Genomic DNA, 268,216 nt, shown 5'->3' with positions numbered 1-268,216 from the left:
GCTCTAGCTCCTTTTTTGAAAGAGTTCTTAGAGAAGTTGGTTTGGTTCCAAAGTGTTTCTTGAGTTCTTTGTACCTAAGAAAGCTTTTCATTCTGTGTAGCATTTATCACCATCCAACATATTATATATTTATTTACCCTGTTTATTATTATCTTACCTCATGGGAATGTAAGATCTGTGAGGACAGACCTGTGTTGCCCCTGCTAGAACAGTTCTTGATATAAGTAAGCATGCCAGTATTTGTTGAATTAATGAGAGTACTGAAGCAGGATGTGAATTTTTTAAGTATTTAGAATTTACCTTTTAAATAATGTAATAATATACTTCTTAGTTGAATTGTTTCTAGCTCAATGTTTTATTAGATCTCTTTATGCCTGAGAAGTGGTTTGATGTGGGGTGGGGTATTGAGAGGGTTGGCTAAAGTATAATTGAGAAGAAAGGGGGAAATTCAGCTAAGAAAGCTCTCATATCCTTTCTCTTTGAACTTTTGGACTTTGCTCCAAAGTTACCAAATTCTTAGAATTGTTGCTTGTAGAACCTGCAAAATTAATAGTCAAGTTAGAGCTTTTAACCTGTTAACATTTAATATTTTCCCAAAGAAAGTAGACAGGGCATAGTTTCCTTGATACACTTGACAAGAGAAAATAACCACAAAAAGTGTACTTTTAATTTCAGAGCTTACAGAAGCTGAGGTGTTAAAACTTTTGTAGTGTGATTTTAGTGCCATGGTTTAGACTCCATAATATCCTTCCCTAACTGTTGTACATAAGGGGCAAGCCTTTCGTTGCACTCAGGTGGGAGTGGGAACATAAGATAAAACCAATATATGAACCATATTTGTGCTTCAGAATAAAAGATTAATTTTGCGGAAGAGTGTGTGTGGGTGATATAGGGGGAGAAGTTCAGGAAGAAGAAACAACAAAGGGTCTGGAGGGCTTTTTAGATTTTATCCACTTTATAGTTTTGCCAACATTAGTTCAGAAGTGTAATTAACAGTAGACTTTCCCTAATTGCCTTTTGTTTACATAAAATTTTGTGAAATGTGGTTTTCATTAACTTAGAATTGTTTAGACCAAGTTAGTGAATTCAGTGAAGGTGAAGAATGCAGGCACAAACTAGTAATGTGTAAATAGTAAGGCTGGAGAGATGATGTTCATATGAAAAGAAGGTCCTTTCCTTTTATTGTCTGTTTAATAAACTGCTGTAAGCTTACCAGTGCCCATTTGCCCTTTCATTGCAGAACACCTGTGTCCAGCTGGATACCACATTTCCTAGCTTTCTTTTCAGCTAGGTATGGTCATGTGACTAAGCTTGGCCAGTAGAATATTAGCAGAAGTGATAGGCACCACTTCTGCATTATATCTGGAAGAGGAATGCGCCCCTTGCTCTTTTCTCCTTCTCTGGCTGGAATGCAGATAGAAGGCAGGATCTAGAGTATGCACCTTGAAGTAGACATGGAAGCTGAGGGATGAGGATAACAGTTGTGCTACCCCTGAAACAGTACTGTGAGAAAGAAACTTGAGTGGCGGATGGCTTTGTTATAGCAGCTTGGACTGTAACCCAATTAATACTAACTTGCCAATTCAGTGATTACTACAGGTCAAGCTTTATGCTAGGCAGTAGAGCTGGAATCATAGTTCTTGTCCTCATGGAAAGTGAAGCTATAACTGAGTAGTTCCAAGTTCATTAGGTTAATCAGTTTTGGAGGGTGGAGAAGCAGGACCCACAAATGAGGGAGATTTTAAACTATAGACTCTACTCCTGTGTTTCTGAATATTTTTATTTTTTCTGGCCCTGAGCCGTATGAGCTTGTTCATTCATTTGACTAATATTTGAGGGCTTGTTAGATGTCAGGCTGAGGAATAAGAGTGGTTAAAACAAAAATTCTTTCTCTTGAGGATCTTCATTCTGGTTAATGAAGACACCAAACAAGGTAAAAAAAATATATGTGTGTGTTTACTAGTAAGTTCCAAAGAGGAAAAAAAAAAAAAAAAAAAAAAAAAGCAGGAAAGGAAGATACCAGGGTTGGGGAACAAGGTGGAATTATAATTTTAGATATAGTAGCCAGGGAAGGGATCAAAGTCCAAGAAGATGAGGAAGTTGTTATGTGAAACAGTGATTTAACCAGTTCTTATTCAAGGCAATTCAGAAGGCATGTGAATGTTACTGCAATGATCTGTGCTTTTCTGCAGGAAAAGGAGTAATTCAAGCAGAAATAGCTAAAGGTACAAACTTTTAAATTGTTTGTTCTTTAGTCTCTGCAGGAGATACAGTAATAACTGAAGTGTTACCTAGGTGGAGACAGGAAACGTTAGTTGCTAACAACTTTGGATTACCACCCCTAGGAAACTAGCCACTTGGAAGACCTATCAATAAAGGAATGTTCAACTCAGTATTTCACCTGATACGAGGTTAGTTTAAGGTGGAAAATCAAAGGATACGTGCTTAGATGTAAATACACCTTTCAAATTTACTTTAACCTCTAGCTCTGTTTTCCCACTATATTTCATTCAATAAATATTTATTGCCTATTTTCTGTTTAAAACTATGCTAGGCATTGAGAAAACAGCAGTGAACAGGACAGATGATATCCCTGTTCTCTGTTCATACAACTTACAGTTACTAGTGGGAAGAAGCATTGGGCTACTAATTATGCAGTTATTTAGTAGCTGTGATTGGGGAGGCAATATGGGGTTTTGAGCGGATATAATCTTACCTCAGGATTTAGGCAAGCCCTTTCTGAGGAAAAAACATTTACCTGGAGACATGAAGGATGAGAAGGCATCAAGCCAGAGGAAGGAGGAGAGACAAATAGCTTAGGCAGAGGAGCCTTAGGGATTGAAAGGCCACTGGAGTGTAACAGGAGTGAGAGAAGACGAGGCTGGTGGGACCAGATGATTCTGGTCCTTATTCGGCTTTTGTGTTTAATCCTGAGAGCAAAGAGAAGCCATTGGTATATATGCTGGGGCTGGAGGCAGATGTGTTTATTGAGTGAGGAGAGACAAAAATGGAAGTAGAACTTTGAGTTAGGGTTGTGATGGTGGACATGGACAGGAGTAGAGTGGTGCCTAGGGGGTGATGAGTTACATATTGGAGGATGAGGAAGAGTTTAGGGTCAATAATGACCACCATGCCTTTTTTACTTTGGGCAGCCATACGCTGGTGCAATCTATTCAGATGAAGACTGAAGGAGGATCTAATTTAGACAGATGATGAGTTTTAGGCTTGTTGAGTTTGAAGTTTCCCATGAGATACCCAAATGGAGGTGTTGAGTGGGCTCAGGGATAGTGTGGAGAGAGTCATCTGAAAAGCAACTGAAGCCATGAGAGCAAATGAGATAGTTTAAGGGGAAAGTGCAAAGTGAGAAAAGATCCAGAATAGCTGTCCTCCAATTCTGGGCCTACCTGTTGGGAAGTACAGACCTCTTTACTGTTTCCTGATAGCACGTGGCTGATAAAGGACAGGTCACTGACAGGAAGCAGTTGTTTGTACCGCTGCACGCACTTCTGAAATGGCCATCCTGGTTAATAATGATAGCTCACATTCAGGGCATTTACTACATGTCAAACATGAGCTGAACACTGTACTGATCATGTTTCACTCCGTATTGAAAATCCTTTGAAGCAGGTATTGTCATCTCTATTCTACAGATGATGAAACGGGCTATCAGAAATATGATGAAGGCATGGAGTGGACAACCAAGCTCAGGTCATTGGCTCCAGGACTCAGACTCTTGGTCACCACTATGCTACCTCTCCTTGGCTCCTAGCATCTGCAACTACCTCCCCACCATGATCTTCAGCCTCTCCCCCAACCCCCACCAACAAAAATGTCTTCCTCTACCCTCTTGGCTGCTCCTGGTGGCTGGTTATAGCAGAGGAAGCCAAACACCTGTGACATGGGCCCTATTCCTATTTTTAGCCTGCCATGCCCTGTCTCCAAAGGTGATTTCAAGACATCTTGGAACTGGTGGGAGAGCAAAGGGCAGGAGGATGTGTGCACAGGTCTACTCCCAGACAGTCATCTCTCTTAGCTTGGGCTGCTTCAACAAAATGCCATAGACTGGGTAGCTTAAACAGAAATTTATTTTCTCACAGTTCTGTAAGCTAGAAGTCCTCCAAGATTAGAGTTCCGGCTGAGTCGGTTTCTATTGAGGGCCCTCTTCCTAGTTTGCAGATAACCATCTTCTCAGTGTGTCCTCATATAGCCTTTTCTCAGTGCCTGCGCCTGACCAGAGTTGAGAGCTCTCTGTGGTCCTGCAAGGACACTAATCCTATCAGAACAGAGCTCCACCCTTAAGATTTCATATAACTTCACTTTCTTACTCTAAATACAGCCACTCTTGGGGTTAGGGCTTCAACGTAGGAATCTTGGGAAGACATATGTGTTCAATTTTAACACCATCTAAATATCCAATCACCACATTGTAGTCCACTTATTCTAAATATCTGTAGAGGGCAGATGTGAATTCAGACACATCCCTGCTGCTCAGAAGAGAATCTGGGGCTGGGTTCAACATGAGAAAGAACCCATTACCTCTCAGTCCAATACTATCCTAGAAAAGAGAACCATGTTACTTGGGTTCACAATGCTGGCAGATAGTACCCTTACTGACCCTGTGTGCTTTCTAGATTCCAGGTCTGTGCAGGCTCAATTACCCAGAAACTTATTCCCAAAGTATCTATTCATTTGAAGTGGCCAAGCATTTGACTTAGGTGGCTGAGGCCACTGCAACCCTGTAGAGACATCAGAGAGATCCCAAAAGCCTCCTGGATTACTCTGGTTTGAGCTGATTCTGGCCCAGGAACTACAAGTGAATCTTAAGCCAGTCATGAGTAGATGATGTTCATCTACTCATGTTCTTCCATGAAGGAACCAGTCTTTGCATTTGTTTGTGGTCACAAAAGACAGTGGGCCCTAGTGAGAGCACATCCTGTTGGGGGGGTCTCCTTCTCCCAGCAGCAGTGCTGCTTCAAGCCTATAGCTCAGTTCTACAAATAGCTATCATTTGGACGCTCATTTTGTACAAGCATTATGCTAGCGTGTTATTGGTTATAATAACTTTGGTTACACTCTATTATTCAAACTTGTAGAGCTAGGTGATATAATACCCATTTTGCAGATGAGGGAATAGGCCCAAATAGGTTATTTGCACAAGGCCATACAGCTAGTGAGAGGTGGAGCTGGGATTTAAAGCCAGGCATTTGAACTCCAGAGCTTGTACGTTTGACCGCTCTGCATACTGCCATCAGATCTGGCCACCACCACATGTGGTGGAGGGATACTCTGCCTCTACATTAGTCTCCTAATCCCTCAGACCAAGCCCTCAGACCAAGGCTGAAGGGTCCCCCATTTCAGCAGCCTGTGATTTTGTATGCCAGCCACGGGCCCTCATATTTCTCACATTTATTTCCATCTAGTCCTCTCTGCAACCTAGGTTCATGGAGATTAGCTTGGGTTACCTTTATTATAGGCTGCAGAGGTCTGGCTACCTTTCTGAAGACCAAACTGAAATGCTGTATGAGGTGATCATAGAATTGGCATTGTTAGGACCTGGTGGGTATTAGTTCTGGAAGGCGTGGAGAATCAAGCCCGGGGAGGCTTTTCTGGTTTCTATGCCTCCTCTCCAGTGCTTCCTGGGATAGGAGCCAGGAGGGAATCTTGGGCACTGACTGAGGAGAAGTGGTGGGCTGGGCTGGGCCTCAGGAGCCCTGGCCAATCTCTCTTCCCCAACCTCAATCTGGCCTCAGGAACCAGTTTCAGTGTCACAGCTCTTAGAATTGTTGCAGAATTTTGTGCCTGTACGCATTTGGCCAGAGCCAAGAGTCCTTAGTTGTCTAAAGATTGCCAAAGCCCAAGTGACCCTGGCGTGGGTCAGAATGACTGGATTAGCCAGTCTGTCAAATTCATTTTCAGTCAAACCTTCTCTAAGCTCTAGTGCTCCAGAGCCAGGTGACTCCTGAAACGGTTTTAAAGCCCCATAAAAAGACTCCCTATAATTGGGTTAACTTTGGTTAAGGTTTTTGTAAGGTTATCACAAGCCTTTCTAGTCCCCCTCAAGTTCTTTGAAGCTGTTTTCCCCTTAACTGGGTTTATGCATCCATTTCCCTCCTGCCAGGTTCTCCAGGGCAGGCCCCCATCTCCTTTGGGAGGAAGTGCCCCATCTCCTTTGGGAGGAACTGCCACCACCTGACCTTCAGGCTCTTCCTTCACCAGATGGTTCTGGTCCAGATATGGCTCTTCAGGGGTTTCAGGCCCAGGGAAGCCCAGAGCAAAAGGGAAGATGCCAGGTGGAAGGAACTGCCCTGCAGAAAGGGTCCCCAGGAGCCCTGTTAATGGGAATTTATTCAGCAGGTCAGGCAGCAATTTTCCCTGGAGACCATCCTGAAAAAAAACTTCCCGAGGAAGTAATTGACCGACCCTGGGGAAAAGCTGAAGAGGGGGTAGTATCATCAAAATGTCCTGGGAGGGGAGGTGGGTCTCCCTTGGGTCTCCTACTCGGGATCGATCTACCCTTATCCCCTTTTCCAAAGCGGCGCAAACAATTACCAGCACGTTCTCAGCACTAGGTCTAATTGGGTGAGTTTTTATTGTAGAAATGCGGCCCCTGAAGATGTGAGACGCGTAGGTGGGCCCCTGCGCCTTTCCACTGGCCTCCCACTGCCCGTGCCCACAGAAGGAACACAGGGTCCTTAGACCCGGGCGGGACCCACTGAAACCCCGCGTTCGGTCATTTCCCCAGGGGGATGCGGCCCCGGAGTGCCAACCTTCCAAAGTTCTGGTGAGTTCACGACGCTGAGATCCTAGTGGGGTCCTCCTCGGTGTCAAGGAGCAAGAGAGGTGGTGGCAGCAGTGGGGAAACAGCCACAGGGCCTGCGAGTCCAGACAGGTAGCTCCAGGCTAGTTGCACGCTCGCGGTTCCTGTCCCTTCCGTGTGCAAAGTAAGGAAGTCAGCAGGCGGCGAGCAAGCCTTCTGTGCCCGGGCTGGCGCGCCGCCTTTCAGGAAGGTTTCCCGACTGGACCCTTTGTCCAGAGGAAGAAAGATTTGGCCAAGGGATGAGAACCACGGTACCTACAGGTACTGGAATCGAGACCCTACACAGCCTCCCGACGCCTCGGTCTCCCTTTCCGCTGGGGTTGCCACTCTAGTTCAGGAAGGGTCTTTGGGTCAGGGCGCAGTGTTCCCAGGGGCCAGCGATCCCCGGCATCATGCCCTCTCTACCAGGCTCAAGCTGGCTGCTCTTGGCTAGGTCGGGACTGGGCGCCCGGCGGCCGTGGCTCAGTCCCACACTACACCGGCCGCGTCTTCCAGGGCGCGCGGGCATCGCGCAGCGAGCGGTCGTGGGGCAGCGCGGCAAAGGCCGAATGGCGCAGCTGGCAACCGATGAAGAGGACGACGAGCGCCACTGAGAGCAGCAGCAGGAAGAAGAGCAGCAGGTAGGTGGGCAGGTCGGGCTTTGTGGCCGCGCCGTCCCGCATACCGCGCGCAGTGGCCAGCTCCAGCGGCAAAGCGCCTTCTGCCTTGACCGTGGCTCCTGGGGCCAGCGCGCTGTCTACCGCCGCCTCGGGGCCGCCCGTGGCGTTGAATATGTCGCCGTACATGGCCCGCGGGTCCCGCCGACCCCAGCCGGACCGCTTCACTTGGCCTGGAGCATACTGGCGAAACCCGGCGCCCCCATGGCGCGCCTCTCCCGCCCTGCCGCGCTCAACTGACCGAGAGTCAGTGCCTTGGGCTGGCGGGGACTGCAAAGACCCCAGGACGCGTCCGCTCACTCGCCTCTGCGCTCAGCTGCCTTCCCTGCCGGCCGGCGGACCCCAGTGCTCGGAGCTGGAGAGTTCTATGCCGCGTCCCTCGGGCTCACCGTTTCTCACCGTCGCCACCAGGACAGAGGTCCCAGTCACTGACTCGTCTTTCGGCTTTACAACAGCCAGCTCAGCTCGGACCCTCAGCTCCAGTGAGCTCCAGGTGCCGGGCACCTCTGGGCTGCGGCTGCTGGGAGAGGCACTCAGCGAGTGCAGCCGCAGCCCGGGGTCTCTGCTCAGCGCTGGTGGCAGAGCGCACGGAGGGCGGGTGGCCAGAGAGTCCTCCGCATCCTCCGGCGCTGCCGTCACCGCAGCGTCTCGGAGCAGTCCTGCAGCCTCGGGTCCCTGTCGAGACGCCCGGTGTTCGGCGAGCTTGTCCCCACTCGCTCCGGCTGCTGCACTCCTGTTTTGAGCAGGAGACTGAGCTTTCTGGCGGCTCTGAGCGCGCTCTGGTCCCGGGCGGGGGTGCGGGGGAGGGGCGGGACTGGCGGCGGCTGCCCGGGGGGACGGCTGCGAACCAATGAGGGCAAGAGAGGACGCGGCTGCGACTGCCCCCGGCCTGGCCTCACATCACTCACGGACAGAGGGACAGAGACAGGGACAGAGAGAAAGAGAGAAAAGCACAGGGTCACAGGAAGACTGACGGGCAAAGACACAGTTACAGACCTATGAACAGAGCGACACGCCAAACAGGGACAAACCGTTGAGGTAAGCAAACCAACTCAGAGACAAAGCTCAGCCGAGCGTGCACACCTGCATTCATCCTCCTACTTGACAGGCTCCCTCCAGGCATGGCCTGGTTTGTTCCGAGTGCCCACTGGCTGTTGGGTAGCTCAGGCCGGGCACACCACCTCCAAGGGTGTGCAGACGCGCTCCTAGACAAGCATATTCAAGCTGAGACTGGTTCCATGGACCCCGTGTCCTCTCCGGCTGCGTCCTGCCAGTCTGTGTGCATTCTGCACCGTGTGCACAAATGTTCAGCTCTCTTTTGCCTATTCTGCCTGGGCACAGAGGGGCAAGAAAAGGACACGGCGCTAGTAGTTCCCCCCCCCCCCCGCCCGCTCTTGGCAGCCCTGGAAAGGTGAGGTGGCCAGGACAGAGGTGTGCAATCAGTTGGATTGAGTGGGGAGGTATCTCCTTTCCCAGGAGTCTGAACTGCTCACTTCCTCTGAGAATTCTTCCAGGCCCCCCCGACCAGAGTGGGAACAACTACCCTGGACCACCACAGCCCCTGCACTTCTTAACAAGCACCACCCCTCACTTCTGGCCTGGCATTTTCTTTCAGGGCCAGAATTAGGGGGAGGTGGGTGAGAAGCCTAGGGCGCAATACTGAGTGACACACTCACTCTCAAGAGTCCACAAGTGCAGGGCTGGGAGTAGGCGTCTCCTTCAGTTTTGCCCCTAGATGCGTCACCCCTCACCCTGGTCCAGCCCTGTTGTCTGCTCATTTGTCAGAGACCCTCAAAGGGTCAGCCAAGTTCACATCTGTGTCTTCTCCTCTTTTCCTCTTCCCACATTCAGGTGTGCAATACATGGGGAGAGCTTGGTGACACCGGCTGAGAGAGCCAGTAGAAAGATGAGTTCGTTATTCTCTCTTCCCACCTCATGCCTGGCCATCAGCATAACAAGAACAACCAAGGTGTGCAGACCTTGGCCAGAGCTCATACCCACAAATCCCTGCTCAGCCCGGCAGAGTCACCTCTGTGAGCTCTTTGTCGAAGTTGAAACTGTGGTTCCAAGTCCTGACTCTACAGTGTTTACCAAATGAGGTACAAAAATGCCCTCTTTGATGTTTTTCACTTAGTCCCAGAGATAGGCCTGTGGGGGTTTCAGCAGGGCTTGACAGGATTCAGCACTGCCCTATCTGCCCGATCAGCATCCCAGGCAGAGCCCTCCTTGGTCCCGGGGGGCTGCCCGGTCTGCTTCCAGTGCACAGGGTGCTGGGCCCCTCCACGTGGCTGCTGCCACTGCCTCATTTTCCAGATGGCAAAGTTGGCTCTGAGAGGGTCCAGGGCTTATCCGTGTTAGCACAGGACAGCCACCATGTATCCGTGACATAGTAGCAGCAGTGGCAGTGGGCCCTCGGGAGATGGGGGGAGTCCCTTTCTCTGAAGACCTGACCTGTTTCAGACAGCATTTTTCTCAGCCAGCAGCATGCTAGAGAACATTATGTGAAGCCAGAACAGGCCTACTCATCAGGACTTTCAGCCAGGGGGAGACTTAGCTCGTCAGTTGGATGGAGGGGGTTGGGATGGAGGTGATGCTCCTGCTGTCAGTAACTTCCTGGGTCCTGGGAAGGCATGAATGGCTTCACCAATGAGTGGTGAGACCTGATTCAAAAATAAACGGCATAACATTCACCAGCCTGGTGAATCTCGAAACTGACTCCATCCCATCATCTGATCTGACCAGAGACTGGCAGGCTGACAGGACCACAGGACAGAACTGGAGACACCCTTTCTGGGATAGGAGACAAAGCCCTTTCAGAGCTTTCTCCTTGTAGAATCCTTTCTCCCTTTCTCCCTCACACCCCATCCTCTCTCCAGTTACCCCACTCCACTAACCAAACTGCAGCCACTTCAAAAGCCCTGGCAAGACCATTCTCCAAGCCTCCTATGGACTATTCTCATTAGGAAAGCTGCTTCATTCCAGAGTCTGGGCTTGCTCTACTTGCTATTTAGTTATTAAAATGGTTATTGTAGGCCGGGCGTGGTGGCTCACACTTGCAATCCTAGCACTTATGGAGGCGGAGGCAGGCGGATCACCTGAGGTCAGGAGTTCAAGACTAGCCTGACCAATATGGTAAAACCCCGTCTCTACTAAAAATACAAAGAAATTAGCCAGATGTGGTGGCTGGTGCCTGTAATCCCAGCTACTTGGGAATGCAGGACTTGGGTTGCTCAGTTTGGGGTTTGGCCTAGAATTTCCACCTGGGGTCTATATGGGAAGTGGCATGGCCTACCTTCCCCACTTTCTCTCAGGTCCACCATAATCCTAGATATGAACCCAGGAAGGGGACTTACTGACACCAGGCAGCTCATTTGGGAGGTTCTAAGTGGAATCTGGGTAAGGCCTCAGCCCTTTGGGCTGTAAAATGAGGGGTGATGGTAAATAAGTGTTTTCTGGTCCTCCTCTGGAAACATGCTGTGATTGTCCAGGAAATGGTGTGGAGCAGGGTGTCTGCAAAGGGTTTGGTGTGGATGAAAGGTCCCTGCAGCTCCACTGGTCACAGTGGCAGGACGGGGATGGTGGTGAAACAGGGATGATGGTGGTGGTGGTGGTGGTGGTGGTGGTGGTTGTGGGCAGGGAAGTCTTTGAACCTGATGTCCCCAACACTGCTCATTCCTTCCCCACAGCTGCTGCTGTTCCCATGCTGCATTTTATAGAAATGACACACGCAAGGTCTCCCACCTGTGAATGAAGAAGCTGGGACTCGGATGCGGAAAGTGGGGCCCCAGAGTCCATGCACGTAGCCACTATAATGAACCATCTGCCGTGGCAGAATGATTCTAGTAACTAACATTCCTGGCCCTCTTACCACAGGCTGAGCACTAGGTGGGGGCTTAGCATTCATCTTTCTCCCCACAGCAACCTGTGATAGGCACTTCTATCACCCTCATTTTCTTAAGGAGAAAGCCAGAACCCCAGGAAGTGGTGTCACTTGCCAAGATCACATAGCTGGTCATGGTGCAGGGGACCCTCCAACTGTGGTCTGTGCTTGTCCACTCAGTCTGAAGCTGCATTTTGTAAAGAGAAGCTCAACAGAGAACATGTGGTCAAACTGCCTTCCCTTTTAGTACAGTCGGAGGAGGTATCTTGCCTTTTGGGGGGGCCCTGAAGTGGGGAGGGTACTGTTTCTTTTCTGAAAGATGTTCAGGGCCCTGAGAGGGCAGTCACGTTCCCTGCACATCCCCGGGCAGGAAATTAAACAAGGCTGGTACTGAGTAAATGCAGAGATGAAGTTTACACAGCTCTTTATACAAGCCAGAGTGACTTTCCATTAAGGGAGCTTTGTGTCACCATACATTTAAGTCTTTGGAAAAGATTATAAAAAGGGGCTTAGAGGTTGGCTTTGACAGGCAGAGGTCATGGGGTGGGACCTTACGGCAACCTCTTTCCCATTATGTAGTTGTTGAGTGACACGCTTTTCTTCCCTGCTGACCTGTCTGTGGAGAAACCGAGGGAGGCAAGGCAAGGGTGCCTTTCCTGCCAGTGAGAGCCATTTGGCAGCTGTTTAATGGAAACTTGGGAGACTGGGAGCATTAGAGGCCCAGGATTTCATAAACTGTGCCACGCAGGCCTGTGGTGCCTGGTGGAGCTATTTCTGTTTCTTCCACACACCAAGGGAATTATTATTAAACTACTCAGCGTGACGCAGAAGCTGGGGGTGAAGATCAAAGGTGAAAAATCGCTGTCTGAAGGTTGAAGTCGGTTGCTGCTGGCGTGGTTTCCCCATGTGGTGTGAGTCTGCCGGGTTGGGGTCAGTGGCTGCTGGCGTGGTTTCCCTGTGTGGTGTGAGTCTGCCGGGTTGGGGTTGGTGGCTGCTGGTGTGGTTTCCCTGTGTGGTGTGAGTCTGCCAGGTTGGGGTAGGTGGCTGCTGGCGTGGTTTCCCTGTGTGGTGTGAGTCTGCCGGAGCATGGAATGGCCGCTCCCTCTGTGAGTACGGACGATGCCCTTGCTTTCAGAATCGTTCTGTTTGTTTTTTAAATCATCACCCTGTTAGTGACTTTCTGTTTGTTTGTTTGTTTTAGATGACTTTGGCAACCATAGTGGTTGGTGACTTTAAGGTTCCATTTTAGAATGACCTTTTCTTTTTTTTTTGGAGATGGAGTCCCACTCTGTCGCCCAGGCTGGAGTGCAGTGGCGTGATCTCGGCTCACTGCAACCTTCGCCTCCCGGGTTCAAAGTGATTCTCCTGCCTCAGCCTCCCAAGTAGCTGGGATTACAAGCACCAGCCACCACACCCGGCTAATTTCTTTGTATTTTTAGTAGAGACGCGGTTTCACCATATTGGTCAGGCTGGTCTTGAACTCCTGACCTCAGGTGATCCACCTGCCTCCGCCTCCATAAGTGCTAGGATTGCAGGTGTGAGCCACCACGCCCGGCCTACAATAACCATTTTAATAACTAAATAGCAAGTAGAGCAAGCCCAGACTCTGGAATGAAGCAGCTTTCCTAATGAGAATAGTCCATAGGAGGCTTGGAGAATGGTCTTGCCAGGGCTTTTGAAGTGGCTGCAGTTTGGTTAGTGGAGTGGGGTAACTGGAGAGAGGATGGGGTGTGAGGGAGAAAGGGAGAAAGGATTCTACAAGGAGAAAGCTCTGAAAGGGCTTTGTCTCCTATCCCAGAAAGGGTGTCTCCAGTTCTGTCCTGTGGTCCTGTCAGCCTGCCAGTCTCTGGTCAGATCAGATGATGGGATGGAGTCAGTTTCGAGATTCACCAGGCTGGTGAATGTTATGCCATTTATTTTTGAATCAGGTCTCACCACTCATTGGTTAGCACCTCAACATTTTTTTCTATGGCCTCAATGACATGTGACCTCATCTGCCTCTCTGAGTCCCTTTAGCAGTGTAACCTCAAGCCAAGTAGGTTACAGCCTGTAGGACCCTGGGACGGATAGACTGATTGTCACCCCCTGGACCCAATCATCTTGCCTTCTCTAGGAAGGGCAGAGGTTTGCATGATGGTGAAACTGCATTGCTCCTGCTGCCAGGGCTCAATTAGGGGTATTGGCTGGGGTCATGGGTGGGGTCGCTGCATGCTAAGGAATGAGCTGTCACTCTGGCCAAGGACTGGCAAGGAGACTAAAGCTGGGATAGGGCCGGTATATGGTCAAAGACTGGGAACAGGAGTGTTGTTTAGGATCAGTTGCCAGGCTCAGGGGCCCCTGGTAGTCTGGCTAGCATCCTCAGGTCCCTGTCCCTGGGCTTCCAGGATAGGGGGCCTGGCCTTTGTGGTTACACTTATGGAGAGACTGGGAGCCAGAAGGAGTGCCTTAGACCCGTAAATGGAGACAGGTGGCAAGGCAGGGAGCAGGTGTGTTTAATCACTTCAGAGGCGCCAACTCATCTATGGCACTGACGCAGGACTGCTTCGTGGAAAGGTCTGGAACTTGGTAGTGAGGCCAGGGCAAAAGAGCTCCTTCAGAAAATGTTTGGTTTTGTCTAGGATTGCATTTTCCAAAATTCGGCATGAATACTTCAAGTGGGATGCCATATTACTTTAAGTAGTGCATGGGTGCAGTATTAAACATCATGAATCACACAACGACAAAGATTCTGTCTTTTAATCCTGTTTAATTATTCTGATTATGGCAAGAAGAAAAATTCAGTCTGGCTCAGTGTCATCTCAGGTCCTCCAAGAAGCACATGCAGAAGATGTATTAGAGGAAACAGCTGTGATGGGTAAAAAAAAGGGGCATGAACAAGAGGCATCAGGGAGAGCATTGAGGTCACAGTACTGCTCTGACCCGTGAGAGGAGAGAGAGGGAAGAAAGGACTCGGTAAGAAGAGCCTCAAGCTGAAAGTGTCTCAGTCAGGCTGTAAGGAATTCCTAAGCAAACCCCACCTGTTAGGAGCCCCCTGCCAGGTGGGACATATGAAGCTGGTGGCACTATTGCCCTTGCTAGCCAAGCATGGAGTTATCTTTCCTCTGCTGAGGTTGGGGCTAGTGAGCCTTTGCAAAAGGCTGTCAGGTCCTAGAGGAAGGGGCAGGTACCAAGGTTGAAGTGCCAGCAAGACTCAACCCTCCCAGGAAGCCCCCTCTCCCAGCCTTTGGCCCCAACTAACCCTTCCTTTCTGCCCTCTCTTTAGTGGATGAGGCCCAGGCAGTCCCCACCTGATTACTGCCTGTCTCAACTGTGTGCCTCATATTCAGTCTTCCCAGGGTGAGAGTGAAAGAGTGAACCTCATTCTTGGGGTTGGACCTCTGAGTCTGGGCTTAAGTTGGAGCCCAGGGTGTCAAGCAGACCTCCCTTGTGGCTAGAGCTTCATGTCTGTGGTCAGCAGCGTCAGGCCCACGTGTGTCCTGGGCTGTCGTCTCTGCTGGGCCTTCTCCCTCCCCTTGCCATCAATATTTCCACAGGGCTGGCTACTGCCCAGGCCCAGAGCCCCATTGCTGGACACTGAGACTATAGCAGCCTCTTGCCTTTCACTCACCCTGTCGTCCATCCTTAGGGACGGTTCTAGGTCTTTTGAAATCTGGAGCTTGTACATCTTAGGGGCCCTCTCTGAGAACAAGAGCAAATCATTAGGTTTTAAAGTGAATATTTATTTAGAATGAAAAATGGAATCAAAATGAATTGAAATTTTTAAAAATCTGACAAGGATTCAAAATATGAAACAAAACACAACAAAACTATCCAGATTGGCTTTTGGCCACAAAGGAAGGACTGGGAAGGGCCATCGGGCTCTACCTTCCTAGGGTTCAGGAGCAGGCTGGTTGGGAGGCCAGGGAATGGCCCCATTGACTTGTAACCCCCACCCATGGCTGAGGGCAGGACCAGCTAGAAAGACTGGTCTTAGTCAGCAATAAGCTCTAGGACTGGGAACCTGCCTTCTCTCTGCATCCTCAGGAGTCAGCGGTCTGGGCCAGCCTGTGGCGGGCTGGGGCTGGGGCTGGGAGAGCGGGCAGCAGGAGGTGCAGGCTTGGCTCTCTGCATCCTCAGGAGTCAGCAGTTTGGGCCAGCCCGAGAGGGACTGGGACTGGGAGAGCCGGCAGCAGGAGGTGCAGGCTTGGCTCTCTGCATCCTCAGGAGTCAGCAGTTTGGGCCAGCCCGTGAGGGACTGGGGCTGGGAGAGCCGGCAGCAGGTCGTGCAGGCTTGAGCTCTTTGCCTGTAGATTCTCCTCCTGAGCTGGGGACCTATGTGGGCAGCTAGAAGCCTGACTTCCCTCTCAGGGGATTACTCCTGGCCCTGCAAGGACAGGCACCCCCTCCCACTCACCCCATTCCTCCCCAAACACCAGGTCAAGCCTACAAATCCAGTCCTCTAGAGAAAGCTCTTTCCTATGAGGGGCCCTGTCTTCCTGGGCATAAATCCTGAGGTTGCTTCCCAGATTAATGGGAGCCTGGGATAGGAGAGACATCCTTTGGACAACATTCTCTCTTTATGCCCATCCCTGCCCCCCACATGCACTGAAAGGGTAGGGAGAATTTCTACCCTTAATTAGAAAGAGGAAGAAAATCCAAGTTTATGAAATTCAGGCATATATTTCTTCAGGGTGTGAAATTATGTTTTCTTTTCCTCCCAAAGTTCTAAAAGAAAACCCAACTACCTGGTTTCTTTTTGATAAAACTACCAGGGATCTCCATTCTCTTGTCTGGATAAGTCCCTCCCTACAATCAAGCACCCCCTGCTTCAAACCTTGCCTTTGGCTGCTGCCCGGGCAGCTCTCATGTCTTTCCCAGTCCTCCCTCCTGCTCTGTCACTGGGCAGCAAGTCTTCTTTCACGGGGTGTGGCAGAAGTGTCACTGGTTGCTCAGTGGCCCCAGGCAGAAGGGGCTGTGGATCTGGGGTCAGGGCAGAGAAAGCCCCCTGTCCAAAGAATCGGCACACAATGATCATGAAAGGTCTGTGGAAGAGGATGCCTTATGCTCTGTGAGTCCTTGATGGGGAGGAAGGGATGAATATGCCCATGGCCTGATTCATGAGGAAATGTGATTATTTTTAAAAAGTTTTAAGTGAGAGAACTGAAGCTGTCCTTTAAAGTGGCATTTTAAAACCTAAATTGGAAACTACATTAGCATTGCCATTTTATGCTGAGGCAATAGAAATTCAACATGCTCTTGTCAGGCTCCCAGGTCAGACGTGAGGTTGTCTCCATCCTGAAGGCTTCCTTTGAGGAGGCATATGGGGTTCTCTGTACCCCAGTTCTGCTGGGGAAGGTGCTTGTCCCACCCCCTCCCACCAGGAGGCTGCTTGTGGGCTGCCTGTGGATGGGAGAAGGGGACTGGATGGCTTGGAGTCATCTTGCCCCTTCTTGGAGAAAGCCTTTAAGATGACACTGCCCCAGAAGTGGTGCTGGGCTTCACCAGTGAGTGGACGGTCTCAACATCTCCGCTGGAACCAAACAGGGAAAGCAAGAAGATACTTGAGGTTGTTTAGGGCATTTTAAGATATGAAAAGCTGCCTTCCAGCCTGGTCCCCCAACCCCTGAATTCACCCATCCAGGTGAGGAAAGCAGCCTCACCCATGGCTCCCCACTGGGAGCTGAAGGGCTGGGGACAGCAGTTCTCCAGGGACTGGTCTCGATTGCTTTTCATGGGAATTCTCCCCAACCCCTTCGGAATTACCTGGCATGCTTTTAAAAATTCAAGTTTTGCCCCCCCAGCCCCAAAGATCTGAACCTAGCATTTGGAGCTGCGAATGGGCATATACATTTGGGCATGCTATTGTCAAGTATTAACCAAGGCATCCCCCTGCATTTCCTGACACCTGTGGTCCTTCCTTGCAGCCAGACAGCAACCAGACTGCTCAATATTAATTGCTTCAGGGAAGGGAGGGCATCGCAGAACTCGGCTAACAAAAGAGTCAAATTATTAGCTTTTGAGTTTCAAAATCTAGGCCCGGGTATAGGTTTGGAACAAGACATGATGAGTAAGGGCAGCACTGTGGCTCACACACATGGTACCTTTGGGCGAATTACAAAAAGGTGCCCTTTCCCTGGGCATGGCATGTGAAATTTCCCTGTTGTGCGGTGCACACACTGCTCAACTTTATATGGCAATCCTGCATAAAAGCAAATTTTCCCACCTCTGAAGTTAAAACAGAATCTCCCTCATCTTGGGGCAAGGTAGAGCAGGAGGTGAGGAGAAGAGAGTTCATGGGGACACAAGGAGACCTTAGATGTGAGGAGGTCTCTGAGAGGGGGTAGAGGAGTGTTCTGCCTGGAGAGAGATGACAGAAGACCAGATAGTTTGGGGGATCAGCGTGCAGAGGGAGATGGGAAATACCTTTCTTAGGGAGCCCTAAGGAGGCAGAAGCCCTCAGATCATTCCTGCAAGCTCACCTCCTACATGCCTGCAAGCTCACCTCAGTGTACATGAAGTGCTGAGGGGCCACAGCAAGCTGCCTCCAGCTCCAAAATGATTTGGAGACAGAAGGGCTTCTGAGTCAGTGCTCTGAGAAGGGCATGAAAGAGGCAAGCAGGCATTCTGCAGCTGTCTTTTTGATGAGAATGAGGTTCCGTGCAGCAGCGACCCACAGGACTGACCTTTAGGAAGCAGATAGACAACACAGGTTTGCTGGACATCAGTGCAGGCAGAGAGGGCCGTGGGTGGGATGATCGCCTGCCTTAAGCCTGCGGAATTCATCACAGGGTCAGGAAAGTGGGTGTGGGACTCAGAACTGAGCTGAGATTTCTACCACCTCCGAGGAATGAGGGACAGGGGGCTCCTAACAGAGACTGACTGGTAATCTTTCATTTCTTACTCACTTGAGTTTGTGGATTAAGATTTATATAAATGTGTAAAGAGAACCACAAGCAAATACCTCCTAGTAATTATCTCTAGGTGGCTGGATTAACAGTGATTTTCATTTTCTTCTTTTCTGAACGCTGAGGTTTTTGGAAATTTCTCCAGTGACCATGGTTTAGTTTTGTAATGAGAATAATATTTTTAAAGAAACAATATAAAACAAAACAGCAAAAGTAATTTGCATTTTAATTTTTCTCCCCCGTCTCCTGGGCCCTCATTCCTTAAGGGCCTCATCCATCTTGCTTCCTTCAGTCCCCTCTGCAGAGGCCTGGGCACTGGCTGAGAGATGGGCTGGGGGCTGGAGGGGATGGAGGCAGTGTGCTCAGTTGGGAGTCCTGGAGCGCTGGGCCTCGATTCACAATGACAGCGGCAATAACATCTCAAAGGACAATTTTCTATCCTCCCTGCGCCCACTGGAGAGACAGGAGGAAAGAGAACCCTCTCATCATTTTGGCTTTCTGGAGATGGTCTCCTCCCTGTGGTGGGAGGGTCCCGTTGGGCTCTGCTGAGCCAGAGGGCGAGTGGGCTGGGCTTGCTCACTGTCTAAGCTCCTGAAATAATGCCCTTTCCTGGAATCGGCTTCTCGGGTTTCTTAGAGCCCTGGTTGAGAACCTTACTCTGAATCACAACGAAGGGAAAGGCCCGCCGGCGAGGGCCCCAGTAGGACCATTTGGAAAGAAAGGAAAAGGATGACAAACCAGCCAGGCCTCTTTAAGGGATCCCCACCTGGGAGGGGACAGGGATGGAAATAGAAGCAAGCAGGCAGGAGGGGAGGTTTAGTGGGCTGGTGGGAGAAGCCTGCTGATTATTAAAGAGTGAATTACCTGGGTCTAATTATGAATGCATAAGCAGCACATTTCCTCCTGATACAGATCGGAAGTGGCTCAGTTTCAGTCACAGAGAAATAAAAGATAAATCTCAAATGTGAGGGATCGCCCCCCGCACTGCCCTGTGTGTTTTCCTCCCTGTCTGCCCTTACCCCACGTTGGCTTGGTTGGGAAGAGGAGTGGACGCCCCACCCCATCTCCTCTTTCATTATCTCTGGCTCTGTTTATTATCTATGTTAACAAATATTAATGTATAATATCTATATTAATATTAATACTATTCTTATATTAATAAATTAATAAACAGTCTCTCTCTCACACACACACACACACACACACACACACACACTCCCTACTTGTTCAGCCTGGCTGGAGCTTTTCTCCCTGCCACCTTTGTCCACAGAACCTGCTGGCATGATGTGGGATGAGGCCCTGTCCGCCCCACTCTGGTACTCTAATGGCAGCACACCCTGGAAGCCTGCTGTCCTGGGCAGGTTGTCCCCTCAGTGCTCTGCCATCTGACACTGGGTGAGTTCTCAGTTCTGGGGACAGAGTGGGAGCGGACCTTGCCCACGTCCCAGTTCAAGAATGACATTTCCTTACCTCCAAGAAACAGGAGACAAAATTGAGACTGGGCAATCCCTGGAGTTGGGGTTATTACCCCAAACCCTTGTTAGCATTGGCTGTCCCTTTACTATTAAAAACAAGGCTGTTGAGTCATGGAGATGCAACACAGGAAAGGGTGGAATTGAGCTATTCACCCCTATTTTTTCCTTGATGCCTTCAATGCTTTATCCTTTATCTGTCTGCATGCCCAACTTATTTATTTATTTATTTATTTATTTATTTATTTATTTATTTATTTTCAGAGATGTGATCTCGCCCTGTCGCCCAAGCTGGAGAGCAAAGGTGAGATCATAGCTTACTGCAGCCTCAAACTCAAGTGATCCTCCTGGACTCAAATGATCCTCCCGCCTCAGCCTTCCAAAGTACGAGGACTACAGACATGAGCCGCTGTGCCTGGCCCCAGATCTTACATGTCCTTCCAAAACTGGATCAGTCCCACCTTAGGGAACATCAGAGAACTAGCTAGAGCACTGGCCCAGGCCTGGGGGCCAGTTGCATCTCTAGTGCCCACCAGTCAGGTGACCTGATAACCATGACATCTGGCAAGGGGAACTCTGTGGCAGGTGTTCAAATAGAGTTGATCATCAGAGTTGCCTGGGGACCTCTTAAAATAGAGACTCCTAGGCCCAGCCCTCAGCTGTTGAATCTACATTATCAGTCTGTGTCAAGGGATTCTCAGGGAGGAGGTCCCAGGACTGTGTGGAGAAATACCCCATAAGGAATGTCCCTCCTGCCCAGGCTGCCTGCTAGGGACAGTGCCCCTACACTTGCTGCCTAGCTTAAGTGCATTCCTCCCACTCAGTTCTGTTCATTGCCACTCATTCTATGCTCAGTCCAGTTTATGGGCCCAGGACCCCAGGAACTGAACTTCCAGTTCATGCTCTACTTAAGCTCTTTCTAGGAAAAGGGGATCTTGAATCCTGCCCTATGCACATCACTGGGCTGTTGTTTTAAATCAATGAAATAAGGGATGTGAACGTGCTCATCATATAGCTGTAAGATTAGAAATCAAAAGGGATGTTATTGTCCATCAGGCAACGATTCACCAGCTGCCTTGTGATATCTCCTCTGTACTGCCCACCACTCTTGTTAAAAGCTCACAAATCTGCTTACCTGTTCCCAGGCTTGTCTCTTTTCTCTTCAGTGAAACTGCAAACCCCTCAGAGTTGGAGTCCATTGGATCCTTCCAGCCCTTCACACATTACAATACATTAACTGAGGTGATGACTGAGTTGACTGGCTGTATTTAACTTGTTCAACAAAACGTGCATCCTTCTGCTGGATGGCCAGAACTACTTTTGGGGGGTGTGGGGAGGTTTCCATCAGTGTCCAGACACAGGGTTTCTTTTTAAGTGGAGCAAAGCCAACCTGGGGAGGTTGGAAACCCGGAAACCCTGACTGTGGCTTCTTAAACAACTGCTGATTTGCATTCATAGGCTGCTGTTGTTTGAGGCACCAGGCCTTATGATTCAGAAGTAAATCATTCTTTTGGGATGAATGGGTGGGATTGATTACTCTCCTGCAGATAGGCTAAAAATGGTGAGAAAAGTTCCTGGATCCTTCCTCAGCTCCTTTGTTTTAGCTATTAATGGGTAACATACCACCTGAAAGCTTCGTGGTCTAAAGCAACAACACTTTATTATTTCTCATAATTTTGTGGCTAACAAAGCTCAGCTGGGAGGTTCTTCTGCTCCACATAGCTGAATCACTTATGCAGCTGCACTTAGCTGGGAGCTTGGCTAGGCTGGAAATACAAGAGGCCTCTCAGCCTCCAGAGTTTCTCTCTACACAGCCTCTCAACATTGAGCATCCTAGCTGAGATCCTTTACAAGGGCTGGCTTGTAAGACAAGCCACCCTGGGCGTGGGCTTATCAAACCACTGCTTGTGCTATACTTGCTAATGCTCCATTGGTTAAAACAAGTCCCATGACCAAGCCTAGCATCAATGGGGGAGGGGAACACACAAGGGCCTGAGTACTGGGAAGCATGTTTCACTGGGGCCATGGATGATATAGTTCACCATAACCGTATTTTCCTTTCTTTCTTGGGAAGTCACCCAAACACTTTACAGAACAGAACAGCAGTCATACCAGGCATTTTTGTCTATTTGGGAAATGGACCATCTGCCCAGTACTATGTATCTCTACTGGGACCCAGTGCTACTGGCCCTGCTGTTTCCTGTGTGTGGTGGCCTGTGCTGTGACCTGGGGGAGGTTACACAGACCCAGACTTCTCTGCTCTGTGCCAGTGGTGGTCTATGCCCCTGGGCGACCTCAGATCGGGAAGAGGAGCCTCCAAGGCCTGGCAGGAGGGCAGTTTCTCTGATTTTTCCTTGGGAGTAGAGTGGCTTCATGCAGTTGCTGCCTCTTGCACATGAGTTTCTGATGGTGGCCTCTGTGAGGCCTGTGGGAGGTCCTGCACATCCTTGATGATGAAGACACCAACATCTCCTTCACATCTCTTTGGGTTGCCTCTAAGTCTTTGCCACAAAGTGGGCCCTTGTGGGAGCAAGCATGGGGCCCCTCTACCCCTCTCCTCTTCTTTCCTTGTGTCTGTGTGCCTAGGCACTTATGCCCAGGTCCCATTCTTACCTCCATCCCCCTCCTTGTCTTTTTCTATGTGGTGGAGCACCAAGGATGACCAGAAACACCCCGTGGGTGGGCTTAGGGCACACTTTTAGTCTCTTTAGAGTTACCCAGGTGTCTGAGCCATGAGCACATGGGTGGGTGCACACAGGCTGTGTGGGAAGTGACAGTTCCCTTGGTTTCCTCATATATCTGTGTTCTTGTCTCACACCCTTAGATCCCTGTTTCAGAAAGTATCCCTTATGTTTCACCTCGTGTTGAGTCTTCCATGTCATATGTATGCAGGGGGAGTACAGACTGGAAGGTCTTTAAGAATCAGGAAATGCTGTTTTTACCCTTTGGGAGAAAGATTGAAAATCTGTCCAGAGTGACTAGAATACTGATCCATACCATCCTCTTCCTGCAGCCTCAGCACAATGGAAACAGCTCACCTCTGAGCTGGTGCTTGGGGACATTAGGCTCGGAAGTCCCAGGACACAGCAAAAACATCTGTGTTCTTTGAAGGAAAAATATCATGAGAAGACACCCCGATGGCCTTTGCTGAAGCACAGAATACACATTCTGTTCATGCTGGTGGTGACAGACAGTGATAATGCTGCAAGCATCTTTATGTAATGATGAGTCTACAAGGCAGCCTCGGCTCTCAGATCGAATCTTCACTTTCACCAGGACTCAACTGGCCTGGGGGCAGCTAATAGATTTCTGCAGGTTAGTAAGGCACCAATAGCTCTATTTTGCTGGAGTGCCCATTCTGTGATTGATTGGAGTTGAGCGTGATACCCCGGGGCTGTGTTCTGTTCTATCACTGAGATGATCCAAAGTCACTTCCTCTCTCTCAGTGACTGACCCTGCTCAGGTCTGGGGCAGTCACTGCTCCCCGCTGGCATCAGTGGTCTGGAAACCCTATGAGTCAGTTGTACAGCTACTGGGGCTCATGCTGCTCTCAATGATCTATGCTCACGGAAAGCAGCACAAGTCCCCAAGACCAATATCAAGTCGTATTTATGTAACTTGAATAATCCACTTCACCATCCTCTACCTACAGAATAAGGCTCTATATTTCCTATTTATAGCAGCATCCTCACCAGCCAGAAGCTGGACCTGCCCACAGTGTGTACTGGTTATTTCTGGAGTCTCCGAGGGGTGACCCCACAAACAAGGGTGGTAATGGTGGCCCCCATGCTGGCTGCCTTGTCGCCCTCTCTGCTTTGCTCCCCCTTCACCTCTCTGCTACCTGCTGCCTCCATAGATGTTGAGATATGTCTCACTGGGATCACTGTCCCTGCAGAAATGCCCAACATGCCATTTCAAGGTCTTTTCAAAGCTGGCGGCTGGGCAGAGCAGAAAGACTCTTCTCCCTGGTCCTGAGGTGTACACATGCCCTGGGCTGTGAAGCAGGCCTTTCCGCCCCATGGCCTCGAAGCTTCTCTCCCAAACAGTTTAACCAGCTTCTGGCCCTCGCTCATTAAACAGAACCACACCACATCTCAAGAAAAACAGTCCTGGCAGTTTCTGGCCCTCGCTCCTTCAACTGTAGAAGCTCAAAACCAGCCCCAGGGTTGGGAAGGGTGGAGAAGTCGTCACATCATTTCTGTGTTCATCAAAACCCCGAGGATGTAAATGACAGAAACCCAAAGCAAATTTGCTTAAACAAAAATGGGATCCATTTGGTGGGGAAGCTAAGAACAGGTCACTTCTGGAACAGGTCAGTAGCCCTAAGGAACAGCTGCAGGAAGCAGGGCCTCGGGGTGGGCCCCACCTAAGGTCAACAGCACCCCTTCTGCTTCCCTCTTTCCCTCCTTTTCTCTTCTATCCCCCTCCCCTGTCTCCTCTTCTCCCCTGTCTCTGTTTCTCATCTCTTTGACTTCATTTGCAGACAGTCCCTCTGCATGTGGTAGAGGGGTGTCCACTGGTGTCCCAAATTCACATTCTCCTGTTCATCAACCCTGCTGAAGAAGGACTTTTCTTTCCCATGGCTACTTATGTATAAAACCAAGGAAGGACTAAGATCAGCTCTGTTTGGGTCTGCTGTTGATTTTGAAGGAGGTGGGTGCTCTGGTTGGCTGTCCTGGGGTTAGGTGCTAGATGGTATCTGGGGTACAGTGAGATCTGTTACCAGCCAAAGAGGGGGTCACAGCCAGCACCAAGCCTACATGGTCCATAGCCACCCCCTCCTCTCTGGCTTCTGTGCTGGCCATCTCTCTGCCTTATCCCTGGATATTCACCATCACTGGGGTGGTGGGGGTGGAAGTGGCAAAGTTAAAAATGTTGTCTATCCTACCAATGTCTGGACCTGCCCTCAGACACCTAAAAGTGTCTTGTTAAATTTTTCTTTGGCATATTTAATTGTCTTCTTTTGTCTTCTCTTTCCCCAGCATGTTGCCTGTCTGTTGGGTGGGGTGTGGGGTCAGTGCCTGGCAGCAGCCTCCGCATGTCAGCCTCCACGGGACACTCGGGCCTCTTTGGTCAGTGGCACAGCTATGCCACATCCATGTCAAGGCAGAGTGGGCTGTGTTTTGCCCAGTTATTTCTGACTCAGATACTCTGAGGACATGAAATCAGGACTTTTAAAACTTATTGTAAGGAGAGGACACTTTGCCCCTGCCTCAGCCCTGGAGAGCCTCTTCCTTCCTCTTTCTCCCTCCTAGTGCAGGGAGAGGCTGACAGGAGGCAACAGGCTGGTCCCTGCTCGTTCTAGAGGAGGCCAGGCAGTGCAGAAGGCAGACCCAGCCAGGCCCCGGTTTCTATCAGCATGGGAGCACTCCCCTTCCTCTGGGGTCTGACCGTCTCTGTCCAGCACCTTGACCTCTCTGCTCTCACCACCTTGCCTCGTTCCTCTCCTGCTCCAATCTGGGTAGGGGAGAACCCATGCTTCTCAGCTATCCTTTCTTTCAAATTTTGATTCTCCCCTCATCTGACCTCTCCCTTTTTGAAAACCTCAGGTCTGGGAAATGAGCACACCTTTATTTTTTCCCGCTTTCTGTGTCATTCCTTCCCTGAAGCAAAAGGCATGGGTTGTCCTAGCTGCTTGACGGCCCTGGGGAAACAATGGGGAAACAATGGTGAAATCCAGTGAGTGTCTGGACCTGCCATTCCACAATGCCATCCAGCCCACATGGCCCCACTCCCAGGACCAGGATGAGGTAGCATTAGCCAAGCTCCTGCTGGCTGTGCCTGGGAGACCACGGCCGGAAGTGGCTTCACTCCTGTGTAAATCATCATTAAGTTGATTGACATCTATGTGTCTTTCCTGCAGCTCCTTCCCTCTAGTATTCCCACCCTTCATGGGATGCAGGGAAGAGCTGGGATAAGCATAGCATGGAGGCATGCCTGCCTGCCTCCGCAAATGAAGCTCCTCCGGCCTGCCGGCCTCTGGGGCTCTCAGACTCTGCACTTTACAGACATAGTCATGGGCACTTGGAGAAGTGATGGGCTCAAGGCTGCTTATTTGTAACCAGATGCTGCATGCTCCTGAGCGGGGTAGGGTGTCTCAGCCTCCCCATGAAGGTGTCTGGTCAGAGCTTTCCTGCCTTGGGGAATCTCCCCCTGCCTGGCTTGTGTGGGCCAATGTTCTGTCTTTGGGCCTTGCTGGGAGGGAAGGAGATAGGCTTTGATGGGCAGAGGCGGCCACTGCGCTTTCTCAAGTGTGTGAGCATGGTCTTTTAGGAGCAGCTTAGAGGATTAATTGGGGACTTCTGCATGGGAAGTGTCACTATGATTTGTCGAGTCCTATTAGTAGCCATAGGAAGGTGACAAGTCACTGGAGAACTCACTGCTTAACCACTGGTTACCCGGAAAGCCTGGACAGGGGCTGCCACTTCCGCATCAGAGTGTGCCATGTTAGGACAAGGAGCTGGGCCTCCTTCCAAGCTGTAACTAGAAAGGAAATGGCTTGAGCTACAGCCGAGGATGGCTTATGGTTCTGCAAACTCACCGAGTTTCTCAGGGCCCAATGATGCTGTCTGAAGGAACTTCAGAAAACTGGAGACCAGAAGGGCGCTGCAGTAATTCACAAGTAATTCAGCAAGAGTGGCTACTCTTTGTCCTTGTGCTGGTACTCAGTGGGGAATGGAACAGACCTGACCTCCTCATGGAGCTTCCCTGGAGCAGTGGAGACAGACACTGAACGTACACATTAAAGTTGTAGACAGAATGATGGCAAGTGTGCAGAGCTGCAGGGGACAAATGGGTGCCTCTGGCAGCGTGCACATCTTGGGGAGTGATAGTGAACTTTCCAGGGAGGACCTGGGCCCTTTTTTCTCCCCATCTGCCCCTGGGCCTCTCTCAGGTTCCATTCCTCACCCTCCTGTTTGGCTTCTTCAAGCACTGCTTCCCCTACCTGGCTAATTCAGCATGGGCCCGAGAGATGGGGCAAGTGAGGGAGACTGGTAGTGCCTGGAAGATGACTGAGCTCTTTTCCCTGCTCCAGGCTGCTGATCTCTGCCAGCCATCAGTTCCAGGCCTCTCCAACAGCTCTGCACCAAAAAAGGGCCCTCTTCTGCCCTTCCCCATAGGCATCTGGCAGCCACAAATTCATTCCTGGACTACCTTTACCTCCTAGACATGGCATTAAAACCCTAATGGATGGTACCAGTTTTCTCTCCCAGTTTTTAATTACTCAGTGAGACTGGTTTTCCTTTATCTCTATAGGGAGTAGATCTGAGACTTAGATTTGATAGGAAAAGGGTGCCCCATGGTTTGAAAATGGGGTTGCCAACTACCTTTGGCTGAAGGCAGATAGAGAAATTGAAGAATGCATCTCAGAAGTGTTTATTAGCATTCTGATAAAGATAAATGAGGGATCTGAAAGGCAGTCTTCCAGAAGCATTAGCAATTTGTCCCCTGGATGAATCAATTGCTCTTCCTACAAAGCACTTAAGCCTCCCTTTTCAGAGTCTGGGTTTAAAAAGGGAGCCACACTGGACACATATGACTCTGTCCCCAGCACTTGGCAAGGGGCTTAGCATGTAGCTGCTGAGTAAAGTCATTCCCCATCTGTGGCTTGCCGGGGGCGCATAGATGAGTGTTTGTGAAAAGCTACAGGTGTTCTCTCCAGAACAAGGCACCATCGCAAAGACAGGCGCACAGTCTGAAGGGCACCTTAGGACTTGCAGGATCTTTGAAATCCATCCATGGTCCTCTATGGGTCCTCCTCCTGGGCCAGAGTTTATGTCTGTCAAGCGCCCCTGCATGTGCACTCTGCCCAGCACCCGTCAAACGCCTGTTTCTGTCTTGCTTGAATACTAGGTGGTGGTGCAGATTGGGTTGGGAAGGCCCAGGTATGGAGCCATGTCTCATCTTCTGCTGCCTAACTTGACTGCCAGGAGCCCAACAAATGCTGACTTTTTCTTTTTTTCAGTAGTTGGGAAGATGTGACAAAACAGGACTTATATTCTTTATGGCAAAGATGGGCTGAGCTGAGTGTCTGCAGCCTGCTTTAGGCAGGGCACAGCTATGCAGTCTGTTATTGTCCCTCGTCACTCCCATCAATGCTGGCACCAATCTCACTTCTGTTTATTGCCTCATCTGATCGTCTGTTTTCTTATAGTAAAGTAAAAAAAAATTTGCCCCTGAAGATAAAGACGTATTGTATATCTTGGAACACAAGCTCCTTCTTTCTACATGTGCATACATATATACATTTACACATACACACATGAATATATATATATAATTATTATATATTTATTCCCCCCCTCTAGGATGTCTGCAAGGCATGTGAATTTGTAACCATCACCCACCTCACAGGGTTGCTGTGAGGATCTGGTGGACTGATGCGTGCAAAGCCCTGAGCACAGTGCCCAGTACACAGCAAGCGCTGAATACTTCTGGCCAGCCCTAGGAGTGTTTCCTTGGAACCAGAGCGCTCTTCTGGAAGCTTCTGGAAGATGAATGCCATTCATCTTCCGGAAGATGAATGGCATCTTCCCACACCTGCTCGGAACAGGCATTGGTTGGGACTTCGCGCCCTCTGGTGGCTGCTCTCGCTACTCACACTTAGCCTCTTCCTTGGTGGGGGGACACTTTGAGGCCTCATTCCTGCCCCCTCCCCTTCCTTTCACATGGAGGAAAGTTCTAGAATGGGGTGGGAGGAAACTTTCCACTTATTCTGCATTTCCTTTACCCCCTTCCTGACCTTAGGTCTGGGCACAGGAGGAGGCGCTTGGAGGTGGAGGCTGGAGCTCCTGGGGGTCCTGGCTGCATGACTCTCGGGAGGGTGGTGCCTTCGTCCCCACTCAACCCCCATCGCACCAGCCCATTCTCTTCTCAGAGCGTCCCTGGGCCACAGGTTCCCAAGGCCACTTCCAGACTGGGCCTGCGAGTGGGGCGGCCCCGGCAGCGTATACACAGAAGTTATTATGAGGTAATTTTATTTCTTTCCATTTTAGGTAAAAATAGTAAATACAAGATAATCTTAATAAAGGTAAAAATACATCATTTGGATTTTGTTGTTTTCTAAACAGTGCTACCTACAGTACAGTTTTCGATTTAGGATTTTTAAACTCTCTCTTTTTTTTTTTTTTAATAAACAAATAGAACTATTTTGCTATTAGGCTGTGTTCTCATCTGGCACTTAAGAATAGATCACAGGTCACCTCCCGGTTCTGTTTGGATGTGTTGGGGAGTGGCAGGGAGGGAGTGAGAAGGAGTTTGTGGGTTGAGGTGTTTGTCTTCCCAGGACACAGCCAGAGCTGCAGTCCCACCTGCAGTGGGAGGGCACAGGTGTGCACCCAAGATGGCCTTTTCCTGCTCTGGCCACAGGGATGGGTTTCACTGTGGCTGGACCAAAGGTCTCACACTCGTCAGGGAACTGTTCCTCCCCTCCTCCCGTGATAGCTTTTCTTACCCAACCGCCTAGATTCACAGCAGTTCTGGGTCTAGGCAGGCCAGCGGGCTGGAGATGTCAGTCATGCTGCAAGAGACTGAGCCAGGAGATCCCCTTCATGTCCTAGAGGAGTGGGCTGGGGACACCTCCCCACCAGGGATGGGGGCCAGGGCATCCACCCTGGCCTTGGAATGCTGGTAGAAGTCACAGACGCCGATGTGGGCTGCTAAATGTCTTTGCCCTTGTTCACCCTCAGGTGGTCTTTGTTTAAGTTCTTTCCAAACTTCTCGCTGAGTTGTTGAATCAGGTCTGCCAGCTCACCGGTAGCTTGAGACTTTTCCTCAAGAAGCTCGTAGCGCAGGCTGGAGATGTCTTGCTTGATTTCCTTCAGCTCGCCTGCAAGGACAGAGGAGATTTTGCTGAGTCTGAGCAGGTGGAAGCTGGGGGCTTGTCCCATGCGGATGTGGGCATGTGCATCCTTCCAGCGGAATGTCGGGTCCCGGGCCAGCCCACCAGGGTTGAAGGTGAGGCAAAGGGGGCTCTATTTGAACCCAGAACCACCCAACTCCTCCACCGCTGAAGGACTCATCGACCCATAGAAAGCCCTTCTCCTCCCGTTCCAGGAAAACCTTTCCCTTAGGGATTTGAAGGAGGAGTCAAGATCAGGGCTGTGAATTGTGTCTAGCACCTGTTTCATAAAATACTTGTTAAAAAGTTTGTTTTGGAGTCTTTAAAGGCAGATTTCAAGACTCTGGACAACAACTCCATTAACTGGAGCATTGATTTTGAAGATGCTATGTTTTGTTCTGCCGTAGTTATTTGTAGAGAAGAGAAACTCCCAGGACCCTGGAGAGAATGGCTTGGCACAGCAGATGCAGCCATGGTGGCCATGGAGCTGACCAGCCTCCTGGGAGTGAGCTGGCCACCTGAGCAGGGTCCACTCAGCCCACACCAGCAGCAGCACCACCTCGCTGACAGGAGCTGCGACAATGCCCGCCGCCTCCTCCTTCCATAATGAGGGACCACCTAGCAGGGACCTTCACTTTTATTTCCACAGCGAACCTTGTGGTTAGAAGTCCAACGGGTCTAGGCTGTGGGAATCTTCTATTAACCACAAACAGGTGTCAGAAGGATCTTTCCTAATACTGTAGATACTGCACTTGGCTTGTGTGGGAGTCCACTGTCTGTGGAAACATTGCTCATCTATTTTTCAGGTATGGTCTACATACATAAAAGGTAGAGATCTTAAAGGTACAGTTTGAACCATTTTGACAAATGGATATACCCCCTATTTTTATCAGGTGCTTCACTGAGCCCCCGTTTCATGGTGTAAGTTAGATGGCATGACACCTGAGCACCCCCACCTTTTATGATCAGTGATGTTCACATGAATCAGTTACATACTGCTTGAGGCTGGCTGGCATGACACTTGGCCATTGTTTGTTTGAGACCTATGAGTAGGTAGGTGGGCTGTTGTCAACCCCTAAACCATGTCAGCTCAGGGGCAGTTCAGTCATGGCTGACTTCGAGCTGCATGCTGGGTGCCCCAGGATGAAGCAGAGGGTCACCCAATGACCAGGCTCTTTCTGTAGTTCCCTGTGGCCCAAGCGAGGAGAACAGAAACTTCACTCGTGGATGAGGCTGTTTCTAGGTAGCAAATACTTATCATAGGTATCTCATTAATTACCTGGTATAAAGTAATTTGCTTTTCATCTAAGAGTAACTGCTTAAAATTGACTGGAAAATAACCCAAACAGTGAAAATAAGATGGCCGGTAAGCCTCATTGTGCATCAGAGACCCCTGGTGCAGTTTTCCAAAAGCAGATCCCAGGCCCCACTCCAGAGATGCTGATTCATTAGTCTGGGTGGGGTCTGGGGTCTGTAGTTTTAACAGCTAGTTCTGAGGTGGGGAACACTTTGAGAAACACGGCTGGCAGTTAGATGCTGAGAACCTCGAACTGAGACTGGACAGGGCCAGTTAGAAGCACGTGGCAGACCCTAAAGGCAGTGTGCATCTGCTCAGTGGACGCACACCACGGAATGAAGTACAGCACTGGAATTCTGAACCATCCTGCACTCAAGAGGCATAAGGTTGGCTCAAGGCCACCACTGCTGTGGGAGGCAGAGGAATGTCCCCCACTCCCAAGATGTCCCTGTCCTAATCCCTGGTGTTCTGCCTGTGGGTAGTCATGTTCCCTCTCAAAGGGGAACTGAGGTGGCAAATAGAATTCAGGTTGCTGATCAGCTGCCCTTAACAGAAGGAGATTATTCTGGATTATCTTGGTGGAACCAATTCAATCACGTGAGTCCTTAAAAGTGGAGGAGGGGCCAGGGCTCAGTAGCTCACGCCTGTAATCCCAACACTTTGGGAGGCCGAGGCGGGCGGATCACGAGGTCAAGAGTTTGAGACCAGCCTGACCAACATGGTAAAATCCTATCTCTACTAAAAAAAAAAAAAAAAAAAAAATTAGCTGGACGTGGAGGCATGCACCTGTGATCCCAGCTAATCAGGAGGCTGAGGCAGGAGAATCGCTTGAACCCGGGAGGCGGAGGTTGCAGTGAGCAGAGATTGTGCCATTGCACTCCAGCCTGGGTGACAGAGCAAGACTCCATCTCAAAGAAAAAAAAAAGGTGGGGGAGGAAGGTAGAGGAGTGGGGTCAGAGATGGGACAACGGAAGATGAGGCAGGGCAAATGAAGCATGAGAGTGCCTGATGCCTGCTGCCAGCTCTGAGGTGGTGGGGCTGTATGCACAGACCAAGTGCTGGAGCTCAGGGCAGCCCAGCTGGAGCTCAGGCCAGCAAGGAAATGGGGACAGGCCTGCAGCCCCGTGGAAATGCACTCTGCTGACACCTGAATGACCAAGGAGACTGAGCCTCCCTGGAGCCTCCGGAAAGGAGCACACTGCCCTGACAACACCGTGGCCATAGGCCGGTGAGACCCGCAGAACCTGTGTTATTTTAAATCACCACGCAGGTGGAAATCCAGTCACTTACCTTCATTGACTTCGTCATTTTCTCTGTCCACCTGGGCTTTCAGGACATATCTTTTTATGAGCCGTTTCATGATTTTCTGAAATGTCAAGCAAGGAAGGGATCAGACAGGGTGGGCCTAGTGCAGAGGCAGCCTGCGTGGTGTAGCAGGACCCCTCCCTCACTTGAAGAGCCTCAGCAACCACGGCGACCCTCCCATGCCTGGCGCCTCACTCTGGAGGGTACCCTGCACAGTGTGGGTACCTGGTCAGTCTCTGTTTAGCCTCCCCTACAGGACACAATGTCCACCTGAACCTGGGATACTTCTCTGTGGCAGGAAACTGAGCCAAGCAGAGAGGGAGAGACAGAGAGAAAGGGTGGAGTGGGGAGTGGCGGAAATCCTGGATCCACGTCTCTGCTCCAGGGGCCTTGGCCTGGCTCTGCCCTACTCAGTCATGTCATCTTTCCTGGACCTCAGTTCTATTTCAAGGATGGAGGGCTGGGGAAGACTTAGCAGGCCTGCCTGGGTGGAGCTGCCTCCCTCGGAGGTCACAGTGAGCAGTGTGCGCTTCATGAGAGGAGATCCGCTGGGTACAGAAGTTAGGACCAGGCTTGGAGGATAAGTCCACTGTACCTTGGAAAATTCCTACCAGAAGCAGAAGCAGACACAGCTGGGCCTCTGGGGTTTTACAGAGATACCACTTCCCACAGGCCTGACACTGTGCTGCCGGAGTCACACTGGAGAAGGATTTGGCCCTCAAGTTCCGTTCATTATGCAAATACCGAATTCGTTAAGCAGGCGAGGCATGAATAAACACTTAAGACACACCAAGAATAGAGCCAAGTGTAGGAAAGACTGCAGGAGGTGAACTTTGGATTTTGCCAGCTAGTTGGTCCAGGGTTCCTGCGAAATCACAGGATTTAAAAATACTCGGGTAGCCGAGACTTCTGAATCTTCCAAGAGATGAGCACTGTGGAAGAGAGGAAGGGATTTCCCTGCTCCTTGGTCCTCCCTTCCTGTGGCCTTCTCACCTGTTCACACCTGGGGACCAAGAGGACAGAGGCAGCATTTTCCAGTTTGAAGAGACCTGTAGGGACCTGATTCTGTTCCTAGCTTTGCTACATAGGCTGTGGAAAAGCATCTTGCAAATAAAAAGTAAGTGAACTGGATGCAAAGAGCTGGAGGATTTACTCGTTATCATCAATTATGGTTCTTTCCATCCCTTTAACCGTGAAGAGCTTGTCACAGAGATGCTTCCTGGCCTGTGATTCCAAGACTTCACCTGAACCCAAAAGGCTCTCTAGGATAACACTGGGTTTAGCTCATTCAGGCCAGCGCTGCCCCTCCTCAGCCCTTGGGCTCATGGGCCAACTGGCTCTGTGGTTTGAGTCGTGATCTAATTTCAGGCTGAAGAATTGACCGTTGCTGCTTCCTGCTGATCCTTCTCAGAGAAGCCTGGGTCTTATCCTACTAGTGGTTAAACTGCAGTGCTGAATTTCTCATGGATATAGTCTAGTCAATAAAGTAAGTTATCTAAGTTATAAAAACATACCCCTTTCAAGCTAGGTGCGGTGGCTCATGCCTGTAATCCCAGCACTTTGGGAGGCCGAGGTGGGCAGATCACCTGAGGTCAGGAGTTCAAGACCAGCCTGGCCAACATGGTGAAACCCTGTCTCTACTAAAAATACAAAAGTTAGTTGGGCATGGTGGTGGGCACCTGTAATCCCAGCAACTCATGAGGCTGAGGCAGGGAGAATTGCTTGAACCTGGGAGGCAGAGGAGGTTGCAGTGAGCTGAGATCATGCCACTGCACTCCAGCCTGGACAACAGAGCGAGACTCCATCTCAATATATATATATATATATATATATATATATATATATATATATATATATATATTTCAGATATATATAAAATATATATCTCAACAAATATTTTTTGAGATTATATAAAAGATATATACAAAATATATATACATACACACACACACACACACACATATCCCTTTCCATGAGACTCAATAATGCTGCTTTCACTTTGAGTTGGAAAAACAAAACAAGACAAAAACTTTGTCCCAAACTAGTTCTCATGAAAAAAAAAAAAAAAAAACAAAACACATAACAAAACAGACACCTAGGTATCTGTCATTCTTACTGAATAAGAAATTCAGAAGTGTTCTTCCACGGCAAGCTTTCAGGCTGACACAAAATTAAAGGGACCTAGTTAAAGTTGGTTGCCTTTTCAAGGCAAACCTCAGGAATTGAGGGTTCTTCAGTTTCTGGATCCATCAATTAAAGAGCTTTACTGTTTCTCATGTAAAATAATAAGCCAGAGATTGGTAGTCAAATGACGTTGAGGAAAATCCTTTCATAGGTGCAGCCAGAATTGCAGCCCTTCTTGTTTGGTGTGCACCTTTTGTATTTAAGAACATTCCATGGCGTATATTTACTAGTAATAGAAAATGTGCCCCTCAAACCCTATTTGGCTGGGATAGGTGAGATCCTGCTTGTAGTCTCCCTCAATGCAGAGGAGCCCCTCAGGAGGAAGGGTGAAAGGATGAAGATGCAAAGAAGCAAATGCATTGAGTGCTTCCATAGACCAGGATTGTGCCAGCCTCTCACAAAAGTCATCTTACTGACTCCTCCAAGAAACTCAGTGAGATGGGAGTTGTCATCTCCATTTACAGATGAGGACACTGAGGCTCAGACACTGATGTAACTTCTCCAAGGTCACACAGCTGGAAAGTGGCAGATCTGAGATTTAACCAGCATGGAAACCATGGCTGGGGCTTCATCTGGGCATCAAAATAAAGGCTCAAGATGGTTTAGGAAAAGAGATGTGGGAAACTGGCCCCTATTAGTCAAAGAGGGTTTGGGCCATGTCTGGGTACTGAGTCTTTTTATGCAGGGGGAAGCCTCACTAGATTTCAGAGGCTGGGTGACATCATACAGTGGTCATCCCTTGAAGAAGGGGGTCTCTGCTCTGGCACTGGCAGGAATGCTCATGACCCACTCTTGAGCACTGGCATGCTCAACCTGAGCCAGGGTTTCTGTTGACCTAGGGCTCAGAGGGTAGAAAAGCAAAGGTTTACTTTGAAGCTGTCAGTGTGCATTAGGATTATAAAGGCTTCCTGTGGAAGCAGAACCAGATGAGCACTGCAGACGTGCCGGGAAACTTTAGCCTTCCTCCTCACCTCCAGGGCACTTCCCAGAGTGACAGGGACCTTCAGGGAGAGCAGTATGACTGCCTGCCAGTTCTTAAAGACTTCATGTCCTGCCTGGCATGGTGGCTCGTGCCTATAATCCTAGCACTTTGGAATGCTGAGGCAGGTGGATCACTTGAGGCCAGGAGTTGGAGACCGGCCTGGGTAACATGGCGAAACCCCATCTCTGCTAAAAATACAAAATTTAGCCAGGCGTGTTGATGCACACCTGTAGTCCCAGCTACTTGGGAGGCTGAGGCAGGAGAATTGCTTTAACCTGGGAGGCAGAAGTTGCAGTGAGCCAAGATGGTGCCATTGCACTGCCGCCTGGGTGACAGAGTGAGACTCTGTCTCATAAACCAAAAAAACTTCATGTCCTCATAGAGACCTAACTTCCCTTCTGTTATGTGCATGCTGCACAACTTGATACCTTCAAAAGCCAGTTTTGCCACCAGAAAGCCTGAAATGGTTGGAGAAATGGCCAAAAGTTCTATTTAACATGGATGGCACAGAGGATATTGTTGCAGGAAGTGAGGGACCCTGAAAGGAGGTACCAGCTGGAGCTGCGGCAGAGGAACATAAATTGTGAAGATTTCATGGATGGTTATCACTTCCCTAATAATACTTTCATAATTTCTTACACCTGTCTTTATTTTAATCTCTTAATCCTGTTACCTTTGTAAGCTGAGGATGTACATCACTTCAGGACCACTGTGATGATTGCGTTAACTGTACAAATTGATTGTAAAACGTGTGTTTGAACAATATGAAATCAGTGCACCTTCAAAAAGAACAGAATAACAGCAATTTTCAGGGAACAAGGGAAGACAACTATAAGGTCTGACTTCCTGTGGGGCTGGGCACAATAGAGCCATATTTTTCTTCTTGCTGAGAGCCTATAAACGGACATGCAAGTAGGGAAGATATCGCTGAATTCTTTTCCTAGCAAGGAATATTAATAATTAAGACCCTGGGAAAGTAATGCATTCCTGGGGGGAGGTCTACAAATAGCCACTCTGGAAGTGTCTGTCTTATGTGGTTGAGATAAGGACTGAAATACGCCCTGGTTTCCTGCAGTATTCTCAGGCTTATTAGGGTGGGGAAGAAACTCCACCCTGGTAAATTTGAGGTCAGACCAGTTCTCTGCTTTTGAACACTGTTTTCTGTTGTTTAAGATGTTTATCAAGACAATACATGCAAAGCTGAACATAGACCCTTATCAGGAGTTTTTGATTTTGCCCTTTGCCTTGTGATCTTTGCTTTGCCCTTTGCCTTGTGATCTTTATTGGCCTCAGAAGCATGTGATCTTTATTCTCCTTTTTGCCCTTTGAAGCATGTGATCTTGTGACCTACTCCCTGTTCTTGCACCCCCTCCCCTTTTGAAATCCTCAATAAAAACCTGCTGGTTTTGTGGCGCAGGTGGGCATCACAGTCCTACCGATATGTGATGTCACCCCCGGAGGTCCAGCTGTAAAATTCCTCTCTTTGTACTCTTTCTCTTTGTTTCTCAGCCGGCCGACGCTTATGGAAAATAGAAAGAACCTACGTTGAAATACTGGGGGCTGGTTCCCTTGATAGGATATCTATTTCTATTTGATTTCATTAAAATGGAAAAACTGCAATTACATTTGCCCCAACCTAATAGAAAAGATGGATGTAGAAAGCTTCCCTTCTTTCACTATGTGGGGGAAATGTGTGTGTATCTGTGTGTGTGTGTGTGTGTGTGTGTGTGTGTGTGTGTATGTTTTGTGATGAGTATGAGATACCTCCTTGCTATCTTCCATAGAATTCTTTCACTTCATGGAGATAATAAGCTTTCTCCAAGTTACTATGTCCCTGGTAGTGTCTACTCTCCCTGCCCTGCCCCATGCATTAGAAAGTACTGGAGATAAGTATATTTAGTGCTATCACTCAGGAAAAGAATACTCAGGAGGATGAAGATGAGATGCACAATGGATAACAGCAGTTGTCAAGCAGAGCCCTACGTCTGGAGAGGAAGGCACACAGTTCCCACAGCCCAGACCCAGCCCAGACTACAAGGGGCCAGATGGCCTCTGGCTGCTGGTGGTGAAGGGGAATACAGGACATCTTTCTATGAGAGAGACAACTCTCCCTGCACAGCCAGGGAAGATGAGGACACAGATAAGGAAGCAAGGGAGAGAACACATACTGTATGTTGATGATGGCCAATGAGGTAGGATCCAGAGGGAAGCAATGTGGTCACCTAGGAAAACAGAAATTGAGGAACATTTGGAAGAGAGTGGACAAAATGGATCACAGGACAAGTCATTCATTAAACTGAGGTTTATCAGACACAAGAATAGAAGAAATAGGCACTGGCAAGTTGTCCATCCTCTTTGCTTTGATCTCTTCAGTAAAGGCCATTTAGAAGATGGAAAAGAGAACTCCCCACTGGCTTTTGGGGAGCAGATTGCAGCATAAAGATTGGCGTGTATGTGAAAGATGGATGTGCCTGGATTCTATCTATTATTTGGGATATCACTTGTTTAGTTTCACCATAAAGAAATATACCTCTCAGAGTGAGTATGTGGGTCTGTATACTTCCTGCCCCAACAAACTGACAAGCTGGATCTTGGAACAGATCACAGGGAGCTTGGGGAGGAGGCATACTTTGGCCATCTCACCAGTATCATGGTTTTGCTCCATTGTTGGGTCTCAGGTCTGCAGAGCCCAGACTGGAAAACACATTACAAAAAATGGTTTTGTGAAAAATAACAATCCAGACACTCTGGAGTCTAAGGAAACAACACAGAAAGCCTCTGAAGTCTGAAGGAGCTGTCTTCCCTTACAACAAAGACCTCACAAAAGCAGAAGCATTGACAAACAGCAGAATAAACACCTGAAACGCTAACAGTCGAGAAATTGAATGAAGAGACAAAAAAGTAGCAAGCTTAGTAACTAAATGTGTGTGAATGATGGTGCTTTTATCTTCTTGGGAACACTAAGTGATTTCTCAGAGCCACAACATGTGAGAGGCTGATGGAATATGTGCTCAGTGACAGCAGCTCTGCCTAGGGCCTGGATTGTAAGAAAGAGGGGGTGAATTGGGCTGCTAATGTTCTCTGCACATTTGGAAGCTGCTGTGGGAGGAAAGCAATGCTACTTGGAAGACCACTGGTGGGCCCAAGGAAAGAGAGGAGCCGTACTCAGATCCCCACTCAAATTGTCCTTGCTGCTGGTGATAGCAAAAGTGCCCCAGTGCCTTCTCCTGCTCTTCGCCTCTTCACTGTGTGCTTGGAAGGCTCAGATAGGTCTCTTCCTGGTGACTGTCAAACACAGGCAAGACAGGTTCTGAGGAGGGTGCTGGTGCAACACTATGAAGATAAATAATAGGCCAGTATCCAGGCAGCATGATGTGGTGAGAGAGGGGGGCCCTCTGAGTCAGAGAGATCTCAGTTCAGTCACTTCTGTGGCCTTGGCCACTGAGCCTCAATTCCCTCATCTGTTACATGAGGTTGAAGACAGTGCCCATCTCCAAGGAATATGGGCGACTACACCTGAGCTAGTGTCCAGCCTGCATCCAGGTGTCTTTTAGTGACATCTCACCTATTGTGAGCAGATGATGACTCAGGACGATGCCATGCAGCCTAGCAGGGTGGAGCCAAGAGCCGATGTGCAAAGACTACGCTCCCTCAGTCCCTTTCCTCTGATGCCTACTGGCTGGCTTTTTGTTTCTTCTTTTCTGTGACAACTATTTGAGTAAGTCGCCTCAGGCTTTTTCTGTGGAGTCACAAATTACAAAATGAGCAAAGCTTTTCGAGGTCATCAGTTGCCTGAAGCTGTAGACGACCAATCTCTGTAATCACAGCAGGAAGTTCCTGGGGAGATTCAAGGCAGTATGGACTCAACCAGCGAGGATGGAAGACAGAGAGGAGACTGCTCTGAGACTGCTTTTGAAAATGGTCTCCTACCAGGCACGGTGGCTCACGCCTGTAATCCCAGCACTTTGGGAGGCCGAGGCAGGTAGATCACCTGAGGTCGGGAGCTCGAGACCAGCCTGACCAACATGGTGAATCCCCATCTCTACTAAAAATACAAAATTATCCAGGCATGATGGTGCATGCCTGTAATCCCAGCTACTCGGGAGGCTGAGGCAAGAGAATCACTTGAACCTGGGAGGTGGAGGTTGTGGCAAGCCGAGATTGTGCCATTGCACTCCAGCCTGGGCAACAAGAGTGAAACTCTGTCTAAAATAAATAAATAAAGTAAATAAGTACGTAAATAAATAAATAAAAGGAAATGGTCTCCTTCAGAAAGGATTCATTCTGGGATGGGACATTCACACAGAATTGATCTTCCTGTATCTCAGGAGCTGATTCTGCTCAAAACCTAGGAGAGATGTGGCCCTAACCCATTGGGTATCTATCTTTTCTGTGACACAGATAATCTACACTTCTCTCTGAAAAGCTGAGAAATAAAAATCCTTCCACTGACCAAAGGCTTTGTTTTGTAAAATAGCTCAAAGCAGATCAAACCAGTCAGTCCCAATTTTGTGCGCGATTAAACACAAGATTTGCCCATTGCTAATTTTTCGCCTGTCATCTGACAGAACTATAAGCTCTTTGAGGGATGAGCCATTTCTTAATTGTGCAATTAAATCCTCCTAACTGCACAGCTGGCTTCTGAAATATGGTTGGAGAGATTCAATTAGAGACCTATATCTAAAAGATCTAAGTCTGTAATTGCTCCCTGTGGGAAGGTGGCACCAGGGGCACATCACCTCCACCCAAAGGCATGCCCAGGACAGCTTAAAATTTACATCTGATAAGAAGCGATCAGCATAGGTGAAACTGCTGATCATCGAGAAGTGGAAGGCAGGAAAGGAGTGGCCTGCACTTTTATAATTGATTATCCGTAGCTATCGTTTATCACTGGTGCATGGGCTGATCCAAACGGATACAGAGATCTGGCATTCATTTCCAAAAGCAATGCAAGGATTGGAAGCATAAAAGTTCTTTTTCTAATTTTTCTGACAACAGACTTGGCAGGCTGGCAGTCCAAGTCTGAAGACACCTATATCTACTTGACTGCTTAAGAAAGAAACCTGGGAGCCATGCTGGGTGTGCCTCACCCTCCCCATATGTGCCCAGCAGCTATACATCCAGAAAGTGTATTGCGTCTGTCTGCTTTTCTCCATCACCCTGATCATACCCCAATCCAAGCAACCATGCCTTGTACCTGAATGACTGTCACATCCTCCTCACTGGAATCCCTGCTTTTACTCTTGTCCCCACCTGTCTCCTCTCATTATAGCAGTTAGGTGGTTTCTTAAAGCACGAATACAATTTCATTATCTCCCCTCCTGGGCAAAGTTACCCTCTCCCCCATCCTGACAGTGGTCTGGTCCTCTGACCTCACCTCCTTCCGCTCTCTGCTTCCACAGGGCCAGGCTGCTCTGGACCTGCCACCCTTCTCTTCCTCTGCCCGGAAGGTCACATATGGCTGCCTCCTGCATCCGAGTGGTCTTGGCTGACTGTTCTCTCCCTGAAGATGTCCCCTCTGAAAACCGTATCTAAGCAGAAGCTCCCTATTTTTCTCTGTTTTTGAGTCCTTCTGTTTTCTTTTTGTCACTGTCATCAGTTTGAGGGCATACACTTATCTCTGTGTTGACTTGTTCATTGTCCATTGTCACTAGACTGGAGGTGCCACTGAGGAAGGAACCACATCTCTATCTGTATCCCCAGGAAGTAGCACAGTGCCTGACATATAGTAAGCACCCAATAAATATTTGTGCAATAAAGGAAGGAATGAAGCTGTGTTCTTGGGGGATGACACAGCCATGGGACTGAATCTGTGTCTTAGTGGAGTCTACTTCTGCCCATGCTTGGATGCTTGGGAAAGGGGTGGTTACCTGGTATCTGGTGGGCTTGCTGAAAGTGTTATTTGCTGTCAGGTTTTCAGAATTCCTCATGCCAGCCTGGTAGCGAGTCTTCTGGATAAAACAAACAAACCCACACATATCACACACAAAAACATACATGCATCCCTACATATCTTGTAGGACTTGAACAGTATCCACATACGGGGCTGTCTCAGTGAGGCAGCTTCTGAAAGCTGATTGACCCGGTGCTGCTTGGCTTCCTAGAACATTGTTTCTAGGACCTTTAGCTCTGTAGGATGTTAATAAGGGTTACAGAATATTGTTTAGTCAACTTGGTTGGAAAGCACTGAGTTAAGGTTAGATGGATGTCTTTTCTCCAGGGGTTTTAACATACTAATAAACACTGAGAATCCCCAGGAGAGCCAGAGAGTGGGAAGGAAACCTTTTTCTCAGAGATCATTTTCCAGACACTTTCTGAGAAAAGCTGTTCTATTTCCAAGTCCACTAAGGTGTTCCCTTCACTGGGGTCACGGCTTAGCCAGGCAGCTTGCTAAGTCCCCAGCAGGGCACCTCTCCAAGGGGTTGCAAGGAGAAAGGGGGGTATCACAGTAGCCTCTGCTGGCATTGGAGCTTTCAGATGTGTCCAGGCAGACTCTACAGAGTACCGGCCCTCCCAGCCCCTGACCCCCCTTGCATGGGGTGGGGGAGGGCAGCCATATGACTCAAACACACTCCACTTGCCCGCCCCCTCCTGCTGCCTTCTCCAGCCCCATAAACCACAGGCTACCTACCTTGAATTTGGAATTCAGCATGCCCATTTCAAGGTCATTTTCACAGCTTTTGGCCTTAGATTTGCAGAGTTTTATGAGGCACATCTTGATTCTCATTATGAGATAATAAAATGATTTAGGACTTGGCACTAGATTAAAAGGAGCAGGTAGAGTTCTTCCTTCATCAAAGTAAGACAGCCAGAGTTTTGCTCGGGCGAATTTCCATTCCACATCTGCATCCTCCTGTGGAACAAGGGAAACAACAACACACCCTCGAAGGCCGCGATTTAACAACGGAGCCCATCCTGAGGAGCGGAGACACAGCCTACACATTCGGAGAGCAGACTTCTAAGCAGGACTCTGGTGCGTCTACAGATGGCACAGAGAAGGGGAGTTTACTCTCACTAAAGCCATGCACAATGGTCACTCTTTCCGCCTCTGTCCTTCGGACTCATGACTGAGAAGCCTCGACCAGTTCATACTAACCACCCCTGTTCTACACTGGGTACTTCTACCAACATTCTCCACATGCAGCTAGCCAAAGAACTTTTCTCACCGCCACTTAATCTGGCTAGTCATTAATTTTTATAGCTCTGCTAGCTGATTCACCAGCCACCACGGCGTTACTGTATTTGTTAACCTCTAAAGAAGTGCTGCTCACTAGAAATATATTGTGAGCCAAAAAGATGAGCCACATAGGTAAGTTTCAATTTTCTACTAGCTCCATTCTAAAAAGTAAAATCGAACAGGTGAAATTAATTTTAGTAATATAGTATATTTAATGCAGTAGATCAAAAATATCATTTCAACATGTAAGCATTATAAAACAATATTAAGATAGCTTACCTTACTGTTTTCATACTAAGTCTTCAAACTCCAGTGTGAATTTTATCCTTACAGCACATCTATTTGGACCAGCCACTTTTTTTTTTTTTTTTTTTTTTGAGATGGAGTCTCATTCTGTCGCTCAGGCTAGAGTGCAGTGGCGCGACCTCGGCTCACTGCCAGCTCCGCCTCCTGGATTCACGCCATCTCCTGCCTCAGTCTCCTAAATAGCTGGGACTAAAGGCACCCGCCACCATGCCCTGCTAATTTTTTGTGTTTTTATTACGGATGGGGTTTCACTGTGTTAGCCAGGATGGTCTCGATCTCCTGACCTTGTGATCTGGCTGCCTCGGCCTCCCAAAGTGCTGGGATTACAGGCGTGAGCCACCACGCCCGGCTGGACCAGCCACATTTTAAGTGCTTGATAGGCATATGTGGTTAGTGGCTACCACATTGGACAGCACAGTATATTTCTTATTGGTCAGAGTGCTGCCAGGGAGGATGTTTATAGATCTTACATATGTAATTCAAGGGGAGCAAAGCCTGAGTGTAGTTTGTAGGAGGGGATCCAGCTGTGTTCTCTTCTGGGGCAGTGGGGTTAGACTTAAACCCAGGTTCTGTTCCTTCAGACCTTGTGTCAATGCCAGAATGCTGAGTGGGTCCCCGAGAGGAGCAGGTGTATTTTGTCTAGACAGGTTCCTCGAATCTCTGTCCTAGGAGGGCAGTTTGAGACCAGAAAAGAGGTGTGGGGTTTGTAAACAGATGGACCTGGGCTCAAAATCCCTTATTAGCTGTGTAACTTTAGCTGAGTGTCTTGAGCTTATGGAGATAAAACTGCTTCCCTCACATAGCCCTGAGATCAGTAGTGCGTATGTGCTCCCTGGGCAGTGGGTTCCTCTTTCCACAGACAGTGACTACACTCTGAGGGGCTGTGAACCCAGCAAGGGCCCAGGAGAGGCTGCTGGGATATACCACAAGAGTACGGGGTTATAACCAGCAGGTTTGACCACTTTGCTTTTGTTGAGGATCGACACTGGGCCTGGTTCACTTGGGGACATCCTACAAGGATCTTTTAGGTTGGAAGCTTTGTGAGGGCAGGGCTCACTCCTGGTCTCGCTGTACAGGACAGTTGTAACAGGGACACCCATCCTGAGAGGAAGTGTGGTATAGTGCAAAGTGCATGGGTTCTGTGGCCTGTGTGGGTTTAAATCCTGGCTCTGCTCCTTACTATCTATGCAACCATGGCAGGTGACTGATCACTCTGGGCCTTAGTTTCCTCATCTGTAACATAAGCATAGCAATACCTATCGAATAGGCTGAGAGGATTAAAGGAGTTAATGCGTAGACGACATTGAACAGTGCCAGACACTTAGTAAGCCCTCAACAAATGTGATTTTCATCTCCATAGCCTAGCATAGGCCTAGCAGTCAACCTTCAGTCCCTTAGCATTGATGAAGCACCTGCTATGCACCTGGTATGTGCTAGGGAGGCCCTGGGCATGACAATCCATGCGGTGGTGGAACACACAGTCTGGCCAATGATGTGAGCCCAGCAAGGGCCCAGGAGAGGCCCACAAGAGTACAGGGTTATAATCAGCTGTTCAACAGCTAGTTAGTTAGTCTTTTACCTATTGTTGTACCCAGAGCTGGAGGAGGGTCTAGGTACTGAGGCCACTGACCCAGTCTGGGGGTCAGGGAAAACTGGCTGGTGTTTGGGTTCAGATCCGAGGAGTGAGCAGTCCTCAACAAGGTCAAGGGTGGGTGGGGTGGGGGGTAGAGAATTTGTAAGAATTAACTCGTGGAAGAGGCAGTGAGAAGTGTAAATAACTTGAGGATGCTGGCAGTAAGGAACAAGGGAGAAAGAGGTTGGGAGCTGGAAAGTAAGATAGAGGGAGGATTTTTCATAGTTCTTTTTTCTTTTCTTTTTTTTAAGATCAAGAGACTTATTTAAATGCTGACAGGAAGGATTAGGTAGCAAGAGAGGGGTGAAGACACAGGCAGGCAGGGTGCCATGCAGTGGCAGCGGCTGGGGAGGCGGGTTGAGCAGAATGGAGCAGGGCAGAGCTCTCTGCTGGAGAAGGCTGTGCTGCCTGCAGAGGCAGGGGGCTGGGGTGGGGGGAGTTGAATGGAGGGGCAGGCGCAGGTGAGTTGTGGATTTGGACAGCAGGGGCTTAAGATCTACTGAGCCAATAAATTAGTGTTCTCATGGAAGGGTTTACAAATATTTGCATCATGAAAACTACATGTGATCATGAACGCCTGGCATTTTCCAGTGGTACCTTCCATGGTCCAGTAAGAGAGGTGAGAACATGTGCCCTCACCTGCCCCAGAAGTCCAGAGCCCAGAGGGGAGTTGTGGGGCTGTAATACACTCTCTGCATGTCGGGGCCCCTTTCCGTGGTGGGATAACTTGGCATCACATGCCGTGGGCTTGCCTGCTCCTGCCCTCAGCTAGTGGGCATCCCTCACAGCCAACCGCGAGGTTTCCCATGCTACTGTCATTTCAGCCAAAGCATTACATGCCTGTTAGGATATGGCAGACTGCCGGGGAGAGTGGCGCAGAGACCTGCAGTTTTTCCAGGCACCATCTGGTTTTCTCTTACACCGGGGGAAACTGAGGCCCAGAAGGGCAGGAAGGACTAGTGGACAAGAGCTCATTATCCACACTGGTGACTAAGTATGTAAAATGGTTTAAAAATATATGTGTTGTTTGTCCATCCACGATGTGCTGTATTTTTCTGGAGGGCAACAGCTGAGGCTTCATGGCCAGGCTCACCTCTTCCTCTCACCTCTTGCCTTTTTTCCTCGCTCAATCTACGCTCTTGCAGCGCTGAGCATACCACACTGCTTCACCCCTCCCTGCCTTGGTTCATGTGCTCCCTACTGTATAGAGTACTCTTTTTCGGGGAGGGTAACATAGACTAAATTGTGCCCCCTAAAATTCCTATGTAGAAGCCCTAACCCCCATTAAGTTAGAAGGTGACTATATTTGGAGATGGAGCCTTTAAAGGGTGACTGAGGTTAAATGAGGTGACGAGGGTGGGGCCCTCTTTTTGGACTGGTGGCAAGGGTGTGTGAGGACACGGCAAGAAGGTGGACATCTGCAAGCTGAGCAGAGAGGCTCAGAAGGAGCCAACCCTGCTGATGTTGATCTTGGACTTGTGATCTCTAGAACTGTGAGGGAAGAAACTCCTAATGTTTAAGCCACACAGTCTGTGGTATGTTTTAGGAAAGCCCTAGCAAGTTAATACACAGGGATCTTTACTTTTTTCTGTATAAGAAGTACATAAACATTGTTTCTTATACTTTAAGGACAGAGGTGCCCCAGGAAATGTGAAAGTCCCAATTCAGATCTTCTCTCTCCTTTCATTCCCTCCCCCAGAGGAGGCCTGGTCAAGAGCACTGTCGCCTCCTTGGAGTTCCTTTCTATATGTTTACATTTGTAGTGTTATGCAGATTAGATTCCCTTATATGTATTTTTCTACAACTTGCATTTTTTCACTTAATAATGTATTAGGGATTTTCCCATGTCAGTACAAAACGGTCTTTCTCATGGTCGATGTACAGTATCCTACACCTTATTCTAAAGTGTGACTACATCACAGTTTATTTAAACATTCTCCTATCAATGGACTATTTCCAGGTTTTTCCTTTAACGAACATCTGTGTAAAATCATATTGGATCTATTCCCAGAATTGGAATTGTTGTGTCAATAGGTCAGTGCTTTTTATTTTGTTTTAACTTTAGCTCATTTATTTAATCTTATAGTAGGTAAAACAACAATATGATTTATAAAGGACAAAAAGTATAAAGAGAAGGAATTCCACCCACCATGCCTCCCACTCCCACCTCTCAACAGGCACGCCGTGGTGTCCTTCTTGTGGACCTTTCAGAGGTTTGTTCTTTCCATATGCTTATACAATCACAAATGAATCACATTCCCTTTTCTTTCTCTCTTACACAAGAGAAAGCCCACTATATTCATTGTTCTGGAACTTGATTTTTATCTCCTGCCACTGTAACTTGAAAGTCTTTCCCCATCAGCATCTAGAGAACATATTTATCCTTCTTAAAATAGAATTGCACAGCATCCCATTTTTCAGATGCATCATAGTCTATTTAATTAGATTCCTATTAATGCTCATTTAGTTTGTTTTTAATTTCTTGCTATTCTAAACAAAGCTGCAATCAATAGCTTATGGCTCATGCCTTTTAGATTTTCATAAATTGCCTCCTGATACATTCTCTCAACCCCGTTGTCTGTCAGGCAAAATTGTTCTCATTTTAAATGGCCTTCCAGCATCACCTCTGGAAGCTTCCCCCACAGTCAATCTCTGTCTCTGTCCCCACACCACCCCCTACAACCTGACTGCACTGGCCCCAGGGCATTGGAATTTGTTGATCACCCTGTATGATCTCCTCGCTGGACTATGAGTTTCTCTAGGCAGGAACTGTGTCTTAGTCATCTTGGTATCACCAGTGCCTAGTGCAGATTTGGCTTACAGTAGGTACTTAATAAATAACATGTGAGAGGCAAAAGGGGCTGGGGGGGCTGAAAGACAGTCATTCTGATTGATTGCCATTGTCATCTGCACGATGTCCTGAGAAGACAAGTTTAAAAGAGAGAAGACTCATGACTCCAGTTCTTTCTACTCTCGCTGGGCCTCATGGTGGTAGCAGCAAGGCCATGGGGCAGACTGACCAGAAGTATTTCTAGAAGCAATCCAGGAAGAATGCCTGTTATTTGGTGTTCTGGCTACACATTTAACAACCATGGCCTTCTAACATCATTCCCCTCATTGCTGAAAACAGCAATGTAAATAGATGAGGGACAGCGAGCATTTTCGGTGACCTGGCCTTACCTCAATTTCCTGATAGGAGTTGTTGATCATGGCTATTAGCATGTTGAGCAACACTACCACCATGGTGACGTTATAAACGCCGTAGAGAACGTAGCCGATGTTCTCGATGAATTTGTGGTCGTATTTCAGCACCACTGAGATTACTTCAGATAAGCCGAATATGGACCAAAATAAAGTTTTAAAACTTTCTTCAACCCTGCAAAGAAACAGACAGTCCTTTCATGTAGTTTGCATCAGCTTAAATTTTATTTATTCATTTATTTTGAGACAGGGTCTCACTCTGTCACCCAGGCTGGAGTGCAGTGACTCAATCATGGCTCAATCCAGCCCTGACCTCCTGGACTCAAGCATCCTCCTGCCTCAGCCTCCTGTGTAGCTGAGACTACAGCTGTGCACCACCACACCTGGCTAATTGTTTTATTTTTTGTAGAGATGGGATCCCACTATGTTGCCCAGGCTGGTCTTAAACTCCTGGGCTCAAGGTATCATCCCACCTTAGCCTCCCAAAGTGCTGGGATGACAGATGTAAGCCACTGCATCTGGCCAGCTTGAACTTTTAAAATGAAAGTTGCCATTGGTCAGGCTTTACCTTGGAGTGCTCAGTTATCCTGGAGTGGGGCTGGGCTGGTTGGTGGCGCCTGCATTCTGAGATAATGTGACATTCATATTTCTAAGAAGACTTTGAAAGAATATTAAAAATGGCAGGCTATTTTTTATTCAATCCATTTATCAGGACTCCTGGTTGTGGTATCACTTTTCTCTTACTGTAATTAACTTAAACATTTAAAATTAAACACCTGGGTAAATGTTTGTTCTTGTGCATTATGAGCTCCAGAAAGTACACTCTTCCTTCCATTAAGCCCTAACCATTTCTTCTCAGACTCCACAGCCCACGTGAAGGGGAGTGATGGCAGATACCTGGAAAGTGGGCAGTGTCCACACAGCAGGATGGCGTCCCTGGAGTTTGACACTTCTAGGCACTCAACACAGAGCAGCTAACTTAAGCCTCATGAGCAGCTCTGGGTGGGCTCTCATATGACCTCCATGACACAGAGCTGAGGCTACCCACATGTATTAAGTTTTCTAAACTGGGGCTGAATTATCAAGAATGAGAGTGGAGATTCTGGTGTGCCCACATGGTTCAAAATCACCAGGTGACTGCCCAAACCTCACCTTACGGCTCACTTAGGTTAGATGCTGCACGTGTCTTGAGGGCAGTTCAGGTTAGACTCGGCTTTAAGGACACTGCTCTTTGGCCCTTTTGAGACTACAAAGTAACTGAAATACAGCAGTATTATGAATAAGACCCAAGTGCATTTCATAGTCCATACTCTATGGCCATGACCCTGCATCAGGTTGATGACCTGGGATTGAATAAGAAAGCTGGATTTTGGTTGGGAGGTTTAGACCATGCAAGTGTATCTGGTAACTTCTGAATGGTTAAGCGTAGTTCTTTTAGTTTTCATCCAGATTTTTGGTACCACTATGAGAAAGCACTTTTTTTTTTCCTCTTTAACATTTCAGGTTTTCAACACTCACCCACAAATGGCCAGGATTAGCTAGATCTTTAAAAATATCAGCATTTCTCAAGGATTGGTATTTATTTGACAAGATGTACAAAAATACTGGTACTCGTCACTTGGGCTAAAAATCCAACTCTTGACTCGCATGAATTTACAGCTCTCCTGAGTGTGATTGTGTGTGGGGTGTGTATGTGTGTGTGTGTGCATGTGTGTGTGTCTACCCAGTTGTTTGGCTCATTCCCTATGCACACCCTTCAGAGTCTGGAAAACTGATATTTGAAGTGGGATTGTATTGTCAGTGTTTGTTTTTGGTTTCTTTTAAAACTGTGAGTTTGAAACATTGAATTCATTTTAGCATTAGTGAGAAATAATTTAGTTGGGGGTTTAGAAGCAACAACAGGGTATTAAGCCTTTATAGCAGAGCTCCAGCTCCTGGTGCTATTCTGGAAAGGAGGAGAACTGTTTTTCTCATGTGAAATGCAGCATTTTGTGTGAAAAGATGTCATCCACCCTGTGTTGTGATTCACTGCAGTACTGTGTCCCATTATGAAGCAATCTTTCAGTTATCACACTTGTGGAAGGGAACAGTGACAGACAGATTCCAAAACCAACAGATGAACCCTAAATTCCAAACTGGAAGGTGACAGTAGGTCATGATCTCTCTTAGAGTTGCTCCCTTCCTGGCAGGATCAGGTGAAAACTGGAGAACACAGTGTCTGAGGGGGAGGCTGGGCAGATAAGGGCTGATCTTGGATTACACACTTGCCATGGACCAACCAAGGAATGGATCATACTTGCCATAGAGAGAGGTTTTACCCAAATTCATCTTCCCTTTCTTACCTTGGAACAACCCAGAAACCTTTGGCTGACACAAATGAAGCGAGCAATTACAGAACACATCCAGGGAAAACCCTCTGAATTTCTACTAGGGAAAGTGGGCCTACATTCAGCTTCCATTTTTTTCTCATTTACATCTTGCCATAAATTTTGCCACTGAGCCCTGATTTATCCTTGGTGCCTTGTCTTAGGTATTGTGTCAATAATCTGAATAAACAGGCCTGGCTTATTAAGCAGTATGTGTTCCAGCAAGGTAATATTTACAAATCTCGAGGCTTTGCCTTTGTCCCTCCTTTACCTGACCCCCACAGCTCAGGACAATTAACCTGGCCTGGAATGCTGATCTGTTCAATTTGTTGTCTGTCTTCCAGACAATCTTCAGTACCGCACATCTGTTTTATTTCTATTCTGTAGTTGAAGGAGTAACTCCTGGACTTGGATTTGGCCATTTCTCCAGGAGGCTCTACAAGACGCCCAAACTCACTGGGACTGCCAGAGTGGGAGCCACGCCTCCAGAGCAACAACCAGCTGCATCTGTCTGGGCAGGACAGGGTCTTAGACAAACTATGCATTTCTTTTCTTTTCTTTTTTCTGAGACAGAGTTTCACTCTTGTCACCCAGACTGGAGTGCAGTGGTGCAATCTCAGCTCACTGCGAGCTCCACCCCCTGGGTTTAAGCGATTCTCCTGCCTGAACCTTCAGAGTAGCTGGGATTACAGGTGCGCGCCACCATGCCCAGCTAATTTTTGTATTTTTAGTAGATACGGGGTTTCACCATGTTGACCAGGCTGTTCTTGAACTCCTGACCTCGTGATCTGCCCGCCTCAGCCTCCCAAGGTGCTGGGATTACAGGCGTGAGCCACCGTGTCTGACCCTAAACTATGCATTTCTAATGATCTCTTCTAAGCTGTTAAGGGAGAACATCTATGGCCCTTGCTTTCTCTTTTCATGGAGCAAAATTAATGAGGTAATAAAATCTTCTTTTAAAGACAGGTGGGCCTATTGGCTTGACTCACCCAGTATGGCTAGATTCACCATTTGAGGCTCTAGGGTCTTTCATTTGTACATATATGTTCTTGTCATGAAGACAAGTGAACTAACTGAATGGATTAATTATGTTGCTGTTTTTTTTTTCTAATTGTTGTTGTTAGAGGGCACCTTATGGGCTGAGTTATGTCCAATTATCTGGGCTAAACTGTAAGCAATACAATCTTTTATCCATAGTTCAAACCATATAACTAAATAACTTCTGAATGGAATGGAAGAGTTAAATGTAAAAAAAAAATTACATGGTAAAAACACTAGAATAAAGTATTGGTGAGAATTTATTACATAATTTTGGGCTGGGGGAAGTTTCAGAAACTACAAAGTTTGAGAGATTTGACCACACAAAACTTTACTTGTACATATGAAAAACATAATAAGTAAAAACATAAGGCAAAAGACTGAGAAAAGAATTGGTATTTGCAAACGTAAGACAAACAATGGATGATATCCTTACACAAAGAGCTGATAAATCAATATGAAAATGACAGACATCTGGTAGGAAAAAAAGGAAAAAATCTTCAGTGAAAACTTGATGCTTTTTATGGTGATTAGAGCTCTACAATGAACTTAAGATGCCATGTTGTGTTATCTTCCAACTTAACATGTGGTAGGAAATGAATGAAACTTGACCTCACCACCCTGAGTGGGAAAAGACTTGTGTTGCTTTGACCTTGGGCACACATAGTAATATATTCTCAGAGAGAAGGCTGGCATTGGAATGAGTCAATAGTAAATCACTTATCCTAAGGGCTCAGGTATTGGAGCTGGCCCTAATGCCCTATGAGGTTATGAGGCTCTCTGAGTTATATATTAATCATCATCCACAATTTTCATGAGCTCTGGAACCCAGGGGATGGGGTAGAAAGCCAGTCATTTGGGAGAAATGGGGCTGGCTTTCAGGAAGAAAATATCTTGGAATTAGGCTGGTTGCTATTTGCCATAAAGCTAGTTGTCTCACAGAAAGCCCCACTGTGAACTAGCTGGTCTTAAGACTAGATTTGAGGTTCTTTACTGATAGCAATGGCAACTACTGGCTCTACATCCTCTTTCCATCCACCCTAGCTAGCTATAGAGTTTGCCACAGATTCCTTCAACTGTGTCAATCACAGGAGATGACACGGAGCTGGAGGAGTGAGAAGATTCAGGGTGCATGCCTGGGTTCAAATCTCAGCAATGCCTTATAGTGGCTGTATGAGCTTGGGCATGGGACAAAGCCTGTTTGAGTCTCAGTTTACCCAACTAGGAAATTGGCATCATGATGCTTCTATTGTTCAGTTGATATGAAGATTAAATGGGCAACCTATGCGAAATATGAAGTCCAATAAATAGCAGCTATTATTTTGATTCATGTATTTATTGAATTGACTATGTGCCAGGCACCATACCAGGTGATGAGGATTCACAGGTGCCCAGATCAAATGTGTTTCTGTCCTTTTGGAGGTCCCAGTCTAAAAGCAAGCCCAGTAAGATAAAAGAATGCTATGAGACTGTAAGCAGGGAGGCTCGGTTTGCCTCTGCCCTTCCCAGCATACATACAGCCCCTCAGCCCCTCAGGTGCTTCCACACAGGGCTGAATGGAGTCAATAATTCAGCTGCTTGTTTTCTGAACAAGCCTCATTTTTCTTCTAATCTTCAAAGATCATCACAGACCTTTGATTTCATGCAAATACTCTTTCTGATTATTCCAGCCATGCTGTCTTTTTATATTTGACTCTGGGCCTGCAGTGGAAGGGACTGAAGTTAGTCAATAGGCCACCCCAGCATAAGAAGCACTCCTAATGAAGTAAAGGAGGAAAAGTGCCTGTGAGTGATGTTGAATAGGCCACGATTCACCCTTCTCTGGGGGAGAATGTGGGTGTGTGGGAAGGTTGGGGCTGATTTGTCATGCAGAAAGCAGGGATGAGGTAAGCAGTTCTCCATCAGGTCTGTCTCGCCTGGATAGCAGGACTTTAATAACAGGTTGCCTGAAGAGGCAGTTGTATACAGGCCTCAGAGAACAAACTGATCAACAAGGAGAGGGTTTGGGGTGACAGGAAAATTGCTGCTTCTTCAGACTGCCATATCTCTCTCCTCAGTGCCAGGACTCCTAGCCCCTACCACTGAATACTTCAGTTCAGTTACCTACTCAAATCAGCACATAGCAGGCTAAAATTAAGCAGGAGGATCAGCCTTTAATTGAAAAAGGCTGTTTCCCAAGCTCAGCAGACAATAGCTGGCACTCTGCTAGAGTTCTGCTGAAGGAGAATAATGCTCACCTGTCATCCAAGCTGGGCTGATGGAGGAAGGTGTTTGGAATGGATAAAGATCTTCTCAGAGGCTGTGTTTCTCTAATACTCAGACCCAGAGACTAAAGCAGTTGGACCAGGTTTAAGGATGGTTAAATGCCTGAGAAAATCTGAACTCATCCCCTCCTTGGCCCTGCAAAGTTCTGTCCTCCAAATAACCTCTGAGTTCTACCTTAGGTCCTAAATAAGGAGTTTGATTTAGACAGTCTAGAAGTAGAAGAGTCTGGGGCCACAGAACTGATGCCAAAGAACTGGGATATGTAAAGCCTGTGGGGCCTAGATTTATTTATACTGAGGGGTTTCACTGTATCCCGTGCAGCCTGGGAACTCTTTGAGGGAAGAAGCTGTGTTTTTTTCATCTTCGAAACTGCAAACCTCATCAGAGCCTGGCACACAGGAGGCATTCAACAAATTCAAAGTCTGCTGAATGAACGAATGAATGAATCCCTAATGCACATTTTGACTTCCTGTTCCCTGATCCTAGTGTTGAGTCCAGGTGATGATGAAACAATCGAGGTGCAAGTTCTGACTCCAGGCAAACCTGGTTTGAGTATATGCTTTTGGCCAAATAGCCTAGTCTTTCTGCACTGCTTCGTTCCTGGCTGTAAAATGGGAAAACAGTAATCTCCACTTTATAGAATTGTTGTGAGGAATTGAATGAGTTAATGGAATGCTTGTGAAATGCATAAATTACTGCCTGGCACATACTAATTGCTCAATTAATGTTACTAATTTTATTCCTAGTATTCGTTTTTTACACAATCTGCATCAACTGCAATAGGCTCCAATATCTGGCTGAAATACTATGGAGTCCGGTGATTAATTCTCAGAAAAGTCCTTGAAAAACAGAAATCAGATCTTGCCCCTCTCCGTTCGTGGCTTTCCCTGTGGCTGACAAAGCCCATCATCACCCAGCGCAGGCCCTCGAGGCCCTGTGTAGTCAGGTTCCTCCCGCCTCCTGGAGCCCGAGGCTGGCTCTCCCTGCAGTCACTGCACTCTGCCTGGGTGCACTGGCTGAGCTCTTTCTTGGAATGTCTTCCCCTCTCTCTGTGCCTGGCTGCTCCTCCTCATTTTCTCATTGAGGCTTCAGGCTCAGTCAGCATGCGCTCCACGAGACCTTCTTTGACCACCTGTCTGAAGGAGGCCCTCCCTCATGACTCTTCTGTACAGTGTCTTACTTCTCTGGCTCCCGGCACTTAATCTATTACTATCTTACTTGCCTATTTGTTTATCTTTTTGCCTCTTTCTTCTCTGAAATGTGAGCTCCATGCTGAGAGGCCCTGCTGACCTTCGCCACTCTGTCCTCAGTGCTCAGAATAGTGTCCAGCTTGTAGTTGGGGGAAGTGGGGGCGGGTCAGTGAACATTTTTGTCAATGGACAATGGAATGCTGGGCAACCGAGGCAGAAGGTGATCTGGCACTTGGCCTTACCCACCTTGCCTCAGACCTGCCCCTGCTGGTAACATCTCGAGCTAACCCTGGACACTGCAGTTTCCTGCCACTGTCACTTTGAGGAATGGCAGTTTAAACCATATTATCATCCTAGAACTGAATTTTAGCGCATAAAAAGGTAGGACCCTCTCCCCTGTCAGACAGTAACCATCAGCCTGAGAAGCAGATGGAGGGCCCCGGGCAGTGCCTGAGAGGGTGCCATGAAGCCAGCATCCCCAGGAGCACATTTTCTGTGTGTCATCAGGTCTTTTTCCTCAAAACTTGGTGGCTCTCAGACTGTTCCAGGGGCTCACAGGTCCCAGGCTTTTAGAATCCATGTCACAAATAAACATGAGAAGAAATGTATCCATAAACATTTTATGATAGAATGTCTGTTGTAACAACTCTTCTAAAGTAGTCCAGGAAAAGATCTACATTTTAATCACTTGTTGGAGAGTTATACAAAGAAAAAGACCTTATATTAGACCCAAACGATCTTTTTTTGACACATAAAGGTCATTTCCAGGTCCCCAGCCTCTCTGAGCCTGAACTGGGCCCCACACTGACCTCAGCTGCCTTCTCCGTCAAGCCTTAGAACTTTTCTGTGGTGGTTTCTCCATCTGAAAGTGGGTTTAGTAAGCTCTCTCATCCCCCCAAACACCCTATGCCTAACTTGCATTAATTAATTAATTAAATTTTGAGATGGGATCTCAATCTGTTGTCCAGGCTGGTCTCGAATTCCTGGGCTCAAGCCATCCACCCACCTCGGCCTCCCAAAGTGTTGGGGTTACAGGCGTGGGCCACCGTGCCCAGCTGGTCCTGACTTGAATTTATAACATGAAAGGTGGAGATTGTAACTTTCACAATGTAATAAAGTCTGATGGTGAAACAGCCTGTGGAGCTTCTGGATCAGAGATGCCCATATTTCAACACTGACCCAGGATCCTGGGAAAAACGGGTCCTTCACAAAGCCCATTAGGCTGATGCCATTCCTTGTTCCCCATCTGCAAACACGTTCAGCACACTCTGCACAGGGAAACTGGCAGTAGACCAAGCTCCTAGGGTGCCTCAGGGTGACCCCTCCCTGGATTTCTCTCAATATGTCATTGGTTCTGATGAGTTTTACAACATACTTCAGCCTGGGAAGCCTCAGCAGGATCCCCTTTGAAGCCAGAGCCTGCCACTCTACCCCTTGCCCCGCTTCTCCATCCCACTACTCCCTGCATGCAGCAGTGCACCCTCTCTCACGGGGCTCCTGCCAGAGCCTCCCAGGGGATCTAGCTCAGCTCCTTTTGTGGCTGCCTTTCTTTCATGTTCCTGTCTTTCAGAACATTTTATTGATGTGTCAACATGCCCTCATTCCTGTGATTATTTGATTAATATCTATCTTCTCAACCAGTCTGCAAGTTTCATGAGGGGAGGGGCCACATCTGCTTTTGCTCACAGTAGAATCCCAGCACCCAGCTTAGGCCTCCATTCTCACCCCTTCCAACCTACCCTTCATGCAGTTGCCACAGCACTTTTCCCGAAAGCAGACCCAATTACATCTTCCTCCTTTTACAAAGGACTTAGCGGAGACTCTAACACTCTATCAGGACTTACGAAGTGCTTCACAATCTAGCTCCTACCTGATGCTCTGATTTAATCTTCTGCTGTCTACCCAAATGCCTTCCTACATGAAGCTCTCCAAAAATGCCTTGCACAGGCCAGAGTGCCCTTCCAGTCATCCTCCCAAACTCTCTGTTTAGGGCCACACCTTCCAGGAAGCCTTCTCTGACTGCCAGGCAGGGCTTAGTACTTCCTCCTCCCTGTGCTACTCAAGTACCCTTTGATGATGATCATATGGGATCACAGCTGTTGCTTTCTGCCCCCTGCAGAATCCCCACTCATCCATGAGTTTCCTAGGGACAGAATTGTCTTATTAATCTCTATGGCCTCAGGGACAAATACCACTTGGCATAGAGTAGTTGCTCCATACATGTTTGTCAAATGAGGGAGCTCACTTTGGAATAGAAACCTGTTTTTTCCAGGGGAGAATCACAGTCTGCATATTAGAGCTAAGATATGTAGAATCAGCAGGTTCTCAATGGTAATCAAAATCTGAGTTAGAACGCTCTTCTTCAGAATTTACTACCATAGGAGAGCAACTCAACTTTTAGAGTCTTAGCATCCATCTCAAAGTGTAGGCCCTAGTGTGAGTGATAGAAATTTTAGGCCAAAGGTGGAGGATGGGCTTGGAGTCATGCGAATTTGGATTCAGATTCTCTTACTGGCTCTATGATTTTCGGCAAGTCTGGTACCTCTCTGAGCCTCAGTTTCCTGTAGTAGTATTTGTGTTATTCCACTGTAGATTAAATGAGAAAGCAGGTGCATATTTGTCATGAGTTGGTCAACAATTTGATATTTTGTATTATTATTATTCCTGTTCTTTACTGGCTCAAAAGGATCATCTGAAGCCTCAATTTCAGTTCTAAGCCGAGTATGTGAAGCTCAGCCTCGAGGCTGGGACAGTCCATGGCAGGTGGGGGTGTGTGGGCAGAGTCTTAAGGATCCTCTCCCTCAACTGCAGTTCCCATGGCTGGAAGGGGAATCTGGCTTCTGCATGGCAAGGACAAGCTGGGTGGGGCTGAATCAGTGCCTCCTGAATCCCTCCCTTATAAAGTATGGAAATTTCCCATAAGTGTCATGGAAAATAGAAGTTTCTAATTTTGCCTAGCATTGCTGAAGCTACTTCCATTAAAATGACTCCTGGGGAGACAGAACAACCTTAATAGAGGTATTATTTTGATTAGAAAACTCTCAACCCAGCTATGCTATGAAGCTAACTTCACAACAGCCTATAGAAAAGATGAGTTGAGATGATCTTTTGAGAAACAGAACCCACATTTAGTCTCCAATCAGGATTAAGTCTGGAAGGCCAAGTTCACCCAAAGGGGAGACAGGGGCCCACCATGGGTTGTGTTAGAGCATCCTTCACTTCCTACTCTGGACCACCTCATTGCCTCTGGCCCCTCCTATTCTCTGTGTAGCTCTCCCATCACAGTCACCAGCTACGGTACAAGAAAGGCTCTCTTTCTCTCTCTTTCTTTCTTTCTCTTTATTCCCTCCTTCCCTCCTTCCTTCCCTCCTTCCTTCCTTCCTTCCTCCCTCCCTCCCTTCCTTTTTTTGAGACATAGTCTTTGTCACCCAGGCTGCAGTGCACTGGCACAATCTCAGCTCGCTGCAACCTAAGCCTCCCACATTCAAGCGATTCTGATTCTCCTGCCTCAACCTTCCACTTGGAAAGGTTGAGGAAAGCTGAGAAAACAGGCGCGAACCACTACGCCCGGCTAAGTTTTGTACTTTTAGTAGAGATGCGGTTTTGCCATGTTAGCCAGGCTGGTCTCAAACTCCTGACCTCAAGTGATCCACCTGCCTTGGCCTTCCAAAGTGCTGGGATTATAGGTGTGAGCCACCGCGCCCAGCCTAGGTACCCTTTTTCTATGCATTGTCATTCAGCTGTATTTCATATATGAACCATGGACCTTTTATTTCTTTTTTTGTAACCCTGTAACCAGAGTGCTGGGACCCCAAGAGTTCCATACAACATAAGCAGAAGGTCTTCACTTTATGGAATACGTGCATTTCAGCAAAGTTGGCTATAAAACAAACCTCCAAAAGGCAAATCCTATTTGTCTACTGACTTCTATGATAAGGTTAAAAATATGTCCCCAATCACAAAATTCCTAACAGTCTGAACTGAGAACTTTTCTTAAAGACTTTATCAAAGGAAGTGTGTTCTCAGGCGATTTTTCTCTCCACTTCCTTACCCATGTCTTGGGATACTTCGATTTTGTACTCTGAGAGCATAAACCTTGTCTGAACACTTTTTCTTCCTCGCCTGTGGTCATTTGCAGTTTCTAATAGAAGTGGCTTGGAGATAATGAGTTGCCAGCAGGTGTACTATCTGTCATGCCCAGACAGGCCCCAGCTCACCAACCAGTGACCCATGCTCCTCCCCTCAGGCTAGCACTGGACACAGAAGTGGCTATGAAAAACAACCCAGACCTTTCAGAAAATTCTTGGTTCTGAAGCGAAAGGAGGCTGAAAAATTGGGAACTACTCACAGGATCGGACTCTGGGGCTTGCTCCCACTGGATCTGGCTACCTCTTCAGTAGCTTGTGCTTAAAAAAAAAAATGCCTGCATAGAGCCTGAAATCCTACTAATAAGATACTCACTTAACAAGCTCCTTGTTTTTGAAGTACACAGAGCTGAGGGTGACTTCCATCTCCCTATTGGCGCAATGATGAGGTTGGATCAGATGAGCATTTCTCACACTGTGGTCCTAGACCAGCTGTACCAGAATCCTCCAGGGGCTTGTTAATGCTGATTTCTGGGTCCCACCCAGAACTACTGCAATTAGACTCTCTAAGAGGAAGAGCCTGGGAAGTCCCACGTTCAGCCACCTCCCCAGGTGAATCTGATGTGGTTTGAGAACCACTGATCTGTTAAAGCTGCTCATACTGTGTATTTATTCACACCTTGGGCTAAACCAATTTAATCCATCCATTTTCTTCTAGCCTCTTCATTGAGGTCTGCCAGATGGAGAAAATGAGAATTTGGGAGTGGCTGGAGGGGGGCGGTATGTGATTTTAGAACTGGAATACACCGGGAGATAGGGCAGGGCTTGGTTGAGGGTTGAGGGCTGCAGTTGGTAGAGAAGTCTTTCTTCTTTTCTTTCCCTTTGTCTTAGAATGCCTGCCCTACCTCTTCCCCTTGGGACAGTGCTACAACATGGTGAGACTGGTTTTTGTGAGCTGGCCTGGGACTGCACCCCTAGGGTGAGCAGAGCTCATATGAAAAAGCTCCCTGTAGGTTCCTAACAGCTCACTTTTGAAGTGGACTCCTGAATAGTCTTTAGAGACTCCAACTGCCCTTGGACATGGCAGGAATGGGGTTGGGGGGAGGTCAAGAGTGGGGCTGGGGGGATACCTGCAGTGTGCTCCAACCCAAATTTCCCTTCTGTAAGACTGGGTCTGCTGAGTCTATAGAAACAGATGAGAGGACTCCTGCCTTACCCTACAAGCTCAAAATTCCACAGAGAACAGGCCACTCACCTGTGGGTAGGTCAAAGGGAAGATCGTGAGCTGGGCAGGGTGGCCTGGGGATGGGCAGCTCTGGAGCAAACATTCGCCTGAGTGAGGTTGTTTGACTTCATCATCAGCATGGCTGGCACTCAGAACAGCTTTGAGTTTCCTAAGACACGAGTCTCATTTATCCTCACATGACTTTTTTTTTTTTTTTTAATTAACAAAGAAGATCTCTTGGGGGTGACATGCTCCAGAGAGCAGTCAAAAAGTAAAAGATGACATTTACAAAAATCCATTCTTTTCTCTCTCCACTTCACTGCTCTATTGACTGTTTTCCTGTTCAATCAAATCCTATTCACAGCTACACATCCCATTTCAGGAACTGCCAAGGCGATAAATCTCCTGTCCTTTCTTCACTGTGCTTGCTGCCTCCCCACCTTTTCTCCTCTTCCCTATCCTGGAAGGCCTGGGGTCCTCTTGGTTGGATCCCTCGTGTCTAGGAAATCTTCATTCAGTTTGCCTTTACCCATGACTCTTCCTAATCCCAAAGACCCCCAACCCAGGCCACCTGCCTTCCTCCCTCTATGGATTAGCTGTGCTGCATCTAGTTGAGAATTGTGGCCAGGTCAGCCCTACTCTAAAGTCATAATCTCTCTCTCTCTCTCTCTCTCTCTCTCTCTCTCTCTTTCGCCCTCCCCTCCCCTCCCTCCCTCCATCCCTCCCTCCCTTCCTTCTTTCCTTCCTTCCTCTCCCTCCTCCTCCTCTTCCTCCTTTTTTCTTTAATGAGGTTTCACTGTATTGCCCAGGCTGGTCCCAAACTCTTGGGGATCCTCCCACCTCGGCCTCCCAGTGTTGGGATTATAGACATGGGCCACCACACCTGGCCCCTTTGTCATTTTCCTGTGTGTCATGGCACTGATCTTCTGAGGGAGTAAGGGACTGTGGACTGGTGATACAGGCTTTCTGTAGAGGGGGAAGAGGGATTGCACAGAATACTCTGGGCAGTAGGAACAGGACAGAAGCCCACATTGTCAAATGCCCAGTCTACTGTTTATTTCACTACCTTGACTCTGGCTTCCTTTCTCCTGTTTATTCCCTCATTTTTGTTCATAAAGCATTTAATGAGCAAACAACCTTTGCAAGGCACCCATACTAGGCTAGAAACACAGGAGGGACACCAGGGTCTGACCACAGAGAGTAAGAACCTTCGTTTATTGGCTGACATCCTCTCCATGTTCAGTAGCAATGCATCCCACGTGGAATGGATACATTTAGTTTTACCTTTAGCAGATCTAGAGCAAATTTGCTTTTGGGTGATTGAAACTTATGCTATTCCTTCATCAGTTAATCACTAAGTATCAGAGTGATATAAAGTAGTCCAGCTAATTCAACAATGTGCTGGGCCTGTGCTGGTGGACAGTGTGTAAGCTAGGCCACTGCCCAGAAAGGGTGCTATAGATCAATTCAGTACTCAGGTGTCTTTTCTTGCAATTTATTCTCCCCTGAGGATAAATTATTCACCATCTCCATTATCATTGTTACTATTTATTGAAGGCTTATTTTATGCCAAGTATTGCATTTGATCATATTTCTTCTTATTGAATCCATACAACAATCCTGTGAAATTGGCTCTCATAGTATTCTCATTTCAGAGCTGGGGAAATTGAGGCCTAGGGGATTTAAGCACTTGCCCAAGGCCACAAAGTCAGTAAGAGGCCGAGCTCAGACTGAAACCTAGTCTGTTTGTCCATGGGGTACCGAGGTTCCAACATAGCCTGTGGGCTGAGGAGCAGAGCCAAGCCCCTCTCAGGTGCATTTATCAGCACTGGGCCTGGCACCTATTCTCTGTGACACACAAACTACTTCTTTGCTTCAGGGAGTAACAGCTTCTATGGTTCAGCAGCACCAGAGTTCCACTCTTTTAGGTAGTTTCAGCTGGGTGGGGTAGCGCAGTTCATGATTCTGAGCGGAGTGGCACAGAGTTCATTGTACTTGGTTCTTAGAGACATGTATCTTACCTTAATGGGTGATTTCTCCAGAAGAGTAAGATGAGGCCCTGCAGCAACCTGGAAATTGCTTAGGAAGTCTGAGTGGCAGGGCTCAGAGCTATTTCCACTAGCTGGAAAACACATTCTAGGCCACTCAGGGCTTCCTGGGGACAAGTTTCAGGAAGTGGTTAGTCCCTTTGATCCTGGCTGCTGTGCTGGGATTCCACAAGGCTGAAAACCTGACTATCCTCCTTTCAAGATTTTGGGCAAGAGCTTGGTGAAGGCAAGGAGAAGTTCTGGAGCTGAGTGGGTCTGGGGCAGGACATGGACTGGAAACACTTCTGTGTTTCAGGCACTTTATGTAAACATCCTCATTTATCCACAAAGTTATTTGTGAATAAGGTGGGAAATCTTATTTTCATTTTATAGACAAGGACACAGAGACTCAGATAAATCAAATGACTTAAGTTCACCGGCCAGAATATACCTGCATCAGGAAGTATATTCAAGTCTTCCACACTCTTCCACTCGACCCTTCTCGGTGCTGCTGATGGCTGGCGCTCCAGGAGACTACCTGGCATCCTGCCCCGCCCCCACCTCCAAGGGAGGAACTTTGGATCTTTGTGGACACAGGCTGAGAGAGCTCCATCACCACTTCCACCGTGGGGGGATGGGCATGCCACTGTGTTACTCTGCCTGCTTTCTGGAGCACCCCCAGCAGCTACTTCTGGATCCCAATTTCAGCGTCTTGCCTCATGCTCAGGCTGCATGCCTCCTGCCTCTCTCACATGGGCCTTCCTTCCTGCTGCAGAGGCACATGATACTGCAGGATTTGCTGGTGCCCACGCACAAGAGCTGGCTTGCCCAGCCAGTCATGGAGGTCTGCTCACAGACCTGCCTCCCATGCTGTGTGGATATGGCTTCCCCAGGGCTGCCCGGGAAGTGTAGGTGTAGGTGAGTTAATGTCCTATGGAGTGGCTAATGAGAGACAGCAGATGGGACTGATCTGGATGATAAATTCTCTATTTCTCAGCCTGATGGGCTATTCTGAGATGTGGTATTTCCAGATAGTCCTCCTGGAGAGGTCCATCATGCCCAGGCTGTGTATTCTGGTGGATGGTGGCCAGGGCAGCTGCCTGGATCTGCTTTCCCCATCCTCACTTCACACACCTCTCATGCAGCAACACCTTGTACTTGCTTTGCCTCCTCCCATTCTTCACTTTCCTTTTTCCTTCAGTCTTATTTCCCTGAGATCGCAACTCCCTTGCTCTAATAAAGTGTTAGCATGCAAGTTTTACCCAGAGTTCTATTTTCTAGGTAACACAGGCTAAGACAATAATAATAGTAATAATATTTTTTACCATGTTTTGAGAGTTTACCATGTGAGTTACATCATCTCACTGAATCCTTGCACGATCCCTATGAAGAGGGTACTGTTATTATCACCATTTTAAAAATGAGAAAATGAAGTCTCAGAAATGTTAACCCATTTCCCCTTTGCCCCAAGAATACTCGCCAGCATGCTTGCTGCTGCATCGTTTAGCCTGAGATAACTCATGGATTGCAGTCCTAACTGCCTCCAAAGTTTACCACAAAATATCTTGCTTTTATTATTTTCACATCACTCTAGTATATAAACTTTGGAAACCAAAGACAACATTCTATTAATGGCATTCTGTTTTTAGTAGTGGTCTTTCCATTTATGCAGTACAGTAATTCCTGATTGTTGAAAATGTCAAATCCTAGAAAATGTAGCATTCCTACAGGTATTTTTTTTTTTTCTAAATGGGAACATACTCTTGGACACATGGAATGTAAGTGGCAAAGTGAGGATTTAACTCAACTCTTCTGTTCAACTCTAGAACCTGAACTGTAAGCCACCCTTGAATAAAGTTGCCTTTAACCTTGAGAAATAGCAAGGAAACAGCAGTCTCTGCAAGAAGTCACCTTCAGGAGACTCCCAAAGATTCCCAGGAAGCCCAGGGTAAACCTCAAGGGAAAGCCCTCGGATACTCACGTTGTAAACGCTGGGTTGTATTTGGCACCTCGGTAGTAAGAGTACAGGTTGAACATCCCAATCATGAAGGCCACAAATACCATGATGAAAATGACCATGAACTTGAAGATATCTTTCACAGTTCTCCCTAGGGAGATCTGCAGGGGCCCAAAACTCTCGTTGGCTGGCAGGATGTATGCAATGCGAGAGAAGCTCAGCACGACGGCTATCGCATAGAGCCCTTCTGATATGATCTGAGGGTCTGAAGGCCACCACTTGTCCCTGGCTAAAAGAAAACAATCTGGGTTACTCATTAAGCCACAGGATCTATTCTAGAAGAGAAAGCAGTTAGGCATCTTTAGAGGTCTCCAACTGTATCATTTTCCATTCTTGTCCTTGTCCTTAAATTAATCCCAATACCCAGAAGTTGGACCCTCCCTCTTGGAATGTGCTGGACCATCTGCCTGGAACACTCTTCTCTCACTTCGAGGTATGATTCATTCCAAATCCTCCTCTAAGATTCTGCTCAGGCATCACCTCTTTCAGGAAGCCTTCTGTGATCCCTCTTACCCCCACCACAGGCTGGGCAGGTTCCCAGTTTCCGTCTGTGCTCTCATGGTATGCTGTGCACCCTCCATGTCTTCGCACTCACCGGGCCACTTGCTATTGTCTCCCTCACCAGTGTTTAGCTCCATGCTCAGGAGCTGTCCCACTCACTGGGGAGGCAGGCGAGGAGAGAGATGGGCAAGAGCATGGACTTGGAGTCAGACAGCCCTGAGACTGAATGTGGCCCATCCACCTACTGGCCACGTGCCTCTGAGAGACAATTAACTAACATTTTGAGCTTTGTTTTCCTCATCTCAAATTATGGATAATATCCATCTCACAGGACTGTGGAGAGGATGAAATGAAATCACACATGTAAAGTGCTCAGCACAGGGTCTGGCACACAGCAGGTATGGATAAATGTTTGTCAAATGACTGGATAAACTTTTAACCACATGTTTAGACCAGGCACAGGTCAGAACAAATAAGCTCACATGGGGTCCAGGAATCTAAAGGATCTTGCCTGAGAAAATACTCTTGGGTTTTGTTTCCCAGGTACACTGTGTGCTGGGATATTTGCTCCTTGATTAAGCTAAGTCCCCAGAAGTGGTGACCAGTCAGGCAGGTTTGCCACGACAGCCCTGTTCCAGGTAGGCAAGGGTCCTAGGACTGATCCTGAGCTGGGAAGGCTCTGCTTGTGGTCACTGTGACCACAAGGACCTGAGCTGCCCTATGGGTATTTCTGCAGCAGAGCAAACCTGCAAAGTGTTCCTATTGCAGTTCTAATGGTACAAGGAGCAGCATCTGTCATGAATCAGCTGTCTATTATATGTCAGTGATTCTCAAGTGAGGGCAGCACTTTCTCGTGGAGGATGTGTTGGGGTGTCTCTGGTTGTCACAGTGACTGAATAGGAGTACTACTGGGATGCTAATGTCCTGCAATGCCCTGGACAGATCTGTACCATGAAAACTGCCCTGCTGGAAAAGCTAATAGTGTCCCCATTGAGAAACGGTGAGTGAAACATTAATTGAGAAATATTGAGAAACCTAAATTAGCACTTACACTTACATTAGCTGTAATTTTCACAACAGCCCTGTAGAGTAGATATCATTATTGCCATTTTTAAGATTGGATTTAGGGTATGGGGTCCTTTTCAGAGCCCAGTAAATGCAGCTAGAAAGGATATTACACAGCAATTCATGGCATTCCAAGGGAGATTGAAGAGGGAGGCTTTTATTCTTTATTTGCAAAACTAGACTCTGTTAAATAATTATAATAATAGAGAGCAGTAAGAAACCTTTAGTAAAGGAAGCCAGGCCACAAAGTTTCATGGAGTGATTCTAAATTGCATTTGGAAATACAATAACATTACAGATTCTGTGTTCTCATCAAGGTCATACCTCAAAAATCCATGAAAGACTAGTAAGCAGAATAAATTACATGTTTTCCAATATATCTGTCATATTCTATGGATTAATATTTGGATAAGATAAAATAAAACATAACTTCTCCCATTAAACAGAAGGCAAAAAGGAATTCTTTTTTCTGCAGCCTCTAACTTACCATCTTATATCTCAGTCACAATAACAAGACACTCTTATAATCTACTCAGATAGATTTAGCTGTTGTCAGATCCTGATGACCAGGTTAGGACTTTCATTGAAAAATATTACATTTGAACTGACTTGTAAGGAGTTGTGATGAGCGTAGAATGAACAGCATTGTGATGATTTGGACAAAGGGGTTTTCTTCTTAGAGCTATTTCCATGAGAAAAATTGCCCTGCCCTATCACAACCTGAAAAATTGGTATCTGCCCATTTGGTGCTGTAGAGGTTGGAAAGATCCACTGTCCAGCTGGCCACAAGAGGGCTCTCTTGTCTTGTAACTGGAGCACAAGTGAAGCCAGAAATCCAAAGGATTTCCAAGGGCACAGGGTGAACTACAAAAACAAGAGCAATAACGTACTATGCTTTGGGTTGGGTAAGACCCTTAATACAACCCAAAAAGCAACGGAAGTCAGAAGTGGACAGTACTGCAGCCTGAATCATGGCATTAAGAAAAGCACGTAACGCAGTATCAATATTCTCTCATCTTTCCTTGATGAACCCTGAACAAGACAGAGGGGATAATATCCAAGCTATTTTGCTTTAAGAAAGTCTGAATTTGCCAAACCCCAAAATGGCAGAGGTTGGGTGGGTGGATGATTTGTAATATTACAAGACTCTCCATTTCTCAGTGGAGAGTTCCCTACCACATTTACATGTAACATAATCTACATTGAAAACGGGCAGTTACTCAGCTTTTGCGTTAAGCAAACAACCCTCTGCAGATCATTGTTGTATCTGACCACAGAATCATTGTTGTATCTTACCGCAAAGATTCTGTGGTCCCGGAGCCATCTGGGTTCATGTAACAGGGACATTCAACACTCAATCCCTTCAAGATGATGCAGCTGCCATTAATAAATGCCTACTAAGTGTCCAGCTGCTTTTTACTGTTAACAAGTATCTACTGTTCCTTTAACCTTCAACATCTTTCTGTTTCAGTACAGAAATTACAGTGTTTGAACAAGAAAATGACCCAAAAGGTAGTAGTAAGACATAATTTCTGTTAAAATAAGCAGATAATAACTGCTACCATTAAGTGAGCATTTACTATTTTCACAGCAGAGTGCAAAGCACTTCACACACACTATTTTATTCAACCCTCAAAACAAACCTTTTGACATAGATATTATTATCTGTTTTACATATGAGAAAACAGAGCTCAGAAAAGTTAAGTAAACAATATCTCACAGTAAACTACTGAATTAGGATTTGAATTCAGGTTTCTTCTACGCCAAAGCTTGGGGACGTAACTACTCTGCCATTCAGCATGATTTTCAAATCATGTCAGGCCAGGATTCCCTGCTATACAAGGCAATCCTACACAAAGCCCTGCTATAAAAACCTGATTCTTCATGTTTAGGGACAAAAGAAGGACCCTTTTTTTGCCGGGCTATTTGCAAGAATTAGAATTGTGTGTATAAAATGTCTACTACTTGCCAGTTTCTGGCACATAGTAAGTTATCAATAAACATATGTTATAACTATTATTAGTATTCCTAAAGTCTCGATCTACTACATCAAACAGTAAGGCCTTGTATTTTGCAAGAATTAAGGTATCTTCTAAGAATCTATCTTGCCACGAAGCAATAACTGGGAAAGCAGGATTTATTTTTGCACAAAACACAGGGATCCAATATAGAAGGAAAATTCCTCTGCATATACATATTCCTTTAGTGCTCCTGGATGCATATCAGAAACAAGACGTTTCTTAAAAACAAACTACAGAAATGTTCCCAAGGGCCTTTCAGAAACAAACTCATCCTTAACACAAAAAGATTGATTTCTCAAAGTCACTAATTCCATGTTCTATTCTGCTGGCTACACTTCCAGGACCAAGGGTCTTTTTGAGGTAGAAAGGATGCTCTGCACTGACAGTGAAACTGCCAAAGTCGACTGCATTACAAATCACGGATCACATGATTATAAATGACGTTACAAATTCCAGCCACACTGAAGCACCAAGGCCATGTCCCAGAAGCGCCAGAATGGAGTAGGCAAAGCACCCTCCGACTCACCGTACGTGAAGTACGCCACTTCCGGCGGAAGTGAAACATTGTGCAGCGTGTCGTCCTGCACATGGCGGTCCACATACAGCTGCGCCTCGCTGGCCTTTAGGAAGGCCATGAAGCGTGCTGTGAAGGAGGCCACGAAGATGGACAGCATCCCGAAATCTAGCAGGTTCCACAGGTGCAGCACGTACTCCCGCGGCCCCTCCTCCCAGATTTCCTTGCATTCGGACCAAATCATTCCTGTGGGAGAAGGAGAAGGCCAGGCTCATTTTTCTGTTCTCTTAGCATTCAGTTCCTCCGCATGAGGTCATGGAGGGAAGCAGAGTACAAATGTAAATATCAGCTCTTTGGAACTGGGACCATCGATAGCCAGAGGCAGACAGAAATGTGTGTTCAAAGACAGATTTTACCCAGGATATCCCGAGACTTCGCCTTGCGCTTACAAACACACTGTCTCTGGAAGTGAGGAGAGAGTTCTCATTCGTTGATAGATTCTTGGAGGGAATATAGGAGAAATACAGTTGCTGACACTTATACACTTTAAGAACTGGGAGGTCTTAAAGAATCAATGAGTCCTAAATTAACTATAGGGAAACTGAGGTCCAGGAATTGTAAAGGGCTATCTGAAGGTCCCCCCGATGCCCGAAATTCTACAGAAATGCCCAAATGCCTCAAGAACCTAGAACTATGGTTTTGTTGGACATAGAACCCAGTTGTTTTGTTTTTAAATCCCAGATTAGAATGCTTCTGTATTTCTGTGTCATGAGCATTAATTTGGTGTTATTAGATTTTTTCTTACTCTTTCATAACTTGCTGGATTTTAAAGATATATGTCCTCATTGTTACATATTAAACAATATAGAAATATACAGACAAAATGTTACTAGTTCCCCCAGCCTTCCTCTAAGCCAGCAGCCCGTTTGGCACCAGGGACTGGTTTCATGGAAGACAATTTAACACAGTTTCCAAATGAATAGTTTCCAAATGAAACCGTTCCACCTCAGATCATCAGCCATGAGATTCTCATAGGATGGCAACCTAGATCCCTCACATGCATAATTCACAATAGGGTTTTCAGGCTCCTATGAGAATCTAATGCCACTGCTGATCTGACAGGAGGCAGAGCTCAGGCAGTAATGCTGCCAGCATTACCTCCTGCTGTTCAGCTCGATTCCTAACAGGCCACAGACATGGTAACAGTTGGCGGCCCAGGGGTTGAGGACTCTTGCTCTAAGCTATCCCTGTGAGGTAGCCTGAGCTAATAGTTGATGAGTATCCTTCTAGACCTGTACTGTCCAATACCATAGCCACCAGTAATATGTGGATACTGAGCACTTGAAATGTGTCTGGTCCAGTTTGAGATGTGCTGTAAATGTGAGGTACACACCAGATTTCAAATGCTTACTATGAAAAAAGAATGTAAAGTATCTCATTAATAATTTTTTGCATCAGTTACATGTTGCAGTGATTAATATTTTGGATATGATAGGTTAAGTATATTGTTAATTTCACCTGTCTTTATAATATGGGTTTTAGAAAATTTGAAATTATCTGTATAGCTCATGGTTGTTGCTTGCCCTATATTTCTGTTGAATAACGCTATTCTATACCTTCACATTTACTGATTAGTAAATTATTACTAATACTATTTAAATTATTTTAAATTACAAGCATACCTTGTTTTTATTGCACTTTGCTTTATTGTGCTTCACAGATACTGTATTTTTTTCAAATTAATGGTTTGTGGCAACCTTGTGTTGGGAAAGTCTATTGATGCCATTTTCCCAATAACATGTGCTCACTTTGTGTCTCTATGTCATATTTTGGTAATTCTCACAATATTTCAAACCTTTTCATTACTATATTCATTATGGTTGGTCTGTGACCAGTGATCTTTGTGATCTTTGATGTTACTATTGTAACTGATTGGAGGTATCATGAACCACTCACATATAAGATGGCAAGCTTAATAACTGTTTTGTGTGTTCTGACTGCTCCACTGACTTGCTATTTTCCTGTCTGTCCCTCCCCTCGGGCCTCCCTATTCCCAGTATTTCAACAATATTGATATTAGGCCAATGAATAATCCTACAGTGGTGTCTAAGCTGTTAAATGAAAGGAAGAGTTGTACATTTCTCACTTTAAATCAAAAACTAGAAATGATTATGGTTAATGAGGAATGTGTGTCAAAAGCTGAGATATGCCAAAAGCTAGGCCTTTTGTGTCAAACAGCTAAGTTCTGAATGCAAAGAACAAGTTACTGAAGGAAATTAAAAGTACTACCCCAGTGAACTCATGAGTGGTTGATTAAACCAGCTACAGTATTCCATTAAGCCAATGCCCAAACCAGAGGAAGACCCTCACTCTCTAATTCTGTGAAGCCTGAGAGAGGTGAGGAAGCTGCCCAAGAAAAGTTTGAAGCTAGCAGAGTCTGGTTCATAAGGTTTAAGGAAAGAAGCCATCTCCATAACATAAAAGTACAAGGTGAAGCACCAAGTGCTGATGTAGAAGCTGCAACAAGTTATCAGAAGATCTAGCTAAGATAATTGATAACAGTGGCTACAGTAAACCACAGATTTTTGATGTAGATTAAACAGCTTTATCTTGAAAGAAGATGCCATTTAGAACTTTCAGAGCTATAGAGTAGACATCAGTGCCTGGTTTCAAAGCTTCGTAGGACAGGCTGACTCTCTTGTTAGGGACTACTGCAGCTGGTGACTTTAAGTTGAAGCCAGTGTTCACGTGTCATTCCAAAAATCCTAGGGCCCTGAAGAATTATGCTAAATCTCCTCTTCCTGTGCTCTATAAATGAAACAAGAAAGCCTGGATGACAGCATATCTGTTTACATCATGGTTTACTGAATATTTTAAGCCCACTGTTGAGACTTACTGCTCAGAAAAAAATGTATTTCTTTCACAATATTACTGCTCATGGACAATGCACGTGGTCACTTAAGAGCTCTGATCGAGATGTATAGGAGGTTAGCATTGTATTCATGCCTGTTGACATAGTATCCATTCTGCAGCCCGTGGATCAAGGAGTAATTTTGACTTTCAAGTCTTATTATTTTAAAAAATACATTTCATAAGGCTATAGCTGCCATAGATAATGATCCTTCTAATGGATCTGGACAAAGTTAATTGAAAACCTACTGGAAAGGATTTATCATTTTAGATGCCATTAAAAACATTAGAGAATCATGGTAGAAGGTCAGAATATCAACATTAAATGGAAGAAGTTGATTCAAACCTTCATGGATAACTTTGAGGGGTTCAGTACTTCAGTAGAGGAAGTTACTGCAGTTGTGATGGAAATAAGAGAGCTTGAATTAGAAGTAGGGCCTAAGATGTGACTAAATTACTGCAATTTCATGATAAAACTTCAATGGATGAGGAATTGTTTCTTATTGATGAGCAAAGAAAATGGTTTCTTGAGAGTCTACTGGTGAAGATGCTGTGAACGTTGTTAAAATGATGACAAAGGATTTAGAATATTCTGTAAACTTAGTTGACAAAGCAGCAACAAGGCTTGAGGGTATTGAGTTTAATTTTGAAAGAAGTTCTACTTTGGGTCAAATGCTATTAAACTGCATTGCATGCTACAGAGAGATCTTTGGTGAAAGGAAAAGTGAGTTGATGCAGCAAACTTTATTGTCTTAAGAAATTGTCATGGCCACTTTAACCTTCAACAACGACCATTCTGATCAGTCGGTGGCCATCAACATTGAGGCAAGATCCTCCACCAGCAAAAAGATTATGCCTTGTTGAAGGCTCAGATGATTGTTAGCATTTTTTAGCAATAGAGTAATTTTAAAATTATGGTATGCACTTTTTTTAGACATGATGCTATTGCACATTTAATAGACCACAGTATAATGTAAATATAACTTTTCTGTGCACTGGGAAACCAAAAAATTCCTGGGACCTTCTTTATTGGGGTACTTGATTTGTTGTAGTGGTCTGAAACTGCACTTGCACTATCCTTGAGGTATGCCTGTATTAAAACGTAACTATTCAGTTTCAATTTGAGCACCCACTATGTTCTGGGCACTGCCATGTGTATATATATATTGTCTTAAATCTTTGCAACAACCCTATAAAGTACTTTCTGCTATTATCCTATTTTTACAGCTAATGAAACAGCGCCTCAGATGGTTGTAATGTGCCTTGCTAGGAGGCAGGAGATCTGGAATTTGAACCCAGAAGGTCTGCTTCTAGAGTTCATGTTCTTGACCGCCATACTCTTCTGGCTCTCCAGGAAATAAAACTGGGCTCAAATCAGTTAATGTGTAGAAAAGACTCTTGAACATTTTATGTCATCAAAGAGTCTTATGACTACTCACATCTGGGAGAGCTTTGATGTGGAACCGTGCTACACTTAACCTGTATATTTAGAGGGATTCACGTGGTAAAAGAATCACCAGCTGGTCGGTGAGTGAAACAATTCCAGCTCAGTGACCACACTCCCTAGAGGCTAACACCGATAGCCTCTTTTGGCAGTCCCTCAGCCGTGTTCATCAGACATGATGGCCAGCTTTCCCTGGCACCTCCTGCCCCCCCCCGCCCCATTGCTCCTCTTCAGCTTTCTTTGCTGCTTTTCTTTTCCTTTTTTTTTTTTGAGACGGAGTCTCGCTCTGTCACCCAGGCTGGAGTGCAGTGGCCGGATCTCAGCTCACTGCAAGCTCTGCCTCCCGGGTTTACGCCATTCTCCTGCCTCAGCCTCCCAAGTAGCTGGGACTACAGGCGCCCGCCACCTCGCCCGGCTAATTTTTTGTATTTTTTAGTAGAGACGGGGTTTCACCGTGTTCGCCAGGATGGTCTCGATCTCCTGACCTCGTGATCCGCCCGTCTCGGCCTCCCAAAGTGCTGGGATTACAGGCTTGAGTCACTGCGCCCGGCCTCTTTGCTGCTTTTCTAACTCTGCCCACTCCTTAAAGGCTGTAGCTTTTCAGGTTTTTGGCTGTTCCCATTCTTCCCTCTGACCTCAAGTAAGGCCTGAAACTTTGTCCTTCATTTCCTTGTATATGTCTCACAGATGAATATCTTCCTACTTTTCCTTAAGAACTTCAAAGCTGAATTCCCCCTATAGAGAGAGACTACTGTTAGTGGGTTAGTGGATGTCTTTTCAGTGCCAGTATTACATTCCTCGAGCTGGCCTCCCCGTCCCTCCCACCCTCACTGTGTCATACCCTTACCCAGTATTCCCACTCTTGAACTCCTGACTCTTCTGACTGGCACCAGGGATCACTGCAGTTCTGCAGATCCTCCTCTAGTGGACATCAGATCCATCTTGCTCTTTTAGTCTTCCACTCTATTTTCTGACCTCATGAAGTTTGGGTCATATCGTGGTCACTTCTCTCTTCAGATACCTGTGGTGTATTCCTCATAATACCAAGATAAAGTCCAGACTCGAAAGCTAGGCTATCATTCCTTCCTATGATATTCCACAGTTTTCATGTACCCTGTACTCTAGCAAAGCAGGCCCACCCAACAGTCCTCCAGCAGTTCCACCCAACCATTTGCTTGTGTTTCTTCCTTTCTTTTTCCCAGACCTTAATCCAAGCACACTCACAGATGCCTACATAATACAGTGGTCTTTAAGGGTCCAACTGCTGAAAAAGCCTGGAATCATAGATAATGCTGGAAGTAGACAGTAATGAGGGCTCTGCCCTGGTCAGACCCTCACTGACTTGCTCACAGGCTCACATGTGGGCACATTTGAGTGATGAGCTGATCACCTTTACTTGTCTGGGACTATGCCCAGGGACTATTTTAATCAGAAAATTTCCCTTTCTGTTGAAAATGGCCCATGAAATAGAAGGATTTAAAATATTTTTCTTTTCTTTTCTTTTTTTTTTTTTTTGAGACAGACTCTCGCTCTGTCACCCAGGCTGGAGTGCAGTGGTGCGATCTCGGCTCACTGCAACCTCCGCCTCCTGGGTTCAAGCGATTCTTCTCTCTCAGCCTCCTGAGTAGCTGGGACTACAGGCACATGCCACCATGCCTGGCTAATTTTTGTATTTTTAGTAGAGATGGGGTTTCACCATATTGGCCAGACTGGTCTCAAACTCCTGACCTCGTGATCCTCCCACCTTGGCCTCCCAAAGTGCTGGGATTACAGGCATGAGCCACCACGCCTGGCCTGAAATGTTTTTCTAAGGAGAAAAGTAATTTGAGAGCAGCTGTTTGGAGAAGAATCATGGCTTTATTTAATGAAAATCTGCATATTGTATCAAATTGGAATTCCCACAATAGGAAATATTAAAAAAAATTGCAGGTATGTTTACCCTATAATGGTAGGGCAGAACCAGCCCCCTCCTTTTTTGTTAACAAAGCTATGTCTCAAGTATACCGTATCAAAATTTTTGTGATAATTCAGTGAAGTAATTTCTTAACACTGAAATGTGCTTTCATCTGTGACTGTGCAACATATATTTTTAAAATGGATTTAAAAAACCCATTTTTAATGGATAGAAAAATAGTGTTTGTTGCTTTCCTCTACCCCCAAATTAAAATTCTCAATGTCTGAATGGAACTGCTTTTAGCCTGGCACTAGGAGAGTCACAGGCTGTAACTTGAATGATTGGCTTTAATTCAGGAGGCCCTGGGTTCAAGTTCTAGCTTGGCTACTTATTAGGAGTATGACTTTGGCTAAGTCCCTTGATTTGCTGTGGGTCTTAGATTCTATATTTTAAAATGAATGAATTTGGAGTTTGGAGGTAACTTCAAGTACTAAAAGCTCTATGAATCTGAAATGCAAATTATTTTCAGAAAACTAACTTTTCTGACCCATATAGTAGCTTCTCATTGGGCATTGCGAATCACTTCCTCCATGGTCAAATGTCTGCATGAGTCTTCTTAGATTTAAATATTAATTCACCCAGATGAATTTAAATTATTCTAGGGCCATAAGTAAAAGTAACATGGGCCCAAGGGTTTGGACAGCAGGAATGCTTAATGAAAAAGGAAATGTGTGAAATTAAGTATTTCAGTGAGTGAAATTAAGCCCCCTGCCTCCAAAGTGCCAAGGATAGTTCAGCATTTTATATCCAAGCTGAGCCCCGTGGTCTTTTGCTTCCAGTATGCCAATCAGAGGAGTGTTTAGAGACCAGGGCTCAAGGGGTAAGCATGCGCCTCCACCCTCCTCCCCACTCTTGAGCCTCCTTCAGGCAAAATTCCCTCACTCAGGGTTGCCTGGAGCCTAGAGAACAAGGTCACATAATAAAGAAGGGGTTCCTGGCAGCGGAACAGGCTGGGAAGTGCCAGAAAGCCTCAAGGGAAATGAGTAGCTTCTTATAGGCAGGTTCTGAGTAATGTCCTGCGGGCTGTAGAGATGGAGCTTGACAGCTAAAAGGCGGTTCACTCCTATCCCTGCCTCACATGGTATTCATAAGGGCTCCCCCTTCAAAGTCCTGTGAGACTTAAGTATGCACATTCTTTAAATGGTCCTGGCCCCCAGGGGCTGCTGTCCCAGGGCATTGCATCTGCCTCTGTGTTCTCTCAGGCCAACTTCTCACCATTGGTCCCCAGTTTGAACTCACAGGAGAGAGAATATGCATAGTGACTCTGAACCCACAAGTCCTAACATCAAAACACTATCTCAATAGGAGGTCCTTTGCAACAAATTTGGGCCTCAGACATACTCAGGGTTCATTTGTTTTTCAGGCAAGAGGATGATATTAATAGATTCAAAAATTTTCTAACAAAGCTCCTCCTCTTCTTCCTCCTCTTCTTTTCTAATTATAGTAGCCCCCAATCATTGAGCACCTTGTAGGTGCCAGGCCCTTTGTAAGTACTTAATAAATGCTAAGTCTTCATAATAGTCTGATAGATAGCTACTGTAATTATCCCCACTTTACAGATGAAGAAACTCACCTATGGAGGTGGCAAGTAAGTTGTCCGAAGCCACACAGGCAGCCCAGGAGCCTTGTTGTCCACTGTGCTATCTCCTGCCTTGCCCTCCACTGGGAACAAGCTTACTCTCACTGGTTAGGAACTCATTCACCCACTTAACAGACATTGTTGAGCTCCACCTTTGTGCCAACCACCATTCAGAGAGGCAAAACCACCAAAGAGAAAGGGACACACTCCCAAGCTCTTCTCCTATCTAGCATTTTAAATGTATTTTACTACCATACTGGGCATTTACTCCTAGATGGAGAAATCACATGCGTTATGGAGAGGCTTGCTAGCCTCCAAGCCTCTGACAGCTTTCTGGGAACTACTAGCATTGTTATACAGTCCTCAGATGAACATCTCTGGTGCTATAATCTCCAGTAGAAAAGCTTATTATAAGCTTGTTATTCTTGCAGTTACCCTGGAATCACTGCTTATAATGCAAGCAACAAAGACAGGTTCCTATGGTATGTGTGGATGTTAGAGATTCTCCAGGCTGGAAGAAGCAATGGTCACTGGTTCATTTAGTCCTCTCCTCATCTGATGGCTCTCCAGGCTATACATGTCTACCAGCAAATTTGTCCCTCCTTCCTCAGTCTTGCTCCTCACTATATTCTCCTGGGTTTTCTTTGCCTCTCTGGCTCTGTCTTCTTAGTTTCCTTGTGGCTTTCACTTTCTCTGCTCATACCTTAAATATCCTGGAATGGTAATTAGAATTTTCTCAAAATTCTGCTGTTAACTGGACAAAGTATGTGGAGGACAGGAGGAATGTATTTCCAATTGGGTTTCGCCTTCCTATAGAACTGTAAATCAGAAGAGGAACAACCAAATGCCCCATAGGATGAGGGGATTGGGAAGTAAGTTATTGTCAACACAAGTGGCCATTGAAAGAGGTGATGGGGAAAACCAGATGACCATGTGGAGAGAGGGTTACAGTTAAACAGAAGATGAAAGGAGTCAGCTACAAATCTATGTGGTTACAGAAATATCAATATCAATTGAGATAGGCAGGAAACAAAATAGAGCATATGGTATTGTCAGAGGCGTTAATGGTTATGCAGAGAAACAAAAAAGAGGGACTAGGAGGACAGTAGGGGTGAGAGGACTTGCAAATTTAAATAGCTTGGGTTGAAAGACCTCCCTCTGTGGAGGATACTGTTGAGTAGAGACCTGAGGAGGTGAGGGAGTGAGCCATGTAGATCCATGCAGGAAGAACTCTCCAGGCAGAGGGAACAGCCAGGGCAAAGGTTCTTAGGCAGAAGCAGTGCAAGGCAGGGAGACCAGCAGGCCGAAACAGAGTGAGTGAGGTGGAAAGTGTTGGAAGAGGAGGTCATAGAGATGGAGTGGAGAGCTGAGAGCATCATAGGCCATTATAATGACACTGGCTGTCATTCTGAGGGAAGTGGGAAGGCTCTGGAGTCTTGATACAAACAATGAGAAGATTCAATTACATTTTAAATGGATCACTCTAGCTCCTGCCTTGAGAACAGACTAAGTCATGGGATTGGGAAGGGACGCAGCAAGGAGACCTGGACAAGGGACATTCAGCCCTTTGTGGCCAAACTCTCCATTCCTGAAAGTACTTTGGACTTGTTAGGGTCCTGAGGTTCTTTCCAAATCTAGAGTTGCTTCTGATAAAGAGGGAGTAATGGTTTGGGTGTCTTTAAAGTCTGTTCAAAGTACTTCATTTATGAATGTGGTATGTCATGGGAGAAAAGAACTGTGCTGTTGTTTTTCCAGCTCATACAAGGCCTTCCTGGGGGTGCCTAGGAGCAGAATTCAAGTCTTCATCAGCAGAGGCCTGATGCTACCTCATACCTTTCCACATCTGAACAGAGAGTGGATCACATGCTGGAGCTCAGGATGCACCAGCACAAAGACCCTGCTCATAAACACAGTGCTCAAATCTGTCTCTCAAAGGTTATTATTATTTTTATAATAATTAAAGAGCTCCAGATGCTATTAAGAACAAGATAATGTAATTCTATTTATAGCTGCTTCCCTAGTACCTGACACGGTGCCTGATATATAATATAGTGCCTAATAACTAGAAAATATTTATTGAGTAAAAAAATTGAGAAAATAGAAAATATCGGAAAATAACTTGTGCATGTTCCCACTACTGCATCTCCCAGTCCACCTGCACTGTGCTGTCAACTTCACCTTTTCTCCCGTTACAGTGAGTGAAGTGTTCACACTCCTGCTAAGGCCAAGTCCTCTACTTCCACACTAAATCCCATTCCTGTTGCCTACTCAGGAACTTTGCTTCCGAAGCTGATGGTCAGGTCTCTGGTCTCATTGGCAGCATTCGACATTGTCATCACTCCCTGCTTCTTGCTACAGATACTTTGGCATCTGGGCCAGCACTCTCTTGGTTCTTCTCTTACTTCAGCCTTCTTTGCTGGATACTTCTCATCTTCCCATGCTTTAAACGTTGTTGTGCTCTGGGGCTTGGTCCTCAGTTCTCTGCTCACATTCATAGTTACAATGATATTGTATCATTTAAATGAACTGATATGTCCAAATTTATGTTTTCATCCCCATTCTCCCCTGTGAACTTCAGGCATGTATATTCAGTTGCTACTTGGCATTTCCACATGAATGTCTAAATATGTGTCTCAAACTCAAGTCTTGGTTTCCATCTCTACTCCCCCTGCAAACTGCTCCCCCTCTGGTCTTTCCTGTCTTAGTAAATGGCTTCCTAATATGCCATTGCTTGAACTAAACACCTGGAATTGTTCTTGACTGCTCTCTTTCTCTCATGTCTCATACACAATCCAATTGTAAGTGTTATTGATTTTACCTTCAAAATGTAATCACAATATGCCACCTCCTCAAACCGACTATTTCCTTCCTGTCTGAATTACTGCAGTGGCCTCCTAATTGGTCTCCTTACTTCTGTTCATATCCCACAGTCACCTGTTCTCTACATAACAGTCAGTGATCCTTTAAAAACTGAAGTCATATGATGTCGCTTTTGTGCTGAAAACTCTCCAAAGGCTACCTCCTTTGACTTCATCTCTACTTCTCTTCTCCTCATTCATCTACATCAGCCACACTAGTCTCTTTGCTGTTCCTTGAACACGTCCAGCTTGCTCCTGAATCCAGGTTTAAACACATACTATTCCTTCTGCCTGGAATGCTTTTCACCTTATCAGAGTAGCGGGATAAGAGGGCATGCTCTTACCTGCTCAACTACTCTGATAAGGTGAAATTTGAACAGTGATTTGAAGCAGGAGGGGAAGCAGGTCATGTGGATATTTATTCAACTCACTTCTCTCAATGAGATAAATTTGATTATTGGCTGGATATTTGAAGATACTAAGATATTATTAATTTTCTTTTAGGCTTGATAATGTTTTTCTGGTTCTCTTTTAGAAAAAGTGTTCTGATTTCTGTTACTAGCCTGGATGGAGTAACAAACAGGTTAAAAAAAAAAAACAAAACAAAAGCAAACATAAATAACTATTTTTAGGCATTGGAAATAGGCAGCATGGGACTGTGATCCCTAAGTAAAGGGAAACAAGTGAGGCAAGCCATATGACCACCATAGCTAGCATTCTGGAGGCACATTCCAGTCTGTAGTGCATGGAGAGGGATCCCAGAAGCGTAGCAGGCAGTCTCACTGAGTTGAAGAGACAGAATGGGGTTTTGGAAGGCTGAGGTGATTACATGTTGTGTGGCAGAGCTCCAGAGAGAAGGGCAGTATGCAGAAACAAGCAAGCAAAGAAACAAACCAAATAAAACTAAACAAACAAAAGACACCACAAATTTAAATAGGGGTTCTTTGGAATGTTTGCTGAAAACTAAGTCATGAATTCATAGAGAGAAACTCCACAAACAACTGCCAAGGAGCTGTAAGCCAAACAGTTTTCAGAGCTCACCCAGAGTGGGGAGATACTTGAGCTCTGATCATCCAGAGTTGACACTCCTTGTTGATTACCCAGAGCATTCAATAGAGACCCCAGAAGTGTGTCTCTATAGTACAAAGATAAACCGCCTTTACAGTAAGTCTTCTCCAGATCCACTATGAGAAAGCTTTACATGGATCAAACTCGTCACAAGTGACATAACAGCCTGTCAGAATAATGCTGAAAACTTTGAAGGAAGACAAAATCCAGAGGCTCACAATCATAACATGCAGAGTGCCCATCATTCAACAAAAAATTACCAAACATTTCAAGATGCAGGAAAAGGTCATCCATAATTAGGTAGCAAGATTAGTCAATAGAAATCAACCCAGGAATGACAGAGATGGTGGAGTTAGGAGTCAAGGCTTCAAAACAGTTACTGTAAATATGTTCAAGGATTTAAAGGAAAATACAAAAATGATGAGAAAGGAAATGGGAGATAGAGAACCAAGTAAGATTTTAATAATTGAAAAATATAATATCAGAAATGAAAAACCCACTGATTGGAATTAAAATCACAAAAACCACAGGAAAAAAACATCAGGGACTGTGAAGCACAGAAAGAAAAAAGATTAATAAAAGGAAAAAGAAATGTTACATTTCAGTGATGTACACAAATGTTTACAGAATAAATTTATGATAACTGGGGTTTGTTTCTAAATAATTCAAGGTTAGAGAGAAGGGAGATGGGGGAAGTATAGATGGAGCAAAGATTGGCCATGAATTGGTAAGTGTTGAACGTGAGAGATAGATCCATGGAATTCATTATGCTCTTTTCTTGATGTTTTGCGTTTCATTAAAATTATTTGTAATAAAAAATTTGAAAACATTCTCTAGGGAAGAAAAAGTAATTAGAATCTTCCTTCTGGAAAGAGGCCAATGAGAAATAAGTTCTTCCCTCTACAGCACTTCTGATTTAACAGTCTTGAACTCTGCTTTGAGTATCAGAAGCAGGGACTAAGCTATACAAGTTGGGGATCCTATAGCTAGAGATACATCCCTCTTATTGGAATAATGCTCTGACACCCAGGAAGAGAAATATGAGGACTCAGGAGGAAGTCCTTGTTCAAGAGGTTCCATTAACAGTAGCTACACCTGTTCAAGGGAAAGTACGGTTGCATTTACCAGAGTCTTCTACCTGGGGTCCAAGTGGGAAAATGGGGTGGGTGGGTGATTGGTGCTGTAAATACTTTAAATTTTATTCATAAATCCAACATGTGAGATTTTTTCTAAGCGCCTATGTTAAAATGCTCAATTTAGTTAAACAATGGCATATGTACTAGGGAGAACTGGGATAGATTCTGAATTGTGAAGGTAAGGCCACAGAACTCACTCTGTAACAAACTTTAATGTCCCTTCACAACTTTAGTGCCAGTGACTCTACTAAATGAGCCTTTGGTCACAGGGTTGCTGGTTTTTTATTTTTATTTATTTTTTAAATTTTAGACAGAGTCTTGCTCTGTCGCCCAGGCTGGAGTGCAGTGGCGCAATCTTGGCTCATTGAAACCTCTGCCTTCCAGGTTCAAGAGATTCTCCTGCCTTAGCCTCCTGAATAGCTGGGATTACAGGTGCACACCACCATGCCTGGCTAAATTTTTTGTTTTTAGTAGGAGCAGGGTTTCACCATGTTGATCAGGTTGATTTCGAACTCCTGACTTTGTGATCCGCCTCCCCCAGCCTTCCAAAGTGCTGGGATTACAGGTGTGAGCCACTGTGCCTGGCTGGGTTGCTGGTTTTATAAAGTCCCTTGAAAGCCTGGTGGGTTATCCTTCCTATGCCCTTTGGATAAAACTGTTCATCTCATCTTCCTTTGTCTATTTAGAAATCCAACTTAGAGACCATTTTTCCAACTGGTCTCAGCTTAGGCATCCATAGGATGTTCTCTAGTGGTTCTACTCTTGTAGCACTCTTGGGCTATATTATTTAATTAGCACAGGCCATATGTTAGGTTACCTTTTCAGGTGTTTGTTCCATTGTGATTTTGTTGATTGATGGCACAGACACATTGACCCTGAATACATTTTGACTCATTGTGAATATAAACATAATGAAAATTATACCAATATTAAATTTTTGTCCAGAAAGCAAAATCTGAGGTGAACACCATTAAGCCAATTGAATTACTTGGTCAAATCTTGATATTGATTTTTTGTCTTTTTTTATCTTCTGTTTTGCTTGTTTTACTTAAAATATTCCCATCAAATTCATTTTACATATTTTTGATGAAAATCTTAAAATTTATTGATAAGGTTTATATACAGAGTCACTGATTTTAGTTTTTGCAATTTTTAATTTTTTCCTACTAAGACTGATTTTTTTTTAATCAACCGATTTTGCAGCTCTCATTGTTAGAAAAATCTATAACACATTTTGCCACATTCAATTTTAGTCACTGCCAGTTTTATTTTATTTTGATTATTCCTTCTAGTAATGGTTCTCATAAATTGGGTAAAAGACAGCCTTTCTTAGTTAATCAATGAGGAAATTGGGAACAATTTCCTTGGCAGCTCCAGTGGCACACCATGGCAGCATGAAATACCACTACAAGAGGAATTTCATAGCTTTTTAGTACACCCACTTACACAAATAATAAGAAAATGTTACTCCTGTAAGTTTTTAGATGTATATTTATTATCACAGTTCTACTATATACCAATATTTAGTGATAACAGAAATATCTTTTAAGCTATGCAATTTTATGCCCTTTTTAAAAATCTGAACTTGTTTTCTTAAGACTTCCGATGGACTATGTTTAAATGATCAAAATAATATGTTTTCCCATGAAACTACTTTCAATATATGTATAATGAATGTTCAATGTATGTACTTAAAAAATTTCTGGCCCCCCCTCCGCCACCCCAAACATTTCCTTTCAAAACTGGAGTTTGTATACAGGTCTGTGTATCTTAAAGACAGAAGATGACTATGACTTTCTTGTTGGTAATCTACTCACCATTTTGTCTATCAAGAGTACACTGAAGAGGGGAGGAAGAAGTTCAGAAGTCAGAGTTTAATAATGTCCTACTATAATTAGCAAGGAGAGAATAAAAGTAGAGTGACTTGCTTACCTAAGACCCACTTCATAATGAGCATTTCTGTCCAGGAGAACTGTGTGGTTTTCACTCTGAAGATTTGTTTTGGGTAGTCTGTGAAGGTTTCATTTGGCAGGGTTTTAACACCTTCAAATCGGTCAGATGCATTCACAACTAATAATCCCAAGAAGATTGTAAAAGAAACTGCATGAGCTACAAACTTCATGAAAGGGCTCCTCAGGGTTCGTCCTAGCTGGAAAGAAAACATGTGCAAGACATGTTAAACTGGCTCTAGGTGGATGCAAGTCTTTCTTTAAAACATCGCTTTCACCAAGGTTTAACCAGAGAATCCTTCGTCTTGGACAGAAACTGCTAACTGAACCCATATAACATTTTTTCTTGAACTTTTATGTGAGATGCTGCTTGACCAAACTTACTTGGTCAATATTTTCCCATTTAGAAGACTTAGTGGGAGGGGCTAAGAGAATTGATAGCACACACCTGACAATCACCATGTTACATCTGATTGCACTGATACCTCCAACTGCATGAATATGAAAAAATAATGTCTGCATAAAGTTCACAACTTTAAAAAATGTGCTTTGAGTATGCTCAGTTTTTGTTTATATCTACTCACTTGGGCTTCATTCTTAGAGTATTTGTTCTCAACCTTTCTTGTATGTTGATACATTTATTTAAAGCTATACATTTCTCATTAGGTACTGCTTTAGCTGCCTTCTCCTAAATTTTCCCTTGCAGCATTTTCATTGACATTCAGTTACAGTATTTTATACATTATATTTTTATTTCATTTTTAACTCAAGGATTATTTCATTTCCAGACACAGAGGACTTTTTTTATCCCTGCTTTAAAAAATTTGAATTTTATTGCAGCATCTTTATAGAACATAGCCTCTATGATAGTATTCTAAAATTCATTGAAGTTTTCCTTTTGGCCTAGTGCCTGAAATGTCACAAGCTGGAAATGGTCCAAAAGATGCCCTATTAAGGAGCAAATACTAGTCACATCTTCTCTATCTCATGGCACCCCATCCAAAGGCCACTTGGATCTTTGGGATCGACTTGAGGGCTGCACATTGAGTACTTGCCAACCTCCTGTTAATGAACTCAGTTGGGACTTTTCCAGCTCATTGCCCTCATCTAAGCACCAAATCCTACCCCTCATCCAGGTATGATAATAAGAGCAAAGAGGAACATCTTTTCTGAAGCTCAGTTTCTTTTCCAAGGTAGATACTCAATTATAACCAGTGACTGATTACTTGACTTTCACATTCTGCCTCATTCAGCAGTCCTAGAGTGAAATGTTACCCAGGAGATAGACTATTGGTTCAACAGAAGATCAGTTACAGGGGTTTCTCTAAGTAGAATTTTCCCAATTGTGACTATGTTCAACACAACATTTATAAATCAGATGATTTGATAATGTTCTTTTAATGTGCTTCAGTATGTTAATCATCCACTTTAATTATTGTAGTTATTAGCATAGCATTATTATGATTCTGATGCTACAGAACCCATTTATTAAAATAAAGTATTAGTTTTTATCTTTTTAAAAATCTGGATTTAAAAAAATATTCAAACATTAGGAATCCCTGCTTGTGTTAGAATTCATCTGCGTATTGTCATATGACACTAGGAATAACTTCAGAAATATAAAGAGATGTTGGCCGGGTGCGGTCGCTCACACCTGTAATCCCAGCACTTTGGGGGGACGAGGTGGGTGGATCACAAGGTCAGGAGATCGAGACCACGATGAAACCCCGTCTCTACTGAAAATACAAAAAATTAGCCGGGCGCGGTGGCGGGTGCCTGTAGTCCCAGCTACTCGGGAGGCTGAGGCAGGAGAATGGCATGAACCCGGGAGGCGGAGCTTGCAGTGAGCCGAGACCGCACCACTGCACTCCAGCCTGGGTGACAGAGCGAGACTCCGTTTCAAAAAAAAAAAAAAAAAAAAAAAGTGGTTTATCTGACAATATTCCCACAAATATTTTACAGTAACATTTCTGTATACTGTCTATTATTTACAAAAATAGGGACTTTAGATTTTTTTTGGCAATAGACAGATGTGCTAGTTATAGAATGCAGAGATTAAATGTAAGGACAAGTATATTTTATATAAATTCAGTACAAAACTGAATTAAACTATGTCTCTTTTTGACTTATATGATATTAAATAGCTAGTTTGAAGTTTTTGGCATTTTAGCAAATGTTGTTAGCATCTTGGAGTCCCATTTCCCAACCAGGACTTTGGGATGTTTTGGCGTATCCAGGAGACAGCCTTAGGTAGTCATCACATTGTTTCTTGTCACTGTGTCCTGACTGAGCTGGTGATGAGAGGTGAAGGGAGATGGAGAATGACTGCAGGGAGGAGACTAGAGCGTGAGGAGAGGGGAAACTGAAGAGAGGGCAAGGGATACTAGGTCTTGTGTATCCCAGCAAGGTTTCAAGAGTATTAGAAAAAGCTGGGGAACTCTGGAAAAAGCTGGGGAACTCTGGAAAAAGCTGGGGAACTCTGAGATAGACACAACTCTTAAGGGGTCAGTTTTCCCCATCCTTTATCTGTGGGCTTTACCTAGTATATTCAGTGATCATCTGGATGAGGATGTGGGGTATACCTCTCCAACTTCTCCCTCTCCAACTTCTCACCCAGGTGAGGCACCTGATTGCTGGAATTTGTATGTACCTGCACCCAAGCTGGCTTTGGGTTTCCCCAGATCTGGTTTAAGGAATTTAATATTCTCTTTGTTACCTCCTTCAAGCTGTTATTTTCTAGAAGAAGATGAATCTGCAAAAATTATTATATTTACTATAAACCATAATAAAAAGTCCTGATAATGTCTTTTGGTGATTTGATGGAAAGTTACCCTGGGCTCAGTTCCCACTTGATCTAGGTCATAGGGAGGAAAAGTGAGGTTGGGAATTGATGTTCTTTTCCTATACTTTTGGGTTTGAATGCATCTTTTTATCTGGTAAAACTTTGATAAAGGTCAAATGAGATCCAGTCATTTCAATGGTTTCCTTTTTCTTTATTTGTAAAATTCCCTATTTGACTCACACAGATAATTTTTGAAGTAAATTACCTTTGGGGAAAATTTCCTCCATTTGCAAGGCCACCAGATGAGCCAAAAGAAAGGAGAAAAGTCAACCAATACATGCCAGCAGCTCTTAGCTGCAGAATCGTTAAAGCTGGGTCAGGTACTAGCATTAGGTGTAAAAAGAGATGAAGATGTGGGCCTTAGCCCACTGTGCCTGGAGTGCAGAACTGAGGAGCCCAAAAATGTGGTCTAAAGCAGTTCAGTCATTACTAGGACCTTATGAGCTGAGAACACGTCAGGAAATAAAAGCTTGTAGAACTGAAGTCTCTGGCTCACCCCAAGCTTCCTGGCCACTATTCTTTGGCTCTGAGAAATATATGAATGTCAAAGCAACTGAATAGTGCCCCTGTATTGGCTCTAAACAAACTGCCTTCATGGACCCTCGGGGTGGGCACCTGCGTTTACTGGTCAGCACCAAGTCCGTGTTCCATGCCACTGGGCTCTTAGCCCCCACAAGTGTAAGCACCTAAGTGGGACCTGGATGTGCGAATCCTCACATCCCAGCAACATAGGCCTGTGACTGTGATTGTGGTACATCACTCAGATAAGGTTTCCAGCATCTTCCTAGTCTTTTATGACAGACTCCTTCACCAAATACCACCCTCACTTTCCACTGGGTGCCATGGTCTTAAGCAAGGGCCTGGCTTACAAGTTAGAAACTGAGTGAAAGCAAACTTGGATTAATCGTTCCCAAAAGAATCATGCACAGCTTTAATGTTGGGTGATTCTCAAATGTTAGCGAGATCCTGGTTAAATTAGAGGCAGATTCCTCAAGATGCTCCCCCTGAAACTCTTATTCAAAATGTCTAACACAGGGCTCAGGATTTTTCCCTTTTATGATGGGGTGGGATAGTGATGGTGTTTACTGGGTGCCTGTAATCAGTGTTCTCACATTACAGTGTCAATCTACACATTGTAATGACTTGATATTTCTCCACATGTTACAATGTAAATCCACACTTTGTCTTGGGGGCTGAAGAGGGATTTACAAAGTAGGACTCCAGTGAAAGAAAAGGAAGGGACAGAGTTTGTCATCTGGTGGTTTTGACTTCTTTCTAAAAAAGTCCTACCAACTTTTAAGATCTAAATCAAGTCCATTTCAAGGTCAGTTAGTCAGCAGCTAAGATGTCTACTTTAGGCGTTGAAGGTTGTAATGGTGCTACTGTAATGGGCATGTGCATTTGCATGCAGCGGTTAAGGGCAGATCTCTGGAGCCAGAGACTCTAGGTTTAAACCACAGCTTCATATATATTTTTAAAAACAAGTTATTTAATCCCTTAGTGTTTCAGTTTCTTCTTCTATAAAATGGGGATAAAAATAGTGCCAACTGCATAGGGTCAATGTAAGCAATGAATGATTTAATACACACAAAGCAGTTAGAGCAGTGCCTGATGTATGGGAAGTACTCAATATATGGCACTGGAGGGTCTCAGGACATTCTCCTAAGAGGAATCTTAAACTTGACACAAAGGTGGACCCACACGGAATCCTTATGTGTTTATGCCACGAGCCTGTTTGGGATATCTCTTATAGATAGCCTGTTGCGCTATCTATATGCAACATGATGCTGGGCACTGGAGGTGATAGAGATAAAACAAGCTGTAAAAGTTGGATCTTCCCTTCAAAGTTGCTGATTTTCTAGTGTGGAGAGACACAGGCTAAAAACTGTGGTAGGAAATAGATGGAGAGATGGGGAGAAATGTTGCAGGGCTCAGTCTGGGCTAAGTCTGAAAGCGATCAGCTTCCGGCACTCTTTAATCCTATCTCAGCAGGGTGACAGGTGCTGGACTAGCCTTTTGGACTTGGGAATAGAAGCATTAGTGATGTAAGAGCACCAGTGCTGCATTTCCTGACACAAATTTCCCCTCCATGGCTATGCTTCAAAAATTGTGTTGTGACTTTCTTTAATCGAGTGTAGCTCTCTGGTAGAGATAAATGTGGAGAAACAGAGATCTCTGGAGTTGCTGTACTCTTCTGGTTGGGCCCTGAACCACATGGTTTGAGGACCCCTTTCAAGCCATTTCAGCTTTGGTAAGGCAAAACAGAGATCTTTCAAAGCTGCCCGCTCACTCATGCCTTCCTTACTAGATGTTTGTGTTTGGGATGTTGGAGAGAGGGTAACAACTTTATATTTCTCCAAGCAAGGATTATGGCTGTAAGGACTGTTAGATTGCACACTGCAAAGACATAAGGCTGGATTCTAAAGTTGTTTACAGTTCCTCCTGCCTGAGTGCTGGGGCAAATTTTGAGGACACTTGAACAGTTATGGTTAACACGTAATAGATGAGGTCAGCTTCTCTTTCCCTGTTATAATTAAAACTGGTGCAGTTCCTCAGCATTCGCATGATGCTGGTGTCTGCCACATCATATAGAGACACTGTTGGAACCTTTGAAGAAGACTGTTATTTATTCTTTTGGCTCGGAGATCTTAAGAGGCAGACAATCTAAATTACAAATCAGAATAGGATAGCAAAGGATGGAAACAGCTTAGGCAGCTATAAAGACCCTTTGATACTGGAGCCCTTGTTGAGAGAATAAAGAACTCTCTAGGCAAACAGAGACCTAACTGCCGTGCGTCCATGAGGATTAGAATTCACTGCTCTCCCAGTGGGCTGCCTGAGCTCAACTAAGTTGGTGATGACAATGAGAAATGATAAACAGAATCACTGTTCTTTCTCTTGACCCACATAAACCTGTCCCATGCTCCAGGCCTGCATTTATCGTTATATGTAGCCATCTGTGACTTGGTTATCCTCTTCAACCAACATATTAGTAAGCTGAACTTCTGTTGACACCTTTCGCCTTGTGATTTCCTTATTTAACTGTCTTTCTTAGGGACCCTCAGAAACTTAATATAAAAATAGAATCGACAGCCTTGATAATTCAATAGGAAAGAAATGATGCGGTCATTATGGCTGACTAATCAAGTAATTTTGATGTTTCTAATAGTCTCTAAATGAGGGCAGCAACTATTAGGAAGTAAATGCACCATTGGGCTGGAAACAGAAATCTCAACATTTACTAGAAATTGATGGGCATTAGTTGATGAAGTTTGCAAGTGACATTTTATGAATACATTTATAAAATAATATCAAGGTCTAAGTTTTTAGAAAGAGGGGTAATAATGTCATTAGAACAGGAGATCTCTGAAATGACATTGTCCTTTTCCTGGAATTACAGATATAGACAGATATAAAGACAGTGACCCCTCAGGAGGAGGGCTGCCAGCCCATTAACAGACTTCACCATTGCCCTCCTTTTGGGAGACATGGTTTTTCTCGGCATCAGGAACCCTTAGAGGGGCTGGTTTTGTCACATGGTAGATGTGACCTCTCTGTAATTCCCAGTAATATCTCTGCCAAAGTTGAAAAGATTTCTTTCTAAATGGTGAAAGGAAAGACTAAAAATATCTTGACTGTTTTATCTGTCCTTTGGCTGCCTCAGAGCAAGTTCGACAGCTCTTTAATGAGGGAATCTTTGGTTGTAATGAGCAGTGCCACCAAGAGTCATCTCATGCCACAGACTCAGTTATTGACATGCCCTCTACTGCACTGAGCTCAGACTTGGAATCTAGAAAGTGCATAGAAGTGACAAGTGGCTTAATGATCAGCTCATGTTTATCTTGAGTTTCTTTTTTTTAAAGTCTTATTGGAACTTCTGGGGGCACCAAATGTCAATCAAACGAGTATCTAAACAGAGGTGAGGAAACCCCCATTATGGGTCAAACTTCCTTGCAACTGTTTCCTCCAGAGTGTTACAGAAGACTGCCATAGGTCTGACCCCTGTGTCCCAGGTGCTATTAGCTTCCTGGATTTACTAGGCCCAAGAAATTCTAGAAATCCCTCTCTGCAACCACACACTTTAATGGGATCACATCTGCGTGTGTACCAAGATTCTTCTCAGAGCTACCAGAATTCCAAACAATTTAGTCAGCAACTGGCACATCATCTCTTTCTGAGTCTTTTCTCAGGCCACTAGGCAGTCAGAGGCAAACCAGTTTGTTCCTGTTGGCTAGTCCCAGGTTCCTGGAAGCTGTCACATTTAGCTTTGCAGCAAAAGTGAGGATTGGCAGCACTTTCTCCACAAAGTTGCTGTTATTTTAATGATTGAACAGCCTAGAATTTGTTCTGGGGTTCAGAGAGAGTGAAGTTAAATGTCCCTACTCACTGGGGCTCTGGGTGAAGGCAACTTACAATACAGACTGTGCTTAAAACCCATGACCAGCTTCAAGCCAGCTTTAAATCTGGTTAGTTTTTTCACCCACTGTGTTTTTTCAGCTCATAATGAAGGAGAGAAAAAATTGCCTTTACCTACATTTATATTATTTGGGAAATTCTGATCTGAAAGTTCCTGGCATTATAGACTGCCATAGAAGCAAAATCCTCAATAGATGTAAGGTTGAATACTGTAGAAGTTCAGTAAGAGGGCTTCCATTTTTAATACTACTCTCCAGAAGAAGGATTTGGGGCTTGACCTCTCTCTGAGACCCTGCACCTACTCTGAGGCAGTCAGTTCATTGATTGTCTGGTTAGGTGGCCTCACCAGCAGCCCCGAAGTCTCACAGCTGTCATTCTGGTATGAGTTACTCCTAAGCGGAGTTGACAAGAGGGTCGGTTCACTGGTGACAGTTTTATTAACCACATTACCTGATCAAATTGCCTGTGGAACTAATCTCCCTGCAGTCATATTTCTCCTACTGAATGTTGATTACCTAAGCTTAATTCCTTTTTAAATGTATCACTAGGTAAATGCAGCTTTAGAACCTTTACTGACAATCTTAAACCCATGAAACATACTTCAAAATTTCTGCATGGTTTGGTCTTAAAAGCACTGACTCTGCCCCGAAGCTGGAGTACTGGTACTTTCTGTGGCTTTGACCCATGTGACTGGGATGTGGGGATGGTGGAGCGGGCAGTAGGGCAGCTTGGCACCTGCAGGTTCCACTCCTTCTATCACTGGTGGGCACTGGACCCTCCCCCTCAGGGAAATAACACTCCTTTTGAGCTCTTCTCTTTCCTTTGCCTTTTTCCTTCCTGCAATCTAATTAGCTGTCCATGTGAGCCAGAACCTCATCAAAGGGGCCAGGGAAACTAGGAAGATGTTTGCAGTGGGTCTGCAGTACCCCAGCATGAGCTGTGTTTGATTTCCAGCCTACTAGTCATTTCTCTTTTCTGGACCTACTTCATAAAGCATACATGTCACAATGTAATTGAGACTGTGAAATGAGATATTCCATGAAAAGGGCTTAGAGAAGAGAAACTACTCAAATGTTGGCTATTACTATTACCATGATTACAATTATTATACTGTGGGTTTGGAGGACATGCTTAGGACATTGCATAATTAGAAGAAGAAAAGTATCTTTATTCTCAATTCTGTTATTAATCCTTTCAAATTATGCCTCTCATGTTTAAAATTTTATCACTCCTGTCTCTCTTTGAAAAAAAAAAAGATTTAAAAAAGCACGTCTTAACATTTTTCCTTTTATGTGGTTTCCTACTTTCACTGGGCATCTCAGGAATATTTTCTTTAAATATGGGAAAAAATCAACTGCTAATTTGAATAAAATGGACTTCAGATCATGCTAAGAAGAGAGAAGAAATAACCGCAAACGACATGCACCTTAAGCAGTCTGTACCTTGCTGCACGGAGCAATCCAATAGGCTATGGCGAGAAAAGGGAGGCCTATGGAGACTCCAAAGACAGCCAGGAATTTCACAGCGATAGACTGTTGACGTAAGCCTGAGAGATTTTCATACCACATGGTAAGCAATTGCTGCTGACAGTTAGGATGAGCAACGAACTGTAAAAACAAAACAAAAACAAAAACAAAACGCAAACAGGAAAATGGCATCGATAGCACTTGAACAGTATACAACCTAGGAGTGGCTGGGGGCTGAAATGCTCCACCTGGGGGTGGTTGAGGAACCTGCAGTGGGTGGGGGTGAGGCGTAGGAAGGGGGCCTTCTGACTTGGGGATGCTGAAGAGCTTTGTGCTGTGGCCAGAGTCCTTGCAAGACTGGCTGAATTCACACTTTGTAAACTGGGCCTAGAAAAGTCTCAGGCACAGAAAATGAAAGTCAGCTTTTGGGTACATGCTTGTCTTCAATTCAGGCTGTTCAGCTGACCAAGGGAGACTTATCTCTGGGCAGAGTTTACTTGGGAAGGAACACAGAGGAATGGATGGAGAATGAATGGGGTTTTGGAGTCAGACATGGATGTGAATTTTGTTCTACCCCCTACTAGCTGGGTGACCTTGGGACAGTTATTTAACCTCTCTGAGCTTTAATATTCTTATCTGCAAAACAGAGTTTATCACATTGTCTTGGAGGATTAAATGATATTGTAAAAAAAAAAAAAAATCCCCTCTCTTTTCCTATGTAGTCCAAAGAAAAATGCTTACAGTGTTTCCAGAGAATGTGTTAAAACTCCTCAGTATTTTCTTACTGGATCCCAGTGGTGTTGGGCTTGAATCCAGTTTTTTTGTGGCATGATGGAGCATCGCTACATTGGATCCTCCACAGAGTAGCTTCCTTCTGGGACATCATGCACCCTTCTTACCACCACTTCTCTCTCTTGGAACTGTTCTACCCTAATGCCTAGGTTACAAGACAGACCTCTTGTGACCCTTTTTTATTGTGTGACCATGTCCTGCCCTCACCCCTGGATTCAGCTTATTGGACTAGGAGTGTAACCCTGACCTAAACTGGGCCCATCAAGTTTTCTTTCCTGGGTGTTTGGGACTATATTGAGAGAGGCAATCTATTTATTTAGTGCAGAGTTATCATGTCACCTTGGACAGTCTGGGCAGCTATATTCCACTTTGTGGACTAAGTAGCAAAACAAGTCTGTTGAAAACAGAAAGAGAATGGTGTGCAGAAAGAGGCTGAACTAGTGTTTGACCTCTTTAGGGCCCAGCTCCACTCTACCCATGTGGTCCATGAGACACTTTTATATTCACAGACAAAATGTTTTGTTTTCTGCTTGATCCAGCATATTGGCTTTAGTTGTTGCCACCAGAACATCCCTCTTCTGCAAATAGTAGTTGCTGATTGGCCATTTGTTTAGTTGAGTCAGGGTCAACTGGAAACTGGTAATAGGCAATATTTAAGCAAAATTTATGGGAATAAAATTTACATTTGAAAAAAATATTAGCTTATTTTTGCCCCATGACAGGAGGAAGCCTTTGTTTGCTTTTGACAGGTCTGCCCTTTGGCCCCACTCAGGATACCCATGTGCTGCCAGAGCATGGCTGGGCAGTATGGACTAGAGAAGATAGACTGGGCATTTTTCAAAGGGATGACTTATCAACTGAGTACCCTGGAACGTCATGTGCTGATTTTCATCTCATTTGCCTCCCTGAGTATTAAGGGGACATATACAACGATTCCTGGGAAATGTGAAACATTCCCTTTTCATTACAAGAACAATATAAATAGAGCTATTTTAAAATTCACAATGTAAGTGACAACATGTTTCCCGTTTCTGTGAACTCACAGTAACTCACAGTAACAGCCACATAATCTTTGAGGACACTATCAAAGGTTTCTTTGACCCTACAGCCCCTGACAATACCATTACTTGAAATATTAGATGCAAGTGAGGCTTTTCTTTGTAGCATTACTGGCTTTTCTTTGTGGCATTACTGCTATGCTTTGTCTCCAAGAATAGCCGTGGATTATCCTCAGCCCAGGGAGGAACCCCAAGGACGCAGATCATAAGACATCCTGGGCCCTTTCTGGCTCACAATGAAGAGGAGCAGGCCATGGAAAGTCACGCAGACATTTCTGTAATTCTCAGGGTCTAGTCATAGCACAGTCTCAGAGGGAGTGGTGGGTGAGCACGGGGTGCAGTCACTTTTGTTTTTCAACTGCCAGCCTTCTGTGGATACTGAAATGGCCTTGCTTTGCAGAAACTCATAGTCTGATTAGAAGGCACGACACATGCTGTGAAATAGAGGATGAGTATTTGACTCACTCTATGGCTCCCTGCACTACAGCTGCCTGGGGAGGACACCTGTCGCAATCCCCATCATTTGCTTCTTGTCTGTATCTGGGAGAGCCTGTCCCATGCTTCTGCTGCTGCTTCTTGGCAGACAGGTCAGCACCACAGATTGGGCAGAAGGCCAGAAGAGCAGAAGCTCTGAAAGAGAACACAGTGGCGACCATTCCCCAGTCTCCCTTGATTGCCTCAGGGGAAGACAGTGGTCCCAGTTAAAACAGAGGGGTCTCTTGGGGCTCTGTCTTCCTCTGACTGAAACTTTGCTAATTTCCACAGCTGCATTTATCCCTCTATAATAAAGCAACCTAGCTTCAGACATGCTATTTGTTTGTAGGTAGACTTTATGATGTAATAAGATAACAGTTGTGGATAGTTGAAGCCTAAATTGCTGTTTACCTCTATCTGGGTACTGTTCTGTACTTGTGGCAGCCCTTCAAAGACAGTTCAATGTGTATCAAAAGATTTTTTTCCCCTGTGATTTTGAAGCATGAAAAAATATCATCCCTGACCCAAGGAGGATGAGGGTAGCAAATGAAGCACACCAACAGGACACAAAGAAAACTCTACACAGAAGGGCACACAGCTAAGGAACAAAGGCAGGAAGAACTCGGGGTGTGACTGGGATTTTCAAAAGCAGAGTCAGAGAGGAACTGATGGAAGAAAAGCTTATAGCTAGAACAGAATAGGAACTCAGAAAATTGGTGTTGTCTTGGGCTTTTTTTCTTTGGCATCTTGCTCACAAAAGGATAGAATGATCAAAGGATGGATGCCACCAAGAGCTATGCCTAGGCCATTCCTGCCTAGAGCGTGGCACACTTGTAGGAGAATTCTTCAAGGAAAGAACTGATGTGGCTGCCTAGATTTTCCCAGCGACATGATTCACATTCATGATAGTAGGCAGTTTGTAATGGCTGGAGCCGAGAATATGCGAAGGAGTTCACATGGGGCTGAGCAGACTCTTAAGAGAAAATAAATCAAACTACATTTGTAACTGAGATGGACTGTGCAAGGAGCTGGGTGAGGGAGGGTCTGGAGAGGAGTGGGCCTGCAGGGAGAGATAGGAGGGGACACTGAGACAGAATTTTCTGTAATGGAAAGGCTGACTCTGCCCTACTCAGGTGACAGTCTCTCTTTTCTCTCAAGTAATTCTTAGTCACTCCCTTTCATTGTACTTATAGTTCTGCATGATCCCCTGCTGGAGAGAAAACTCCTCCTGGAGGGCTTCTGTGGTCGTTAGCATGTTGTTCATAAATGGGCACTGTTTGAGTAAATGGCATGGCCAGAGTTCTCTGCTTTCAGATTGCAAATCTGGTGCCATCCACAGGACCAAAATTGCCTTCCTTCCTCATTGCCCCTCTGAGGTGGCCGACTCCCTGCACTTCTGCATGCTACTACATCTGGAAGAGGCATGTGGGTACCAGAGGCTGAAAATGGCTTGCTAGGAGACACGGTGAACAGATAAATGATTGAATTCATGACTGCTGAATTTATTTTCACTGTAGAAGTGCCAGGAGATTAAGAAACAACAACAACAACTTCCTTAATTCCCAAAGGCAGTAGAGCTAGGAGTTTAAAGAGATGAACCGGGAAAAATTTCACAGCATCATCTGGAGAAATGAGCCCCAAGAAATGAACCAAGGAGAGGGGCAGGGATTGGAACTAAGCTCAAGGGGATTTTGGGCTACAACTTGGGGTTATTTCATACACTCTGCCTAGGCACACCACCCCACTCATGTTTCTGCAGCACTGCCTTCAGAATTTCCCATTTTTTTGTCACCTGAGCATCTGTCACATAGCTCCTTGATTGCTAGGAGATTCTATTTTGATGCCTCTATAGATGTCTGACACTCGATTCTACCCTCCCCTGACTCCTCTTCCATGTGTGCACCCCTGATCCCAGCTAACTCTGGAATGCTTCTTGGTCATTTCTACAGCTGGGGGTTCTGCCAGCAGTTGCTGACTGAGCCTTTCTGGAAGTCCACTGGGCAGCAAAAGGAGACGGGCCTCTCTGCAGGCTCTTCATTCCCACGGATATTCAATATCAACTATTACGTTAGGTCTCTTGCTCCATTATTCTCAAAGACAGCTCTCTGTTCCTGTATCCCAGGGACAGCAGGACACAAAAAAACTATCTGCCACCTCTCTTTAAGCAAACCTCCAATTTTCTACACCAACAGAGATTACTTACACAAATGCCCTTAATTGTTGGGTTGCTCTGAGGACTGTGCCTGTGACTCAGCAGCATCTCTCTGACCAGAGAATGATTTTTTGATGAAGAAAGTCCTTAATGAACTAGCCTATGTCTCAGTTTCAGGGTGCCTGGACTTCTTCCAGAGCTGGAGGCAAGCCATTTCCTGAGCGTAGGTGTGAAGGCAGGAGCTGTGGCAGGGCTTTCTGGAGGTAGAAGCATTTTCCTGCGCTCACCAGAAGTCCTCTCAGAGTAGAGAGCTCAGAGGGTGCTGATGTGACTGGGTTTCCAGTCTGGTTATGTTGTCATGGCCAGAGTCCCATGGAAGGCTGAGTCAGCTTCTGGCTGGCTCCAAATGACTGCCTCTGCCCTTTCACAGTGTCACAAAGAGGCCACCCTCCATACCTGGCAGCAACTCTCTCCACCCTACCCGAGGCTATGCCTTAACCTGAAATCAAAGAAGTGGAAGCCATGTCCAGCAAATTTTCTTGGATTATTTTCAACTCCTCCCCTTCCTGAGCCTTATCATCTAGCCACGCTGCTCGACATGCTGTTCCCAGACATGGCATATGTAGCCACCCCCTGTCTATGTTCAAAGAAGGTCCATCCTGCTCTTCTCTGGTTTAATGCCTTAGCAACCTTCATGACCCTACTTCCCCTTTGGGAGGCCAAGGTGGGTGGATCACCTGAGGTCAGGAATTCAAGACCAGCCTGGCCAACATGGTGAAACCCCATCTCTACTAAAAAAAAAAAAATTCAAAAAAATACAAAAATTAGCCAGGCATGGTGGCTGGTGCCTGTAATCCCAGCTACTCAGGAGGCCGAGGTAGGAGGATTGCTTGAACCCGGGAGGCAGAGGCTGCAGTGAGCCGAGATTGCGCCACTGCTCTCCAGCCTGGGTGATGGATCAAGTCTCCATCAAAAACAAACAAACAAAAAAAGAACACCCAACTTCCTGTCTACCTCCAATTCCTGTCTACCTCCAAGTCCCACCAAGTTCCTTAGCCCCCAAAAGACATCTTGGACACCTATGGGTCTTATTCTGTAGCCCACTCACTTGGTAATCATGGTTCATAGGTCAAGTTGTGGATAGACATACTCTTATGACTACATCTGGTCTTTTCTGTTATTTTTAATCTTGAAGGAACCAACTGTCTAGGTATCTCCAAGAGTGTGCAGCCTTATGTTTTATGTAATAGGTGCTCAATAAACTTCTGTTGAGTGATTGATAAACTGAGTGTTTTGAATCCCCTAAGATTTTCTCCATGATTTTCTCATCATCCTAGAATAATTTCTAAATGTAACAAATCATGTTACTCAGGGCCTGATGAACACTTAAGTGTCTTCACATCTTTACTAAAAGGCAGGCAGGAAGTGGGCATAAAAGCTAAACCAGGTACTCATCTTCTTGTGTAGGAAAAGATTGAAATATGAGTCCAAAATAAGGTTTGAAGATTATCTCTTGGATTAGATGAGGATTATTTAATTTTTATGTATGCCATGTACCACTGTAAACTGACATCGATCCAGAAAATATTTATTTAATAATAAGGAATCACTAATATTTGTTGAGCACTATTCTATGTCAGGCCCTGTGCTTACCAGTCATTATATTATTTAACCCTCACATCAGTTCTTTAAGGTGGGGTTGGTAAATCTCTGTTTTAAATATGGAGGCATTAGACACAGATTAAGTAACTTGTCTACTTTCAGTCACAAAAGTGATTATGATGACAGGGCCTGGACTGGAACCCAGGCCAGTCTGACATCAAAGATAGCATTTTGAACTACATTTACCCTATATTTCCTCAAGGTAGATTTAAAATCAGACTGAAACACCAAAGCACAAGGGATTATGGTGATTTTTCCAACTCCACAAAGGCCAGGGGACTCACCATTTGAGATGCTGTTAGAACTCTCATCTCTCTCTGCCCTTCTGCCTGTTGGTCAGCCAAGTCTCAGTAGAGATAAAAATCAGAAATACACAAGGAGAAGGGCTTGAAGCCACTTTTTCTGATAACTTCATCCTGCTAAAGATGACATCCTGGGCTCTGTCTTCTACATATAGAAAAGAATAGAAGCAGCTGATTCCATGATGGCTCAAGTGCCTGATCACTTCTTTGTCAGGACCCAGGTTAATGTGGAGGCCACCCAAGCTCAGATTTATAGCCTTGAAAAGTACAAACTCCATTTAAACAATCACTTTGCTGAAGGACCTAATTAGGATTTCAAGTCCCATGACAAAATCCTACCTGACACTGACATCTTACTAGGAAGAGCAGCAGTTCCCTGAGCCTGAGTTCTGACTGGATAATATTCCCAAGTTGGTTCCACAACTCTGCAGGCCTTGCTGGTGGCTGTGCTGTGCCTTGGTTGCAAACGTTCACAGGCTTGGGAACATGCACAGGCTCTGGGTCAGCCTGCCCAGGTGTCAATACAAGCTCCACCACTGATTGCTGAGGAACTGAGTAGCTTAATTCCTTAGGTCTCAATTTCTCTACTTATGGAATGTCCATAATGATGACTAACTCAAGGGAGGTTTCAAGGGTTTAGAAAATGCAGTTCCAGTTTTTGGTTTACGGTGCAATTTTTAAACTCAGCAAACTTCTGTTTACCAACATACTGCTTTTTAATTGGTATAATATTTCTGAAATACAAATCGCTTATATCATGCATCAAATTTTTTAATCAACTAAAGATGTGCTCACTTACAGAGTATTCATCCACTTTCTGTGACTTTAAAGTAGAGAAACTTGATTATCATTAAAAGCAGTTTTTCTTGCATGAATAATTCTTACTGTAGTTCAGAAACTTTATCAACAAGGAGAACACACACCCAAAGGTATTAATATTGACACAGGAAATCTGCATGGGAATCTGTATTTATATTTAATTAAATGAAAAAAGACAGAGTGGGAATGCTTTCTTTAAATATAAGCCACTGTGTCTGACCAGTACAAAAATGGTGGTCCTAGGTTGATGGAACTGGGATGGGGTGTGGTGGTCATACATTTTTCAAAGAGATTCCCTCATATTATCAAATAAAATATTAGGTCAATTGCAGGCAGATGAAGGAATCAGAGGGAACTATTTGGAGCTTACTTAGAACTATCCCTTTATAATTCTAAATTTTCTAAATTTCTCTTTCAGAGAAATGTGAATGTAATTCAGTAATGAGTTATTTACTTTTCAGAATCACATTTTATATTTTACTTTTACATAATTATTTTAAAATGACACTTTAAAATTCAGTTTATCTCCTGTGAATTTATATTATAATGCTCATGTATGTATAACATCTATTTTGCCCATATTTTGTTTTTACTTGATGCTTTCCTTTGTGTATTGTTTTATACTCAAAATACACTCAAGATTTAGGGTTACTAATTTTAAATTTTAACCTTTGAATTCTTAAAGTTATAAATATTCTTATTACCAGTATTTTGATATTGTGAGACATATATGCAAAATAAGGGTATAGACATTGGCTCAAGCATTAGAAATAACGTGTGTAACCCAAATGTGCCAGGTCTTGGCACCTGGTTAGCACAAACCTAATACCATTGGCAGACAGTCATCCATCCATCCACCAGACATATATCAAATGCCTATTGTTACCGGGTACCAAGAACTTTTAGGAATGGAGGACACAGTGAACAAGATGGCTATGGTCCCTGCCCTTGGGAAGCCTGATAATTCCCTAATCTTGATGGTTCTGAGTCTTTCCAGGCTGGATGACAGGGGATTGTTTCATGATAGCCTCCTATGTATTCCTACTCAAGTCACTCTACCTGTCACTTAGTGTACTAAGTGTAGGACATCAGCTCCTCTCTCCTCCCTTCCTGAATGAGCCCCGGGCAGGGCCAGGCCAGTTCCTGGGACACAAGCTGTTGTATGACCAGTTTTCTGCCCTCTGCTGTGTCCTCAGGGGCCAACTTTCTCCTGCAGTTCTGTTGATGGGCCCACATGGTGAAAGTTGCTGGGTTCCTTGGACCTTGATGCCTCCTTGGTGTGTGGGGTGTCTGATTTTTTTGCAAAGGCAGTTGCTTGCTTTCCATTGCTCCTATCTCATTTGCTCTTCATTGCTCCTGTCTCCAGATCTCCCAGAAATGCCTGTTTTCCCCAGAAATGCCTGTCTCTTCTCATGCCCATCTTTTCTAAAAGGGCAGTCCCCCAACAGAGTTGCTGGAAGTAAAACCCAGAGTGAAGTAATGCCTTTCATTGTTCCACAGATTCTCTTTCCCGGGCTCCAGGCCTGCATGAATCCACTTCTGATAATTCCAAGATGAGGATTACTTGTCATAGTTAATTTTACTTCCATCTGAGTGTGAGTTAGCCTCCCACTAAGGCAGGATGAAGAGAGTTGTAAAATCCTGAACCAGTATTCTTAGCTCCCTGCACATAGCTCATTTTGGTTTGTGAGAAGGGAGGTGAAAGGGGTCTGAGCTCAGAACCCTTGCTCATTCCTCACACTTAGGTCTTGACCAGATTTCTTACTTCTGGGAATTTTTAACCTTATTTCCTCTCCTTTCATTTCCCAGCACCAACCTGACCAACAAAGACCCATGTGGACAAAGTTCTAGTTCATTTTCATGTGATTCTGGGCCTTATGCAAACAATGGGGTGTGCCTATCAATGGACATCCACTCTCCTCCAACAAACACTGTAACTCTTCACGTGTAGAGTGCACAGAGCACTTTTAAAGGGCATCACCTAATTCCATTTATCACCCTGCCACTCCTACCCTCGAATACTTCTGCCCTCTTGGTGCTATCTGTGCCTACTCTGCCACCCAAGGCTTCAGTTTGGACAACTTCAATTGCTGTCTTCACTTATCCGAGAAATGTGGAAATTCATCATACCTCAAAACTGGGAAACATTATTTCTGGTAAGGGGCATGTTCTGGTCATGCAGGAGACCTCTGATTTTCTATTCTCAGATGTCAGATGAGGATATGACTACTCAGCATTCAAGGGTAAGGTACCCTGGGCACTTGTGTTTGTTTTTTGCTCCCTTTGTCATTGACGGACCAACCTCCACACCATGATATGTGTGTGCACACATGTGTGTGAATATTCATACACCTATGTAAATTTCTTAATGAGTTGGGTCAATTTTGGTCATACTTTGAGTGTTGGTTTTTATCAACCTATGGCAAATAAAATCTCTTTCTCCCAGAATGTTAATATGTTTTAGAAGTAAAAACTGATTCCCATTGGATATTGTGATATATTTAAAGCCACATCTACCTACACTCAAATCTATCTATGCATCCATTCATTCAACAAATATCTACTGAGCCAGGCACTAGGGACACAGAAGTTGATGATAATGTCCTGGCTCTCATTGCCCTCAATGCCTGTCAGACAGTTAAATAGGCAAGTTCAGTGTAGCTCCAACAGTGCCCTAGCAGGAGTTAACCAGGGGTGTCATGGAACAGCAGAGAAGAGGCACCCAGCCTAAGCAGGAATGTGGAGGGACAGTGAGGAATGCCTTGTTGAGGGAAGGATTTTTGTGCAGAGTTGTGAAGGCTATACCCAGGCCACCGAGAGAAGAAGGGCATGCTGAGGAGAAGGAGCTGCAAAACATTTGGGCTCCAGAGTCAGTGCTTGCTTTAGATCTTGCCTCCGCCTGTGACTGGCTGTGTGAGCTTGAGCAAGTTACTTCACCTCTGATCTGTGTCTATTTCATATGTAAAGCAGAGATGACAATATTGATGACACACTGAATGAGTATATTCAAAGCTGTTGGCATGGTAAAGGGCACAGATTAAGAACTTAAAACTTTGTTGTTATTGTTGCTGTTATTACCGAAGCCTCAGAGCCTGGCATATTAGGAGAGATGTAGGTAGCTCAGGGTGGCTGGACCATTGAGGAGTAATGGGTCTTGTGAGTCATGCTAAGATGAAGGCTAAACATGACTTGGAAAAGTACGGTGCCTTGGGAGCCAGGTAGAGTTGTAACAGACTTTTAGTTTGGACATACAGGCCAGATATGCATAGCATGGATTTTTTTTGCACATGCACTTGCTCTCACTCTTGCCCCCATTGTACTCCCATGTACAAAGAAGCAGAACAACATCCTCCATTTAAATTGCAGCATCAGATAGTCTCAAAAGGTTCCAGGGGCACTTGATTCATGGAACCTGCCCAGTGGACAATGATAATTTATTGCAATATCCAGTATTCTGTTTGCAGCCTCTTTAAATGTTAATGATCACTAATGTAATTATGATTGAGAAAGTTCCTGGGCCAGTGTGGGTCTAATTTAATTTACAAAGCCATCTGGAGCTATGCAGGATTTTTTAAACATTTTTTCCAGACCAAATTTGGATGGCTTCTAGCCACTATAATGTCAAACCTATAGTAAAGACACTACCCTCAGACTCTAAGGATCTAGAAGGGAAGCCCAGTGGCCTGAGGATGAGTCAAAGGATGCAAGGCCGATGGTAGATTTTTTAATCTCCCAGCTGAACAAGAGACCAGATGAATGGCTGCTAACTATGCTTAGAAAAAACAATTCACGTTTCTTCCCATGCCTATAAGGCTTTTGATAGTCCAGTTCTTGCCTCTGTGCCCCTCCATGTATTCCTGAAATGCACCAAGGCCTTCCTTGACAACCCTGCCCAAAATAGAAGCCTTCCTTGTGCCCCCTGCTCGGTTCCTCCTGTCCTCTAACCCTGCTTTGTTATATCACTTGGCAACCACTAGAGTTTATTAAGTATTTATTGTCTGTCTCTGTACTAGAACATAAGCTTTATAAGAGCAAGGACTTTTTCTTTTGCCTCATTGCACCTGTACTACCTGGAACAGTGTCCAGTACATAGTATAATTTCAAGAAATACTTATCGAATGCACGAATTTATAAATGAATCCACAACTCATCTCTTTGATTCCACAGTGTACTCCCACGAGTAGGAACTCTCACTCTTCTCTCCTCCTGAGGTAAACGGCATTTCCAAAGATGGTGACAACAATGTCTCCCATCCCACATGCTCTGGAATCAGACCTTGACAATCCTCCATCAAGAGGTGGGTCTAAATCCCTGTGGTGGAAGCTGGGATAACTCTTAATGACTTACTTTGAAGAGGATGCTGCAATACTTTCCAAGACTGAGCCTTAGACATCTTCAGTATCTCCTGAGAAAGCTACCTCTTAGAAGCCATGCTATAGTTCAGCTCCCCTGAGACCCCCATGCTGTGAGGAAGCTCAGAATATCCATGTGCAGGGAAAGAGACAAAATAAAGAAGCATTGAAGTGCCAGCAATGTGGGTGTAGCCTTCTGACATCTTCCATCTCAGTCAAAACAACTGAATACAGCTGAACAAATGATTTTAGCATAAGAACATCCCAGCTGAATCCTGCCTGATTTCCCGACCTACAGAATTGTGAGTAAATAAAATGATTGATTCTTTTCCAAACCACCAAGTTTTATGCACCAAAAGATAAGTCGAACACCGCCCATCAGTTTCTAGTTCTCAGCACTCCACATTGTCTCCTTCTCCATGGGCCTGTGGGGCAAGAACTCCTTCCTCGGTCTTCATCTCCTTTCTGCCTTGAACGTTCATCCTCTGCTCCTCTCCCTTCTCAGAGGTAGAAGCATCTCACAAACAACAGCTGCACTTACCTGTGTTGTTAGCTGCACTTACCTATGGCCTCCTGACCGTCTGAAATCTGGCTCTTAAACTCTGCTGAAATTACTGTCTCAAAATCTTGTTAATTTCCTTCTGGTTGCCAGACACACAAATCTGTTCTGTATCTTCCTTCCCTTTGACAGCACTGTGGTCCAGATGCCGCCTACTGCTCCCTAAGCCATGAACACTCGCCTCCCTGGACCCAATCTGTGTGTCTGGGTGTCTGAATAACCTTCCTGGGAGATGAGCCTGTCTTGTTTTCTTGCCTGAAAATTCATCATAGAAGAATGAGTGACATTTTGCCTTCCACCTCCTTAGGAGGTGGCCAGGAGGGCTCTGTGTTCTGGTGGTTGTAGCTGAGGAAGAAGTTAATAGTTTCTTGAGATTCCAGGAATAGTTTTGAATATCACATGCAGGCTTTTCGGGGGGATTGGGGCTTGGTGAAGAGGAGAGTCTGGAGGAGAGTCCTTGGTGTTGGAGAGATGTTTCCTGAGACCAGGAAAGGGGAGTGGGGTTTGAATGTCTTCCGTGGGATGGCAGGCATCAAGGTCCAGTTGAACTCCCTGCCTTGGAGGTAGATGGACCCCCAAATGCAGATCATTCCAGAGCGCTGAGAGGATTGACCAAGTGACAAGGGTCTTCTTTGTGGAAATCCTGAAGAGGGCCCTAGCACCAGCCTGACTGAGGGGTCTTGCTTCATTTGAAGCTCCAGGAGGAAAGGGTTACTTCTTTTCTGTTTTGTTTTTCTGTTTTATTCCCAGCACCTGCTATAGTGTCAGGAAAACAACGGGTGAAAAAAAAAAAAGAAAAAACCCTTTGTTGAATGAGTAAGATGGAGTCATGGCTTAGAACAGATTGTGGTGATCAGCACTTGTTGGTGGCATCAGGTGTCCATAGGAGAAGGGCATAGACCAAGAGCTCTCCTTTAGATACACAAGTGAGTCTTCAGGGCTGTGGTACAACACAGAAAAAGGTGCTCCCAGAATGACTGAGACCAAAGTTCCTTCCAATCTGGGCAGGAGACACTGAGCCAGATTTCATATAGTTCAGAAAAATTTTAAAATGCTAAGAGCCAACATTTATTGGATATGATGTGCCATACATTGTTCTAAATGATTTTCATGTATTGGTCAATTTAATCCTTGCAACAATTCCATCATTAGCACAATCACTAGATCTTTTTTTTTTTTTACAAAGGAGGAAACTGAGGCAGAGGGCTAAGTAACCCATCCGAGGTCACACAGCCAGGATGTGAACCCAGACATGCCTACTTCAGAGCTTGAACTACACCAAGCAGCAGTTAATATGTGAGATATCTTACCAGCAAGAGGCACAAAGCAAATTCATGCTGATTATGCCTGTTTCTCCAGTCATTACACATTTAATGCTATATATACACATATATATGGATTATACATAACATTTTAATAATATAATAAAATGTTAATTTTGACAGAACAGGTTAAGGTTAGAAATAGAGATTTTTTTTTTCTAGTAATAGAGTGTAACAACATGGAGTGGGCTGTGCCTCGTCTGCCACCCAGGTGATACACAGCTGGTCCCCTAACTAGTGCCGGCTATGGATCAGAATAATTCCTGGAAGAATTTGTCCGGTACTTACTATGTACTGGAACTTTATAAGGCAAGTAGTGTCATCCCCACATTAGAGATGAGGGAAAAGCAAAGTTAAACAATTTGCCCAAGCTGATGATTCTTAACCACCACTCCACACAGGGCTGTTCGCTCACATCATGCTGAAAGGTCTGTTTTTTAACACACAGGCTTTGATTGTCTGGGAAGGAGTCAATTAATTTGGGAAGAAATCTTTAACAACCATGTAAGGGACCTTCAGGATATTTGTGCACCATCTGTAAATATAATAACCAGTTACAATTGTGATAGAATATGACATATGTGTATGTGTACCCTGCCCTCATAACAGGAAGTCAGATTTCTCTAGGCAGTGGTTTATTATCAGCTAAGGATCCGTAACTGATGCTAATAGATTTGCTTGTTGGAACTTTGTCTTTGTAAACCCTCCCTAATGGGTTTTAACTTCACTGAATTTCAGCCTGATGGTTACTGCAAGCAGCTCTTCCAAATTAGCCAACACTTTAACATGTCCTTTTCACCTTTTCTAATAAGGACCTTGAATAAAGGTCCCAAAATGGGCCCCCAAATGCAGGTCATTCCAGAGTGCTTGGAGGACTGACTGAAGGTCCTTATTAGAAAAACAAGTATTATGTTGCTTTTATTAAAAATAATCTGGGGAAAAATGTATAAGGAGGGCTGGCTGTGGATCTGGTGAGAGGTTTAGCATCTCTGATATTATCTGTGGACTGGACAAGAACACTGTGCTCTGCCAGTTCATTGGTCCTTCCCTATCTTGGGAATTCTTCTGGCTGCCTGCTAGGCAGGGTGAGCTTGGCTTAGCTCCAGTAGTCCCCAGTGCCCCAGTCCCCTCCCCATCCACTGTGGCCCAGGCCTCCTCTGGGCTGCTAGAGCTCGTCTGCCTCAGCTTACCACCATGTCCTCTGGGCTTCTCAATGGCCTCCAGTTCCCTCCCTCATCTAAATCAAATCTCTGTTAGGGTAATCTAGGGAATGCCCCTAATCTCTGCAGTCTCTGTAGGAGAATCTGAGTAGTTTATCCTGTGGTTGTTAGGCCATACTCAGCCACAGAAGCATCTAGGCTGAATTTGTCTTCTAAATTGCAAAGCCTTATTTTCTGCCTCCAACGGGATGGATATACGTATTCCTTCTTTGAACTCAGCCATTGCCCTTAGGCTCTCATCACTTCCTAATGGACACCTCTAACAGTATTTTAGTTAGTTCCCTTTCCTGTATATGCCATCAAACCTTACCACTAGAACTGTATTACTGAAGTGAAGCTACTTACAGTTCTAACATATCATTAACTTGGCCACAAATGTGTAGAAAGTTCTAGATCACACAAGAATCATACAAGTTGACATAGAAAGTGGTAAGGCTCCAGTATGGCAATGCTAAGGATATTTGTGGTGTGGTGTGGTGGATAGCTGGGGGTGGGGCAGGATTCACATACAAAAATGCTCATCTGCTTAGTAACCAGAGGAATGCATTTTAAAATATGCAAAGATAATATTTTACGTCTATTAAATTGGGGGGAATAATACTAATAATCTTAATAATACTCAGTGATTGTAAAGTGCTGATGAAACCAGGTCAGTTGTATACCACTGGTGGCACCGAAAAATAATATAGTCCTTTGGGAAAATAATTTTGCAATGTATTTCAAGAACCATAGCAAATATTTATGCCCTTTGACCCAGTAGCCCCACTCTCAGAAATTCAACTTAAGGAAATAACAGAAAAGAAGGAAAGAAAACTTTATGTATGCAGATAAAAGTAAATAGAAATATATTTTAAAATGAATGCTCAACAGTAGAGAAAATGTTAACAATGGTACTTCAATCTCATGCTAGCATCAACAAAATAATTATAGGAAGCATAGATAAATTTTTACATTCTACTGCTTGGTGAATCAAATCACAAAATTATTTACCCTATAGCTGTATGCATGTAAATACATTTCTGCACGTGGGAAAAAATTGGAAACCTGTCAACAAATAAAAATAATTGATATATGGGGCACATGATTGGATACCATCGTTTTTCTTTTAAATAGCTTCCTTATTTTTATAATGTTGTTTGTTCAATAAATAAAATCAGTGAAATCAGAAATACAAACTGCAGTGAAATCAGAAATACAGACAACCTGGAGGCCCTGTTCCATATGGAATGGAGCTGAGCCCTTTGGCCATCTTCACAGCCCACATGCTGGCCTCGCCTCCCCAGCCAGGCGTCCTGCCCCTGCCCGGGGTTCCTGTTCTCCTACCTCAAATTGCCTCCTCTTCCCAAGCTCCCTTCTTCCCATAAATCTACCCGCAGGACACCTGCAAGTCCCTAAACGTGATCGCACCTTTGTAGGTCCCCCACTGCTTCCTCTTTCCGGAATGTCTTTGTTTCCCCTTTGCTTTTGAGCTCTGATCCCCCTTTCATGGCCTGGCTCAGAAGCCATGAACCTCCTCCTGTTCCATGTTTTCCCACACCGTTTTCATCTGGATTAGTCTTTCCTTACTTGTTTGATAAAGGGCCGGATTCAGATCTCTGTAACCCGTTAGGATGAAAGTTTCTGACAAACCGGGGCTGGGTTTTATTTATTTTATATTGTCCACAGATGTAGCTGATAATGGGTGTCACAGGATGATCCCCTCCTTCTTCAAGCTTGCATCTGCCTAGCAACACCTATCAGAAGAGGAGTAAGCATAGCAGTCAGGCAATGATGCTTCTGATGGGTTTAGGAGGGAATAATAAGCATAAAAAGATGAATTCATTTGTGATAAGTGTACTTACTGCACAAATATACATATATGCTAAGTATGTAACAGCTATAAAAATATTAATTTGTAATACTTATACTTCTGTAATAAGTATACTCATTACCCAAATATACTATTATAATTATACTAATCTTTTTCTAAACATTAATTTGTAATTTATTCAGATGCAATTTGGAGACCAAATTATTAATAATTTTATTAATTAAACTATATTTTGTATGTAAATGACTTTTCTTTTTTGTTGTTGTTTTTAAGTAAATTAAGATCATTACTCATGTTCTGAGTTTCCACGGACTCAGTGACAATAGTCATAGGGCCTCAAGCATGAGACAAATGACATCTAATCCACTGTCACATCATGGGCTGCTTTCCTATTCATCTCATTTTGATCCTCAAGAGAGCTCTGTGAGTTTCCTCAACAGCATTTAGGAATGAATCTCATCTTGAATTTGGGATTTTGTTGTGTTTCAGGAAAACAAAACTGGAAGAAAACTCAGGTGCTACACATTCATTTATTTATTCCATTTTTCACTTATTCAGAAAATATTTTTGAGAATCTTCTACTTGCCTGGGTATGCTCTAGGCTGGGGATACAGTGGTGAGTTGCTGCCACAGAATTAAGGGAAACAGACAATAAACAAGTAAACAAAGGAAACAAATGATATTCACTGGGACAGACAGTGGCTGATGAGGGAGGGGACAACATGGTGACCACATTCGGATCGGGTGGTCAGGAGGTCCCTCTGAGAAGCAGGCTATGGATCTGAGACTCAAACACTGAGGATCCAGCCAGCAGAGACCTGAGGGAAAGGGACCAGTAACTTCCCTGGGCAGGAACTACTAGCACGGAGTGCTGAAGGAACAGAGGCAGGCAGTGCAGCTGGAGATCAGTGAGCAGGAGGGAGCTTGGTGTGAGGTGAGTTAGATAGGGAGGCAAGGGCCAGGTCATGCAGCACCTTGTAGGCCATTGTTAATAGTTGGATTTTAAGTGCTTTAGGGGGCAAAAAGATGCTAGTGTCCGCCAAGATCCTCATTAGAAAGAAGGTGTACCCACCTCCAGCTACTAGGGACTCACAGAAACACCCATCTCCACAAATTCCCCAAAGCCAGGGGAAACACTTTGCCCAGAATTGCCGAGGAGGTAATGCCCTCCCCTTGGGGCAGCCTGCCACTAATGAGTGGCTAGTGTAAGTGTATAAAAGGCCAACCCCCTTGCCTTAACATGGGACAAGTCTGTGGTGCTACTCAGATTCCCAGGCTCCTCACCAAGTCAAGCTGAAGTTGGACTTTTCTGAAACCCTCTCTTAGCTTAGTTTCTTCTCCTGCCCCATTCTGCTTCTGCCCCTTCAATGCAAGTTTCCCCCAGGATCATGTTTTGATGAATCACTTGCAAAAACAAATAAAAACAAGAAACAAAAAAATCCTTGTTTCAGGCTCTACTTCTAGCAGTGATAATTATTAGACTATGAACTTCCTGAGGGAAGAGACTATGCCTGGCTTGTTCATGCTTAGGTGGAAGATTTAACTGTGGGCATGACATGATCTGATTACTTAAAAAAAAAAAAAATCAGGCTGGGCACGGTGGCTCACACCTGTAATCCCAGCAATTTGGGAGGTCAAGTGGGGGTGGTCACCTGAGGTTGGGAGTTCAAGACCAGCCTGACTAACATGGAGAAACCCCGTCTCTACTAAAAATACAAAAATTAGCTGGGTGTGGTAGTGCATGCCTGTAATCCCAGCTACTTAGGAGGCTGAGGCAGGAGAATAACATGAGCTTGGGAGGTAGAGGTTGCGGTGAGCCGAGATCACACCATTGCACTCCAGCCTGGGCAACAAGAGCAAAACTCTGTCTCAAAAAAAAAAAAAAAAAAAAATTCACTGGTGTGTGTGTGTGTGTGTGTGTGTGCGTGTGTGTGTGGAGGAGGAGGAGGAGGAGGGGGAAAGGAGAGGAAAGAGGTAGGTAGAACAGTTAAATGTTATTCTAATCATCCAGGCAAGATATGACTGTGGCTTGGATTACATAAATTAAAACATAAATTAAGCAAAAAGTTTTATCTGCAATTATACTTACAAAACTCCCCTTCCATCGAGAAAATTTGCAAGTGTCCTTAGGCAGATGAATGTTAATAAAAGAGTAATGCATGTGGTACATATTGGGAGGAATATTTGAAAGATCAAATGCTCATTAAAACTCTAAATTCATGTATGAGCATCTGGTAAAGAAATAATGAGATAGAAATGTGTAGATGGTCTTTAGCTGAACTATCAGAGTTAGTCACAGATCCTTGGGGAAGACTGTAATTTCTAAGATCTGTTTGACTTTGGGATAAAAGCGACAATTTGAAGATGGCTCTTGTTGTGCTTTCTACTTTGGGCTAGTAAATGCATCTGATTTGCAACTATTTTGTGTGGGGCATTGGGGGATTTATGTTCTGCCCTTGAATTCTCCCCAGATTCCTCTCTTCCTATTAGCCCCCAAATCAGGATGTAATAATACTCAGGCTCTGACTATCTTAGCAAATGCAGCACAGTAAGAACATAATGATAGTTATACAAGCTAAGTCTGTGTGGCTTAGGAGACATGGTAACCAAGAAGAAGAAAAATGCTTTAAAGGATTATCCTTTCATGCAACTACTTAGGTATTGAAACAGCTGAACAAAAGGTAGCAAAACAGGCAAAAAGCAATAGTTTTCTGTCTTGTTGTGACAACTCTTACTTTGAGGATCTGAAATATATTTTGCAAATTAACAGTAGCATCTGCACATTAGAGAAAGTTACGTCAGGTGATTTACAGAATGCCAGAAGAAAGGCAAAGAGGAGCATCAGGCAGTTTATCCCTTTCCACCCTCTAAAGCTGAGCTGGCAGGGTGTGGATATGGGGCAGCAACTCAGGCTCATGAGTGGAGGGAGCACTCCTGAGACCCACTATGGAGCCCTTAGCAATCTGAGCTCCCCTGGGGAGGCAAAGGCCCCACTGTTTCTCCCTAACTGTACAGGGTCACCCTGGAAGCTACTCACCTCTCTGCTTCATCTCTAAGACAACCAGGCTTATGGTGGTAATTTTAGAGATGGACTACCACCATAAGTGGATGACTGATGCTTTCAACACCAATGGATTCTAACAGTGTTTGGCAACTACCGGGCAACTACCAGGCCAGAATTGGTGTTGGGGCTTTCCTGGATAGCTCTTTTCCAGAGTGACAAACCCCAAAGGGACACGGGTCAGCAATGAAGGACATGGAGATGATAGCCCCATACTCTAGGGCCAGCCTGGAACATCATCTGGATTGTTTACATAGGCTTTTAATTCCAAGGGGGAGTTACAGGTACTTAGAGAAGCATCGAAGCCTCCAGCTTCCCACTGAACACATCATCTATCTATTTACTCCATCTGGAGGCTGCACATTGCATGCAGGGCATGTACTGTTCCCAGCCTTCAGAGATCTAGATGAACCAAGAGTCCACCATCTAAGAGCTTCATCTCTGCAAAATGTAGAATCATTAAAGAGCATTTAAAAAACACTAATTGCTGTGCTCCCACCCAAAAGAATTGGATTACAAATTCTGTGCATGTGGTCCAGGCATTTTTTTTTTTTTTCTGAGACGGAGTTTTGCTCTTGTTGCCCAGGCTGGAGTGCAGTGGCACGATCTCGGCTCACTGCAACCTCTGCCTTCAAAGTTCAAGCAATTCTCCTGCCTCAGCCTCCCAAGTAGCTGGGACTACAGGCACCCACCACCATGCCCAGCTAATTTTTGTATTTTTAGTAGAGATGGGGTTTCACCATGTTTGCCAGGCTAGTCTCGAACTCCTGAACTCAGGTTCTCCACCCACGTTGGCTTCCCAAAGTTCTGGGATTACAGGCATGAGCCACTGCACCCGGCCCAGGCATTTTTTTTTTTTTGACAAATCATAATTGTATACATTTATGGAGTACAACGGATGTTATATGTGTACAATATGTTATGATTAAATTAAACTAATTAACATATTTATCGCCTTGCTTACCTATCATTTCTATGGTGAGGCATGAAAATTTACTTTCTTATTTTGAAATATATAATATGTTTTTATTTATTACAGTTACTCTGGTGTGCAATAAATCTCAAAATCTATTCTTTCTGTCTCTCTGAAACTTTGTACTCTTTGATTGACAACTCCCCATTCCCTCCCTCCCCATCTCCCCAGCGCCTGGCAACTATGATTCTACTCTCTACTTCTATGAGTTCAACTTTACTAGATTCCATATATAAGTGAGATCATGTGGTATTTGTCTTTCTGAGGCTGAGGCACTGGTGATTTTTTTGGCTTGTTTTTTACAAAGCACCCAAGTGGTTTCATTAATCAGCTAAGTCTTGGAACCCGTGGTCTAGAGTGATACAAACATCCTTGGATAACTATCATCCTTGCTTTAAGGGCCTACAGTTAAGAGGTTATAGACTGGATCCTGAAAGAGGTTCTCAACAGGGAATTATTTGTCCCCCTCCCCCTTCCTCCAAGGGCATTGGAGACAGTGTCTGGAGACATTTTTGGTTACACAAGCTGGGGGTAAGGTGCTACTGGATAGAGTCCAGGGATGCTGCTAAACAGCCTATAATGTACAGGGCAGTCCTCACAGCAAGGAATTCTCTGGCCCAAAGTGTTAAGGTGCTGGACTTGAGAAATGTTGACTTAGTCTTAAGTGTAGTTCTGCTTAGAAAACCAATATGGCAAACAGTTTCCATTGGCTAATTCGTTATACACTTAACATGTTCTAGGTACATTGCATGTGTTAACTATTATTTATTAGACACTGTAATTTGTTTGCATTATATGGATGAGAAAATCAAGGCCCAGAGACCAAATAACTTGTTTAAACCACATGACTAGTAAGTGAAGGGCTTGGGACTTGAACACGCACAGTCGGGCTCCTGGCCACGACACTACACTGCTGCCCCGCAGGTTCTATGTTTCTTCTCCTGGGAGTTTCTCCAGGCAGAAAAGGGATCACGATTCATATTTACATATTAAATGCTGGAATTATTCTTTCTCTTCTGAAGATTTGCTCCTTGAGAAAACAAAACTTCCTCATATAAAAGATATCCCTTCTGAGCCAGGAGATTAATGGATATTGATGATTTTTGTGGCATGTGGCCAGGCGAGATCCACGGAAGTGCTTAGAGGAATCCCCAAAGAGGAAGATGATTGATGCTTTTGACACCAGTGGATTCCAACAGTGTTTGCCAACCACCGGGCATCCTGCAGTGCAGTTTGGGGTAGTGCCTGACCAGCCAGACTGTGTTTCTGACAACGCTGATCTTCTTAAGTCTAAGCATCTGTTAAAACGATGCCTCAGCAGGAAAACACAGTAGGAGAATGTCTGCTTAGGGCATGTGAGCGTCTGACTGGCCTCTCAGGCGTCCTCTAGAAAGCCCTGATGTCCCCAGGTCCCCTTTGCTCACTGGCCCTGCCTGTGCTTTTTGCAGACAGAGGAAATGAAATAGAGCCCAGCAGAGGGCATCTGCCCTCTCTTGAGTGTTCCTACCCGTGGTCACTGCACTAGGGAGAGGATGTCAGCCAGTTGTGCAGCTCCAGCTGGCATTGCTTTCTCTCTGAGCACATATTTAGGCCAGAAGGCCCGTTAGGACTGGAGCAGTGTCCACTGTGTCTATGAGCTCCCTGAAGGCCAGCAGACTAAGAAACTTAATTTGTGTCCCATATCTAGTAGGCAGAGGACTTGAGCAGTCAGGCTCCCAGCTATAACACTGTGCTGCTACCTGACAAGTTCTGTTAATACTTTCATCTGCTAGGAGTTTTTCCAGGTGGAAAGATGGGCCCATTCATAGCATGACTGTAAAACGTGCACCAGATGGTCATTTTTGGAATAGGAGGAGGCAAGGGACTTCTGATAGAGTAAGAGGCGCTGACCCAACTTTAGAGCTTGTGGGTTGAAATGGTCCCGCATTCCCTTCCCTCTAAGCTTGTCCTTTTCTCCTTGGCATTCTGCTCTGAGGGGAGCTTTCCAAGTGCTGTGCCCTGTGGGCATATTTTGTGTGCTCCTGGCCCATGTCTGTGAAAGAATCTTGAAGTTGATGGCAGGGAATTGAGGTTTATGGAGGACACTGACTTTCTGTGTTACCATCGTTTGTGGAGATCTTCCACTTGTGTTAAAAATGTAGTCTGTTGCCAAAGAATTTCAATCCCCAGTCTTAGCAGGCCTATCAGACCTACTGTTCAGCTCTCTCTCCCATCTCCCACAGATTTTTTTCCCCCCATTTTTTTACTTTCTTCAGGCTGCTTCTACCTCAGAGGGTGATTCTGTGTCCTATTGACAGACAAGTTGAAGCTATCAATACGAATTCCCTCAACTTTTCTTCCATGGTAATCATTAGTGCTAGCTGCCAAATAGCACCAGGATTATGCTTCCTGGTCCTTCTTGTGAAGGGGTGGAAGGCACGACTAACTCTTCACAATGAGTAGCAAGCAAAAACAATGTGTGTCTCATCCAGGTGAAAGCATGCAATTGCTGGGGTACAATTTCCCAGAGCCGAATGACCCTCTGGCACGCAGGAAACATTTAAGAGGGTGGTTCTTCCATCAGCTGGGAATCCTGAGGGAACTGAGTTCCAAGATGGAAATAAGGTAAGCAATAAATAAACTTAACTTTTGTTAAAAGCCTCTATGACTTCAGTTTTGTTTGTCAACACAATGTAACAGCCTATCTTGGCTAATATCGTGTCCTGTTCACACAAAAAACTTGCTCCATCTTCACCCACCCTGTTTCCTTTCCAGCTTTTTCAGAGGAAGAGCTGTCTCTCCATCTATCCTAATCTTTATAACCACTCCTGATTAAGGTCCTCCAATGGCTCCCCATGGTTCTTTAGAAAAATAATAAAAAGGTTAAAATCCTTAAGGAGATCTGCAAGGCTCACATGGTCTGTCCCCTGCCTGCATCCTTACAGACTCAGTCACACCCAGTCCTCCCAAGGCCCAGCTTGGTCCGTTTGCCTTCTTTCAGTTCCTCTTGTACACCATGTCTCTTCTCACCACAGGGCCTTTAAACATGCTTTGAGCATGTTCTTTCTACCAGAAATGCCCTCCCCACCCCAGAGGGCACCTCTGAAGTTCCAGGGTCTTGTTCACTTTCCTCAGTTTTTAGCTTTAAGAGCAAGCATGAGCTTTTCAGTGAGTGAGTGAATAAAAATCATAGGGGATTTTTTTTTTTTAAATGCAGCAGTGTGAAGGAAAAATGGAACTATGTAAGTGAAGGAAATCGAGTGGGTCCTCTCCACCCTCTGTACTTTGTTCCCTTCCCTTGATCCTGTCCCAGGTCTTTATTGTACTTAAGACTAGCTTTCTGAGCCAGGAATAACCCAGGGAGCCTGGCAGAACCAGGAAAAGGCACCTCAACATTTCAGGGTCTGGAAGGCTCAGGAGGAGTGGGAGCTGGCTTTTGAGGAGGGTGGAGATCTCCTCAGTGGGAAGGAAAGATGGCTGGCACCAAGAGCAGAGGCCCCCGTACCAAGCTGCATCCCGAGATGCTAGAACCGGGGCCACCTGCAAGTCTGAAAGAAGTCACAGGTGTGAACGCTCCTTTGCTCACAGCTGGCGAAGTACGGAAGAGACTTCCCCCACCCCACTGCAAAGGCTGCTGCTATTACAGTCATGAGACACCTGTACCGTTTCACTCACTAGACTGGTAACTCTTTGAAGGTAAGACTGTGTCTTATTCTGCTTGGGTCCTTGGAAGGCCGAGCTCAGTGTCAGTAGACCTCATAGGTGGTGGTTCAGAAAATTTGAGAGATGGAACTAATCACCCTTGTTGGTGATATGGCCATGCCTGCCTGATAATATATGTACTTTCTGCCATGAACTAATATATTTTGGAAAATAATATTCACGTAATTTTCTTTTTTTCCCCCATTAGCAGACCTTTGCTTAGTAGTGTCCAAAAGAGGCTCCATCTTCTTTATAGGTAGAGTTAAGACCTCTCTCATGCAAAACGGGACTTCTGGGTCTCTTTGCCCCACTCTCTCAGAGGACTGATACGCACAAAGTTCTCTTGCAGTGAATAGGAGATCCCACCTGATCCTCATTAAGGCAGAGTGGGGTCAGGAAGGAGGAGTGAATGGTGTAGGAGAAAGAAGGGAAAAGATCAAGATCATCCCTCTAAGCCCAGAGATGAAGAAGCAATCTAGAGGAGAGGGAGGGAGGGATGAGAGTGTGTCTTCTATTAGACAACTTGAATAGAGTGCCAACAACTCTGTCTGGGTCTCTGTTCCCCATCACGAAGCACTGACCACATGGCAGACACTGGGGTCCCTTCATAACTACAGCCTGAGCCCAGCTGGGCTTAACCTGGGATTCAGAGGCTGGTTGGGTTGGTTCTCAGTTGTTGGGGTTGCAAGTTTCCTATGCACGTGTTTAGAGTTGATATGCAGTGGAAAGAAAAGGCCTTTAAGAAGGATAGGCATGATTCCTGGAGGACAGAGACAGAGCTAGAGAAGACTGCAAGGTGTTTGGCTCTGCAGCGGAAGGCCAAGGCCAGTTTATGCAGAGAGGCTGCAAGCCGATGCTGGAGGGCTGGGTTTCTTTAGCTGCGAAGCATAAGCGGAGTCCTTCTGAGCTTAGGTGTGACTCAGTATGGGGGAGGGTCATATCCCTGGTTTTTCATGAGGCAAGCTTGGCTTCTTCAGGCACTGTGGCCTAGAGGGACTGGGATGGACTGAGGTGGGTAAGAGAAATGTCCTAAAGTAATGTAGGCATTGACTGTGAGCAATGTGTTAATACTGCCTCATTTATAACCATGAGCTACTGAAGCCTGGGGATATTTGAGGCACAAATGCTTTCTCCCATTTAATTCTCATTATAACCTATGATGTAGGCATTATTATCCCAACTTTCCTGATGAGGAAAGTGAGACAGAGGCAAGGCTGAGTAATTTGCTCAAGTGACCCCATTAATAAGTGGTTAGACCGGGGACTGACTTCAATAGGCACCTTTCAGCTACATCTCCAATACTGCTTCCCAGAAACCACACTTGACATTTCAGATGACACACCCACTTGGGTTACTGGGGAGGCTGAGCGCCCTCTTAAGGCAGAAGTCATGGGGGAACAACCATGTCCTCACAACACCATTGGTATTTTGGAAGGAATTTTAGGCTTTATGAATGATGTCCTTTCCCAGGGAGACATTTCTAGCATTCTCTGGGGAGATAATAAAGGACCAGCTAGGGAATTAGAAGAACCCTAGAGTCCCAAGAAAGGGAGTCATCACTGAATGACAGCAATGATGCTTCCTCTTGGAGCTGCAGAGAACTTTATAGTTTCCAGAGCATTTCCTCTCATATCAGTTCATTTGGAAGTTCACACACACACACACACAAAACCTCTGTGAAGCAAAAGCTTGTATGTCCATTTTGCATATGGGGAATGAAAGTCAGAGAGCTTCAATGACTTGCCCAAGACCACAGGGTTGGGAGAATCAGGCTAGAAACCTGGTCAACAGAAACCCAGTTCAGGATTCCTTCCCTTTAACCATGGTGGGTGACTTGTCTTCATCTAATGCAGGCTGGTACTGTGACTCAGCCAGCCAGAGGTCCAGACATTAGGGTGGTGCCTGAAGATAATCAAACATTCAAATGAGAGACACGATCCAGAGTGCAGTACCAGCCACAGAGCAGCACCACCTTCATTCAAATCCTGGCATTTCATACACATACAGGCTGATTATAGATTAGTTTCCCAGAGACTGATACATGAAAAACTAGTTTCACCATGAGAAACAGTCTGTGGTCATGTAATACACATTGTATCCTTCATCTATTAGAGTAGTGATTCTTGGTTTTTTTTGTTTGTTTGTTTTGCTTTAAATAGAGACAGGGTCTTGCTATGTCCCCCAGGCTAGTCTCAAACTCTTGGCATCAAGCAATCCTCCTGTCTCAGCTTCCCATATTTTTGGCATTACAGGCATGAGCCACTGTGATGCATATTAAAAGCTCTGTAATATCTTTAAGAAAAACAGAAAACAAAAAACAAAAAACCTGTTTGACTGTGTTTAACTAAAGGTTTCCAAATTTATTTGAACATAAAATCTTTTTTTTTTTTTTAAGGTAACACCTATTAGCAGCTCATGGAACTTCTAAGAACAACTTGTTTTCTTAAGTCGCTGAATTAATGGGTTGATTTTATGCCATGTGGGCAGAATCTTGGAAATGTTTTATGGTTTTGTATTTAAGCCTGAAGCCTCAGGAGATATCTATCTATCTATCTATCTATCTATCTATCTATCTATCTATCTATCTATCTATCTAAGTTGTAAAAGGCAGTGTATTTATAAATAGGTCTTGGTGCTAGTTATTTCATAACTCGAATACTCAGGGATAGATTGTACTCATGCAAGCATGCTAAAATTCATAAATTAAAAATGGAAGCCCATTGTAATATTAATAAGACTTTTAAATATTGGTTAGTTTTCTGGTAATTCACGAAGAATAAATGTCAAGGAGAGCTATGAGTCTGTCTGCTGTTGCATGATGGCATACAAGACTTGAGAAAATGTATCATTTGAAGGTCTTAGAAATGAGCAGGGTTGACATTTTATGCAGGTCATTTATCATCTTCCTACCTATGGATTACAGCAGACACTTGACATTCATGATGATTTCCTGAGACCTTATGACTTCCTTAATTGGCAAATACCACTGGAGTCAATCACATCCCTCATGAAACCTTTTAATTCTGACCCAAACTATCATGTTCATGGAGGGCTTCATTTCTTCCTTCTCATTTATCCCCAGGGCCATTTTGAACTTGGTAATTGACAAAAGAGGACACGTAGTTATGAGGTGGGGGCCAGACTTCTGGACTAACTGAGTAACTCCACCCTCCATGTCAGTTTTGCTAGGGGATTTGAATTTATGTTTCAAAAAAATGGTGAATGCCTACATGCAATGGACTGTTGAAGTTGTGCATAATTAGCCCAAACTGTGAATATAAATCTGCAAATGCCAAGCATCTTCTTTTGTCTGGTTTTTAGACATCTTCTATCCTCACCATGAGCTGGGAGGCAGGAGGATAATCTGGCTTCAGGAAGGAAGAAAATGTTTGTAGTTCTGGAAACTCCAGCTCATTTTTGCCACTGCCAGACAGCCTCCACAGCAGGGTTTGTTTGAACCCCAAGGGCAAGGATATCTCAGCAGCTTCAGGGGGTGACTGCATACTTTGGTGAAAAGTCCCAGTGAACTCTTGGTTTAAGCTAAAAGGTGAGTTTTCCTGAGCTGGGTAAATAGGATTGTACTGTACTTGAAACTGCAGCCCGATTCTCCCAACTTCCAACAACACTGTGCTTTCTAATATTAATCTCTAAGGCCACCTTTCCCGTGGGTCATCAATTTTATCTTTGAGCTCAGAGTCTTAGGCAAAAGTTGTTTTTCTTAAAATTTGTGATTATTATAATATCAAAGTAAAAGGGCAGGAAGATTTTATCAGACTTGGAAGCTCTCCCTGGATGAATTTCACAGATATATATGGTTGTTGAAGGCACAGATTAAGACACACACAAATTAAGATAATCAGGAAACAGAAGGACTGCCCAGAGGCCAGTCTGGGGGCTTTAAAAATACCATTCAGTTTTGATCAGGTGAAAGAGCTGAAAACATTAAAACCCCTCAAAGATGAATCAGCTCCTTTACTTATGTGGAAAGCACATTGATATTTAAACATGTGGATATTTGGAATGTTCTAGTGTTCATCAGGATGAGTAATGTCATCTAACAAAAGAGCAGATGCTAAAGAACTCAGAGTAGATCCCAAGTAGGAATATAATTTACTTTTGCTCCTTATAATCTTAATCTGAGTAGGCACTACAGGTCTGAGGGCTACTGGTGACCACAGCCACTAAAGACACTTGGATGTCTATTGAGGAGGTGGCAGGAGTTTACTTTTGGGAAAGTCTACTTGAGCCTCCTTAGGGCTTTCATATGCCTTTGGAGTGCAATTCTTCTAAGCCTCCCAGGACGATTGGGTCCCATAAGCTTTGTACATTAATACATTTTCTACACAATTAGTCCTCAGGCACACAGAGGAAGCTCAGTAAATGCTTTTGAAAGACCTGAGTTCTATGTTTCTCTTGAAGACTTGGAAACTGGGTTGCTAACTGATAGGAGCCCTTGCGGTGACATTGTCCCTGCCAGTGGGTTGAGGCTGAAGATCTCTTCTGCTGTCCAGGCTCAAGGTCTGCTCAGGGACTGACTCATGCTTCTGCTATCTCTCCTGGTGGGCTGGGGACTGCGGTGGGAAGGGATGGTGGAGAGAATCCTAGCAGCCCTGTGAAGCTGACGGCTAGCTCCCTGTCTAGAGAGAATCTGGGTGTCATCATGGTCACCTCGTGGGAACATAAAATACATGTGAGCACAAAGCGAGGCCAGCAGCCCTGAGAAGAGAGGTGAGATGGGAAGACCAGGAGAGATGGGGGAGCTTACCTTCTTGACTTCATATTTAATGGCGAGTTTGATCCGGCTCAGACTTGGACGGTGGTGGTCGGACCAGACTTGGAAGTTCACATCACCATTTAAAATCGCTTCCACCTCTTCTGTGTCTCGGCACAGGTCCAGCACGCCAACTACAAAATCCTTGCATTGCATAGATAACTTCCTGTAATCGTTCTAACAGAATAAAAAGAAATCAGGGGTGTGTCACACAGAGCCCCGCAGATTGGCTTGCCCAGCACAGCAGAGTCGATCAGCAACTGCTCATCACATGTGAGCTTGTGGAGCACATTGCTTGCACTTATGGAATGCAGCAGGATGTGCTGGGTGCAGAAGGCGGGGCAATTTCTCTTGACACGCAACCTGAAGGACATCTTCTCTAAGTCAGCCTGTGTGAAGGTGTGGTCCATGGGCCACCTGCATCAGAGTCACCTTAGGTGCATGCTAAAGTTGCAGATTCCCAGGTCCCACCCCAGACTTACTGAGTCAGAATGCCTGGTGGTGGGGCCAAGGAATCTGTCTTTTAACTTTGCTCTCTAATGATGTGGATGCCTGCCACAGCCCATTCTGGGCTCTTTCAAAACGGCAGTTTTCTACGCCCAATTCTGAGTCAGTTCTGAGGCAGGAACAATAAGGACATGAACTTTTAAGGCTGATGTAAATAACGCTTTGCTTATTTACCACCAATCTATATTGGTGGCTGCTGCATACAGGAATTTTACTGGAAAGGTGGATAATATGCTAAAATTGGAAAAAAAATTGCACAGGTGTGCTTTTTTGTGTGCCAGAAAATCGGCTTGTAAATTATACATTTAAAAATCAAATGTAATTTAACTTTGACAGGATCTTTTCTTACTAGAAAACCTTTTGTATGGAAAATCATGGCTCCTTAAATCACCTGCCTTTTGAATAAACATTTTTAGCCCTTGACCTTGTTGTTGTTGTTTCATATTTTTAATGAGCTGCTCCCAGATTTCTCTCTTCCTTTCCCTAGGTACTCCTGTCTGAATGTCTTTGAGAGGCTAACTTCCTTTCCTAGTGACATGCCAACTTCTCTTTCCCCTAAACAAACTACTTACATTCTAGATAAGGATCCAAAATGTTGGACAAAGAATGTTTGATGTTACCTCATACCCCTTCTCCCCAAAAATATTTTCCCCAGAGGCCTCCTTGCTGGTTTCTTAGTTGAAAGGAGTCCATTTGGAAAGTACACAAGACCCAAATGTCACTTTCAATGTTAATCAATATCAACAACCCTCAGACTGCTAGATAGTAGTTGGCAAAAAGGACTGTGGTTGTGTTTTTTCAGAACATGGAGTTCTCAGCCAATAGCTGGGAGCCTGGCAAACTGCAGAAGCTCAGCCATTTTTCTGAGTTAATGATTCTTGTCTCCTTCTAGGGTTGCTGTATCAAAATGTCACTTTGCATTAGAGAAAGAGGTAAGTAAGTGTTTGTTTGCTGGGAAAAGGGAAAAGATCAAGAAAATATTTTCAGGTGAGAGTAGCTGCCCTTCGTTTTTATATATAATTTAGGTAGAAGAAGGGAGTTTCAGAAATTCTGGCTGGAAAAATGACCTCTCGGCTCAGGCATGTAAGAAACTTGTGGGGTTCTAGGTTTTGGTAGCTAGCACAGAGCTGGTCTGAAGTGTTAGGATTGGAAGAACCATGCTCTATGCTCCTCCAACCCTGACACTCACTCATCTGCCATTCACTCATTCATTCCTTCATGAATGCATTCATTCATCACTGAGAACCTACTATGTAGCGGACAATGAAAAATTAGTGGTGAACAAGGCAAGTCTCTGAGTAATGTGAAGGAAGAGGAGGCTTGAGTTCCACCCTCAGATTTGCACAAGTACAAGGCTAAGTGAAACTTGCTCAGATCTTTTCCTGGCTAATATATTCTGCAGAGCACTGATAAGCCAGAGGTAGGAGGCTCAAGGTACACGGGGCTCAGCAACATGGACAAGGTGAATCATCTCACCACATGGACCCATTCAACTCTGGAATCTCCTCTGTGGCAACTCAGGTTCCTTAAGTTTCCAACTCCCACCCTGTAACTTTATTACCCCTTTTCTGAGAACAGGAATCTCTGAATGTTAATGCCTGTTACCAGTAAAACAGACACTGCCCTGTTGGCTAGAACATACCTCATTTCTTGATGGAAACTCCTGCCTAGAGCTGAAGTCATGGGTGGGTATAGGAGATAAAGTGAAAAGGAGTTGATCTAGCTCTTGTCCCAGGCTCCCCGTGCTACGAGCTAGTCAGGCTGTATTGCCCAGAGCTTCCTCACGTGTCTGGGTTCAGTGCAGTTCAGAACAGAAGGTGACACTTCATTAGAGACTGTCACTTCTCTGGGCTCTTTCAGCCAGCCTGCCATCAATAGGAGAGGCAACAGAGCAGCCAAAGCAGGTAATTTGCATTTTGCCTTCTGCATTAGACACTTGGGCTGGAAGGCAATAAGCCTTCTGCTGTCTGCAGTTGGCTAGAGGGGATAGCGAGAACCTAGGCCTGCCAGGAAGGAGATGACATGGACATGAATGGAAACAGAGAGGGCCATTGATGAACATCTCTGGGGAATTGTCATGATTATAATTTATTGAGCCAAACCTGAGCTCAATTAGCCTTCCAAGACACACTCCTCACTGTAATTGGAAGATGAGATACACCCTCAAGACTTCATAGGTGCCCTTTACATTTTTAAAAAATATTCCTGAACACTGAGGTCTGCCAGTTCTAATGGATGACAGGTGCTCTACCTGCATTATCTCATTCAATCCTTATAAAAACCCCATAATGGAAGGCTGATCACCATTTCCAACTTCCAAATGAGGAAAGTGAGACCAGAGAGATAAAGTAACAGGCAGATCTATGCTTTTCCTTATATCAGCCACTGATCTCTAGGTCCCTCTCTCACCTTCCTTGGATATTTAGCCCCTGTCCCATATCAGTCTCCTAACATGACTGCATTGTTATTCTTGATGGTTTCACTATCCTGGAAGATGATCCTCACATTCCCTGCCCTTTCATTTCCTTGACAGCCCGTTTTCATTCATTCTTTCTTTTTTTTTTTGAGATAGAGTTTCACTCTTGTTGCCCAGGCTGGAGTGCAATGGTGCGATCTCGGCTCACCGCAACCTCCACCTCCTGGGTTCAAGCAATTCTCCTGCCTCAGCCTCCCGAGTAGCTGGAATTATAGGCATGCACCACCACGCCTGGCTAATTTTGTATTTTTAGTAGAGACGGGGCTTCTCCATGTTGGTCAGGCCGGTCTCGAACTCCCAACTTCAGGTGATCCACCTGCCTCGGCCTCTCAAAGTGCTGGGATTACAGGCGTGAGCCACCGTGTCTGGCCAGACAGCCCATTTTCTAATGACCTTATTCTCAACCCAAATTCAGCCATTGACTCTCTTAGTTATTCCAATAACTGCAGATCCTTCCCTACCCCAACTTCAAGTGTCCCTTCTCCAACCACCACCTCCTATATGTCCCGCTCACTCCCTCTTGGACCCCAACTCCAGCAATCCTTTGATTCCACCTACCTTACAGCCACTGACTGTACCTCCTTTTCACTTGTTTTTTTTTTTTTTAAATCCACCTTATGTCACTGTCTGTCTCCTTGCAGAGCTGATATTTCATGGTCAATGAAATGGTCTCTTGTCCTTCTTTTATTCCATTGTCCCCACTGGATAAAAGCCTGACCTTGGTTGAGTCTAACTCTCTACCAGTGTGTTCTCGCCTCTGCACAGTGAATGTGGCTGAGAACCCACAGCTGATCATTGTGCTGTATACTCACTACCTCCAGCCTCAAGTCATCCTTAGTCTGGGCAGTTTACTCTCCTACTCTCCTAAATAGGCATTTCATATATTCTTCTTTCCTCAGTCCTCTAATATCTCCTTCTCCTCTCAGATAAGGACCTTGTTTCCTACTTTATCAAGAAAATAGAAGTCATCAGAAGAAAAGTCCCACATGTTCACACCTACATGCGTCTCTGCTTCTGCACTCTGTGTTCCCTCCTCTGGCTGTGAATGAACTGCCCCTGCTCATCTCCACGACCACCTCCTCCACTTACGTGCTGGATATCAACCTCTTTTGGCTACTCAAGGATGTGGCAATCTTCCTTTCTCTCTCCTGAATTCTCAATTTCTCCCTTTCCCTACTTGCTCATCATACAAACATGCTGTTATTTCTCCTGTTTTAAAAAGAAATTTCTCTTGACCCCACTTCTCCCTTCAATGACTACCCCAATTTTCTATCTAATTTTATAGCAAATCTCTTTAATAGGGCTGTCTACATTTGTTGTCTCCATTTTGCCCTCCTTGTACCCTTTCTTGTCCCCTTCAGTAAGGCTTTCCCCTCCACAGACTACTGTGACTGTTCTTGTCAAGGTCACAAATCACATTCATGTTGCTAAATTCAATGGTTGGTTCCTAGTCCTCATTTTACATGACCTACCAAGTGCTTTAACGTAGTTGATCACTTCCTTCTCCTTGATACATATTCTTCACTTGTCTTCCAGAATAACATACTCTTCTGTCTTCATCTTTTTTCTGAATAACTACTTTTTGTATTCTTTGTTAATTCATTTTCATCTCCCTTACAATTTAATTTTTGGAATTCCCCAAACTGTGACCAGCCATTGGAATTCTTCTTTTTATCCATTTACACTGATTGCCTTATTGATTTTATCTAGTGTTATGAATTTCAATACCACCCATACACTGGCAAGTCCGAAATTTGTATCTTTCACCCACCTTTCTTCTCTGTATCCAATTACCAACTTTATATCTCCCCTTGGATGTCTAATGGGCATTTTGAACTTCATAAAACTAACTCCTAACTCTGGATCGAGTCTCCTACCTTATTTAGTATTCCCCATTCCTTCAGTTGTCCTGGACAAAAATATATATATAGAATTTATCCTTGATTGCTACTTTCCTTTCGTAACCCCCATATAATTTGGTAGCAAATCCTATAAGTTCTACTTGCCAAATATATCCCTACCCTGATCTCTTTTCACCAATTTTACTATTTCTACCTTGGTCCAAACCATCATCTATTGCTTGGACTAACCCTACAGACTCCCAAGTCTCTCTGACTCTGTCCTTGTCCTGCATAATCCTGCCTAGTTGATTCTTAATACACCAGGCAGAGGAATACTTAGAAAAAGTAGTCAGATCTGGCTGTGCACGGTGGCTCACACCTGTAATCCCAGCACTTTGGGAGGCTGAGGCAGGTGGATCACAAAGTCAGGAGATCTAGACCATCCTGGCTAACATGGTGAAACCCCGACTCTATTAAAAATACAAAAAATTAGCTGGGCATGGTAGTGGGCGCCTGTAGTCCCAGCTACTCGGGAGGCTGAGGCAGGAGAATGGTGTGAACCTGAGAGGCGGAGCTTGCAGTGAGCTGAGATCGCGCCACTGCACTCCAGCCTGGGCGACAGAGGGAGACTCTGTCTCAAAAAAGAAAGTAAAAGAAAAAGAAAAGAAAAGAAAAGAAAAAGTTGCCAGATCCTGGGACTGCTCTGTACACCTCCTCTAAAGGCTCCCTATCCAAAGTAAAAGTGGGGTCATCAGTCACTGATATCTGGGTCACTCTCTCACCTTTCTTGGAGATTTTAGTTCCTGTCTCACATCATTCTCCCAACATTACTGCTGTTGTTATTCTTGGTGGTTTCAAAATCCTGGAAGATGACCCACTGCTTACACTATCCTCTAGCCTCCCCATTTTCTCCCTGATTTTATTTCCTGGGAGTCTCCCCCCGACTCAGTCTACTCCAGCTACTCTGGTGCCCCTGCTGTTCTTCAAACACACTGGGTGTAGACCAGACCTCTACACTGGCTATTCCCCTTGCTTAGACTCCTCTTTCTCCAGATATCTACATGAACAATTCTTAAGCCTTCCCCGACTATCTTTTAAAAAAAGTGTGGCTCCTCCACTCCTCATTACCCTTCCCTGCTTTTCCTTTCTGTTTTCTTCATAGTACTTATGACTGCCTGATGTACTATATATTTTACTTATTTTTATATTTATTGTCCATGTCTTCCACTAGAATATAATTTTCTTCAGGGCATGAATTTTTTCTGTGTCGTTCACAAATGTATCCTGAGATCCTAGAACATTTCCTGGAGCATGGTGGGCACTCAGTAAGTACTTGTTTAATTAACTGGAACAGTGAACTTGTCTAAGATGACATAGCTACTAGGTGATACAGCCAAGATTCAAAACAGGTTGGTCCAACTCAAATCCTGATCTTTCCGTCTCATCCTGTTGCTTGTTAGGGGAGCAGCGTGTTTCCTTCTATTTGGCACACTTGAGGCTCAGTTGTGGTGACTCTCAACTAACTTGGGGGAAACAAAGGGTGGGTAGGGATAAGGATATGTGAATCCCTGATAGATTCTATAGTATAGTCAGTAAGTGCACAGGTTTTGCAGTCAGAAGGACCTGGAATTGGAATTCTTATTTTACTACTTGCCAGTAATTCGATAAGTGAAATTGATAAGTTTCCTGTTCATAAAATTGGTAAGTGGAGCAAGCCATTTAACTCTTATGCATAGCAGTTTTCCATCTGTACTAAGGTACACACTGTTCAATCATCTGGAGAATTCAACACTAAGATCATGTCAAATGCCCAGGAGAGTTAATAATAAATAACACAAATAACAAAATAAAAACTTAAACAAAAACTGATAATAAAAATAAGCATGTAAATGGCAATCTACATGATTTCAAACTCCTGATCTCTTGCCCTTTGTGGTTTATAATTACTGGAGTGGGAGTAAGACTGGCTCATGGGTAGGAGGAAAACAAAAAATACTGGATAAACTCTTGATTCATCTTTCTTCCACTCCAGATAAAACCTGTAAATCGGAACGCCTTACAAGTGGACTAATGTAGTATATAAGCTTTTGTGACTGGGTTTTTTCCCTCAGCATGATCACTTTGAGATTCATCCATGATGTTGCATGCATCAATAGTCAGTTTTTCTATTTCACATCCACTATATGGATGTATTAGTTTGTTGATCTATTTACTCACTGAAGAACATTTGATTGTATCCAGTTTTTGACATTTTGCAATGAAGAAGAAGGCTGCTATAAATATTCCTGTACAAGATTTTTTTTTTTTTTTTTTAAGACAGAGTTTCACGCTGTTGTCCAGGCTGGAGTGCAATGGCACAATCTCAGCTCACAGCAACCTCTGCCTCCAGAGTTCAAGTGATTCTCCTGCCTCAGCCTCCCAAGAAGTTGGACTTACAGGCACATGCCACCACGCCCGGCTAATTTTTGTATTTTTAGTAGAGACAGGTTTTCACCATGTTGGTCATGCTGGTCTTGAACTCCTGACCTCAAGTGATCCACCCACCTCAGCCTCCCAAATTGCTGGGATTATAGGCATGAGTCACCACACCTGGCCAATATTCCCGTACAAGTTTTTGTGTGAACATAGTTTTTTATTTCTTTAGGGTAAATGCCTAGGAGCAGGATTGCTGAATATATAGTAGATGCATGTTTAACCTTGTAAGAAGCTTCCAATTTGTTTCTGGAAAGGTTCTACCATTTTACATTCTACTAGCAAATTACGAACATTCTAATGCTCCATATTTTCACCAGCACTTGGTATTGTTAGTTTATTTCCTGTTTTTGCTTTTATTTTTAGAGTTGGGTCTCACTATATTGCCAGGCTGGTCATTAACTAATGGGCTCAAGAGATCCTCCTGCCTCAGTCTCCTGAGTAGCTGGGACTGCAAGTGCAGGCGACTATGGCCTGCGTCAATTTCTTTTCTGTGTCATGGTATCTCGTTGTGATTTTAATTTGCATTCCCTAATGGCTAATAATGCTGCACATCTTTTCCTGTGCTTATTTGCCATCTTTATGTCTCCTTTGATGAAGTTTATATTAAAATACTTTGTCCACTTAAAAAAAATTTAAATTATTGAATTTTGAGAGTTCTTTATATATTCAGGATACAATTCATTTTTAAGAGAGGATTTGTAAATATTTCTCTTAGTCTGTGGCTTATGTTCACATTCTCTTAGCAGTATCGTTCAGACAGCAAACATTTTTAATTTTGATGAAGTCTGATACAGTTTGGCTGTGTCCCCACCCAAATCTCATCTTGACTTGTAGCTCCCATAATTCCCTTGTGTTGTGGGAAGAACCCAGTGGGAGATAATTGAATCATAGGCAGTTTCCCCCACACTGTTCTTGTGGTAGTGAATAAGTCTTACAAGATCTGATGGTTTTATAAGGAGAAACCCCTTTCACTTGACTCTCATTCTTCTCTTTTCTGCTGCCATGTGAGATGTGCCTTTCACCTTTGGCCATGACTGTGAGGCCTCCCCAGCCATGTGGAACTGTGAATTTATTAAAGCTCTTTGTTTTTTTGTTTTTGTTTTTGTTTGTTTGTTTTTTTGTAAATTGCCCACTCTTGGGTATGTCTTTACCAGCAGTGTGAAAACAGACTAATATAAAGTCCAATCTATTATTTTGTCTTTTTGTTATGCTTTTGATGTCACAATTAAGAAATCTTTTCTTAATACAAGGTCATAAATGTGTCTTCCTATGTTTTCCTCTAGAAGTTTTATAGTTTATGTTTTAAATTTAGATCTATCACCCATTTTGTGTTAATTTTTGTATATGATGTGAGGTATAGGTTGAGGTATCTTTTATTGCACATGGATGTTCATTTGTTCCAGCCCCATTTGTTGAGAAGATTATTCTTTCTCCATGTAGTCATTTTTGCACAACTGTCAAAAATCATTAACCGCATTTGTATGAGTCTATTTCTGCACTCTCTATTCTGTTTCCTTGATCTATATGCTTATCCTTTCACTATTACCCACTGTCTTTATTTTTGTAACTTTATGTTATCTTAAAACTAGGTAGTTTGAGTCCTCCAACTTTGCTTTTCTTTTTCAAATTATCTTGGCTTTTCTCATTCCTTCCCTTTATATATAACTTTTAAAATAAGCTTGTTCATATCTATAAGAAGTTCTACTGAGATTGTTATTGGAATTGTGTTGAATCTATTGATCAGTCTGGGGAAGAACTGACATTTAAATTCTTTTGAATTCTCCAAACCACAAACATAATATGTACCTTCTCTTATTTAGGTGTTGTTTGATTTATTTCATTCATTTTTTATAGTTTCCAACATACAGGATTCACATATGTTTTATAAAATTTATATCTAAGTATTTCATTTTTTCAGCTATTGGAAATATTTAAACATTTTTCTTCGTTTCAATTTTTATCATTATATATAGAAATATTCATTTTTGTGTGTTGTCCTTATATTCGGTGACCTTGCTAAACTCACTTACTGGTGCCTTTAGATTATTTGGGATTTTCTACATAGAAAAACATGTTGTCTGAAAATATGGATTGTTGACCTTGAATAAACACCTAGTTCAAATGCATTTCTTAAGATGATGAGAAAATGCTCAGAAACATGCATTTACATTGCTTTGAAGATTGATAAGGTTTTCTTTCTAGGAACAAAATTCTGCTGACAATTTTTTGCTGGCTTTTAACCCAAATTAATGGATCAGAGCTTTTTATGTAGTCAATATGGTAAGCAGTGTTGTAGTGTATTCACTATTTATTTCTTGTTCTCTGTTCAACACAGGTATCAACTGAGATTCTTTAGTTCTCAACTATCTGAGAATTTCTTTTCTTTCCTTTTGATCTATAAATCTCCCAAGTTTATTTGTTATTGAGATGAATTTCTAGCCCTAATATGGAGGATGACTCCAAACCATCTATCAAGACATTTTGATACCTTTAACTTTTGATTCTAAGGTCATGGTTTTGATAACATCAATTTCAGGAAATTATTAGTTTGCTTGACTTTCACTAAAAACTTCAGCTCTCCAGCTTTTTCAAAGCTATTGACAAACTTAAATTAGAAGAGAAAGAGAAGCTCATTTCCCTGATCGGTCAAAAGTTAAATGAATTTCTCAGACTGATGCTGTGGAGACATCCATACAATACAGGATAATTAACACTCATTCCCCAATGGAGACCTTAGAAATTAGATTTTAAAAGAGTGTGGACTTCAAATTCACGCCCCCTCCCTCCCTCCCTTCAGAGATCCAGTTATGGGGAAGAAATGTTTATGGAAAGCTCCAGTTGAAATACTAGTGGAGCTAAGTCAGCAGATGTGTACAGCTGTAAACCTGGAAGATATTTCTGCTTTTAACATTTAGGATGAGTTTGTTTAAGAAAGGGTTGCACTAACAGTTTACAATAAAAATGTTTAAAACATTTTAATATTTCATTAAATGGTCACAACTATGCTGTAGAACTGATAGTATTATTATCTCTAAATAAGAGGACTGGAAGGTGACCATTGGATTGAGCAAATTGGAAGTCGTTGGTCACCTTGACTGGAGCAGTTATGGAAGAGTGGAGGACATGCCTGGAGAGAGCTAAGAGAGCAGGAAAAGAGGTATTGTGCCACGGATATTGACAGCTCTTTTGAGAAATTTTATTGCCAAAGAGAGCAGAGAAATTGAAAAGTAGCTGATGTGAGAAGTAGGGTCAAGAGAAGCTTGTTTTCTCCTTTCTTCCCTCTCTTCCCTCCCTCCTTCCTTCCTTCCTCCCTTCCTTCCTTCCTTCCTCCCTTCCTTCCTTTCTTCCTTTCTCCTCCTTATAGGAGAAACTATGATATTTTGTATGCTGATGGGAATTTTCTAGTAGATAAATATCCTGATCATTGTCTATGATATCAGTAGATCATTCTATTAATCCAGTAGTTCAGAAGCATACATGAAGGAGGATTGAACTTAATGTATTGAGGCAGAAGAACAGGGTCTGGAGGCAGAGAACTTAAGGCCAATTTGTGCTGAATCAAGGAAAACACCAAGGTCTGGGGGCAGAGAATCTGAGGTCAATTTGTGCTGACTTCCTAAAAGAAAAAACACGAAGGTCTGGGGGCAGGGAATCTAAGGCCAATTCGTGCTGACTTCCCAAAGCTGGATCAAAAGGAAAACACCTGGGTCTGGGGTCAGAACACCTAAAATTTCCTAAAGCTAAACCAAAAGGAAAAACCCCATCTCCCTTCCCAAGTAATAGAGGATCGAAGGCTACTCTTCCTACAACCCTCTCCCTTCCACCAGTGTCAGATGGAAAGGGAGAGTACCTTGGATTGGCTGCTGGCCAAGCAGGGACCATCTCTTCATCTGCACAGGGCACCAGTTCACATCAGTCTTTAATTAGCCACAGACCAAATCCTTCATGCAGATAACGGGTAGCTGGTAAGAACCGAAAACCGAGTACTTAAAACCCAAAAAAACTTTGTAACTGGGCCCTTGAGTCGCTTGCTCAGGCCCATGCCCAATTTGTGGGGTGCTTTCTCGCTTTAATAAATTGTTGCTTTCGCTGCTTTGTTCCCATGTTTCTTTCCTCTGCTACTTTGTGCATTTTGTTCAATTCTTTGTTCAAAATGCCAAGGACCTGGACAACTCATAGTCAAGACCCTCCACCAGTAACAGTATGAGTAGAAGAATACATGTATATAGAATCACATATGGCTTAGCTACAGTAATAGGAGGAAATGTCAGTATGTAGGTGAAGATGCTATTCGGTGGGTGCATGGATGATGGGGTCCTGTAGACATTTTTCTCCTGTTGCTTCAATTTTGTTCAGTGCAATAGAAATAAAAATTATCAGCTGAAAGTAAGAATAGGGGAAGTGGTGGTGGAAGTTAGGGGAGAGGAGAGAGTAGGTCTGAAATAACTTTTAGGAGAAAATGAGAAGAGATGGATTAGAAAAACCAGATGTGATTGCTGGAGAACAATAAGAGCCCATTTGAAGTTCGTGGTCATAAATTTAGAATAAGGTCTGTTAATGTGTTTTTTTTTTTTTTTTTTTTTTTCCCTAACCACATTCACCTTCCTGGGTGCCAGCATGGAGCAGATAGAGAATTATATTTTACCAGGGTTGTGTTTTTGCCAAAGAGTGCAACAAATCAAGAGGGGGCAGAGGAGCTGAAGTGTACCTGAGGGAGTGATCACAGTGACAGGTCATGGAATTGAAGCTGATATGAAAGGAAGACAGGACTTTGATGGGGAGAGGGAAAGTGAAAAGATGGCTTGATCAGTTCTGAGCTTAGAAGACCTGCGGGGAGGAGAAAGATTGATAGAGTTGAGGCATTCAAGTGAGATGGAAAAACTGAAGTCAGAGAGTGTGATGTGCAATGCTTAGATAATGGAGGGTTTGCATTTATTGATCATGGCAAGTGTTGGCTCACATAGGCTCTTGGTGACTAAGGTACAGAGGAGGTTAAGACCACTAGAGGAGGTAAGTCCATAAAACTGAGCCAGTGTGTTGGAAGGATGACCTGTGTATATATTGAAGTGCCAAGAATTTAAGCAGCAAGAACCGAAATTGTGATAGAGTGACCCATTGTTGCAGACTACAACAATGAAAGATAATGGGTGATATAATATGTTGAAATATAATTCAAAGGTAGATGTTCTTAGAGAGGAGAGAAAGGAGAAGAGAAACTTCTTTCTTGGAACTGGCAAGAAACAGCAAGGGGGATGCCCACCCCATCTTCAAGTCCAGTGCTCTGAAGATTGGGAGCAAAACCACCTCCACTTGAAAGGGCTGCAGGAACGCTGTGTCCTCAGGGCAGCCAGTCTTTAGAGAGAGCAAAAAGGTGGCACGTCGCTCAGAGGAGGGGTTCAGTGATGGGGTGCTTCACTGAGGAGGGACTGTGACTTCCATAGCATGAAATGGGAGAGCATCTGGAGATGAAAAGGAAGGTATGAGGATGGAGGAAGGGATCTGACAGTCTTCTAGAGAATCACATGCAGGTTCTGAGGGGTGACTTGGGAGACAGTGGCTTCCCATGGTGAGGACCTTTAGAGGAATTAAAACACCTAATTATAGGATGTTGAGAGGATTCAATGTGGTGAAGTGGGGAAACACACAGCCCAATGCTGGGTGCACAGGTCACCTTCAGTACCCTTTGGCTAACACAGGACTTCAAAGTTGCATCTTGCCCTGGTGTTTTCTTTCTGCACATCCCCAACTCAGCTGTTGGGCAAGAAAACTCTGGATGTTGATTTAACACACATGGTTGTATTTTTATTAATTAAAACTGGAATCATTAAAACAATTAATGGATGTGAAGTACTGGGTAAGAACCTGAGCCTAGTGCTCATTATGGCAGATGAAAATTGAAAAGCTTCAATCCACGTTTTAACTTCCATGGATACAATTAATTGTTTCATTAACCTTCACCTTATCAATAAACTCACGCTCCAAAGGATCAAGGCAAATACCCTTTCGCATTTCAACTCCATTTAGGAATGCAGATCCAAGGAAGGTGGTTCGTGTTTAGTGCAGAGACCGACAGCATTTCTCACCTCAGCTTTCTCAGGGGGATTTAGGCAACTCCTGGGTCCTCAGAGTCCAGGGTTCTGCCCCAAGGGTAGAGCAGGGTAGGGCTGGTGCTTTGACTCCATGATCCCCTGAGAGGTCTGACTCTCCAACTCTGCCACTGGTTACTCATTGCCTCCCTGACTTTATAAACTCTCTGCAGGAGGCTTTCCTTTATTAATCCCAAACATACTCCCTGCTTTTCTAAAGGGATCTCTATGTCCTAAGTGTTTCAGCATTCAGGAAAGATGGCTGTGCATTGGTGATCTTATAATTTTTAATCACAGGCCTGATCAGTCTTTGCATGAGAAGGATGACTGGGTGGTCAGTGTTTGGGTTCGAATCACAGCTCTGCTGCATTGTGGCTGTATGATTTTGAGTGTATAACTTAATCTCTCTGTGTGTTCTAATTTAATCTGCATACTGGGGCTGATAATGCCATCTACTTTATAGGGTTGTTGCAAGGAGCAAACTGAAAAAGATAACCCAAATAAGGTGCTTCACACAATCTGTGGTAAGTATTGACCAATATTATGATGACCTAGAGTGTGTAGGTTAGCAGAGAGCATAAGCACAGATAACTTGTCTATTTGGGGTTTGATCTTCAAGTGCCTCATTTAACAAAGCTGGCAAACCTTCTCATTGGATGTATTTCCAGAGCTTCACCCTGTGTGAGTCCAAGGTAGAAGGTGCAGGCAGCAGTGAGGAAGTTCGGGTCATAGAAATTGGGTCAGGGTCCTGCTCACTTACTCCTCAAGTGCAGGCGCCTGGACGCTGAGCACTGAGTCTGCAGGTCACTGTGCACCACCTTCCTCAGCCAGGCAGTGCTGACAGTGCTTCTGCTGGCACATTGGTCTCCAATCTGGTTTTTGGTTTACTTAATTATCAGCTACTGACATTGTACAGGGCCCATAGCACATTGACATGGCATTTATGAAATCCCAGAAGTAATGGATGGCTCTGCTTGTTGTTTTTTTAAGAAGTCCCCTCTGTTAGATTCAGAGGCTTGCCTGAGGACAAAGACTGTCTTTCAAGGAAACGACTCAGGTATTTTATTAGCAACTTGGGTATTATATCTACTAATTCAGCACATATATTTGGGCACCCACTGTATGCCAGGCACTGAGAACGTAAACCTACTGAAAGAAAGCCTTGCCCTGAAGGGGCTTGGGGTCCTTCTAGAGACAATACAAGTAGCCAGATGAGGACCACGGGGTGATATAAGTGCCTTGGGACAGGGTTGGGGCATGCTGCCTGAGTTTCAGGTATCACAGGGCTTCCAAAAGGAGGCAGATTGTATGAACTGAGACCTGAGGATGAGCAGAAGCTAGCAGGTGTAAGACAGGTATGAGGAGAGGAGGTGGCAGGGAATGGACATTCCAGGAAGTGGGACCACCAAGTGCAACAGGAAGAGATCATGTAACCGTGTGTGGACTATGATGAATACTAGCTGACTTTAACCACAGCATGGTCATATGCGTAAGTTATGCACATAATTCAATATTTTACATATTTCTCATAATTAAATAGGCATGGATATGCTTATTTACCAAGAAAGGAATTCATGTGCACTTTCTGCACATCCTTAGCCAGGTTAAAGATGCGGCTTGGTTTGCTCTTGTGGAACTCCTGGAAGAGCCTCTCCTCATCTTTCTGCTTTTCCTGCTGGAACTGTGGTAAAACAGGGAGGCAGGTTTGCCTATATGAACTTGTCTTGTCCCCACAACCCACCCCTCACAGCCACCCAGCCTCTATAGGAGGCTCCCAGGCTCTCTCCCCTCTCTCTGCATTCCCTGTTTTCTCTCTCTCTCTCTCTCTCTCTCTCTCTCTCTCTCGCTCTCCACACACACACACACACACACACACACACACACACACACACACACACCACCTTATCATCCATAGGTTAGTGCTCCATGATAGAGTGCTTCCTCTAGGCTGTGACTCAGAGAATCCATCAGGACATGTGAGTTGAAAGAGGAAGAGGAACCTTTGGGAAGCCCTGTGGCTCACTTACATGGAAGCAACCCCACGTGTCCCCTGCCCACCTGCCCCACCCCCACATGAGGGTGGCCAAAGCATGATTGATTGGTCTGTGCACCCATCAGGATGAAAGACAATATTAAAAGTTATAACTATTGCTGTTATTACTGCTATTAGTTATCCTTTATCAAGTGCTTACTATGTCCAGGCTCTGGGCTAAGTGCTTTCTATATTTATCTCATTAAATTCTCATGACAAACCTAGGAAGTACATAGTATCATCATTTCTGTCTTATGGAGAGAGGAACTGAGGCCCAGAGACTTTGGTGGCAGCTGGGATCTGAATTCAGGTATAGCTCACTCCAAAGTCCGTGATCATAATACTGGGAAGTACTCATTTGCTAGAAACACTGACTGCCCTTGTAGTGCTCTAAAACCCTGAACATGCTCTGAAGGGCAGGTGTGGGAGGAGCATTCAAGGACCTCTCTGTGAAAGGGAAGAGAAAGATGAGGGCCTGTTGTTAAAAGGCAAAAGTGCTGAAGCTTTAGGTAAAGCAACACCCTGTGTTTCCACACCTGAGGGAAAGCCAGGAGTCGAGACTGACTGAGCTCTGGGAGCTGAGTCCACCCCATGCTAAGTCACCAGCAGTTGTGTGTCAGGAATTAGAAAGTCAGGGTAGGAGTTGTCCCTAACGGAACACACTCCTATTTCTCTCAAGGCCCTAAGCCTCTTAGCAAAGTGCCAGCCCATCCACTTACATCCCTTTTGGACTCTCACCTGGAGGTCATCACCCCCTTTCTGTGATTGGTCCTCCAGCCCCAAATGCTATCACTGTTTTCATGGTGAGAAGCTATGGCAATCGGTGGGTAAGCAGAGGGTTTATGGAGTGCACCCCCCAGCAGTGGCTGGGGGAACCTTGCAGCTCATTCCTTAGGTTTAGAGAGAAGAGTGGCAGGATGAGGTTGCATTGCTTGTGCCAGCTAAATTCCAAAGGGGGCAGCATGGTGACTGCTGTTCTGAGTGCACCGGCTTTTAACAAGCCCAATTTTTGGGGTTTCTTTGCTCTGTTGGAGCTGAAGCACACATAACAGCTACACAGTGTTGCAGAATGAAACCCTATCTCTACCTGGATCCTTCCAAAGCTTCATCCACAAAGCACACCTAAGCCACTTTTGCCCATGGGTTGGCTCAGGGAAGACCTCATATATACATTCATTTACTCATTTAATCAACAAAAATGAATAGAGCATCTAGTGTGTGCTGAGCTCTGTGCCAGGCCCTAGAGGTACAACGGAGAGTGAGGCCAGCATGGTCTTGACTTCGTGGAGCTGACAGACCAGAGGAACATGTAGTTGATAAAGGATCTGCAGTTAAGTGGGATGAAGAACTCTCCTTTTCGTGCAAATTAGACCTGAGTTCCTTTACATCTAGCTTCATAGTTATTCCTGGGAAAACATTACTTTCCAAATAAACCCAATTGGTAAGCCGCAGTAACTGGGTATGAGTCTGTTAGCTCAAAAGCTTGAGAAGTTTCCAGAAATCCACTTTTACAAAGTTGTTCCACTCAGTTCAGCATGTGCTTACTAAGCCTTGTGTATGCCAGAACTGTGGCTGGCACTGGAGATTCTAGGAGGAATGAGCTGGGTTATTGCTCACCCAAGGGGGAAAAAACACACAAGCCAGTCATTTCAGTATTACCTAGTGAGAGCAAGTTACTCACTCACCAAGTATTCCCCAGGTACCCACTCTGTGCCAGGTGCTGTCCTAAATCTGAGATACAGCCATTAGCAGAACGGACAGTCCCTACTCTCATGGAGCTTATATTTTATTGGGGGTGTAGGAACTGCAGAGAGGAGAGTGCTATGTTATATAGACGTGAGCCAGGAACTCCCGGATGAGGTGATTTTGAATAGAAAGTTGAAGGAGGTGAAGGAGAGAGTTACCCAGATATATGAGGAAAGAATATTCCAGACAGAGGGTCCTTGGTGCTAAGAGGAGGAAGAGTGCAAAGCTAAGAGAGAGAGAGAGTATCTGGGGTTTCTGAGGAGTAGCTAAGAGGCCAGCCCTAGGTGCAAAGTGGGTAGGAGTGGAGCAGGAAGAGATGAGGCTAAGGGAGCAGCAGCAGCAAGATGATCAGAGCCCTGACAGGCACCTGCACAGACTGTGACAACTGCAGCTTTTCCTATGGCAAGATGGGGAGGCACTGACTGGAGGGCTTCAAATAGGAGAGTTGACATGATCTGATTTATGCCCTAAGAGAATCCCTCTGGCTGCTGGGATGGAATAAATTGTAAGGGGCAAGAGCAAAAGCAGGAAAAGCAATTAGGAGGCTGTTGCAATTACCCCAAGGAGAGACAAACGTGGCTTGGATGAGAAGGGAATTGAGTAAGGAGAGGAGGGGTATAAAATTCTGAATGTCTTTGAAAGATAGAGCCAAGAGGATTTATTGATGAATACTAAGTATGGAAAAAAATAACAAGCAAGAATGAATCTGAGGTTTTGGCTTGAGCAACTAGAAAGATAGAGTTACTATTTGTAAAACGTGCCATAGGAGAGGTTTCATAGTTGCTTAGCAAATACTTCCTCTCCTCCTTTTTGTCCCTATGAGAGAAATACACTTTCTTCCCCATTGATATTGGGTTTGGTCATAGGACTTGCTTCAGCCAGTGAAATGTGGGTGGAAACGATAGAATATGTGTTCTAAACCTGGGTCTTAAGAGGCCTGCATCCTGCAGTTTTCTTTGTCCTTCAAGGAGCTGCTGACCACTGCCAAGAGAAGAATGTGCCCAGGTAGCCACTATTTATCCATCTTGGGCCCCAGAATGAGATACGTAGAGTAGCCTTCTCTACTAACCCTCAGAATTGTGAACATGAAAATAAATGTTAATTGCATAGACTATTGTGTTTTGGGGTGGTTTGTTACACAGCCTGACTGTAGCAGTAACTGACTGATAAAGGGAGGAAGGTAGGCTCAGTGCTTTGGTACATCAACATCAAAGACAGGCTCTTAGCCCTATCTGGGTGCTCAGGGATGTTGCTCCAGAGGTAATAAGTTGTTGCTGAGTCTTGAGGGCTAAGTCAGTGTTACCCAGTTCAAGAGGTGGAACAAGGGCATTCCAAGCTGAGGACAGCATAAGTAAAGGAACAGAGGCACAAAAACATGATATATGAATATACAGGGAACTATGCAAGTAGACGTATAGGGTGGCAGAAGACGAGTTAGGAGAAGTTAACAGGAGCTGGATCATGGAGGATTTTGTATTCTCGCGTACGGAGATTGGATTTTATAACATAGGTAGTGAGGGCCATGAAAACCTTTGCAGCAGGAGAATATCATGGTCTGATTTATATCGACATGCTGTCCTTCTGACCCTATGTGGAGGACAGCTTCAGTGTTTCAGAGTTTCATAGCCTGGAGGCAGAAGGATAGGTAGAATCTGTTGGAATCATCTGGTCAAGTGCAGTGGTGGTTAGGATACAGGGATGGAAATGGAAACATTGAAATTTTAATACCAGCAGGATTTAAAGTACAGGGAGAAAGTGAGAGCTCAATATGTGGCTTGCTTGGGACAGCAAACATTGGAGTGGATTTTCCTAACATGTTAATGTCGGATGGAGTTACAGATGATTTTTCTTTTCTTCTTTTATACAAATTTATTTTCTACAGTCATCCTGCATTGCCCATATAATTGGAAAAATGTTTTAGATATGTTACAATGTTTAAATCTGCCTGTTTTCCTTTGGATCAAATTCACCGAACCCTAGAATTTCAGTGTTGGAGAGGGATGCCCACCCTTGATGCTCTCTTGGCCAGGGTTGCTGTCTTCTCTGAAAATTTGATTTTTTTTTTTAAATAACAAGTTGAAAAAAATATCCAAAACGTGGTTCAGAGTGAATGTGACCTATGCATCCTATTTATACTAATTTTATACCATGAAAACATTTCAGAGAAACACTAATTCAGAATTGGCATCATCAGATAACATGCCCTTCCAGAGGATTGTGTCATGACTCATCTGATTATGGATTCAGAGTAAGAAATGTGCGTGAGACTCATTTAAAAGAGTAATTAAAGAGCACCATATGTATAGAAGTAACTTTTAAAAAATTGCTGTGATTGCTGAAAATGCCATTGATTAAGAGGGACTAACAGTTAGATGGCAAAGTAGCAATTAAAAAATGTAGATCCCTGCTGAAAAAAAATACAAGTCAAGTTAGGCAAATCAGTACTTGCGATCTCTCTGCTCAAGGAGCACACCACACATTTCACTTTGGTGCCTCTACCCATTACGTTCCCAAGCCTGGGCTGACACTCCTCTTTGTCACCTCTGAGAACTCTACTCCTTCTCAAGACAAGTTCAAAAGCATCTCCAGGATGGCTTTTCCATGTCCCTGAGGAAATCCACTCTTTCATGCTCTGGGCTCCCATAGCATTTTGTTCTTAGGGTCCAATAGCGTTGTCAAAGTGCTCTCCATATTTTTGACACTTATACTTAATTAATCAACTTTATCCATTTGTAATTTCAGTGCAGGGAATACCACACTACAGGACTTAATAAATGTTGTGTCAATTGAAACTACTTAATACATACTCTGAGTCAAGTATCTTATTTATAAGGAAGCTGAGGAACAAGTAAGTGCTAGCATGTGGCTACCAGGGAATTGACCTAGAAGTGGCTCTAAGAGATGGCTCTTGGCTCTAAGAGCTCTAAGAGATGGCTCTTGGCTCTAAGAGATGGCTCTTGGCTCTAAGAGATGGCCTTGAAGCCAAGGCTGACTGTTCAAGGCCCATTATCTTATACATAGATCACTGTAGCAATTTTCTAAAAGCCCCGGGAGACATAGGTAAAAGACGAATAAGAGATTGCATTTAAATAAGTTTAAATCTAATCAGGACAATCAGATTCCAGTTTTTTGCTTTAAACTGATTTATCCAATGAATTACTGGATAACCCTTGGAAGTAAAATTGATATCCACTTTGTAAATGAAGAGACTGAGGCTTGACGTGATTTCATTGATCTCCACAGCTTCAACAGACACCTATCTGCTGACGATTCCCAGGCTTTTACCTGCAACCTAAACCTGTATTGTAACAAGCTGATTTGAACTCCCAAGTGCTCATCTACACTGGTAAGTCCTGCAAACACTTCAAAATCTGCATGCCTCAAGCTGAACATATGGGGCTTACATCTAACACCCAAACCTGATCTTCTGCTTTCTCTTTTAAGAAATGGAGTTCCCTCCACTTAGCCCTTGGAGCTAGAAACCCTGTGTTCACCTTTGTCTCTGCCAATTAGTTACCAAAAACTTTGGATTCTAATCCACAGTGTCTCTTATGTCTGACCCCTTCTCCCCATACCCACAGGCATGGTCTTAATTTAAGTCCTTATCATTTAGCATCTAGACTTTTGCACTGGTTGGTATGTTTACTAATAACAGTCCCATCTTCCATCCAGATGTCAAACCATCATTCTCTTGGTTAAAAAGATACAAGATAAAACTCAAGCATCTTTATTATTAAACCTCCACATACCTCACTAACATCAACCCCCTTCCCACAAACCCAATTTCCCTCCAGCCACATCTGTCCACTGAGGACACTGAGCCCGGTCACACTTCTCCACATGCTCATTCTTCTGCCTTTATGTCTTCTTTGTCTTCTCCACTTGCCAAACTCCTACTCATTCTTCAAGGACCATTTTAAAAAGTCTCCTCTGGGAAACTTACTCTCCCATTGCAGGCAGTTCATTGCTCTCTCCTATGTGTTCTCACAGCATTTTGCTTATACCCTATTCCACTGTGATAATCTCTTTACACTCCAGTCCCCTACTTGCTTTGAGGACAGGGTCTGGAGCTCATTTCCACCTGCAGCTCTAATACCTGGTACAGTATCTGGCACACAGAAGGAAGACTACCCTTTATGGGTAAATATTTAACCACTCTCAGTCTATTTCTTCACCTGTAAAATGGTAATAAAAATCTCTCCTTAAGATTTTAATTCAGATGTTGTTTATGAAAATGTTTTGTAGAAATGAGAAACAGAAAGCGCTAGGGAAAGGAAGGGTTATTAAGGGATTATTTAGTCTAAGCATCTGCCTTTATGCCTCAGAAAGATGAACCATGGAACAGTGACAGGACTTAGCCAAGGTCACACAGCAGTTGGGTCTCCTGACTCAATGCCATTTCCTTCCACCTTTCTGATTCTGGAGGCTCACCTATTAAGGCCCCAACCTAGTAATGCCTTGAAGGATCTTCTTTTATGATGCCATATCACCTATGACAAAGGCCATGTCCTGGGGAGAGTCTGACCACCAGGCTTCAAGCTATTTGGTTCCCTTAAGTAACCTCTAAAATCTTACTACCATGAGAAAACTCCTCAAATATTTGCTTTGGGTGAAGCACAGACTCAACAGTATGCTTCAAGTCTGGTTTCTAAATTTGCAATCTTAGAGGAGATACTATTTAGAGGAATAAACTCTTGCTCCTGATTTTTTTAACCTAATTAAAATATTTTCTCTTCCTGAACATTTCGTGGAGCTCACTTTCATGTTTATGTTAAAATATCTGTTTTAGGGCTGGGTGTGATGGCTCACGCCTGTAATCCCAGCACTTTGGGAAGCCGAGGTGGGTGGATCTCAAGGTCAGGAGATAGAGATCATGCTGGCTAACACGGTGAAACCTCGTCTCTATTAAAAATACAAAAGTTAGCTGGGTGTGGTGGTGGGTGCCTGTAGTCTCAGCTACTCAAGAGGCTAAGGCAGGAGAATTGCCTGAACCCGGGAGACAGAGGTTGCAGTGAACCGAGATTGTGCCACTGCACTCCAGCCTGGGCAACAGAGGGAGACTCCGTCAAAAAAACAAAACAAAACAAAACAAAACAAAATACGTTCTAAGGACAGAAGATGTCAAATTTCCAGTGTGCTGTGAGAAAACATTGGGTGAATTATTTGGAGTATAAACTTCAAACAAAATTAACAATCACCAGAGAAGAGAAGTTGTCATCAGAAAGACTCTTGGTCTAGAATTCCGAAGTGAGATGGAAAAAGGCCCAAACCACTGTTTTCAAAGAATATGTAGAAGCAGCTGGGAGACCTATTAACTCAACCGGCAAAGACCTAATCCCCATCATGCAAAAGGCTGGCAGCTGCATGCTCCTGTCCCAGGAATGCAAACATGAGCTCTCACCTCCCAGGTCCAAGCAACTGCACTGTGAGTAAGTGCATTGTATTCTAACCATGGGAGGGAATGGTGGGGGGGATGGAAAGAGAGAGAGAGAGAGAGAGAGAGAGAGAGAGAGAGAGAGAGAGAGAAGGGGAGAGAGAGAAAGAGAGAGATATTGAGAGCCGCTATACTTAGCATTTCAGTGTGGCCCTTCTGAATTTTCAAAGCATTTACCAATCAGTAATTAGCAGTCTCACTCTGGAGCTAAAAAAAACAGGATTTTATTATAAATTTCACACTTTAGGTATGGGAGATGGAGAGATCATAGTAATGTAAAAGATGATCATGCTACCAAGCATTTGGGCGTCCTTTTCTGTTTGAAAATTGACAGTACTTAGAATGTTCACACCATCCTTACATCATTGTAATTTTAGAAATAGGCATATAATTTTATCATTTTTTTTCTTAGTTTTCTTAGATCTTACAGCATACTGCCTCTATGATAACTAGAGCTTGTATCTCACCTCTCCACAGTTGTTGACCATGTAGGGAGTATGAAAGCGTACGGATGGTACCACATCATCTGATCCACTTTATTGAGAGTTGATGAAAAAGTACATAGTGTCCTATTGCTCAGGCAGGACATGTTTTGAAAGAAAGACCAAGCCAAATATTCAGAGTGTTTACCCCTATAGTGTGTTTGAGTGTGTGACCTTTACATCAGGTACTAATCATCTAGTTTATAAATGGAAAAGAAAGAGAGGCACACTTAGTTCATCAATGCCAAGTGAGATTTATGGCTTGTTACAACTGATTGATGGAGATTTTTTCACTTTTCAATCAAATGCAGTACTTTCAGTTTTCTTGATTGGCATTAAATGGGACCCCATCTTGGATCCCAGGGCTGCAATGGCATTTTCCAGCTTCTAACTCATGGGCTGATGGGAGAAAACAACAGCCATGAATTGTTACCACACTATAGCCTAAAAACCAAACACGAAAATAATACAAAACCTGAAAAAAGACCACAAAGATAAATGAAAAATAAACCGAATGTGGCTTTGGACTTCCTGTTGTGGCTGAAAAATACCTATCTGGGGTTTGATGGGGAAATGAGTAATCACTTCCACTGGCATCCATTTTCATTCTGCTTAATAACATTGAGTTCTTTTCATTGATATTTTCAGAAATGGGAGTCTTAGACTATGCAAATGGAATCAAATCTTGATAACTACCTAAAGGAGAAGAGGAATGTTTCTATTATGCTCCATCTTGTTACTAACCTCACAAGCTAACTGTTCTTGCTCATTCCTGGGTATAAGTCAAGCCAACTCCGGGAGGAATTGGCTTACAGTTTAACTTTAAAACAAGATGATAAGAGTCCCTTCCTGAAACTAACCCCCTCCTTGCTCAGGGTCCTTGCTCAGGGACCAAAACTGCCTTTGTAAACCTAATAAATTGCCCACAAGGTTAGAATTATGGTAGGGGCCTAAATTCTGTTAGAATGTAGGCATAGTTAAATTCTAACCAGTCGCTGTTTTATAATTTGTCTTTTTATAACTGCTTACTGCTCAGGTGTCACGTAGCTGGAGGTCATTTGTAACTTCCCCAATTGGTCCTATAGATAACGGCACTGTTGTCAAACATAAGACTAATGTTTGAGATCTTTTTCAGACTTTTGCATTCTGGTGACCAACTAACTCCACTTGGACCTGTGACTCATACCAAGAAACAGACTCGAAAGGTCCTGTGTCCCCCATCCAGAAATGGACTCAGTGCACGAAGACAGTTTTGACATTCCTATAATTTCATCCCCAACCAGTCAGCAGTACCCATTCTCTAGTCCCTGCCCACTAAATTCTTCTTAAAAACCCTAGCTTCTGAGTTCTTGGGAAGGCAGAATTGACAAATATCTCCTGTCCTTCTGCTAAGCAGCCTGGTGATAATTAAACTCTCTCTACTGCAACAACAACAACAACAAAAGTGAGAGGATGTCCTGTTTATAACAGAATAAATTGTCAGAGGAAATTAAAAATAAAGTCATAGAAATACTAGAAGAGAACTCAGGTGCATTAAAAAAATAACCTTTGAGGAATTGAAATCAGTACACCAAAGAGAAATCTGCATTCCCGTGTTAATTGCAGTATGATTTGCAATAGTGAAGACATAGGGAAAACCAAAAAGCCATCAATGAATGAATGGATTAAAACATGTGGTATATATACACATTAGAATACTATCTAGTCTTACAAAAGCAGGAAGTTCTGTTATTTGCCACAACATGGATGAACCTAGAAGAATTATGCTAAGTGAAATAAGCTAGGCACAGACAAATGCCATGTGATTTTATTTATATGGAATCTAAACAAGTTGAACTTGTAGAAGTAGAGAGTAGATTGGTGGTAGGTGGGGTGGATAAAGAAATGGGAGATGTTGGTCCCAAAGTACAGAGTTTCAGTTAGATAGAAGAATAGGTTCTGACGATCTATTGCACAACATAGTGACTATAGATTGTAATAATGTATATTTTAAAAAGCTGAAAAAAGGACTTTAAATATTTTCCCTGTAAAGAAATGATAAGAAATGATAAGTATTTGAAGTGATTAATATGTTAATTAACCTGATTTGATCATTCTAGAATGTATACACATATGAAAACATCACATTATATACCATAAATATATATACTTATTATTTATCAATACAAATAATTGTTGAGTAGCCTTTTAAAACATGACATGAAATCTACAAGTCAAACTGAAAAAACTCACAGATAAGAAAGCATAAAATTTGAATAAAATTTCTGTTCAGAAAAGATTACCATAAAGGAGATAAAAAGACAAACTGAAAAAATATTTGCAATGCACAAAACAGATAAACATCAATTTTTTTCATAAAAATAATTTTTATAAACCCTAGGTAAAAACAGTAATGAGCCAAGAAAAAATGGACAAAAGACACAAGAAGACAATTCACAGAAAAAGAAATACAAATGAACATTAAATAAAGAGTTGTTTAATCTTACTCATAAAAGAAATTCAAATTAAAATAGCACTGAGATACTGTTTCTCACCTACAAAATCAGCAACCATTTAAAAATTTGCTAACACTCACTGTCTGTAAGGAAGTAAGGAAAAGAGACTCTCATTCTCTCTGTCTGTGAAATTTATGATTTGAGGCTGCCTTCTGGGAGGGCAATTGTCAATCTCTTATGTAGCTTTCAGTGCCAATGCTCTTTGACCTAGCAACTCCATTTTGGGGAGTTTAACCTACAGATGTGGTCACAGAAGTACAGAAAGTTGTATATATAATGATGTTTAATATAGAACTGTTTATTAAAACAGAAAACTGGAATTAGCCTAAAGTTCATCAATAGGAAAATGATACATAAATTACAGTGCATCTATCTTGTGGAACACTACAGCTATTGGGGAGAAAGAGGTAGACTTGGAGATGCTGATATGGACAGACATTTCTGCCAGATTTTATTATTAATTAAAGAAAAAATCAGTTGGGAACTGAATGTGGGGTATATTTTAATAATTTTAAGGCAAAAAGTAAATAAATTAACATATACATATATTTACATATACATATACACACACACACACACACACACACACCCCTATGTAAAAATAAAAGATTTATGCCCAGATATAAAAGAAATTATTAATAAGGCTGAGTCTGGGAATTGACACTGGGGCAAAGAGAGGGTTAAGGAAGAGGAGCTTACTTCTTGCTGTCTATTTTGGGTCCTATTTGGATGATTTTTCACATCATATATTCCTTTGATTAAAAAATTGAAAAGAAGATGAATGATTTCTTCATTTATCCCTTATTCCTGTACAACACTCACTATTCAGGTAATTCAAAGAGAAACCAAACTCTTGGCTGCTCCAGGCTTAGCTCCTGCTTCTGATAATGAATTTTTCAACCAGTTACAGATCCAGCGGCAATATGGGACCTCAGATTATTAGCACAGTTTAGTTCCTCCCCTTATTGTGGCTTAATTCACCTGAAATAGATTATGCATATCTGGGCCATGTTGCTGAAGTCATGTTAAGAACAAGTCTCTGATCTTAGCCCTCTTCTCATTAATTTTTAATTCCAGCTCCCTCTTGTTGATCCTTAGGAAATACAAAAAACAGCCCTCACCATTTTTTTTAGTAGCCTTTCAGGTAATTTAGTCATGCCTTCTTGGCTTTCTCCATCCCCTACTCTACCACTTCCTTTCTGACCCCTAACGTGTAATTTTTCACAGGCCTTCTAAGTGTTTTTGAAATATAACCTCAACAAAGAATGGTAAAAATTCCATCAAGGTAACAGGCCATGAAGCTGCCTGGGTCCTGCATGGTCCTCCCAAGGGCTGGGCTGGTGCATAGATGTGAACTCACATGCCTCCCTCTGTTCACCAAGCCCATCCTGGAGAGCTGGCCAAGAACATCAATAATCTCAGGGATCTGTATTCAGTTCTGCTGAGGGGTGCAGACTGCTGGGTGTGTAAGAGAAGGATCCTCTTGAAAAATGAGAGTGTTCTTCTTCCTTTTAAATGGATCATCACTGACCCCTGGGAGTAGGGGTTATGTTTTGGAAAGAATGGCTGAAGCTGACCTATGGAAGCCAAGTCTGGGCCCAGCCATCATCTGTCTCTCTCTAGTCAGGGATCAGAACACCTTGTCCCATCTCCTGCAGACTTGACCCTGCCTCAGTCCCTGGGGCCTACCCTCACCTTATATTGGGCCACAGAAGCTGCTCTATGGTGGAAACTCACTGGATTGTGAGATTTGGTTTTATTGATGGTGACACTACATTTTCTAGGAATTGATATTAATGAAGTGTTAACATAACATGGGAGAAATGCCAAAATTACAACATTCAGTGAGAAAAGCAGGATTCCAAATTACTATACAGCCTTGTAACAATTGTTTGAGACAAACAAATCTATGCACAGAAAATATAACTGGATCTCCCCACTTGGTAATAGGTCACAAAACAAAGTCCTAGCATGAAACTGTGGAAGAATGAATGGAGAAATAGTCAGAACACTGGAATGGAATAGAAAACAAAGAAACAGAAACATGTATTTGGGAATTGGTATGTGACAGAGGTGGATAGAGATTAGTGAAGAAAAGTTAGATTATTTAATGGATGAAACTGGGAAACTAAATGTACAGAGAAAAGCAAAAACTGAAACAAACTCACTCTACATACAAAAGCAAGCTCCAGCTGTGGTAAGGACTTAAAAGTGAATGGTAAAGCTAGTGAAAGTAATAGAAGAAAAAAAAAGATGTAATATAGAATAATTCTTCATAATCTTAATTGGGAAATAATTTCTTAAGATGAAATGCATAAACCATTCAAAAGCGAGGTTTTCTGTTCAACAAAGAATGATAGATAAATGTAACTGATGTTGGGGCTCAAAAATGCTACCCCAAGGCACTTTGAACTGAAGGAGATTGGTAGGGCCTTAGAAGTAAGAAGGTCATTCTGACCTTCCCCAGCCTTTGTGAGAGCTGGCCTTGAAATTCTCTGACCTACTTTGCTAGAAAATAGGAAATAAGATCCTTATTCTGGAAGCGTCCTTCCCTATTCCTGGGAAGGAATGCTACACAGAGAAGCTGAGAAGAATCTGAACAGACAGGCCTTGGTCTATTACCGTTAGATCATACCCTTTTGTCCAATCACCATTTTACATGGCTGTCCGTTCTTCATCTAAACTAAGCATAAAAGTAGACATTTCTTCCTGAGTCTTAAGGTCTTCACTTCTGAAAGTGTCCGTGTCATGTAAAACTTTGTTAAATAAATTTATGTTTTTCTCTTGTTAATCTGTCATTTGCTACAGGGGTATTGCCTGTGAACCTTGTGATAGGTGATGGAAAAGGCATTATTCCCTTTTTGCCCCTACACAGTTGAGTGACACACTGGGGAAAGATGTTTGCAGTGTCTGAAATAGAGAAGGAACTAGTATTTAGAATACATAAAGAACACTTGAGGTATTTTTAATACCTCAAGACAGAAATCCTGTTAAAAAGTGGGTAAAGCATTATTGTGTATATACCCAAAGGAATATAAATCGTTCTACCATAAAGACACATGCATGTGTATGTTAATCACAGCACTATTTACAATAGCAAAGACAGAGAATCAACCTCAATGCTCATCAATGGTAGACTGGATAAAGAAAATGTACATAAATACCATGGAATACTATGCAGCCTTAAAAAATGAGATCATGTCCTTTGCAGCAACATGATGGAGCTGGAGGCCATTATCCTAAGCAAACTAACACAGGAACAGTAAACCAAATACTGCATGTTTTCACTTGTAAGTGGGAGCTAAACACTGAGCACACATGGACACAAAGAAGGGAACAACAGACTCTAGGGCCTACTCGAGGATGAAGGGTGGAAGGAAGGTGAGGAACAAAAAACTACCTATTGGGTAGTTTTTATCCCAGTACTTATTACCTGGATGATGAAATAAACTGCAAACCAAACCCCTGTGACATGCAATATACCTACGTAATAAATATGCACATGTATCCCTGAATCTAAAATAAAAGTTAAAATTTTTTTAAATGTGGGTGAAGAAAAGATCAAAGTAGGCAATTCACAGAAAGGAGAAACCTACATGTCTAAACAGTACAGGAGGTGGTCAGCCTCATTAGCAATTAGAGAAACACGAATTAAAATGACTTTACATTTCTCATACTGGCAAACATTAGACAGCAGCATGTGGCACATCAAAGCCCCTGAAAGAGTGTAGACTAGGGCGGGTCTTCTGGGGGTTAGTCTGCTGTGTTCACTGAACCTAGCTATGGGCATTCCTTCCTGAGTCTAGAACACAAGAATGCTTGAATAGGATTGTAAGGGGGTATAGGGATGTTCTTTGCAGCCTCCTTTGTGGCAACAACAAGTGAGAGGCAGCCTGGGTGTCTATCACTAAGAGAGTGAGCAAGTCAAAAACCGTAGGTGCAGGAAATATAGTAGTAGGCAGCAGACAGAAGCAAGAAACTAAACACATGTGCAAGCACACATGCAAAACAACCATGTTTTTCATAATTTCCATTAGAATGTAAGCTCCATGAGGGCAGAGACTACAGGGTTTTGATGGTCTTTAAGACCCGCTAGAACCTTGAGAACACAGTGGATGCAAAAGTCGTATTTCTTGAATTTTTGATAGATACATACTTATATATATAAATACATCAAATACATCAAAAAGGATGCTTTTTGGAGGAGAAGAAGAATGGAAGTAGGGATAAAGTATGAATGGAAGTAAAAATATGTTGATAATGTTCCATCGACTGAGTTATAGTATTAATTCAAACTTTTTTACCTGGAGGTTGGGGAGGATTAGGAGGAAACACACCAAAATATGAACTATTCTGACCAGGCGCGGTGGCTCGCACCTGTAATCCCAGCACTTTGGGAGGCTGAGGCGGGCAGATCACCTGAGGTCAGGAGTTTGAGACCAGCCTGGCCAACATGGCCAAACCCCGCCTCTACTAAAAATACAGGTGGCAGGCACCTGTAATCCCGGCTACTTGGGAGGCTGAGGTGGGAGAATTGCTTGAACCTGGAAGGTGGTGGTTACAGTGAGCCAAGATCAAGTCACTGCACTCCAACCTGGGTGACAGAGTGAGACTCTGCTTCAAAAAAAAAAAGATTCTTAGATAGTGGAATTAATGATTAATCCTAATATTCTTGTTCATCTGCTCTTCTATATTTTTAAAAATTCTACAATCAACAGTGTTTTACTTTTATTATCCCCAAACCCAACACTTTAAAAGGTTTTTGTCATACTTGAGAGGGCACTGTCCCCAACACCAAGTTTCCTGTCTCGGCTGTCGTCCCTCCTTTTATCTGTTCTGCTTTCCCCAACACCACAACTGCGCACACACACATAAGTATACACACACGCAACACACACACCATGTACACATACAACACACACACACATACACATACACACAACACACACATGGACACACACATTTATGAAGTTCCCATATCCCTGGCTTGGTTTGTGCTTGGTCAATAACCAAGAAATCAATAACCTCTGGTTTCCTCCAGACTGACCTCTGAGTTACGATTATCTTTGGCTTCCTAGAATATATGACCCACTGTATGAGTCACTGACCTCTGGCCTAGTTTACCCTACTGGGGGTCTTCCTGGATTCCTGGTCTCAACCTTTGCCAGTTTATCTCAACCTGGTGCTTACCCTACTGTACTGAGTTGAATAGCACCACGCACCCCAATGCATGTCCTTCCTGGAACCTCAGAATGTGACCTTATTTGGAAATAGGATATTTGCTGGTGTAACTCGTTAAGATGGAGTCCTATTGGAATAGGGTGGATCCTCACTCCCAAATGACTGGTGTCCTTATCAGAAGAGAATTAACATAGAAAAACACAGCGAGAACCCTACTGCATTATAACAGAGGCAGAGACTGGAGTGGTGCATTGACAAATAAAGGCTTGGCAGAAACCACCAGAAAGTAGAAAGAGGCAAGGACAGATCCTCTTCTAGAGCCTCCAAGGAGGGCATGACTGAGCTAACACCTTGATTTTGGACCTCTAGCCCTCAGTACTGTGAGAGAATAAGGTTCTGTGCTTTTAAGTCACCACGTTTGTGCTACTTTGTTATTGCAGCGCTCAGAAACTAAAACAACCACCCACACTCAATTGAGTATTTGCCAAAGGAGATTTTGGGTGCCCAGAAAAGCCTTGATTGCACCCAGTCTCTTCTTGGCATGGCATTTTCAATGTCCAGAGTCCCCTGAAGGAAAGGAGAAGGGGAGGTCTACTGCATAACTTTATTTATGCTAAAATAAGCTTTAGTTTAACATAAATCAGAGAGGAGATTCAGCCATTTTCCTCTACTTTAATGAAAAATTTACTGGGTTCATGCAACCAACAGAGAGAGAAAGATGTTTTTAGAATCTTGAAAATGCAATGGGAAGATTAAAGTCCACTGGAATCCTTTCCATTCTGGCGTTATCACTTCTGAACCCACTTTCCAATACCTCTGCTTTGCAAAGAACAATTTGGCTGAGCCTGGGACACACTCTCTTCTAAGGTCAAGGTCAATTTTCCATCAAAGATCAAGGTGGAAAATTGGAATTGACATAACTCTCCTGTTCTCCTTCTATTTTACTGGGCTCCTGTCTTAGAGGATAAGTTAAAGAGCTGGCTCTGTTCTGCTTCCTGTCCCTATGGCTCTCCACTGCCTGGAGCACCACTGTGAAGCACTGAGCGGTCCCAGAGATAGGAGAAGCAGGGTCCTGGGGAGCTTGAAGACAAGACGGTGGTCCTAGAAGCAGCGAGGAGACAGTCACCTGCTCCAACTGCACTATGGCTTCATCTGCAATGAAGCACCTGCTGGTGGAGATGCGCTAGTCCTTCTGCGTTCATATGCCACTCACCCCGTCCTGGGAGGGTCTCGTCTTCCTACATAGGCCTTCCAACTCTTTCCATTCTTGAGCTCTCCAATCCATTTTCTATAGCAGGTAGAGTAGATCTTTCCAAACTGCATATATGAGTCACTCACTCACTTGCTGAAAACATCCGATGCCTCGCCATTCACCCTACAATGAAGTCCAACTTCTTACACGGCCACTAATGGTAAAGCCATGGCTAAGGTTCTCTTTAGCATCCATGTCACCTGCCACTTCTGTTTACTCCCTCCAGTAGATCCAGACCATGTTACTCAGAATTCTCTGAATGGGCTTCTTTTTCTCCTTCCCTTCACTGGGCTATTTCATGTGTCGTTTCCACATTCAGAGCCCTCTTTCCTATTCTCTGTTGTCCATTTATCTCTTTTATTCCATTGGGTTTCATTTTAGACATTGCCGTAAGCTGCCCCATTAAGACAACTCTATTAAAATTACATTTTTATTTTCTATCACAATTGTAATGCTGTGTTTATTGGTATGATTATATGAAAGACACTTATCTCCTCCCCTTGACAATAAGGTCCTTGAGGGCAGGAACTTTATATTGTTCATTTTATGTCAGCATCCAACTCAGAGCCTTGTCCAGACTAGAAGCTTTATATGTATTCATTGCATGAATAGGGAATTTTCAGATGGCTCTGTTACTAGGGCCTGCCTAGCTCTGATATTCTGTGAGTCTATAGATCTTGTCCCCATCCTGACAAATATTTTCTGTATTTAATCTGAGTGTGAATTTACTGCTAATAAAACACGTGCCTCCCTGCAGATGGTGTGTGCAGCATACTTGATTAATGTTACTCTGCTGTGATTAATGTATATAGCATTGTAATTATTTTTTCAGAGAAAAATCTCTGCATTTCCATTTGATTTAATTTGTGCTACTACTCATTGGCTAACATCCTCAAAGAACTGTTTCCATTTTCTCCATATCTCTGATATTTCAGACTGATAGTTGCACTTGTGTAGGAAATGATTTTTCTCAATTTTTGTATGTGTAGTGATGAATCTTTTCCACGGAGATATTTTTCAAAAAATAATCTCTGTATTTGGCAGGATCTCTGCCTGCCCATTTCCTCCCTCCTCCTCTTTTGCTTCTCTATCTTTCCAGCCCACGTCGCCTCTCTCCACAGTAATATGTTAGCAGCACTCTAAGCTTATTCAGTTTTAGTGTTCTGCATTTTTTTCAATTGGAAAATATTCCCTTGGCCTATTTTTAACCATGGAGCTCACACGTACAGCCCAGTTGTTTTCTTGTGCGGGAAAAATCTGCCATGGGAGTGGGAAGCTTAGCAGAAATCAGCAAGACCCTCTGAATAGAGGAGGTGCTGATGTTTAATCCATGTTACTGGGAGGAAAAGTTGTGGTGCTGAAAATCCAGTGGGTGCTGAGAAACAGAGAGATCCTCACCTCACCAACAACCTGGGAGGTCATTATTCATTAATTTGATTGCTGATTTGTCTATTTACTGAGCTAATATTTACTTAATACTATATGTGCCAGGATTTTCTGGAGGTTAAATGGGATAGTGTAGAAATTTCTTAGCAACTTGATGAATGGTAATGTCACTTACAGAGTTGGACAGATTAGGGTAACAGCAAATGTTTGGGTGGAGTAAACAAGCATTCCATTTTGGTCAAGTTACAACTGAAGTACAGTCATGCATGGCACAATAGCATTTCACTCCAGAATGGACTGTATGTATGACAGTGATCCCATGAAATTATAATGGAGTTGCCCTATCCAGGTATATCATTAAAAATTTTTATACCATATTTTACTGTGCCTTTCCTATTTAGATATGTTATATACACAAATTCTGACCACTATATTACAACTGTCTACAGTGTTCAGGACAGTAACATGCCGCACAAGTGTATAGCCTGGGATCAATAGGCTATCCCACATAGCCCAGGTGTGTAGTGAACTGTATCATCTAGGTTTGGGTAGGAACACTCTATGATATTCACACAGTGATGAAACTGCTTAACAATGCATTTCTCAGGACATATCTTCATTAAGTAATACATGATTGTATCCTACCCTCCATTTTTCAAATGAGGAAACTAACTTCCAATAGATGCCCAAGATTACATGGTTGGTAGGAGAGAGAACCAGGTCAGTCTGGTTCCAGGGCCAAGCTCCTCACTGTCCACTCCTCAGCCTCCAGGAGATGAAGCATGGTGCAATGGGTGCCCTCCAGGACCTGCCACTCTGCGCTTGTCTCTTTTATCACACTCAAATAACTGTCACCCAGAGCATACTGTCTCCCTGTATCTTGGAGGCAGATACTCATGACATAGACCCTAGAAGAGAAACATCATCTAATTTTAGGCATTATTTGTGACCCAATGAAAAGTTGTTATTAAAGGACACATTAATTGACTCATTTTCCTGTGATGACTCATTAATGAATGCTCTGGCAAAAGCATTCCCCTAGACATGTAGGAAGAAAAATAGAAAAAAAAAAAAAACAAAAAAAAACAAAGCTAACATAAGCAGAAGTCACTTTGTCCCTTCTCTGGAGATAAGCCAGTCCCTGGGTCTTGCTTTCAGGTATAGGGTCCTGTGACCAGGCCCCAGTGTGGCCCTGAGGAAAGGCATTCACACTTTGATTACATTTCACCTGTGTATGCTTAGTGAGTGGCAGTTCCATCAACTCATCACCTGACATCCACCAGCTTTCTTTCCTCTACTCACATTTCTGCATCATCAGATGCTCAAACACAGGACTAGAGGGACACAGATCCCTGAGGGGATTAGGGATAGTATACAGTCGTCCCTCAGTATCTGCAGATGATTGGTTCCATGACCTTCCCCCCTACCAAAATCTGAGGGTACTCAAGTCCCTGATATAAAATGGCATCATATTTGCCTATAACCTATGCATATCCTCTATACTTTAAATCATTTCCAGAGAATGTATAATACCCAATACAATGTAAATGCTATGTGAATAATTGTTCTACTGTGTTTTATTTATTTGTATTGTTTTTATTGTATTGTGATTTTTTGTTTATTTTTTTCCGAATATTTTCCATCTACAGTTGGCTGAATCCATTGATGTGGAACCTGTGGATAGGTACGGCCAAATGTATAAGCTCACGCTTTGAGGACTTTTCTTCTAGATTCTGTCTTACACACACAGGCACACATCACACACATAAAACATCCTTTTAAGGCCTGCAGCCTTCACAACTTAAAAAATATTTTCCCAATAGAAAAGGAAACAATTTTCAAGTCATTTCCTGAATGTTAAGCAGGCATTTATTTATACTCCCAGCCAAGCTTTCAAACTTCAAGGAAATGTATAATATTTTTCCCAGGGTGTTGGACTATAACATTTAAAAATTCTAAAATGATTCAAAGTATTTGAGAAACTGGTGCAAACACTGAAAGCTGGGGCAATAGGCTTATTCAGCCTGCAGCCCAGGTGGGGGCCTTTCCCCAAGCTTCCTGTCTCCCTGGCTGCACACAGCCAGAGGTTAGATGTGCTCTAAGCCCTGGCACAATGAGACAAAGTCACTCCTTCTCCTCACTCTTCCCTTTTCTATTCTGATAAGTTTGTAAGCAGATTGCAAACTATCACCTAAACATCTTTACCTTCCACAATGTGATCTCTCTAGAGATCATAGCAGGTGGCAAATTGGTCTTATTTATCGTTATTTGCATTTTTAATTTGTAGTATTTTAGGCCCAGAGAATTTTCACGAGTCTTAAGATGACAGTGCAAACATTAATACATAATTCATCATCTATTTTTCATAATACATGTGGTTAACAACCCACTGATAAACAGAAAAATCATTACCACTTTAAGTAGGATAAAGTTAGTTCTTGGCCCTACTCTTCCTCTCTGAGGTCTCAAAGGATAAATTGCTTGTGACTGAAGCACCATCCACAACCTCCATGCTATTTTGTCAACAGGAAGAGCCTTCTTTCTTGTAGCTTTGTTATTCTTCAGAACCACTAGATGTTAAATAACTGCAATACAGTGTTTGTGAGGCTTCCACAGTCTCTGATTCGGGCACACTGGATGCTTTTAAATGTAAGCGAAAGATGAGAAAGCAAGAGAGATACCCCTACCCCATACTGCTTTCTCTTTCCTTCCAAAGTCCTAAACCTCACTCTACAATATTCCTTTGTCATCTTTTCTTTCCATGTCCCCACTCTGCCCCATCAGGCATTGCTGTTTTCATAACTCAGTTGGAAGAAATATTAATTCCTCTAATCGTTTTGAAATAAAAGCTCCACAGAAAAATAAAATGCATAGACAAAATGCCCAGGAATTTGACTGGGAAGCAAATAAAGGAGACTAGCAAAATAAAATGGACCCTAAGCAATTTTATCACAAAGATGATCAGTGAAGAAAACCAAGCAGATTAATTCAGGAGAGCAGCAGACATCACACTGTGTTCTTGGTGGCTGTTACCCAACTGAAGTAGACAATTTTTTCATTTTTCCTTGCTACTCTAGGTGCCTCTACACAGGGAGCGCATATTCCACAAGGATGAAGCACTTCTGAGAAGTCCAGCTCACACTAATATTCCTTTTCTCTGGCTCTTACTGCATAGAAAAACCAATCAACCAAAATGTCATTTGTTGGCAGTGCTCCCAAAACCCATTTTAGGTACTGTGGGGAAGATCAAGAAGACACACTTTGCCCTCCATCACCATACAGTGAAGCAAATGATTGGGAACAGCTATTTAATGTGTATGGACTTTGTCCCCCCAACCAGCTTGTAACTTTCTTTACAGCTTCCTCGTTTCACTATGTCCATCAAATGCCGCTATTAAATCCACCCATGGAGGAAGAATTTAAACCATAAAGAAAAGGAGTCAAGTGCTTCATTAGTTGAAATGATTATCCTTTTAGGATTTCCTTTATTCCCTTCATCAAGTATTTCTGGAATGCTCACTAGCTTATTGGGTGCCACACAAGGCACCAGGGAGGCCCCAGTGACCACATCGAGTTTTAATATCTTTCTAGATCCAAGATGAGAGAGACATAAGAAAATCCTTGAACAGCTACATGATTTCTACACCAAAAAATAACGACTTGCCAGCAGGCATCTAACTCCAGCCACAATTTGCTGAAGACCTTGACATTGGCTGCAATTTTTGTTAATGACTAGTGTCTATTCTGGTGATAAATTAAAGTGACTCCAAAAACAATAGCCTGGGAAAACTATTTTTCATGGATGATGCTTCCTAGTCAGGAAGAGGTTTTCCCCGAATGAGTATTTTAGGGGATGTGGAGGATGACATATGACATTTCCAATAAGAATCTGATAGTTTTTTACACAATTGATGGCATCAGATCATCTCCATAATATGTGGCTACAAGCAGCAACATGTGGTCCCTTGAAAGCAGAATGGATTCAGAAATAGTGCATTTTAGAAGACACTCTCTTGCTCTTTATTTTTTTTTTTTTATTACAATTTGACTTCTTTCCTGCTAAGCTGCTCTCCTCTGAGAAGATTTATAATGTCAAGAATGCACATGTAAGGCTAGCTGAATAAGCAATAAAGTACTAAAGGAACAGTTATGTTAATTTATAATGTGCCATTTGTCGACAATCCAAAAGACATTACTTCAAACAAAGGTGACTAGGTGGATGTTAATAGCCAGCAAATGTATTGATGCAAACTCTTGTTCCAAGTAACTGCATTGTAGAAAGGATTTTTCATTACGTTACTGGTCTTCTTAATTGTCCACAATTTTCATATTTACTTTTAAAATAAAAAATTGTCCAAAATTTTCATATTTACTTTTAAAATCAAAATATCATAGTAGATGCTTTCAAATGAACTTCCAGTTTCAGATATTGCAAATACTGAAATATGCCAGATTTGAGTTTTACTAAAAAAAATTGACTCAGATGTAATTCCAAATGTTAGTTTAGTATCATTTTATTTAGCAAGGCTGGCATGCTCCCAGATACAGTAGAGAATTGTGCAATTTTCCAGATAATCTAATCCAAAAAAATCTTGTTTTGGCTTGAATTTTTAAAAAACTTTTTGGCTTGAAATATCTGAATTAATTAGTTTAGCCATTCCTTTCACATGGCCAATGCAGAATAGGTCTGAAGACTGTGCAACAAGCAAAGTTCAACCAATTTTCCTCAGCACATCCTTGACCTTAATGTTGGTAAGTAAGGTTTATTGTACAGAAAAAAAGAAAAAAGAGGCTATATTCCTTAAGAGTTTCTTTCAGTAATCTCTACCTCTACATCCACCAAGTTTTTCAGATGAGACCAAACAATGTAGGATTTAGAGAAGTGGCTTCAATTTAGTGGTTGGGTCTCAGGTGGAGGACAGATGACATAAAGTAAACTTCTTAAAGAATTCTTTTCTAGTCCCAATTTGTGGGGCCCTGCAACCTCCTCTTGGCCTGGCCTTTCTGTCCCTGGCTTATGGCATGAGCGTCTTCCTACAGAGAGGTTTCCATGACCTCATCTACATACAACAAAATTTTCTCCCTCTTCAGTCCCAGTGCCTCACACTCCAAATTCTCCAATTCTTATTTACCAGACAAATTAATTTCCCGAACTCTAGTTCTCATCACTTTAGTTCCCTAATTACAAACTTTCCACTGCTCTCCCTTTCCTACAAGACAACGTTAAAAGTGCTCAGCCTGACCTGCTGGGTCCTTTGAGATCCTTCCCCAAATGATCTCTTCAGCATTCCTCCTGAATGGCCTACCGGAAGCTTGTATTTGAGTCACATGGAACTACTCACCCTCCCTGCTCTGGCCCATTCTGGACCTCATCTTCACTTACCTCCTCCAAATGCCTACTCTCTCTTCCTGATGACCCAAACACTCCTACTCATTAAGGCCCAACCCAATTACATCTCCTTTGAGCCCTCCCTGAAAAATGCAGCCCAGGAGAACCTTCCTTTCTGTGAGCTGGTACCCATTCTTGGCCGTATAATTGTATGCCAAACAGGGCAGCTCCTCCAACGACATCTAGTTTGGATCATGAAGTTTTCACTTGCGGTAACAGCTGTGTGTGCAATACCTCTTTGTATGGCATGTAGCACATGATAGTCTGTAGTTGAATGGCAGGATGAGAAATAATGAGCCCAGTTGTGGTTCCTACTCTTCCAGCTATACCTTCTACAGTGGAGGATCCTCTATCATTCATGTAAAAACAAGTGAAACCTGAAAAGCTTGTTATACAAGCAAGGCTCTGGCCCTCAGTTTCCTGAAGTGGCTGAATTGACTCTGGGGTCTGAGTGCATAGATTAGAACAATGGTTTTGCTATTTACTGGCTATATGATCCTCTGTCTACTTCTGTGCCTTCATATAAAATGAGGCTAATAACAGTACTCAAGTCATCTGGTTGCTGAGAAGATTAAATAAGATCATATAGATAAAGTGGTTAGTGCTAGGCACACAATAACTGCCCACTAAATATTTGCTCTTGGCTGGGCGCAGTGGCTTATGCCTATAATCTCAGCATTTTGGGGGGCCGAGGTGGGCAGATCATGAGGTCAGGAGATCGAGACCATCCTGGTTAACACGGTGAAACCCTGTCTCAATTAAAAATACAAAAAATTTGCCGGACATGGTGGCAGTCACTTGTAGTCCCAGCTACTTGGGAGGCTGAGGCAGGAGAATGGCTTGAACCCAGGAGGCAGAGCTTGCAGTGGGCTGAGTTCATGCCACTGGACTCTAGCCTGGTTGACAGTGCAAGACTCCATCTCAAAAAAGGAAAAAAAAATTGCTCTTATTTTTATTAAACACTGTGTGAAAAGAATTTCCTACTTTAGGAAGTTTTCTCTTTCAGGTGGAATGTCAGTTGACAAAGCACAGGCCTGCTATTGAAAAATGCACTTTGGAGATGGGTTTCCATCCTCTAGGCTGGCCTGGCAGGTCAAGGTGTTCTCAGGGTGATTGAATTACAGAGCTTTCACCTGGGCTCATCTACTAGTTTGACAAACTCAGCTCTACAGAGACAGTTTCATTTTTATTTTCCTAAACCTCCTCCTCAGCCCATTGACAAGAAAATGGCAAGAGCTTCCCAGGTTTAAGAAAAGCTGCAGCCAGGTCTTCTTGTTAGACTGAGACTGATCAAAACATTCCAGGATGAGACAGAGATGTGAACAAGACAAATCAAAGCCACGTAGGTGAAACAATCAAGAAGTCTAAGCCTTGCACTAGGAAATAACCACAGGTCCTTAGGTATCCTAGACACTCCTGAGCTCCCTGAGACAGAGCTAAAGCATTGACATCAGAACCACAACATAATCCTGCCTGCACTCGTCTTTTACTGCATGGATTTGTACTCAAGTCACTTCTTACCGTATTTATGTAGTTTAAAATATTTCACCCAGAGGGCTGCTTTTCCTCAGGCCTACCTCTTATAGGTGAGATGTGTTCCCCTCCTCCCCTGGGCCTGCCTAGTAAGATCCCGAGGTTTCCCCCTTTCTTAGATTTGAAGACAACGCATTTCGCACTGGACACACGCGCAAGAGCCCCTTGGGCAACCTGCCTGCAGGGTACTAAGTGGGAGAGTTACCTTGAATTCAGTCTCGATGTTGGCTAGTCTGGCTAACTCGTTGCTGAGCTCCAGGGCGGTGAGGACAGGGTCTTCGCTGGACAGGGACAAGTAGGCGGCACTCGCCAGTCCTTTGTAGGCGTTCATGCGCGAGCGCGAGTGGCTGAAGGAGTCTTTCCGCTGTTTCTCGGTGCACTCAGTGCACTTGCAGAAGTAGTCATGGGGCCTCTCGATACGGGCACCCTTGAGCAGCAGGATGTGCACGATCTCATATTCCTGGCAGTGCGCCGCTAGGATGATGGGCGTGATGTCGTGGGAGAAGCGCGTGCCGTCCTCGTCGTAGGCATAGAAGTCGTCGTCACGCAGCTCCTGTTCCAGCGGGCTGAGCGTCAGGCGCTGGCCCTGCGCGAAGGCTGGGTGGTTGAGGATGGCCTCCACGATGCGCACGTAGCCCTTGCTGATGGCCAGCAGCAGCGCGTCCCCGACCCGTGCCAGGTTCTCCTTCTTTAGCAGCAGCTCCGTGACCTCTAGGTGCTCGTTGCCCACGGCCAGTTGCAGCGCGTTCTGCCCCATGTAGTCCACGCAGTTGAAGTTGAGGGTCTTGGACTCCTCCAGCATTTTCCGGACCACCGGGATGTTGCCATACTCAGCTGAGTCCAGGAAGCGTTCCTCCTCGGCCGTCAGGCTGGTGCCCTTCTCGTTGAACATGTAGGCGGGACCCCGGATGGCCTGGCGACGGCCCTTCTCCCTCAGCGTTGTGTGCCGGCGCTGCATGTTTTTGAAGGTGCTGCTCCCCAACCTATGGGACAGGGCAAAGATGCCAGGTTACTTTCCTGCGGATTCCCTAGCAGTAGAGCACACAATGGTTGAGATACACATAGAATATCATGCTTGGAATCCTATGAGGAATTGTGCAGTCTTACACAAATCATTGTCTCAGTCATCAAGATTCAGACACACTGGGTTACCTGAACTATTTCTTTCAAGTGGTAGAATATGACTCAGTTGTCTGTCTCTATATGCCTTGGGTGGAGACGGGGTGGCAGAGCTGAAAAATGGATCTGGAAGGACCCTAATAATAGATGGAGGATGGGTGTGGGATGGTGGTATGGCTGAAGGCTATTGGTTTTATTTCCATTTGTATAAAGTTGAGAGAGCCACTAAACCCCTCGGTGCTTCAGTTTTCCAACCTGCTCAATGCGGATAACTTACATGTGCTGCAGAGTCTGTAGGAGGATTAAATGAGGTAATTTGTGTGTAGAAAGTATAAGTCAATGTAGGTTTTATTCTGTTCCCTCTTGCCTCTTTTTATGCCCAGCTCTCCAAGGGCTGTGCCAAAGAGTTGGCCATCACAAATATGGCTGCCTTCGGTTCAGATGTCTCCCCCTGAATGAGCTCCTGCACCATGGCAAAACTGCAGCAACATGCATGCATACCACACGTGTCTGTTTCTACATTCTGTGCTATTCTCTATGGGGACAGTGCTTTCTGGTCCACACGCAACCTAAGCACCTATTAAAGGGCAAGATGTGGCAGGAAACAGGACTAGAATCATTGCCACTTGCTGATGGCCACTGAAGCAACTCTTCTGAGAGAATTCAGCCTTAGCTTCTTAATATTGAGCCTGTATTTTTACATGGATGGAAGAAATAGCTCAACTTACATGCTGGGTCCGCTTCTTATTGCTGTTTCCCAGTGTGGCCTAGTGTAGAGCTTAATACTAATGCTACTAATAATAACAGTTAACATTTATTAAGCACCTACTATATGCCAGGTATTATATTAAGAGCTTCACATGTATTAACTTGTGTAATTCTTGCATCAAATCTATGAGGAAGGTGCTATTATCATCCTCAGATGAAGATACTAAGAGTAGAGAGGCTGAAAGGCAGACTTTGGAGTCAGGATGTTTGGAGTAGGAATCCTGGCTCCACCATTTGCCAGTCTTGGACAATGTAAGTTACCCAAACTTACGTTGCCAAGGTGTTGAAACAGCAAACTAGAGACAATAACAGCTACTGTGTAATTTAAGCTCAAGTTGGGGATATGCCATCTCTAGCCAGCCTTGAGACCTTGAGCAGGTCCCAGCTTCTAGATCTCAAATAACTATGGAATAGAGGGGCTGGACCAAGTGTTTCCTAAGCCTTTACCAACTTGGACATCTTAAACGTTGTTGATTCTCCAATTGGTTCTACCTGTATTTTCTATTTTTCTTTTCTACTCTACCTCCACTCACATTATTCAGAGAATATTAGAATGGCATAAATTTTAACAAGAGTGTATCTTTTTTAAAGAGTAAGTACTTGGATATTTGTTTTTAACTATTTTCCATGGTCCCAGAGAATTGCTTTTTTTTTTAAAATTCATCATGTCTTCATGCATAAACAATACTTAATATTTCACTTTAGCCATTTTTAAAAAATAATCAAACAAAAATGATTACAGAGAAAGGCTTTAAAATTAAATCCAATGTTTTGAGATTTTAAAAAGTCATGCAATTAGCCTTGTGAATGTTTAAATTGGGGACTCCATTTAGTTTTCTGCTCATTTTACCTTTTGACCTGCTCAACCTGCTCAAACCTTTTCGGTTTTAGTTTCTTGGGGGCCCTATGTTTGGTATGAAGCAAAGAATGGGGATCAGATCTTGGTACTCTAATCCTGCCTGGAGCTGAGTCACACTTCCCTTGGGAAAAGCTGCTAAATTATACAGTGGAGCTAACTTCTTTATCTGCACAAAATAAAAAGAATCATTATGGGCAACTCCCTCAAAAGGCAACCGTGGGTGATAAATCCTAACCGAGAGCTCTGTACACCTTTAGGAAGAGCGTCTGAACCACTGTCCACTTTTTAAAAGTGCACTTTGATAAAAGATTGCTGGGGAAAAGACTGTCAGAATTCAAGTTCATGAGATACTTCTGAGCCCATTCTTTTCAACAATGCCATCATTCCAGAGACAGTCTGTTCATTGGTACCAAAGGCAGACTGTGGATTAGGAATCCCAGAGAAACATTTACAGGAGAGAAAGATTCACAAATAGTGTGCAGGCACTTATTATTATAGGGTTTTCAGAAAGAGAAAGTTACTGAGTTGAAAGCTAAGCAGTTACCCCATTTGTATTCCCAAGAGGCTTTGTTTCAGGAGATGTAATGGACTTAGTTTCAAGGCCTGTCATCTGGGCACACACACACACAGGTAGAAGTTGAACCCAAGGAAGACTGATAATAATCTTTTTCATGGAAGTACTCAGCCTGTCCTACGATAGGCTTCTACTTCTCTCAAAACCACTTTGTTAGACTTAGCCATCACAACCCAACCTGAGAAAAAGCAGTTTACACTCAAGAGCATCTGAGCAGTGTGTCAGATACGAAACAGCAGCTGTCTAAGAAGAAGCCGGCACTACAGCTTGATTCCACGTCACTTTTCCATTAGAGGTCTGCTCAAGAGGGAGAATAGGTCAGACTACAAGGTCAAGGATACCCAACTATTACACAGCAACAAGCCATGGAGAGATTAACTCAAAGGAAATTTAATGACTACTGAACCAAGTCATAGCAGAGAAATATTTCACAAGGAACACATAAGTACCCAATCTAAATTCAGAGTCCCTGTGAATATCACAGACACTGCAGCCTACAAACTTAAAGGATATTCAAGCATTGTTTATTCATTCCACTCATTACAAAACAAAACAAAACAAAACGTAAAAAGCAAAGTATTAGCATTCTCATCTTTTAGGTGAAGAAACTCTGGTAGGCCAAGTGAAAACACTAAATCTTAGGTCCTAAGACTTTGGACAAATAATTTCTGCACAACGGTAGGGCATCATATAAATCTTGATGTTTCTATAATAACTATGTTTTATCAAAGAAAAGAATATATGTGTATAGCTAGTACTTGGCAGATGTTAAAATGTCCTCACCATGTGACATGCATTTTTCTGAATGCCCTTGAAAGCAGACACCCAGATGTAGTAAGAAATAAACAAGACTCTTTTGCAGCCTTTAAAACCTCAGCCTTGAAACACATTTGGATGCTCACAAAATTGTCGGTTCTGCTCCTTTCCTAGCAGAATTTAGCGTTAAAAATGAAACCTTATGAGCCTTAAAGGAATGTATGCATATAAGCAGATAATGGCATATGCTACTCAGTGAAATTGCGTCCAATGCGAGGGGCTTCACAATAGACTATGAAGCCATGAGAATTGATGCACATATTGATGGAGGCCTTTTAACCTCACTGTGGGCTTTTTATTAGCTCTGACTACCTCTTACCCTAATATCCCTCTAATGATGCTTTTTAAACATTTATGCACTTGTGAATATATTCAGCCACCATATCCTTGCTGTTTAATCTTGATATCACAGATATTCATGTTTTAGCTATATATATCACATGGGTTGGAAAGAATCCACAAAAGATGATGTGTCAGATAAAGTCACATGGTTCACAGTAGTTGGTGGCCAAAGCTCACACTCATGAATCAGATGTGCCACTGCTGAACTCTGGTGATCCTATCACAGTTTTAGGGCCAATGATAAGCAAAACGAATCTCCCTAAAATGCATTTGGAATTTGATTGCCTTATTTTAGTATTTTTCTTAAAAATGAACTTTGAACGCAAATACGTATTTGTTTGCATGTATTATTGAGATAATGAGTGATTAAATACCCCAGTTAGATACTATGTTTTACATTTTCCAGAAGTGCATACAACTGACATTTGATGTCATTCGGAAGAAGGATTCCAGTGGAAACAAAACCATATATGAGAGGAAGACTGATTATTAAACTCCCTCTTGATCCTTCAGTTGCTATTTTTATCAAGCTGCTCTTACAGATGCATCAGCCAGTCTGAAGGAAGCCAGATGTCATTGATCCATGAAAAGTATGAATCTTGTGCCCTAAGTCCAGCTGCACATGAGCATGGCCATAAAGGCTTTTGGAGACAGAAATTGTGCTTAATTACTAAAGAAAAAAAGGCCACTTAATCAAAATGTCTTTTTAGAGATATTTGTTGTCTCTTGTCTAAAATTGCTACATGTATCAAAGGTCTCTATGGAAATTATCCAATCTTAAAATCAATTCAGCCTGTAATATTCCCCTACTGGAAATAGAACCAAACAGAATCTAGGAGTCAGATCAAACACCCAGGAAAACCCAGCTTTGCTCTGGGCATCTTCTCCCAAGAGTACGTTTTCTGAGTATTAGTCTAGAGCAACAGTGATAAAATAGTCAAGTTATTTGGAGTCTTCTTCTAAACCACAGGTCTCCTGCCAAAATAACGGGAGTGATAAAGCCCATTCCTCATGTTCCTCAGGAGCACAGTGAAAATTAAATAATGTCTACCAAATGCCCTGGATACCGTAACACTATATACAAATGTCCATGACAGTAATGATCAAAATCTTACCTATCAATGCACTTAAGTACACAATTATTAGAATTGTCTCACATTTTACTGGACATTGATATACTCAGCTTAGCTATTTTTCTAAATGACTATACAATAGTTATATTTAACATATATTACACATTTACCATGTAGGCACTGTCCTAACTGCTTTACATAAATTACTGTTTTAAATAAATTATCTTCTGATAAGCTTAGCTATTTTCCTGAATGACTATTTAATCATAGTGATCAACATTTGTTTCACATTAACCATGTACCAGCTACATGCTGAGTAATTTATGTGCATTGTCATTTATATTTATTTATTCATTTATTTTTCAAATAAGATATAAAGATAAATTTAATGTTATAGGTACTCAACACAATAATGCCAGACGTAAAGACAAATGGCAATATAATGATGAATGAATTGTAAATATAAACATATAAAAAAGGAGGTAAGTACATAAATAATTAACCGAAGATGATTAAAATGTATAGCGAACACAACACATTTGAGAATATGCATTATCATTTTAAGTTCTCACAAACTATTACATGGTTTAGGTGCTATTGTCATTCCCATTTAACAGATGATGAAGTGATGGTCAAATTAATTAACCACTTTTCTGAAGCTACACAACATGCCAGAGGTAGACTCACTGTTAAGGGTCTAGTCTGTCTGCTTTGAAAGTCTGTGCTTTTGGCTAGTATGCCACTGCCAGCCATCTTCTTTCTGTCTTTCTGATTTTTTTTTTTCTGAGTTTCTTTAGACTGTAACTTTTTCCATTAGAGTTCAAGATCCTTGAGGGTAAGGAATACTCGTGTATATGGTATATGCACCTGGTGCCCTATACTCCTGACACCTGGCACATGGTGCTTGGTCAACCAACTTAATTCATTCCTAAATATTTGAATCTGTGTTGGTCATTTAAGAAGATCAGTACATTGGAGCTGTTGGTGTTTACCAGCATCTTCCTTCTCACAAAATATAGGAGCCATATAATTCTATAACAGTTATTTCCTGCTTATGACTGACAACATTTAAAATAAGGTATGAATTCCTAAGTAAAATCAGTTTCTAATTAGCTCCACTATAAATTATGGCCCATAAGTTGCTAGATGAAGCAGCTAATATCAGAAGGCATATGACACCCTTTGGTGACTGAGTCAGAAAATTGAGACATTCTCACTTCTTCATGCTACTTCTGAAAATTTTTACATATTTTCAAAGGCATCCAACTTATTTCTAGGTATCACCTTCCTTTTTCTGTTGAAGTTGAGGTGAGATAGTGAACGTAAACTGTTTATCATCACCTTGTAAGTGCTCTAGTGACATTGCATATTATTAGCTCTATTTTAGCTTATTACAACTATATTAATTGTGGGTTTAAGGCATTTAAGTTCCCACCTAAGCTACTGATAATAATTTGCTTGTACAACATATGTACTTTAAATAAGGAAAAAAAGATACCCACCTAACTACCCCCATGATATACACGAGTTCATACATTTTACCAGTTAATCCTACAGGAAACAAGCAAAGTATCCTTCTTCTACTCATTAAAATGTATTACATTAAGATATACTTCCCAAAAAATTCTACTAATGTGAGATAGTTTTTCCATTGCATCTTGGAATAAAAATATTGTCTAGTGTTCCTGAGTGCTAATAAATGTTTCTATTTGTAATTTATTTTCATTTAGAGAAGAAGTTATCCTCAGTTTTTTCAAACTGCCCTAGGTACCACCTATCTAAATATAACTAGTGCTTTGTATGTGCTTCTATTTTTCTTTTTACTTTTAAAATCCTTATTTTCCTATTTTGGAAGTTGGAAGTTATGAAACTGGATGTCTGTATCTCATTGTGTATAGCTCCAGGTGGAGCTGAAACAAGTTTTGATAGTTTTATGTTTTAAAAAGATTTTTCTTGAAATAAAATAGATATGTGTAACCTTTTGATGATTTCACTGACCTCTGTGATAAGAGTCTGAAATAAACATCTACTACCGAGAAAGTAAGAGAGACCCTTATATTGTGAAATGACAATACTAAAAAAAAAAGTAACATGCTGAATATTTATATGGAGGGAAATGCTGATTGCTTTTACTAAGCAAGAACTCCTGGTATCTCTTATCCAAAATACCACATGCATTCTGCAATTAGCCTCAATGAGGCTCCACATAGTTCTGATTTTTTTCTGGGTTAATTACTGCCTAAAGGAGTTATCTAGTCTACATGCCCCTAAGTTTAGGAGCAAGTGTTTTTGGAAATAAATATTTATGAAAGGGTAATTGTGACATAGAAGTTTGGTAAGTTTTTAAATAGTTGAATCAATATCATTGTTAAAAAGATCTTGGAGATTGGATTTGCACCACATCCATAATGAATATTCTGGATTTAATGTGAATTCATTCATAAATCTGATGTGTGCCTGGTGCTTCAGAAATAGGACTCACCAGCAGGTGGCATTCTGAGGCAAAAATTCACTGAGTGCCACCAGGCAGGGTCAATCATTATTGCCTTTTCTGAATCTACCCTGAATCCATTATGTCTTTAAATTACAATTAATAGCAATAGCATTTTGGTTGTGTCTACTCAATCATAGGTAAGTGAATTTACAACTTCAAACTTAAAGGGGAGATTCAGAGTTTCAAAGCTCTGCCTAGATTACACCTCTTTCATTAGGAGCATATTTGTTATTTTGAAATGGATGTCTGAAGGAGATATATAGCTCAGATCATATTTTCAGCAAGAAAAAAAGAAAAATGACAATTTTTTTTTGCCACCTGTAGTTCTTTAATGGTGGCTGCTTATTAGAACATAACCCTCTCCCTTCTCTCAACCCCATATTTATATTATGACATATACAACCACATAAATACATTAGAAAGCTGTCAGTAGTGAAAGGAAAGAAGAGACAACACATACACACTCTTCTAGGAATAAAACTGTATTACTCTAGCACAAAAGGAATAGGCTACTGAGACGAGTTGTCTATTTCTAAATGGCTTTGAAAACTTAGACATTCAATGAAAGAAAAAAAAATTTCTTCTACCAACTCAACAAATAAGAAAGACCTCAGATCTATCTAAAAATCTAAGCAGTGCACTAGAGGAAGAAAGCTGATAAATAAAAGTTCAATTCCATATTTTAGCGAGAACACAACCTCCACTGGAAAAAAAGATCAATATGAAAGAACCATCATAGCTGCTTACATTGAGGGTTTAATACGCAGGCTTGTTCCTCCTCTAGATGACCGGAATCCGGTGCTGAGTCGCGGGAAGCTGGCTCCCCATGGGTGGCAGCCAAGGGTGTACCGCTCTCCGTGGTGCTGAAGTATAGAGCTGGTCAAGTGAGTGGAGTTGCAACGATGTGAAAGCGCGCTCCGCTGTTCTTTGTGCTGCAATGGTAAAAACTCTCCTTCCGAGGCAGAACCGTGTTACCGTCCTTTTCCTAATCGGGGGGAAATTTCCCAGAGAACATGACGGAGAAGCATCTGTGTGTGAGAGTGGCATGCGGCGTGGTGATGTGTTGGTATAGTCCCCACCCCCTCTTCCCGACGTAGCTTGAAAGGGAGGTAGCAACTCTTTCTTCCTACCATAGCTCCTCAGGATTTCTACCTGCCCCTTCCTCTGTCCCAGAACAGCACATCACACACACACACACACACACACACACACACACACACACACACACACCCCTCGTTATATAAGGCAGCATGTTCTGGTTTCTGAGGCAGAATACTCATTGGTTTAAACAAATGAGGAATGAGTTGGTTTCCTACCTGTTGTGTCTGTGTGTTTACAGAGGGAGGGGTTTAAAAAGAAAACTAAAACTAGAGAAGCCTAAAGAGCGATAGAAGTAGTTTTCTTTCATAAGTCTCATCAACCCACCACACTTTGTCTTCTGTGAGTGATGTATCTTCCAACTTTACTATTTTGGTTCAGTGGGGTAGAGTAAGTCTCACGTTAGTAACAAGACTAAAAGGATTAGGTTTCATTTGCAACTTTCCACTTTTTGAAAGGAAATTCTCAATCCAAAATACCATTTCCCTAACAGTTCCCACACTCACCAATTGCTATGTTACCAAATGGTCTATGATTCTTAAACACTGAGGTACTTTAATGACATCATTGGAGAGAAACCATCTTAATTGAAATATTGCCTGTGTAAGAAAAATCACAATTGCTTCTACAATCTACCTGGGTAACTGCCCAATAAATCAGAGTGGTTATTCTCTGAAATCAATTCACGGCTTAATAACTGACACTCTGTAAAACTGTTGCTGTGTGCACGTGCAATACTTAGGGATAAAGAGTTGCTTATAATGTACACGTGACCATTCTAGTTTTTACATCCAAATGAGATTGCATTGGTTTATTAATATGCTACTAGTATTTTCTCTGGATATAACATGGTATGTGGGAAAAGACCTTGGGATTTTGATTCACTTATTAACTGTGTGACTTTAGACATGACAATAAACCCATTGAATCTCAGTCTTCTCATATGTGAATGGTGGGTAACAATAGGGTTTATAATATCTTTTACGAATTGTTGTGGTGATAATTAATTGAAAAATCATATACAAATAACTCCAAAGAGCTCACACTTAAGGTGTGCATGGTAAGTTTGAATGTTCCTTTTAATTTTTTAAAAATTTGAGACACGGTCTCACAGTGGTACAATCATGGCTTACTGTAGCCTTGACCTCCCAGGCTCAAGTGATCCTCTTCCCTCATCCTCCAAAGTAGCTATACAGGCACATACCACCAGAGCTAGCTAATTTTTAATTTTTTAGTAGAGACAGTGTCCTACTACGTTGCCTAGGCTGATCTCGAACTCCTGGGCTCAAGCTATTCTCCTGCCTCAGCCTCACAAAGGGGTGGGATTACAGGCATGAGCCACAGTGCTCAACCCAGTTTGAAAGTTCTTCTCCTCTGCTTGCTCAAGAGAAGTTAAGGTAGTTCTCTAGTTCTGGGAAAGGTGGCATGAACCTGTAGTCCCAGCTACTTGGGAGGCTGAGACATGAGGATCACTTGAACCTAGGAGGCTGAGGTTACAGTGAGCTGAGATCATGCCACTGTACTCCAGCCTGTGTGACAGAGTGAGATCCTGTCTTGAAGAGCAAAGAAACCAACAACAACAAAATCCTCCAAAGACTGGCAATAAGTGAATTTTATTCTTATAAGCCTCCACACAAGCTTTACAATATTAATAATTATGCTTTGTTGGATAAAATACCATTCTAAAAAGAAATTTTCTAAAATTAAGACTTTCCTTAAAAAAATTACAGGCTTGAAGGATACAGAAATTTTATTTTTTATTAGAATCAGAAACAAATAGATTTATGCATTTGAATAAAATGCTAATGAATTAAGAGCTGTTTAGTATTGCAATGAAGTGTGGAACAAAATACAAATGTGAAGCTGATAAAAGTGTCTTACACAACTAAAAAGTTAGAAGATTGGCTCTGACAAATGATAATATCCTTTTGACATTATCAAAAGGATTTTGGGATCCTCATCATCATGATTAGTGAAGTAGTGTAGAATGAGATAACTCTTAATCATACAATACTTTTAAAAGAATACTGGTTTGTGGCTTTTAGTTGATGATGGAATTGAAGTCTCATTATATTCTGTTTTTAATAAACAGCCAAGAGTGTATTTTCATAAAACTCTGACATGAATAATGTCCTTGTTTTCAATATTGATAAGCTTATTAAAAAAATTAAACCATATTTTAGAAAGTTGTACCAATGATGGTATGACAGTCAAATGTGTGTGTGTGTGTGTGTGTGTGTGTGTGTGTGTGTGTGTATATATATATTCTCTCTCTCATATATATATATGTGTGTATTTATGTATATATAAAAGAGAGAAAAGAAATGAGCTAATTATTTTCTAGATATATTAATTAATTGAAGACAAGTCAGAGTCAGGCCAGACAGCTCTTCAAAAGTGATAAGATGACATTTTGCCAAGGATCCAGTCCTCAAGATCCTTATAATTAGAGTACTTTATCATTTCCAGAGCATATCATACACAGATATTTGGTTCAACGAGGCAAATACTTGTAATCTGAAAAAATGTTGCATCCATATCAAATTTTCAATATATAAAACACAGAAGTAATTAGAACTTCACTATCAACAGTGAAAGTTCAGAAGATGCTCCGTTTTTGGACTAGAGGATGTGTAAATTTCCTGCATAAGGACTTGAATTTTGCATCTCCCAGTCTCAAACAGACATAGGCTCACAGTAGAATTTAGTGGTTAAGAGTATGTACAGCTTCTAGTCAAATTTCCTGTGTTTTAATCCCAAATTTCCTATTCCTCAAGTGTGTCCCTAAGTTTTATCACCTGTGAGATGAAAGTAACAACAGTTTCTCACTTGTAGAATTATAGTGAAGATAAAATGAGACAACACACACAAAGAGCTTACAGCAGAACCTGGCACATAGAGCTCAGCCTATGTCAGCTTTCGCTGCTGCTTAACAACTCACCCTGTGACTGAACAGTGAACATACTATTGATCCGTGGTTCTCAGACTTTGTGTGCTCCATTATTGTCTAACTAACCTGTTAAAAATATAAACATACAAATTTCTGGTTCCCTAGAAAAATAAGTACTTTATCTCCTTAAGAACCTAAAGTGATTCTGATGCAGATGATTCATAAATCACACTTTGGGGGAACACTGCTATTTATTGTCCATTGAATGACTAGGTTGTTTTAGAAACCAAAGCCATGAATATGAAGGTTTATTTCAAATAAATGAGTTTTTTAGGAGACCATTCCCCCTTTTTTTCCTCTCTCAGAATGTTCCTTAAGTCTGTGCAACTTTGTGTGGTTACTAGTCAGGTCTGGTTCTTTCTCCTAGATAGAAATATATTGAGCAGACTTCTTAGGCATTAGATTTAAGGAATTAATGTAAATCAGTTTCCATAGAAAAATTCTGGCTGAAATTGCTAGAAGCCACTATGCTGAACCCACTCAAAAAGTAGATCTCTCTCATTTTGATTAATGACAGCATCACTGTAAAGCTTCTTTTGAGTGAGCACAAAATCTGGGGAAAAATTTTGTGCTCTAGACTGTTCTCAAGTGATGAAAAATTGTGTTTTTATTTACAAAACAGGGAGTGACTGGAAATAGCACTATGTCTCAAAGTGATGATAAGAATGATGCTAATTTAATTCTATTCATATTTATGTGTTTTATGAAAAATTATTCATCTTTCAGTTTGGGCTATAACTTTGCAGATTTCAATGGTTATGCTTTTACAGGACTTATGTAAGCTATAATTGGCTTGTAACCTATTAAAGTTTTCTTACAAAAGCAAACTGAAACCCATATGAAGTATTTATTCATTGCTATTGTTTGAACGTCTCCTCCAAAACTCTTGTTGAAATTTAATTATCATTGTAATGGTATTAAGAGGTGGGACATTTCAGAAGTGATTAGGTTATGAGAGCTTCACCTTCATAAATGGATTAACACCTTTATATTGGGAGTGGGTTATTGTGGGAGTCCAGCCTCCTTCTCTGTTTCTTGAGCTTACCCTTTTGCCTTTCACCAAGGGATGATCCTTTGCATGTGGTGCCTTCTGCCATGTTATGACACAGTAAAAAAATCCATCACCAGATGTGGCCCTTGATTTTGGACTTCACAGCCTTCAGAATTATTAGACAAATAAATCTCTTTCCTTTATAGATTACTCAGTCTGTGGTATTCTGTTACAGCAGCAGCAAACAGACTAAGACATTTATGTTCTGCCTTAAAAACACAAGAAAGATTTAAGATGGTGTGGTCAGAATGGAAACCCTCCTTCAATTAAAGAAGTGTGTAGGAATGGCAGTCAGCGGATAGCCTCCAGCTGCCATATCCTTCAGGGTCTGCCTCAGGTACAAAGAGCCACCTTACCCGGGCCACACCCTTTGCAGGATAGACTATATTTTATGACTGAGTAAGGTGAGAGAATACAGACCATTTCAGGAACATGCTTATGCAGAATACTCTTTCCAGGACTTGCTGCTATATTGCCTGCATTATCATAGTTTGATTTCTTCCTCTCCCCAATACTGCTTCCTCCCTTTTCCTTTTAAAAATGTTGATCCCTAGTAAATATTTTTCACCTTAAACTCTATATCAGTGTCTACTGCTGAAAAACCTAACCTGTATTCATTGATATCAGGAATGAATTGAGAAACTAGGTGATACGATGGCATGTTTGAGCTGGACTGCCACCATGTAGTTGGCACTGACCCTATCACTGGTCATAGACGGAGCACAGATGGCCCATGAAACAAGGTGATGGTTCAGTTAAGTTTTCACCTGTGGTGAATTGGGATGTTATGCTTGTAGAAGAGAATGCATTGGTAAGTGGGAAATATGCATTTGAAACTCACCAGAGAAATAATAATGACAAGCACAATGGCTTTGGATAGCTATCATTAAATGCCACCTGTATTCAACAGAAAGATAAGTAGCTGAGGATGCCTAATAGGCAATAGAATTCCAGGTGTAAAAGCTGGAGGACATCTTGGTGGCAAAGAAGCTCTTAAAAACTCTGTTGGGAGAATATAGAAAGTCAAAGTCTCAGACTGGGAAATCATATTCAGAGTGACTGAATTTCATAGATAATGAAATGGCCAACTAAGGATGATCTGTCATGTCAGATTATCACCTTAAGAAAGTACAGAACTCTAAAGAGATTGAGATATCTACATGATATCTCAGAAAATTTTGTTTCCCAGTTGACCCTCAATCACTAGAGTGATTGGTCATAAGACCCCCAAATACACAAAATCTCATACTCAAATCCTGCAGTCGTCACCATGGAACCTGCATATAGGAAAATCAGCCCTTCATATATGTGGGCTTCACATCCTCTGAATACCATATTTTTGAGCTATGTTTTGTAGAAGAAAATCTATAATACATATAAGTGGACCCACATAGTTAGAATCTGTGTTGTTCGAGGGTCAACTGTACCTCTGAACCCTCTGAGCCTGAAGACATGGTCCATCATCCATATTAAGAACTAGCAGCTGTCACCTCGTGCTGGAATACATTATATAGGTCTCACCCCCATTAGGTACACGTGCATGCCCAGGGCCAATACCACTTTCCTTCCTGCCCACAAAGCCTGAACTAAGGTTAACTTGTACACAGGGTCTGAGTTGACATTAATATCCATAGACCCATAATATAGCAGAGGATGTTCTAAACCTGATTAAGTCAGGAAAGGGACAATTTCCTCAAAAAGCTATAGGAACTAGCCAACATATATTAGAAAAAATCAGGGGAGTATATTTGGAATGGGATTATGAGGATGCTTGACTAAGGGGTCCTGTAATAAAAATTAGATGGTGAAGAGTTTATTGACTTGGTAATGTTCTCTTCCATTGTAGGATTTAACATCTCGGCAAGGTTCTGAGGGATGGTGTGAACTTACTCCTAGGATGGTCTCTGGAAACATAAAAAAGCAATAGTTCACATCACACAAAGCTGAAGTGACATAATTTTCATGGCAAAAGATGAAGGAAAGAAATGAAAAACTTATAGATGTGAGGATGCCAGAATCAATATATCCTGTTTGGCTAGGAGGTCCCTGAGGTGATCATGTTCATGAGGTCCAGAGGACACATCTTTTTACCAAAGGCATCAGAAATGCACTGACTAAATGTCCACCAGGATCACTGAAATTTTAATTCATGGTTCTTCTCTTTAAGCCAAGGTTGATGGTGGGATAGTCTGTTACAGAACTTACTCACTGGTAACAATGGGCATGAGAGAACCCTGAAACAATAGAGGCCAGGTGGAGGTGCTTCAACATCCTAAACCAGACTGTTGCAATTACTGTAATGATGAGCAAGATTGGAGGGTAAGGAAACATAACTCACAGAGTTATGAAAATGGTTAGTAGAACATAGCACCCCTAGGGGAAAAAACAGGCAACTGACTACGATACTATTCAGTTTGTGCCTGTAGAAAAATCAAGAAAGAATGACTGGCAGGCCGAGGATGTCATTCTGATGAAAAGTTGTAATTCCACACCATAAATATGTATTACTAAATGAAAAGGCCAATCTGAAAAAGCTGTATACTGTATGATTCCAACTATATGACATTCTGGAAAAGGAGAGCTGTGCAGATAGTAAAAATATCAGTGGTTGCTAGCAGTTGGGGGAAGGGAGAAATTAATAGGCACATCACAGAGGATTTTTAAGGCAGTAAAACTGCTCTATATGATACTATAATTAAGACTAGATACAGGCTGGGTATGGTGACTCACGCCTTTAATCCCAGCACTTTGGGAAGCTGAGGCGGGTGGATCACAAGGTCAGGAGATTGAGACCATCCTGACCAACATGGCGAAACCCCATCTCTACTAAAAGGACAAAAATTAGCCGCACACAGTGGCAAGTGCCTGTAATCCCAGCTACTCCGGAGGCTGAGGCAGGAGAATCGCTTGAACCCGGGAGGTGGAGGTTGCAGTGATCCCAGGTCATGCCACTGCACTCCAGTCTGGCAACAGAACGAGACTCCATCTCAAAGAAAAAAAAAAAAGGATACGTAGCATTACACATTTGTCAAAACCTGTAGAGTGTACAACACCCTAATATAAACTCTAATGTAAACTGTGGACTTTGGGTGGTAATGATTTGTCAGTATAGATTCAGTGATTGTAGCAAATGTACCACTCCAGTGTGTGGTGTTTATAACGAGAGGAGACTGTATATGTGTGGGGATTGGGGGTGTGTGGGAGCTCTCTGTATTTTCTGTTAAATTTCACTGTGACCCCAAAATTGTTCTAAAAATATAGTCTGTTAGAAAAGTCATAATTCCTTGCCAGTTTGTGGATCTGATCTTGTTTTCAAACCTGGAAAGGATTGAAGAGGTAGACCAATTCCTAGGAGAAAGAACCCTAGATTCTTTACATGGTCATGATTTCCTCAGTCATTCCCCAAAGGATTGTCAGCGGTGGGCAAATATATCATTTATAGTTTGGGTCAAGGACTAGTGAGAGAATCAAACGTGGGCTTTGAGGTTCTGGAGCATGGCCATCCATCTGAAGTGGAGAATTTTACACCTTTTGCAACAACTTCTGGCATGCTACTGGATCCAAGTAGAGGTGGGTCACCTGACCATAAGAAACCAAGTGACTATATGTCTAGAACTGTCCATTATGAGCTGGGTCCTGTCAGATATACTATGTTATAAGGTCAGCTGAGTCCAGGCACAATTAGTTATAAAATGAATGTGGTATATCTAGGACTGTGGGCTGGGTAGACCAGGAAACCCAAGCAAGCTTGAGCATGAACAGGGGGCTCCAGTCCACATGGCACTCACCACTGTGGCACCAGCATACCTCCCTCAGCTCATATCTATGGCTATGTGGAGAACTTAATACACAAGGTAAAGGAGTACAAAAACCCTGAGTTTGGCGTATAGATAGGTTGGCTTAGTATTTGGGTACAAATTAAAATGAATGGCAGCTATTCAAATCTCATTCAATCAATCTCATTCAGAGATGGCTTTGAAAGGCAAGGAAATCCTCCCAAGGCAGAGAAATGGACTTGCTTATTTCCTTTCATAGAAAGAGAGCTAACTTGAGGTTAAATTCATACAAACTCATGGACAGTGACGAATGGCCTGCCCACCTTGTTGCAAACCTGGAGGGAGAAAGAGAATGGAACATTGGTGACAAGAAAGTAAGGTAGAGGCATGTGAAGAGACATATGTGAATGGATACAAATTGTGAGTATCTTTGTATCACATATTAGTGCCCACCAGATAGCATATATCATGGAAGTGATGCTAAACAACTGAGTAGACAAAGTGACCTGCACAGCCAACATCAGCCAGCCTGTCATCAGGCACACCAGTGCTGGCCAAATGGATACATAAATGACAGCAGCAATGATGAAAGATTTGCATGGCTCAAATAACCTGGACTCCCATTTACCAAGGCTTATCTAGATATGGTCACTGCTGAATATTTAATATATCAGCAACGGAGACCAAGGTTAATATGACACCATTACTCACTCAGGAAGAACAACTGGCCTCTAGATGGCAGGTTTATAATGTTGGCCTCATTTCATCTTGCAAGGGTTAGTGGTTAATTTCACATGTCTCACAGGAATGGACATGCATTCTGAGTATGAGTTTCCCTTTCCTGCCCAAATGACCTCAGCCAGCACCCGTATCCAAAAGCTTATTGAGTATTTGATTCACCGGCATGGGATCCTGCATAACATTGCACCAGACCAAGGGATGTACTTTATAGCAAAGGAAGTTCATGAGTGAGTCTATAACCAGAAAATTCATTGGTCATATCATATACTCTGCTCAGAAACTACTAGCCTGATAGAGCATTGGAGGCTCAGAGGTAATACTCTACACAGAGTGCCATTGTCTAAAATTCAGCATTTGCATCAAATAAATGATCTTTATATGGTGCTGTGTCCCTGAAGGAAGACTACATGAACACAGGACTTAAGGCATGAAAACAGTAGTGGTCCCATTTACTATCACTCTTAATGACTCACTGAGGGTCATTGTGTTTTCTTTCCCTGTAATCCTGGGTTCTGCTAGATTAACAGTCCTGGTCTTTAAAGTGGATAACACTTTCCCAAGAGGACATAGTAAAAGTCCCATTGAATTACAAGCTTTAGTTTTCACTTGGGTACTTTGATCTCCTTGTGTACAGGGGCCAAAAGCAAGAAGAAGTCACTATCTTGGCAGGGTAATTGACTCCAGTCATTAAGGTGGAGGAGGTGGTATTATTGCACAAGAGAGGCAGAGAGAAATTTGTGTAGAACTTAACCCATCTACTTGCTCCTAACTTAGTACCCCCTTTCCCAATTTTGACTGTAAATTGACTGGCCCAGTGACTGCAGCCAAGAAGCATGGTGGCCAGTGACTCAGGTCCTTTGGACTGAAGGTCTGAGTCAGAATAACAAGAAGGCAGCCAGGCCAGTAGAAGTGGTAGCTGAGAGTTAATGGAACTTAAAATGCCTAGGGAAGAAAGGAGATAATGAATATTAGGTGGAACCCTGAGACCCACTCCAGCTTTAGGCACTACTGTTTATCTCACCAACATCTGTCTTCTAAGTCTCCCGTCAGGATGAGAGGCACACCAGACATCTGGAGGATCTGATCTTCCATCACATACAGAAATGTGGATCTAAGCCAAAAAGAAGGGGACTGTGGTAGACTCTGATGTACCTCCCAGCTTCCCCCTCAAGGAAAGATTTGCTGTCGAGTGGAGGTAATCGCATCGCAGATCATCTCCATAGTTCAGCTCCTTCAGATCCTACCTCAGCTCAGAGACTCACCTTGTCTGAGGTCACACTCTTGCTGGGGCAGTCTCTGTTGGTGACTGAGTGAAGGGTGTGTATGCTGGGCATTTTGGCTTGACATAGGCTCTCTTAATGGTCAATGGTTACTTTAGAGTGCCCTGTTAGGTTGACAAAGTTTTGATCCGGCCTGCATTCTTCCTCTGCCCAATCCCTCTTCCTCCTTTTTCTCTTCCTCAGTGATAATTGCAAACAAACAACTTGTACTACAAACTCCAACTCTGCATCTGTTTCCAGATTACTCAACCTGCAGCAGATGGCCTTATGGGAATGTAGAAAATACAAAACAAATTGGAAATGGGTGAAAAAGAATAGATCAATAATAGGGAGAGGGACATAAAGTTGCTTGATTTAAGCCAACATACATTTTTTCTTAGTCCTATCTACTGGCTATAGACAGTCTCCATGTTTTCTAGAAGCCAGAGTAAAACAAAACAAGCCAAGTGATAAGTGGAAACCCTCTGATCAGGTAAAGAACAATGATTCAGTGATTCCTCATCCAAGGAGCAGATTTTCTTTTTCTTTTTCTGGGAAATGACACTGTGTAATGAAATGAAAAACCTTAACAATTAAGTTGTGCTGCACGGTTAACTAGATGGCTCATTGCTGTTCGTTACATTTATTTCAAATGGAATTACAATCAATCACATTATCCCAAGCAGGTGTATTGTTTGTCACTGACACTCCTTAGGTTCTGGATCAGTGGCTATGTATTAGTCATGGGAACCAATTATCCAAGGGTGTTTGGTTAAGATGGTTTTATTGGTGCTGGAGCATGCAGAATGACTATGACTAATGGTGTCCCACATACTATCATTATTTATTTCGTCCTCCTGTGCACCAGGATGTTTTGACTTGAGCTGACTTGTTTCCCTTTTTGACTCTCCTTCCTGAAAATCATGATACCATCCAGTTCAGAAGAGGACACTGGCATGTAGAAGAAGAGAGGGAAAGAGCAGAAGAAGTAAGTGGAACACTAAAGGGCCTAGAGAATCCTCCAACTGCAGAATTCGTTCTTGAATCACTGAATCGCAAACTAGCAAGGTGTTTGATTTTGAACCCTTGATTTTCTAAGAGATTATACAGATATGCTACTGGTACAGATATGCTACTGGTTTCCTTTACAGGTTCCCTTGAACCCTGGAAGTTGCAGTGAGCCAAGATCATGCCACTGCGCTCCAGCCTGGGCAACAGAATGAGACTCAATCTGGGGAAAAAAAAAAGAAAGAAAAAAGAAATCATCAAGGTTAAAAGAGAAAATTTTGCTTTTTTCTGAGTATCTAAACTCCTGCCCTTCTGCCTTCATTGTATATGATTTTTTTTGTTTCTATTTTCTTTAATTGTTTTTAAATAAATTTGAAATTTTTTCATACAATTGTTTTTAGTTTGATCTGAGTCTTAGTCTTTTGGATGCTCTGGTTTCTGCAGAACTAATTCTTTTTTTTTTTTTTAAATCTTCCTAGTTTATCTCTACACTCTTGGTTTCTTCAATCCTTCTTCATCAAAGAAATACACATAATAAAAGTCTTACAGATTCAGATTATCTCCAGGAGAGATGGTTGGAACTAATGGGAAGACTGTATTACAGTCTATCTTTAAACCAATATATACCTTTCTTAATTACTTAGAGAAATTTTTCTACTAAAGTGTTAATGAGTTGCATGATATCTTTTGGGAATTTCCTATAATAAAAAGATGAAGAACACTCTTCTCACTTCTTTTTTTTTTTTTTTTTGAGATGGAGTCTCACTCTGTTGCCCAGGCTGAAGTGCAGTGGCGTGATCTCGGCTCACTGCAAACTCTGCCTTCTGGGTTCAAGCAATTCTCCTGCTTCAGCCTCCTGAGTAGCTGGGATTATGGTTACCTGCCACCAAGCTTGCCTTATTTTCGTATTTTTAGTAGAGAAGGGATTTCGCCATGTTGGCCAAGCTGGTCTCAAGCTCCTGACCTCAGGTGATCCACCCGCCTTGGCCTCCCAAAGTGCTGGGATTACAGGCATGAGCCATGGTGCCTGGCTCTTCTTACATTTTTTGTTGGGTGCTCTGCTGGTCCTTTGCCCTCAGAGAAATCCCCTCTCTTTTCCCCACATCTCTGTTACATTTTGCAAGGAGGCTAAACTCTGTAGGACACATTTCTCAGGCTCCCTTATCAGTTGGCTTCCATCTGGGTTTTGCCAATGGGAATCATTAGTGGGAGACTGGTGAGCAGGAAGAAAGGAGGCATTTGTACACCTTTCTCCATAGGCAGCTAAGCCACTGTAGCTCTGCTATGGCTTCTGATCTCATTGGATAGACTACCATGATTTTAGCATTTGCTTGCTGGTCCCAAACCCAGGACTTCAGGAACTTTTTTTTCCTCCCTTGGATACTTTAGCCTAGAGGTAATGGTGGTTTCTTGTCACTGCCAATCTGTAGATTGGCCCATTGCTTCCTGTTTGGCATCTCAGCTCATCCATCACACATAGAACAAATTCCAGGCCTCAAATTCCATCTGTTTTGGAAAAAATGGCTTAAAAGTAAATGATGTTGGGACAACTGGATGCTCATTTGGAAAAAAAGTAGTTTCATGTCTTGTACCAATCACTAGAACAAACTGCAAATGAATCAGACAGCTAAATGTAAAAAGATGACCTATGTAAGTCATAGAAGAAAACAGGAGAGATTTCTTTCTCGAACTGGGCATGGAGAAACAAACCTTCAAACTATAATCCAAAATCTGGAAATAGCAAAAGAAAAGATTGATAATATTAATTACATAAAAATAATAATAATATTTTTACATGACAAAAGCACCACATGCAAAGTCAAAAGGCCAATGATACAACAGGATACTACTCTTATGATAAAAGACTATTTTTTCCAATAAATAAAACCTTTTTTTAAAATCAAGAGAAAACTGCGAAATAGGATATAACATGGAATAAGCTGCCCAAAGAGTTCACAAAAGATATGGAATGGCTCTTAAATACAGAAAATACATTCAGCTTTAATCATAGTAAAATACAAATTAGAACATTAGGAAGACACCATTTCTCATCTACCAGATTGGCAAAAAGTTCAAAATTTAGATAACACACTTGTCAAGGTTGTGGAAATTTAGATACCTTCATACTCTCTTGGGAATTCAAAATAATACAGTCCCTTTGCAAGGGATTTGACAGTATCTAACAAAACTATATATGCACTGACCTTTTGACCAAGGAAGCCCACTTCTAGAAATGCTCCCTGAAGATACAGCTTCACAAATATGAAACAGCATATGTGCAAGGTTATTCATTAAGAAATCCTTTGTGATAACAAAACATTGCAGTCAGTCTAAACGATCACCCAAAGGAGAATGGTTTAATTAAATATCATACTCCACACTATGGTGTATAATGCAGCCCAGAAGGAAGGATAAGGAAGCTCTCTGTGAATCCAGGATATATTGTTTAATGAAGTAAAGCAGGTCTCAATGGAGTGGACATAATAGGCTATCGATCATGTGAGAAACAAGGGGAAATTACTTATTCTTAGAAAATGAAACAGAAAATATAAACCAGCAATTAATGAAAATATTTACTTACAGGGTATGTAAAGACAATATAGAGGGTAGAGGAATACATGAGATTTCTCTTAGCAGACTATTTTTATATAGTTTTAATTTTGAACCATGTAAATATTTTAAATATTCAAAAATACAATACAAAGATGAAAAGACAGCCACTAAGCTTGGACATCAACAGAAAAAAAAAACATGAAAAAACAAACTCAACTGCATAGCCAGTTGATAATAACCACACAGAGAAAAGAATTGAGTCAAGTAACTTTTGAGCACAGGGCTTTGACTACATGCTCAGTAGAATATATTATAAAGTCAGAAAGAAACACAAATAACCACTGACATCTACTTAGCAGGTTTGTTCTTGGTAGTGGCATTGGTGGTATACATCTAAAACTGTGTTTAATAGGATAAAATAAATGTGTAAATATACTGATGTTTTGGTGAAGAAGGGTTTTTACTTTCACAGGTGAGGACAAACTACAAAGGGTTGTATTTCAACCAGAGGGATAAGGATGAGATTTCCATACATAGATGGAGAGATAGACAACACAGACATATCTGCACACCTCCTAGCTCTGTCTGCTGAAAGGACATCTAAGCAATGCCACTTTAATTGCAGCAAGCATAATTGGCACTTAGATCTGGATTGCTAAATACTACTCACTACTAAAGTACTCCTTAGAAAAATGACTATTTCCAGACCCAGAGCAGGGAATTTGCAAGGTAAGACTGAAAAATCTCATGTCAAAAGGCAAGTAAGTGCACAAAGACTAATGGGTTCATTAAAAAGAAAAATAGAAAAGCTGTCTTGGGACAAGTTACACATCAAAAAGAATGATGATAATGGATGACAACACATTGAGTAAAAACTGAATTCATAGCAATAAGATGAAAGAGAGGAGAAAGGCTCTTTTTATAAAATAATGCTAGCTGATAAATGTACATGGAATAACACAATTATAAAATTAGCATTTTCAACACTAATGTATAATTGATCCAAACAAGAATGGTCAGCGAATGCCAAAACTATTGGGTGAAAGGTTGTTGCAGAACAGGATATTTATGTGGTCTGCAAGTATCCCCCGAGAGATTATTTGGGGGTAAAAGGAAAAGTGTACTTTTACAATAGACATATCTTCATAATATTATCTTATCGTCCTCTTAGCATAAGTAGATTTTTTTTAGTTGGGCACCCTTTTTATTCATAATATTAGTAATTTATGTCTACTTTTTCTCGTTGACTAGTCTCAGTGAATGTTTATCAATTTGATTAATTTTTAAAGTAAGTTTTTACTGCTGGTTTTCTCTCTTTCGTTCCAGGTGGGGGAAAAAGAAAAATGTACTTTTACAATGGACATATTTGATATTCCACACCTTAACTAATTTCTACTCATATTTGTTATTTTCTTCTTTACATTTACTTTGAGTTTAACTTGTAGCTTAGCTCATTGACTTGAGCATTTCCTTCTTTTTGACTATATCAAAGTTATAAATTTCCCTTTAAGCAGTGTGTGGCTGCATGTCACAAATTTTGAAATGTTTTCAATATCATTCAGTTTATTTTCTACTTTTTTTATTGTAACTTCTTTGACCTCCTCCGGATTATTTATATATGTTGCTTAATTTCTAAATATCTGGATATTTTCTAGATACCTTTTTATATATATATATGTATAAAATATATATGTAAATATATCTGTATCTATATCTATGTATCTATCTATGTATCTATCTATCTATCTATCCATAGAGAGAGAGAAAGAGGAGAGAGAGAGAGAGAGAGAGAGACGGAGTCTCACTCTGTTGCCCAGGCTGGCTTGTAGTAGCTTGATCTCAGCTCACTGCAACTTCCGCCACCCAGGCTCAAGCGATTCTCCTGCCTCAGCCTCCTGAGTAGCTGGGATTACAGGCACGTGCCACCATGCCCAGCTAATTTTTGTATTTTTAGTAGAGATGGGCTTCATCATGTTGGTCAGGCTGATCTCAAACTCCTGACCTCTTGATCTGCCCACCTTGGCCTCCCAAAGTGCTGGGATTGCAGCCGTGAGCCATCGCGCCCAGTCATTACTATTAATTTCTAATTTAATACTGATATGGTCAGAGAACATCCTCCATAAGATTTTAATCTTTTGACTTTTTTTTCCCAGGGATATACTAATGTCTTTTTATTCAAAAATACAAAATAAATTATCTGTAGGCATGGACAATGACAGTGGTAAGCCATTATATATTTTGTCAACTGAAACCAGTAACTGATGGGTATAGTATTTTCTTAAACATCAGCCAGCCTTTTCTTCATTTTCTCCAACTGACTTCTCTGAAGCTATTGGTGAGGCACACTGCCTTGGGCTTCCTGCCACAGTTCATTAATAAAGGTAAAGCCCTGTTCTAGGAATTAGAACATGCCACCTCCCTTCCACCTCCCATTGCACCCATTGCACACATTCCAGGGCCTGTCTCTTTTTTAGGAATTTCTGTGACTGCAACTTCTGCTGCAGTTAACAGAGAGGCCACCCCAGCAGCATCCAGTAAAGCAGGTCTTAAAACCTTTGTTGGGTCACTAATTTCTTTTTCCACTATATTCACAAAATCTTCAACATAGCATCATAACCAACTTCTGAGGAACTTTGCATGATTTTGACATTTTTGATAGTTGTTTAATGGTTCCACAGATGGCCTAGCGTGATGCATGCTCCAAGTGTATTTGAAAAGAATATGCATTGTGTAGTTAATGGGAAACTTGAATCTAGTGAGAAAAATAACATGTATCTAGAATCTGATTTATTCTATAGGCCTGAAGTCTTTATAAAAGTGTCATAAAAAGCAGACAATATACAAAAACATGCAGACTTGCCTAGGTTTAAAGTGACAAAAGAGGCAGAACAATCCAGAAAGTATATGAACCTTAAATGGCTACTGGATTAGAAAATAAAAAGCAACAAAAGATATTTTGGGGACGGCTGAAGAAATTTAAATATAACAGACAATATTATTATGCATGTAATACACCTAACATACAGAACATCATAGCTTAGACCAGCCTACCTTAAATGTGCTGAGAACACTTACATTAGCCGACAGTTGGGCAAAATCATCTAACACGAAGCCTGTTTTATAATGAAATGTTGACTGATATAATTTGTTGCATACTGTGCTGAAAGTGAAAAGCAGAGTGGTTGCATGGGTACTCGAAATATGGTTTCTTCTGAATGCATATTGTTTTCCCACTGTAGTGAAGTCAAAAAATCCCAGTGAAAACCTAGTAAGTAGGGGATTATTTACATTTCAAAGAGATGGCTTCCGGCTCCTTGAGAAAGACATTCTAGGGTTGTAAAACTGGTAAGAAGCTTTCAAAAAGATTTACATCTCAAAGGAGCAGAGAAAGAATCTACAAATACAAGTTTTCTAAAGTAAATGCTCTAAGAAAAGGGAAGGAGGGCAATAGAATCAGGAAGAAGCCGGCAAGGTTTAGGAAATGGGGGAATGTTAAAGCCCTCTTGGTCATGACAGTGCACATTTACAGAGGTTTGACTGAGTGATGTGAGATTTGTGTCTGGCCTTCAGTAAAATTTCTAACTTTCATTTTATGTGCTCATGATTCCAGACAATTTTTTTTTTTTGACAATGCATGTGTACTTTTCTTCTGCTCACACACGTTTTTTCTTCCCACCTTTGTTCTGAAGAACATTTCCTCTTCCTTTTCTTTTTTTTTTTTTTTAATTCCAGCCTATGATTTTTATTTAAAAAACTTTTTTTCCCTTTAACTTTTATTTTAAGGTCCAGGGTACATGTGCAGGATGTGCAGGTTTGTTATATAGGTAAATGTGTACCATGGTGGTTTGCTGCACATATCATCACATCACCTAGGTATTAAGCCCAGCATCCATTAGCTATTCTTCCTGATGCTTTTTCTCCTGCAACAATCCTCCCTCAACAGGCCCTAGTGTGTGTTGTTTCCCTCCCTGTGTCCATGTGTTCCGATTGTTCAGTTACCACTTATAAGTGAAATTGTCAGGCCTCAGAGCCCAAGCCTGCACGTATTCATCCAGATGGCCTGAGGCAACTGAAGCACCACAAAAGAAGTGAAAATGGCCAATTCCTGCCTTAACTGATGACATTCCTCCATTGTGATTTGCTTCTGCCCCACCTTAACTGATCAATTAACCTGGTGACATTCCTTCTCCTAGACAACCAGTCTCAGAACTTCTCCACCTTGTGACCCCCTGTTGTGACCCCCTGCCCTTGCTTGCAAGAGAAAAACCCCCTTTGACTGTAATTTTCCACTACCTACCCAAATCCTATAAAACTGCCCGCCACCCCCCGCCCATCTCCCTTCAAAGACTCCTTTTTCTGACTCAGTCCGCCTGCACCCAGTTGATTAAAAAGCTTTATTGCTCACACAAAGCCTGTTTGGTGGTCTCTTCACATGGACATGTGTGACAAAAATATGAGGTGTTTGGGTTCCTTTTTGTTTTTGTTTTTGTTTGTTTTTTGAGACAGAGTCTTGCTCTGTCACCAGGCTGGAGTGCAGTGGCGTGATCTTGGCTCACTGTAACCTCTGCCTCCCAGGTTCAAGCAAATCCTTTGCCTCAGCCTCCTGAGTAACTGGAACTACAGGTGCGTGCCATTACTCCCAGCTAATTTTTTGTATTTTAGTAGAGAGGGGGTTTCACCATGTTGGCCAGGATGATCTCAATCTCCTGACCTGGTAATCCACCCACCTCGGCCTCCCAAAGTGCTGGGATTACAGGTGTGAGCCATCGCGCCTGGCCAGGTGTTTGGTTTTCTGTTCCTGCATTAGTTTGCTGAGGATAATGGCTTCCAGCTCCATCCATGTCCCTGCAAAGTACATGATCTTGTTCTTTTTATGGCTGCATAATATTCCATGGTGTATATGTACCACATTTTCTTTATCCAGTCTATCACTGATGCACATTTGGGTTGATTCCATGTCTGCTATTGTGAACAGTGCTGCAATGAACATACATGTGCACGTATCTTTATATAAAATGATTTACATCCCTTTGGGTGTATACCCAGTAATGGGATTGCTGACTCAAATGATATTTCTGCCTCTAGGTCTCTGAGGAATCACCACACTGTCTTCCACAATGGTTGAATTAATTTACACTCCCACCAACAGTGTGAAAGTGTTCTTTTTTTCTCGGCAACAATGCCAGCATCTGTGTTTTTTTGACTTTTTAATAATCACCATTCTGACTGGTATGAGATGGCATCTCACTGTGGTTTGGATTTGCATTTCTGTAATGATCAGTGATGCCGGCTTTTTTTTTTCCATATGTTTGCTGGCCACAACGTTTCCTTTTTTCAAGCCAGTAGTTCTCTTCTCTCAATTTCTTTCTGGGCTTTTAATATTTTTCTCTTCCCTACTTCTTCCTCATTTGTGAGGGGAGAACATCTATTGATTCCCTTCTAGATCTAATTCTCTGTGGGTCTCGGACTCTCTTTCAGTGTCTACCCAGGAAAAGGTAGGGCTGCATTAATGCAATGAAGAGTCTGGCTTATCTCACATTCTCATAAAAGGTGATGATGATTGAGAAGATTTTCTGTGACTAGTGCCACAGGAGCACTTAGGTTTTGGAATTAAAAAAAAAAAAAGATTATACCTCTTATTTATTTACTATTTTAAAATTTATCATTTTATCACTAATAGTAGAGAAAACTGGTTACAGACAGGAACTATGGAATCAGTCTCAGATTTGCAGCTTACTGTGTGGCTTTGAGCAAGCCAATGAATGTCTCTAAGCTTCTGTGCAGTTACTTGCAAAAGAGGGGTCCTAATCATAGTACCACCCTTAGCAGTTAACTGGGGCCATGAATGTAAAGTAGTGAACCTAGCGTCAGGTACTTAGTAAATGATCACCATTTCATTGGAAAAATCCTAAGTCTTTGCCTATATGATATCAATCGCTACTTTGAGCAGATCTGAGGTGACATTTTCTTAGGCAGGACATCTGGTCACTTCCCTCTTGTGCTAGATCTGCCCTTAGGAATAGATGTGATACCTTTGTATTTGTCAACTTAGCTCAAACTGCATTGCCCAGATTTTCTTTCCCTGTGGAATTCTAAGTCAGTTGGGCCACAAGAGACATTTCGCAGGAGATGTAGCAATGGAAGGGAAGCAGCAGCCAGATTCCAGATGCCCAGAAGGTCAGGGCAGGTCACGCAGTGCTGTTGCACCCCACGACATGCTGTCCCATACAGCAGCTGATCTGCTGGCTCACCTCCAGCTCCTGCTGCATTTTTTGCCTGCTGCTTCTCTCATTCTTGGACCAGGTGTGTGCTTAGTTCTGTGATTCAGCGTGCCAGCTTCCCCTGCAGGACACCTCCATTGAAATAGAAGGCTAGGAGGCAATGGGTACCAGTCCTTTCTAGCTCATCCTCACAGGTTCCCTTTTTTCCTTCCCCCATTTCATATCCATCTTCTCTTCCTAATGGCCTTGTCTGAGAACTGCAGGCTTCAGTACCAGAAACAGGTGGCATAGCTTCATATAGACTATTTAACCAGCTACACCAATTGTGTAAAGTCAAATCCCTATAATGCATCTCTTAGCATATCAATCTGCTTTGGTGGTTTTGCTTCTCTGAGTGAATTCTGTCAGATAGAATAGATAATGAGTTTGATCAGAGTATCTGCATAGCTCAAGCTTGGAATCTCTCAGTTCCTAGGTTAATTCAGTAAAAGATGACCTTTTCCTGATTAATAAGAAATGGGATGCTGTATCTTGGCTTTTATGTTCTTCTTTCTGGTGGAGCTTGCATGCACACACACACACGTATTATATATGTTTATGTAACACACACACACACACATATATGTTTCTCATTTCTAACTTCTTTGAGTCAGACTAATTGTAGGATGGTGTTTTCATTCCATCAACAATTGCAAATAATGATAGCTTTTCCTAATGTAGTGACAAAATAACACATAACTTTGCAAATGTTACTTTGGTAATTTCTAATACAGGCATTGAGTCATTTATAGAAACAGTGTGTGCTACACTGCCAATCTTCACATTTTAAATATAACAGGCAAAAATAGTACCTTTTAAAAGATAACATACCCAATATAAAATAGAATACAAGAAGATGAGTGGAAATGCAAGCTCAGAGAGGCAGCAGATTGTAGTAGCTGAAAATGTAGAGTAGGATCAGGCTGCCTGGAGTTTTGGTTGTTGGGTCTGAGCTCACTAATGATTTGACCTTGGGTGATTATGTGACCTTTCTGTGTCTCAGTGCCTCATCTGCCACACTGGGCATTATTGGGTGGTTGTGGTAATGAGGTGAGGAACATAAAGTGTAGTGCACGGCACAATGTAGGCAGAAACTTCAGTTTGATTTGACTGGATGCTTTTTTATAAAAAGAAGCTGTTGATTTCCCCACTCCATGAGGGCCAAGATGAGGCCCATCTACTGCTGGACCCCTTTACATGAACACTGGAGGAGGATGATGTGGTGGCCCACCCAGACTCTCTACAGGATGCAGGTTCTTATGTCCACAGCTGCTGTAGTGGCACCTGCGGAAGCTCACAGCTGAGTCCCTCCCCAGGAATTGCCTTGGGCCAAAGGGATCTGACAAGTTTAGGTTCCCCCAGGGAAATGTCCCTATCCCATGACTAATGGACTTGGGGATACAAAGGCTGTACCCCCTTGTCTCAATGTCGGGCAACTCTGAAGTGCAATGCCAGCTACAGTGTTTCACATGGGCTGGGCCTGCTCAGAGCCTCTGTTGTACCTGCTTCGCAATTCAACACCAACTCTTCCCTCTCTCCAGGCCTGCTGCCCTCACTCCTGCACAGGTGGTGCTCCTGAGAGCACTCCTGGATAAACCCCACACGGAGCTCAATCACAAAGCCTGTTAGAGGCCATGGCGAGAAAATTTTGGGGGCATGATGGGTATGTGTACTATGTTGGTTGTGGCAACGATAAAATGGGGGCGTATATATCTCAAAACTTGTCAAATTGTTTGATTCAAATTATGTGCAGTTTAGGTCATTATACTTCAATAAGGCTATAAAAGGGAAAAAATCAGAGGAACAGTGGGAGCAAAACGTGAAGTGCTTTTTGGTCACATCCCACCAGTAGTGCTTGTCTAACATATAGTTTACATTGTTAGATATGAGTTCTAAATTTCTTTTCAAAGAATATGTCAGTATGTTCAATTCTTACCTTCTATTTTTAAACTTCACTTCCTCATAAAGCAATCTTTTTCGATTACCTGCTCCACCCTGACTCATTACCTGCCCTGTCATAACCATTTTTCCCACTCAACCACTCACCCCCATCACTCTCTTTAAACTAGCCAATTGGACTTAGTTTACCCTGTGCGTCTAACCCTAGCCAATAGGCGAACGACACAACAGCAGGAAGATGGGGTAGTGGGGGGGAAGGAGAGGAGGAAGTGGGGAAGAAGAGGGGGGCAGGCGCGGGGGAGGCGGGGGAGGGGCACAAGCGTCAGGGATAAGAACCCCTTCCCCTCCCTTGTCCAAGCGTGCGCTCACCATTGCTCCATCTGAAAGGATTCATCCTTCTATAGAAGTACCCTGCCTTGCTAAGAATTAAATTTTTTTTTTTTTTTTTTTTTGGGACAGAGTCTTGCTGTGTCGCCCAGGCTGGAGTACAGTGGCTCGATCTCAGTTCAGTACAAGCTCCGCCTCCTGGGTTCAGGCCATTCTGCCTCAGCCTCCTGAGTAGCTGTGACTACAGGCGCTCGCCACCACATCCCGCTAATTTTTTGTATTTTTAGTAGAGACGGGGTTTCACTGTGTTAGCCAGGATGGTCTCAATCTCCTGACCTCGTGATCCACCCGCCTCGGCCTCCCAAAGTGCTGGGATTACAGGCGTGAGTCACTGCGTCCGGCCTTAAAAAGCAAATTTTATATTCGAGTGCTATTTCTTTTGCGGCACTGAAATTTTGTATGTAACACGTTTCTCATTATACTGTTCTCTTGCTTATGAACCTTTTCCTTCAGCAAATTCAAGGTCTTCTTCAGTTCTTCCTTCACTCATATACTCATACAATCATTTGTTCTCTTGGGCAGACGTTCTCTGAGCACTCTCTAAGCCCGGATCCTGTGATAGGCACTTGGGATACAAAGACAAAACAAGACACAACCTCTCTCCCTAGTGAGTTCACGATCCTATAGAGGAGACTGAACCACAGACCCTTCCAGTGTCTAACCTTGACAGTCACAACCCTTCATAGTTTGACTTCAGCCTACGACGCTAGAAGTAGCACATCATTATGGAATAAAATGAGACAGATACAGAATGAAATAAAGAAGGAAACAATGATGAGACCCCACTGTCAATTTACAGTGTTTTTTAAGTTATCATTTTATCACAAGCTTTCCTCCCACCTCACCAAATCTGTGAGGATGTGATTTTTATTATTATTATTATTATACTTTAAGTTCAAGGGTACATGTGGATAACGTGTAGGTTTGTTACATATGTATACTTGTGCCATGTTGGCGTGCTGCACCCATCAACTCATCAGCACCCATCAACTCGTCATTTACATCAGGTATAACTCCCAGTGCAATCCCTCCCCCCTCCCCCCTCCCCATAATAGGCCCCATCATTCTCAGCAAACTATCGCAAGAACAGAAAAACAAATACCACATGTTCTCACTCATAGGTGGGAACTGAACAATGAGATCACTTGGACTCGGGAAGGGGAACATCATACACCGAGGATGTGATTTTGACCAGGAAAACTGTATTTTGTTATGTGAACATGCATGTCATATTTTAACTGTTTTCCTATGTGGCATTTGTCTAGATGCTTCACCCGTGTCTTTGGCATTATTGCCAGAGGTGCCTGGATAAATCATATGGTGCATTCATGATCTGTGCCCTTTTCAAGTTCCCTGGATGCTCTCCCTCCTCCATAATTCCTGCTAATTTGATTGTATGCAACACTTTCCATCTTTTTGAACTTTGCTTCATAAAGCACTTCTTTCCCTTTCTCTCTGTACATTTTTATGCCATGATATGAAGGGAGCACAAAACAGTGTGAGGGCCAGAGCAGGAGAGGAGGAGCTGAGGCCTCAGCCAGCGCAGGGAAAAGCCATTTCACATTCCTTTGCACCCCAGTGGTATTCAGCATTTCTCTGGCAAAAAGAGGCTGGCCCTGTTAGCCTTCTTTAGGGTCACCAGGTGACTCAATGAGGAATGGCTGGATTTGAACCCAAGCCATTTTGTTGCCAGTTCATGGGTACTCCACGTATCCACAGCTCCGCACCCATCCACAAGAGACTTCAAAGGATTTCAGGCCGGGCACAGTGGCTCATGCCTGTAATCCCAGCTCTTTGGGAGACCAAAGGAAGTGGATCACTTGAGTTCAGGAGTTAGAAACCAGACTGGCCAACATGGTGAAACCCCGTTTGTGTTAAAAATACAAAAATTAGCCAATGGTGGTGCGCACCTGTAGTTCCCGCTAATTGGGAGGCTGAAGCAGGAGAATTGCTTGAACCCTGGAGGTGGAGGTTGCAGTGAGTCAAGATGGTGCCACTGCACTCCAGCCTGGGCAACAGAGCAAGACTCTGTTTCACGGAAAAAAAAAAGATTTCAAGCAAGAAACCAAAAAATCATTAGTTCACCCCTTTGGTAAAAGGTGGCCAAATCTGAACTACCTCTTTGGATGTTTTAAGCAGGGGAATTGAAAAAGAATCTCCTTGGGGTCATGAAGATCTAAAGAAACCAAGTGTAAGTAACTCAGGGAGAGTTACTTTCCTTAGCCACTTCTACTGCAGTGTTGTCTTTGAAACTGAATTAACGATTCAGATTTGAAAAGGATGCCATGTGCTAGGAGAGAAAACCCTACAGATACTCACTTTGTGGTGTAGAGATACAAATGTTAATATGATCATAATAATGAAACAAAATTAAATTTAAAAACTAAATAAAAATAAAACCTAAAACACCCCCAAATATTAGATATTTCTGTATGGCCATGCTTTATGCCAAGAGCTATGTATTATCTCATTTACCCCTCACACAGCTCTGTGAGAAAGGCACTTTCCATCCTAAATGTGTGCACACAGTGGCACTGAAAACCAGTCACTTGTCCATGGTCCCATGGCCAGTAAGTAAGTAATGGAACTGGCATCCCCATTGGGGTCTGCTTGGCTCCCCTGCCTACATTGTTAAGTATTTTATTTATTCTTAGGGGGAGGGTCATCTCCTGGGTCTCTTTCCAAGAGCTTGGCAAGCTGTGAAAAATTCTGAGAGTGGCCGGGCGCGGTGGCTCAAGCCTGTAATCCCAGCACTTTGGGAGGCCGAGACGGGCGGATCACGAGGTCAGGAGATCGAGACCATCCTGGCTAACACAGTGAAACCCCGTCTCTACTAAAAATACAAAAAACTTAGCCGGTCGAGGTGGCAGGCGCCTGTAGTCCCAGCTACTCGGGAGGCTGAGGCAGGAGAATAGCGTAAACCCGGGAGGCGGAGCTTGCGGTGAGCTGAGATCCGGCCACTGCACTCCAGCCTGGGTGACAGAGCGAGACTCCGTCTCAAAAAAAAAAAAAAAAAAACAAAAAAAAAAAAAAAGAAAAATTCTGAGAGTGATATGTATATATTTTTAAAAGCTGTCATTTGGCCATTGATTTCTAATTTTATTGCCTTGTAGTTAGAGAGTTCAGTGTTTGGTAACGATTGCTTGGTTAAAGCTTCTTTTATGGTCCAGAACATTGTCAATTTTTGAGAATTATCTGTGTGTGCTTGAAAAGAATGTTTACTCTATTTGTTCAATATATCTGCTAGATTAATATTGTTTACTTTGTTGTTCAAATCTTTTATTGCCTTACTTTTTTTTGTCGGCTTGATCTATCAGTTTCCTAGAGAAAAGTGTTAAAGTATCCCACAGTGACTGTCTCATCAATTTATTCTCTCAGTTCTAATTTCCCTTACATATTTTGAGACTGTGTAGTTGCATTTATATTGGATCAGGACTGTTATCTTTCTGGTGAATTTTTTTCTTTCAACATTAAGACCCTATTTTATCCCTAAAAATACATTTTGCTGTAGTATACTTTAATATTATTACACCACCTTTCTGTTAGCATTTTCTTTCATTATCTTTCTTACTAAACTTAATATAAAAAACATATTTCTGTGTGTGTCTTTGTGTGTAAGAAGTGTGTTTTGCTTGGCTTTGGGAATTCAGTTAATTCTAAAATTTGTGCAGAATAGTAAAAGGCTGATGATCTCAAGGAAATAAATCAACTCAAAATATCTCAAAGAAAGAAATACGATGGAGGGGATTGGTGTAACAGATATCAAGATTTATTTTAAAGCTAAGAAATAAGTAGCGAGGTATTAATAGATGGATGAAAAATAGGCCAATGGATCTAAACGGAAACAGATTTACATACATGGAAACTGAATTTCAGACAAAGTTGTAATTGCAGATCAGTGGAGGAAAGGGTGAGCTTTTCAATAAATGGTACTGGGACTATTTACATATTAAGTATATATACTTGGATTCCTTCCAAAAATCCAACCAAAAATTAAGGTGAAAAGTTCAAACCATAACAGTTGAGGAGACAAAATAGAAAAATAGATTATGATCTTGGAGTAGAAAAGTATTTGTTAAAATGGTAGCAAAAACTCCAAACTACAGAGAAAAGGTTGTTCCATCTGACTATAGTAAAATTAAACAATTAAAACTGTTAAAAGGGCAATAAATGCATGTTTCATCCATCTGTTAATAGCATGAAAATATCATATTTCATAAACAGCTTATAGTATATTATGACTTAGCAATTTCACTCCTAGACATATAATCTAAACAAATGATTGATTTTGTGTACCAGGAGGCTTGTTTAAAACTTTTCATAGCAGAAATGTCTGTGTTAATAAGGACCAGAAATATCCCAAATATCTATCAACTAGAGAACAGTCAAATAAATTAATTATATCGTGGAACACTATACCGCAGGGATTCTATACCCCTGTGATGGAGGTGTCTTATGTGAACCCATGTGCCTGTGAAGGCTATGTCCCATGCGATACTGTATCTCTACAATGGCTGTGTCTTGTCTGACCCTGGCAGTAGCTTCCCCTTCTGCTCTGCCTATTTGTTTCTGGCATTTGGAGATTTCCTTTTCTTTCCTTTACATTTAGCTTTGATTACATTTTGTGAAGAATGTTTTACCAAGCATTTCTGTGAGTTTGTGGCAGGAGGAGGCCTATCTGCATCAACAGTGTCACAAGAAGCCACTGTCTGCCATCTGCATCTATTCTGCCTGTTGCAGGATTCAATGCTTTGCCAAAATCATGTTGCTTTGCCCAAGTTTAGCTGTTGTCTCTACCAGCAGACAGGAATGGGTTCTTCATGAAACCCTTTTAGAGGACTTTTTTATTTATAACTTTGTTCCTCTTGCTCAGAAAGGACACAGAAAAATTATACAATTTAGAAACATAATTATTTCTGCTCTCTTTTAGATCGAGCTCTGTTATTTCCATACCAGTCTGTATGATGACTTACCACAGTAAAGGCATTTTTAAAAGTTTTTTCTTATGTTAGCTATCTTGGTGCATCTGAAGACTCATTCTCAGCAGTTCTAAAGGACTGAATGCAGACTTGTGAAAAGAGACCAAGAATGATTGCAGGGGTATTCTGAAGCTACATGTGTAAAGCTAAGATCTTGAATGAAGTCATAAAGCCTGAACATTTGGGCTTTTCTTTTCCTCCTCCTCCCGCTTCTCGTCTTCCTCCTTTTCCCTTTTTTCTCCTTTGTCTTCTCCCTTCTTTTCCTTATCTTTTTATTTCTCCTTTTTGCTTTAATATTACTTTAGTGTACTCTAAAACTCTTAGAAAAGGCTAAACAATAGAACAAAACCATCTGAAAATTATGTACATTTAGCTAGACTAAGGAAGCATTTTTGAGGCATCTTAGATAGGATAAATTCCATTTGGTGTACCAAATTGACAGAGTTAATATTTTTCACTCTGAAATTAGCATTTCAGACAAAATATATTTCAGAGTAGGAAATATTAACTGGAATAAAGAAGGTAGTTTTATAATGACAAAGAGGTCAACACATCCAGAAGACATAATCCTAAATGTTTATTTACCTAATAACACAGCTTCAAAATAGGTGAAGCAAAAACTGATAGAACGGCAAGGGGGAATAGACAAAATCATAAGTATAGTCAGAATTTTAATAGCCTCACTCAATAATCAGTAGAACAAATAGGCAACAAATCATCAAGGATATAGTAGCCTTGTTCAACACTCAACCGACATGACTTAATTGATATTTATACAGCTAGTCTCTCGACATCAATGGAATACACATTCTTTTTCAAGTGCACACAGAAATATTTACCAAGATAAACTATATACCTAGGCCATAAAACAAGTCTCAGTAAATTTAAAAGTATTCCAGGCCGGGCACGGTGGCTCATGCCTGTAATCCTCCTGGCAAAACACGGTGAAACCCCGTCTCTATTAAAAATACAAAAAATTAGCCAGGCGTGGTGGCGGGTGCCTGTAGTCCCAGCTACTCGGGAGACTGAGGCAGGAGAATGGCGTGAACCCGGGAGGCTGAGCTTGCAGTGAGCCGAGATCGTGCTCTAGCCTGGGCGACAGAGCGAGATTCCGTCTCAAAAAAAAAAAAAAAAAAAAAGTATTCCAAAGATCATAATGGAATTAAATTAGAATCTCTTGAAGATACTCAAATGGTTGGAAACTAACATACTTCTAAATAACACATGAATCAGGCAAAGACCAAAAGAGAAATTGAAAGCATTTGAAATGAATTAAATGAAAACACAATGTGTTAGAATTTGTGAGATGCTGCTAAATAAATTTAGTGCTGTTTGTATCAGTAAAACACTATATTAGAAAAAAAGAAGAGTTACAAATCAATGACCTCAGCTGCCACTTTGAAAAAAAAAACAGAAAAAGATCAAATTAATGTATGAGGAAAAAAGAAAATAATAAATTTCAAAGCAGAAATCACTGCAACTGAAAAAAGTAATAGAGAAAAATTAAATTGAAATAAAAAGCTTGTTTTTTGAGAAGAATAATAATATTGCATTTGTAACCAGACTTATGGTAGTGGGAAGGAGAAGAAAACATACATTGTCAGTATCAGGAATAAGAGAGGTGACATCACTACAGAATCTACAGATATTAAACGTCGAGTACAGGAATAGTGTTAATAACTTTGTGCCTATAAACTTCACAACTTAGATGAAGTGGACAATTTCTTTGAAAGTTGAATGTTTAAATTACCAACATTCATTCAACAAGAAAGTTGAGTGCTGAAATTACCAACATTCATTCAAGAGGAAACAGATAACTTGAATACCACTACCTAGGATACTGAATTTTTAGGTTAAAACTTTAATATAAATAAAAGTCAAAGTTCAATGTCTTTCTGATGAATTCTACCAAAAATTTTAGAAAAAACATTACCAGTTTTACACAATTTTTTTCAGAAAATAAAAGGGAACACTTTCTAAGAAGTTTCATGAGGCCAGCATTAATCTGATAGCAAAACCAAAGAAGGTCATTATAAGAAAGAAAAACTGCTTATGAATATACATGCTTATGAAATGTAACAATTTCAAACAAAATTTTAGCAAATTATTACCCCATAATATATAAAAAGAGTAATACATCATGATTATGTTGGTTTTATCCCAGGAATTCAAAGTTGGCTTAATGTTAAAAAATTAATGTCATTCATTATATTCACAAACTAAAACTGAAAAAACATGAACAATCTAATATATGAGAAAAAGTATTTGACAAAATCCAAAATCTGTTCTGACAAAAGCTTTCCTCAAAGTAGAAATAGAACACAACTTTCTCAATTGAAAAGGTGTCTGCAAAAAGCCCTCCAACCTTAAAATTTGCCAGGCATGGTGGTGTGTGCCTGTAATCCCAGCTACTCGGGAGGCTGAGGCAGGAGAACCACTTGAACCTGGGAGGCGGAGGCGGAGGCTGCAGTGAGCCGAGATCACACAACTGCACTCCAGCCTGGGTGACAAGAGTGAGGCTCTGTCTGGGGGGGGAAAAAAAAACAAAAACCCTTCAACCAGAAAATACTTGATGATGAAAGACTGAAAGCTTTCTCTCTAATGTCAGGAACAAGACAAGGATGCATACTTTTATAATATCTTTTTAACATTGTACTAGACATTCTAGCCATTGCAAACAGGCAAGAAAAAGAAATGAAAGTATCTATATTGGATAAAAAGTACAGCTGTCTTTATTTAGAGATAACATTATTATCTTTGTAGAAAATCCAGTGGAATATATACTACGGATTTCAAGACTTACTATAGAACTACTATGGTATCAATGCAAAGACAGACGAATAGAAAAACGGAGCAGAATAGAGACTCCAGAAAGACCCACACGTAGATGGAGAACTGATTTCTGACAAAGATGCAAAAATAATTTTGTGGAGAAACAGCAGCCTTTCCAAAAAGTAGTGTTGGAACAATTTGATGTCCATATGCAACAAAACAAAACAAAACAAAAACAAACAAGTAAAACAACTTTGATCCTAACTCACACTACATGCAAAAATTAACTCAAAATGCATTACAGACCTAAATCTAAATCTATGAAACTTGTAGAATAAAATATAGATGAAAATCTTTATGACCTTGGATTAAGCAAACATGACTTAGATACAACACCAAAAGCATAATCCATAAAAGAAAAATATTGATAAACTGGACTTCATCAAAATTAAAACTCCTGCTCTTTGAAAAACACTGTAAGAGAATGAAAGGATATGCAAACATCTGAGAAAAAAATATTTACAAAGCCTGTATATAATAAAGAGCTTACATCCAGACTATATAAAGAACTCTGAAAACTCAAAAATAAGAAAATACAGCAAAAGACTTGATCATACGCTCTGATGAAGCAGCTATATGGATGGCAAAATAAGCTCTTCAAAAGATGATCAACATAATGAATTGTTAGGGAAGTGAAAATAAAGACCAAGATGAGGTACTACCATACACTGATTATAACTGGCTAAAATTAAAAAGACCGACCATATCAAACGTTGGTGAGGATGGGGAGGGTCTGAAACTCTCATACACTGTTGGTAGGAATGTAAAATGGTACAACCACTTGGGAAAACTGTTTGGTAGCATCTTCAAGTGTTAAACATCACCTACACTATGTGACTCAGCCATTCTGCCCTCAGCAGTAGAATTTACATGACAAGAATAAATGTACATACCTGCAGAAGCTTGAATTCAAATGTGTAAAGCAGCTTTATTGGAATAGCCTCAAAGTGGAAACAACCCAAATATCTATCAACAGGCAAAAAGAGAAATATACTGTGCTATATCCATACAATAGAATACTACTCAGCAATACAAATGATAAACTATGGATATCCATTAAGATGTCTAAAAATATAATAATTATGCTGAGTGAAAAAAATCAAACATACATACTGTATGATTGCATTTATCTAAAATTTTAGATAAAATACATTTATCTAAAGCTTTAGATAAAATACATTTATCTAAAACTCTAGGAAATTCAACTAATAAAGAGTGACAGAAACTAAATCAATAGTTGCCTGAATTCATAGGTAAGAGAGAAGAATTACAAAGATGCAGAAGGTAGCTTTGGGGGAACAGATGTACACAGATTCATTGTCTTGATTGTAAAGATGGCTCATGAGTGTATACATGTCAAAACTTATGAAATTGTACACTGTAGGCAGATGCAGTGTATCATATATCAACTAGACTCAATAAAAGTACTTTAAAACGCCAAGAGATGATTTTAATCCTCAAGTTCATGAGGAAATCAATGTTCAGAGGTTTTGCTTAGTGTCATGTAGGAAAAAAAAAACCCAGCTTATGTGCTGCATATTTTAACTTAATCCTGATAACAGTTCACAAAGGTATCTATTATTTGCCCCATTTACAGAAGAGAAAAATAAGACTGATGAAAGTAACTTGCCTACCATCACATAATTTGTGGTTCAACTAGGTTCTGACCTATATCTAATCTGATTCCAAGGTTTATACCTTCTTACTACTGAGCATCTTGGCGTCTTTGAACCCTAGACATGATCTCTGAGTCCTTATACTTTAAAAAAAAGATGGAAGGAAAGAAGGAAGAATGGAAAAGAGGCAGGCAGGCAGGAAGAAAGAAAATCACCGCTGTAACTTGAGAATTCCTTGTGGAGCAATGCCTCTGGGTTTACCCAGAGAAGCATGTCTGACTCTCCCCATCCACCACCAGCACATGATGAATGATGTGGATGTGTGCACAGATTCTATCTGGTATTCCAAGATTGTGAACAATTTCCCCTGCCTAACTACAACCCCAACCTTTCCCTATCATTTCAGAAAGCATTTTAGAATGTGGGTTAATGAAAGTAAAGCCTTGTTAATTTGACTTTATAAAAGTAAACAATTTATAAACATTACTAATTAGAAAAATAGATAACATTTATTGACTGCCAGATACTCTCTCTGAGTGCTTTGTGTCTATTGTCCTGTTTAATCTTCATAATTCCTAACAGGCTGGTATTTATATTATCTTTTTTTTTTTTTTTTTAACAAATGAAACTGAAGCTCAAAGAGGTGAAGTCACTTTCCTAAGGTCGTGCAGCAGTCAGTGTAGAAACCAGGAATAAAAATCAGTCTAATTCCAGAATGTGCCTATCCTCTATGCTAAATTACCTTTCAGTAATTTAACTCTTACAAAACAACTTCTTAATGATTTGAAACGTACCTGACAATAGATCATGGCAACCCATGATGCTTGATCTCTACCATAGAAAGAACTCTGCATGGTCCACAACCCCCAGCAATCCTCAAATGGAACTCCACAAACTGGGTAAAATACTGCAGGCTCCCTAGGAGGAGGAGATCTGTAACACCAGCTTGATTCAAAAGCACTATCTCAGCTGCGAAGGTGAAACATCAGTGACCTCTCTAGAATTACTGATTCTATCAGTGTCAGGATGGATTAGGGGAACAGAGCAGATGGGCATCATCTGTGTAAAAGCTTAGACAATGATGTCAACACTTTTCCCACCTTCTGTATACACTCCTCTGAAGTTAACAGGCTCAATTCCTCAAATTAGAGAAGCTAGAAAAGACAGAACTCCTCTCTCAAAACAACAGAGCCTACAGCTTCAGTTCCTTGCTGCTTCTACAACTGAACTCAATTCCCCTATATTAAAACAATCAAAAAATTAAAATTTTAAAATATAAAAAAAAACAAACCTACCATAGTTAGTAATTAATACTATTGTCATCATATATTGAAAATACTAGACAAGAATGCCAGCAGTTCTTGAGGACATTAGAGTTAATTATCAGATGCGTGATAGAAAACAGTCTTTTTCAAACTTGTATTTTGTTTTGTTTTGTTTTTAGCAGTGGGACTCATTTCCAAACCAGAGCTCACACATTTTAAAACAATTACAAAAGTGACCATGTGTTGATACAGATGGATCTTACGTTTCTATTTATCTACTCACTTATAATGATAGAGTTGATCCACGTGGCTACTTCTGTGAACATAAATATTTGAAATTGGAAGGTCTGGTGGCGCGCTCAGGCTCACATTCACTCCAGCATCTTATGAAACTAGAAGCAAACCTTGGTGGGATTTTTGCCATCTCCTTGCACAATACGTTGTGAGACAGTTTGGAATTGACAGAAAGGGCTGAATGATCTGAACAAGGGAGTGGTTCCTGAGGTTGGAAAATCCAGAAAAAGCTTCAGAGGGAGTTGCAATTGAGTTTGGAGGTGGAGAACGATTTCTTGGTGAAAGGGATAGGTGTGGAGAAGGGGGTCCACCTGGACCATCTTTCTCCTCGTTGCCCTCATTGACATTTGGCAGCTGATGTAGGTGGGGCTCTGGTGCTTTGCGCTGGCTGAGCAAAAATCTACTCACGTGCACGCATCTTCCCTGCAGGTCGGGGTCTGGAACTCATTTATCTTGGCCCTATGTTCTCTTCTGTACTTTGTCAGAAGTCAGCAGAGGCTTATTCCATGGGAGGGAGGGGACACAAAGCGCAAAGCAAGAGTTCATCTCTCTCCAATTTCAAAAGGATCACTAAGTCAGGCCTCAGGCTCCTGTGGTCCCTTGTCTCACAAACAGCTCCTCAGAGCTGCACTGTGAAGTTCACAGGGGCTCAATGGGACGCTGCATTTCATTTTGCAGCAGCCTGGAAAGTGAGCAACACATAGGCATGAGCCACTCAGACTCTGCCTATGCAAGCACCCCGAAGGGGATATTTTAATCAACGAATGTGAGAATTCTCTTTTTACTCCAGGTTTCTTCATAATCACCCCAGAACTTTCCATAGGCACTTTGCTCTTAATTGGAAGTCACTAACACATCTCGTGATTCTCCAAATGAATCCACCTCACTGCTCCCAGGTGCCAGATACTGGGCTAGGTGCTGGGGGGAGGGTCATACAAAAACAGCAAGGCAGGTGCACACACAGGTGGACATAATCAGTTCAACTACAATAAGGGAACTGTGATGAGGCGCAGCCTGATTAATTTCCAGGTGAATTATGCTGACAGTCAATACTCTCGGGTTCAAAAGAGGAAGGCAAGTGTTGTCAGAGAAGGATTTACAGAGCATGCAGGAACTGAGGAGAGATCTGGAGCATGGGAAAGCTTTAGCTACTCCAAAAGGAAGTCAGAGGAGGCACTAGACAGGCTGAGCAAAAACTTAGAGGGGCAATGTGCACTCCATGTTTAGTAGGCAATGGGCAAACTGGTTTGACAAGAAGGGTTTTTTTTTTTTAGTGGGGGAAGGTTAGAGATCAAACATCATGAACAATAACAACAGTAAAGTAATGATGATGGACATTTATTGAACACCATCCTTGTCAAACACTGTACTTAGTACTTAATAATCATAATCTCAGTTAATTCTTACAAAACTTTATGATGTAATTAGAGCTCTGCTAGCCTATACAGTGGTTTTGGGAAATCAGAAAATGGTACCTCCAGGGGCAGACACACCTCATAGGAACATGGCTTGGAGGGACTGAGCAACTTTGAGCCGTGTACAACTGCCCAACTGCACATGACAGTAGAAACTGTCACATCTATCAAGTGCAGACTATGGACCAGGCTATGTTAGTGCTTCACACAGATACTAACTTTCTTACTCTTCATAAGTACTCCCTAGATTATGTACTATTCCTTTCTCTATTCCATGAATTTCCACTTTGGGGGGGATGCTGCTGGTAAAAATAAATGGAAGCTGAATTGTGGAAGGCCTTCACTGCTAGGCTTGGGGAATAAACTTTATGGGGTAGGTTTAGGACACTTTCACCCCTGCCACTCAGTGAATTAATTCCTGGACAAGCTGCCCTGATTACCCAGGGTGTCAAGGTCTAGCCAGGGCAGACTCCTCATGCACTTCCTATATTCTTTCCAAGAGCACCTTCATGTCCTCCATCCTGCCCTTCCTAACTGGAGGCCACCCTTCAGCCTTCCTGGACACCCCAACTTAAGGCTGGGAGCAGCCAGTTTTCTGCTCACCATGCACCAGAGCTCCTCAAAGGCAGGAGTGGTTTCAGGTTTCGCTTGTCTGGGCCCCCACATATGTAAGCGCAGACTTTTGGACTAGGAAGTGATTGTGTGAATGTTTCCCAAGGAATCTTCCTTCCCTGTTCATTTATGCAGTTTAAAGAACTCTAGCTCCTCAGCTTGACCTGGCTTCTGGTACTTTGTGTTTGCACTTCCTAAGTTTTATCCATATCAGAGCCTTTGGATACTCCTCACCAGCTCCCTTTGATGCCTGTTTTCACTTGTTTCTTGACTGCTAGTTTTATGCCATTCTAGTGGCATAAATGCTAGCTTTTAGGCTATTATAAGCAGGGTGTGGGGAGCTTACAAAATTGCAGGATTGTATTCTTTTTCCCTGGTTTGAATAATCATTGTTTATCAATTGCTCTTTAAACATCACTCTTTCAGACAGGAGGGTTGAGACTTTGGCTCCTCCCTTCCAGGTTGGCTGCACTAATTAAATTACCTGCACAAGGCCTTGTTACTTCTTGCTCCCAGGTAGGGTTATTATTCTCGCTGGTCCACACATGTATGGCCATATTTGGGATTATAAAACTGAAATATCTCTATTGGTAAATAGATATTGCTCCAAACCTTTCACAGGCTCTCTGCCACCCAGCCTGCCCCGACCTGTCCTCTGGGATCTCCTGGGCTTCCTGCCCTGACCTGTCCTCTGGGATCTCAAGGGTTAATGCTTAACATGGCAAGAGGGCTCAGGTTCCCCCCTTGCCACCAGCCCTACTACTGCCTTCAGTTCTGAGTGGCTGGTCCAGAGCTACAAAGGCTATTACATATTTGGAATCTCCCTCTTGCTTTCTCTACACCAAGAAGTGCCCAGCCTGTCCTCTAACAACAGGTTTCTTCGAGATACGAGGAGGATTTTCATCAGAGGAAGAAACCTCCACTCCAGATGAAACAGGGAGCACTCACTCCTGATCAGGTATGGTGCTGAGCACTTTACCTGAAATGCTTTGTTAATTCTCACCAAAGCCTTGGTAAGGCTAATAGTATTTCACTAGTGGTGTTAATAGTATTTCACCCATTTTGGGCTTGAGAACAAAAGGCTCATAGAGGTTGAGAACTTGCCCAAGACTAGAAGTAGAAAAACTGGGATTTGTATCCAGGTGTGTCAGGCTGCCAAGCCCATGCACTGGGCTTTGAATGAAAGTCCTTCCTTTCACCAGCATTGCTCACTAGATGCAGGGTGTCCCTCAAGGAGTGCCTTCTCCAGTCCTCCTTGCCTGGATTCTTGAGTTCTGATAGGCAGACTCTGGCTTGTGAAGCTGTGTAGATCACCTTTCACCAGGAATTGGAGGGGTGGGGTGCCTCTTATTCTCATTTAAGTAATTACATCCATTGATGTAATTGACTGGATCTTTGAGTTCTGATACGCAGACTCTGGCTTGTGAAGTTCTCCAGATTACCTTTCACCTGGATTTGGAGGAGAGAATGACTCTTTTCCTCATCCGAGTAATTACATCCATTGGGGATAGCACCGAATGTATTATGCCTTCTTTTGTCTATAACCTTTTCCAGTGTGACTTTGCTGTTCACCCATTGAGGGGTAAAGTCTATTTCCCTACCGCCTGAATCTGGACTGATCCTGGGACTTGCTTTGACCAAGAGAATGGAGTAGAAGTGATGTTCTGAAATTGTCAGACCAGGCCTTAGGAGGCCTTGCGGGTTCAGCCCTTGCTCTCAAAACTCATCCACTATGTAAAGAAATCTAGGCAATCCTGCTTCAAAAAGACCACTTGGAGAGGGAGACCATTTGGAGGAGAACTGAAGCACCCCAGCCGGCTGTCAGCAGCAAGCTTCCAGACCTGTGAATGAGGTTCCTTTGGATCTTCTATTGTCAACTTTGTTTGTCTCAACCGACCCCGTGTGGAGCAAACACAAGCCATCCACACTGAGCCCAGACAACTTATGTAATTGGGAGCAATGGCTGTTGTTTTAAGTCATTAGTTTTAGGATGGTGTGTGATGCAGTGATAGATAAGCGATACAGTACATCAAAGGAGAGGAAAGCTGTGCTAAAATCTAAAAGAATGATTTACTTTTTAATAACTTTTTAAGAGTATAGATTGACTTAACAACTCCACTTTTTTTCTTGGCTGAGGGTTAAATAATTTGTTAACAAAGGAAACTATGTTATGAATGCAAAGGAAATTGAAGAAACCCCTTAATCTAAAGAAATTATTATTAAAACAAATCCATTTGTACCCAACATTTTCCTAAAGTCAACAACTAAGCCAGAATAAAAGATATTCTTGAGAAAATTGGCAAATAACTTTAATTACTTAAACATTTCTTTGAAAATAAACTATTCGTTTCTCTCTTAGAGCAGTTCAAGATGAAAACATAAATACAGGATCCACAAAGTAAGGTGGGTAAATGTCTCCATTACTGTCTTTGAAACAAGAGTTTGGAAACATTACAAATCATTATATACATATACATTATACATATGTGTACCTTTATTTAAATTTAGCAAGTACTTATTGAGCTCTTACTATAGGTGAAAGTAGTATCACACCTGTGATAAGCACAAGATATGCCTGGATAAATTAGATCTATGCAAATTCTCCAAAGCATTCAATAACATATAGTGAATTTTCACCTTCTTCAGAACTCTTAAACATTTCTAACATCTTCTGACATCCATTTCTGGAGTGGACCAGCTGGGTGTCCAGTTATTTAGTGAAGTCTCCATAAATATTTGTTGAATAAATGAATTGATTAAACGACTAGAGACGCTGATAAAACGGGGTCTAAAGGAAGGAGAAGAGAAGAATCAAGGAGGTTATAGGGGATGAGGAGGGAGAGTAATTTAAAAAATAATCATCAACCTCTCGGTGATGGAAGTTAGCTGAGCCTTTCTCTATTAGGAAGGTTGTTCTCTACTTTCCTAATTGGGCATCCATATCTTACAGCTTTCAAACACCAGGTCCGAAGAAAGTTAAACTCAAATGGATACAGCAGTATGTGAAATTAAGCATGATTGTTAGCTGTGCTGGTGGTGCATGGTGTACATGCACCATGGCTACAGGAAATGGCAGTCCTGGACTCTGTCCTAGATAGACTGCCTTTGTGGTTGTACGTCTAATCATAGACAGCCCATTCCCAGGTGACAAAATCAAGGAAACACAGAGGTGGTTAGTGAACATCTGGAACAATTCTAGGAACATCCCATGAGGTAAAAAGTTGAGTCTTTGAAAGGCTCACAGAGGATTTGAGGATTATCTTCAGCATTTGAACTGTCCCCATGTGGATGGGACTCATCTTGCTCTGCATGACCCCAGAGAGCACAGACCAGTAGCAGAAGTTATATCTCTATAGGACCTGGAAATAAAGTTCTAAGTGGGGTAGTGGCGCCAAATCCCAAGGGAGACCGGTTTTGGAGTAATGTACTTCTTTCAGCTGTTTAATGACTCAAAGCAGTATGGCTTTACAACAGATCAGAGGTTACAGATGTCTGAGGGGAGGCTGGAGGTGGATGGAAGACATCCTTGCCAACGACATGAAGAGCCAATATTCTGTAGCAGAGGGCCTGGGTTAGAATCCCAGCTTTACAGTTTAGTATTTTGGGCAAATTACTTAGTGCCTCCATGATTCAGTTTCCTTATCTTTAAGATGGGAATATAATAGTACCTTCTACAATGGGTTGTTTGAGGCTTCAGAGAGTTACCACTTGTAACCACTCAGAGCAGTGCTGGTATGTGGAAGTGCTGGCTGTTAATCTCATCATTTCTGCAGGAGAGGCAGGAAGCATATGCCTGGGAGTCGGAGTGCCTTCTCTCCTTTCACATGGACATAGTGTTTTATAGCTCACAACACTCTTTCACATGCACCAGTGGATTTGATCCTTACAGCAACCATGTGAGGACCAAGGTAGGGTTGATGGGAGAATTGAGAAGACAGGTTTGACCTTGCAAGTAAGGAGGGAGAGAGTCCTGGCTTGAGCTTGAGGTTTTTGACTAAATCTAGTAGTTACTTCCTTGCACCAAATTGCCTCTTCCTTACTTTCCAATTTGTCATGATAGCTGGACAGCAATCACTTCAGTATGAATCTGAATAAATGACTACATTTGGCTTTAGAGAGCATAGTCATCTCCATACTCCAACCAGAATCTAGGAATGATGGACCTGTGATTTATGTTGCAATATTTCTATCTGAAAGTAAATAGTTAACTCATAAAGAAGGTTATCTCCTGGTACACACACTTTTCTTTTGCTATAAAATTTTCATGCCACATATTTCAGCTGTGTTGATTGAAAGTCAAATTATGAGCCTCAGGGCAAATGTAATATGAAGTTTCCAAGAGCCTCCCTGAAATTATTACCAGTTTCCCCAAATTAACTTCCATGAATTGATCTCAGTGCAAGAGTTGATCATACGAAACATGAAATAAAATGATAAATATGTTCCCAGATTTTTTCGCTTGCAGATTTAAAGGGGTCAGTGCCACAGATGCCAGGAAAGATGCTCAGCTACTCTGACTTCCCATGTCCTATGTCTTGTGCTACCTGACCTGACAAGTCTTTGAGTGTGGCGGCCAGTCTGTGGAGAAGGAGAGTCCTCCAATCTCATAATGGGAAAAGTGAGCCCCAAATACTAGCGCTATTATAGCTGAACCATTCCATTTTTTTCCTTTCTAAGGTGGGAGTTAAATGAGATAATGTATGGAAATCACTGGACAGTGCCTGACCCATAGTAACTGCTTAATAAATGCTTTTTAAAAAAACGTTATGCAGAAGAATCCAGGATAGTCATTCTATTGGCTCCACCATTCCGACAGCTTTTCCAGGGAGTTTTGCGCCCTTCATAATATTGACTAAAACTCCATTTAATCATCCATTGTATTGTTTATTCCTTGAAATTCAAAACACTGTGAGCAGAAGTCAATCATTTCATTTATTTCCCAGAAATAAAAATAAAATCCCAAGCCCCTCAACCAACTGAATACCCCTCCTCTCCACCTAGGGGATTCCAGAGAAACCTTAAAAAACTGAGTTCTTGGCCACGACTGATTGGGAGGTCGGACACGCCTCGTTAACTGCCATTAAGCTAACTGCCATCAAACTTTCTTTCCTAAGATTAAACAGAAACTAGCCTTTTTGAAAGACTTGCTCCACCACTGATTTCAACCAATTGCCTGACAATGCCTCTCCCTTTTGCCGTTTCAAAACAGCAACTGACCACATTTCTTCCTGATAGAAGGCCACCGGCGGCAGAGTAGTTCTGGCCAGTCTATGGAGGCTGTGCACTGAGGGTCTTCACATCTTCGGCTTCACCTTTTAATGTATAGGGTCTAATTGTAATACATTGAAACGTTCGCCGGGCGCGGTGGCTCAAGCCTGTAATCCCAGCACTTTGGGAGGCCGAGATGGGCGGATCACGAGGTCAGGAGATCGAGACCATCCTGGCTAACACGGTGAAACCCCGTCTCTACTAAAAAATACAAAAAACTAGCCGGGCGAGGTGGCGGGCGCCTGTAGTCCCAGCTATACGGGAGGCTGAGGCAGGAGAATGGCGTGAACCCGGGAGGCGGAGCTTGCAGTGAGCTGAGATCCGGCCACTGCACTCCAGCCTGGGCGGCAGAGCGAGACTCCGTCTCAAAAAAAAAAAAAGAAATGTTCAGTCTCCACCCCAAAGCAAACATGGGATGCATGTAACATACATGTTAGCTTATTATGCATTTGTGTGCCTCCCCATGATGAATATTCATAGCTCCCCCATAACCTGCTGAAATATATATACTTAGCCAACACATTAAGCATACATTCCTGCCTCTTCCTTCCCTCCCTCGAGGCTCTTTCTTTTGTGCTTCAATCAGAGGGTCCATTTCCCACCTGCAGGTTGTGGTATCCTCCGTCAGAAATAAAGCTCTCCTTTCTAAATTTCTAGATTTTGTAACTTTTTTCAGTTTACATTTCCAGCTTACATTCATTGTACACATAGCAAGCATTACTGAAACAAAATAATTGCTTTCAGAGAGCTGGGTCTGTTGGAAAATCAGACAAGTTAACAGAGGAAGTGGGATACGCTTTCTATGTGTTTACTACTCTGAGTTCCTACTTTTTTCTTTTCTTTGTCCTGTGGCACATTCCCTGTTCAAACCAGACCTTTAGGCATTCTTTGCCTCAGGGACGTGTTGTTACAGCAGAACACAGAAAGACGTAAGAGTCAGGTCTTGGCTTTTGAGTTTCAAAATATGTTTGAAAACTCAACCTGTAGACAATAGTTTGAAAGAAAAGGCTTCAGGATTCTATAAGGTTAGGACTTCGGGACTCCAAAAGTCTTTGCCTTGAGGGAATAGGATCTAGAGAATATAAGATCAGTCAGAGATTTTTTTCCACCCCCATAAAACTTTGGAAAATTTGGCGCATTAAAAAATATTTTATTTTACATTTAAGTATTTTATTTTCCAAATTTTTTTGCTCCATAAAATGCTTCCTGGGCTGGCGGAAAAGAGTTGGAGGGAAGGCAGTAGAAATGATCACCTTAGAAACGGTCCCATGGCTCTCAAGGCTGAGTTCTAGGAAGGATGTATGAGGCAATGGATAGCATATCCAGGTAGGTTTGGGGACCACCTGGAGCAGAGGGTATCTGCACTTAACTTTCTGGGTGGAGCCTGAGAAGACAACAATTCCTTTGTTTATCCAGACACATAGGGGGAGTGGCAACAGATATCCGGACTGGAGTATATATGTGTGTAAATTGCTTAGAATGGCACCCTATACTCCATTATTCCTACAATTTATGTGACTTCCTATTTCCATTAAAATGACATTACATTCATTATTACATTTACTATTCTTTTTGTGGATCAGACACAGCTGTGGGATTAGGTTGGGGCATCACCTTGTCCTCTATTTGGGCCTGAGCCTCTCCTTGGAGTTACCCTTAGAGTGAAAGGTGGCATCCCTCCTCTTGGGAGGAGGGCTGGCCAGATGGAGGACAGGCTCTGGGGACCTAAGACTTTCCTGGTCACTTTGCAATAAGGACAGAGAGCACTTTACCAGGGAGGCCTCTTGTGAGCAATTGGAAGTGTGACTGGAAGGCAGTAGACTGCCTCAGTGGACATGACACTGCTGGCTCCCTGTGGATACTCCACTGAGGGCTTAGGCTGATTATTAGGCAACAAGGTGTCATAGAAAAGAGCCAAACTCTGTAAAACATTTAAAGAGACTTATTCTGAGACAAATATCAGTGACCATGGCCCATGACACAGCCCTCAAGAGACCCTGAGAACATGTGCCCACAGTGGTCAGGGTGTAGCTTGGTTTTATACATTTTAGGGAGACATGAGACATCAATCAAATACATTTAAGTATACATTGGTTCAGTCCAGAAAGGTGGGACAACTTGAAGTAGTTGCGTGGGGGTGCAAGGGGGAAAAGGTATCCAGGTTATAGGTAGATTTAAAATTTTTCTAATTGACAACTGGTTGAAAGAGTTATCAATAGAAAGAAAATCTGGGTTGTGAAAAGAGGTTGTGGAGACCAGTTTTATCATGCAGATGAAGCCTCCAGGTAGCAAGATTCAGAGAGAATAGATTGTAAATGTTTCCTGTCAGTCTGTGTTGATGTTCGAGTTGGAGGGGTAGAACGAGGCATGTCCAACCCCCACTTCCTGTCGTGGCTTGAACCAGTCTTTCAGGTTAAATTTTAGAGTGCCCTGGCCAAGGAGGGTGGCCATTCAGATGACTGTAGGGACACTTTGAATTTTATTTTTGGTTTATAAGGATCTGGCCTGAGACCCTGCCTGCAAGGAACCAGGTGGAGGTTAGTCAGCCCCATGTCTGGGGCCAATTCAGACCATCTGCGGCACCAGAGGTTCTTACAAGACACAGTCCCAGATGTCTGAGGGACTTTATGGGAAGGTAGGTACTAAGTGAGGTCTTAGACAAACTTTCCAAGATACAGTTCTCCAAAACTTGGGTTGGCAGGCCAGGATGGCAAAAGAGCCAAGGGTATGAGCTTTGACACCAGACAGACCTGGATTTAGCTCCTGACTCTGCCATTTATCAACCATGTGATCTGGTGAGTTACTTTCCTGAGTCTCAGTTTCCCTGGCTATAGGCCAGAAATGATTTTAAACTGCCTGCTTTTTGAAACTTTGGTGAGAATAGTGCTTGGTATAAAGTAAGTGCAAATTAAACAGTACCTAACATGATACTGTCATCTAACAAACACTTATGTGATGCTTACTATGTATCAGGCACTTTTCTAAGCACTTTGCAGATATTACCTCATTTAATCTTCAAAGCAGCCTTATGAGGTAGGTAATTGGATTCTTTGTTTTCTGTAGGTATAAACTGAGGCACAGAGAGGTGAAATAATTTGTTCAAGATCCCCACAGCTAGCAAGTGGATTCAAACCCAGGCAGTCTGGCTCTGTATTAGTCTGTGCAGCCTCGTGATCATAATGATGTTCCATAAATGACAATGGCAAAGGCTATGAGGAGGTATAAATATAATGCAGAAGGACCCACACCCCTAGCCGAAATGTTGCTAGCATTTACTGTGGCTGTAGCAGGACAAGCCACAGACAAGAATCCCTCAGACACCGAGTTGTAGAAGGAAAGGGGTTTATTCACGAGAGCATCAGCAGACTCACGTCTCCAAAAACTGAGCTCCCTGAATGAGCAATTCCTGCCCCTTTTAAGGGCTCACAACTCTAAGGGGGTCCACGTGAAAGGGTCGTGATCAATTGAGCAAGCAGGGGGTATGTGACTGGGGGCTGCATGCATCAGTAATCAGAACGGAACAGAACAGGACAAGGATTTTCATGATGCTTTTCCATACCATGTCTGAAATCTATAGAAAACACAAGCAGTTAGGTCAGGGGTTGATTTTTAACTACTAGGCCCAGGAGTGGTGCTGGGCAGTCTGCCTGTGGATTCCATTTCTGTCTTTTAGTTTTTACTTCTTCTTTCTTTGGCGGCAGAAATTGGGCATAAGACAATATGAGGGGTGGTCTCCTCCCTTATGGCAAGGTCTTGTGTTCCTTTAGGGACAGAATTAATCCACATTTCTGTGATGAAATACATGATCCCCTGCCTACCTAACTACCCCTGCCCCTGATTTCTTTTTAAGAGACTATTTTTCTTGGGTGGTGATTCAGAAAAGAGAACACCACGGGCTTGGTTTATGCATTTCACTTTGTTTTCAAACTCATTTGCTTGTGGGTTGCATGGATGGAGCCTGAAAAGTCCCCTCCTCCACAGTTAGAGCTCCTGTGGGCCTGGGACAGTGAGAAAGCCCAAGTCTATACAACAGAGACCACTTCGACTGCTGCAATCAAGTGTCTGCTTGTTCCTGAGCTAAGTGCCCACCTCTGTGGCTATACACCTCCCTGGGCATGGGACATTATCCTTGTCACAGCACTTAGCAGAGCAGTTTGAAATGATCTGCTTGTGTGGTGAAATAAGGTGTTTCTTGCAAAAAAATCTCTTGCAAGAAACTCAGTCACAGTGAGAAAAGGACTATGCTTCCCAGGGGCTCCTCTCTGGGCAGAGAGGGAGGACTGGGCCATGGACTTGCTGGGCTCCCCAGCCTTCCCAGAATGGCCCAGGAGTAGGCTTGGTTCTAGCAGGCACTTGGGGTAGGAAAATAATGTTGCATGTTCAAGGACGAGAGAAGGAAGAAGATCTTTTATAGGTAGGGTGGCAGAGAAGCCTTGGGGACAGAGTTGAGTACAAGGACAGCCCTAGAGCCTTGGGCACAAGTTGGGAGAGAGATATATAAGAAAAGGAGATTTAAAGAAATAAAAGAATGTGGGTAATGAACTGAATTCCACATTCAAATTTTCAGAACATTTGATATTTTCTGAAAGACATAAATGGAGATTAGAATTCCGTTTTAATTACTTTTAGTCATTGGACTTATTTCTTTGAACTCACCACTTAATCAAGACAGGGCTGCATGGGGGTCCCAGGATTTATTTTGGTTACATGTTTCTCTTTTCCACTATGTTGTAAAATTCTCAAGGGCAGTAACTTTGTCCTTTCCATCTTCATATCTTTGATGCCTAGACTAGGGCCCAGCACAGAGTGGTGCATTTGTATTAGATGGAGCTAGGGTGATCAATTCATCTTGGTTTGTCCGTCATTTTACTGGATTTAGCACTGAAAGTTCTGTGTTCCTCAAAGTCCTAAGGCCCAGGCAAACTGGAATAGTTGACACCCTAGGATGAATCAACAAATCCTGACTTGCTTTCTTGCCTTTAGCGAGCAAGAGCTTTTGCAAGACTAAGTGGATGGCTCAGTCGAAATCTAGCCCCACCTCTGGTCAAAGCCTCCAGCAGGGAGTCTACTGGAGGCACCATCAGTGGGAATGCTGTTGTTTTCCTGTATGGCTCAATCTCACTGGATAATAAATTTGTAGTGAGGCCATTCCAGCTCCAGGCCCAGCTCAGCAATTTCTTGAAAGGCCCTCACTATATTTCACACAGACCCCAGCAGCTAGTGGGCGCTCATCACTGCTGTCTCAACTATGCCAGAGGCCCACAAGGATGGCCCTTTTGTTCTGGAGAAAAATGGCTCCATCTCAGTGTAACAGTAAACAACTTTTTGGGGGGTATCAGGACATTAAAGGAAAAAGAAAAAAACTTAAAATCCAAGATGAAAGATTTTATTGAATGTCCACCAGTCGCAGAACCTCACAGAACTCAAATTTCAAATTGGTGGGGTAGCTTGTCTGTCCAAAGTCTTGGGGAGAATCCCAAATGGCCCTGAGCCAAAGGACATCACCTTTGTATAAAGGAATTAACTATTTACCAGGGGGCAGAAAATCAGGATGTAAATAAATATACAAGATAAGATGAGATACATGCTACAGGAGAGGTTCAGATGTATGCTTATGAAGGTTCAGAGAAAGATAGATACAGTTTTCATGGAAGATGGACACTGAGCTAGTCTTGAAGGATGGATAAGAATGGCCCACGTAGAGTTGGGAGCATTGGAGTTTATTCTAGGCGAGGTAGTACAGGAATAAAGTCATGGAGGCAAAAAAATAACAGGGGACAAGTTCAGTAAGAGCATAGGATTCATGAGCCAAAATGAGGCTCAAAAAGAGGTGGGACCAGGTAGATGAAGGTCTTATCTGCCAAGCATGCCAAGGCATTTGGCATGTGGCAGAGAATCATTGAAGAGGGAGGAGAGGGAGCTGATGTGCTGAGGACCTTAGTTAACCATTTGAAACTATTAGAGCTCAGTAGATGGAAGAAGAGAATTAAGAGTTAAGAGGGAGGGGAGACTGACTCCATCATGAATATCCAAATGCTCTGTTGGGTTGGCCTTCCAATCCAAACTGGCCCAAGTTTGAAGCTCCTCTTCTCCCCAGCACTCTATTCCTCTTAAGGCTGACATTTTTATTTGCATGAAGCCTGATGATAGCACTCCTTTTCCCTCAGGAAAAAATCCACATTCCTTCGCTAACATCTTTTGGACCTCACTTCTACCTACTTCTGCACCTCATTTCTGGCAATTTCTTATCAGTCTCTATGCTTTTGCCATTGTTGATTTTTTGAAGCAGTATTTTTAGTTTCTCAAACCCTCTGCTTCTTTAACCTCTGGGCCTTGGAATATGCTGTTTCCTGGTCTGGAATTTCCTCTCTTTCTTTCTTTCTTTCTTTCTTTCTTTCTTTCTTTCTTTCTTTCTTTCTTTCTTTCTTTCTTTCTTTCTTTCTTTCTTTCTTTCTTTCTCTTTCTTTCTTTCTTTCTTTCTTTCTTTCTTCCTTCCTTCCTTCCTTTCTTTCCTTTCTCTCTTTCTTTTTCCCTCCCTTCCTTCCTCTCTCTTTCCTTCCTTCCTTCCTTCCTTCCTTCCTTCCTTCCTTCCTTCCTTCCTTCCTTCCTTCCTTCCTTCCTTCTTCCTTCCTTCCTTCCTTCCTTCCTTCTTCCTTCCTTCCTTCTTCCTTTCTTCTTCCTTCCTTCCTTCTTCCTTTCTTCCTTTCCTTTCCTTTCCTTTTCTTTTCTTTTCTTTTCTTTTCTTTTCTTTTCTTTTCTTTTCTTTTCTTTTCTTTTCTTTTCTTTTCTTTTCTTTTTGACAGTCTCACTCTGTCACCCAGGCTGGAGTGCAGTGGCGCGATCTTGGTTAACTGTAACCTCTGCCTCCCGAGTTAAGTGTCCTCTTCCTTTTCTTTACCTGTTAGACTACTCCTCGGTGTAAGTGGCTTCCTCCAGGTAGCCTTCTCTGACTGCCTCTTCCATTAAGATTAGACCTGCTGCAATATATTCCACTAGAATCCTGTGTTTATCCTGTGGTGACCTGTTTGCCTGCACACTGCATGTACTATTCTCTGTACTGTGAGATTCTTGTGGACATGGACCTTTTCTGAGATGCTCTCCTCTGAGTCAGTGTAGCACAGTGGGAGGAGTAGGGTGCCCTGTGTGAATGACAGGACAACTTTGGAACATGTCATCTCTCAGAAGTCTATTGAATCTCCTGGAAATGAGTTTCCCAAAGATGATTACGTTTTGAACAGAAGACTTGGCTGAGCATGTGCTGCAAATGGATGACAGAGATGTGAAAAGAGAACAGCCAATTTATCATAGGGAACTTAGAGTCCGAAATTCAGATTACTAGCAGGTACAAGATTAAAAGCTCCGTTGACATCTGTCTTTGGCTGGTCCAGTATTATTCTTTCATTTTCTGGTGATGGAAAAACCAAGTGTTGCTTATGGGGCCTCTGCTTATTATAAAAGCATGCTATTTTTATTTCCTTCTTTTAGCACAAGATGAAAAGGGTCCAAGGAGTTTACCAGCTATTCAGCTATGTCCTAGAAGAAAAAAAAAAAGCAGTCACGTAGAAGGTCTTTGGGCAGAAAAGAACCTCCAGAAAGAGCCAGAATCCATGAGTTTTAGACCTGGCTCTGTAGCATCCCATGACCTTGAGTAGTCTTGTCTCTGTTTGTGCTAATAATATTCATTGTGTGTGCTAGTCATCTTGCATATTTTATCTTATTTATTGTTTAAAAAGAAAATATATTGACAAGTAACATCCCCCTACTTCACAGATGAGGAACCCATGGTTAAGTGACTCTCCAACCAGGGTTTGGGCCCATTGTCACACAAATAGTATAAAAAGATAAGGGTTCAAACTCAGGTCCATTTGCATCTACAGTTGAACTCTTGATGACTACACAATATTTCTCTTGGTTTCTTTGTCTGTTAAATGAGGTTTCTTCCAGCACTGTCATTCTTAGATGCACGAGGACAAAATGATTATCCAAATTTTTAGCCATACTCACAGATGATGGGAGCCCTGTCAGAAAATAAAATACAACACACACACATTTTGAGTTGGATATTTAAAAAGTCTTGGAAAAACACCTTTATTTCTTCTTCCAAGCACATCTAATATTTAATCTTTATGTATGCCATTATTGTGTCTGATGAAAAAAGGAGTCAGTTATGCTGTTCTGAGATGGCTTAATGAAGTCACTGCAATAGGCACCTTGCAAATGAAAAGGCAACGTGTGGGAATGTAGAGTGAAAATCTTCAAAGATGATGAAAGATAATAATCACCCCACCCCTTGCAAAAAGACTGATCTGGATGGAAAACACTACTTCTGTGGTGTTCACTGAGAATTCCCAAGGCTGAGTCAATGCTAAGCAAGCTGGGAATATTCTGGGTTTTTGTTTGTTTGTTTGTTTGTTTTGTTTTTTCTCGTATGGCATCCAGAAAACCTAAAAGGATAACTCTAACTCTCTAAGCCCAGTAGAGTGGGATGATTAAAGCACAGATTCTGAAGTCTGACAGCAAGGGGTTCAGATCTCAGATTCTGTGTACTGGCTCTCAGAATCAGCCCTGTCCTACTAGACCCAGGGTAATTCATGTTTCTGTGCCACAGACCTTCTGGCATCTGGCGAAGCCCATGGACCCCTTTGAGAGTAATGTTTTTAAAAGGCTAAAATAAAATAGATTTCTTAGGAAACCAATGATCTTGGCTATGAAAACGTATAAAGTAATAAATTTGTGATATAATAATGTATATGTTTATTAATGCCTACCTGTAACTTCTATGGGTAAAAAAAGTCACAATATTGTTAATTCTTCTGTGAATAGTGACCTATACTGTAATTGAAATATATGCTAAATTTCAGCAAGATGTTAGTGAAAATGATGATGTTATTGTTTTCCGCATCTCAGATCATGAGTCCCCTGAATTCTATCCATCATCCCCATAGTCCTCTGTACCACAGGGGTTGAAAGTGTGTAAACTACATTTTCCAGACTTTGTCAGCAGAGATCTGGTTTGGGCTCTTCCCATGGGACAATGCTTGGGCACTTAGGGGCAAACAAGGAGGAATGGACTTCTTCATTCAGCCCTGGCAGCAGTGGCACCAGCAGATGGCTGCACACCCGTGAAGGCAGCAGTGGAGGCTTATGGTCTCCTGCAGCAGCCACCTGGGCAGCACAGGGGCTGAGGGGCATGGATCAGAAAAGTGCAGGCTCTGGGGTGGGCAGTGATTTCCTGTAGTCTTCATCTATGGATCATACCATGACCTCTCCTTTGCTTCTCCAGCCCTCTTGACGATTTTGTAACTTAATTCTGTGTACTAAATCTCTCTCTACTTGAAGTGTCTAGAGTGGTTTCTGCCTTTAAGATTAAATTATGGGCTCAAGAAAATCCCTAAACACCAAATCTGTTTCTTCCTAGTTCTGGTACTTGAGTAAGTTAATGGACCTTTGCCTCATTCACATAATACCTAGCTCAAAGGTTTGTTGTACAAACTTAATGATGCAGTACATATAAAGTATTTGGCACATAGAAAGGTTTCTTCCAGTATTAGCCAGGAATCTCTGGCCTGATCAACTATATTTATGTTGGGATGTCATTTCAGAGAAAGTGGATTCGTTGTCTGCAATTGGTATGGGAATCTGAAATGGCTTGAAGTGTCCATTGGATACAATTAACTGGGTCGTTCTATTTATTTATAAGGAAAGTTTTAAAAAATGATGAAAAATGCCAGTAGAAAAATAAAGCTCTTACAATTGGTGCTGCTCCATTGGTTTTGCTAATCTCAACTATGATTCCTTGAGCAATTGTGCTGTAATGCCCCATGATCAGCCTAAGCTCTAGCAGAGTTGTACATAATAATGACCATATATTTCCAAGTCTCCTTAGAAATAAATCATTATGGATGATCTCTCCCTCATTCCATTTTAAGTAGGAATTAACAGTAATACTAAACCTCAGGGCAAACTGTCTTCACCAAATTCTGAAGATGGATATTGAACCAGACTATGAAGAACCTGTGAAATATCTCAGTTGAATTCTTTGGATAATTCTACAGATTTTCAAAAATTTTTTTTGCAGGCAAAAGATTTGTCAGTATGAAAGATAGTGAATGTCAGGGGGCAATAGTGCCCACCATGAACTAGGGAGGGAAGGAGGTAAGAGAGTCCCTCCAGAGGAAAATGTTACAATCAATGCAGCCTGGTCATAACAGAGCAAGATTGAGACCTGAAGGAGAAACAATGATTTTCCATTCAGAAAGACTGTCTTGAATGTTTGATTTATTAAAAAGGAAAGAAAAGCAGAGTAGAAAGGCAAAAAGATGCACAAACAGTGTTCATCTGATTAGAATGAAAGAAACTTTCCTCACCAGACTCAGGCTATCCTGGCCCCATGGTAAAACCTGCCCCATACCATAGAAATGGGGCAACAGGCTTTCTTGGCTGTGTCTTTAAACATTGGATTAATTCCCATGTGCAGACCCCACGCTCACCCAACAACACTACTCTGATGATGTGGCTCTCCCAGGTGGTTCTGCCTACAGAGGTAGTAAGGGATGATCATAAAAGGAATGTCAACAACAATAGCTGATATTTGTTGAGTGCTTTCTATGTGCCAGGAACTGTTCTAACATATGGTCTTATTTAATCCTTATAATAACTCTACAAGGAAGATTCTATTAACAGCTCCATTTTACAGGTGATGAAACTGAGGCCCAGAAAGGTTATGTAACAAAACTGAAACCCCGCAGCTGGATTCCAGAGTTTATTAACAATTGGGACACTGTAGGGAGCCCCTGATAGGGGCCCAGTTGCATTTTCTCTCATCCATGTGCTTTAAGGCTTTGATCTCAAATTGCTTTACTCTTTTTCATGCTTTAGCCTGTGTGCTGACACTAAACCGCCAAATTTGAGTGGTGAAAGCAGATTTTGCTTTCTTGAAATACAGATTACATTTCCAGTTGGCTGCTTCAGAAATCCGTTTAGTCAGTGGAATTGACGAGTGGAGGAAGCCCATACAGGCTGTATTTTGAAATCCCTTATTTGTAATTCCAAAAGCAAATCTAACAGGCTTATTTTTGTCTCTAATTAAGGTCTGCTTTTATCTACTTCACATGACTTCCTTTAGCTCTGTCTCACCTTAGATGATGTCACCTCTTTTATAGGACAACCTTCCATCTTGGTAGCCATGGATCTTGGGTCTGTCAAACTATAGAGGCTAAACTCTGGGGCCAGGCAGTGTACTCAGTGTGCTCCTATTGTAAGAAAATGTTTAGGCCTAACAGCTCCAAGGATGAGCAGATCTTTAACACATAATTCCACTCAGCATCCTGGACTCCTGAAGATGCATACAACTATAAGGTGCTCACTTGGGAGCAGGCAGAGCTGGGGCATACAATCAAGCAAGAATGAGGGGCGATGGAATCCACAACCAAAGCCGTTTGCTATGAGATATTTGCAAAATAGCTGGAAAGTTCCACTTGATTTCTTTGTCCATGTTCTAAAGGTTAGAAATGATATTGTTCCAAGTCAATTTAAAGACGTGGCAAGCATACTACAAACAAGGAAAGGATAATGCCTTGGGTCCCAGAGTGGTTGACCTGACACAAGTAATAACACTTGTCCCTAACTGTTCTGAAAAGACTGGAGTGGCTTAACACTCAGAAGAGAGAGTGTGAGCCAGGGATGAGATGAAGGAGCAGAGGGAATGAGAGAGAAAATGCCATGTCCATCCACTAAGTGGTCTAAAGAAAACACAAGCTGCCTTATCACAGTAGCACTCTTCTGGTAAAAAGCCTCTGAATTCCCAACAGGATTTTAAAGTTCAATTCCATTAAATCAACTTCTATTCAGTAGAATTCCATGCCCACCAAATAACCCATGAGAACATTAAGTGTTCACAATTGTGGGATTTTATCCCATCATAAATGTTCTAAATAATTTGTCCACACAGGGTAAGTTGTACATTCCTGAGAATTGAACTTAATTTTCAGACATTGAAGTCTTTTGTCTTTGTCTCCACTCTGACATGTTTTTAATGTCAGCATGTATTTCAGTGGACTGGAAAATTCTCATTTTATAGCTCAACATCAGAGATCAAGAACAATGCAGTGATTTATTTGAGTGGGGCTGCAGCTATGTAAATAATTTTGAAGGCGCTCTTATACTCATCTCAGACAGGGATATCATATCTTTGGAAATTTTGTTGTTGTAGTTTCACTTTTCATTAGTTTGTTTGCTTTTTGGCTAAGTGGAACTAAAAGCAAGTTAGTCTGAAAATACCCATTAGCTTATGTCTTGGAAGTAACGGGCACCTGGCAAGAAAGGACACCAGGAAGGGAGCACATAAATGCCACGTTTTAATTCAGGAGGCTGTGTGGAGAGTAATTACGGAAAATTGGTGAAGGAGTGCACTTGTAATATATGACAACACACATTTAATATTCACAGTTTTTGTGGGTCAAGAATCTAAGAGCAACTTAGCTGGGTGGTTCTGACTTGGAATCTCTCAAGTCAAGCTGTTGACCGGGGCTGCAGTCTCTGGGGCTTGACTAGGCTGGAGGCTCCTTTTCCAAGCTCATTTATGTGACTTTGCAAGAACCTTCAGTTTCTCACTATGTGGGCCTGCGAGTCACTCGGTTTAGCTTACAGTCAGAAGGAGGGGAGTTAAACTTCACCTCTTGAAAGCTGGAATATCAAATCACTTGGACATATTTTTAAAGCCAAGGCAGTGTCCATGCTTAAAGTAAACTTCAAAAATGTGAAGCATTAGTGTTTAAGAGGTTCTGACAGTCCAGGAGAGACAGTCCAGGAAAGGAGAGAAGCTGTCTGACCTGCGTAGATAGGGGAGGGTCGGTGTGGGCACAAGCTGTCCTCATGGATAAAAGAAGAGTCAAAGCAACAGTCAGAGTCTTGATGAGAGAGGAAAAGTTCCAAAGCAGAGGAAGCTGAGATCAGAAAAGGCAGGGAAGTCCAGGCACGGTGGCTCATGCCTGTGATCCCAGCACTTTGGGAGGCCAAAGAGGGAGGATCACTAAAGGCCAGGAGTTTGAGACAAGCATAGGCACCATAGTGAAACTTAATCTCTACAAAAAATTTTAAAACGTTAACCAGGCATGGTGGCTCATGCCTGTAGGTCCCAGCTACTCAGGAGGCTGAGGTGGCAGAATCATCTGAGACCAGGAGGTCGAGGCTGCAGTGAGCGGAGATTGCACTATTGTACGGCAGCCTGGGTGACAGAGCAAGACTCTGTCTCCAAAAAAGAAACAAAACAAAACAGGAAAGACAGGAGACAGCTGTGATGGAGTGTCCATGAGCAGGGTCTGCCAAGGTGAGGAGGTAGAGTGTGCAGGCCTGGCTCATAGGCCAGCGTCGGGGTCAGAGGAGCTGGAGCCTGGTCTGTATACCAGGGAGGCTGCAAGAGAGGGGAAAGGGTTCTGGAGGCACAATGTGGCTCAGCCACTTACCTGCTCTGAGGCTTGTGGGAAATTACTAATTTGCCATTTCTGTTGGATGATGATGAATATTGACAGATTCATGTGGTTCATCTGAATATTTTGCCTCCTTGAACCTTGGTTTCTTTAGTGCTGAGATGGAGATGATAACATGTAACCTGAAGTGTTGACATTGAGATTAGAGATAACACATGCCAAGGGCCTAGTCCCATGTCTGGCAATTGGGGGACACAATAAATGGTAGTCCCTTTTGTTATCAGGTTGACCAAGGTGGGCACAAAGGCTGAGACATCACGAGAAGGAACTCGGGACCACTTAGCTTAAGAAACAAAGAACCATATTCATTCCTGACCATCTCTAATTCAACTTAAGGAGCCTCCCTCCCCACATGGGCCTCTGATTTCCCATTTTTAAAATGAAGAGATTGGCCTTAGAAAAACTCTAAAGGCCAATGCAGCTGAGAGATAAATGAAACAAAATACTCAACCTCCTATGCGGTATAAATTGCTGTATTTTCACTAGCAAAGTGGAGCGTCGAACTGATGAGATAAGTAATGGTGATTCTAGCCCTGCATTTTGTTATTAAGGTTAAGTTGTCTCTGTGTGTGTGTGCATGGGGAAGTGGGGGGAGGGGGTATGTGTGAACGTGTATGTGTGTGTGTGCCTGTATTATGTTGTGTGCATGTGTGCTGTTAGGTGTCTGGCTGAATCTTTGTGTGTATCTGTGTTTGTCTGTATTTGTCTGAGGGTAGAGGGATGAGGGAAGAAGTGAAGGCAGTAGCCAGAGGGGAGAGACCATGAATATTTACTGTGCTTCTGCTCAGTGCCTGGGGCTCAGGATCCAGCAGTGACAGGTGGGAGTCTCTGTCTTTGTGGGACTGTTGCTTTAGTAGGTCCGACACTGTTTCATTCTGCACTCTCAGAAAAAGAGTGACCCTAAGTTTCAGAGTTGGAGAATGGAGTTTCCAGAGCCTTGGAAATAATATAAGGCCCACATTGTAAATGTTAATCATGCAGTCGGGAGCTGCAGGCCCCTGAGGAGGTCAGTGTGGATTATTCCTCTTACTGGGAGTTCTACTAGGGAAGCCTCATCTCCGGGTAGAACTAGGGGCTGCAATGATTGATGTGGCATAGGAGCAGAGGGCAGCTGGCCTTGAGCTTACATGTAGAACAATTAACATTTTTATGGCTCCCCCACCCCTGGCCCCTTCAGAAAACACTTGGCTAGAAGCCAAACTTTCCAATTATGCCATCTATAAATTTAGTGACATTGACAAGAGAAGCAAAGAAAGACAGTGTTTGCTTTGACTCAGGGCTGATTTCCATCCTCTCACTCTGTCCCTCCTGCTGGGAGCTTCCCCATGGAGCATTTGAGGAAAGATAGGAAATAATCATTCAATGGTTACAATGGAGATTGTTGGTTTATGGAGCTAACATATGCTGCCATATGTACTTTTTTTATTGGAAGATTATACCTCATTGACTCATTTCCTTGTCAGCCCAGGCAGAAACTAAAGTGCACCCAGGTCCCATCAATAAAAGGGGCAAAATTAAATTCATCAAAGAAATGGATGAAGCAGGGTCTGAAAGCACATGCCCAGGATCTCGGCTATGCTTGCACTAAGGAGAATATTCTGACTGCACTGGAAGTTGCTTTCCTTGAAGATGTCTTCTTGATATTTATCTCAATAAGGGTTTCTGCAGCTTTGTCTGCGTATCTGTTATATTCTAAGTTCCTTGAGCCTGGGACTGCACGTATATGTTACCTGTGAGGGCTTAAGAAATTCAAGAGCTCTCTGGATGAATGGACACGTTGGAGAGTGCACATGCTTGGGTCAGGGCTTGTTGTGTGCCAGGCACTGTGCTCAGTTCACCATATAGATGAGGATCCATATAGGATGTGTGATCCATGTAGGATCTCAGCTCTTCCCAAGGCAGCCACCAATTTAAGTTGTGGCTCACAGAGAATCAGTAGAGAGGAGTAAGAGAATGAGCAGCTCTCGTCCTCCCTTTGAAGAGGGTCCGAAGGCATGCAGTCCCAACAGCTGGCTGATGTCCCAGTAGCCTGGCATCTTCTTGGCCATCCTCGTTGCTGAGTTCTGAACCTTATCATTAAACAACAGTCAATTCCACCAACAGATGTCTTGCCTTGAGATAGAAATGGGTACCAAAATGAGAAGTAGGATGCCAGTGAGTGTGGGCACATTTTGGAGGACTGCACAGGGCAGACTAGTAACTACCCTCCAGGCTGGTGTGTCATCTATGTCTGGGGGGCATGGAGCTTAATGCCCACTGGGCATCAGGCACAAGTTGGTGTATCTATTAGATCAAGAAGTGAGCCAGCCAAAATTCTCATTGCACCAGGGGTTAAGGAGCCTCCTGGAGAGCTTATCCTAATGGCAGAGGAACCAGGCAGGGCAAACTTGAGAAGCATCAAGTGTTATACAATGAAAAGGCCTTTTTCCTTGTTTATCACTGATCTTGGGCTCTGTTTGATGGACGACTGAGGTCTGTGGTGAGCAGGCTGCTGGAGGGGGCTCTAAGGGAGGTGACCAAGGAGCATTGTTTCTGGGCCTCTCTGAGAGCATATGAACCCCGCCTCCAAGAGCATATAAACCATGCCACTCCCCACACACCTCTTCATGATCTTTTGTCATTTTGAACACCCAGGGACCTCTCAGAGAGCAGCAGGATCTGGGCTTGGCACTGGGGCCTTCAGAGCCACTGATATGTCCAGTAGTACGGCGCTGCCCAGAGAAATGGTGGCACTGGGGGAAGTAGAGGTGGAGCTCACAGGGTGGCCTTGGCTCAAATCACAGGGTAGTGTGGCCTCAGTGGTAAGATTCTACTCTCCTATGCCAGAAACTAAGTAAGCGCCCTCTTAATAGTTTGAGCATTGTTGAATGCAGAACTCACCCTTTTTTTTTGATGTTCATAATAGAATATTAGGTTTTTATCTCTTACTAATTTGGGTGCGGAAGTCCATTTCTTCATTTGGGAAGAAAAAAGTTGAAGTATTTTCAAAGAAGTGATGTGCTAAGTTGGGCCATCATGTTATATCATTTTCCTCTAAAGGCTTCAATTTACCAAAAACTGTGCTTTAATACTTGATCATGCTGTGTCCCTGTCTTTTTTTTTTTTTTTTTTTTTTTTTTTTTTACATAGCTGCATTTGCAGAGAACCCCTTGTGGATTAAGAAGCCCAGAAACATCCATGTTGGTGTCTGCACTGAGGGGTCCTCTGAATCCATCAGGACGTCTGGCAGGTGCTATGTATTTTTTAGAAGTTGGAGATGCTGCCATTTGGGGAGTTGAAGGCAATTTCCACATTTTTGAATGAACACTGCAATTTGTCTTTGGGGGTAGATCCTCCTACGTTTCCACAAGCACTCTCTCTGTGGGGGGGGGGGTGTTGGGGGGCCTTTCAGTCATGAAGATGTTTGGTAAATAAAAACCACCTCGTTTTTCTTGGGGAAGCTCCCACATGTACCAGACAACAAAATGGAAGTCCTACAAACCGAGATTCTGAGTGTTCTGTTCTGAAAAGAAAGCTGGTAATGCTGGCAGGGTGTCCTCTCTGAGCTGGAGCCGGTTCAGTTTCATTCTGTTTTGCTCTTACCTCTGTGTTTGACCTGCTCATACCCAGTGTTAGAATACACATGCGTGTTCTCACTCTGGCATCTGCAGACAGAAGAAGGGAGCTAGGACCAGATAAGGGCAAGAGGGGCACCTGCCTGAACTCATCTCTTTCTGGTGAGGAAAGAGTATGAACAGGACCAGGGTCAAGCTCAGACAGGGTAGATTGGACCATTGGTATAGTTCTTGGGCTGTTATTTTATTTAATTTTTTGAGACAGGGTCTGGCTCTGTCACCTTGGCTGGAGTGCAGTTGCACGATCTCTGCTCACTGCAACCTCTGCCGTCCAAGCTCAAACCATCCTCCCACCTCAACCTCCTAAGTAGCTGGACTACAGGTGTGCACCACCATGCCCGGTTAATTTTTTGTAGAAACAGGGTTTCACCATGTTGCTCAGCTGGTCTCGAACTCCTGAGCTCAGGCCATCAGCCTGCCTTGGCCTTCCAAATTACTGGGATTATAGGCGTGAGCCACCATGCCCAGCTTTGGACTGTTATTGCTATAGTAAAAAGCCAGATACTGTTGAGTTTTATGATTTTCTTTTCCAGGGTGCACTTGTGGGTGGCTTTCTGAGGAAGTAGAGGTTTCCACTGTCAACCTGGGAAGAAGTTAATTCTAGAGCAGGAGAGTTGCTGGCATTGGATAGGGGGTATAGAAGGACTATGTTCCTAATCTGGAGCCAAGAGTGCAGTGGGGCTTGGGAGATGATGCACATGAAGACGTCTGGAGCATCCTGGTGGAGGCGATGAGTCAGGTCCTGCCATCAGGGGCAGGCTGAGAGGTGCACAAGGACCAGCCTCTCTACACACTCTGCATGAGGCAGAGCCCATGGGCCTTTGGAATGGCCAGCTCCAGGAGAATAGGGTTGCCTTTTGGGAAGACTTATGCTTCCCTAAATCCGTGCCATCTTGTTAACATCACAGCTGTGCAATGAGGAATTGAAAAGCAAAATGTCCTCATCCCAAAGTTGGGATGATGTGGTCATCAGCAGCCAGACCAGGAAGAAGAAGTAGCTGTGTCTGGCCAGACAAGGAAGTCTGAGAGGAAGAGCCTGGAGCAATTACTGGAAATTTGCTAGAGAGATTTCTATAAATGGGGCTTATGTGCTAATCATTTAGGTATAAAAAAATAGTTACTTTGATTTGTGTCATGGGATTGTGAGGATATGGATTCCTGGTTTCCATGGGGATCCCCACAAATCTCAACAATACATTGTTTTTCTTTACAAAAATTAAAATTAATTACATTAGTGTGTGGGATTCATGCCAGGCCTGTGGAATGGAAAATGCAGGGAGTACTCTTTGTACCAGAAAGAAAAAGGCTGGGAGGGGTTAGGACTTATGTGCACAGGGTCAAACCTATGCAAGTGTAGACGCAGGGAAACAAATTTGTTCTGTACACTTACACACACTGGAGGGTGACAGGGCTGAGTCTCTTCTGTCACTCTCCTTTACTGTAAACCATTGTTTCTGGGGCGGGATAGCTACAGGGCTGACGACCAGGTTTTTAAAACAGAAAAGAGAACCCAACAGGGTGGCATTCTTCAAGATGGGATTTGATGGAAAATGTAAGAGATAGAAGGTTCAAACATTTTGCCTTTTCAGACACTGGTATATGACGAATCAGTAAGAAAATGAAAATAATGGGTTTCTGAACTTAGCACTGAAGTCTGATTTTAGTGCAAGGTGAGATTCCAATTTCCTATTACCTTGACCTGCCCCCACAACCTCAGTTTTCCCTCAGTGAAATGCCAGGTTATACTAAGTGCCTGCTCCTTTGCAGTTGTGATGTTCTAGGCCTCCGCGATGGGGCTACCACTTGCCTGAGACTTGGTCTCTCAAATGGAGATGCTCAGCCTGCTGCTCTTGGCTATGCACACATTGGTGGCTTAAGCAGAGGACGGCTGTCTTTCAGTCGCCAAGCATGGCAAGGAAAAAGGCCTTCATTGCCTAGACAGCCTGCATGCCTCACGGCCCTTTGCCACCCTGCAGCGCCCCCTGGTGTTTCCGGGTGTCACGCATAGGCATCCTCCCGAGTCCCTTGCAGCAAGTCGAGAACCTATTCTACAACGCAGAGAATCCACGCTGGGGGTGTCAGGATTGCCGGGTCATTTCTCTCTGACCACCAGATAACAATATTAAAATCCCGGTTATCTCCAATAGAAAACCAGAAAGGCGCATTAAGCATGAATGCTGTCATATTTCATTTCTGTGTTATGCTGAATTCAAAGCACACAAAACATGAAAAGAACAGAACTTCTTTCTCTAGAAACAGCTATTTCTCATCAGCTTTAAATTAAAAGCATGTTCTGGGCAGCCTTTGGCCTTCAACAGCCTGCGTTCATATCAAGTTCTGGTTTACAAGCAGCTGCTGTGTGATTCTGGGTGTAACCGTTATCTGTAATTGAAATCACCATAAAACAAATCCCCCCTGCACTGGTGGAGTCGGTAATCAACATCAGGAATGCAGCATTCAGGACCCATAAAATATGCAAGATTAATTTGCTGAACTCCATTCAGGCTTCCAACAGCGCTGTCACCTGGGGCCAGAGAAGCAGCAAATTCATTCTGAACCTCCACTAGTTTCAAGATATAAAAAGTGGCCTCCTTCATGTCACTGTCTTCTGTAGTGCATCTCTGCCCTTGCAGACACTTTCTGGAAAAATCAAACAGTCTGCCAAGGTTGTTTGGCTGTGGAGATGCTGAAGGGCTCCTGCTGGTTCCTTTCTTCCCTCTTCATTTCTTTCCAACTCAGTAAACTTCTTGCAGACTTCTACAGCCCCAGACTAGGAAAAACAGAAGATCCTGACTTTGGTCAGTGCACTGGACTTTCCTGCTTAGATACCAAATCAAGGAAGAAGAAATGCCTAAAGGTAAAGCATTAGGATTTGATTTAGGTCATCAGCAGCCAGACCAGGAAGAAAGCTCAGGGAGTTGAAGTAACTTGCTCAGGCTCCCCCAGAAAGACTCCAGACTTGGTTGTTGGTTGGGTTCTAGTAATGGTTAAACACAGTGTTTAACAGGTGTCCACAGTACAGTCAGGCCCCTTTGCTCTTCGTACTTTTCATGCCCTTGCTACTCCAGCCAAATGAAGTGACTTGCAGTTTGCAATATGACTGGTTACACTTTGCTCCCACATTTCTGCACATACTGCTGCTTCTCTCTGACGCGTCATGATCTAATCTGGTCTAGTTCCAGCTCTGCTTCTTGCTACCACGTCTCCCTGAGCAAGTGGCTGTTCTTTGAGTCTTAGGTCCCATTTTAAAGGGAGAAACTTGGTTACCAAAATACCTTTTAATTCTTTTATACTTGGATTTTACAAGAAAGGCTAAGTAGACACTTTTAGGTTTCAACTTCCTCTGTTCAGTCTGGTCTGCTACTTTCCTTCAGCAATTTTCTGTATTCTAAAAATATTGTTGATGCCACTCTCCCCTTTTGCTTACTCTGTTTTCTTTGGGCTTGCATGTAATACATCCTTTGTTCCTTAACTATTGCCTTCAAAAAGTTTTGAAAGTAGTCAGTATCGACATACATGTGAATCGCCATGCTTATCATGAAGTCTCCTGATATTTCTTCTTCCAAGTAAGGTGATACAGTAATAGTCTAATTATTACAGATTAGGAAACAGAGGCCCAGAGAGGTTTAGAAGATTGCCAAAGCCACACAGGTAGTAAGTGGCAGTACAGAGATTTGAATCTAAAGGTTGCCTTTTAATAAAACCTCTGTTCTTTGTGACTAGGTTGCGCTGTCATGAACACATGACAAATGTGTTCATCTGTTGATACTGTGAACTGGGCTCTTTTTTGTCCACCTTTGCAGCCTGCTCAGTTCTTAGCACACTGACAACACCAATATTTTGAGCTAAAAAACAAAACAAAAGAAAGAAACAAACAAACAAAAACATGAATCAGGCAAAGAGGCCAAAGCAAAAGATATTCTCACAGGCCCTTGAGGGGCTGATTGCCCGCCTTTCCCTGTCAAGGGCCTGTCAGAATATCCTTTGCTTTGGTCTCTTTGCCTGGTCCATGATGTATTACGCACAGACAGAAATGTGCCTTTTGTCATAATTTTAATTTCTACATATAAAATATATACTCATCTGTCCCTCCGATGTGGTGGCTGGGATCACAGTGAGGAGGACAGTGTGGGGATTTTTTTTTCCCCCAAGCACACTCTTCCTTATCATTTTTTTAAATTGAAATTTCTATTGAGGCACTTATAGATTCACATGCAGTTGTACCAAACAATACAGGGAGATCTTCCTGTGTGCCCTTTCTCGCTTTCCCTGGATAGTTACATCTTGTACTTTATTAATTCTTTTAGCTGACTAAATATTACATTGACACATTTTCATTATCAAAGATTCAAATAATATGGAAGCATAAAGGAGCAAACATGGAGGTCCTTCTTTAACCACCTGGCTCTTCTCCTGGGCTCTCTCTTCACTCCGGATGCCACTTTATTCTGCTCTGCCTCCTTCTTCCTTCATGCTCCTTCCTTGTCTTGTTACAATGGCCAGCATGATCCTGGGGCAGAGTGGGATCTGGGGATTTCTGACTGACTCATGGCCTTCAGCACTCCGGGGAACCCAGCCTCTCTTCCATGATGAGTGTAGGTGGCATGGGCAACACTTGATCTCAGCTCTTCCTCTAATGATCTGATTGGCCTCTTTTCAATTCCTGTTGCCATCCTTTTCTTTGTGCCCAGTCAGAAATAATTTCTATTCTACAATTGATATAATAATACATTTTCTATACCCGGTGGTACTAATAACAAGTAGTACAAAGAGTTACTTAGTAGAAGACAGATATTTTATTTGTTTTATTTGACAGATATGGCCAGACACTGTTCTAAGCACTTTATAAAATATTAATTCATTTAATACTGTAACAACTCTATGAGGAAGGCATCATTAGTATTTTTACCTTACAGAGGAGGATATGAGGCACAGAGAAGTTAAGTATTTTGCCCAAGGTCACACAGCTAGTAAATGATGGAGATAGGATACAAACCCATCAGTCTGGCTCTGGAGTCTGTGCTCTTAACCTCTTATCAGACTCCCTGAGAGTTGGAAAGTTCACCCCCTTCCCTTCCCTTCCCTCCCCTCCTCTCTCCTCCTTTCCCCTCCCCTCTCTTCCCCTTTTTTAATATTGACACATTCCCCCAACATTGACACCTATCTTTCAGGCTATAAATGTGTTCTAATATTTAAACCTTGAAAAGGCATATACCCTAACTTATCCTTTATCCCCGTGCCCTGTCTTAAGCTCCTACCCCATCTCTCTCTTTCCTATGCTATTTCCTACAAGCCTGGAAAGATTCTTCTATAACTGCTGTCTCATTTCCTCATCTAATTCACCCTTGGGCTCACTGCAGTCAGAGCTTGTATCTCAGTCACTCAATGGAAGCTACTCTGCCATGATCAAAACTGTCATTTCCTTTTATCTCTCCATATATTGATGTGATTAATTATATTAATGCATTTCCTAATATGGAACCATTCTGCCATTAACATCAGTTTTCATTATTTAAACTAAGTGCTGGACTCCATTTGCTAATATTTTATTTATTACTGGTTAGTATCAGATGGACAGACTCCTTTTTGAAACTCAGGGGAAACATAGGAAGTTCTTTCTAGTTCATTTAGTTTCCTTGTTAATTTATAGGGGTCAGTTTCCTTGTACAAATGGTTTTACTCTGTATGTAGTTAATGTCTCTCCCCATGGGATGTCTACCATTTACCATTTAAAAGGGAAACAGCTTTCTGCCTGTGGATGCCACTGAGGAAATATTGTTAAAGTCCCTCTTCCCACTGTCATTGTCTCCTAAAGAGGCTGAACAGCTGCAGAAGCTCTCCATCAAAGAGTTGAGCTTTGAAACAACTGATGAACATATGAGGAGCCATTCTGAGCAATGGGGAATGCTCACGGACTGTGTGGTAATGAGGGATCCAAACACCAAGTGCTTTAGGGACTTTGGGTTAGTCATATATGCCACTGTGGAGGAGGAGTGGATACAGCCATGAATGCAAGGCCACAAAAGGTGGGTGGAAGAAACACAGAGCCAAAGAGAGCTGTCTCAAGGGAAGGTTCTCAAAGACCAGGTGCCCTCTTAACTGTAAAAAAGATACTTGCTGGTGGCTTTAAAGACGACACTGAAGAACATCACCTAAGAGATTATTTTGAACAGTATGAGAAAATTGAAGTGATTAAAATCATGATTGACAGAAGCAGAGGCAAGAAAAGGGGTTTTGCCTTTGTAACCTCTGATGACCATGACTCTGGATAAGATTGTCATTCAGAAATACCATCTTGTGTGAATGGCTGCAACTTTGAAGTAAGAAAAGCCCTGTCAAAGCAAGAAATGGTTAGTGCTTTGTCCAGCCAAAGAGGTCAAAGTGTATATGGAAACTTTGGTGGTGGTCGTGGAGGTGGTTTTGGCAGGAATGACAACTTTGATCATGGAGGGAACTTCAGTGGTTGTGGTGGCTTTGGTGGTAGCCATGGTGGTGGTGGATATGGTGGCAGTGGGGATGGCTGTAATAGATTTGGTAATGATGGAAGCAATTTTGGAGGTGGCGGAAGCTACAATGATTTTGGCAATTACAACGATCAGTCTTCAAATTTTAGAGCCATAAAGAGAGGAAACTTTGGAGGAAGAAGGTCTGGCCCCTATGGTGGTAGATGCCAATACTTTGCCAAACTACAAAACCAAGGTGACTATGCCAGTTCCAATAGCAGCAGTAGCTGTGGCAGTGTCTGAATATTTTCATTACTGCCAGGAAACAGCTTAGCAGGAGAGGAGAGTCAGAGAAGCGACAGGGAAGCTATAGGTTACAACAGATTTGTGAGCTCAGCCAAGCACCGTGGTGGCAGGGCCTAGTTGCTACAAATAAGACATGTTTTAGACAAATACTCATGTGTATGGGCAAAAATCTCAAGGACTGCATTTGTGACTAATCAGATAACCAGTGATTTTAGTTTCTGTTCTGCGAAAAGTATAAAGCATTCCAACAAAGGGTTTTAATGTAGATTTTTTGTTTTTGTACCCAAGCTATTGATTGCTAAATGTAATAGTCTGACATGACGCTGAATAAATGTATCTTTTAAAAAAATGTTCTCTGTAAAGTTAGTCTACTCTGAAGCCATCCCGGTAAACTTCCCCAACAGCATGAAGTTAGATTCCTTCAGGATGATGCCAGATTCTATTTGGAATTTATTTACAATCTTCTGGGTAGAAAAGCCATTGTCTTCAGAAACCTTGGTGTAGTTGAACTGATGGTTACTGTTGTGACCTGAAGTTTGCCATTAAAAGGGAAATCATGGAATTATTGGTTATAAAGATGATTGTTGGCACATCCTAAGGAATAGATCTAAATTGATTAATGGTACCAAATAAAATTATAGATGGGAATGAAGTATGTGTATCATCTATTGTCACGTGTAATGATTTATTCTCTTGAACAAAGTAATAAAAAAGATAAATAAATGTGTTTTCTATTTATCACTGAAATAGTCACATAAGGCAATATTTCACATTGGGGCATGAAGTGTGAAAATTAGGAAAGCGAGAATCATCTGATTGGCTTTTACATGGAGTTTTTGGGGGTGAGATCTCTAGGGAATGCAGATTGGTAGGAAGAACATTCTCTCTTGAGATAAACCGAAGAGTAATAATAATGAGGTTAGTGTCCAAAAGTAAAAGACGGGTCAGTTAGAACATTTTAAGTACTTACACTATACTTTTTTTGGGCCAAGCATATTACATGTGTTACTTACCAGAATGTGAAGTCCATGAAGGCAAAACGATGTACATTGTGTTGATTACTATTTCATTTACAGCTCTATATGGAAGTGCTGCTATTATCCCCATTTTACAGATGAGAAAACCAAGGCTTAGGGAGTTGAAGTAACTTGCTTAGGCTCCCCCAGAAAGACTCTAGAGTTGGTTGTAGGTTGGATCCTAGTAACGGTTAAACATAGTATTTAACAGGTGTCCACAATACAGTCAGGCCCCTTTCCTCCCCATATTTTTCATGCCCTTTCTACTCCAGCCAAATGAAGTGACCTGCAGTTTGCAACATGTCTGGTCACACTTCACAGCCATATTTTTGCACATGCTGCTGCTTCTCTCTGGCATGTCATAAACCCTGTTCACCTGGCTTACTTCTAGCTGCCCTTCGAGTTTTCTTTATGTATCACCTTTTCCTTCTTCCTTTCATCACACCTCTCCCTCCTCCCTGGGGCTGGGGGAGGTGCTCTTCTCCTCTGTCCTCCATCATCATTTCTCTCATGGCTTCCTGCCCATTGGAGTTTCTCCAGGTTCTTTCCTGTAGGGTACTTTTTTGTTCCCCGTTTGGACTAAAGGCTACCTGGACCTCTCAGAATGGGTTTGTTGGATGAATGAAGGCTGAGAGTCTCTTGCTGGTTCCTCTACAACCTGAGCCTGACCTGGTGACTGGCAGTGGTTGCTGAATTCTACCCTTAACAGTGGTGCAAGGTTGGGCTTCTGGGCCCATAAACCCACATCCCCTGACCCTCTGACCATCTCTGACCCTCTGGTGAACCACCTGTTATTTCAAAACGTATCATACATTCCTTCCAAATAAAACTTCATTTAGCTCACTTATTTGAAGAGTAATAAACCATTTAATTCATTTGTAACTCATTGAACAGGATGTTGAACATAATTATAACAAAAATCAGGCTGAGATCAAAACCACCCAAATTTGAGGGAATATAGCCCCAAGAATTGGTATGAGTATATGAAAATCCCTTTGAGTTTTCTGACTGGTTCTCAAAGAGAAATTATATACCATTTTTTTCTTCTACTGTGGTAAATACTATGGCATTCAACTTAGAATAATCTAGTTCATTTTTATTTCCAGAGGATACATAACTGGTCAGAAGATCTTCTTTACATTTAGAAACACATATTTCTTTCTGTTGGGAAATAAATGGAAAAAATCCAGAAAAATACATCCTGCTATTAGCCTCAGAGATATACAATTTCTAAGAAGATTCTTGCCCAGGTTATAGCAAGAATAGAAAAAGAAAAAGCCTTATTCATATTTAAAAATTGAATGAAGATTGTGGTTCTCTCTTCCGTATGCAAATCTCTGTAGCATTTTGCTATTATTCTGCTATAAACTCCCAACTCTCCCTGAGACCAACCAGCAGGTCAGGACAACACAGAGGCTGCAGTTGTCAGTGCAGCAGATCAGTTTTTGAAAGCAAGTGTGTGTATTCACATGAGAGAGAGACTAACACTTAACACTTGCTCACTAACCTACCTCTCTGTGCAGGCCTGGACCAGGTCTACCAGAGTACCAGTCGGATTCTCACCACTAAGCACTGACCTGGCACCTTGTCAGAATTCAACAATATACATAGAATGAATGAGTGAGTGAGTGAATAAGTGACTGACTGCATTCACCCTTTCAAGACATCATGCTGTGACTGGCCCATGTATATATATTTTATACACACAATGCCTCCAGAATCCTCCCCATTCTTTGAGCCCAGCTAGAGTGACACCTCCTCTGTGTCTTAGACTCCTATGATCTCTAGCATCTCTTCCTGTTTCTCCTCTATTCTATGCCCCATGGTTCCCACAGTGAGCTTTCTGAGATCAAAATCTGGCCACGGTCTTCTCAGGTTAATGCCTTCCAATCACCTCCAGAGGAAACATTGGAATTCCCTGATGTATGGGGCCTGACGTCACACACCCTCATCCACATTTTCCTTCCATGGTGCTGCATCCTTCATCCATTCTGAACTTATTCCCGAACCTAGCTCTGCTCATCTCTGCTCCTTTGCCTCTTCCTATCTTTTCTTCATTACCACCACTTAGGATTCCTTCCTCTAGCATATCTGATTTTCCCTCCACAGCTCTGGTTGGCACCTTCCCGTGGAAGTCCTCCTATTGGCAGAGTTGGTCGCCCCTCTTGTGTTCCCCTAACACTTACATAAGTCCTATCAGAGTATATTTTTCATTGTATTTAATTATTTGCACCCTTCGCTACCAAGTGTGTCCATGAGGGCAGACCCCGGATTTGATTGCCTGACACAGGATTCTCCTTTCCTGCCAGAGGACATGGAACATAAAGAGAGATAAAGACTGCTGTTTCCATGCATTTCCCTTCACCTGCTGGTGTGCCACTGACATCCCTCTCCTAACACCATGTGGAACTTCTAAACATTTATGTGTTAGTGTTGTAGGTATAACTGACATACAATAAAGTGTAGTATTGTAAGTGTACAAGTTTTGAAAAATGCACACACCAATGTAACCATCACTCTGATTAAGACATAGGACATTATAATAATTCCGGAAAGTTTCCTCAGATCCTTTCCAGCCAACAGGTTGTTCCCCTTTTCAGACAAACATACATCTGTTATTTAGCATAAGGAGTTAGTTTTGCCAGTTCTGGAACTTGGTAGAAACGAAATGACACAGTATATACTTTTTATGTCTATCTTCTTATGTTCAGAATATTTGTGAGGTCATCTATGCTGTGTATGTCAATAGTTTTTTATTTTTATTTTTTTGCTGAGTAGTATTCCATTGCATAAATATAGGTTGAGTATCCCTTAGCTGAAATGCTTGGTTCCATAAGTGTTTCAGATTTCAGATTCTGGAATATTTGCAAACACATGTGATATCTTGGAGATGGGACCCATGACTACACATGGAATTCATTTATGTTTCATATGCATCTTACACACATAGCCTGAAGGTAATTTTGTAAAATATTTTAAATAATTTTGTGCATGAAACAAAGTTCACGTATGTTGAATCATCAGAAAGCAAAGGTATCACTATCTCAGCCACTTATGTGGACAGTTGGTGGTGTTTGGCATCATTATCATTTATTAATTTATATGCTACCTGGCTCTGAATTTATATGCTATCAATAAGCAGTTATTTTTTTACACTTATTCCCACATAAGTATTTAACAGTAGAAATATAATATACCATTCATAGAGCGAAAAACAATGTGTTCAGTACAACTAAGCAGCACAGACATGAGGTCAGATGTCATTTTCCACTTGTGGTGTCATACTGGTGCTCAAAGGGTTTCAGATGTTGGAACATTTTGGATTTCAGATTTTCAGCCTGTATTTTGCAGTTTGTTTATTCATCCACCTGTTGATAGACATTTGGGTGACTTCTTGTTTGGAACTATTACAAATGAAGCTGCTATAATATTGCGAAAGTCTTTTGGCGAACATATTTTTGTGTTTCTTAGACAAAATACCTTGGAGAAGAATGGCTGGGTCATAGGGTAAACGTATGTTTAACTTTCTAAGAAGCAATTTAATTGTTCCCTTAAGTGATGGTTTTATTTTACATGTCCACCAGAAATATATGAGAGGTCCATTTGCTCCATAATTTTGCCAACACTTGCAACTATCAGTCTTCTTCTTTTTTATAGAGGCAGGGTCTTATTCTGTTACCCAGGCTGAAGTGCAGTGGTGCATTCATAACTCGCTGCAGTCTTGAACTCCTGGCCTCAAGTGATCCTCCCACCTTGGCCTCTGAAAGCACTGAGGTTACAGGAGTGAGCCACTCCATCAGGCCTTGGTCTTAATTGTAGTCACGCAAGTGGATGTGTCATGGTATCTCTTTGTGATTGTAGTTTGCTTTTGCCCATGTCGTTGAAAATCTTTTTATGTATTTATTGTCCATTTGTATATCTTCTTTTTTGATGTGTATTCTTCAAACCATTTACCCATATTGGATTGTTTGTCTTCTTATTGTTTTGTGTCCTGTATACAATATTTTTGACTATGTCAAAGTCATGAATACTTTTTCTCTTGTTTTCTTCCAGAAGTTTTACAGATTTGGCTTGTATGTTTAGGTATACAATTCATTTTAAATTAGTTTTTGTGTATGGCATAAGGTAAGAATTGAAATTCATTTTTTCCATATGAATATATAAATACTCCAGCACCGTTTTACAAAAAGACTATCACTTACCTATTGAATTACCTTGGCATTTGTGTTAAAAAGTAATTTATCATATATGTAGGTCTATTTCTGAACTTTGTACTCAGCTCCACTGATCTATGTGTCTGTATTTACACCAATGCCGCATTCTCATAATTAATAAGTCTTAAAATCTGATTTATAAAAGTCCTCTAATTTTTTTCTTCCTTTTCAAAATAGTTATAGAATCCTGTGTTCTTTAAATTTGCACATAAACTTTAGACAAAAGAGATAGACCATTTCTATTTTTAAAAATCCTGCTAAGATTTTGATTGGGATGATATTGATTGTACAGGCCAAATTCTGTCAGAAATGAGTTTTAGTTTTTAGCGTATAGGTCTTACACATCTTTTGTTATTTCTAAGAATCTTACAGTTTTGATGTGATTATAAATTGTACTACATTTTAAAAATAAACATTTTATTTTAGAACAGTTTTAGATTTACAGAAATACGACAAAAATAGTACAAAGAGTTTCCACGTACCTTACACCCAATTTCCTCTATTAACATCTTACATTAGTGTGATACTTTTGTTACAATTGATAAAGGAATTTTGATACATTATTATTAACTAAAGTCCACACATTATTCAGATTTCGTTTGTTTTATCTAATGTCCTTTGTCCAAGATCCAATACAGGAAGCCATATTACATTTAGTACATTTAGTAGTCGTGTCTCCTTAACTCCTCATGTCTGTCACAGTTTCTCAGACTTACCTCATTTTTAGCACCTTTGACAGTGTTCATGAATATTGGTCAAATAGTTTGTAGAATGTCCTTCAATTGGGATTTGTCTGCTGTTTTACTAAAGATTAGACTGGGATTATGTGTTCTTGGAAGGAAGATCACAGAGGTAAACTGCCATATTAATCACATCTTTTCAAGGGTATATACCAGCGACATGATTTATCACTGTTGGTGTTCATCCTGATCACCTGGCTGAGGCAGAGTGTGTCGGGTTTCTTTACTATAAAATTATTATTTTTTTCCTATTTCCAAGCTGTACTTTCTGAAATTAAGTCACTATGTGCAGCCCACACTTAAGAGGTGGTAATGTATGCTGCCCCTCCTTGAAAGTGAAGTATTTGTATGTGTTATGTGGAATTCGATTGCACAGATTTGTCTCTTGTCCCATTGATTTATTTGCTTATGTTTTTATTTTATTCCAGTAAGAACTCATAGATATTTATTTTATACTTTGGGTTATAATCCAATACTTCTTCATTTATCTCGCTGCTCAAAATTTCCAGCCTTGGGCATTGGGAGCTCTTTCATTTGGTTTCTTTGACCTTTTGAAATACCTCCATCATTGTATACTTTTTTGTTGTTTTTTTTAAAAAAAGCATGTTCTTACATTCTGGCACTACAAGATGCTCAAGGTTCATCTTGTGTATTTTCTGACTAAGACATAGAATCAGTCATTTCTCCAAAGAACACTGGCTCCTTTTAATGGAGAATAAAGTTAAAAACTAAGATCTGAATGCTAGGTGTGCTTGTTGGTACTACAAGGCGCTGTTCCTATATCTCAGCAGGCAGAACAAAGAAATATTATGTGTGTATACTAACTGACTAACTTGTGTAACCTATCTATTATTATTTTTTGTGTGTAGCCATCTGTAATTATATGAAGCAAACATGAGTTTACGCTGATGTCTCCAACTCTAAGTCTTTACCACACGAATCCTTCTAGCCTCTTCCCCTTGCTCATCTGTAACTTCTCACTCCAGCAATAAGAAACCTGGATCCCACCATCCACCAAACCATTTACTTAATTATTAAATTCCAGTATACTTGTATAACCCTATCAGAACTGGCCTATACTCCCATTAGAAATGACTTTATCAACTACAGCACAGTCCTTATGTACAATATTTTTTTGCCTTTAGTCTTATAGATTTAACTCATTTCAAAGTTGCTTAGGTCAGCACCTTTTACCCCCAACTCCTGCAGCAAGGTTGTTTCATACATTTGTAATACAGTTAATTATTTTTTTATATTCTACATTTTATCTTGGGATCTCCCAATTTCCTAGATAATTAAACAATTTGCATACATTAAGATTCACTCTTTGGGCTGTAACATTTGTTTTGACAAAAGTATAGTGTCCTATATTCACCATAACAGTGTTATATAGAATCATTTCACTACCTCATAAATGTCCCCTGTGCTTCACCTGTTTAGCCCTAACCCCTACTCTTGAACCCCCACAACCACTGATAGGGTTATTATCTCTGTAGTTTTGCCTTATTCAGAATGTCATCCACTGTGATTGAAATCATTGTGTATGTGCCTTTTCAGATTGGCTCCTTTCACTTATCAATATCCACTTAAGATTCATTTATGTCTTCTTATGACTTGATAACTCATTTGTTTTTATTGTTGAATAACATTCCATTGTATGGGGGTATATTCACATATTGAAGGACATTTTGGTTGCTTCCAATTTTGTCTGATTACAAATAAAGTTACTATAAACATTTGTGCACAATTTTTGTGTGGATATAAGTTTCCAAATTAGTTTGGTAAACTCTTAAAAGTACAATTGCTAGGTTGTACATAAAACTATGTTAAGTTGTGTAAGAAACTGCCAAACTGTCTTCTAAAGTGCTGTGTCATTTAGATTTCTCACTGATAATGAATGAGGGTTCCTTTTTCTTTAAACCAGAACTTCCAAATTTTAATTCAATTAAAAAAAGATCACTTTCAGAGCTACATTATGGTCCATTTTCCTCCCAGCTTCATTGATGTATAACTGACAATAAACATTGTATATCTTTACAGTGTACAATGTGATGTTTTGATGTAAGTATACATTATGAAACGATAATCCCAATCAAGCTAACTAACATATCCATATCTCACATAGTTATTTTTTGGTTGTTATTGTGGGAAGATTTAGTATCTACACTGTTAGCAAATTTCAAGTATACAATACATCGTTATTTAACATAGTTACCATGCTGTACATTAGATGAGAATTCCTTTTATTCCACATTCTTGGCAGGCATTGGTATAGTCAGGGTTTTGTTGTTGTTTTTTGTTTTGTTTTGTTTCTTGGATTCTTGCCATTCTAGTAAGTGTGTAGTGGTATCCCATTGTTGTTTTAATTTTCAATTCCTTAATGACATACGATGCCAAACATCTTTTTTATGGTTATTTCCTATCTGTATATCTCTTTTGGTGAGGTGTTTGTTCAGATCTTTTGCCCACTTTTTAATTTGGTTGTTTGTTTTCTTATTTTAAGGGTCTTTTGGTTTTAAGGGTCTTTTGTACACTTTGGATAAAAATCCTTTATCAAATTTTGTATTTTGAAAAATTTCCCCCTAATTTTTACTTTGTCTTTTAATTCTCTCTCTCTCTCTCTCTCTCTTTCTCTCTCTTTTGATAAGGTTTCACTCTGTTGCTCAGGATGGAGTGCACTGACATAATCATAGCTCACTGCAACATCAAACTCCTGACCTCAAACAATCATCTCACTTTAGCTTCCCAAGTAGCTGGGATTATAGGCTTGAGCCACTGGACATGGCCTTGATTCTCTTGATAGTGACTTTCACAGCAAACAAAAAATTTAATTCTAATGAAGTCCAACTTACTGACTTTTTTTCTTTAATGAATCATGCTTTTGGTGTTATCTCTAAAAACTCATGACTAAGCTCAAGGTTATCTAGATTTTCTCCTGTTTTCTGGTAGATATTTTATAGTTTTGCAATTTAGGTCTATGATTTATTTCGAGTTAATTTTTGTGGAAAATATAAACTCTGTTTCTAGGTTCATTTGTTTACATATGGATATCCAGTTGTTCCCCCACCATTTACTGAAAAGACTGTACTTTCTCCACTGACTTACCTCTGTTCCTTTATCAAAGATCAGTTGACTATATTTGTGTGGGTCTATTTCTAGGCTCTCTATTCTAATTGCTTGGTCTTTGTGTTTATTCTTTTGCCAATACCACACTGTTTCAATTGTGGTTTTTGATTTGCATTTTCCTAATGACTAATGATGTTAAACATTTTTATAATATGCTTTTTGGCCATTTGTACATCTTCCTTGGAGAAATGTCTATTTAAGGCTTTTGTTTATTTTTAAAAGAATTGAATTCTCTGTCTTTTGTTGTAGAGTTTAAGATTTTAAAAATCTTGCTAGATACTAGACCCTTATCAGATATATAATTTTCAAATATTTTCTTTTAACTTGCTTGATATTGTTTTGCTTTCTGATGAGCAAAGTTTTTAATTTTGATAAAGTTGGACTTATCTATTTTTTCTTTTGTTCTATATGATTCTGTTCTTACAATGATATCGTAAGACACCATTGACAAATCTAAGTCATAACAATTTACCTCTATATTTTCTCCTAAAAATTTTACATTTAGGTCTATAATTCATTTTTACTTAATTTTTGTATATCATGTAAAGTAGAGGTTTTATTATTTTGATGTGGATATCCAGTTGTCCCAACACCATTTGTTGAAGGTACTATTCTTTCCCCACTGCATGGTCTTGACACTCTTATGTAAAATGAATTGGCCATAAATATGAGGGTATGGGTTTATTTCTACACTCTCAATTTTACTCCGCTGATTTATATTTTTATCATTATGCCAATGCCAATACCACACTGCTTTGATTATGGTAGTTTGGTAGTAAGTTTTAAATTTGGAAATGTGCATCTTTCAACTTTGTTCTTCTTTTTCAATATTCAGGGCCCCATGTAATTCCATATGAATTTGAGAATCAGTTTTTCTATTTCTGCAAAAAGGGCAGTTGGAATTTTAATAGAGTTTACACTGAATTGGTAGACCATTTTGGGAAATATTACCGTCTTAAAAATATTAAGTCTTCCAACCCATAAATACAGGTTATCTTTTCACTTATTTGGGTCTTTAATTTCAGCAGTGCTTTGTAGTTTTCTGTGGACATGTCTTGCACTGTCTTGGTTAAATTTATTTCTAAGCATTTTATTCTTTTTGATGCTATGGTAAATTAAATTTTCTCATTTTACTTTTTGCATTGTTTAATGTTAGTGTGTAAAAGTACAACTGATTTTGTATATTAATCTTATATCCTATAACTTTGCTGAACTCATTTACTAGCTCTAATAGTTTTGCTTTTTTTGGTGATTTCTTTAGGGTTTCCCCCTACATAAAATTATTTTACTTTTTCCTTATGATCTGGGGGTCTTTAATTTATTTTTCTTGCCTAAATGTCCTGGCCAGAACTCCCATTAATTACAATGTTGAATACAAAAGACAAGAGACTACAGCTTTGTCCTTTTCCTAATTCTAAGGGAAAAGCTTTCAGTGTTTCACCATTAAGTATGAAGTTAGCCATGAGATTTTAGTAGATGCTCTTTATCAGATTAAGGTTCCTAATTTTTAATTTAGTACTATTGTGGTTTGAGGCCATATTGTGTACTGTCTTTTGAAATTCATTAATATTTCTTTTTGGTCCAGGTGATAGTCTGTCTTGGTGAATATTCCATGTGTGCACCTGAAAAATTTGTATTTTCAAGTGGTTGGGAGAAGTGTTCTATATTAAGTCAAATTGGTTAATAATGTTTTTCATGTCTTTTATATCTTTACTGATATTTTTGTATACCTATTGTTATCAATTATTGGCAGGGTGCTAAAATCTCTATAATTGTCAATTTCTCTTTTTCCCGCTTTAGTTCTATTCATTTGTGTTTCACAAACTTTGATGTTCTATTATTATCTAATGATATGTATATGTTTAGGATTGTTTTTCTTTCTGATAAATTGTCCCCTTTTATTGTTTTGATATCTGTTGTGATTGATAATCTATTTTGCATAAATGTATCATAGCTTTTGAAATATACTCTTGATATCGAAATTTTTGTCTTTATAGGTGCTCTAGTTTTCTTGTGATTACTATTTGCATGCCATATCTTTTCCCATCCTTTCATTTTCAATCTATATGTATTTTTTTATTTATAATGCATGGGCCATAATTTTTGAGTCAGTCTGACATTTTCTACCTTTAATTTAAAGAGTTTAGTTTGCTTACCTTCTATGTAAATATTGTTACTGGTATAGTTGGTTTAAGTTTAGCATCGTGCCATTTTTCCTCACTTGTTTCTTCTGTTTTTTGTTCTTCTGTTTCTCCTTTATTCCTTTCTTTTGAATATTCTTTAAATTCCATTGTATTTTTTTCTATTTGATTAATTGCATCTCTTTTTATTTTTACTTTCAGCTTTTAGTAGTTGATTTTAGGATTATAATATAGATGCTTAATATATTACTAATTTTAAATCACCATAGAACTACTTCACAACTTAAACCTGATGTCTAACATTTTTTTCTTTATACTTTGTACTTCCTACTTGACCAGACACTTCTGATTTCCCACTTCCTGCTTTATAAGTGTAATAACCTTACAACAGTATAATTCCATTTACTACTGCCGCTGTCCTTTTTGCTACTATTCTCACATTGTTTACTTCTATATAGGTTATAAACCTCACTTTGCAGTGTTTCATTTTTTATTTTTATTTTTGCTTTAGACACTTAGTTCTTTTGTGGAAAAATTTTTAGAGGAAAAGCAGTCATAGCTTTTATATTTACACACTTATCCACAACTTGTGGTGTTCTTTCTTTCCTGCAATTTCAAGTTCCCATCTAGTATCCTTTCCTTATAGCCTGAAGAACATCCTTTAGTGTTTCCCATAGTACAGCTTTGCTGGTGCTGAATGATAAATGTCCGTTTCCCTGAAAAATCTTTATTTTACTCTTGTTTGACAGGCTATTTTAACTGGATATAGAATTCTGAGTTGCCATTTTAAAAAAATTACTTTAATGATGTTGTTCTTTGACTCCTGGTCTCCACTGTTTCTGAGAAGTTAGTGATCATTCACATTTTGATTTTTTCCTTTATGCCTGTTTTTATTCCCTCTCTCTGGCTGTTTTCAAACTTTCTCCTATTTTTTTGTTTCTGGTATTTCTACATAATGTACTTAGATGTGATTTGTTTTTGTGTTTATACCTCTTGGGGTTGGTTAAACTTCTCAGATCTGTACGTTTACTTTAAAAATCACATTTGAGAATATTTCAGTTATTACTTTTAAAAATATTTTTTCTGCACCATTTTTTACTCTCATCTACTTTTGGACCCCTATTACTAATAAGTTAGATGATTTCTCGCAAGTCCCTTGGTCTATGATTACTTTTCCCTAAGTTTTACCCCTTTGTTCTTCAAATTGGGTAATTTTGAGATGGATTGAACAGAGATCATGGTGGACAGGAGGCAGGACTAGATTGCAGCTCCATAGGGAGCAGTGGGTGGAGGCTCACATTGTGAATTTTAGCTCCAGATCAACTGCAAGAACAAACCAGCAATCCTGAGAGGACCCACAGACCCTCTGATGGAAGTGGACTGCTCTTGCAGAACCCAGGAGACCCCCCACAAAACTGTGAGTGCTCCAACTCGGGAAGTGGGAAAGGGAGACCTTCCTCCTCTCCCGAACACACCCCCCACTGGAGAAGATGAAGGTCTGTGTGCGGGAGATGTTTCTGACATTACCTGGAGCTGAGTCAATTTGGAGAGCCAGTGAAATACAGGGGTAGAGGAAGCAACAGAAAGGCCCTGGGAGGTCACTGGGCCCCCTAGCAGGCCATCTCTGCCTGGCAACACAGGAAAACAGGAGAGGAGCAGGGGGTAAAATTACACAGGGAGGAGCAAATCTCTAGCTGAACTTTGTAACAATTTGAATAGGGTGAGAAGCCTGCTGATCAGAACTCAGGGTAGGGCACAATTCCAGTGTGCAGACTCCACAGGCGGTAGAAGAACCAAGCCCTTTTCTTTCACCACTGGGAGGCGGATAGCCTGGGGCAGGTTTTCAAGCCCCTTAGTATACCTCTCCACCTGGAAACCATCTGGGGGCTGTTGGCAGGGGACAGTGGGAGTGAGACCAGCCCTTTGGTTTGTGTGGGAGCCGGATGAGGCCTATGACTGCCAGCTTTCCCCCACTTCCCTGACAACCTGCATGACTCAGCAGAGGCAGACATAATCCTTTTAGGTACACAACTCCAGTGACCTGGGAATCTCACCCTCATCCACCACAGAATCTGCAGCAAGACCAGCCGAAGGAGAGTCTGAGATCAGATATGCCTAGCCCTGCCCCCACCTGATGGTCTTTCCTACCCACCCTGGTAGCAGAAAACAAAGGGCATATAATCTTGGGAGTTCTAGGGCCCTGCCCACTGCTGGTTCCTCCCCATTATACCACAGCTGATGCCCTCTGGAAAGTGCCACCTCCTGGCAGTAGGACAACTAGCACAAAAATAAAACATTAAACCACCAAAGCTAAGAACCCTCATGTAGTTCATTGTATTCCCTGCCACCTCCACTGGAACAGGCACTGGAATCCACAGCTGAGAGACCCATAGATGGTTCACATCACAGCACTCAGTGCAGACAACCCCCAGTACCAGCCCAGAGCCAAGTAGAGTTGCTGGGTGGCTAGGCCCAGAAGAGACAACAATCACTGCAGTTTGGCTCACAGAAAGCCACATCCAAAGGAAAAGGGGGAGAGTACTACATCAGGGAGAACATTCTGTGGGACAAAAGAATCTGAAGAGCCTTCAGCCCTAGACCTCCCCTCTGACAGAGTCTGCCCAAATGAGAAAGAACCAGAAAAACAACCCTAGTAATATGACAAAACAAAGCTCTTCAACACCCCCCAAAAATCACACTAGTTCACCAGCAGTGGATCCAAACCAAGGAGAAATTCCTGATGTACCTGAAAAAGAATTCAGGAAGTTAGTTAGTTAGCTAATCAGGGAAGGACCAGAGAAAGGCGAAGTCCAATGCAAGGGAATTCAAAATATGATACAAGAAGTGAAGGGAGAAATATTCAAGGAAATTGATAGCTTAAAGAAAAACAATAAAAAATTCAGGAAACTTTTGACACGCTTTTAGAAATGCTAGATGCTCTGGAAAGTCTCAGCAATAGAATTAAACAAGTTGAAGAAAGAAATTCAGAGCTCGAAGACAAGGTCTTTGAATTAACTCAATTCAACAAAAACAAAGAAAAAAGAATAAGAAAATATGAGCAAAGCCTCCAAGAAGTCTAGGATTATATTAAATGACCAAACCTAAGAATAATTGGTATTCCTGAGGAAGAATAGAATTCTAAAAGCTTGGAAAACATATTTGGGGGAATAATTGAGGAAAACTTTCACAGCCTTGCTAGAGACCTTAACATCCAAATATAAGAAGAACAAAGAACACCCAGGAAATTCATTGCAAAAAGATCTTCGCCTGGGCACATTGTTATCAGGCTATCCAAAGTTAAGACAAAGGAAAGAATCTTAAGACCTGTGAGGCAAAAACACCAGGCAACCTATAAAGTAAAACCTATAAAGGAAAAGAGATTAATGGCAGATTTCTCAGCCGAAACTCCAGAAGCTAGAAGGGATTGATGCCCTATCTTCAACCTCCTCAAACAAAACAATTATCAGCCAAGAATTTTGTATCTAACAAAATTAAGCATCATATGTGAAGGAAATACACAGTCTTTTTCAGACAAACAAATGCTGAGAGAATTTGCTATTACCAAGCCACCACTACAAGAACTGTTTCTAAATCTTGAAACAAACCCTGAAAACACATCAAAACAGAGTGTCTTCAAAGCATAAATCACACAGGACCTGTAAAACAAAAATACAAGTTAAAAAGCAAAAACAAAAACCAAACAAAAACAAAGTACATAGGCAACAAAGAACACAATGAATGCAATGGTACCTCACATTTCAATACTAACATTGAATGTAAATGGGCTAAATGTGCCACTTAGAAAATACAGAACTGCAAAATGGATAAGAACTTACCAACCAACTATCTGCTGCCTTCAGGAGACTCACCTAGCACATAAGGACCCACATAAACTTAAAGTGAAGGAGTGGAAAAAGGCATTTCATGCAAATGGACACCAAGTGAGTAGGGGTAGCTATTTTTATGTCAGGCAAAACAAACTTTAAAACAAAAGCTGTTAAATGAGATGAAGAGGAACACTATATAATGGTAAAAGACCTTGTCCAACAGGAAAATATCACACTTCTAAACATGTATACAACTAACACTGGAGCTCCCAATTTTATAAAACAATTACTAATAGAACTAAGAAATGTGATAGACAGCAATGCAATAATAGTGGAGGATTTCAATACTCCACTGACAGCACTAGACAGGTCATCAAGACAGAAAGTCAACAAAGAATGGATTTAAACTATACTTTGGAACAAATGGACTTAACAGATATATACAGAACATTTCATGCAACAACCACAGAATACACATTCTATTCAACATCATATGACACTTTCTCCATGACAGACTGGTTCAACAAATTTAAGAAAATTGAAATGATATCAAGCACTCAGACCACAGTGAAATAAAACTGAAAATCCACTCCAAATCATGCAAATACATGGAAAATAAATAATCTGCTCCGAATAAACATTGGGTCAAAAATGAAATCAAGATGGAAATTTAAAAATTCTTCCAACTGAATGACAATAGTGACACAACCTATCAAAACCTCTGGGATATAGCTAAGGTGGTGCTAAAAGGAGAGTTTATAGCCCTAAATACCTACATCAAAAAGACTAAATGAGACAAACTGACACTCTAAGGTCACACCTCAAGGAACTAGAGAAACAAGAACAAACCAAACCCAAACCCAACAGAAGAAAGGAAATAACAAAGACCAGAGCGAACTAAATGAAACAAACAAACAAAAAAATACAAAAGATAAATTAAACGAAAAGCTGGTTCTTTGAAAAGATAAATGAAATTGATAGACCACTGGCAAAATTAACCAAGAAAAGAAGAAAGAAAATCCAATAACCTTAGTAAGAAATGAAACAGGAGATATTACAACTGACACCACCGAAATACAAAAGATCATTCAACTATCAACACCTTTACAGAAACTAGAAAACCTAGAAGAGATGGATAAATTCCTGAAAAAATACAACCTTCCTAGCTTAAACCAGGAAGAATTAGACACCCTGAACAGACCAAAAACAAGCAGTAGATTGAAATGGTAATTAAAAAATTACCAACAAAAAAAGTCCAGGACCAGATGTATTCACAGCAGAATTCTATTAGACATTCAAAGAAGATTTGGTAGCAATACTTTTGACACTCTTCCACAAGGTAGAGAAAGAAGGAACCCTCCCTAATTCATTCTATGAAGCCAGCATCACCCTAATACCAAAAGCCAGGGAAGGACATAACCAAAAAAGAAAACTACAGACTAATATCCTTGATGAACATAGATGCTAAAATCCTTAACAAAATACTAACTAAGCAAATCCAACAACATATCAGAAAGATAATTCACCATGATCAAGTGGGTTTCATACCAGGAATGCAAGGATGGTTTAACGTATGCAAGTCGATAAATGTGATACACCACATAAACAGAATTAAAAACAAAAATCACATGATCATTTCAATAGATGCAGAAAAAGCATTTGACAAAATCCAGCATCCCTTTATGATTAAAACTCTCAGCAAAATTGGCATACCACTCGCGATACATACCTTATTGTAATAAAAACCATCTATGACAAGCCCACAGCCAATATAATACTGAATGGGAAAAAGTTGAAAGCATTCCCTCTGACAACCAGAACAAGACAAGGATGCTCACTCTCACCACTCCTCTTCAACATAGTACTGGACATCATAGCCAGAGCAATCAGGGAACAGAAAGAAATAAAGGGCATCCAAATCAGTAAAGAAGAAGTCAAACTGTCACTGTTTGCTGACGATATGATTGTTTATCTTGAAAACCCTAAGGACTCCTCCAGAAATCTCCTAGGACTAATAAAAGAATTCAGCAAAGTTTCCAGATCCAAGATTAATGTACACAAATCAGCAACTCTTCTATACACCAACAGCGACCAAGTGGAGAATCAAATCAAGAACTCAATCCCTTTTATAATAGCTGCAAAGAAATATATTTAGAAACATACCTAACCAAGGGGTCAAAAGACCTCTTCAAGGAAAACTACAAAACACTCCTGAAAGAAATCATAGATGACACAAACAAATGGAAATGCATTCCATGCTCACGGACGGGTAGAATAAACATTTTGAAAGTGACTATACTGCCAAAAGCGATCTACAAACTCATTGCAATTCCCAACAAAATACCACCATCATTCTTCACAGAATTAGAAAAAAAAATTCTAAATCCAAAAAGAGGCTGCATAGCCAAAGCAAGAAAGACTAAGCAAAAAGAAGAAATCCAGAGGCATCACACTACCTAATTTCAATTAGGACTATACTGTAAGACCATAGTCACCAAAACAGTGTGGTACTGGTACAAAAACAGGCACATAGACTAATGGAACAGAATAGAGAACCCAGAAATAAACCTAAATATTTACAGCCAACTGATCTTTGACAAAGCAAACAAAAACATAAAGTGGGGAAAGGACACCCCTTTCAACAAATGGTGCTGGGATAATTGGCTAGCCACATGTAGGAGAATGAAACTGGACCCTCATCTCTTGTCTTATACAAAAATCAACTCAAGATGGTTAAGCACTTAAACCTAAGACCTGAAACTATAAAAATTCTGGAAGATAACATTTGAAAAACCCTTCTAGACATTGGCTTAGGCAAGGATTTCATGACCAAGAACCCAAAAGCAAATGCAATAAAAACAAAGAAAAATATCTGGGGCCTGATTAAACTAAAGAGCTTTTTCACAGCAAAAGGAACAGTCAGCAGAGTAAACAGACAACCCACAGAGTGGGAAAAAATCTTCATAATCTATATATCTGAGAAAGGACTAATATCTAGAATCTACAACAAACTCAAATCAGTAAGGAAAAAACCAAACAATCCCATTAAAAAGTGGGCTAAGGACATGAATAGACAACTCTCAGAAGAAGATATACAAATGGCCAACAAACATATGAGAAAGTGCTCAACATCACTAATAATCAGGGAAATACAAATCAAAACCACAAATGTGATACCACCTCACCCCTGCAAGAATGGCCATAATCAAAAATTCATAGATGTTGGTGTGGATGAGGTGAACAGGGGACACTTCTACACTGCTGGTGGGACTGTAAAGTAGTACAGCCACTATGGAAAACAGTGTGGAGATTCCCTAAAGAACTAAAAGTAGAACTAACATTTGATCCAGCAATCTCACTGCTGGGTATCTACCCGGAGGAAAAGAAGTCATTATTCGAAAAGATACTTGCACACGCATGTTTATAGCAGCACAATTCACAATTGCAAAATCATGGAATCAACCCAAATGCCCATCAATTAATGAGTGGAAAAATAAACTGTGGTATATTATTTATATAGATAGATAGATAGATAGATAGATAGATAGATAGATAGATAGATGATGGAATACTATGCAGCCATAAAAAAAGAAATGAATTAACAGCATTTGCGGTGACTTGGATGAGATTGGAAATATTATTATTCTTTTTTTTTGAGACAGAGTCTTGCTCTGCCGGCCAGGCTGGAGTGCAGTGGCATGATCTCAGCTCACTGCAACCTCTGCCTCCCAGGCTCAAGCAATTCTCTTGCCTCAGCCTCGCGAGTAGCTGGGATTACAGGCGTGTAGTAGAGGCAGGGTTTCACCATGTTGGCCAGGCTGGTCTCGAACTCCTGACCTCAGGTAATCCACCCGCCTCAGCCTCCCAAAGTGCTGGGATAACAGGTGTGAGCCACTGAGCCCGGCTGGAGACTATTATTCTAGGTGAAGTAACTCAGGAATGAAAAACCAAACATCATACGTTCTCACTGATAACTGGGAACTAAGCTATGAGGTTTCAAAGGCATAATAATAACAAAATGGACTTTGGGGACTTGGGGGGAAGAGTGGGAGGCAGGTGAGGGATAGAAGACTACAAATGGTGCAGTGTATATTACTTGGGTGATGAGCGCACAAAAATCTCTCAAATCACCAATAAAGAACTTCCTCATATAACAAATACCACCTGTACCCCAACAACTTATGGAAGAGTTAAAAAAAAGAATGACAGATTTATTTAATGGGAATAAAGGCTACAGGCTATACCTGGCTGTTATTTCAGCTGTTAAGCTAGACTGTTTATGAGCGCCTTTAAAAGCAAGCTCCTTGGGGCATAGTGTGGTGTAGTTAATAGACAAGTATGCACACTGTGAAGTCATGCTGCTTTGGTTCTAATACCAGTTCCACCAATTATTAGCAGTGTGGCCAGAGGCACAGATATTGCTTAGCTTGTTTGTGCCTCAGTGGCATCATAGGGTAACAGAGATTATGACAGTCCCCACCCCAAAGGGTTGCTCTGCAATAACGACTTAAATGGTCGTACTATTAGCATTATCTGGGAATCTGCTAGAAAAGAAAATTTCCAGGATCCCTGAGTCAGAAACTGGCAGGCCCAGCATCAGTCTGTGTTTAATACACCCCCTAGACAATGCAACAATGCTGATGTGCATTGAAGTTTGAGAACCATGGGCTTAACACATGGAAGTACTTAGCATAACACCTGGGACATAGAAGTGTTCAGTAAGTGTCCGTAGCTTATTATTGTTGTTATTAGCCAGGGCACTCATCACTTCTAGAGTCTTGCGTGAGGAAGTTCAGCCCAGCTCCAGAAGAGAAAGGGTGGAGCGCCATTATCATGTTCAAGTGACCATCTGGGCTCCCAACAACTGGTCTGTCTTGTCTTGTTCACTGCAGAATTTCCAACCCCCAGAACAGTGCTCAGAACATAGTGTAGACTTGACTCACTGTGTGGAAACAACACCTCTTCTCACTCTGTCTCAGTGAGAAGAGTCTGGCTTTGAGAAGAGTAGGGGACTTCAGCCCCTACTGGAAGCACCCTACATCTACAGAGCATTCTTTGCTCACCTTGGACTTGTTTTCATACTCGCTTGTTAAGTAGATTGGGGTGTGTGGGGGTGAGTGGGTAGAGGGTCACTAGGCCCTTGTGTTTGTATTACAGTGTATTAATAAGAAAAAGACAATTCAAGAGAAAAGTGAAGAAAAGCCTTGTACATTACTTGAAAATGAATAACCAAGTGGCCAACAAACATGAAAAGGTGCTCAACATCATTAGTCTGTAGGAAAATGCATGTTAAAACCACAGTGGGATGCTACTACACATTCACCAGGAAGAACAAAGTAAAGGAGATGAAAAATACTGAGTGCAGTAGTGACAAAAAAAAAAAAAAAGTGAAAAACGAAAGACAAAAACTAATTGGGTAATTTTGATTGTTCTGTCTTCAAGTTCACTGAGTATTTTTTTTTCTTGCCATCTTTAATGTACTGCTAAGTTCACCCAGTCAAAAATTCATTTGATTAATACACCCTTTCGTTCTAGATTTTTTTTTTTTTTTGGTGTAAGTTTTATTTCTTTAAGTAGATTTCCTACCTGTTCACTCATGAAAATACTATTTCTTTAATTTTTTAAACATATTTTCACTTAATTCTTCAAACATATTTATCATAAATGCTTTAATATCTTTAGTAAATCCAACATCTAGAGTTGACTATGTGTCACACATTTTCTTGAGTATGGGTCACACATTTTCATTTTTTTCTTCTCTCTCTGTCTCTTCAGTAATTTTTGATTGTATATTAGATATTGTCAAATATACATTTAAGAAACTCAGGAATCTATTACCTTCTTCTGAAGACTGTGAATTTTTTTCTACTAGGCAGCTCACTTATTGATGGACCACTTTCACCCTGGGTAGACTTGGTTTTATGATTTATTTAGGGCGGATCCACGGAAAGTCCAGTTATTTCCCTGGCCACTCTAACATGGTGGCACTTAGCTTCCAAACTTTGTCTCCCCTCCCTTTGTCTCCTGCTTCCTGATCTTTCAGGGATTGGCATTAGGCTTTGTTATTGTAGTAGGCTTATGCCTTATTTTATGGAGTGGTCTCTATTCTTCTGGCTCAGACTTTCTGGTATCTCAGCTGGATGTCTGGGATGTTAATGAGGTGTTAATGAGTTTCATCCTCTCTGGCTAGCCTGAAACTCCAATGTCCCCCAACACTGCTGGATCCTCTCTTACCTTTGTTCTGATCTCAACTCTGTGACAGCTAGTAAGCCTCATCATATTGTCGACGCTACCCAGTTGCAGCCCCATCCTCAGGCAAAGACTTGCTGGAAATTCTCAAACAGGCTTCTGGCGATCAGAGGGAGTTGGTTCCTGTACCTCTAGGAACTGTGATTTCTTTCTTATCAGCTCAGTGGGATTGCCATGCTCTGCTTGGACTCTAGCTCACTGTGTTGTGGTCAGGAAATTGTCCCCAAGCAGATGTCTGGGATAATCATGAGACTCACCTCATGAGTTTCCCTTCCCTAATGGTTCACAGAATTGTACTGCCTTTTAACCAGTGTCTGAAAACAATTACCTCATATATTTTGGTAGTTTTTAGTGAAAGGTCTAATCCAGTGCCAATTACTCCATCATAGCTAGAAATAGAAGTCCCAGCATTTTCTTTTTTGTGTTAAACTTTCTTATTTTTCAAGGACCCCTTTAAATGCTACCTCTTCTATAAAGTACTTCTTGATAATTGCAGCCAGAATTAATCTCTTTCTCCCTTCGATGTCTAATACATTTTGTATTTCTTTTATCACAATGAGCTATGAATGATATTCCTGCCCCTTGGACTGGTGCTTTCAAGGATGCCATCATTGTATTACACTTAAAAGCTGGTGTTTTCTGGAGTGACAGGATTAAGGAGAGACTATTGGAGTTTCTGGGTCTGCTCTCAAGATCAGAGACCAGCAGGACACTTTCCCACATAGTGCATGTTTTTTCTCCCCCACTAAGGTAAGCTCCTTGAAATAAAAGACTACACATTTTAGATCTTTGTTTCCCCGCCATTGTGGCTAGCATAGTGCCTGATGTGATGATGATGATGGCAACAGTGATATCAGCAATTACATCAAGCACTTATTGAGTACTTTCTATGCACCAGGTGCTGGGCGAAAGCATTTTATTTAATGAATAAACATTTACGTGTCATTTACCCTGTGCCAAGCATTATTCTAAGCACTAATAAATATTGATCCATATACATGTATTATCTTATTTAAACCACACAAGAACCTTATGAAGATATCTATTATAGTCTCTGTTTTGTAGATAAGGAAACTGAGGCTTCGGATATTTGGGGAACTTTCCCAAATGCTCTCACATCCAATAGGTAACAGAGTAGAGCTAGAAAGAAACAATCAAATATTTGTTAGATATTTGGGTAACTTTCCCAAATGCTCTCACATCCAATAGGTAACAGAGTAGAGCTAGAAAGAAACAATCAAATATTTGTTAAATTTCATAAAATTACAGCTCTGCTTTGTAATATTTTATTTGACCTTAATGGGGAGTGTATTTTACAAAGACATACTATGAACTCACCCTGCAGGGGTTAGTCTGGTAGTTCCAGCTGGCTGCATACCATATCCTGAGCTAAGACATTAGTGCCAGGACTGAAAGTTTATGGAAAAGGAAGCCCTGTGGGGATTAATGGTCACCCTTCCACAAGCTTCTGTTTGATGGATGCTGAGCTGCCAGAGTGAGCAATGGCTGTGTGGCTGGACCCAGAATCACAAAGGCCTAATTCTTACTGATTGTTTACAATCACTGCTTCCAAATTAGATTGCAGGCGAAACACCAGACTTTTAAAATCACCAGATAAAATATTGTGCTTCTCCAGGAAGATGGATCACATAGTGAGCATGTAGTACTCACACTTTAATTCAGGTTTTATGGAGTTGCAAAATTCAGTAAGACATTTCAGTCTGATGTATCAAGAAAAATCTCAACACAATATGTTTTTTCAAATATCTTTACCTTTTTCCTGGGGAGAAGAGATGGGAAAGACTCCTGTGGTCAAAATAGACACTGCTGGGCTCCAAATTGAAGCAGGCTACCCACTGGAACATCTTTTATGTAGCGTAAGGCCTTACCATTCCTCAACAGGGATAGATAATAGCATTTTTGCACAGTAGAATGAAGATCTTTCCTTTGTGTTATTATTATTTTTTCTAAATGCTAAACAATTTTGAGAGGAAGTTTGGCTGATTTCCAGAGCCCTAGAAAATGATTGCATTTGCTTCTTGCAAGTACCATTTCTGATGAGTTCAGCCAGTCCTCAGTCCCTACACTGTGAGGGACGCATCCTGGTGCTAAACTGATTCTGAAAGTACCGGAGACTCTGACAGCCCCTCTCCAGCGTGTTCAGAATAGGCTAGTTGTCAGGTATAATACAATAATGATGCACTTCTTATGTCCAAAATGAGGAGGCAACACATTCTTTATACCTAATATTGTGACAAAAGTCAGAATGAGAGAGTCATGATGCTTATACTCCATTGCTGGTTCAAAGATTGACATTCGTTTAAGGATGAAGAAATGTCATAGAAGACACTATTTAGAGAGTCAAATGCTTAGTTAATCTCGTATTTAGACACTCAGCTGAACTGTGAGCAGTATTAAGGGGTCAGGATAGGTGATATAAGGTACAAGGCTCCTTGGCAACTGCCTTCATGGTTGTCTTGTTTCTGTGTTACTTGAGATCTCCCGGTGATTTCAAACATCAAGTGACTGGGTACTCCATTTGGGAATTATGCAATGAAGTTGGACATCAACGAGATTGAATAACCATCAATAGATTATTTTTATTATTAACTATTATGCATTTCCTGTGAATGTATTAGAGTAATATTTTAACTGAAGCTAAATATTTACTAAAGTGTCTGGCAGTACAAATTCACCTTGATGCAGGATCAAATTTGGGAATCGTTTATTTAAAATTTTTTTTAATCACAGCTTAGTTTTTCTGTAGAAAAATTTTAAAAAATTCTATACACCTACTTTTTGAGTTAAGGGGAAGTTTCTAGTCCATAAATAACTAGTAATAATTGTACTCCAAGCTCATATTAAGACCAACAAAATGATTCAAATGGAGAATAAAGTATCTCAAAAACCTAAGAGTGAAGAACTAGAAATCATTTTAAATGTAATTTATATAATGTTCTTCCCTTTAAAAAAATACCAGGTTGTCTTTTTGGACTTAAAATCGTTGCTAGGTTATGATACCAAATGTGCTTCAATTCCTGTCTAAATTGGGAAGTATACAGCAGGTGTGACAGCCTGACTAATGAGCACAGAATTGGGAGACTTGGGTACTGATTCCAGAGGTGCCTTGCACTAGTCGTGTGAATGGAGGAAGTGACATGGCTTTTCAGGGTCTTGATGCCTGTCCCTGTAAACAAAGGGGCTCCAGGCACTGCTTTATTTTATTTAATACAATAATTTTATAGGATACGTTGGTCACATTTTACAGAATAGGGAACTGAAGCTTACAGAGTTCAAATGCTTTGTTCAAAATTATGTTGTAGTTTTGCACCCATAAGCATAAAGAAAATTGGCTCTTGGTGTTGATTTCGGGCACCAAAAACCAAACGTACACAGGCTGAAAGGTCTAACCCCGTCCTAGACACCCACATGTAAGAACAAATCTATCAGAGTCCAGTCAATTCTGATCATTTCTACAGGCCTTGGGTGGTGTTTTGAAATAAAGTCTGTAACAGAAATTGCATAGGGGAGGATTTCCAGTGAAACTACTCTGAGGAATGCCTATGTGCAATGACTATAAATGCTGTTTGGCATCATTTAAATTGAATTGGGAATGTGCTGAATTGGGGACTGACTAAAATGTTAAACCACTTCACTTGAACTATGTTCAAGGACAGGGCTGAAATAAAAATTGTAAAGCCAGCTGCAAAGGAGAAAGACATCAGGTTGCCTGCATCAGCTGATGGCAGCTTGCCCTGGTCTCGACTCAACTTGGCAGCTCTCCAGTCCCAATGGGCAGCTACAGTGAGGACAGGTGAAAGTCTGAATGGGCAGCCTCAGGAGACAAAGATCCTGCAAAGGTGGCAATTTATTGTTGCCGGTTGGAAATGACCCCACCAACCAGAGTAAATATTTCTTAGTAATGTCATCTTTTAGCAATTAATTACATTTGTGAACAATATTGAGACATGTGATTTGCCACTCTGAACACCCTGCAAACTAAGACACAGCCAACCCAATTTTAATTAGTTCAGTCTGTAATGTCTGTGAAGACTCAGCTCAAGAAAAAAGACATAAGACTTTAGAGGTTTCCATGCACCTTGTAGTTTCATCTTGATTAATTCATTTATTCATTCATTCAACAAATATTTTCTGAATGCTTGTTACATGTATATAACTCTTATAGATTCCTTGAGATACATCAGTGAACGAAACAAAGATCCCTGCTCTTATAGAAATGAAATTCCAGCAATCTACATAATTAAGTGGAAAGGGCACTAGTTTTGGAGCCAGACAGCTCTGGGCTCTAAAGTCAACTGCCCCACTTCTTAGCCACATGACTTAATTTGGCTGAGCTTCTCTTTTCTCATGGGTAAAATGTGGACCACAATTCCAGCTCACAGAAATCCTGTGAGGTTTGGGACAAATAATGGGGGAAGCAGTGCTCGGAACCTGAAAGGTTCTAAGTAAATACCACCTCTTTCTGCTTTTTCTTGGCAGTGGTTTCCTCCCCAACACATAGCCATATTCCTTGCTGGACACAGGCCAGCTACACACCATGGGCTTTGTCCTGTGCCTGCTGTGCCATCAAAATGCATCCAGTCTGTCCTTAGAGTCGTATTTCTAGCTACAGTTGACCAGAATCTAGCAAATATCAAGGGCGAATGCTTTGGACTGAATGTATGGGCACCCCTGCTGCCTCTCGCCCCACTCATATGTTGAGGCCCTAATCCCCACTGTACTGGTATTAGAAGGTGGGGCCTTTGGGAGGTAATTAGTTTTAGATGAACTCATGAAGGTGGGTCCCTCATGCTGGGATTTGTCCCCTTATAAAAAGAAGATATCAGAGCCCCTCTCTTTAGCCATATGAGGATAATGGCTAAAAGGCTAAAAGGTTATGTGGATAACTAGGAAGAGGGCTTTGCCAGACACCAAATCTGTCAGCACTTTGCTTCTGGTCTTTCCAACCTCCAGAACTGTGAGAGAGCAATGTCTGCTGTTTAAGCCACTCAGTTTATGGGATCAGTGAGTTTGACATCAACTGAAAAGAAAGGATGGCCATTGGTGCTGAGGCATCATTTTGATGGTTTGAGCACAGAGTTCCTCCCTGATAATCGCTTGGCATCTTTTCAGGAATCTCCACAGCCACGTCTCACATCTGAAGGCATCTCTCAGTGGGTAGGGACTGAAAGCCCCAGAAGACCACAGACAATGCTCTCAGGTCATGCCACACAAAGTGAAGTTTTTCCTTCCCAGAGTTCTCTGCTACTGTCAAACTTCCTTCTGTTTGATTATGCTGTGGTTAATTATTATGTTTTTCTAATGGCACCCAAAATTCTAACTCGCTTCTGAAATATCATTTTTTCATATAAATTAAAACATCTACCCCTTCGTACCTTTTTAATACTCTGAGGCTTTGTTTCCAGTTTTTTTCCTTCTTTGAATTTTTGTCTAAACTAAACAAAAACTAACAATGACCAAGAAATTTACTAATGACCTCCTGAGCAGCTTAATCAATAGAGGATTATACAGAATAAAACTTTCTGAGAATTTCAGGTATCATTGTGTAGCTTTCAGGTGATAGGAGTTTTTCTTGTATTATATTTTTAATAATGTCTTATTGCTACAAATGCAACATATAATACATGCTCATGATAGAAAACAGACAGTAAAAATAAGGAAATAAAATAGTTTCTAATTTCAAGACCCTGTGATAAAGGTCATAGTCACTTTTGAGAAATATTATAGTTATTAAAGATTGGTAACCTACTTCCTTATCAATCTATTTCACTTCCCCTTGTCATTAGATATTTTATATAACATTTTAATAGCTTCACAATAGGCTGTTATATGGATTACCATAATTTAACCAACCACTCTCTCCCAGCCTCATTTTTAGATTTATTTCCACACATTTTTGGCCATCACTAACAACATTACGATGAGAAGCTAAGTGGCTACAACTTTGATCTCATCCTTTTTATTTCTTTAGAATAACTTTCTAACAGTAAAATGATGGGTCCAATGATACAACCAATTTCTTATAGATTCATGTATTCATTTAACAATATCTTAAGCACCTAGTATTTTTTAGGCAGTAGTAGCCACTGGAGAAAAATCATGTGAAAAAGGCACACAGCCTCCACCTTTGCTAGGCTTACAGTCTCATGAGGTTGTTCCTTTGATTCTCCTGACAACCGAGAATGAGCGTCCTTCACCTGTGAGGGTATACCTATATGAATTGGCTCCTTCCAAAATGCCGTCAAAAGTGTGAATTTTTACATTTGTTGTATTGCAAAATAAAAACGTTCCCAATGTTTTAACATCTTTTTTTTTTTTTTTTTTTTTTTTTGTAAAATGCAGTAACGAATTATGATCAGTGCATTTGGATGGATACTTTCAAAATGATGCCTTTTACCCAAGTTCTTGAAAGTAATCATGGACTCCTTAAAATCAATGAACTTGTGATTTTATGCCTCAACTTAACATATGTTTTATGCTCAAAACCTCATGTGTTCCTCGTTTTAGCATCTATGGTGTCTGGAGCAGTCCAGACTTGTTCTGTCTGAATGTCACTGCATTTGTGTCCAAACAAATTAGTGTCTGAAATGGCTCAAATGAAAATACATTCCCACATGGGCCAGGGGACTGGACAAGATGGCTCTGAAATGCCTTCTAGCCTTACTTTTTTCTCCTCCTTTGTCATTTTAAAAAGAAAAAAGGGTCTTCTAAAATAACAAAATCTGTCAGAACTCAGATAAAAATTATTCAAAATCATTAACAAAGAAGAAATCTATCTTCCCTCAACACAAAGAGATCCCAAAATGTCATACTCAAATCTGCAACATGGAAAATCTGAACCATTGAAAATCATGCATTAACTATGGTTATAAGATAGTCATCTCATCTCAGCAGCTAAAAATACACAAGGACAGTCAGAAATATTGCCATTTTTTTTATAGCCAGTAAAATTGCTTCATTTTTACTCCACAAAGAAAAAGGCTCCCTTGAACACTGAGCAATATTAAATTTGCTGTTAACTCCGGTTATGCCAGATTCTATTTTAAGGTCAGTATTTCTCCCTGCCTCTGCCAAATTCATCCCTGGCCACAGTGCCTCTCACTGCACTAGCTCTGAGTCCTTTGATATTCCTGTTCATCATTCTTGGGTAACTCCAGCTCATTATCCTAAGATCCAGGTCTTTTCTTCTCTCCTCCAGTCTCTCACAGATCCTAACCACGCTTTAATACCCATCCATGCTTATTTAAAGGTGCCAAGAGGACAGGATTGAGTTCACGGCAGTGTTCTGAATATGGCTTTTGTGGTGAGAGAATAGAGACCAACATATTTTCCTGATGCTTTCAAGTAAGGCTTTGGGCAAAAGATTTGACCTTGGAAAGAAGAGGTGTGAAGTCAGTAACCTCAGCATCAGAAGTGGTAATAGTGAGACAGGCGGAAGTACTATGCCAAAGGATCATTTAATTTAGAAAAATGACACAAACCTGTAGAGCAGCCACTAAAATACGTTCTCAGCTTAGGAGCCTTATATTGTGGGGAACTGTAAACATTTATTTTCCTAAAACCTCTAAATCACTTTTAATTAAATTAGAGACAATATCCTTTAAAATACTCCTGAGGTGATGTTTTCCCATGAGGTTGCCTAAATTTGAACCAGTATGTTGTATACATGAATGAGGTTAAAAACTTCCTAGGAACCTTGTGGAAATACAGAATCCCAGGTCCTACTTATCCATCAACTTCATTCAGGAGGTCTGGGCTGGGGCCTAGGTAATTCTGATGCAGGTGCTCTCTAGAGATAAAATGTCTGGGCCTGGTGCACGGCTTCGGATACGTTATAGAGAAAGTTAGACTTACATTTGGTGAAATGTGAGGGTTTGGAAATCATGTAGGATTTCAGCATAACGATCCTTAAGTCATGTGGTTATGTGAGTGCTCAGGCAAAACAAGGGTAATAAACCTCCATATTCCATGACCTTAATTTTTCGTGGGGGAGCATCTCATCATGCAGAAAGGGACACTTTTGGTTCTGAGCTAACCGAATATCTCAGACAATTGAAAATATACAAATCTCTAGTAGGTTAAATATGACAGGAGCAAGTGCATGGGTAATGAATTACAGGTATTAAAATATTTTGGTGCTTAGAATTCTTGTTACAAAAGAGAGTCTGAGGGCTGATAGATAACACATGTGAATTAAAGCATAAAGAAATTGCTTCATTTCTGGGTCATCTTGCCCTTTCTGAGCCCTTTTAAGGCTTCCATCACCTATGGGATAAAATTCAGACTCCCCAGTCTCGCATGTCAAAGCATTATCAATCAGGCCCCATTTACCTACCAAGGACCCTACCAGCCCCAACTCTCCAAGGACCTTTCCACTGCTCTGTGCTATAGCTGCATCCACTGTAAGAAGTCTCCCAAACATATTCTCCTGGAGAACACAGCTTACCCTCTTGGGACCCCTCATCCACTCTGTACTCCCACCTGAACCCTGTTCCATCGCAACCATCATTATCATTTCTCAGACCTCAATTCTAGAGCTACCTCCTCTTTGAACCCTTTCCTGATGCTCTCGGCCACCCCCACTGACTATCTGAGTTTTCGCTAGTAGCCCCACAGTGATCGAAACCCACTCTATATTGATTTCCAGGGCACATGACTGCATTTATTTGTTTACTGGTCAGTCGCTCCTTATTAGATGACTACCCCTCCTGGGCAGAGGACAACTCACATGGGTGGTGGCATCACAAGGCCTTGGATTTGGACAAATATTGACTAAATAGCTGATAAGTATTTTTAATGTGAAATACCAGACCATTAAGTTGCTTGTGTGGACTGAAGAACAGAATGGTCATAGATCTAACATCTTAAGCCTTGTCCCTTTTTCTGATAATTTTCTCTGGAATTAAGAAGGATTATGTGAAGAAAGTCCCTCTTTACCACAGCAATCTATGGCTTTCCCAGTTTTAGTGCAGGTTCTTAGGATGGGTTCCCTCTGACCTCCAATCACTGTGCCCAGTGTCTGATTACCAGCCGCCACATGCTCTCAGAGGCTGGGGCTTGGGAGGTACAGATGGGATGGATGAATGCCTTTATCATTTGTTTTTCATGACTTTATTCTTGAAATAAAATAACTTCAGAATTATTCATTGTAACAGTGCAATATTTAAAATTCTGTTTTTTGTGTGTGTGTGTGTGTGTGTGTATTTGGTAATTTGTATCAATTTATTGAAGACTTGAATATACCACCCCACCTTTTCCAGCAAACCAAATGGGATTACTCAGTTACCCCAGATTGATTTCCATTCTGTTTTACAAATGACCTTTTTCAATCCTATTCAGAAATGAAAGGATTAGCTTTGCCCCTGCTGTCACAGAACTCCCCTGAGAGCAGCTTCTAACATGGTCTGGCTTGTCCCCAGGAGGTTGGTCAGATACAGTGGAATTGTCAACATTTTTAATAGCCCAAACTCAGCAGCCTAATATATTTTTACCTCTAAGAAATTCTAGGGTAAAAGCTAGTTTAAGGAAAGCTAAAGACAAACCAAAAGCACCCTATTATTTTATGAAGATGGATTTCATCCACTCATTTCTATTCATCCATTTAACTATTGATCGAGGCCCTCTCTGTGTCAAGGGTTGTGCTGAATCTTGCACATGGAGCTGACTGTCTTCAGTCTAACGGGGAGACACACGAGCAAATGGTTATGGGGCTGTGCAGGGTTCTGAGCTCTGAAGAGAGTGTGGCATTGGGCAACATGGGGACAAAAGAGAGAGCAAGAAGCTTCATGTGAGGAGGTAAGAATGGCCTCCCGGTAGTAGAAGTGCACCAGGCCAGAAGTCACCTTGGTGGGTGAGCAGGAGGAAACAGCTGCTAATCTTCGTTGAATTCCCCAAATCGGTCAGTCTGGCCACAGCAGAGGGTACAGATGTGAAAGCAGACACTGGTGGCTCTAAAATGAGCGATAAGTCTCAGATCTGAAGGGCCTTGCCTGCCAGGTAAATGATGACCCCTGGGAGATGGATTTGCTGTGACTTCTACTTATAATGTGGCTTATCTCCACATGACCATACATATGCTTGTAATAGACATCACGTTAGGGCAGGTGGGTAATAAAAATAGTGAGACTGCAATGATGGTATTATGTATTTAAACTAGTCCCATATCAAATCAATGGGCTTGATTGTTATTTTGTGTAACCACTAAGGTGTTCCTGTCACATGTCTTAGAGGAAGGGCACCCCAGAGGTACCCCAAATGCTACAGTTTCCCCAGGCTTTCCTTTCAGCTTTGCTAAAACAGATGAACATGCTTCTAATTACCAGAGACCTCTTTGTTCACTCTACAAAGACAAGCTTCTTTTACCGCTTTGTGCTGTCATCTCACGCTATTAGACATTTTCTGTGGGGTGTGGATTTTGCTGTGATGGGTTTCTTTTACAGGCCTTGCTATTGCTTTTTATCTGAAAGAAAGGGCTGCAAGAATTCAATGGATTATTTATTAAACAGCTGGTCCTTTGAGATACTTTTATTTTCTTTTGAGTGTTTAATAATGATTCTTCTCTTGGATGCTCTCTGCATAAAAGAAGTTAAACTATTGAAGAAATTATTTAACTATTTTAAAACTAATACACTTTAGAATTCTGATTTGAGATAAAGTAGATTTTTATTAACAAAGGGCAAATCTCATTTTTCCCAAGTTTTCCTACTGGGAGGACAAAACCAAGAGACAGACATGGCGGCCGGGACTCACGTGATCACAGCCCAAGGTGAAATTAATACAGGGCTCAATGTCCTGTTTGTGAAACCCAGAAGGCTTCCTTGCCTTCTGGCCCTGATGAGAATCAAGAAGGCAAATATGTAAAAAGAATATCCATCATATATGACTTTTGGACAGATTTTTATATAAATGCACAGATATGTACCAATTGTTTATTCATAATGTTAGCTAACAATCATTGAGCATGGGGACAGTGTGAAGGATCTCACAGGTGATGTTGCCTTTTCCTCTAAATAGCTCTATGAAGCAGGTATAATTATTTTTCTTGTTTTACACATGATCAGAGGGGTTTAGTAACTTGCTCACGGTTAAACTTCAGCTAGTAAGTGTGAGTATCCACACCGAAATACTAGTCCATCTTCAAAGTACACACTTAACAATTTAATGTGGTCTCCTGATTTTTGTATTAGCTTCTTTGCAAAAACTATAAGAATTCTATTGCTTATCCTCAGTCCTAAAAGACCTGAGAGAAAATAGTCTTTTTAAGAAGACAGTAGAAAGGAGTTTATTTAATGCAAGACTTGGGTTCCTAACAACTTCATGATGAAAACTGTATATTTATTACAAGACAGCACAAAGCACTGATATAGAATTCCAGCACTGAAATGATAATGTCTGGTCATTGTTAGGGCTAGAAATTATATTCACAGTTATGATTTTATAATATTTGAAATTATAGCATTTGCTATAAAATCAGCTCTCTTTCAGGATATTGTTGCAAGAAATTGTTTCTATCATTTCACAAATGATGGAGAAAAACAGGAAGAAGTTTAGGAATAAGCCACCTAGGAAATTACAGAGCTTGTTGAGAATTATAGCTTTTGTAAAAAGAAAGAAAAGAGAGTCAACTCATTGTACTTTTTCAATACTGAACACATAAGTTGGCTGTTTCCAGAAATAGGGTGCTTGTCTTTCTTAAGCTAAATACTTTCAACATCTGGATTGAAATAGGCAAAGCTTTCAATTATCTTGTAATTCAACATCTGGATGCAAGATTTTTAAAAAAGAGGATGCTATTCAGGGAAAGACAGGTTGTAAACACATTTCTTTATGTCATTTTCTTCTACTTTTCCCCCCTCAGCTTTATTGAAGTATAACTGACAAATAAAAATTCTATATATTCAAGGTGTACAGCATCATGATTTAATGTATGCATTCATTGTGTGATCACCACAATCAAATTAACGAACACACTCTTCACACATTGTTGCTTGTGTGTGTGTGTGTGTGTGTGAGATGTATGTGTGTGTGAATGTGGTAAGGACACAAGATCAACTCTCTTAGCAAAATTTTAAGTAAATAATAGATTAATATAAACTATGCTATAAGTTAAATGCCCAGAACTTATTCATCTCATAACTGAAAGTTTGTGCCCTTTGATTAACATCTATTTTCCCACATGCTGCAACCCCTGGCAACCACCATTATTCTTTCTGCCTCTGTGAGTTTGGCTTTTTTAGACGCCACGTGTAAGTAATATCATGCAATTTCTGTCTTTCTATGTCTGGCTTATTTCACTTAGCATAATGTCTTCCAGGTTCATCTATGTTGTTGCAAATAGCAGGATTTTCTTCTTTTATGGCTGAATAATTCTATTGTGTATATATAGCAAAGTTTCTTTATCCACTGATTCACTGATGGACACCTAGGTTATTTACATATCTTGACTCTTATGAATAATGCTGCAATGAACATGGGGCTTGCAGATATCTCTTTAAGACACTGTTTTCATTTCCTTTGTCTACATTCCCAGAAGTGAGATTGTTGTATAACAAGGTAGGTCTATTTTTAATTTTTTGAGAAACTTCCATATTGTATACTGTTGGTGGGAATGTAAAATTTTATGAAATATTATTTTAAAATGTCATAATGCCTATATCAATTTACATTCCCACCAACAGTGTAGAAGGGTTTCCTCTTCTCCACATTCTTGCCAACACTTATTATCTTTTGACTTGGTATAAGAATGGTCGTAGCCATTCTAACAGGAGTGAGATGACATCTCACTTTGGTTATGATTTGCATTTCCCTGATAATTAGTGATATTGAGTCCT

General features: G+C 42.4%; 2 protein-coding genes, 1 long non-coding RNA gene and 1 pseudogene across 5 annotated transcripts; 2 read left to right on the top strand and 2 right to left on the bottom strand.

The window, feature by feature from the left end:
- Positions 1-7,166: 7,166 nt before the first annotated feature.
- On the bottom strand, positions 7,167-7,650 carry LOC105467104 (small integral membrane protein 32). The gene has a single exon (XM_071098399.1). The coding sequence runs from the start codon at positions 7,600-7,602 to the stop codon at positions 7,291-7,293; it is 312 nt and encodes a 103-aa protein (XP_070954500.1). The 5' UTR covers positions 7,603-7,650; the 3' UTR covers positions 7,167-7,290.
- Positions 7,651-28,667: 21,017 nt separating this feature from the next.
- On the bottom strand, positions 28,668-169,791 carry LOC105467107 (transient receptor potential cation channel subfamily C member 7). 2 transcript variants are annotated; one of them, XM_011716484.2, is made up of 12 exons: positions 169,687-169,791; positions 161,100-161,877; positions 120,574-120,756; positions 91,548-91,712; positions 82,831-83,047; positions 67,962-68,195; positions 63,813-64,077; positions 47,615-47,810; positions 41,950-42,171; positions 41,189-41,269; positions 32,138-32,213; positions 28,668-29,538 (listed from the first exon to the last, which is right to left on the bottom strand). In XM_011716484.2, coding segments are annotated over exons 1-12 (2,589 nt in total). In that variant the 5' UTR covers positions 169,689-169,791; the 3' UTR covers positions 28,668-29,368. The 2 variants fall into 2 exon arrangements, with proteins under 2 accessions (XP_011714786.2, XP_011714787.2); XM_011716485.3 differs by lacking the exon at positions 91,548-91,712.
- Positions 126,641-169,812, top strand: LOC105467106 (uncharacterized). 2 transcript variants are annotated; one of them, XR_978618.2, is made up of 6 exons: positions 126,641-126,728; positions 130,081-130,158; positions 130,919-131,035; positions 134,428-134,488; positions 140,986-141,088; positions 169,724-169,812. It is a non-coding gene; the product is annotated as an uncharacterized lncRNA (long non-coding RNA). The 2 variants fall into 2 exon arrangements; XR_978617.3 differs by lacking the exon at positions 169,724-169,812 and adding an exon at positions 165,779-166,009.
- Positions 169,813-229,986: 60,174 nt separating this feature from the next.
- LOC139363942 (heterogeneous nuclear ribonucleoprotein A1-like) lies at positions 229,987-234,049 on the top strand (annotated as a pseudogene).
- The last annotated feature ends 34,167 nt before the right edge of the window (positions 234,050-268,216 follow it).

Source organism: Macaca nemestrina, chromosome 6 (genome assembly GCF_043159975.1).
Source record: "Macaca nemestrina isolate mMacNem1 chromosome 6, mMacNem.hap1, whole genome shotgun sequence".
NCBI lineage: Eukaryota > Metazoa > Chordata > Mammalia > Primates > Cercopithecidae > Macaca > Macaca nemestrina.
Note: the sequence above shows the minus strand (reverse complement) of the source record. Positions and strands in the feature narration are given on the sequence as shown.

What these genes read in the sequence shown, in the direction of transcription:
- LOC105467107 (XM_011716484.2), bottom strand. An exon ending in AGTGGCGTACTTCACGTACG is followed by an intron (nt 64,078 to 67,961) that starts GTGAGTCGGAGG and finishes GTTTTCTTTTAG; the next exon opens with CCAGGGACAAGTGGTGGCCT. An exon ending in ACTCCTATCAGGAAATTGAG is followed by an intron (nt 42,172 to 47,614) that starts GTAAGGCCAGGT and finishes CTTGTTCCACAG; the next exon opens with GAGGATGCAGATGTGGAATG.
- LOC105467104 (XM_071098399.1), bottom strand. Translation starts at nt 7,602, where the DNA reads ATGTACGGCGACATATTCAACGCCACGGGCGGCCCCGAGGCGGCGGTA.